Here is a 288,358-nt window from a genome sequence, read left to right on the forward strand (position 1 = left end):
AAATGCATAGGAATTTCCGAATTATAATTTTTCTCAGAACGATTTGGAGGCCCCTTAAATTTAGAGGCCATAGATATGCGCCAATTTTGCTGTTCGATAGTCGGCCACTGGTGACGCCACTGACCTGGTCCACTGCCTAAAATAAGTACCATTAAAATTACTGTAAGATCGCCAATTTAGTAGTCGGTGGTCATCAGTGTAAGACAGGTAGTGCTGGCTGCTGCGAAGTTGCGACGTTCGTTGAGGGGGTCACCAGTTATAGAACAGGGAAGGTATGTTGACCGTATCCCGGTCTAACGAAACACGTGTTGTGTAGTTTGAAAGAGGATCGTTTATTTGCGTTCAATTGGTACAATGGTTATTGTATGTACGAAGAGGTTTCTTCGGAGATGTGATCTAGTTGAACTCTAGAGGCTCAATCTGCCGGTGGAGGTTGCTGCGTTGCTTTATATATGGAAGTTCTAAGCGTGGCGTGTGCAAAAGATCTCTTTGTTCTCCAGGGCACGTGTTCTCAGGGCGAGAGTTTTATGGGTTCATACGCCTGAACGTAGTTCGTGGTTTTTATGGGTTCAGTGAGTTCTTCCTTTGTTTCCAAGACACGTGTATAGAAACACGTGTCGACCTTTTGACGAGGCGAGCGTGTGCCATGCGTTAATGACTTTCCTGGATATGTGTCGCAGTGACCTGATGAGATCATTTCTGTTGTACTATATGCCTACATTACATATAACGAAAAAAATCAATTTAAAATTGAAAACATCGAAGTCATAATTTGGCAAAATGTTGTAGTCGAAGTCCCATGTTTGAATGAGTGATTGCGAAATAGAACGGATTCAGGTCGGCGGAGATGGTCGGGTTCGAGCGTGTCTAGACAAACGTCAAACGTCAAACGTCAGTCGCGTCAGCTGGCGTAGTGGCGTTCGGCGTATCGGCGTATCGGCGTATCGGTGTGTTGATTGTGTTATTGCGATTGTGTTGCAGGGGCAGGGGCAGGGATTGAAAGGAGTGGGGGCAGAAGAGGGGGGGGAGGTGGAGCTGGAGGGGGGAGGGGGCTCGCGAAGAGGTGGCGCGTGGAGGCGCGGGTCAGTGCGGCGAGCGAGTTGCCGGTGCGTGGCGATGGTGGTTGCGGGCGCGGCCGTGGCTGCCGTGGCTGCGGGTCTCTGCCTGTTGCTGGGATGGCCGTCGCTGGTGCAGCTGGTGCTGGTGGCCCTCGTCGCCTACCTCGCCGCTTCCGGCTCCTGGCGCTGGTTCTACATCGCCGCCAAGACTGCTCCTCGAGACCTCAAGTTAGTATCATTTCATCTTCATCTTCATCTGACCGACCGACCGACCGACCGACCGGTCAAACTGGTTTCTCTCATCACTCGTCTCCACTTCACTTGACTTCACTCATCCTAATTGATTACCTCCTCTATTCCGTCATACTTTACAAAAGTCTTTACAAATCTATCAAAACCATTACCGAATGTTTCAAAGTCGCTTTCTGAAAAACCTGCATACAATTAGAGGTTGTGATTTCTCGACTTTTTTTGATTCTCGAGATTCGAGAATCTCATTTTCTCGGAATATTTGAATCTCGAGATTTGAGAATCTTATTTTTTCAAAATATTTGAATCTCGAGAATTCGAGATTTTCTTTTTTGTTTCGAATCTCGAGAATTCTCGTATCATTTTTTTTTTTTTTTATATAGTGAATTGATTTTTTTAGCATATAAAATCGACAACATCAAAAGGACACAAACACTACATATGTATATTATATCGGGGGTTTATATCTAACTTTATTAAAGACATGATGAAAGAAAGATATAGAACATTGAATAGAAAAGAAAGTAAAAATATACAAAAGTAATTTAAAACAGTAAAAATAACAACGTGTATCAAAGAATTTTATAAAATTCCCAGTTTCGCCACCCGGGTTTGCCCGTGTTTTTGTGTCCGGACAAATAATAAAAATACTGAACATCTATGCATATTAAAATACGGAATATACATTGATTAATATATAAAGAGCAGATACACGAATAAATAAATAATAAATCAAAATTCTTTGTTTTATGTGTGTTGCAGTGGGTCATATTGTCAGTGAAAATATATTTTCACTAGCGATTTAGTGATAACCGAATAATCCCACTAGTGACTAGTACCTACATGCACATATATGTAACTTTATAATGGTGCGATTTCGTTGTGACATGTGTATATGTACTTATATGATGACCGGATAATAACTTACTGGACAAATAATAAAAAAATACTGATACATATTACAATACTTCACAAAATTATTTACGAGTTAACAAGTATACAAACCAGACAGTTTATTGAACAAAAACATGTAGTGATAAATTTAAAATATTCTCGATATTTTCGAGATTCTAATAAACGATTTCTCGAGATACGAGAATCTCGAATTTTCACAATAAAATATTCTCGAGAAACGAGAATCAAAATTTCTCGAGAAATCTCGAGACGAGATTTCTCGATCGCAACCTCTACATACAATATGCATATACATATATGTATGATCGATCGAATTGTTGACTTTTAGGTAGGTGTTAAATTTCGAGAATTATATGAATTTAAACAGTACGTATGAGTACGTTCGTATATAAAAAAACCGGTTTTTCTTTAGAATTCAAGAATCCTTATCCTACGTCTAATTTCCTTTTATGTAAATATAATATTCCAAAGTCGGCAATTAATGTTCTTTGAACTGCTTATACAAATTAAAATTTAAACGAATAAAAAATTCTAGCACTAAGTTTAATTAGTTTCAGTAACGTTCATTTCGGTAGTTTTATATGCTGTTTCTTACATTTCATATACATATGTATGTATGTACGTATGTATGTGTGCAGAATATAATATTATATGTATTTACATTCAAGACGGATAATTATCTTTTATTACTGTCATTCGTGTACCTATGTTTATTACATAATATGTTTATTTTTATTTTATATGCAATTGAATCGGTCAAAGTGCATATTCAAATACATGTATTGGTTTCAGAGAAATATAAATACACTGTTTGACACGAAAAATGGTACAGAGACGAGATATGACTTTTCTTAGGATTAATAACAAAAATTCGTTTATTTTATCGAGGTAAGCCCATTGATGTATAATACACTAGATGGGCCCTGACATGTTATTTTGGTCGGAGATCTTGTCTTCACTAACTGAGGGGTGCGGGGGGTTTAACTACCGGGGAAGTTGAGTTTTTTCCCTACGACGCAGCGGTACCTACTTACCTACTAAGAGAAACTGTGCATGCGCCATGTATTTTGCATGCGCCAAAAGGGAGACAAGTACATATAGCACGTGCGGGCGGATCTAGTGTATTATACATCAATGGGTAAGCCAGTTATCAATATAATTTTTGTTATTAATCCACAAGAATAGTCGCAATATGTAGCAATATTTTTCTAAGTGGAATTTTATTTAAATCTCATATAAAGACAATTTAATATATTATCCCCATTCATTCAATTCAGAATCGTGTTAATACGAGTAACTACTAGTACGAACTTTTATGTCGCAATTTTACCGATTTAAAATTCAGTACACTTCTTTTTTTCAGATTTTTCAGATATAGAAAAATCGTGCGATTTAAAAAATAAATATACCTATATCCGAATCTCGAGCCAATCAACATTTTTTATTACCAGATTCGTTTTCACTGGGTATAGGTCTATAAGAAAAGTCATATCTCGTCTCTGAATCAAAAAAATCGTCATTTGTCGAACAGTGTTATGTGATTTCTTCATTCGTGTCTATCACAAGAAATCATCAATGGGATATAAAAACAAAAATATTTATTTTTATTTTGACTTTATAATTAATTTTTGTCGTTTATAAATTACTAGTGAACAGCCCGTTGAAACATCATCGCATGCGTATAAAATTATTATAAATAAAACTAAAAAAAAATCTGGAACCGGAACCGTTATTTTCGTAGACGCTCATAGATATTTTTCAATTCTTTATTTGTAATAATTTTCAATTCTTAAAAATACGCAGACTTCCATAGAGAGTTTTCAATTCTTTATTTAAAGACTTCCTATTTTTTTCTATTATTATTAGCTATCGCCTCGAGGCAAATCGAAATCGATTCACTCGGCTTTGATTGGTTTCCCATAAGTTCTGTACGATTATTGAATATTAACGTTATTTAGAGCACTCTTTGTATCCGTACCATGGTATCCGCGAGGGGGTAGGTTCGACTCAGCGTCCTGGAATTAGTTTTATTTTTCAAATATCGTTAAAATATAAATTAATATCAATTAAAAATATACCTATATTTAATTGTTTTATATGAAAACAAAAAAAAAATGGTTCAAAACCTCGCTAAATACAATTATTAAAATTACGTATTTTTATGTGGCAAGAAGGAATATTTCAATTAATGTTTAAAAAAAAGGCGAAATGAAAAATTGGATTTGGCGTGATGTTCGTGACCATTAGCTCAGTTTAGACCTACATATATGAGGCTATTTTGAGATGACTGGTTCGAGTCGCGGCAAAGTCGTCTCGACAAAAAATGAATTTATCGATTTTTATCGATTCATTCATTACGTTCGGCGAGCGTTAGGACACACACACACACATACACCCACACACACAGATTACCGTCTTTATATATATGTGCCCATAATTATGAAAGTGGTCTAAGTCAAGAAAATTTTTATTTTTTTTAAAGTCGATTTTATCGTTTAATATCAAAGGAAATAAGAAAACTAATTCAAATTCTGTTTACAACTCCAATGACTACCGCTGAGTCAGAACGGTGTTTTTTGTCAATAAAAAGAATAGACATACATATGTATATAAGAAACGATTGACGGCTCGGATTGATTGTTCAGGTAAGATTAACGACTATGTCTATGCTGTCAATTGAAAACTACGTACATAGATAAAGTAAAAAAAATGATCATGAACAATGAAAAATTTAACGAAAAGGTGATATGCCTTTTTTTAAGGAAAAAATACAGAAGAGTCAATTTTATAATGAAATAAAAATACATATAATGTTTAATTTTAATAATTTTGATGTTAATAGTAATCCGTAATCCAAATAAACATTTTTTTTATTTTCAATCAACCGCAGCACCCCCAGATATCTTATCCACGAGCCACCACTGACTATATACATATAATACATCTTAGTCTATTATAATAGTTTCTGATCTAGTGATCATTTTCTATTTTACAATTTTATTTATTTTTGCTAGTATTTATATTTAATATTAGTGTACAACATAATAGAAAAAAAACCAAAACCTATTGGCAATTTTTATAAATGTTCATAAATACATTTTATTCATAATATTTAGTCTCTTAAGTCTCTTAAAAGTCAAAAAACTCAAGTATTTTTTGCTTATTTATAAGTACATTGTATGTAAATAAAATTCTCGTTAAGAATCTTTTATAGACAAAATATGATAAAAAAAATTCGGAAACGTATAAAATGTACATATGTATGCATATTTTAAACGTTTCCATATTTTTACTTTTTATCATATTGTCTATAAAAAACGCTTATCGAAAAATAAAGCCGATCTATTTATTATAATTTATGGTGTGCTTCTGAACAGTTCAAAGTACACATGTATACTTAACTGATTGTATGTAAATACAAAATTTCAATGTGAACTAGTTATCAGGCAGTAGATTATTCTAACTGCTAATACAATACCTTTTGTACCTATTATTCTATAATTTATATAGTATTCTATAATTTATAAATCTGATACATGATTAAAGTAAATATTATGTAATTGTTGACATTATACATATGTATTTGATAAAAGCTAGAAATTTTACTGGTTTTAAATACGTTGTTAACAGGTGGGGCATGAGGAGGCTAAAGCCCCCCCCTACATATTTATTTTTTCCAAAAAAATGAACTTAATATATTTAATATATTTTTACATTTTATGCAAGATAATTACCGTCGAGGATTTAGAGTTTTGTAAAGGTGTGTTTAGGCTCTTTATATATATCTTGCAACAATATAAAATAAACAAAGGAAGTCTATTAATGAATGTATTTTTCCAAAACTAGTTTCATCTTCTTCATTGTTGTTCAATATAAATGCCAAGCCACAATCTAAAATACTCAGCAGTTAGGGATTTCCATTGATAAATTCTGCTATGGTTATTAATTCAGAAATTTCGGTGTAAACCAGTCTTTATAAACGTTGACAAATGCATGACACGGATTACACGTTCTATGTTTAATGCAGTTTTTTTTTATGCTACCCGGAAAGGCTTAGCGGGTAGTAGTCTCTTTTTCTTTGTAGATGCTCAAAATGCAACGTCTATTGGCGTTTTTCAGGCGCATGGAATTGTTGGCAAAACGCCGCTCGGCGTTGGTCAGCTTGGTAGTTGATAATTTATTCAACAATAACAAATATGATGAACCTTTGGAACCTTCAGTACTATAAATATTAGCTCATTGCTAATATTTATAGTACTGAAGGTTCCAAAGGTTGTTTAATTTGAAATTTGTTGAAAACTTATTCTACATACATACATAAGTCGTCGTATGAAAAGATTAACCTCTTCTTGCATATTAATCACCGGCTTACTGCATATTTTTCGAGCATTAATGCATTGACTATAACGTTGAAGCCACGGCCCAAATTCAGTAAACGCTTATGTGAACATCCATCAAACGTGGACATCGTCGATGTCAGTTGCGTGTCAGGAGCTACGTAATTACGTAAAGCTACGAATCACTAATTCCATATGCTCATCTCGTTTCGCGTGACATCGCTTTCATGCATTAGACCTTGGGGCATTCTCGCCAATTGTGGGTCAGGGTCGCGCCGCTCTGTCCGACTCTGGTTTGACTCCTCGAAAAAATTTTCAGATTGAATTCTGGTCCGCGTCAAGTAAGAGACGTTGGTAGTCAGCGGCGGTGGAACGGAACGGGTTCACAGTTAGATGAGAGCCGGTGCTCCGGATGTTGGGAGTTGCCGATGAATTGCTGCTGCCGGTGGTGTGGGCTTTGGACTTCAGACTGCGAATATTGGTACCAATTGTCGCTTTCGTCACGTCGACCAATCATCTCGTATATCCCTATGCTTCCTTAATTATGTTGGTGGCAGTTCAGAAGCGTCTTATAATTAAACGTGTGCGAAATGGTGATCTTTGGACCGCGATTAATCGTGTCATTTTCACGGTCATAACTTTGCCTTTCGTGAGCCCACTTTTTGTGCATGCACAGTACTTTTCCGCAGGTTGACTTCGTGCAATTTATGATGAACCCATCTCTGCATTAAAACGCCTAAAGCCACTTCTATTATTATAACATTTATCTGCCCAGAAATGTTATAATAATAGGCCACGTCTGTCCTGGGTCATCTTAGGTGACCTATGAGCATGTTTAAAGTTCTTTTTACTGACGAGCTCCATCCATGTCTCCCACGTCTTCTCGGCTGTTTCCTCATCTCTAGCAGTCTTAGTGTCATGTGGACCTTACCATCTGAGTCGTCTCTGGAATTTTCTTTTCACAAAGCAAATGTGCAAGATAACATGACGGCAATGAAATCTTCCTCGTCGTTCTCCTCATGCCTCAAGGTCGTTACTTTCCCGTCTTCTGACCTTTGATGCGGTCCTTCATGGTCTTCCAGCCCTTTCGACACCTCACAGCTCGAAGTGACTCAACTAGTTTTCTCATTGGCAGCCTTGAACTGGTCACTCCATCTTGTTGGGAATCTTCCTCTTCCTCTGCTGCCCTTAAGGCCGAAATCACACAGGAAAGAACGGCACGTCGTGTGCTTGGCTACCCGTTGTGGGTTTCTCCCACATTTCTTCAAAAATGGGATACACCGTTATCGATCACTATCAACCAATGATAAAGTTTTACCGAAAACACTCCAGGGGCGATTTTGAGACGGTGTGTGCTGGGCGTGCCATGAATATGTGCAAGACATGCCACATTATTTTCGCATGTTTAAAAGTATCTAAAAAAAACCATGTGCCGCGTTCCTTCCTGTGGGATTTCACCCTACCGCTCCCGAATTTTTAAAGCTGTCCTGTTCTCAAGTACTTTTGAGAATGCATGGAGGTCAGACGACTTGCTTGACTTGTGTCCTTTTCTTGTTTCCATATTTTATTAAAGGTGTACCACTACTAGGTCATTCACTCGTGGGTACGTCACTTATGGTATCCAATATCCATAATTATATACGTTGCATCTTTCAGTGTACGTACATACATGTATATTTGGAAATTTATGTGTACGATACTTTTTCAATCGTAGCAGGCTGTTTTATTTTTAAATACCTCTTCTTATTAATAGTATTACTAGATTTATAAATTCAAATTTTAGTATCATCTGGAATCATCCGGTATATGAGTACATATTGTTTTTCAAAATGAGGTCAAATTTAATACGAAAGCTTAAATATAAGCAACTCGGTTTAATAAGATAATTGCCAATTGTGATTTTAACACTAGCTATAAAAAGCAAGGATGCGAAGTGTCAACTGGGTGAGGACATCCAATTCAAAAACTAGGGTATGTCCTCTTAATCGAGGCACCTGGTAACCCCACTGATGAGCTCGATATAAATTTTGAAGTTTCAAAACCATCACGAAGATACGGATACGCGTATCTTTAGACATTGACTTTGTCAAATCGTTGACTGATACTAAGTATTTATTTACTTTTGTGTCGTAATGTTTTTAAAATGAAATATACTCTAATTGTATATGTATACATATTTCCGTGTGCGTAAAAAGTAAACAAAAATGGCATTATCAAATCATGCTATTAATACATACTCAGTGGCTAATAATTTTAATTTCGTCACAACAAATAAGTAGTTGTTTTGTAGATTTTTTCACAGTCATCTCAAAATAGACATTAATCTGATTTTTGTAATTAATGTTTGCGCCTCTATCGGAAATTTATCTAGGAATGCCTACATAAATCACTGAGATTAATTAGATAGCACTGAGATTAATTGATCTTTAATCAGTATGATTGTAAAAATCATTTTTTGTCCACCTTGAAACGAGCCGACCTTTCAGCCTTTTCAGTTTTGTTTCGAAAATCGTATGCACATTTTAATTTTAATAATGCTCAAAGTTTGCATTACAATTGTGTGTAAAACTTTACTGTGATTTTGTCGCCGATTGTACCCAAAATTTCGACAGCGATGTCATTCAAAATAATTTGCCCTTGATTATACAAAATGGAAATCATTACGAATTTATTTAAAAAAAGTATTCAACAAAATTGGTTTGCCTTTTTCGTCTCTCCATGTCTAAGAAAGAAAATATTGTTGTTTAGGGATGGGTTCAGGATTAAAAAAAAAGGCCAAAGTCGCTTCACAGCATTTATTCAACGATTCTGAAGGTCCACACGTAATCACCGCTCCAGAATACTTGATCTACCGTGTGTACCTCCTTATAGAGTACAAGTTACCCTGCATAGCATCCCCGATCTGGCGTGATGCTGGCGTGTCTATTGTTTAGGCACTCACACTCGCCCCGTTCTGTGAGAACCCCAGCGTATCCTTTGTTCGGGCACTTACTGAGTCCCGCTAGACTATTCCGGGGTCTCTATTGTTCACCTACGAATTAACTAATACAGTGGATACTCTCTCCCATGTTCCCAAGTTACAATATTATGAAGTTTATCTAATTTGATTTGCTGATACTATCTTGCTGATTCGGTTTGTTTATTTTTTACACCACGATATCAAATGTTCGAATTCGAGTATCGTTTTTATTTATTACCTAAACATGTGTAGCTTTCGTTCTGAGTTCAAATTTCTCTTAGGCACCTGGTGAAATTTCTTTCATTGTTTATGTGATTTTTTTTGTTTGTCATCTCCAAAATTCGATAACGATGAAACTAGTTAACATCGTCTCCGATGGATGGTACCGGTTTGCTCAGCCACCTTGGCCTTGTTCTTCGTCGATCGTCTCTTCGCAGCAGCCGGCGAATGACCGTTTCGTTGATACGAGGTCAAATCCATTCACTTCCTATACTAAACGAAAAAAAAAGAGAAATGAAGAAATGAACCGTTCACCTAGATATGCATATTCACAATAGGCAACGTGCTACATCGCAGAAAAATTGATACATGCCTTATATTATATTAATTCTACATTTTTCAAAATGTCTACTAACCATCAGAATGCTTTCTTATAAGATTTTGATGAGTTTGAACGACGTGTGATTAATATATTAAGTGGAATAGTTTGACGTATGCTAAAGTTCGGTAGTTGAACTTTGATGTTAATGCTTGTTTATAAATGAGTACGTTTTTGCATTTCTTTTTAATATAGAATACATACAATTCAATGATTGTTAGTGTGTTTGTACAATATTTTGATGAGACGAATTTGAACTACTTAAAATTATGCTCACCATGTACGCGTCGTTAATTCGTAATTACATTTATTGTTTAATCATTCCAACACCGTTATGAATATGAATATTATTATTTATTATACATACAAGCTGTTCTACATTATATCAAAAATTCAAATTTATAGGTATGCATATACGGTAGATGTATTAATTGGCATAAATCGGAATTAGATTCTAGAACGTATATTAAGCGGTTTCTCAAATATAATTTACGTAATTAATCAACTAATCCCATTAAGCGATGGACCAAAACGTTGTATTGAAAAAGATTTTGACACATTGATTAATGGCGTAACTAGAAAAATTTGGCCTGAATGCAAAGATACTATATTATTTACATTTTTAGTAAAAAAATTAACTTACTAACTTTAGATGTTCTTCCTTGTCTTTAAATTCTCAAATTCTGCAATCATACATTTTAATGATATTTTCTGAGCCTCTTCGTGTTCAATAGTTAATTATTGCAAGCCTGGATTGACCTATTGAATTCATTCTATATACATATGTATTAATATTTGGTGACTCCAAGGGCTCGCATGCACCGCATACCCCCGCGTCAGTGTTTACGCCACTGACTTTGATGATAAATCACTGGAAATTGACAGTGAAAAAATAAAAAGAGAATTTGAAGATTTTTAAGAATGTAAATGGTTTCAATACATTGATCTATTATTATATTCATTTAAAAAAAAATATATATATACATATATTTTTTTTTACGGATGCCATTACGGATTTCACACCTGAACGACACCTATAATATTAAACTTGTATAGATTATAAATTTCAAATCATATTCAAATAGTTAATGTAGGATGTTTTGCCAATTTGATGAGGAACCGTTTCAACAATGAATTCAGATAAATTGGCAAACTCTGATAGGAAACGATCGACTTGGAGCACAAATATCCAAGTCTGGCCAGGAGCACTGTAGTACTACGCCGAATAAATTCTCTTCAATCGAGGTCAACCCAGGGCTTGAGCCCAGGAAACTCCGGTGGCTAGCATTAACGCAACCACCGAGATAAATTGCTGGCTATTTTAAATCCATGATTCTATTTTTACTAGCCTCTTCTTACTTTCACTTACGATTTTTATAATAATATTTGCCAAATAATGTACGTGGCATTCAGTCATATGAAATTTGTAAAAGGAAGTAGCATTTTTTATGAAATTTTCAATATTAACTTTTGGAATTGGATGCTTTCTATTTTGTTGAAAAATATAGGTTTTGAACAAATTGGCCGTCCTTTGTATTTGATATAAAATTGCGATTACACAATACATTTGTGATTCCATTTATTTGTATACACGGTTGTTGAACGTTGAAATTGTACGCTTTCTTTGCACACCATTATCATTTTTTGAATTGTCAACGGCGACAAATAATGCAATTGACGCTTCATAATAACTATACTGAACTAAAGTCATATTTGATGAAAATCAGAGTGCACTTTCTCCAACCCGACCGTTGTGTTAACGCTCTGTGAAGATATTCGTGTCATTTTACCCGACTTTCCACTTTCACTGTCATATTTAATAATTTTCGATCTTAACTTACGCGCTCAGCTTTCAATGCTTACGTTTATCGTTCTGAAAGTTTACACTTTCTATGTATTCTATGCGTAACAACCAATACAAGTATTATATTACTCGGGTACTCGGCGTTACTTTACACTCTGATATTATTTTCATCGGTTAACAGTTACTGGCCACAGTTAGACTGAGATATACTTTCATCTCGCATTCCTAACGGTATATAAAATCTTCAACACCTAAATAATAACCATGCGATGTAAACATTTTGATCGATTTTTTTATAAATCTCTTTTTGATTTGATTAAAATTTGTTTTACTGTCCATTTTAGAGCATTGACTGCGTACGTGAAATTACTATGGCAAGTAAAATACTTTACGAAGAACAATATGACGATGCCAGACATCTTCGATAAATTGACAGCTATCGATCCTGAAAAATCATGCTTTTTGTATTTGGATGAAGTTTGGAGCTACGCCAGGGTATATATAATTATGTATTATCATTGCTATTATTATTTAATTGGTGAAAATAATTTAATATTTAATTTTTATTCAGATTCAGGAGTACAGTTATCGTGTAGCTAATGTGTTCAAAGCTCACGGTTATCGAAAAGGACAAGCAGTTGGTCTTTTAGCAAACAATTGTCCACAATATCCTGCTGTTTGGCTGGGACTCGCTCGTTTAGGAGCAATTACACCCCTTATTAATAATAACTTACGATCTAAAGCCTTACTTCATTCTATAACTGTGGGTCAGTGCGATGCGGTGATATTTTCAGAAGAGTATGAAGATGGTATGTATAAACAAAATTAGTCTTGAGTCCATCCAAATTCAATTTTGATAAATTAAATATATGCTTGGATTGACTCATCTCATTTCGGATCACATAAATTCTCCTAGTGTAAATTTGTCCCGCAAATATTATTCCCATGAATTCACTGTTATCGTATAAATAAATAGTGTTAACCAAAATTGTTTATTTTTAGCTATTAAAGATATTGCAGCCGATCTTAGTCCGTCAATATCATTATATCGTTGGAGTCCTGCCGGCAACAAGTCCGATAACGCAGGAAGTGACGGCATGGTCAAAGATTTGACATCTTTATTAGAGAGTGCTTCCGTTGTTCCACCAGTTCATCCACCTGATAGAACTTTCCACGATAAACTATTATACATATACACATCGGGAACTACTGGGCTACCGAAAGCTGCCGTTATTACTCATTCAAGGTAAACTTAAATACACATTTAAAAATGTTTGTGTTTTTTTGCTATGTGCGATAAATATGTCGAATGTAATTTGCAGGTATATGTTTATGTGTGGCGGTATTCATTATTTGTGCAAACTCACAAAGAAAGATGTTGTTTACACTTCATTACCACTCTACCATTCGGCAGCTTGTATTACTGCGGTTGGACAAGCTGTGATTTTTGGTTCTACCGTGGCGATTAGGGGTAAATTTTCTGCATCGAACTTCATCAAAGATTGTATTAAATACAATGCTACTGTGAGTTTTATTTGTTTTTATTGTTTATAAACTAGGCATAGACATTCCAAGCATGATACCTACATATATTTGATTTTAACTAATGTCCTAATGAATGATACGTAAAATCAATAGAATAATTACTATTTTGTGTACATTCCGATAGTATTAGTATTTCCACTTTATATATTTTCTATAATTTATTGCAACTGGGGACAATGTAAATGCGCATTTATCGTTAGCTAAAATTTGCATTTGTATGAAAAAATATATCATTAAAAAAAAAAAATGTACAGTATACAAATAATTTCTAATATATTAATAAAAACAGCCATAGAAAAAATTATAGTTAGATTATAGAACAAAAGAACACATAAAAAGTCGTATGTTTCTTCAATACTATATAATATTTGTACACTTATAAAAATAAAATGCGAAATAATATTAAAAACCTCTTATAAATAAATAAAAAACACGCGATCATTTGAAATTGTTTTAATTAGGTCAGCATTTCAATATCAAATGTGGGCATTTGATTAGTTACTTTCGCAACATATAAATATAAAGCAACTAAAATGAATTTAATGGGCATTAACGCTGAGCATTAAATATCTCGCATATAAGATCGGCAACGTCTCAACCTTAACTCGTGTTTAGTTTTAATAATTCGCCAGTTAAAAATTTGTGAATTAATCTGAAAATTTGTCGTAATTAAAATCATATGAGTTTTTCAGTTTTCCTTTTATTTGTTAAATGATCGATTTTTTTTTTATTTCATACCACAAATAAACTATTGCTCAATGTAACAGTTTTAAAAAGCAGCTATTTTTTTTAAATGCATCGTTAAATCGTACCCATTTTAAATTATGGTAATTAAAAATATTTATATCTATAGCACAAGTTTATGGTCAATGCAAAATATTTTCTTTATTAAAAAGTGCTTCCATTGCTCCTCCATTTCTTTCTACGCGAGAAAACATATTAGATATCAATTATATAATTTAGTATTTCCATTTCATTTTGAATTCAATTGCTTATTAAAACTGCATTTCAAATAAGTTCAGATTGAGGTGACTTTGATATTTTTTATGTATACATATATACGATAATGTCATAATTTAATTTCTCCTTGTACATTAGGTCAATTAAGGTTGTTTGGCATTTACAAATATTCAGTAATAATAGTGTACTATATTTTTTTTTACCATAATGCCATTACGGTTAACCCCTGAGTGACACCTATGGTATTAAACTTGTACATATGTATGTATATAAATGTATGGTAAACGGATTATTCGGATTTTCCGTGGTTGAAATTTTTGTGACTTGCGCGAGAACGCTTTTTGTGGAATAATCACCGAACCAAATGTATAGATTATAATTTTGAATTCATATTCACACAGTAGGTAGGATGGTTTTGCCAATGGTTTAATGAGTAACCGTTTCAACAATGAAATCAAATAAATTGGCAAACTCTGATAGGAAACGGTCGACTTGGAGTCATAAATATCTAAGTCTGACCAGCAGCACTGTAGAAATACTCTGAATAAACTTTTCAATCGAGGTCAACCCGGGACTTAAACTCAGGAACCTCTTGGTGCTAAATATAACCACAGAGTTGTGAATAATAATGATCAATAACTTTTTTTTTTTGACAAATAGTCAAGCAGTCTACCATAGTTACTGGCCATCTATTTACTAAACATATCAAGTATAGTTACTGCTAGAATAAATAGAGGCTATAAAGTTTGTTATGAATTGAAAATAAAAAAAATGTAATTGTGTTTATTTTACATAGGTTGCAAATTACATCGGAGAAATGTGTAGATATCTCTTAGCTGTTCCTCCTGGTCCAATTGATAAGCAACACAAACTTCGTTTGGTATTTGGAAATGGCTTGAGACCTCAGGTAAATATTATATAATATGACTGTGCACTTATTTAAACAGTGTACATATTGTATACTTATAGTGTCGCTTTGTAAAATGTAGTTATATAATGATACTTCCAAAAATTTTGTATTACAATTGTTGCTTGGTGTATTTTAGATCTGGAAACAATTCATCGATCGTTTCAATATTCCTATAGTAATTGAATTCTATGGGGCTACAGAAGGAAATGCTAATATAGGTAAGTTTATAGTTTTTTTTCAGTATTCCATATGTAAAGATATTTGAGTGTGTTTTGTAACCGATTTTATATTTTAATTCAGTGAACTGTGACGGTACTATCGGTGCTATCGGTTTCGTATCAAGAATTATCCCAAGTGTCTATCCAATTGCTCTTATTAAAGTTGATCAGTATACCGGAGAACCTATACGCAATTCCAAAGGACTATGTCAGGTACAATCATAAAATATTAAATACATGATATGTAGTATGCAGTATACATTATAAACCTGTTATATTGAATTTTTAGATGTGTCAACCGAATGAGCCTGGTGTTTTTATTGGAAAAATTCAGCCAAACAATCCTACACGAGCATTTTTAGGTTATGTAGACAAGGCAGCTTCGGAAAAGAAAATTATTCGGGACGTTTTTACGCACGGAGATTCCGTTTTCATTTCAGGTTAATATTTTAAAACCAGGTTTATTATGATGACATGTCAATAAATGAATAATGAATGCAATGATTTGTTTTCAGGCGACATTTTGGTTTCTGATGAGTTAGGATATTTGTACTTCAAAGATAGAACTGGTGATACTTTCCGATGGCGGGGTGAAAATGTGTCTACTAATGAAGTTGAGGCTGCTATATCGCAAATTATCGATCACAGGGATGCTGTTGTTTACGGAGTTACAGTGAGTTTTTCGAAATTATTTATATAATATAAATAAAAAAGTCGTTATTTTATTTTTACCTTTCTTTAGGTGCCTCACATAGAAGGACGTGCTGGAATGTGTGGAATAGCGGATCCGGCTGGTACTTTAGATCTGACCAAACTGGCTGCAGGATTATCTCGAGACCTACCACCGTATGCTCGTCCTATTTTCCTCCGGATTCTCAATCAAGTTGACATGACAGGTAATATTATTGAAATTATTTATGCAATACAATCGAGCAACAATATTTACAAATAATTTTATTTACAGGAACATTCAAAATGAAAAAAATTGATCTTCAAGAAGATGGTTTCAATCCTAGTGGTATAAAGGATAAAGTATATTATTTAGATACGAAGAGTGGTCAGTACGTTTCACTCACAGAAGATATTTATGAAAAAATAAATTCCGGACAAATTAGACTTTAAATTATATACGTATGTATATAAATTGAGAGAAAAAAAAACACTTACAAATATTTTGTGCACTACAATTACTATTTTAGTGTATGGAATATGTGAAAACTGTGATTTAACTGTTGTATGTGCTCACATTTTTATGCATTTTTTAAATTTATAAATTGTTTATGTGGAATTCGGCATAGCAATAAAATTATATTTATCTTTCACAATCAATATGTACATTTCATATGAGTATGTTAAACGGTTGAAATTGATTAATTGTTCAGTGCTATACTGAATAGCAATAATTGTAGAAGCTTTATGCTTTTTGCTTCCCTAATTGTTTAGGGCAAGTGTTTTAACTTCCAAAATATTTTAATTACTAAATAATACCCATAGTCTTTTATTGTGCATTATCTAATGCATTGTTGATGTTTCATAATTTCGAGACTATCGTAATATGTTATTCATTCCAAATTAATAAATATTCATATCAATATATAATTATGACACTTAGTTTATGATTAAAATTCTGTTTTGAAGAATCGGTGCTATCAAAGAATCGCGCATGACAATAGATGAATATGAAAATTTTAGTTAAAAATGTATATATGATTAGAGAGTTGGATATGATAAAGCGAATCAAAGACTAATGATATTTTAATTTACAAATTCAATGTAGTGTGATTGGAATAATTGTGAATTTGAATGAATTATTACAATAAATTACTTTTTTTTTAATGTTTTTACTTTTCTATTTGATACTATAGTGTCCATTTATACATATTAAATTATATATTTCATTAATAAGCTGGAATGGGTAAATGATATGTAATTAAACACCACACATACAGCAGCGCACACACTGAAATTATTATAAATCATTGAACTGCAATTTGTAAAATGATTTCTAATTTTTTATTCCCACCTTAAAATTTTTTAGTCTCAATTTCTTTGCGGGGATTGTATAAACGAAATATATTTAATTTTTTGACACTAAGTGTATATTTTTACATGATTGTTAAAATATTTTTACATTAAAATTATAGAACTGTTAAATATTGTTTATTATAAATATATATTTCTTCAATGCATGTTCCCTCATTTGACACTTATTTTCTTTCTCTTATTTACATTTGAATTGAGAATAAGCAGAACAATGTTTCTATTGCTTGTTAGGTGATCCCTATTTTGAGTCACAGCCATTGGCTTCAATGAAGAATCTCTCACTTAATTCTGCCCTTTTAACTATGAACGTATTGAACAATGCTCTCATGATAAGTATGCACCAATTGTTACTACATTTCTAAATTGAAAACGCAGGAAGTTCCAAATTAAATTAGTGTGTATTACATGCGCGAGAATTTTAAGCTTCTTGTCAATCACTACATGTAGTACATTGTATATTTCAAAGTGTTATTTATGTATAAAATTTACAAAACATAAGTACCTACGATCAATCATATTGATTATTGCCTTCGGCTCTACATATGTATATAATTAAATAACTTTTAAAATGGCAATATAGCAATCGATACTGTGTAAATAATATTTTATTTACTGAAATTAATTTCCTTCCCTGAATATATATGTATGTATGTTGTTATTATGGGGTGATGGCAATTTTACATATTGACAATATGAGCATGCGCTCATTCGTAACCCTAAAATAACCGCAACTCAATAATTTAATGCCTTTTTTGGTTACGCAAACATTGATAGGATGGTAGCGTAATTTATATTTATTACGGTGATAGCTTACTTTAAATGTTTGGTATATTTTTTATAGGTTTATATTTTAAATTTTGATTATTCGTATTCAGGGCTGCGCCGAGGAGTTCAGCCGCCTGTGTGCAAACTTAAATCAGGCGATCTTTAATTTCATCAGAATTTGCATAAATCATATTAATTCGGGGTATAGTGTTGAAAAATTTAATCACAACAGACAGAAAACCAAAAAGTTTAGTTTTGAACAGGACCAGACGACAAGAGATACTGAACGTTATCAAGTTCATTCCTGAAAATATAGTGTTTTTACCCCCAATCCCACATCTAGGATATTGTTCTTTCGATGACCAACCAATACTCAACATCCTTGAAGAAATACATCTAGCAGTCGTAAAGATAACAGAATATAAAATACCTAGCTCTATGGGGACCAAAGCTATACCTGCTATCCCGTTATTTCCCCGAATTATAGTTTGTGTACCTAATAAGTATGTACATATTTAGTTGAAATCCTAAAAGATAATTCAATTTCGGTCATATGTATATCGCAGCTAAAACAATGCCAACAAAACGTACGAATATGATAACAAAAGAAAAACTTCTATATATGTATATACTGTTTGCTACCAATGTTTCCTCTAGGCTAATATATGGCGCTAACTCTCTGAGCATTTACCGCCATCTATTGACAATTTATTTAATTAATTTTGTTTTATATTGTTTATGTGTAGGTAGGTAGTTTTTACAATTATTTTTTCATATTAAACAATTAAATATATTTAAAAGGGGTCTACCTCACGGGACCGAAAGTGAAACGCCCGAAAACGCAAATATCGGAAGCCAGAAATCGAAAATCGAAAGATCTTAAGTCGAAAGCTAAAACAAGGATCTCTCCCCCCGTCGTACATACTCACTTAGTTTGCGCGAGCAGGATACAACAGGAACAAGAGGAACAGGCTTTTCTTCCCGTAATCTGCGCGCGCACGTTAAACAAGGTTGTATGACAAAAAGAGAGATAATTTCACCGCATGCCACTCATATATATTATATATACATAGTACCGTTTACCATGCACCTTTTTTTTTTTTTGATTTTTCGACTTAAGATCTTTCGATTTTCGATATTTGCGTCTTCGGGCGTTTCACTTTCGGTCCCGTGAGGGAGACCGGCCAACACCCATGCGATGATATTTCATCGGGCACAACACTTGTATAAATATAATAGTAACAGTCTAAATCTAGCACTGAAGGATATATTACAAATACTCTATTCACGCATAAAAATAATAAATTGACATGCATTTGAAGTAGTAGTACTAAATTATATAATCCCAAGACACAGTGCGCGAATGCACTCGACATAGTCGGAGAGTCGATGGGAGTAAATGAAATCGTGTACATTTATGGTCGATGTGAGAAATTTCCATCAAATCCTGGAAAATGGTCGAACGGGTAACGAATGAAAACGATCATCCGATCGGTCGTTTCAGTTGATCTGGATAATCCAACAGCTGCATTGTCCGGGTTTCTCACCTTCGATGAGTGGCGACCGCGGTTCTGCGTTAATGTGATTTGTATTTCAGGTGGTAGAGGGTTGAAACTCCCCTAGGCTTGGGGTAGGAGGGTGGGCCAGCTGTGCGACAGGGGTTGTGCGCGCGTCGCTCGCTCCAGACCTTTGCAGCTTTAGCCGGTACGGTAACAAATTACATAATTATATTAAGCGAGGAGGAGTTGAGAGGTGGCCGTTGCACACCAGTCAATAGTGGGTGACGATTGCGTCAGGCAGACGATCCAGGAAGTGGGCGAGGGATGCATGCCCTTCTGGCGCTGATGGCCCTGATGGCCGGTGCGGCTGCCGCTGCATGGGCTGCCTGGGCTGCCTGGACTAATTGGGGACTTTTGCCGAGGCTTCTGCTGCTCAATCTGCTCGCTGCTGTCCCCTTCATCGTCAAGTATCGTCGCAGGATCCACGTCGTCGCCAAGACCCTTCCCAGAGATATTAAGTTTGTATTTTCACGGTCGATCATTTCATTCGTTTTCATTTCGACGATGTTGTATATGTATTTTCACTGTGTCTTGGGATTATATTCACATGAATACGACATTATACAATGTCGTATTCATGTGCGCATAAGTAGATGCGTGATTCGTTCAATCGTATTAAGTGAACATGCATAAAAGGTTACCGTTTCGGTTGTAGAAGTGTTAACGTAAAATGTGTCGATTTTGATTGCACAACCGTTTTGTGTGTTGTTGTTTATTTTTAAGAGGGCTGTACACCCGAAACCTTAATTTTGTTGCCGTTCCTTTCTTCGATATATATATATATTGAGTGAATGTATATATTGAGTTAATGCGACAATATATATCAATATATATATATTGCGACAGTTGCGCTTCGGCCAGATAAAACGTAATTTAAATCGACAAAATCGAGGTTTCGCATTCTCCTATTTTCTCGTCCGAAACTGGACCAATTTTTAAAAAAATTTCATCATCGGTATGAGAAAGATATTTTCTGTGCAACTATGCGCGTATTTTTTTTTAAATCGACCGCTAAATAAGCACGCTGGACTCTTTTCGTGGGTGTAAAAAAGAGGCGATTTTATAGATGTTTGGCGGCTCCTAGCTCTTATGAAAAATAACTAATCAAAAAAATAAAACGATAGATGCATCCCAATGGTGGATATCTATAGCATATTAAAAAATAATTTATCTAGTGCCATAATTGAGGAAGGGAGAAGTGTAATACGTTTGTATGGACAAGGCGTTGTGGTCAAAGAGTTTTTAAAATTGGTAATCTACAAGGAAACTTGAATACAGCAGAGTAAAAATATTTACTCGATGAAATTTAATGATTACTTTTCATTTAAAAATGTACTTTAATAGTAAAATAATATTGTGCTATAATATGTTAATGTAAATTCACGCTATATTTGTTATTTATTAATTAACTAGTTGTTTTACTCGGCTTCGCTCAGTATTTTTAATATAAACAGTTTAAACATGGCGAATCTATTCATTTGTTTTTTTATTAAATTTATTTGAATCGACAAAAAAAAAAATTCAACCAATCGAATCGTCGTCATAGAAATTTTGACGTGTTTTCGATGTTCTCAACCAAAAATACTTACATACAAAGTCTCTTTCGACATTATGTATTAGATTACATCTTTTTAAGACATATGCGATCAATCAATAGGCCGCGAAATTAAAAAAATACTGCTAATAGCACTTTGCTTTGTTAATGACTGACTTAGTGAATGATTAAGTCATCAAATTTTTCTTTTTATAATTACTACTTCTTTCTTCAAAAGAAATCAAGAAAGAATTGCGTCTATTTAAGGTTGAAATATTTATAATTATTTTTCAAAAAGAAAATACATATATTGTATTATTTAAACCATGTAACTTTAACTGCCAGATTGGAATTTCAAAAAATCAAGTTTTAAATCTTCTAAACTTTAAAAACTTGAATCCATTTTTAGTTAAATCAAATTATTCCTTTCGATGAGCTAATCGTTGATTAATTAATCACATTGATTTACATTGTTTTTGAATATTATAAACATTAAAATATACTAAACGATTCCAACATTTTCCTGTATATTTTTAGAGGCGAAGGCATCTATTCAAAAGCATAAAAAAAAATGATATGCCCTAAGCATGAATACATTTTATTTTAGACTTAATTTACATACATAAACAGCATAAAAAAAACTCTTTGAATGAAATAAAAAAAAGATGTTGACTTTGAGATGACCGTCAAAGGCCTATAATACATTTATGTATTATTGGATTAAACTCTTGAGAGCCTAGTCCAGTCTGAATGAAGCTCTATTGATTTTAATTTCAGCTTGACATTTTCTTTCATCGTGTCTGCTTAGAAACAGACCAATAGAATAAATTTGTATTTGTTAATTTTATATTCCAATACGGAATAACTTTGACGAAGAAACTACTCAATTATTAATGGAAATTATACTCGTTTTGCGTCCAAACGAATATATTAAATATTCTGTCGATATTGACGTCTTTGACGATTGTTTGTGTTGAATAATTTATATGGTAATTATTTGACCTATTTTATTACTCCGCAATGTGAAGGTTCTAACTTATATAGTTCACACTATTAAAAACACGCAATAAAAACACTGACAATTTACTTTATTTATTAGATTTTTTACATTAGCTAATCAAATACTCGTCGATATAACGTCAGATATTATACATATGTGTTGATACATTAATTTTGAATAGAAAATATATGAAATATTTGTATCTAATATGATTCCAAATTTCAGATTTTTATATCGGTATTGCTATGGAATGATTCGTTCTAAGAAATGGGATCATGATAACGAAACTGTATCCAGTCTGTTTACAAAACGTGCTACCAAATATCCCAAAAGTTTATGCATCATTTGCGAAAGCAAAACGTGGACGTTTGAAGAGGTTTTAATTTTACTTTACATTCACATCACTTCTTTGAAAATGTATTAGACTTTTTTGTATTAATTTTTAATCATTTAAAGGTTGAACGATACTCCAATAAGGTTGCTCAAGTGTTTTGGACAGCTGGACTGAGGCGCGGAGATGTTGTATGCGTCTTTATGCCAAATTGTGCCGAGTACATATGTGTTTGGTTGGGCCTTTCAAAATTGGGAGTTATATCTGCCTTGATTAACAGCAATTTACGATATCAACCATTGATTCATTGCATTAACGTGGCTAAAGCAAGAGCGATGGTTTTTGAACAATCTCTTGCTGAAGGTATATATTAAAAAAAAAAAACACATGTAATTCAATATTTTTAAATTTCTCAAATATAACAAAAATGTTTCGTAGATGTTTTTGCCATCGAAGACTCACTTGGAGATCTCCCATTATATTGTTTGGGAGATTTTAAATGTAAAACCACCAAACGAATCAATTCACTAGTATCATTATTGGACGAAATGCCACCACTCATGCCGCCTATTGTAACTCGTCCCAATTACAAAGATTGTTTATTATATATTTATACTTCTGGTACAACCGGGATGCCCAAAGCTGCTGTTATTCCAAATTCAAAGCAAGTTTTTACTATAAAACATACACTTTTCACATTACTGCGGTATTTGTTCACATTAATTTTTAAAATTCTAGATATCTGCTAGTCGTCGTGGCAACTGTTCATATGCTTGGTTTGAAATGGTGGGATAATAACAAAATCGGAGACATTATGTATAATCCACTACCTTTGTACCATACAGCTGGGGGAATTGTTGGAACTGGAGCCGCTCTCGTAGATGGTATACCCACCGTCATCAGACCGAAATTCAGTGCTTCTAACTACTGGAGTGACTGTATAAAATACAAATGCACGGTATAGATAAATAATTGACGTTGCTAATTAAGAAAATGCATATATTTTACAGATATAATATAATGCATTCCAGGTAGCTCAGTATATTGGAGAGATGTGTCGATATTTATTGGCACAACCTCATCGCCCTGAAGATTCAAAGCATTCAGTTAGAATAATGGTCGGTAATGGAATGCGTCATGCTATATGGCAAGACATGGTTGATAGGTGTTAATTTTAATTTTGTAATATTGATTTTTTCACACGCTTGATTAAAGATTGAATTCTCACGTATATGACTATTGCAGATTCAAAATCTCTCAAGTTAATGAAGTATATGGTGCAACAGAAGGAAATGCAAACATAAGTGAGTCTAAATATATGTATGATAATTACAATAAAATTAGTTTATTTATCGGTAATGATTTACTTCCGTGTATTTATAGTTAATGTGGACAACACAGTTGGTGCTGTTGGGTTTGTGCCTTCTTTGTTACCCGTAAGGCTACATCCTATTGCCGTTATCAAAGTTGATGCTACTAATGTGCCAATCCGCGGGCCTGATGGTTTTTGCGTGAGATGTGCTCCAAGTATGAACAATAGATGAAAAAATATACAAAATATTATAAATTTATGTATTAATCTACTGAAAATGTATTACAGACGAACCGGGCATGTTTATAGGATTAATTTCGCAAGGAAATGCCTCACGTGAATTCCATGGTTATATTGATAAGGTATAACAATGAGTAAAACTTTATTCGCATTGTATGTTGTGTACATAAAACCGTTAAAAGAATTTATATTTTAATTTTAGGAAGACAGTGATAAAAAAATTCTAACGAATGTTTTCCGAAAAGGTGAGAAAGCTTTCCTTTCTGGTGATATATTAGTGATGGATGAAATGGGATATTTATTTTTTAAGGTATGTTCAATATATTGTTATGTACATTGAAATAGTTTTTAAGCAATAAAATAGATACATACATGTATGTATACTAGATTAAATAAAACTATTTGTTATAGGACCGAACTGGAGACAGTTTCAAATGGAAGGGAGAGAATGTATCTACAGCGGAAGTTGAAGGAATCATCTTAAACATAACTGGAAATTGTGCTTGTATTGTTTACGGTGTCTCCGTAAGTCATTTCATATTTTAAATGTGTTTTTAATTTAGATTTTACAAAGTAATAAGTTGAAATAGAGAAGCTAGTTGTTGATTAGTACATATAAAATATTCAGATTCCGATGGTGGAAGGCCGAGCTGGAATGGCAGCGATAGCAATCGACGATAAGCAAGATTTGGATTTGGCAAGATTAGCTGCAGGCTTAGACAGGATGTTGCCTTCGTTTGCTCGTCCCTTATTCCTGCGTATTATGAAAGACATAGAAATAACAGGTATTCAGAATTAAAACAATCTTTCGACTTGTGTAAACTTTCTTGGTATTAAATGAGTGATATTTTTCTGCAGGTACTTTCAAATTGAAAAAGCTGAGTTACACAAAAGAAGGTTTCGATCCGGATGTTACAAAAGATGCCATATATTTCCGCACGAATTCAAAAGTTTGGCAACCGATGACAACACAACTGTATAAAGATATATGTCAGGGACGTGTTAAGTTATAAACAGTGATAATATATATATTTTTTGCACATTTCAAATTCCCAAAGCAATTCGTAGATTAGGCAAAAAGGTGTACTAAAGTCGATATGTAGCAAATTTTAATTTATAGTATGTGATTTTCATGAGCAAATTGAAGACCCTAAGCAAATGGTACTTAAAATATAAATCTTATTCATTAGCTTATTGTTAATGCTTGAGGAAGTACAAAGAATGTGCCTTTTCATTCAATGTACGTTTTTCTATATTTAACTTTAAATTCACATAAAGCAATAAAAAAAACGTATCCTTAGCACATATTCGAAAATATAAAAAAATATGAACTTTAACAATATAAGTCCTTTAAAACAATACAAATTCATGTGCCAGATTTCACACACTACTTGCACACTTTCTCACATAAACACTGAATCAATAGGCGTTGGTTAAGGACTACTAAATTTATTGCGAACACCTGAAGTACATATTTTTTTAAGTTAGTCTTACTTATCTAATATAAAACACAATTCAGTATGATGTTAATCTTTTAGTGCCAAAAAAAGGATAATATTTATTAAAATATGTATCGAATTGTTAGTGCCAGATCTAAATATTAGTGTAATATCAAAATTTGACTCTGTAAATTGTACGCATTCATTCATAAAAACGAGGAGTCATTCCTGTTTTAACACTTGGTGTTCATTTATACGTCCGAAATGTTGTAATTTATTTAAAATAAAAGATCGATTGAATACTGTGGATATATATTTTTTATTTAAAATACTGCAAGAGATGATACAATCAAACATTGGGTGGTGGTACAGATCGAATTGATACATAAATAATAAAGTAGAATGTATAATAATAAATAATATGCATATATACAAGTATATATTGTAAAGATAAAGTTAATTATGACGTAAATAAAACAACAAAATATACATACATGTCATTAAAAATAAATATGAAACTGACACGCAATAAGCACAATATGTATACTTAAAAATACTGGATTATAATAAATACTGTAAATATTGACAAAAACTTTCCAAACTTTGTAGGGAGAAATTTGGGAGAGCCAAAAATAAATAAATTGTTCAATAAATTGTGATTTTTATAAATTATTTCGAAAATTATAATGTGACTAGCGTATTTTTATTACTTTAGGACTTTTTTGATTGACACAGTCCAAAGTCAATTATTTTATCATCAGCTTTGTGGGTAGCGGGGGGCTGACGGTGCCAACCAAGCTGTGAGACCACTGCGCCACCCTAGAGTGTCCCTCAATAGAGATTCTTCTTGTTCCGATAATCCTAATAAAGCGCCAACTGCTTTTGTTAATTGACGAGCTTCAATTTCTCGCGACGTGAGAAATTTTATGAGAACATGTTTAAGATACTTTTTGCTCACGTCCGGATCTTCTGCAGAACCTTCCACTACACTACTGCCGAGGGGATCTACCTGTCCACCTCGCAGTTCTCTCTGAAGAGTTTTTCGCATATCTGTGAGTCTATTCTGGAGCACTCGTACACTCTGAAAATCACCAACAAGTAAAGCAAACATAATACAAATTTAACCCTTTGCCCGCGGCAATAAATATAGCGAACAAGCCCTGTCCGCAGCGGCACCTTTTTCGCGAATTTGGCAATCGAGTTTTCGACCTTAAATACAGATTTTAATATTTACTCAAGTAACCAGATATGTTAATTAACGCATACAGTATTATTTTAAACAATAAAATACATAATATATCTCGTAGTTTTGGCTTAATTGTCAAATAATCATTCTTCATACAATTGAGACGTATCGTCTCAATTGTATGAAGACGTGACGTCACATAAACGAGGTTTCAGTATGGTTCCACAAAAAACTAATTTTGACTGGTATATATTCATTTTAAGCAAATTGAATAGATGGCATTCAACTCTCAGTAATATATTCAACCAATTTTGAACCTTAAAACAGTTGAAATAGGCGCATATAAGGCTCAAAATCCCGTGCAAAGTTCAGAAATTCTATGGAAGACAGCCGCGCTACAGACTTGTCGCCCAAAGCTTCCATAGAAGACGGCCGCGGGCAAACGGTTAAAATACTGTTTGAATTTAAAAAGTAATCACGTAAAATAACCTTTGCTTTCTCTGACATTTGACAATTTAAATCTTTTACACATTCTTGAAGTTGCTTCTCCGATGTTAATGCACTATCCCTTTCCGTTTTTAAAAGTTCTATTTCATTTTGCCTTTGTTGCTCTTGATCTCGCAACCCAACTAAAGTATTCTGATCCTAGAGAGAATTAATCGCAAATTAACATTTCAAAAAAAATCGTGTAGTGATTTTTAAAATATAATATAATATATTCACTTCAAGATTTTGTGCAACAGTTAGTGTAAGATTTGCAATTTTTTCTTTCAATTCCACAACTTCAACATCTTGCTGTCGCATTTCTTGCCGATAAATCTCTAGCGTTTGTGACATGTGAGCGTTTCTTATAAGTGCTTCATCTTTATCTCTGCGTTCTCTGTGCAATAAAAGAAAAAAGGAACAATTAAAAATGGACATTTCGATATAATCATGTTTTTATTGTATAAAAATACTGACTTGTCATATCGAGCATGTATTTCATTCAATTCTTTTTTAAGACTTTCATTCTGTTCTTTTATTGCAACTAGCTGGTTTGATAGATCAAGTGAATGCTGTTTCTGAGTTTCGAGTAATACCTGTGTCTTTTCTGTGATATTTTGTTGTTGCTGTAATTCACTTCTTAATTTCTGAACGGATTTAAATAGATTGTCTTTTTCTATTGAACATGTTTCGATTTCTTTTTTTAAAGTAGTATTTTGGTCTTTTTTATTCAGAATTGTTGCTTTTAAACATTTATTTTCATTTTCTAATGCTTCCACTTCCTTTTTACATGTAGTCAAACGTTCTTCTACTTCGGATAAATTGCTCTCCATGTTTACCTATGATAAAAAATTAAATTTGGAATAGACATTTTGCAATATTTAGTTATAATTAAAATTGTATTATGAAAATGATCCAACAAAAATTGGTGTAGAAACACAATAAAATGAATCCTTAAAAACTGAAAATAAATAAGGCGGTAGCTTCTTGTAAATTCCATGCATTTGAAAGGTATGCAAAAAAGCCTATAGCATGAATAATTAAAATACTTTTAAAGTATAGGAATAACATTACAATCCATTTACGATTTAATATAGGCACCGTTTCCATTATTTTATCTTGTATGCATAAACATTTCGTATATTAAATTTATATAGGTCGAATACACACATGTATAAGTTAGTAATCATAGTATAAAAGCTGTATACTTTTTATTTGTTAGAAACAAACATTAAATAATAATAAAAAAAACTATATATGTAAACATACATCATGCATCTTTATTGTCAGTTGTTAGTACAATACAAAAAAAAGCAAAAATGATTAATATAAATAAATATTAATAACAAAATTTGTATAAAAATTCTACTCCATAAAATTTCAAAATAAAACAAAACGCAAAAAATATAACACAAGAATTCGAAATTACGATCAATCAATAGAAGTGAAGACAAAATTAAAAGCCCGCTCCTGAAATGAAAGAAAAGAAATGCTTTGGAGTTTATAGTTTATTTTACGACACCTTTTTAATATAAAAAAAATCACTTCTGATGTACACCGGAAAAGCTGAAATTGTTGTGCATTTTTATTATACATATATATAACAAAAAATAAAGTAAAAATAAATAAATCATTTTACTAAAAGCTATCTAAAAAACCTAAGAACACACAGTGAGAAATAAATTAAAAATAACTGATGATTTCAGTGCAAACAAGCGATGCGATGATCTTTGACATATCAATAGCTTTATATATCAAATGAGTACACTGAAAGGTAATCAGGGGATCGGGAACGGGTAGGGACTCACTGAAATATCACGATGTCGCAAAGCTTCTTCTCGTGCTTCTCTCCTAGCACGCGCTACATCTCCAACTTCTGCAGCCAACAACGCCATCTGTTTTAACATTGTTATATTGGAAACTCAAAACATAGCTAAGAATAACCTTGAACACAATTTAAATAAATTGAACTTCAAAGAAAATTACCCAGGTCTTCTATATTTTTTAAAAATTTAAATATAAATGTTATTTATTATTATACAAATCATCACAGAAATATGTACCTTTGCTTCTTTGTCTTCGAGTGTTGCTTGAGCTTGTTCCAATTGTGTTTCCTTTTCTCTTAACCGTTCGAGAATACCATCTCTCTCTTTTTCTACTCGCCGTCTTTCCGATCCCTCCTCACCAGCTTGTCGAGACAAACGGCCAACCTAATACATACTAAAGCGTGAATACATAACGATAAAAACAATATTACCCCACTTGAACATGATGTGATTACTTGAGTTTCAAGTGTTGCAATTTGTCCGCTCCAAGAAGTTTTTATGTCGTGTAAATGAAGTTGGGCTTCTTCTAACCTACGTCTCAGAGAGGTTTCAATTGAACTTGCATCAGATGGATTGTTTTCATCTAACAAAATCAATATTTAGTACATAAATATTATTATAATCATCTTAAAACTATTTAATTTCAAAATATACCATGTAAGGGTTCTTCCACTAAAGACAAACGGTGCAAAGCATCTTCGGTAGCTTGTGCTAAGCGTATCCTCTCCATTGCCCAATCACGCCGTTCCATTTCGATTTCTTCCTACAGTTAGAAAGTCATAATTACTGTTAAACTACTCAACACCTAGTTAATTGTGAAAAAAGAGAATATACCATTAATGTATCTAATTGATCTTGAGTTCTAGCAGCTGTAGCCGATGTTATTGCTAATTGTTCTGATAAATTTGACCTCTTTCGACTTTCCTCGCGAGCTTCTCTTCGTGCTGCAGCTGCTTCACCACTCCAAACAGCTACATTGAAAAATGGGCAAGATTGAAATATGCGTTCTTCATTAAAAACTAATTTAATATGACATACAAAATTAAATAATATACATACCTTGAGCGGCTTGCATATTGTTTTGTAACGATGTTATTTTTTCACTCCATTCTCTTTCCTTTTCTTCGATATCTAACATGTGCTGACGTTCTTTTTTCTCCAGTGCTTGTACATGTTCTTTTTTTATAGATTCAATGTACGATAACAGTTCATTTTCTTTTAATGTAGCACCATTTATTGACTCGGATATTTCATTCTAAAAACCAAGATAAGAGTTACGCTATATATAATACATATAACTGCATGCATACAAGTACACATATAAAAAACGAGTTAGTAAATGTACCTGCGAAGTCATAAAATTTTTGTTATCAGTATCTGTCGATGTACAACTAGACGTGGAATTCTACAAACCGACAAAAATTATCGACTTGTACACTTAAATACCAATTTAAAGATATGCAAATTTTTCAAATATATGTACCTGTCGAGGTGAACGAGGTCTAACGGGGAATCTTGGTTGTATATCATTTCCGGTCTCTTCTTTAATCTTGTTCTTTAAAGAAGTGAACATTTTGGCAATCATATATTCTGCAAAAACACAGTAACAGTAAATTTAGTATGTAGTTTTATTTTCAAAAATAATATATCATTGGCATACATTTTTTATTTGGAGTCGGATACTTGAATAGTTCAACAAATATATGGATGTGTTGTCATTCCAAAAAAAAGATCAATTGTTCATGTAATTTAAAATCAAGAAATCTGATTATAGAAAGCAATGGTATGCTGTTATTTTTCCATTAAATTGTACAAAATAAAAAAGGATTTACCGAATTGCAGTTGTCAAAATATTACTTACACGGGTAGGATCCGTCAAAGAAAAGTACGTCTATATATGAAGCGATCTTTATAATAACCAATACGATAAACATTTGATGAAATTTTCACGAATGCACTTACGAAATAATCAGTTACAAAATCGGAGAACATATTGGGATGTCACAATGTGAACGTTGAAGGTGAAACGAGCGGAGTAAATGGCATAATACCTGGTCAAATGCAATATGGTAACACCTGTCAGTGATTACAGAACAGGTAAATTAACATCAAGTGTAGATAAAGCTGATAAGGAAGCGTATCGATCCGACGAGTATATATATATTATAAATGTGGGCGGTTGCGGGGTTGCGTCTGCCGCTCACGTCAAACTATCGAGGATTAGGGGTGTGAAGTGGGTGGGGAGCGGGAGGGGAGGCGGGGCAGATGCCCCCCTTGCCGGTGACACAACACCAACTGACACTAGAAACACGCCCAAATACGGAAAAGCACGACCATTACCATTATATATATATCAGCTGTAAATGTGAATAAAACATTGCGTATAAAATTTTTAGACGCAGGCATGAAAACATACTGAAGATGAGCATTTTATTTGGGTTTGTGGGAGGCTTTAATTGAGTAAATTCACGTGACTTGGGCCAATTGTTCTGTTAGGTCGTGAGATAAAATCAATCACTTTTTAAATACATATTGTTACGTATACTAAAAAGAGCCGCCGAGAGAGCGTCCTGAGAGACCGTGTGACCGGTATAAGTGGTTTTAAGGATTAGCGATAGGCTAAGTGCAAGTAAGCTAAACAATGATTGCACTTCCCAGAATTGACCTGTACCGTACGGAAGACATATCCGTACGTGACCATAACAATAGGTAAACAAATTAGACGTCGAAGATGTCCTGAGAGATCTGTAAGACAGGGAAGGTATGTTGACCGTATCCCGGTCTAACGAAACACGTGTTGTGTAGTTTGAAAGAGGATCGTTTATTTTTGTTCAAATGGTACAATGGTTATTGTATGTACGAAGAGGTTTCTTCGGAGATGTGATCTAGTTGAACTCTAGAGGCTCACTCTGCCGGTGGAGGTTGCTGCGTTGCTTTACAAACGTTTTGGGTTGAAGTGTGTCGTGTGCACATATTTTGTTCTTGGTACTCGCGCTGCCCTAGTTATGCTGCGAGCGTGGTTTTATGGGTTCATACGCCTGGACGTAGTTCGTGGTTTTTATGGGTTCAGTGAGTTCTTCCTTTGTTTCCCAGACACGTGTATAGAAACACGTGTCGACCTTTTGACGAGGCGAGCGTGTGCCATGCGTTAATGACTTTCCTGGATATGTGTCGCAGTGACCTGATGAGATCATTTCAGTTGTACTATATGCCTACAGATCTATCCCTTATAAGGCGATACTTAGGCGATATCAATTCATTCTGGACTGAGCACTGCCAGTGCGTGTATCTCCTTAATCATCAATAAATCCTGTGAGACGACTGTTGGCCTTTTACTTGGATCCTCCACCCACCCCTACGCAACAATATAATAGCGGTCTCCCTCACGGGTCCGAAAGTGAAACGCCCGAAAACGCAAATATCGGAAGGCAAAGATCGAAAATCGAAAGATAAAAAAGGGTGCATAGTAAACGGTACATATTCTCGTAGATACTATCTTAATTTGCGCGAGCAGGATACAACAGGAACAAGAGGAACAGGCTTTTCCTCCCGTATTCTGCGCGCGCACATTAAACAAGGCTGTATGATAAAAAGAGAGATAATTTCACCACATGCCACTCATATATATTATATATATATATATATATATATATATATATATATATATATATATATATATATATATATATATATATATATATATATATATATATATATATATATATATATATATATATATATATATATATATATATATATATATATATATATATATATATATATATATATATATATATATATATATATATATATATATATATATATATATATATATATATATATATATATATATATATGTACATAGTACCGTTTACCATATCATGTAGATGCTTTCGGGTCATAGACATGACAGAAACTGTAATATAAATAAAGAATGAAAATAGTAAGTAAAAAATTAGAGTTCCAAAATACGCTTAATTACACTGAGCAACAAAAAATCACGTTTTTTAGTTACCAGAGCGGAGACTAACCAATCTTTACTAAATTTGACCCACTGAATTCGAATATGGTAATGATTTTTGTTGGTTGGTGATCATTTACGAGATATGAGCGTTTAAAAAATGCGCGGTTTTTACACTGTTTTGGCTTTTGCGGTCTTTAATTCAAAATATAGTATAGTTGTGCTCAAATTGTGTATTGGAATCAATAGTCAGATGTTTTTTCTATTGATTGTGATTTTTTATTGTTTTAAAAAACTTATAATTAATTGTCTAGCAAATTTTAAAAGTCAAAAATATATTTTTTTTTTTGCGTTTATTTGCCCACTTTTTTATTTCACCACGTTTATAAGGATTGGTTTTCTATCCCAATTTTTTTTTTTATCTAAACGTACTAACTCGAGTGGTTTTTGCGTAAGAAAGACTTTCGTTCAGTTTTCGTATGCGTATAACAGAAGCGTTTGTGCAAGCGAGATGGCAAACGAGAGTCCCACCACACGCGCGTAAGCGACGGACTTGCCATCTCGCTTGCTCTCATACTAACGATAACTGTCATACTAACGAAAACTCTAGTGCCAAATATTCCGCATTCGCGGTTTTCATAGCAAAAATTGTCTTTGTGACCATCGCAATGTGACTAATAATCCAATTACCATTTTTAGATTGATAATAGTTATTTTTTCATATTGAGAGTTTAGAAATTTGGGCCCTCATGCTTTGCATGACTCTGCTGCTAGGTAGCTACGCCACTGATGAACAATATTTGGTCTAGTGATAAAACGCAATTGAATGTTGAAACATCAAAATGTTTGCGAATCACTTACATGTTTAAGAATTAAACGGTTCTTTGTAGAATTTTATAAGAGCATTCAAGAAAATGAATATTTTTTTTCATAAATATACGTTTATGACTTCAATGTTCTTGACTTCGACGGTGGTTGCTTGGATTTTTAAGTTAATGTACCGACACATTTGTTTATCGGTAGGTTGGTTTTAGTTTTGAAAGTTCTTTAAAAAAAGTAGTGGAGTGTATGTAAGTGTAAGAATTTTAGAAACAAGTTTAGTGTTTTCGAATTATCACCATTTAATGCTCTGCAAATCATAAACATAAAAAGGTTTGCGGCTGCTATGCAGCTGAACGACAATTGGAGTCGCACTATTGCAATTTTTTTGTAAACATACTTACCCTGACTTATAATCATCAAAGATCGTCGTTGAGACGATGCACAAAAAATGGTTCACTATTGTCAACCATGCTTTTTGGCTCATTTGCTTTGTAGCGGTCTATTGTAATTTGACGAGCATCCAGCCAACGCCGAAGACTAATAATAATCACTGCAGCATTTGTCGAATAAACATATTTCAAATACTAAATTTATTTGTTTACCATAGCACACATTTACAAAGTTTGATTTTTATGCTAAGAAAATGCAGGCAATCACACAGTAAAACTTTATTTTTATAAGGTTTATTTTCGTGTAATCACGATCGGAAATCAAGCACCTGATTAGACAATGATTTGTCAAAATCATTGACATATTGGTCGGCTAGAGATTTGGCTTCACGATATACATACATACATACATATGTATGTAAATCGTCATCTGATAATTCAACGACATTTTTTCTTTGCAGGAAAGCGAACTTTGACACAGTCATTAAATGACGTGAATGAACATTCAATTGCACCAAGGTTACTTCTAGTGCCGAATTGAAAATTCTTACTTTTAGATAAGAGATTGATGATTCTATGTCAATTTTGGATTCAACCCTTATTTAATTGCAATTTTATGAAATTGTTACGAATTCTTCAAATTTATTTCTAAAATTACTGATCTCGTCATATGAATTTCTAATGATAGACTGAGCACTGATAACATCGTCGTTTTTTGATTGAAGGAGCTTTGAAACAAGGTTGAGAGGCCGAAGAATTTTATCAAGGAGTACGAGTAGGAGAATAAATTCGAAACTTCCTATTTTCTTTTGATTGTTCATCTGGTTGGTCCCTTTGCTTCTGATTGTTCATCCTTTTTTTTACTTTTTAAAATTATTTCTGTAAGAGACTTTAAAACATCTGTACATATGTATATGTATCTCAAAGTTCATTGATGGAATCTAATCTGGACGACCAACAAGTCGGGTACACTCTCTTTAAAGTAACTGACAGTGAATTTTCCTTAAAAACTTCCCACCTGTTAATACTTATAAATTTGTAAGTTTTATTGGTTTTTACGCCTCATGTAATTTTGTTTTATTGTTTTAACACTGGAAAAATATATACAAGAATAAGAGAACTCTCAGCTTTATGTACATAAAATAAAACGACATGCAAATAGGTTGAAAAATAAAAGAAGTTTTTAAAAAATTTGTCACAAAGAAATTACAGAACAAGTTTCAAAATTATTGAAAAAGGAGCTCCGCTTTGCGTCGCCCCCCGAATTGCAGGGTCTGCGGGTGCGGTCGCTACGCCACTGTCCTCGAGTCAAATAGACGTCTATGGTGATCACAAACTTTGTAGTAAATGACTTCCAGTTGAGGTTTTATTCAGATTTTATTTTAATATTTCGATTTGTTGCTTATTTTCATTGTATTCAATTTATAAACGATATTCATAGTCATAGATCTTCTCAGACTTTTAATAATACTGTTTGACAAATGACAAATTTTTTTTTTGTTCACAGACGAGATATGACTTTTCTTATAGATATATGCCAAGTGAACACGAATCTGGTAATAAAAACTGTTGATTGGCTCGAGATTCGGAGATATGTGTTTTTTAAATCGCGGGATTTTTCTATATACATACATACATTGACATATTTTCAAAATATGTCAATTTCCTTTTTAAAATGAATATTGGAATCTATAGTTGGGTATTTTATCTTTCATTTGTAGTAATTTTCAGCTTTCAAATCTCTCTAAGTAGTCGTCCAGTTCAAATCAAAAGTACGTGTTTTCACTTGGGATTTTTTCCCACTGTTAATACTATTTTATATTGAGTATTTTCTATTGAAGCATGTTTATTGGGATAGTGTTCTGGCCACACTATTTTTTGTCTTCGTTTAAAAGGGTTAATTGGAAGTGTGCTGCATTTTAAATGGGTAAAATTGCGAGCAAAAAGCTCGTCCTAGTATTTATACGAATCTGAATTGAATTAATAGGGATAATATATTTAATTATCTTTATATGAGAATTAAATAAAATTGCACTTAGAAAAATCATATTTCGACTAATCTTGTGGATTAATAACAAAAATTCTATTGATAACTCGCTTACCTCGATAAAATAAATGAATTTTTCTTATATGTAGATATTTACTGGGCATATATCTATAAGAAAACTCATATCTCGTCTATGAACCATTTTTCGTGTCAAACAGTGTAATCAAATGAAGAATTGATCTATTTAATATACATAGGTCAAGTTTTTTACTCAGAGGTGACTGGCGTATGCGGTTGCCAGATTTATTCCAGTCAAACCAGGACCCCCCTCCCACCCGAAAAATTCATTCGGGACACTGGGACACGAGGCTTTAAACCGGTGAGCGTCCCGATCAATCGGGACGCCTGGCAAGGCAACCCTACGTATGCCATATGCTTACATATGTACATATATTAAATGCCGCAGTTTGTTCTCTTCTGTGGCACGTACCAATTTGATGGATTCGTCACCTGTCGCAAGGGGCATCAAGGTTCTCAACCAGATTTCTGTTGGCTTGGATTTGTGTAATCTAAAATATGCTGATTTGGTTGAGGGATTATTTAATTTGATATCGTAAATGTGTGCTAATATTGTATTTGTTTTTATATATAAATTTATTTGTTTCATATTTTATTTTCATCTGATATTTAACAAATCCATTATGCTGAATTCGTACATTTTATTAGTTTCATGTATATATTGTATGTACATATTCATAAATAAAAAATATTCAAAGAATTCAGCTCACTATTTTTGATATTCCAAATATATTCGAAAATTAACCCATTGAAAAAAAAATAGACAGTGTTTGAATCGGAGTCGTGTTTCTTTTCCACAACCCTAACTTAAAGACTTACCATTGTATGTTCATGCACACATGACTTTTTAGGTAAACAGCATGATTTTTCAGTTGCTCCTAACGTTTTGATAGTACATATTATGCACAAACTTGTATTGTATGTAATTTCGTATATTCACACAAAAAGTAAGATATAAAATATGTAAATAAAAGAACGGTTGACATAATTACTTGTTTATTAACTATATACTCAGAACTGATCCAGAGATCTTCATCACATCATCATTAACTTACAAATATAATTTCATAATGTTGACGTATGCACACGTCAAAATCATGGTATATTGTGAATTTTGAGAATTGAAATTTTTTCCTGACATTGGTTTTTTCTTTTTAATTAAAAACAAGAATTTGATATCTTTGTAATTTTCACTTATTTACATTTTCGTTATCATTTTGATATTGAAAAATTATGATAAAAATTTAGTTTTTTTTTTTTTTTTTTTTTGATTTGGAATAAGTCATTTTTAATGATAATATAATATTAAAAATATCACAAAATTATTGAAATAAAATTTGAAGAAAATATTAATTCTAAGTTGCTAGTGATTTTTTATCCAAAGGAAGGATATATTCGATGTAGATTATTACATAAAATATAAAATCAAAACAAATTTTAAATAATTACTATGAGAGAAATCATTTTATTCATATAGCATACATACTTATTAAACTGTATTATTTAAAAAAATGTATCCATTACAATTTATCCAAAACAATTTATCTAAAGTGCATTGTCACTATTCTCATTTAAGGCTTTACAAACAAAACTGCAGTGATAAATTTAAACTTATCACACGTCCATTTCAAACATTATGTATTATAATTTTTAAAACATATTTAATCACATTCAAAATTATGTACGGTGTTTGATACATACAGATATACCAGTACAGAGTCTTTGTTTGAGGGAGCCAATATGACAATAGACACCCAGCTGTTCAGACCCAATAATCAGATACCCAGACTAATCTCATTGCACAACATGTCTTGTCGTTTGTCTTATTGGTTCATTTTAAATAAACTAATTACTTATTTGGTCTATTAAGTAAAACTAGTTGATTTCATATTTGAGATCGATTTTTAGGATTGTAAAACTTTTGTTAATGACAATGGGTAGCAAATAGAGTGCCTAAATACTTTATGCGATTTGGGGTTCACATTTATATGTAGTAGGTATATCTCGGGCGGAAAATTCTTTAAATTTTTTAAAACAACGCTCAAAGGAAACTATGATCTTGAACTGATCGCAGGAGCAAATCATTTATGCAATTCGAGTCATCCGATATTTGATGAACCTTTAGATCTGATACCAGTTGTAAATTATAGAGAGATAACGTCAACAGCACATTTCTGCATAATAATAAATATAGGATATTTCTCAAAGTTTGCAATTTGTTCTTGAAACCAGTACAGGAATGGACAAGGAGAGATAATACTGTATAATGTCAATAAATAATTTAATAAACACTCTGATTTGGTTGCCCTTTGCGACATTGCTTTAAGAAATTTCAATTTGGAACACCAGATATTTTTAAATAGAAAAATTTGTGTAAAATGCTTATATAAAATAATATTTATGAGGTGAAGGTCCTTTTCATTTAATTTAAAATAATAAAATATATAAAAACTTCATAGCGGACTGTATGAACTTTAATGGAATGAATTCCTCAAAATCGGCGTTTTGGGCTTAATTTTTATATCATAGTTGTGTTGATCAGTGTTGAATTTTTCCGGAAATGGACCTTGCATTAGATTGATTCAAATTCGAAACGTCGCCAAACATATCCGTGTTGAATTGTGGAACAGAAACATTTAAAACGTGTTTATTTTTGGAAGACTGAGAACAATGAATTTATGTTTAAATGATGAATTGTGCTATAGAACATTAAATTTGATAATATTGTTTTATAAAATTGTAAACACTGTTTTGCCATCAAATTTCAAGGCTTGAGTGTAAACATGCACATCCTCGCATACATACGGAACATTCAAAAGTTTCCACTCAGTCTGTACTTGCACACACCCTCGCATTCCACACATTCAGACATGCACACGTGTACACAAACACACATTAATACACACACGCGCATACATACGTAAACAGGTGAATGTTAAGTATGTACAAATATGTGTTTCAATGTGCATGGTGTAATCATATCACAAATTAAAATAACATACATATGTATATAATATATATTCAAAGTGAATATCTAATCACATATTTTTTGAAAACGATTTCTTGACATTATGTAGATGATTGAATGTTTCTTGCTCATAGTTTACAAATCTAAAGAACATGTAAACTACTCCTTATGAATATTTTATGGTCATCTTTACAATCTTAGGGCACATTTGGAGTAGTTTCAAAAATAAAGTAGTAAATACGTATAACTAAGCATACATAGCCCCGAGCTTTGGAGCATTGGCCGGATGTATCTGAGGTGACGAGGGAATACAGCGGGGGCGGTGAGGTGGAGATAAGCTATTTGCGGTCAAGTTTGACGACAGACCGCAACCTCGTATTAAAAGCTCACTTCTACATACAAAGCAAACTTAAAATATTGGCCATTCATCAGTAACGGAGTTAAGAAATTGGGAAGACGATTGCAAAATTTCCTTTGACTATAAATTCAGGTGTGACACACGTATGGTTATTAGTGCAAGCTTCAACACTGTTTGCATTCCTTGTTTGCAAACTCCAATTTAACATTGAAATATAATTAGGGTGTATGCACGAAGGAATGCAACGAAAGTAAGCATGCATAAACTGCCAGATAAAGGGTCCGCTTAAATTTACAACAATACAAATTCTTCAATCGCCAATCATACATAAAAACTAAAACTTATGAACTTGTTAATTACACATACGTTATATGCGATAGATTAAGAGGAATAATATAATATACATTTAAAGTCCATATTTATGTAATGATTTAATATTTTTTCTGTTATAGAATAAAAGCTACTAGCTAAACACATATGTTAGTTTTATTTTAAATAAGCTACGAGGATACAGACACTATAGAAAATAATATATTAATCGCAATCAACCCCTATAGCAATGGTTATAAAAAATAATGCAGAAATTTGCAAATAAAATATATGTATGTACGGATAGTATAAGTATGCTAGCTCAATAAAAACACAACGAACACAAAATAGAAAATTTCCAACGTTAGCCGAAAGTGGTTAAATAATGGTTTTGCACCGATCTGTATTGTCTACAAAGTTTCACTTATCATAAATGCAGGTGTCAAAAGGAGTCGAGTGCCATAATATAGAAACCGCTAAACTATTGGTGTTTTTTTTGTAATGGAGTCGTCCTTACGCTAAAGGTTAAGGTGTTAAAATGTATTTATTTTTTCTTATTTATTAATACATATTTACTTATAAATTGCGATAAAACAATTAACTAGCTAAATAGTACATAAGATAAGTGAACTTTTGACACCGGCCGAGTTAAGCGAGCGACTAGCGAACGAAACAGCTGCAAGCGGCAAGCAAGCAACTCCCCTCTGCTGTCAACTCCAGCCCTCTTCCGAGCGCCTCCTCTACTTATTACTACGTTAAATCTAATATTTTTATTCAACTGTGAATTGAAAATATGGGTGATTTACTCATCTTATAAATGTAACTTTATATCTAATCATAAAACAAAACTAGAAATACATATGACGTTCAACTATTGAGATATAAGGTTTAATATCTTTTCTTATGTATATGGAAAATTGGAAATAAAAACTGAGCATTGAAATATCTAATGGAATCTATAAATTTCTGGTGGGAAGTTAATGTGCTAAAATTAAGACTAGGCTATTTCTTAGCTATTTATTAAAAAAAAAAAAAATTCCAATACAGAATATTGAAGCAAATGTTGGTAAAAAAAATATAAATCCACCTCACAGGAGATATATATATAATATTTTAAATTATATATGTACATCACAAAAACAGTTTGACTTACACCTTTACACGTGCGAACACATTTTCAATAAACATGTGTGCACAGTGATATCCGGCCGTCATCAGGAACTTATACTTTTTTTTTATCGTTATAAACAAATCAATAACAAAATGAAATATTTCAAAAACTATTCATTTCATGCACGAAACACACACGCACGCATTCTCACTCCAATCACAATTGTATGTGTGTGTATACATATATATACATATTCTTTATACACATATATACACATACGTACACATATATATTGTATATTATATAACATAGTTGTTACTCTTGTTGAGTTGTTATTTATTGATATATCACAATCAGTTTGTTCACACTGAAACGCTGTTAAGCAACATACGCCGTGTCGGCTGTACTGTTACATTATATATTTACATTATGCTTTCACACTTTTTTCCTTAAGGATATAAAATAACTTACAAAAAAATATTCGTATTCTTAAAATTACAACTAGCTGACGGCCAGAAAAAAATTCCACGAGTGAAACAATTCAGGCCCAATTACAAACGTACAGTTTACTCTGATATATCAGATGATTACTAGAGGCAGTCAAGAGAAAAGAGGAGGTAATTGAATATGTATATTAATACATACAATATATACGTGTGTTTTGTTGTCTGCACAAAGACGAATATTTTTTGGTTTTACAAAATTAAAATTTAGCATACCTGCCTCTGCTCTTCCAACTCTTATTCTTTCCATATCAAATCTAAAACTACCTTAAAAGTAAATTCTTTAGAGAATATAATATCATGTACTTTTTACGATAACTTTATTGATACAAAACCATTGCATCCTTCATATGTGTATTCAAATATATTATTAAATCTCCTTTTTAAGGGGTAATAAGATAATATTTTTCACATTATTCATTACAATTAGTATACAAAATAAAACACAACATAAAAATACATATAAAAATGCATCACGTCCATATTGACCAATAAATGTTGATTTTTTTTATACAAATCAAGACAAAACTACTAATTATAGGGATGATTTCAGTTGTATAACAATATTATGTAACTTTCGATGATTGAATATTTTAATTTTAATATTAAGTGACAGTTCAATTGTAAAATTTAAAATTTAATAAACATTTGAAATAAAACATTTAAATGGGCCATTTTATGACCAATCGAAAACCACATGTAAATCACAATAAATGAGATGAGAAGAGAAAAAACAGGTCAAGGAAGAGGAGGCGCGGGTGGCAACGGCACGGGGATGTGATAAAAGCGGCACGCAGTTCGATGACAGCGACCTCCTGCTGCATCCCTGCACACCGCTACACTACCCCCTTCCACAGCCAGACCACAACCTGAAATTTTAATTATATTTGTGTTAATTTAGGAATGAAACTACAAATATGCATAATTTATATATCATCGGTATACTGGTAGAAAATGTTAAGTCAAAAATTGGATATTTTGAATTTGTTAAGACAAAAAATGAATAATGATTTATCTCATACAAAAGAGAACTTCAAACTTCTTCATTATCTCAAAACAAGAAGCTTTCTGCCAGTATACCGACGATATATGATATCAACTAAAACAAATCTCAGAATGTCAATTGATAGATAAATTTATACATATTTAAAAACAAACCTTCTCGAACATGAACAAGTTTGCAGGTGGGTCTGGTACAGCCTTGTCGATTAAAATCTTGGCACACCGGGAGGGTGTCCAGTAACTGAAATATTTAAAAGTATTTCATGAATTGTGAAATTTTTGCAAATTTAGTCTTTTGGGAATACTGACGAAATCAAAAGTAAGAAAAAATTTCCAAATAAAAATACCGCATAATTTAAACGAATGCGAAAATAACATTTAATGTAATATTCAAATATGGACATTCAATGAGCTGCTGAAATAATGACTTTATTAAAATAAAAATAATGTTTTCACCTGAAAAGGTATTTAAAATATTAAATGCTAGATGCATTTTGATATTTGATAAGACCATTCATATAAAATGTGTGTGTTTTTTTTATATTATATTACACATACAAATATATTAATTGTATATAATTTGTATGCATACAACTTTTGAAATAATATAATACAAATTTAAAAATGAAAAATATATTGTATGTAACTTAAAATGCTTATTATGGGAAATACTTCTATATTGTACAATTAAAATAAAGCTAGGAAGACGAAAGCTATCACTCAATATGAACAACAAATACGAGAAAGCGTGCGCTTTTTACTATTATATGTATAATATATATGTATATAGCCTGATTGGGAAGCACAAAAGCAAAAAATTTGGCAGTGTATAAAAGCTAAATAATAAGTGTCAACGATTAAATGTGTTATGTAAATTAAATTATAAGGTTTGTTAGAATTCAGGCAACCAAACCCAGTTTTGGTTATTGTAATTTTACAGTTGATTGGGCATATGAATCATTTGAAAAACTACTTAATTTATACACAAAACAGAAACAATAGCTACTTGTTTGAAATTATGTAGGTGTCGGGGTGGAAAGAATTGAATATTCTTCAATGGATTATAGCATAAATAATTAAGTCAACTACTTACATATATGGTCAAGCAAAAACTGCGAGGAAACTCTTCAAAAAGGCAAAATACACTCTTAGGAAACACACTGTTCATAAAGTTGTTATTTGTGGGTTTGATGTCCGAAGTACCTGTCCTCTTTCATCCGTGTAGAGTACATGCTGTGCATTTAGAGGCACGGCGCAGCCTACAGCCATGCACGGTAATATAGCGGTCAGCTCCACACAACAGTCACCGTACACACATGACGATGCATTCATCCAAATACAGGATAGAAACCGACACCAAGAGGAGATTGTGAAATATCAGTATGAAATTAATAAGTAGGCAAGTTATTTTGTGGTTATCAGTTGTCATCACATTTGGGAGACATGAAACAAAAAGCACTTTTTCTTAAAACATGCTTTTGCAAATAATAATAATAATATAAAATTATAAAAAAACAAAAAAAACACATGCATAATAATTAAAATAATAGACATATTTACCATAGACTTGACATATACAAAACAAGTTTTACCTATGAGCCTAAAATAACAATAACAAGTGGTCATAACAAAATACTAATGTGTAGGCTAGTTCAAATACAGTGACATTGCTTCACACATGTTCATGTTAGCAAGCAATTAAATGCGCCAAAGCTGATTACATTTCTTTCTTGACTGAAATGTACATACTTATTTGTATGTATTAAGTTAGGTTCACATTTATATATCAGTAAAGGCTTTATGGAATTAATCTGAAACAAACACATATGGGTACTAAAAAAAGCCAAAACTAAAACAATAATAAGTAAAAAGCACAAAGGAAAGTTATCTACAAAAGGCAAAAAATTATAGACTACCAACTTCAAAAACAATCTTTCCAAGGATTATTAACAAAAATGATGCTTACTAAGCAGCCACCCTAAAGTGTGTCGTTTGAGATTTGATTTTGATCATTGCTATAAATGCGTTTAAGAATTTTCAAAACGGTTGGTAAGAACAAAACTGTTACTATACTAAAATACAGTAGATGCTAAAAAATTACACAATAAGGTAAAAAATCTGATTCGAGAGGAAATCAATGACTGTTTTCTATTACAAATGTATAAAAAAATTCTATTTTTTATAAGCAAATAAAAGCACTTTTCACACTCGATGGATAAAAACACAACACAAATAGGTCATCAATGGAAATAATCAAAACGATAAATTAAATAAATATAAAAATACTGTCTCCTTACATGATTTTTTCACTAATGCCACATTAGAATTTTATTTTATTTCTACTTTTAGCATACATTATGACTACGGCATAAGTTTCATACACATAAGCTGCCATGAGGTAATCCGCAATCATGATTATTTAAATGTGCAATAAAGGGTGGTGCAGACGACGGTATCGAATCTTCAGCGTGAATGCCTGAATCTTTATATGTAGTTGGTAACCATTCTACAGATCATCATATTTCAACTATGTACGTGTCTATATTGAGAAAATATCAGGATTAGATTGATCTTTGAAACGATTGAAAATTTTCATATGTTAGTATATTACAAAATATGTATGTTGTGTTAGAGATTTGCTAAGTGTAAAAATATATAAATTAGTATGAAACAAGAAACAAACACACGCACACGCACACACACACGTACACACACTGGTCGAATAAAATAAAATAGGAAACAAAAACTGTTGTTGATTCGACCAATTTTCTCTGAATGTTTACAAAAAGCTCTGGATATTGAATGAATATGAATGAGTTTCAGTTAATCATTAAGCTGTGCAAATAATTATGAAAATTGGTAGTTAAGGTTTTGCATATTACAAAAATAAAAATAAAACAAATACCTGGGCACCAAGTTGATTACTTAAATTTTCTATTCCATGCTACATTAGGAGGCGTAGTGTTAGGGCGCACCCGGCTGGCGGCTCCGTACAAGCAGTGCCAAGTCAGTCAAGCTCGTGTAGTTGAGACACAAACAATGGAGCCACATACCAAATTAAATTCATATGTATATATATATACATACATATATATATGTGTGTGTGTGTGTATATATATATATAGATACACATATATACATATATGTGTGTGTGTATACATGTATATATACATGTATATACGTATTTTTATTCAAAAAAAGCTGTAACAACTTACTACTAGTAAATAGAATTAATGATCTGTTTTAGGGTAGGAGGTTAAGGCCATTCTGTAGCCAATTTACTTTAAATACGTACAGGAAAAACTGCATGTCATTCACTACCATACTAGGTAACTCAAGCTCTGTAATTACTACGAGAAAACACATTGCTGAAGCAAAACGAACACCTGATGAGAAGACACATTTCACAGAGTGTGGTTCCTCATCACTATTTGAGATATAAGTATGTATATAATATGATTGTAACAAAGATCTCAATAAAAATAAATAATTTCAGGTAAAATTAGTAAAAATGAACCAGTCAAATAAAGGTTTTAAGTGTGAGGAAAAGATAGGGATGTAAATTTAAAATGTATTCAAAATATACATATATAATATTTGTAGTCCAAGAATTCGGCTTGTGGTTGTGATTCTTCTCGGTTCCCAATATTGTTAAGGTGGTGCTTAAGAAGCCATTTATTTTAAAGCAGTGTTATTTGTTTAATTATTATTAAATATGCTATATATATATAATAATTAGAATACAAATTTAAAGTAAATTAAATGGAAAGTTCTCAGAGCACTCTCAATTTTTAGCATAGTTGAAGTATTTTTGTAATTGTAAATATATATATATATTATCATAATAGTATGAGAACTTACATTATTTGTCGGCGATGATATAAAATATCAACGTTTCCATTGACTTTTTAAGTATCGGTTGCTGAGTTAAGATTCTTAGTGCTGTACATAATGTACAGGCAATGACAATACATATAAAAAGCATTCAACAGTATTGTACTGATGGATTCAAAAATACAACACTCGTGTTTGGATAGTTGATTGTTTTAGTTAAAATGTTTGTGAAATGATAACAATTAATGTAAAAAAATAATGTGTCGAGGTGCAAATCTTTTGATTGAAAACATATTGACTTCATTCAAAAGCTTTATAACTTAACAATTTAAGGGAATAGGCTGGGAGTGGCTACAGGAAGCTTAGGGTGTGAGGCACTGTGACTTTAAGATAGAGAAAAGCAGCTGTGATATGCCAAGAGGAAAGTACAGCTTCCAGATTGATAAGCCAAATTTATTATTATACCAAAGATGATGTAACCAAGTAGGTAATAAAAAACAAATAATCATGCATTTCAAGCGTTATTATTACAAATACTGACTCCATATTTATATATATATATATAGTATGTAAATAGTAAATATGTGTGTTTACAAATAGCAAGGCGCAGAGAGTTGGTAGATGGCGTGATACAAAAGAGACACAAAAGCAGTAGTCTTCTACGAGATCTATGTATTTATCTTAATGGGAACAGTTTAGGCAATTTTAACGTCGAATTTATTTAGGTAACACTACTGCCGTTTTGTCTCACTTCAACCACTCTGTACAAAGTTACAACATGTAAACCTACTTATAATTAAATAAAATTTTCCCATCTACAAAACATTTTGGTTGCTTTTCTTACTTTTCATATTAAAAAAATAGTTATATTTAGCAATTACAGCCGCAGGGATGATTTCACCCGAGAAAAAGACTTGAAAGCTGAGCTTTCGTTCTTTTCCATTCTAAACTATCCACGCTAATCTACCACTATCACAATTTAAAATAATATTTATCCATATTCATTACTACAAATAATGCTTTAATATTTAATTAATATTGGTGAATTTTAAAATTTGAAAACAAAAATAACTCATTACATTTAAGTGAAGCGAGTCGATAGTTGTTTAGAATACAATTCAGCCAGGAAGACTACAAAAATATATATAAATCTTTAAAGATATTAAAAAATTACAATCGAACAATTATTTCTATTTCTAATAAGATAATTTCAAACAACACAAATAAACAATTATTTAAAAATAATTTGATTTAATATTAGGAGATAAAATTATAACATTTTGCCAAAATAATAATGGCATATAACGCAGACAAATATATTTCAAGTTAACTGCGATAATATGTGAAAAAAAATTACACCTCTTTGAGAGGCAAGCATGCTGTGAAGGTTGACTCTACAGGGAGAAGTCGCAACATGCCTAAGTCAAGGTATCAAAGTAAAAAAAAAACGGAATTTACAAAAAGTATGTTCTTTTCGATTTACTTTAACACCATCATCCCTAATATTTAAATAAAACACACTTTCACAGGAATATTACAAATATTTTTGATTAACAAGTATTGGTATAAAAAAATAAAATCAAACATACTTATATATCACTTTATAACTAAATTAAAGATCAGAGGTATCTTGGTTATACACCCTATTAGTCATAAACAAAAATAATGAATCGAGAATGTCAACACAGAGGAAAGGCAGGAGAGTCCAGCCACACAAATGCCACTGACAAATGCACCTGACTTGCACCTTGCCACCGCTCCGAACAAAACTAATTTTGACTAGAAACAATTATCGAACTAGGCTTCAAGGCCTCGGGCCATGCCCGTGCCAGCCCTCAAGTAATAATTTGGCGTTATACACCGAATAAACATTGCATCTGCATAAAATTTGTGCTCATTGACAATTCAATGATTGTTAAAAAATTAAATATAACATAATTATGAGAAATTAATTAATATAATATTTAAGTAGTCTTCATTTTTTTATAAGGGTTTATAATAACAGAAGACGAGGATGTAGGAACAGAAGAAGAGGGAATTTGGTAAAGTAAAGGTTGGTGGTAAATTGAAGGCATTGGTGTCATAAGCTGTGGAGGTAACATTGATAGAGAAGGTGAAGTCCATTGTAATGGAATTTGTCCACCCAATTGTCCTTGCAGCTGATTACTAAGTTGAGAACTAAGTTGAGATTGTGAAAACTGTGAATTAACTTGAGGTGAAAATTGTCCATTTAACTGATTATTGATTTGATTGTTGATTTGATTATTGATTTGATTATTGATTTGATTATTGATTTGATTAGAAAGCTGTGATGGTAGCTGACCACTAAGATGAAGATGATTAGCTAGCTGATTTTGTAAATGCTGTGCTTGTAAATGACTTGGTAACTGAAATTGTTGAGATTGAAGTTGAGCACGTAATAGCGGCGGATAATTCGGAAGGATAGAGGGAGGTGGACGATATATTAACGAAGAAGCAGAATGGGCTGGTGTAATTGAGGATGTTATAGTTGGAGTAAGTGAACTAGACACAGATATTGCAGACGGACGAGGTGTTGACAGAGCCTGTTTATTCAAAGCTACACCCGTGTAAGTAAGAGCTGTAAGTGGAGTAACAGTTGTAGCGGAGGGAATTTGAGCAGCTAATTTGGCTGCGAAGTTAGATTGGGCCACTTCTTTAGCAACAGTAGCAGGGTCAGGAGACGGAGTTGGTGCAGGTGGAGTTGTCGGGGAAGTGGTAGAGGGCGGCACGGGCGGGCGTGGCGAGACGGCAGCGGGGGGCGCAGGGGCAGGGTACTCACATGACACGGGCACAAATGGCTGCTGCAGCTGCATTAGTTGCTGGTAAGTGGTGGCGGGCTGATAAACAGGCATGCCTGATTTGTCTGCCGCGGCCCGTTTAAAAGGAACCATTCCTCCAGGGAATCCCTGAAAACACGTATACATTTACACTCAATGATATGATACACTCACCGAAATAACAACCTATAATATAACAGCAGATATTATACATTCATTATAAAAATAATATTTTTAGAAACTAAAACTTACAAAATTTTCATAGTAGAAAGATCCAACAGTCTTCATATCCATCTGGAAAAGAAATTTATACGTATTATTATCCTCGCATACACACAATAAAAACAAAATGTCATGAAAGATGGTTTTGGCAGTCAGATAAATGGCTAAGAAATTCAATATAGTAAAATAAACACATTTGATATTTATAGGAATAATTATATATATATGTAATAGGATTATAAGGAACGCGGTAGTAAATACATAATTACCACCAGTAAATATTTTATACCTTTGCTAACTGTCAAAAGCATCTCATGCAAAAAATAACTAGTTTCAAATACTACTAGGTGTTGGTAAAATAGGGTGCATTACTTTTTATGTTTTATTGATTAAATTAAAAAAAAAATATATGTTCGTAGTTGATTATTTTAACATACATATATTTTCAGAAAAAATTTATATAAAATTTGTGCTCTCACACAAAATAACCAAAAAATCAGACATACTTTGGCATACATTCATATTAAATACACATTTAAAAATTTTGAATTGTGCTAAATTTTGTCAAAACAAAAAAAAATCACATGGGGATAAAATATAAATAGAGTTCAGTGCAATCATAGATCAGTTCAGAAATAGCCTTTCTTGCATACACACAAATTATTTAAAAGTGAACGTTAAAAATATGTTACACAGTGATTACTTTGTAAGTAAATGCACCCTTTATTAATGTTTACAGAATGGAAAGGCAAAGAGGAGATGTAATATATTTGGGGTAGAGATAAGGAAAATCTGTCATATCGGAGATTGCTAGAATGTTGCGAAAATCGTTGTCATTTGGAAATGTATAACTGCGATTCCCTATAATTCATCTGTAACAAGTGGCCGGATAGGTGAGGCACCTACATACATATGTTTGACTTTTCACCATTCCTTAGAGCCAGGTGAGCGCCGAGAAACGCTAATTCAGAAAACAACAAAGCAATGCTGACAATGTCAGTCATGCAAAAGCCAGATTCTATGGTAAGCGATTGTTTAATTTTGTATTTTTAAATGGCAAAAAATAAAATGAAAAGTATATACTATACAATATATATATATATATTATAATAAAAAAGATGTGAAATAGCAAGAATGATTAAGCTGAGACATGTGCAAAAGGTGCATGTAGAGTCTGTCGCGTCACAACATGCTAACAAAAGGATGGAACAGGATATGAAGATACTACGGGGGCGGAATGGTCATGCAAAGCTTGCAGCGGTACCAGTAGCAGGTCACTCTCGGCGGGGCGTTTCTTGCTCTGCTCGGCCACTGCAGTTGTCTGGGCACCTGTTGCTGCACATCCCGCACCCTACAGCCAAGCAAGCACCACACGGGAGGGGACACAGATCATATTAGATTATCATAAATATAATATATACAGATGTCACTAGTAACATAATAAGCATTAAGTGGTGCGGAGCGAGAGTCACCCGCCCACTTGCAATATACTGATAAGCGTGATACAAAGCTTCATTAAATAAGAAATAAATGAAAAAGGCGTATGTAACAAAATAAGATATCACAGCGTCCTCGGCGCTTCAACCATCTTCCTGCAGACGTTGTTAGTAATGACAGCTTTGAGTGGTAGATGAAAATTTTCTCTCAATTGTGTACTTATTCAAACAGTTATTACATTTTAATAAAATGTGTGTCGATAAATAGCATTGCAATTATATGTACTACACATTCGTGGTATAATCCAATCAATTTTAATGATCATTATAATTCTTTGAATATTTTATTCTGAAAACATGTACATATATTCAATAGGAAATTTTGTATTTATTAAATATATACATACATACATAATTTTAAGTACATTCTCATAATTTAAAATGTATGTGAAGAAATAAATTTGGGATAATTTTTGTTTTCGGATTATTATGAATAGAATTAATAGTGCTATCAGTGTATAAGAAATATACTATGAATGAATACAATAAATAATCTATAAATAAATATAAAACATACACACTTTTCATCTCACTTTGTTCAAAAACAAACACACGCACACTGACACACATACACACAAATATACATATATTAAGGAATATATTTGTATATATATATAGCTGTGCATGTATGTGTATGTATAATAATATGCACGCACAAATGTGTCGAAAATGTATTATGAATATTTTCACATGCTGTGTAAATATATATATATATATATATGTATATTCATATTACATTTTCATTAATTAGTTTAGAATATCTGCATATGTTAACCACGATGCAATGAATAGATTTTGTATTTAATAATTTTTTGTATTGTTACTGTCAATATGTGAAAAGATGAATTTATGGAATAGTATTGTACAAATTGCATGTAAACGATATTCACAAATCAACTAAACACATACAAGTACCAAATTCATTTTGAATATATAAAATAATTGTACGAAAGTCCTTTTCCTTTCATTTCAATACTTTTGATCGTTCATTATCGTATGCCTGGTCACCGTATCATATCACAATTGAATCTTGCGAACGGCACGGAACACGTCACAGCCAATTGTGAGGAACGCAAGCTTAGGTATATTTACAAAAGGAAGGTGTGCAAGACAAGCGTCGACTTGGGAGCAGTCGATACACCAGCGGCGCTCACCTGAAGATGCTAGCGGCACATCTTCCACGTAAGCACAGGACTTGCAGCGAGCGCAGACAGAAAAGATAGAAAGAGAATAGAGAGCGCAGAAAGAGGGGGGTAGCGGCAGCAAGCTGTGTCCTCGGAGGGATAAAGAAAGGACATAATGCAGTAATCGACAATCCAGCCAATCAATCTTTGGACCCTATAAGTGTAAGGTAGTGAAAAAGATCACCGTACTTTATTAATTTAAAAATGATTTTAAACGTTTAGTTAATAGAACATTTTTCATCGGGACACATTTTCCAATTGTTTTGAAATGTATAAACATTTTGAAATGCTTTTTTATAATGTAACACAATGGAACATTTCAGCAACTTATGTCTTTTTTTTTTAATTAAGATAATGCACTCCGTGGCATAGAAAAATTGCTCAAAATTTAATTTAAATGATATTTGAATATAATTTTCTTTAATAAAAAGATTATAGGAAGTAAGTTCTAGCACTTTTATATTTTTTAGAAAAAAAGTACTGTATAAATTGTATAGGTTTTAAGACTGTCCAGTTGGATAAACAAAAATATCAACAATATCTCATTTTACAGTGGCTTGATTCCACCTACTTGAAATTTCTCTACACTCGTTTGTTCGACTTTTTGTCTGTTTGAACAGGAGTTTGTATATTGTATACAAAAATTAATTTATTATAAAATCTACATGTATGTAATATCTTTAATATACGAGACATATTGTGATCATTCATAGATCTTTAAGCTATTAACACCTTTAAAATATTAATAAAAACGTCTAATTTTACTATATGTTTTGATAGTTATTTGTTACATTGTAAAATAGCTATTTCACTATGTAAAGCATTTTTGTATATGTACAAATCGACGATGAGATACACCAAAAAAGTCGAGAAATTTCAAGTAGGTGAAACGGTGTTGACTTCTCATTTTAATAGTATATAGTGCTTCGTTTGAAATAACTCTTATAAAAAAAGTATCTTTAGAAAGGTTTTCCTTCATGCAGTATACATGTTTAGTAATATCGGATTGGGTAATGCCTAATTCTGTAAGATATAAATAACTCAAATATTGATTTAGACTTATTAATAACCGCATTAACTAGTATAAATTTATTAAATGAACATTAATATATGCAATTCTAGGCTATTGAAGTATATTGAAGAGTCCAAAGACAAACAGATCGCATTGCCGACCGTTGACACGACGGAACAGAAAGACAACAACGTGAACGTACAAAGACAGGACGGATACGAACAGGAGAGGAGGAACAGCTAGCATAATCATTGCATCAGGTTCACATATCGCAGTAGAATCTACGGTACTATCACAAACTTCTAATTGGTAAACATCAAGCGACTACGGAAAAGGGGAGTATGTCAGCTAGCCAACCAAGTTACATAAATTTGGATAATGCAAAATAATGCGTCAAAAATAGAAAGGTGAGGGGGGAGGGTTTGAATAAAAAAATATCACTCAGAATAGAAGTAAAAACGAAAAATATCAAAAAGAAATGCAAACTAAAGAGGTATGGTATTTTTTTTTTGTTTTTCTAGAGGAAAGCATAAAGTAAAAGAAGAGGTGCGCTAATGTGATATGCATGGGAGGTGAGGGGGCGTACCGCGCCTCTCGCCTGCGCCTTAAGGTGCGCCTGCAGGTGCAGGGGGGGGTGGAAATAGCGGCAGGGGTCGCGGCCGCAGCGGCCCTTGACGGCGTCCATGCACACGGTGACGGAGCCGTCGGCGTGCGGAGCCACGGCGCGCGCCGGGTGAGCGAACCGGCACTCCGACTCAGGCCGCTTGCACGCACCACGCTGGAACTCGCGGCAAACCTGAGGGACACGAGCGTCAGCGCGACCCACACACCACCAACCATCATCACATCACACCACACCATCTCACCACACCGCCACCGCCTAATCTCAGCCACTACGCACCCCTTCACGCCGCATCACACGCACCCAACATCCAAAATACCAATCACACTCACAACCCCAGCACAAAATCAGTGAGAAAACGTTCGACGGACGTGCGAATTGAACACTTCACTACATATGAGTATGATCTTTGCAGCATACGATTAACAATTTCTATGCCATGAGAGTTTAGCGATGCAGAATAGGCGGGGGGGGTAAAGTTGGTAACATTTTTACAGAACACTAATGTATTACACTAATATGTTAATATATCTGGCACCATCGATTTTTTATTTCATTATACACAAGTAAATACAAATACATATATGCACATTTACACTCTTCACGCGTACACACATGTATACATATGTATAGTCAGTGATGTGCTGCTATGGGTTCGCACCGGCTCTGTTGAGCCGGTTGCTGAAATAATTTGGGTTCGGAGAAATTAAATTAAAATACGGATAAATTAAATTAAAAACATACATTTTTGTCAATTAGAGCTGGCGAAGAGAATATCAGGATTCTAAGTGAAATTATTAGCTTCAAAATAAATGTAAATGATTTCAGAGATTATATTGATAATATTTTAACCACTTAATCGCCATAAGCGCACCGGTTCACGCTCTTTCGTGTGTTAGACTATGATTCGAAATTGATTTTGGTTACTTCACAGTGACATCTAAAAATATCCTGTGATACTAATGAAATTGAAAAAAGTCTATATTTTTTCTTAGTTTGTTATATATTCAAGAGGTAGTGTCAAGAGTTGGCACTAAATACAAACATAAAATAATTGAATCAATGTGATTAAGAGATAATCGCGATGAACTTCCTGAAAATGTCAGAAAAGCTAAAAATATTATTAATACAATTGCAATAAGCTCTGCAGAAGCGGAACGAGGATTTTCGCTTATGAATACTATTTCTTCAGAAAAAAGGGCAAATTTAAGTATTAGACACATATCAGACTTAATGACCATTAATTTGATAGGTTCACCACTGACTTCATGGAATTCCACACCATTCGTTAAATCATGGCTCAGAAGTCACCATCATACAGCAGATGATAGACGATTGTATGATAAAAATAAAAAATACATATATTTTTTAAATTGAAAAAAAAATTGCATAAAAATGGGGGGGGGGGTTATTTGCCGAAGTGCGAACCGGTTCATAGAATTTTAGCAGCACATCACTGTGTATAGTGTATGCATAAATAAATATACATACACATACATATATACATATATATATATTTACTAAAACTATTTTGCTACATGTATAAATAGTAAACTATAATATATATGTATATATAATATATAATATGTCAATGCTAAAGAATCAGATGGGGTGAGTCGAGATAGCTAAGTTTTAGGTGACATCCAACAAATACTTTGATTAGATAGATTGAATGAGTATTACAATGTAAATAAGTCAATAGAGGTAACACTGTGAAGATAGGAGAAATATATAAGCGGTTTAAAATTACGGGCATACGAAAGCACTCACACATGAAAATTTATACAAACATGCACACACACAAAATTGACACGGGTAAATTATGGAGTTTAAGGGCACAATTAATATATATTAGGGTCAATATTACTAAATTTTTAATATTTATTCATCGTTCAACAATATAAAATAATAATAAATGTATGAAACATTAATCATACATGTTCACTTTTGTATATATTATACATATATACATATATAATAATATAATAGTGATCATTGACTCTTTCACATGCACGTATCCCACAATTTCAGGCATATATGTAATTTTTCATTTATCACATCTTATTAATAAGTAGACGATTAAGTTTTTGTGATATGGTTTGTATGTACACATGTATAAAGCCTCATACTTACTAATATTTATTAAGAATGTGTATGAGGATTTATAGAATAAAATAAGAAATAAATATAGTTTTAAACAACATACACAAAACTCTCAGTATTCAAGAACAACAAATGATTTAATAGGTCTTACATACATATAGAACTTTAATAAATTCTAAAAATATGGAGAGTTTTGTGCGTTGTAATTTAGAGTTAGTAATGTTTGTGTAGTTGTGAAATGGTTGTGGGTGGATGTAATGTGTGTATGTCGTATAAACTAATGGTTGCTAACCTCAAGGCGATCAGAACGAGGCAACTTTTGAGTTTGTAGCACTGGCTGCGGAATCGCCGGCGCTAGAGGTGAAGGCACAGCGCCTGGGTCATGCCCAACTAAGGCAGGCATCAGGGGCCCCGCTGTAAAGTATGGACTGTAACCTGACCCAACTGCGGGAACCCCGGTCAGGTATGGATTTGATGCCTGCAACGTTGTCCACTTCACATTGTAAAATATTGAAACACCGATGAAAATTATTTACAAACTATTTGCTTTCATATAAATATTTAAACAAAAATGACAATACAAATCAAATAAGTAAAGTGAATAGCAATACTATTTGAAACACATACATATATATATATATATATATATATATATATATATATATATATATATATATATATATATATATATATATATATATATAAATATATAAATATATAGATATATATAGATATATATAGATATATATAGATATATATACATATATATACATATATATATATATATATATATATATATATATATATATATATATATATATATATATATATATATATATATATATATATATATATATATATATATATATATATATATATATATATATATATATATATATATATATATATATATATATATATATATATATATATATATATATATATATATATATATATATATATATATATATATATATATATATATATATATATATATATATATATATATATATATATATATATATATATATATATATATATATATATATATATATATATATATATATATATATATATATATATATATATATATATATATATATATATATATATATATATATATATATATATATATATATATATATATATATATATATATATATATATATATATATATATATATATATATATATATATATATATATATATATATATATATATATATATATATATATATATATATATATATATATATATATATATATATATATATATATATATATATATATATATATATATATATATATATATATATATATATATATATATATATATATATATATATATATATATATATATATATATATATATATATATATATATATATATATATATATATATATATATATATATATATATATATATATATATATATATATTGAAAACACAGAATAATTATTGAAATGAAATTAAATGTTGTGAAAAGTTAAACTAGTTTCATTCATCATCTACATACATATGTATGTATATATGTACATGAAATATATTTTATTAGTAATAAAAGAGAAAAATGTGATTAAACAGAAATTTTGACATTCCTTTTTTTTAAGCTCAACTTTTCACAATATTTATACAATAAAAATAAAATTAATCTATTAATAACTATTTATTTATCAAAAAAAGCATTGAAAATCAAGCACTACATGCAAATTTTAGTAAAAAAAAATGAAGCAAAAATTATATTGAAAAAAATTAAAATATAATACTAGAAAAAAAAAAACGAATTCCAGTTAAGAATCTTAGTAAGGTATTTTATTAAAAAAAAAACTGAGATTATATTTTAACGGAATGCATAGTTAAAATTTTTTGAATTTTTATTACAATTTTACAAAAATTATAAAGAATATGGAATATTTTATAAAATTATAAATAGCAAACAAAGTCCATATCGAATAATATACTTTTAGTTGAAATTAAATGGCGTGTATTTAATTGATTAGTAATTCAGCTTTTGATCAACAAAAATAACTAAATTGTCAGTAAATATTTCGAAATTATCATTGAGTACTCTAAATGATCAGTAGTCATATACTCAGTTATTAAACTAAATGATCAGTTATTAAACTAAATAATCAGTTATTTAACTAAATGATCAGTTATTAAATCAAAATTATCGGATAATAAAATGAAACAGTTATAATTTCACTGATAGATAATCATTTTTGATCAGTATTTATATAAAATACCGATCAAAAAGGATTTATTTACTGATAATAAAAAATTTACTATTTACTGAAAAAAAAAATGAATAATTTACTGATCGTTTATTATGTTCTACTGATCATTTAGAATAAGTTACTGATCAAGTTAATAATTAATTACTGATCAATTTTTCATTTTTTTACCGACCAATTTTGGAATTATAAACTAACCAAATAATTTGTTGCCAAATTAAATTTCATACAAAAATTCTCGATAGAAAAATAATAAACAGCAAATTGATTTTATATGTAAAAAAAAAAGGAAACACTGGACATGCAAAGCGTTAAAATATGAATCTAGTCAAATGGGATATTTTTAATGGTTTTAATTAATCTGAATCCTCACATTTCGTTTCATTATTACTGAATCAAATTTGTAAATGCGGAAAATTGATGAATCAATACAAATTAATACGGACTATGAAGACTTTAATAATTACACTTTTTTAAACAAATGTATTGATTTAGACTAAAGTCTAAATCAATACTTTTGTTGACTAAATGTATTGACTAAAGTCTAAATCAATACACACTAAATCAATCAAGGAGAATGTATATATTATATTAACTTATATTGGCTTTAAAAAAATGTAATTTGGCAAACACTCAGTAATTATAAAGTGTCCACTGTTCGATAAGTATCTCCGGAAAAGCGACTGAAGTATTGTGACAAAAAGACTGAAGTACAAAATATGTAGGTATATATGTATTCATATTAGACAAGTGTAAACGGTGTGAATGGTGTGAGCTGTGTCCGGATACTTTTCGAGCAGTGAGTGAGGGTGGGACGAGCTGGTGTACTGAGGAAGAAGAGTGTCTTTACCGTGAGCGTGGGCAGGGGCGCTAGCGGCAGCGGCAGCGCCAGCTCCTGTAGCGGAGGCCCCGCGGCACCACCCACCTCAACACAACACAACACCACACTAAGCGAGACACTACACACGGGGGATTGGGACGGGCGTGCACAATGTGTGCCGCTCACGTCTTCACCGTGCGACTGAAGCCACCACATGTCTATCTTGACATTTGGATTCCAACGGCAATTTAAAGCCACTTCCAGCATTGAAAATTCAATTTCAATATAAAAACATTGGATTTAGATATCATAAGTTGATCTTACATTTGCTTAAATGTCAAATGTACATATGTATAAGTCCTGCCGAAGTAGGACAAATGTCACATGTATGAAATTTAATATAGAATGATTCAAATTGAGAAATAATGTATGTATGCATAAATCAGACATGTGTTGGATTGCAGTCGCACTGGTGAAAATCTTAAAGTTCCACAGAGGAGGAACTGATTTAAAACACCAAAAATCGATTTCATAAAAGCAAAACTTAAATTTTAAATGAATAAAAATTTTACACAGCGAAGTGAGTTAAAACTGAATAATTATAGTAAATAGAAAAATAATTCAAATAAGAGGAGTCATGCGTATGCCAAAAATCCAATTTTACATCATGCAAAGTGAGATATCTATATCCGTAATACTCCTCCAATGTTCAAAGAAATAAATAATTTTCTTAATGTTAATTGCAAAAAGTGTTAATAATTGACTTCTTATTGAATTACTAAACTATGTATTATAATAATATTAAATTCATCCATATAAAAACTTAAGTTTAGAAAATTACTTAAAATTCATCTTAATGACTAATATTTAATTTAAAAATAAATGTGACCAAATAATATCAATGAGAAAAAAAAAATTATAGAAAAATCAAAACATACGTCATTAAGATATCTATCATATTTTAATTTTTTTTTTTAATACTTAAATACTTGAGGAGTTGCAGATAATGAAAAACCTAGATTGATTAAGTGAAAATATTATGTAGATATAACATTTAGAACAAAAAAAAATGTCAATTAAATTTTTAGGTGATGTTAATAATACCACAGAAACTATGTAACGTGTTAAAATTTCTATGAGAAGAAAAAATGAACCAATTTATTATGAGCGAGTGGTTAAGTTAGAGATATGATTTGAACTTACAACTGTAGGCATTTGTGCAGGCAGCACTTGACCAGGCGCAAGGCCCATTTGTTGCATCAGGGCATTCTTCAGAGCTAAGTGATTGCGACCGTTGATCAGCAGCTGGTCTTTCAGGTGTTGTGGGGGATGGAAGTACTTACAAGGTGGCTTCTCGCGATTACACCGACCCTGAAAAAGACAACGAAAATCCATTAAAAAAATTGCACGACATATTATACCATAAAATCATACATACATGCCAGCAATAAAACATAACCAAATTAGATTGGATTAGACGGAACATATTGCGCTGACGAAATTTGAGCAGTATATATTGTAGAACCGGTGCGGTGCGGTGGCGTCGCGTCGGTTAGATTAATTATAACGAAGGCGTATATCAATGTGGCATTATTAACTTTAAGGGCAGAGGGAGAGAGTGTTTGCCCGCCGAGAACAAGTAAGAGCCGGCAAACGAGGGGGAGGAACCGAGCCCTTCCCACTAGCGAGAGAGTTTTACAAATGTCCAAAGTTTTGCGAGTAAACTGACATTGGCGGGTCGCCTGCGATATTGTAAACGGCCCCGGCAAATCCCCCAAAGCCCCCGGTACTCCGCAAATCAGGATACACTGCAAACAGCATACAAGGTTTGATTGAGGTCCGTGGTACAGAATGGTTATTGTGGCATGTTCATGCATATCAAATAATAAAATTATTGTTTTGGGATAATTTCGGGAGTGTTGAAATCGAGAATATTTTATCTAACTCTTGAATATATTCGTAATGTTTAAGAAAGAAAATCAGCCATCTTTCGATTTCGTTCATTTTACTGCCTCCTTCCCTATTACGACCTAATCTCGGAGTAGGTGGATAATGAGGGTGAGGGAGTGGTGTTTGAACTGTAAATTGAGAGAGTGATCTGCGGTAAGAAAATATTGGAACAGCCAAATGGGACGAGTGAAACTGATTGGAGATAAGCCACGAGAAATGAACATAAAAATCAGTCATGAATAAGATGGGAGACCCGAAATCTTTTTCTCACACAGCTTCGGCTTCGCCGACTTGAGAGAATCAAGAAATAAATAGAAAATTCTGCTCAGTTTCGAAGGTCGATTGTTTTATAATGGAATACGTAATCATTACACAAATAAAGCATTAAAATTAAATGATTGCTTTTGTACAATTGATGTGTAATCAAATGAAACGGAAATCCGAATGAACGCTGACAATTACGACGCCTATTAATTCCGGAAAATTTATTTTGACTAATTAAAGAATTCAATTTGAAGTTGTATATACATATATATATATATATGAATATTTTGAATTGATGAGTCTATATTTTATATATAAATTCTAAGTTTATTTTTGTTATTAAGATGAGCGGGGAATTGTGGACTATTCCGTTGGAATTTGAGATGACCAAAAAATACATCGAAGTCGTTTTCTCAGGGACGCGGTGGAGGCGATAAAAACAAATGTCAGGGTGGTTCGGCAGTAAAAAATAACAAGGCGTTCGAGTTGTCGCTGAAGGGAGAGGGAGGAAAGGAGAGGCCGAGCCACCCCAAAAAGCAGAAGAGGCACATAGAAATTGTCTGGAATAAATTCACAGAAGGCCTTGCGTTTTATAATAATGTTGTCGACTTTAGGAGCCGCACCTGTCCATCAATAATTTGCTTCCATAAACCACATTTTATATACAGTAGATATTTGGGGAACGAAACCCAAGACAACAACAATAGACGGGTGGCAAAAAAATAAAGAGGAAACGAGGGATTTTCAACTACGAAACAGAATTGGGTTGACACGAGTGCACTCGCAATTACGGTGTCGAATGTGAAGGAGCGAAATAATGAACGAAAGTCCTGCAAGTGCTCTCATCTGCTAATTGTTCCAATTACAACGAGATGTTTTTGTCGGCGTTTTTCTCCACAGCTCTACAATTTGCCTTTTCACATCGTTCAGACGTCTCTTTTCACCTTTTCTTTCGTGCCGTTTACTTCGGTGTTAAGTCGCAGTCGGCCCTCCGTTCACTCGTCTGACTGTTCAGTAAAAGTCGCAATAAAACGAACAGAGGTATACGCACAAAATGATTCCGAGGTACATATAAAATTTCACAAATAAAAATCGCGACGTTACGATATAAACCGAGATAGACGTCGGAGCAGTTTGAAAACGGCATAACAAAGGGCTGTTAAAGCGACATAGGAAACGTCTCTGAAATTGATAATGCGCTGGGTGCCATTATGGTCGACACGGAATTTTCCCGGGGCAGATTTATCACCTGTACGAGGCGTTGCGTGACGCTAACGTTGGCTTGAATTAATTGTGACCTAGCGATGTTACTCCGGATACTGTCGAGCAAAAACTAATCCGCCAAGTCAGGCAGAAGTCCTCGCTCATTCTAAATATATTATGTGATACTTTTTAGAAACAACTACATATATAAGCACATGTAAGTAAAGTGAACTCATAGCAATTTTGAAACACAATAGGGAAGGTAGAAACCGCGTATGGATAGCTAGCTGCCATCGTTTCAATCTGACACAAAATTCCGATGTAAATGATTTCGTCAATGATTAAACTCGCGGTTCAAAATCAGATCAGAAATTTTGGAGGGGCAGGAATGTCATTGAACTAACAGATTGAAGCTATTAAAAAGGCAGCAGTATACGATTGAGAGGTCCTGGGTTCAAATCATACATACATTGTATGATTTGAAACGGTTCATCATAAATTGGCTACCTACCATATACTGTTACCATTGTCTGATTATGAATTCAAATTTACATATAATATATAAATTTATATATTGTTTGATCATTAGTGTCGATTTGGTAAAACCTAGGCGCAATTTGTGGCAAGCTTGAACAAGATAGAGTCAATTAAAATGTGGTGTTACCGGAGGATATTAAAGTGTTATTTGAAGGAATATATAATATGAAGAACGAAACTGTCCTCCATCTGCTTTACAAAAAGAGAGAGCTTCTTGATACGGAAAAGGGCCGAAAAATGGAATATTCTGCTACGTTATTCGTGGCCCCCAAAGAATCGGTTTCTATAGACAACCATGGAGAGGAAAAGTACAGGGCAAACGGTAGCTCGGGAGAAAGAGGCCCTCTTAACTCTGGAACATCAGATCATGGATGAGACTCGGAATCGAAAAATTGTTTCGGCTTGCTCATGAAGTTGGTTTTCTTATATGTAATGTACACATATTAAATAAACACAGTTGAGGAAATGATACGGAAAAAAACTGACTATTTATTATTGTTTCACTCGTTGATGCACTTGAATTTGCCAACTGTGAAAGCATATTGAGCGCATAATAAACCTTAGTTAACCACTCACATTATTATACATATAAAAGGAAACAAAAGACTTGTGAAGGGTTACCTGTTCCCACGGTGGGTTGTTGAAGTAGCGCCCTTAAAAGAGAACCGACATATGTACATATTATTATACTAAGCTTGCACAAAGTTGATTGAAGTAAAATATCAACGGAAAAGCTCGAAGTTTTGTACACAGTTATTCAATCAAACACGAACAGTCTTCCAATAGATTGCCCCAACGCGACGAGTGTACTATACAGAATAAGAATTATTTATTAATTATTCAAACAGGTATCTATGTATGTATTTTCAAACGATTGATAGCCACAGATACATCTATGGACACATTTGTGCAGCATTTCCTAATCAGCAAAATCGAAATGATGAATAACTCAGATTTTTGCGAAAGAAATAAATAGGACAGGGTTGCCAAATTGTTGGAACCGTTTAAATGAAATCAGATAAATTGGCAAACTCTGATAGGAAACGATAAACCTCGGAGTTACACATCCAAGGTGTGGCCAGCAGCATACGGGATAGAACCAGTGACCACACAATTGAAAGCATTACATGCTAGCCATTGATCTATGCTGCTGGTCGGCGTCGGTTTAGTGGCACAAAGCTTCAAGTCAAAAAACTGTTAATGCAACTCAGTAAATTTCAACATGTTATGTCGTTTGAAATAAAAACAAGCCGATTCGTATAAGATTTATTTTTGGCGTAAATTAAAGATTTCAACACAAATTAAGTTAGTTGTGTCATTTCTTGTTACTACAAAAATACTTTAAATGAATACACATTTCATATATTTGTTAGTTTAATGAATAATTATTTAGGTCACAAAAAGAGAGCTTTCAAAATTCTTGATTTTCGATTTTCTCAAAACAACGATTTTTGACTGAAAGCTTTCTGCCACTAAGCCGAAGATATGTTATATGTAATATCCAGTAAGCATTGCAATACGATTCGGATATTTTCTTGTGAAATAATATTGTTAGAAGTAATTAAGAATTACCAGGGTCGTATATTGTATTTCGAGAGTGGAGCAAGTGGCTTTTTGCCTAAACGTTAAGTTGGAGGGTGTGTGGCCGGCAACAGAACCGGATAACCGGAAGGGATGCCTCGTGAAATTAATTTTCCGCTTAAATTTCTCTTCATCTCCCTCGCTCTAGTGCGAGGTTCGGTAGTAGTGCGACTTCGTTCTCGAACATTGCGAGTGGAGAGTGGTGTTAAGTCTGGATGAGACAAAGCATACATTACAGAAGAAAGTAAACATATGTACATATGTAATGTAATGAAATAAAAATACGAGACGGAAAATTACGATGTGGAAAAACTCAAATCGGCAGATAAAATTTCAGGAAAAGTTGAACAGTGGTTGGAAAGCCGAAAGCTGGCGACGAATGTCTATGTATTGTGTATGTATGAATGTATACAGTCGGTGAAGGAAGGCACAATGGAAAATGCATGAAAAACAGAATCGATTATCCGTTCGGTTGGCCGGATACGGCGATATTCAAATGGACGGTGGCGGTATGGGCAGTGATTGATGGCCGCGACGATTACTACGCGATACAGGGGAAGCCAACTGGGGTTCGCGGTCGTGCACTATTTCATTTCAAATGCACTACAAAAACGTCTATAAATACTTTTGTGAATATTTATAAGTGTTGCGGAATTAGCCGAGTGGCATTTTGCGCATGAGGAAAGGCGATCGATTCGAATGTGTATCATGGAATACCATTTTGGCATTGTGCACGAGCAATGGAAGTCAACCGCAATGTGACATTTGCAAAAAGCCTGCTGCGAAAATCCTAAGCCTCTTTGCCAGTCGGAGATCAGCTGTTGGTTGGGCGAGCGTGGGCTTAAAGAAAGCTCGACTGCGGTTTGTGTCCAATGTATTGTACGTATGATGTATAATATAATATAATATATGCCGGTTGCAAAACAGATTTGTAAGCACACTTGATTATCCGGGGTAGTGATGGTAAGGGGGGCACGGATACTTAAAAACTAGTAAAAAAAATTTAGTTCAGTTTCAACGATAACATATTTCTAGTACAGAACGATAGAAGAGCTGTAGTTTTTGAGAATTTATTATTTACATGCATTGCCACAATAACGCATGCAATTCCCGTTCCCGTTTCTCGATGTGCTTCGATAAGTAAATGTTTCAGTTTCAAATTAATACTTAATAATCAAATTAAAATACAGTAATGATAATTTTTTGGAAAAACGCAGGCGGCAAACACATTTGAAATTATTCAATTGTTTGTTTATTTTACCCTGTAAGGCAGGTGGTGAGGCGAACACATTTGAAATTGTTGTTTTGCAATGCCACTCATTCCCGTTCCCGTTTTTGGGCGATTTTGTTTACAAAAACCATCGCGGGTATGCACACAATAACTCATGTAAGTTTCATCGCAATCGGTTGAATGGTATAGGTACGCATACGTGAGAGACAGACAGACAAACATTGATTTTTATATACATAGATGAGAGCTTATTATACTGCTGTATTCGAATCTGTATTGGCCGATTTACTTTAATAAATTCTCAATAAACGTCAGTGTCGTATTGTGATTGATGCAATTGATAATTTCTAGATGTTTTATTGATATTTAAAATCCATCAAATAAAAAAATTCAAATATTTCACTTGCCTATTCACTGATTTATATCTACATTTGCGAAAATTTTCCTCCACTATAGAATGAGTGTTAATCTTTACTAAAGGTTAAGATTGAATTGATAGCAAAGGTCGTAATTTTCATTAGGAAAGACTTAAGAAGACGAGCTGTTGACGTGCAGTGCTGGTTAGTATAAACTGACCTTTCAATATGTTAAAATTTTGCTAATATAGATTTAAAAAAAAATTGGATTTCCGCACCCGTATAATCGAGATTATACCTATACATACATGTATTCGATTTTCAATTTTTAATGATGGTATCGTAAACGAATTAGAATGCAACGTAAAAAAAAGAAGAGTCGTAAAACTGAAAGATTTTAAAAGTGATTTAATATAAAAAACAAAATAAAGTATAAGAAGCTGCGCAAAACGGGACGGGGATACATTACTTATTTAAATAAACAAGTTCTAGCGGAGGAATCTGTTGGGGAAGAAAAGCGATAAAAGTGTATTCAAGGTGCACGTTCAAGTAGTCTTACCTAGAAGAAAAGTTTGAAAATATTCTTGAAATAAAATCCTCAGAATTTAGATAAACTAAATGTATATGTATCTGAGTCGGCAGTGCAAGGAAGAAAAATGACGGAAATACTTTGTAAGGCAACAAATAAATTCTCGAGTCAAATATGTAAATAAATTTGTGTTATAAAGTAAATAGATTTGAAGGAAGTGGTAAAGGGGAATTCAAAGAGTCCAAAAAATTCTGTCCCTATAATGGAGGCAGGTGGTTCACTAACGAATTCCATAAGTTTCCATTAAGAGGCCCGCAGCCGGCGAAAATCCAATTCGTCGGCAGTCGGAAAAGTCAGAGAGCGAACGAACGCTTTCAACTCTCCACTCTCGCTCTTATTTAATATAGATATATAAAGAAAAAAAATGAAATACTTCAAATTAAATGCTTCCCCTTCTTTATCCGACGCTCGACTGCGAAATTAGATGAAGGTGTTTCTGCAATGCCGGAAACTTTAGCTTGTTTTTACGCCGCGGATGGTAACTTAACAAAGCTTCATCAGCCGAAACTTTTTCTATCTCATAAAATTACCTACACTTTTCGCATTACTTTTAAAACGAAATTCACGAACGCGTCTATTTGAACAGCAGTATATACCATCGGGTCGATTTAATTATGATTTTTGGCCTTTCGGAGATATGCAGGTCGACGTTAACGGTTTAATTTGGCAGTCAATAGTTTAAGGACACGGCCAAAACGAGCCTCGAGAGGGTCATGACGGCGCCAACACAGCAGGACAACGTAATGAGTCATAATTCGGGAGGGCGTCTAGGGACGAGGACTGGACCAGGACGAGGATAGTCCAGACAGGTGTTGGCTACGAGGCTCACAACGCTCGTAAAATTAATCCGTCGATTATTATGCAACTGCAATATGTGACAATTAGCAGGCCGGAATTAGATTTAAGGGGAGGCGTGCATAGATTAATCGTATGTACCATGTAATATGTAGTTGCGAATTGATACGTTAGAATTCGCTATATAAGTGAATTTTTTTGTAAAAATGTTGAAAATCGATCATCGTTCTGCTAGTGTTGCAATATAGCTGGGGTGCATCCATCACGACCCGGTGCAGTCGGTGCATGAGTAATGACACGTGCACACGTGTCTCTCTCTCGTTCATACCGACTGCATAATACAATTTTTGCACTTCGGGTGAGCCATTTATCTGGGGAAAGTTGGCGCGGAAACATTTTCTGAATTCAGCGGCAGCTTTTCCGCTGAATATATCGCGCCAGTCGAAAGTGCTGATTATGCAAAACATTTATTATCCGAGGACAGAGGCAAAGCTGGATTTTTTTAAATTTAACAATAAATGCAAACACAACACATACAAATACTATATGGAAGAAAATTGATTTTTCGTATGTTATGTAAAAACTTTTATTTAACTTGTATGTAAATATACACAATATTTACTTGACATTTTTATAAGAACAATGTAAAGTAAGTGTGTATTGATAGCATCGTCATCGAAAAATATCATAGTGCTGTAAATCAACCGTAGATTTTTTCAGTAAATCCTAGCATTTACTATAACGAGGCGGTAAAAGCCCGGAAAATGTTTTTATTTTAGGATTTTACAAATTGTTTTTACAATATATATATTTGATAATTGCGTATTTAAAAGTGTACATACACACACACGCAAAAAGAAAATATTTGGACTTTGAGAGTAACATATGAGTCGTTATATTTGAAAGTGGCGAAAGTCCAATTTTCAGTTCCAAAAACACTTTCTAATTGACTCAATTCACAAATTGCTAATACTATTGTAAATTCGGTATGTCCAGAATGTCGAAAAAGCAGAATAAACGTATAACAGGCTATCAATATTTCTAAATATATGTAGTTAAACGCAAAACATTATATTTAATTTTTGCGAAATATTTCTCGAAATGAAGAAAGTGGACTTATGCCACTTTCTAAATTATAACGGCTCATATTTATAATACCTAGGTATATCAACGTAGCTCATTGGTTAAGCCACTGTACACGAGTAAATATGTAAAGGGTTCAAATTCCGGCCGGAATCGAGTAATTATTCGATTTATATACGCTGCTGGCAAAATCTGGATGGTTATTAAATCCAGTTCGACCGTCTCTGTTAGAGTTTGCCATTTTAACCAACTTAATTTTTGTGATGGATCCAATAAAATAGACATCCTCTCCGTTTGTCCGAATTTCTAAATCCGAATTTGTTGATTGTTGAAAATATACCTATGTACATTGTAGAATGTGTTTAGTATGTATGTATGTACAATTTTGGGCATAGGTTTCGTTATTAACTATGGTAAAAATGGAATATAATATACGTATGTGTTTCAGACAGGAATAAATCAGGATTTGAATTTAATACAAAAGGTATTAAAAATTGTATTACGTAGTATTTTATATTAAATAATAAATTTCAAGAGAAGGATTCTAATATATGTTCCAATATATATTATGTGTCTCAATGGTGATATAGAGAAATCTCTCGCGCGTAGAATAAATACGCCCCGTAAAAGAAAAGAAAGGATGAGAGTAGAAAATGGGAAGAAAGAGATATATTGACGCATTAGGGTTGCCTACAACGAACTATAGAGGCAATATCATGAATCTAAAGAAATTGGCTTCCGGGTCAATAAAGGTTAATCAGCGACTGAAACACAATAGCAGTTATTTTTTCAGGCATCTTAAACATTTCGTTTAAGGTAAACGGCACGTTCAGTTCAGATGATAAAAACGCCACACGAAAATCCACAGGGAGTGGCGTCGCGTCGCTGGAAACGAATGGGGAATTAGTTTCGAGCGTAAAACGACACCTCGCCGGTTTGGTACGACACCATGATTTCGAGAGGCTGTGCGGTATTACTTACAGGGGTGGCGAAGTGAGTGGAAAGTTTCGGGGAGGACTTAGCGGCAGACTACGGCGGCGGGGCAGAGTCCCACCAACAACAGCGATAACATAAAGAAACGTTGGGGGCCCCCGGGGAACAGTCCGTGCCGTAAAGTATGGAGCGGCCGCCCCCGGCGAGGGCCCCCCGCGCCACCTGCCTCGACCGACACTACATCACGCAGGTAACGCGCGATAACGCTGATAACGCGCCCACGACCCTGGATTCACACGGTCATACTATGTAACTCTCCTACCCACTCACACTGCTTAGTGTCTTTTCATAAACCGGACAAGTATACGACCGACCGAAAATTTCGTGGAAGAAGGGCTCGCATTAAACAGAGTCACTTTGGCGTGCCCTGTACTTGCTCGAGCGAGCACTCCTTGAAATTATATCCGTGTGTAAGCTCACTGCGTATCTCAGTCGGTGATCAATAGTAATTTGTTTTAAACTTTACTTTGAATATCATGCCTTAAACTTTTCGTAGTAGGTAGTCGCCATTTGAAGCGTTAAGATCACCGAAAATAAGATTATATGAAAATGGTTCAACATTTCAGGATCAGTTCCATGTGTACATATGTATATTGTAACAGTCATGTAGGCGAAGGAAAATGGTACAACAACGTGACGAATATCATAGTTTTAACTTTTGGTAGTAAGTAATAGCCATTTAAAGCGTTAAAGATCACTGAAAATAAGATTATATGAAAATGGTTCAACATTTTAGGATCAGTGCCATGTGTACTACATATATTGCAACAGTCATACAGGTGAAGGAGAACGGTATAACAACGTGACGATCACTTTGATTTTTCGGGAAATTCTTACGTTTTGAATATCCAATGAATGTTACAAAAGGAGAATTCACAAGTAGATTGTTATTGTTTTCGGGAATTAATAGTTGATGCAATCAAAGAAGTATGGTAAGCTGTATGTTCGGCATAACGGGGAGAGATAGGAAACGGAATACGTGAGTGAGAAGTATGACAAGGGTAGTGGATATAGTGGAAAGAGTGAAGATATTGAAATGGCAACGAGCAGGTCGCTTAGAAGAATAGAGACAAGAAGTGGTAGAATCGTACCCGAGAGAATGTGAAAATGCCGCAAGGAAGATGAATAGACGATATTAGAAAAATGTATAGGGTGAGATGGATGAGAGTTGCGCTAAACAGAGACGCATGGAAGCGTGTTGGAGAGGTTTTCATCCAACAGTGGATGGTGAATGATGAAATTTGCTTAAATCTGGCGTATATATGTAGACTGATACTGTTACCTTATTATTGTATTAGTATAAAAAAGGCAGGTGTTAAAATGTCATATATCCAATGTCTTTATATATGCGAGCTAGTTTTATGGTTTCGTGTAGGTACAAAGTATGTACATTGTGTATTGACGTAAAACTACATCTTTTTATATAAGCAATAGCTGCTACTGTCTTTAAAATGGTTATAGATTTGGGACTATTTTGTCATAAAAATGACGTTTTGTAGTCATAATAAATAGCGGACCTGGTGATTACAGGCAGTTCGCAGTATTGCTTCAATGTTATGAAATATCGTTATCTCGGCTATTCTTGATATGACCGTAATAAAGGAAACTATTGTTAATTCCAATGATATTCACAAAGCAAATGTACAAGTCAATGCGGCAAGGGTGAAATAAGTGAAACTTTGCAAAACAGCAAGTCTGGTATATTTTTGGGTAGAAGTTAAATTGATATTACAGTTTTGTATCTTTATGTGATGTATTTACTAATGTAAAAAAATGATAGCTTTAATTGTTAAAATGGTCGAAAAATAAAAAAAATATATAAAAAGGGAATGTGTGTGGCCATTGAACGAATTTTACAATGTTCAAGTTATTATAGGTGTAGGTTTTTGACTCGATTCATTCAGAATTACAATTATGACGACAATTGCTGTTGTTTTTTATTATTATTAAATAATTAACTTTATTTTCATTTATGTATCAATTTATTTTCCGAACCTACCCGTCGAAATATCAACGGACACAACACTAGTTAAATATAAATATGGCAGGAGGTATAATTGTCTACGAAAAGAAAAAAACAAAATGTTTAATACCAAATAAAAGGGGTGAAATATTTTTTAAATTTATATAAACAAGATGGAAGCATTGAAACTTTCGCGGGAAATATCGTTAGAAAGTAAACGGCAAAGTTGTGTAAATACGTGCTAAGATTTATTTGAGAGTAATCCGATTTGAAATATATTTACGGAGAATTTGGGTAAAAGTTGATGGAATTTTAGATCGGAAAACGAACTCCAAGAGGGTATTAAATGAATAAGCAATTGTGAAAAATACGTAGAAATAAAATAAAAAAACCAACCAAGGAATAGAACGATAGATTTAATATTTATCAAAATATATGCACATACATTTTACACAGATGTAGCCGTATTGAAATATCGAAATGATAACACAAAACACATATCCCGTAAAGCGGGGTGTTAAGGTTACAATCAACTATGGAAACAGTATTAACGTGTCTCGTTTACAGCTCAATGTAGCAATTACGACGTTATAAAGGAGAAATGTAGGTGTACACGAGTAAACAGCGTATTATATTAAAATCGTAAATACCCCGAGCGGGATAATGTATTAATTTTATTACGTCGGAGAAAACGTTGGAAAATTGCAATTCTGAAAACAATGGGTTTTCTCCGACGATCCTACTTACCTACGACCGTCTCGGTCTATTCTCAGATATTATACAAATTTGCGCACGGATAGATCGCATATTGAAAAGTGATTATGTCGTTTCGGCAAATTAGCCGAAGGAACACGGTCGAAGTTCAGCAATAAATAAATTGTTAATGTGGCAATGTAAGCTCCTACACGGTGGTAATTTAGTGGTAAAATTTTACAGGAAAATGGACGAGGTCGGAAATTTCCATTGTATGTTAATCGAAAACGATCCCGGTTCTAGTATAATATACGGAATATCACTTTACATTTTAAAATATTATACAAATGAGTAGACTGAGCATTACTCGGTTAATAAGTGATGATAAAGAAGATGATGAATTTATTTACATCCTGCATTTTGATCACAAATACGCCTGCAAGGCTCATAGTCTTCGTAAACCAGTTACAAAAATTATTTAATCTTTAAAATGAGTTTTCCCAATTTCATACTTTTCGACAAATATACAAACATATATACAAGATTAGCTCGCTTGATATTATATGATAGGATACGACTGAAATAAACAACGCGCATTATTGTAGCATCTGCTAAATTCGAAGATACGATTACCAGCGATAAGAAAATCGCATATTCACATATTGCATGACGGCTTTCGTCGTTGGCTAAAAGGATCGTGCAATAAAATGCAAAGTATATTTTTGCATGTTTTAGACGCACATACATAGGTACATATTATACGGCGAATATGTGCGCAGTTGGTATTTTGGCGAATAAGGCGTTAGATTTTCGCATGGCAGGGGACAATCTTCGTGCTTCGAACGCGACAAATTAAATTTGGGTAATGTGCGCCCGTCACGCAGCGCCACTGTCGGGTCAGGGCTGTCAGCACACAACAATCATATCTGCGATTAAACAAGCAAAATTCCGTAGATTAGTTTAGTCATCCGTGCATGTGTGTGTGTGCGTAGTGTGATGCTCCATTGGGTGACTATTCAGCGGAAATTGTGGGATCGTTCGTAAAGGGGACAATGTTTGCTGAGTGAGGCCACAGAACGAGTGCAGCTTTTTTTTTGTAAATCGTTCTTGGCTTGTTTTTTGGGATCGACTAGCGAGTTGTATTTAGAGTTTAATGGCATACCTCCGGAAAACAAACACGGGAATAAAACCGTGCGGGCGGTGGTGGCGCGCTAAGGGTCAAGTACGGAGCGGGATGGCTCCCTAGGGGTAACCGGCGGGCCAGATGAAATAAACAGGTATGGGGTCGAGATGGGAATTAGATAGGCAAGGTATCTTTGAAAATTCGCGTTGCCGATACGATAAGAAAATAAGGAAGGAGGAGAAAAAAAAGAAAGAATACGGCAAGTTTTGTGCGCGATATTTTACGTAGGTAATTCCGGAGAAAAGGATTCCTTATCCGTCCAACTGCTTACCATTTTGTTCACAATTTAAGCTTTAAAATGTGAACTCCATATTCACTCGAAATGAAAAATAATCGTATTCGCTTCATAAAGTGGTAATACATATTTGATTTCTACCGACGCTTCTTCTTTATATAATGTTAAAAGAAATATCGCAGTTGGGGTTTTATCCAGTAGTGTTTAAGAGGATAGAAACAATATTCAGATTAGTTCGAATTTTTTTTATGTAAGGTACCCATAGAAGTATTAATATTAAAAATTATTGATTGTGATGTGATGTTTATAGTTTATATTATTATTTATAATTGCCATCTTATACCAATACTGTATTTTTTATTATATTTACCATGGTGCCATTACGAATTTTGTCCCATGGCGACACCTATAGCCAAATTTGTATAAATTTATAATTATAAATTTGAAATTATATTCAAATAATGGTGACAAATGAGGGTAGGTTGTCGATTTTGGTGGAACCGTTTCAACAATGAAATAAAATAAATTGGAAAACTGATAGGAAACGATGGAATCACATATGTATATATGTATTAGGGTACATCGAAAACACCGAAATTTGAAATTTGGCAACGCTTCTAGTTGGAAAAGACGTTCTGTATTATAGAGAATTCGTAAAAAATAAAATAAATATTCTAAAAAATATATTTACACTGCCGCCAGGTCATTCAGGTTTGTGAAAAACGTAAATTTTACCGATATTCGAAGGGTTTTTTTTTATTATTATAACTGAGTTTAAATTAACAGAACAAAACGTCTTTTCCAACTTCCGAACCGTGTTTCCGAACTCCAAAATTCGCTGTTTTTGATGTACATAGGTACCCTAATGTATATACGAAGTATCAATATGTATAGTTAAGTTTTGTGATTATAAGAGAATTATTGAAAGTGATTTTTAAAGCAAAAATTATGTTTATATGTATGAAACAGATAAAATTAAACATACAAAAAAAAAAACAATAGAAAGCTCCTAGTTAGATAGGGAAAATTTAGTATATATATATATAATTTATATTCATGGAACTAGCCAAAAAGTAATAAGAAAAGATCCTTCAATAAATGTGGCTAAAATAAAATAGCAACGCAATTTTTTTAAGTAAAAGAATAGTCCACGTCGGATAAATGCGGAAAGCTGTTAGTAAGTCGAGGCACGATTTTAGGGGGACTCTTCGGCAGTCGTCTCACTCCAATAAAATGGCGAATTATCATTAAAGCGAATCAAGGAAGAGAGGCGATAATTAAAACGTAAAGTGGTGTGTCAGCTACGTAGAAATTCGATTGGCGAACTCGAAGGCGTTCAAAGGTGAAATATAACACGACGTTCATACGAATACGTACACTGTCTAAATAGAGGTGAAACGGTAAGTAAGGGGTTTGAGGCGGTGTGTTTTTGCGAGAGGATTCGTCAGGTCGGAGGGGTGGGTGGGCGGGTGGAGACAGAGAGCAGATGAGGTCCTGGATGGTGAGGAGTGCGTTCGTCGGAGCAGAATCCTAAGCACTCCCAGCCGTGTCGTTGGGCCATGCTGCCTACATGCATAATGTATTTGACATATTAAACTGGCGAAAAAAACTGACATTGCGACAAATAAAAGAGGCATCCTTCGGCTGAATGTAACACGGCTGGGGCGACAGAACAACGCCAAATGAAGCGGCACTCGGATACATAGTAGATACCGGCCATTCGAAAGGAATAGCTCGAAAACATAAAGCGTACCGGCGAATTCACGGGAAATGTTGCAAAACAAAAAGAACACGGCCGAATGTACCTATTGTATTATATATGTATGGAAGTGTTGAAGTTTTGGAACTTTTTTTTTTGAAAACATATAATACATATAATAGTTTCGAAGCCATATAGAAAGTTCGATCGGTGACGTGGGTATTCGAGTGCGAGGGTCGTATTTGCGTCAGCAATTGCTTATTGACTTTGCGTTTTTCATCTCATTGCACATATTTTACATCTTTTTACTATTTATTTAACCACCTACTATGTAGTAGATGGTAGCCATCATGATAGAGTAGCAGTTATTTTTTTAAATGATAGGTATACGATAAATCGGATTATTACAGCTAAGCCCATTTTTTTGAACATAAGTAATAACAATTCCAAAAATTTTACAAATACCAAAGAGACATCTATGGATAAATTCGATATATACAGCAAATTTTTGCGAGAAATACATACATACATTTATACAGAGTATGTAGGGGGTAGCATAATAATAATAATAATCAACGAAACGGGAGTAGGTTGCCAATTTTGGTGAAACCGTTTCAACAATGAAATCATATAAATTGACAAACTCTGGTATGAAACGATCTAATTGGAGTCACATGCTTACATACATACATCTAGAGCTTCAAAAAAACTGCCGGAGCTGTTGTTGTCAAGCTTTTTACAGAAGAAATTTATGTATCATTTAAATATGCTATTTTTTATATTCTGACGAATTCTATGAACATGGATTGTCATTATGAACGCATGGATATTGTTTCGTCTAATTGCTTTTGAAACATTAAAATCAATGTGAAGAAAGATGCCGGAACGCCATTCCATCATGTTACATGACAATAAAAACCCTGCATATATTCAAGGTCTGGTAAGCAAACACCGGGCCAGGTATCGAGCTCATGACCCCTAAGTTGAAAGCATTAGACGCTAACCACTGACTGAGCTGCGTTGCTGGTTAAATTATCAACTAATCAGCAACGTTCAGTTTTTTTTATATTTAATAAAAATATATTCACGTGGGTTAGTTCTATTAGACAGAATTACTGGAAATAAGCTTACTTATGTGTACATATGTATGTATGTATGTATAATAGCCGCCGTAATCGATATGTAATTTTTCTCTCAATACAAGTTTATCGTGTACGAATCAAAGGTTATTGAAAAAAATCTGCAAAGAAGCTTTTTCACGTTTATTTTTATTTTTGCTGTAATATAATTCATATTTTCTTCAATAAATAAAATGTTTCCGTTTAAAAATGAATATTACACTTATTTGCTTTCATCGTATTGAATTACGTTGTATTTAAACAGGTACATCGAATGCGAAGTATTCATTGAAATATTTCACATAATTGAATTTATTTTATGGGAGAAATTCCAACGGAGCTTTTTTCGAATACATTACGAACGACTTACGGGGTGTTATTTATCGTAATAAAAAGGAAGTGCGCCTTATATACGGGCAATGCGCATAAAAGGAATATTCAAATTGGAAAAACGGAAGGGGTTGTAAATAAATGGTACGTTATATTTCGTATTAAGCAGGCGACGTTATTCGGTAAGACGGTACCCGTTAAACTATAACACAACCATAAAACGTAATCTTGACGAAAAGTTTTTACGAGCTTTTATTACAGCGGCGTCTTTCAGGCACCAGTCGACTTTTCCAACTGTGCCTATGCGAACGTACATAAATTACATATTTATAAGACGCAGAAAATAGTTTGCACTGCAATTTATTATACATACCCACACACACGAGCGGCAGACAAGAGTATATGTTTAACGTCAATTAGTTTGTGAGGAAGATGTTACAAAGAAGAAGAGGGAATTTACGCCTCTATTGGCCTTTCGCTGATTCCTAATTGAGAAAAGTAAGAGGGCCGAGTTTGCTCGTAAATTATAGTTAAGGCTCAACCTTGGCATCACCCCATTACCATTTGTATCTATTGATGATTTAACCAATATGACTTTGATTCGTATATACTAAACTGCTCCAAATTATCGTTTCTATTGTTAAACTTTACACATAAAAAAAGACCATATGTTCGTGGTTATAGCAAATTGGCAAAGTTCCCATACTAGTGTACGCGAAGATAGAATTAAGTCATCGAAATCTGTTTTTTTTTAAACATTCGCGGTATTTTTTAATGTTTCAACACTGGGATTATTTATTAGCTAAAAGACACAATTCATACTGGGTAAATACGACCTGAAAAAATCCTGTGAGTTTTGCGATTTATAAAAAGTGTGAGTTTTAAATGTTTTACCTTTATACGGCCCGTTAATAAGCATTTACACATGAGTGTCGACAATCTGCTTCAACATACCTGGAAAGATAAAAAAATAAAATTAATAAATACTATTACATACAGTAAACTAAACGTATACATATATATTTTATATTTTATGTGAAATTTGCATTTTTGCAGAAAATAATTGTATTTTTATCGGTTCATGATGCGAATACATATATACATATATAAAATTATTATAATCAAATAAACGTTAAAACTTCGACATATAATTAATGACGAGTTTATTAATAGTAAATATTTTCAGAAATTGACTCGATTCTTAAAATAATACATAGCATTGATATACTGTTCGTCGGTTTGTCTGAAAAGTGGGACTGTCAGATTGGGAGGATTAATGAGTTCTTCCACATGCCCACATAGTGATTTCCGAGATTATGACCTAAAAACCCGACTGGATTTTCAATAAGAATATAGCTATTTATACGACAGTGGAGAGTACAGTAAAAATTGATTGCGGATATGGTGTTGTTTTGCGACAATGGCGCAGCCAGGGGGGTAGGGTGGGTGATTTTAATCTAAGGGAAGGTCGACGCACCCCCGTCGGATTCGTAGCAACTGGTGATGGCGCGTCGGCAACTATCGACCGCTACCCACACACGAGCAATACCATAACCTTTCGCAAGCGGCCTGCTGATCGAGTGCCGGCCTCTCTCTCCTAGTATTCAAATGCACGATAAGGCAGCCGCCCGAGGGCGGCAGGGGATGGGGCCGCCGGCGCCACTATGGCGCCGCCGCCCCCGGCGAGACTCGTTGGCGCCATACAACACTGGGTCAGCGCGGACAAGAATTTCCGCAAGTTGCTGGCAGACCCATTGTCGACTGCAATCTTCCAATAAAACTCGCCGATTTAAAAAAAACAGTCTAATTTATTACCAGAACGCAGAATAAATCAAAATTCACAGCTCCACATGTTACAGAATGAACGGTATATACATATGTATAAAAGAATCAGTTCGCGACAGTTGGCCAACGATGCACTAAATCTAATTAAACGTGAGATAAAAATACTGCAAAATTCCGTTAAGTGTTTTGGGATGTCGATATGGTTTAATGGAACAAATAATCGAATCACCATGTGCGGATTATTTCTATCGACATGTACATATGTATTATAGTTGTACCTCTCTAGTTAAGAACGGCCAGAACAATATTGGAAATTATTGTTAAAAGGTTTTACTATAATGCATCACTATGGAAAGATTATAGGACACTTATACAGGACACAAATCTTTGATTTTATTATAAAATTCCAAATGTCTCATGAATTCTACGGTGTATTTAAAATAATGTCAAAGCAGATATGTATGTATGTACATACGTAATCTGTCAAATATTATATATTTTTGACATGAACATTATTTTTAAATGATTCATATTTAGACGGAAATGCCAGATATGACCGTTATAAATCGGCAAAGCAGAATTTTAGTTGTGTCAAAAATTTTTGTGCATGTATTCTAGTATAGAAATAGAATCAATCAAATAATAAAAATAGCACAATAGAAAGTCATAAAATAGACAATGTATTATATATATGTATGTAGATTGGAACTTGACAAAAGTTTCAGCGTATTTGCAGAGTTAGATTTTGCAATGTGTTCTTTAAATAGCGTCGAAATAATAGAAACTTGCGGTATCTGTTTCCGATGCGCCGATTGTTTTGGCAATCAAACGGCTCGGAAATTTAATCGAACTGAAGTTGGAGCGGTTTAATTAGAAAGTTCACTCCTATCCAAGAAAGGGTGCGCAGCACGTATCGAACGATATATTTAAACGGGGGAAGAAGGGTTGCGAGTCTGCTAATGTGGTTTAATGAGGCCCGTAATGAGACAAGAGGGCCAGGGCAGGCGCCAGGTAGGCGCACGCGATAGTACATAATCGGAAAAGCACCTCGCGTGGTACGCTTTTCCCTATTTATGTATGTATGTTTGTACTACCACCTACCAACAACAGTTGCACGTGATATATTATTACAAATTGAAAAAAAAAATCAATGAAATTGAATCAACGTCGTCATGTTAGATAAGTAAACGTTCAAGTATTAATATGTCGGAATAACTGGAGAGATTGGGAGGAAGGAGAGGGGTGGAAGAAGGGTTGCGGAGGATCTGAGGCCCTCAAAAAAAGGTTGAAGTTGTGCAAAAGTGCGCACTCGACTTCGGCCTCCCTAGTGTATTGACGCAACTCGTTCTCCACTGTGTACACAAAGAAGATTTGTCAACCCCCCCATATATACCTTTTCGCTTGGAATAACACATTTGGAAAAATAAACTAATTCTCGCAGATTGAAATTCAATAAGTGTGTATAAGATAGCTAAAATTAAATTCACCATAGCTAATGTTTTGATGTGCTGCGAAGGCATGTGTGCACGGGAATAGCTGCGGGAGATGAAAAAATGTATGGAAATAAGATCAAAGGGAGAAAAGTACGGGAGAAGCTGTCTGTAACGTGACGTGGGGTGGGTGAAAGGGATGAGTTAGACAGCCACGACATCCACGGTCGACCACGTGAACCGCCATCTCATTGTTCACTTCGAGTGAGCTGTGCACCGGCAAACGTGTATTTCCTACGTACGTATTTCACGATTGTGTTAAGTACAATATAAGCTTCATGTATACAAACTGAACTTCATATAAACCAAGTATTTTTAATAAACCACAAAGAACAAAGGATAAAACTATAACAGTAGTGAAATCAATAAAACTTCGCAGTGTTATAAGAACACGTCTAATACGAAATTCAGTATAACTAGAGAAGGGTGGGTGGGCGAATTTAGGGAGGGCGATGGCGCCAGAGAGGCGCGCATACTCCCCATACCGAAACGCAGTATTAACACAGTCGAATTATATTACAGTACACATAAACATCAAAAGAAACTAAAATACTGCTATACTCCACGACTAAAAAAAATATAATTTCATTTTTTTTACACACGGGATATGTAATGTAAATGCTGGCTATTTAGCCCTAAGGGTAAATGTATCGTGTGTACGGAATCTATATGAAGGGGTTTGAACCCGAGGCCGCATGCGGTGTAACGACTCTGTGTAAACGGTTATTGCGTAATACGAACGACGTTCCCTATATATGTAGGTTGTAAGCGAAAAGCTCACCTTCATTTTCAGAGGAGGTGCTATCGTCTAGCAAGGGGTAGCAACGTTTTATGTATACGTAAACAAGCTATCGGAAAGGTTGTTCAGAAGCGACCTGGTATCCCTGCTAGGCACGCCAATAAAAAAAGGTTGAAAATATGTAGAATTCCTAACTATTATATATAGGTTTTGTTTGTGAGCACATAGCATCAAAGGCTAAGGGTGAGATAGAATTAAATAGATGACATAAAAGTTTATGGCTTTATCATAGTAAAATTTGGATGAAATATTATTATATCGTGAGCGTTACAATGGCTACCATAAGCCTGCGATATGTTAAAAAGTCGAAAGCATTTTCAAATTGAAGTCGACGAATAAAGATTTCTAAAAAATTAAAGTAAAAAAACGGAAAGAGCGCCCTGGGATCGGTCGCGGAGTCTGCATTGAAGGATAAGTTACGACCCTTTGTGCAGACTCAGATACCTTAATATTATTTATTATTCATAAACTGAGTGCTTATTTTTTCCAACTTCGTATCGAATCTTCAAAAGGAGAAAATTATTATTTTTTACTTACAATCGATTATAAGGTTGAAATGTTATTATACAGCGTGTATGTAAGTATGTACGTATGTATATATTGACTTATGAAGATGTCTATTTTGAGATGAAGTAGAGGTTGAAAACTAATGAAACGAGAGCCCAGCACAGCGGATAATCGGATGAAGTTTGCAAAGTAATGGCTCGCCGCAATGGGAACAATTAACTGCTGCGGAAACGAGTGTTTGCGCAAACTTAGATTCTATCCCCAGTACGCAGTTTTCTTTCCCAGAAAGACTAGCCCAATTATAAGAAAGGATTTTCGAGTGGTGGAAACAAAGCCCAATCTCACGAAGGAGATAAACAAATCGATCTCTGGCATTATATAATATTTAGAATCCTCGCAGCGAGTAAATAACATAGACCACTTAACTTTGATTTGAGAAAAATATAGTAATGCAATAAATTGTGTGCTTTGAAAAGCGAAAAATAATAAACACAATGGAACAAAGGATTCAAAGAGCGTTTTTAAAATGGAACCGATGCAAGAAAGATGAACGAAAAAAAAACGCGTTTGTCAGATTCTGAAGATCAGTGTTCAGGGATCCAGGATAATAAACCGGTTCGCCAAAACCGTGGGAAGGAGCAGTGCTAAAAAAGAGAAAGATTGGCCGACCGGTCCTCCAAGCCAAGAAAATGTTTTATGACCGATTGTTGTTAATTGCAAACGTTGCACTACATTTTTTTTACAGAAACAAATCATATCTGCTGTATAGAGAAAATAAAAATGAACAAGTGAAATATATTTGGCACGAAAACTTATTTACGAATAAACGAAAATGAGACAATGTTATCTAGTAAATTAATATTATCGAGAATTATGGAGGGCATTATATAAAACAAAGGGGTTTCGTAGAAGAACAAAGAAGGTCATTTGCCAAAGAGGAAACCTTTCACAAGACAAAAGTAAACTTCGTACGTCAGTTCGTATAAGCAATGTTTATGATCGCCAAAACGATAAATTATGTATGTATTTATCCGATGTGTACAGATAGAAAGACTATAACATATAGTAATTATTAAAATTGTAGCCAAATTTTTAATACTGACAAATATCAATGTTGACAAAATGTTATTTTAGTATTATTCGTAAACATTTTGTGATTTGAAAATTTACACGCCAAAATGAAATTACTGTCACAAATTTACTTGATAATATACTAGGCTGTATTTTGATGAAATTTGCATCAGTTTTGACGCAGTGTCACAAATAAGGTAAAAGTTAGCGAAGGTTTCGAGCGACGGAGAACGTATAAATAAGGGAGGATATGGAGTCAGGTGACAGGGGTGGTCACGCGAGGTCGACACGGGGCCACGAGCGATAAAGCGTCATAGGGCTCTAAAACATTATTCATCAAGTACCACAAACATACGATTATTTCGTGTAAACATTATACAGTGCTTGATTATGAGATACGTTTGAATTTTTATTGCATAATATATTATATATACATATGTATGTAGTACTACGTAAATAAATACACTGACCGTTCGACATTCGGAGTAAGTGGCGTGTATTATGATGAAAGGGTGTGCAATATTGGCTAGATAGCCCTTAGGGTTATAGTATAACCCTGTGTAGTTCCGCAGTCGACAGATGGCTCGCTGAGTGGTTGGTACGCGACGAACAGTGACCGGAGGCTGTTGCTAATACAATTTTAAAGTTTAGACTAAAACGTCCATTAAATCCGTACGATAGAATTAAGCCGGAAGTTTAATTAAATCTTGCAGAGAAATTATATTGCGTAATTACAAGTTGAAAATTTCAAGCAGACTCTCGAGTGTAGCACGAATCAAACGCGTTCGGTATTTTTGTTTGCGCATCATTAAGATTGGAGGCTATTAAGCGAGAAGGAGCGGAAAAAGGATAGGAAACGATGCGTCCCGCGGGAAATTCGCAAGAGTTGAGCTGTTGCTGAATTAAAACGACTGCCAGAGGACTAGGATCCGATGTCGGCATTTTCACTCTCGTGCAAAAGACGACTTTGTGTGCAGTTTCAGGAAGCGTTGCAATAATCCATCATTTATTACTCGGTTGGAATATCTGACGAGGAGTCGCCGTTACACAATAAAAGCTGTAGAAAAGCTCTCAAGTCATCCGTTTGATTTGTTTCCGGTGTAGTCGAAGAGGGCTTCGACGTGGGAGACGAGTTTTGGGTGGCATCAGGAATTCTAGAGGCGTGCAGCCACCCATTTTGCCACCCGTCGCACCTCAACCCTCCGCCCCTAACCGAAAGCTGATCAGGTACTTCTTTTTAGTCTTCGTAAGCGCTTCGCGTTCGGTGAACCGCCATTTCCAAAGTGTTCGAGGCATCATACGAACATAATCCCGCACATTGTCAGGATTTACCGGGAAAGCTGATTCATACGAGTGTATACACGTATGAAAAAATAATCCATTCAATGTCAATGCGAAAAATATATAAAATTTTAAACGAGAAGAAATGAAAAAAAAGACAATGGAATGTTACCGCAAAGAGAACGTCGATTGTGAATAAAACAAAGAAAAATTAAAAGCGTAAATCTGTTCGGACGCCAGATGCGCTTCCTTCTGAAACATTTGAGGCAGTTACTCTCACACGCCTCAGGCGAGAGAGGTCTGAACCGGGAAAAATAGCACCCTTTCACCCTCTATGTACGTTTATGTACTACAGACAATTGAATTATATATAACACAATAAAGAACTTTAGTATGCGCAGTAGTTTCTATTGTCACCCCTAACATTACGGATAAAAACGAAAACTATTGAAGTACGAATACATTAAAAGTAATTTTTACAGTACTTTCAATTTATTGGCATAGACGGTGAATGAAATTTCACAAATCAATCACCAGTTTTATCTTAATAATATAAAAAAATAGATGGAATTCTCTGAATACTAAATGCAGAGAGCAATAAAACGAATTTATTGACTCTCAGTACAGCTTTGATTTTATCTAGTGATTTTTAGTATTTGTACGTTACACCTGATCCGTGAAAATATTCTTTCCAAGAAAATGTAAGAAAAACATAAACTTTTTTTTGGGATTTTTCAAAAGTATATGCCGATTTTATGAAATACATATGTACATATGTATATGATAGACCCGATGAAAATTTCATCAGGTGTGTTATCAGTAAAACCTACCTACCTACATATAAACAATATAAAACAGCAATAGAATAATTAATTTATTAATTAAATTAATTTTCAGTAAATATTAATAGCAGACAAAATTTATTAAATTTTTATTTATTTATTTTATTATATACATATGTACATACATATATTCCAGGAAGGCCATACAGATAAACCCCAATGCGCCTTACTGGTCAATTACAAACAATGCAGCATTTTTATTATATAAGTCGCTGAATTACGAGACACTTAAAAACTTGTAATTAACGAGAATATATATATATATATATATATATATATATATATATATATATATATATATATATATATATATATATATATATATATATATATATATATATATATATATATATATATATATATATATATATATATATACAGGTTTTTTTCTTGATTCTCCCACCCAAACTTTACAAACATTACACCTTTCAAAGTCTCTTTCAAAATTACATTCATATATGTATATTCAATGCAGTAACTTATTATATTAGTCTGTAATGTTTTTTGGAATTATGCAAACAAATTTCTATATAAAGAAATAACCATAGTAATGTTCATTTCATACTTTGCCAAAAAAAGTCCGAAATAATAAGATGTAACATGAACTATGAACGAAAAGATTAATTTTTATTCAAATAATAAATCGTACGATCTTTTATCTAAAACTAAATTTAGAATTCATTTGTCGAAATGTCAAAATGAGAGTTTTTATAACAATACATATTTACAAGCAATTGGCTTGCGATGTTATGAGATTTTTTTTGTCATTTCGTGAAATGAGAAATTTTACGAATGAGATGCATGTATATAACATGTATTATACAACTTATTTGGATGGTTTTCTGAATATGATTCATTTTAATTTTGAATGACTTGGATAATTCACTTCCTGATAAATTGAGTGTGCAGCGTAACGATTGGAGTAAAAAAGTGAATGTCTGAGAGAAATCTGTCAAAAATGTATGTACATACACACATATGTTAGGTATTATAATTAGTCACTCGCATTTATTTCAGTGCAAATATTCATTTTGTCAGTGTTGATTGTGCAGTGTCATAGTATTGTTAAGCGAAACAGAAATCGAATTACAGCTTCGTGTAAGTAAGAAGTGCGAAGATAAATTGTTTAGTGTGGTGTTGGTGAGTGATTTGCGGTGGAGGAGACAAATGGTCCCGCGACAGCCGCCAGTCGAGCGGTCGCCATCGATTTCTGCCGCCGAACAAATAAACAAGCGAACTTATCTGAACGATTTGACTCGCATCGTCAACGGTGTACCAGTGGTTGTCGCTGAGAAAATCGGGAAAAATCGAGTGCACGCGTCCGATTTTGAACGGCACTTTCATCGCTCAGTCGGAGATAATGCGATTTAAATTTTATGAGAAGTTGTAACGGAATGTGGCTTTCAGAAATTCGTATGTATTCTTCAGTGGCGGCGCAACACTTGCAAAATAGTCCCACGTCACTGTCTCGGAAATCCCTCGTAGCACCTTTCTGTCAACCTGTCGGACGTTTGTGCGAATTTTACACCGTTACAATAAGCTCTCGGCAACTGTTCGAGAGATGAGAAAATAATTGAAAAATTATCGCAATTGAAGAATGAAACTGAGAAAATAGGCAGAATCCGGTTTCGTTCGGATGAATGGGGGAGGATGTGAGGCGTTTTGTTCATTCCGGAGACGTAACGATGTGTAGCGTATGAATTTATCATAATCCGCGCGCGATGCCAAATTGCCGAAAAAAGAATAAAATTTTATAGGAGTCGTTCCGGGATGATGCATAGTAGCTGAGGGGATCGGAGATTATAAAACGGTACATTTATTTCGCAAAACGTAAAACCACCCCAACAACCGTCTTATGGACGACGACGAAACGCTCTGTTGAACAATACAGAACGATGTGCCAAATCAAACATAAGTACATTTTCATATTTTTAAAGAAAATGTTCCAAAACTATACCGGACAAAAATTGTTTGAAAAGCCTTTTTTAATATAGATTCCGACAGTGATATTACGAATGAAAATGAATGTAAATAGGTTTTTGAGCTTTTCTTCTTATTAGCATTAATATAAGATAATACTATAATTATTAACAAAAAAAATTAAATTGTAAAATAGAAAATGGTCAGTAGATCAGTATCAAATATTACGTATACCATACATAAAAATGTGATATTTCAAAATCAGTTTTGGTTAATACGTTTGTAGCGAGGAATGTTTTTACATGTAACGTACAAATATGTGAAAAGTTTGCCCATACACGATATTATATGAGCTGTTATATTTGAAAGTCGCATAGGTCCATTACTTAAATATCGAGTAAGTCCGCATAAGTCCATTACTTAAATACTGGTGGCCTGTAATACGTTTATTCTGCTTTTCCAAGATTCTGGACAAATCGAATTAAAATGCGTGATAACAATTTTTGAATGAAGTCAAACAGAAATAGTGTTTTTGGAATTGAAAAGTGAACTTCAGCCATTTACAAATATAACGGCTCACATGTGAGACTGAACTGAGTGTACTCGATAGTTAAAATAGAAACTTTTGATATTCTTTGGATAAAAATCGAGTTTAGTATTCGATACGCGTTACCTTCAAATACGAAGGACGAAACCGTGGAAAGGTTTGTATAGATAGGCAAGTTTGTTAAAGGGAAGAATGGCTTTTACGCGGGAAAACGGTCGGCTGTCCAGCGTCAATCATATCGTGACGGCAGATCAAATGCAATACAAAAGGCGGGCACAAAACACGCACACATACACACACGCGCGTTCGATATATCTGAGTGAGAAAAGATGAGGGCATTTTGAACGAGGGTGCGTGAGGAGGCTTTCAATTTGGTCGCACAAAAGGGCTCGGTCGCGACCGACAGAAATTTCCTCCGCCCGGGTGAGGGAAAACGATTGTCGGATGAAAATGCGCGCAGAGCAAAAGCGTCACTCGTCGTTTCGACGCCCTTTTCTCGATACGGTCACGTGCTCTTCAAGGAACGCTCTATTTAAAGCCTCCAAGTGGCATCCATCTCTAAACTTTAAGTTTTGTTCACTTACATCACGAGTGAATTCACAAAGGTAGACATAACATAAAGCCCGCTCTACAGTACTCGCGGTCGTGTTTATCAAGTCGAGTGAAATATAAATGTTGCAATTTAATACGATCCAAGTCGACGCAATGTGATGTTATACATTAGTAATTCTGTCGAGTTCTATAATTTTGTGCTATTCTACTAAGCCTTTGCTTGCATGCATATGAGATATTACAAAGGAAATTACGGAATAGTACAAGTGTTCTTTGACTTTGTTTTGCATACAATTATATAGGTAGCTTTAGTTTTCCTTGTAATTATTTTTATTGATCGAGTCGAATTAAATTGTGTAGACATAAAAATTTTAACCAGTTCAACCATTTTAACTGTTTGAGATGTAAAAATTGATATTCAACATGGAAAGCTTTCAAAAAATATATACTGTATGTACATATATGTACATATAACGGATATTTGGATGGAAAAGCAAAACTCGAACAATACAAGAAACTCTCTCAAAATGTAGTCTTTGCATGGCGAATTGAACTCCTTTGAGCTGTTAGTTAATGTGTTAGTAGTTTTAAGGTTATAAATTAAATTGCAGGCAATGAAGTTACTGGAACGTGATATTACAGTGTTCGCTGCAGGCCACACATACTGCATACTGCATTATTGCACAATATATACACTTAAAGGAGAATGTAAAAACTTTCAGCGGCCCACTTAAATAGATTATATATATTATATATCAAATCCCGAGCGGTTACCGATGGTGTTGTAATTGAAATATATATGTGATTTATTTAAGTTTTCTTTCGTCGACGGTATCAGAGAACGAGCGAAAGGCTGAGTTTGCTATTACGCGCTGGCCATTAGGTATACTTAAGGGGTGTTCGGCTGAGACAAGTTCCAAATTTGTTCCCATTACCCGCGCCAGGGCGCCCTCATAACTTCAAATTCGCCTCCGTATTTACATATACATTGCGGAGTGCGTGGGCAAGGGCCTCACCCTCAAGTCGGTTACGTAAAACGAGCATTTTCTTTTTCAATAATAGAGAGCTTAAAAAAGGTGAGCTAAACGATTGCAATATGCACCTAATTACGTGGAGCTGAAAAATATGTCGAAACGTAAAGATAAATGTTATGTAAAAACGAGTTCTTCGGTGAACATTTTTATAAAAGTTTGAAGGTAAGACATTAAAACATTCTTAATCAAAATTCGAGATAACTTCGAGATAAACTTTAATAGCGAAAAGTTACAATGACTTTTAAAAAGTACTTATTTTATATGTATAGTCCGATGAGAGAGAAAATTTTCCTCCATTTGATTAAGAGGCTTGTGCATTCGTATCTTAAAAAATGTTGTAAAAATTCACTCTGCCGAATTGAAATTCAAGCGATTTTTATTTTATTCAAAGTCGACACAAATAGGAATAAAATCGTTTCGCAAATTTTGAAGAAATACCGACGTAGACTTTAATTCGAAAAGGCGCAGAGTTCGGAAAAAGCGAAGGGTGAACAGATTTTATTGGTGATATTTTATCCGGCGGAGTAAAAAGTTTTTTGATTTAACAAATATACGAGGTGCCCATTCTGGCAGAATTCTTTTACAGAAAACTCCGCTGCAAAAACGTGATCGGGTTGCTGACGCGTCCTAATGCTGAAGTTATCCCGATCCCATACCATTCCTACAAATTTGCTACCGGTAGATATCCGAGTGGCATCCTCAAGGGAAAACTCGTTGCTGCAGTAATCTTGACACCAACAAACCAAGATCACTGCGACATCCGCATTATGGAGTTGAAAGTTTAACAAAATCTACGCTACAATGTCTTCGGATAATAAATTCTTGAATAACAATAAAAGCAGAAGTGGTTGCGGATGAAAAATATAAACGGCTAAAAAACTTTGGCTTATCAAAACACGTGTGCGAATAACCCTCGGTGTTCATCCAGGGACGTAATGGGTTTCGCTGCTGTTCGAGAAGGAACATCAAAGATAAAAAAATAAAAAAAAGCACACAGATAAGGTGGCATATGGAACGGGTGAGGGAGGATAAGAGCGCGAGATCTTTTCCTAAAATTGAATCGTAAATTTACCTGAAGCGCACGAATGTATTTAGCGCGCGAGCACGCGCTCTGGTTTGATTTTACAAAACGACGCGGGCTCTTATTGTTTCCCCCGCTTGAGTAATTGGATTTCGGCTGTTTCCGAGTCGCAATCCGCTAGTCGGTCCTCTTGGGGACCAAACGGCACAGAACAATATCAATTTTAGCGATTTACTTTTATGTACATATCTAGAGAGGCAACATTCCCGATACTATAAAAGAGAATTTACAAAACTGAAAATATCTATGTATGTACATATGTATATAGTTTTTGATGAAAATTTCAACAGTGTATAAAATACGTGTAGCATGTTGGAATAAAAGCTAATGGCATTATGCTAAAATGTCGTCAGCTGCTAGTGGAAATGGGTGAGCGGGCGGAAGAAGAAGATGGGTGAGAATGTCGCGAGGGTGGCCGGTCGGTGACGTCTGTGAGCTGGTGGATAAATGCCAGCAAATCAATTTGAATTAGGCAAACAAACGCATTAGAATCCGGTCTAGATTAATAGGGGTTGTGCGTGATTGAAGAACTGTTGTCGGCTAGCGAGCGCTCACTACACGTTGCCGTCCTGATGGATTACCATGTGTCCATAGTCACATGGGTAAATACACACATATGTATGTATGTATTTTAATTATATTTTATATTTAATTATATTTGTATTTTATATTTAATTCAAAAGTGAATCTCAACATTTTTTCATACCATGAATATAATCTGATATTAGTTATATGTATATATGTATATACAAACTCCCAAATAAAAATACCCCGTCCCTCCATTTATACCGTTTACAAGAAAAACCGTGTTAATTTTTCGATTTCGGGGCTAGTATAGTAGTTTCGATGTAGCGTTAGAACCGAGCATGCTATAGCATTCGTGCAATGTGTTATAACTAAAGGGCGGATAGGAAGCGTGCTTTTTCCAGGAATCAGGGCGTTTTGGGTCTATTTACAAAGCCAGAGTGCAAAATTAAAGGTTCTTTATAAAATTGGACAAATCACAGCGAACAATTAACAACGAACGGCACGCTTCCGGTCCGATCTCTAGTTATAACATTGAAAGGACGTAAAATAATTTCTTTATTTTTAATTATTTCTTATTTAACTATATAATATTATTACAATATAATTCAATGCAAGGTCTAAGTTTTGCTGTTCATAACATGACGTTGACAATTACTTTTATCGTCTAAAAAATATAAATTTCCATTAATATAAAATAATATACGTATTCCATAAATAAATTAATAATATCAACAACTTACGTATTTTATATTCAAATTTTATTAATGTAAATATTTTAAAATACGAAACACGAACTCAAAACTAACAAAAAATAAAATCTACTAACCGCTATACGCACGAAAAATGTTGTATTTCTTGACCAAAATGCAATAATAAACTAAAAGGAAATGTAATTGGCCATCGCGAGTCGAGTGGATGGTGAATTCGATAGCATGTAGATTTTACGTAAGTCTCATGCTAGATCGGATTAACTAAAACTGTCGATTCAAATACAGAAAGGATTAACAGCTGACTTTAAGCCAACATACGGATGTATTTTCGAGATATTAAAAATGATTTTTTATCTTCATATGTACATTAATACAAACATAAAATACAACGGGTGTGCTGCCAAAAATTAATCAACCGCTTCTGTTTCTGAATCTTTAAAATACACCCCGCCATGAAAAAAACTACAACACTGATATATTTACTTCGCAATAGATTGAAAAATTAATAGAAACTTTAAAAAGTAATTAAATTATATTATTAAACAAATTATTTTAATTTTTAAACAACCAGCTCTCAAGAACCGGAAGACCACTGCATACATACATTTTCAGATAAGATTGAATTGCATATAATTCAATACATTATTTCATAAACGGGGTGGGGAAAAGTGGGGCAAGTAGTTGCGTCACTAAAATTAGCACTTTGTGAGAATGGAGCGTGAAAATGAGCGACGGTGAAGTGCTTCGATTCCTCGTCGAAAGCTTTCAAAAATTAATACGCCGTGATTGAGGAGAAACCGCCGAGAAAAATAGGAAAAAAAGAAGGGAAGAAAAACAGGATGGCGTCGGTGGTGGTGGTAGTGTGTGTGCAGGAAAGCTAATAGACAAATTTGAGCGTCTCGCACGGGAGTCGTGGAGTTGGAAGAGGGTGGTTTCAGAAGGGTGGGTGGTGTGGGGACTCACAAAAAAAGAGCAATAAGGGCGGGCCGGCGGCGGGTCGATGCGGGGCTTTATACCGAAAAACTAAATTACCCCAGAAAAAGGTCGGCCATTCAGGTCGGCCCTACCAAACAAATTACACCTGAGATGTAATCCCGTAGCGGGGCGGCATTGTGAGCTCGAACCGCCGGCATTATGGCGCAAAATTCCAAACATCCCATAAAATATGTATGGACGTGTAGATTTGCCGTGAATAAGCCATCTGTATCTGACGCCGGAATCCAAACAAAGGATGATCTGTTTCGGCCGCTCCTGACCTTTGAGAGGCGCAACGCCAACGTCTGCAAAATCTGCACAATTCCCGGAAAATGCTTCCTTCCACACGTTGAAACACTAAGGTTGAATTTCAAAATAGAGAATCACATCGACATTGACATTCGGATATTTATAGGGTAAAAACAACAATAAAGCGACTACAATAAAAGGCTTTATAAGGTTAAGTATCGCGCGATAACAAACGTAGAACGAGCACAATAAAATCGTACCATAATCCAGAGATTAAGCCCGATAATCCCAAAGCGAGACAGAGAGAGAGAGAGAGAGAGGTCGTACAGTTTTTAGCGCCTCGTATTAATTTGATTAACAATAAATTTCTGCAAATAAATGCGATGGTCGTTTCACCGTCGTATTTCACTGGGAAAAGCGAGAGTCCGACCGCGATAACAACTCATTACATATTTAGTGGGCCGTATCTTTGTTATACTCTCATATTACCGTCAAAATTACACAGATTTTAACAATAAGTGTGTACTAAAAATTAAAAGTAAAATTGTATTAAGCTTGTGAAATCATACCAATACAAATCGATCAATAAAATACCATTTGTAGGGCTTCACTCGGTATATAGCTCAGCCGGCAAAGTAAGCAAAGGCACACGGAAGCGGGAAATAGCGCTGTCAAATCGATATTGTTATACGTTAAATCCACACATACGATACTCGGACGGAAACCTTTCACCATAATCGCGATGAAAATTTCACCATTCCATATTTATTTACACGACCTGAACAAACACGTTAGCGTTTACAGGATTTAAAATTCTCCATACATATGAATTCACCAACATACGTACGTATTTGAATTCGCACACGAGTGTGACACAGTGGCATATCAGACCACTTGGCGAATAGATACGATCTAGCACGCGCGCCATAATCGGTGCTAATAATTTGCCAAGTCGTAAGCACGTATTGGGGCCCGAGCTGGGTTCGTACATATGCGTATTTGTGGGGTCCGAGGGGGCCCCGACTTGGGTCCGAGAGCCCGGCTCGTAGTCTCACGGCGGCGCTAAATAATGGGGGAATCATTAAAGCAATGAGACTGGACGGGGCGACGCGGCGGAAGAAGGGGGGTTGTGAGGGACGAGGGGGATGCGGGGGCGGCAGATGGCCCTCCGGGGGCCATCCGCCTCTCTGAGTGATTAACTGCGCGAGGGCTCTTCGCCGCATGGATCCGCCGCCATTGCATTGACCTACCCTGGAGTCCGAACAATTTTCGCAGAGCTACCACTCAAACGTACCCCCAATCAACTGTCTTCAAGGAGAGCCAAGTTAATAAATATTGTTTATTTGAATGGAGATAATGACGTGAATGAAGCGTTGGCTACCAGAGGAAACCATGTTGGAAATGTTACTGTATGTACATAAATTACTTCAAACATAATAATAAATATTGTAAAAATGTATACTATAATATATGAAACAGGTACATCTATAATATTGATTTGAAATATTTTTATTTTTATTCAATTTAATAATGAATAAAACCTTTAATGTTTTGCAATTGTTAATTCGCATCAATAATTTTTGGAAGAAGGGCTGCAAAGTGCAGTTTGACTGTCATCAACAGAATTTCGATGACGATATAATGTCGGGACAGTCGACCTTCCCAGTTGAATTGAGTGAAATAGTAGCTATATTGAGACGCACTGCTTTTAATTAGTTTTGCTCGATGATTAGGGAAGAGGAACATCTAAAAATGACGGAGCTGCTATATCGGCCTCCACAGTGGAAGAGTCGCACAGTGTTTTCAACTTATGTTTTGTGTATAATCATTATGTGTTATGATGGTATTTGGTACTAATGTGCGAAAGTTTGATCATAGGTGTCACCTTGGACAACTTGTAGTGGCACCTATGGCCGGGGTTAATATATGGATAAATAAATAAATATGTAGAAACATTTTTGGTGTCAATGTTTTGTAAAAATATTGATGTTACTGTTTTTAATAAGTAAATAAATAATTTACAATTGATAAGATCTTACAAACAAGATTTGAGATTAAATTGAACAATATTTGATAACGAATAATTGCAAATGAATTAAAAATTGTTGAAGTTTTTGATCAAATAGATTTCATTTGAATATATTACTATTATGAAAAAAATGATTCGTTGTATAATACTAAAAGTTGAAGTATAATCTTCATGTGGATAAAGTATAGAATACCTTTATTTTAATACGGTCATATAAAAAAGTACTTTACACGAAAATGTTTAAAAAGCTTCGATGCGATCACGCACTCTTCTGGAAACGGTGAAAAATGGTTAATAGGTGAAAAAGGTCACGATATTGTCATCGGAGATTTTCCCTTCCCACACATATAAAAAAAAACCCAGTTAAAGCGAAAGAGAAAAATAACGCCATTTGAGGCCCGTAATGGGATCTATTATGGAAATCTCAGCAACGCCGATAGGACGATGGAAAGGCCGGCAAAGGATTTGAGCTTTGGTCGTCACATCAAAACAAATTGCCTTCCGCACGAAGCTGGCTCAATTGCATTATCAAAAAATGACATGAGTTTTTGAAAAGAAAAAATGTAGTACAACACCAAATAAGCATGACGTTATTGAGTTGTTGATGAAAAACATGATATGTAGGAAATTTTTTTACTTCTGTGTTAAATGTACGATGGAGTGAAAGTCGCAGGGAGTTCTTAGAGTTAATGGGCCTTTAAACTCTGAGAGATGAGCGCTAATAGCTCAAGTGTCACGGGCTTTCATCCAATTATAAGTCTGCGTGTTGACGACGTCTGCAACTCAAACTTTTAGTTATGTCGTGAAACTGAATTACCTTTTCAAAAATTTTCAATGAAAACGATCCACGCGGAAGTATAATAGAAAAAAAAACACAATGTATTTTTAAATCTCAAAATAATATCAAAGAAGCATTTATTGACGTCATTACAAGTTATGAAAATTAGCACTTGAACTATAATGTAATAATGTAAACTGTTGCGGCATTAACGAATATGAAATGCAAACTATAAATAATAGCATATATAAATTGGAACTACTTATACAATGGAGTTTTCTTGTCAACAATATATTTCTAAAAAGGCGAACAACAAAGTCGTCTGGAATTTACTTTTCTTTTTGTAAGCAGGGAGGGGGTTGTATAATATGTGAGTGTGTGTGAAGAAGAAAGAGTGAGCGAAGCCGAAATCCCATTAGCGATTTATTGTAAAATGGCGGGAAACGGGCGCAGTGGAGGTACCGAAGCCGGCGACATGCCGGAGAGAAAAACTGAGATAACATGAACTGAATCAGCGATGAACGGGATATACGTGACGGCTATGGTGGCCTCACGAACATAGCCCTGTAATACCACATGCGTTGTATATATACTTTTCTCCTTCGTTCTCTCCGATCATAATTCTGGACCACACAATAGACGCCGAAAAATCGTTTGGGGGAGGCGAAGGGGCGGGAGGGGGACGGAAGGTGGTCGACGCGAGGTGAAAATAACGAAAGGGAAGCAAAATGAAAATTTGTGTTGTCGGAGAGGGCGTATCTGATTTGCGGAATACTGGGGTGTGCGGCATCGCACGCCAAATTGCTCAAGGAAATAACCACGGAAAATTTAACGTGAATATCTTTTCACCCTCTGAGTGACACAACAACTGGTGAACTTTTGAAAGTGATGTTTATTTGCGGAAATTGTGAAAAATTACAATGCCAACATAAAAAAGAAAAAGGAAATTTATACATTATATGTATGTATTCATTTAGTCTTATACAATTACATTAGTATAACATAAATGCCGTTTTTAAATCAAAAATGCCACTTTGCCTGAAGAAAAAGATTTTCGAACAATGTGTTTTGCCAATGATGAAGTATGTATGTGAAACGCCAAGATGCTACACAAAGTAAAATGCGCTAAAATAAGTATGGAACGCTGTACGCCTGGCATAATGAGGAAAGACAGGAAGCGGAATACGTGGGTGAGAAGTATGGCAAGGGTAGAGGATATAGTGAAGAGATTGAAATGGCAATGGCCGGGGACATACATAGATAGAAGATTGGATGAAAGAAGTGCTCCAATAGTACCGGAGATAATGTAAAATGGTAAAAGGAAGACCGCAAGAGAGATAGGTAGACGAAATAAGGAAGGTGCGGGGTGAGATGGATGAGAGCTGCGCAAAACAGGTACGAGTGGAAGTGTTTTGGAGGCCTTCATTCAGTAGTGAATGGTAAATGGCTGTAAATGATGATACAATTACAACCTATACGATTATTATTATAAGGTTAGAATTCTTATACCTTTGTATATTCTTTTAGGCGAAATGACAGAGGTTGAACCATTTAACAAAAAATCATGTATCTTATATATAAAACCGAAACTGCGTCTGTGATTCGTTTCTGATTGGCTGTCGGCAAAGTCGTTTCTGATTAGCTGGATTTGTCAAAGACGTTTGTGATTGGTCGGTTGTAAATAATATTATTTTTTTTCGATTTAAATAAATTTATTAAAAAAACAAACGAAGATTTACCGAGCGAAGTCGAGTAGCACCACTAGTTATTTATAAAGTACATATACAATTGTCGTCAATATATAATGTGTAGTATTAAAATATAACGAGATAAGTAAGTGTGTTATTTCCAAATATATGTACGTATTTATTTTAAAAAATAGCTCAATAGTTATTTTAAAACAATAATATAATATGTTATATAATAAAAATATAGAAGAGGCTTGTAAAAATATAAAGTATGTATGTATAAAGTACCAACTGAAGAGACAGTAAAATTTGAATGTTTCCGAACAAAAAACCGAACAATACAAATTTACATTTTAATAAAAATATATAAATAACAAAAAGTGCCATTTTTCCAACTCAATATAAATTTGACAATCGAGTTTTACACGAAAATATGTTATCAATTGGGTCCGCAAATATCGTGAATGCAAAAAGAGTATGTATGTACATATGTAAGTAGGTATATTGCGATACAAAAGATACATCCTGGGCACGACATAAATATAATTTTAAAAACGAATATAATAGTAAAATTGGGTTGCAATTTAAAAGCAGAACCTAGAAAATACCCAAATAACATTGTACAAGCACCGTTTTGATGAAATTTTCCAACACTCAAAAGTGAAATTGATCGATTGCACAAGAATCGACGGCGAGCAAGTAAATCGTGACTTTTTCGCGCACAGCATCCACTGTGTGGCATCATTCATACACATCACACCGAGGCTGTGTATGTTAAGTGGAGATTTTACGACGGCATGGTACGAAGTATACACACTCAGCTCGTGATCGAGAGGTGAAGTTTGATATTAATAATGGATACACGGTTCACTACTTAGCGATATCGGTGCAACACGGCAGGGAACCCTCAGGCGCGTTTGGAACGACGAACGAGAAACAAGTGCGACAAACTCATCATCGACCCATGTATACACAAAAAATGTGCGAAATTATCACTATCGGTATCAGTAGTGTATATGGGTAGACGATGCCAATTGCATATGCGCATACAGAATTGAGCAATTAACATTGTACTGAATGTCTACTATTCCGTGCGACAATTAATGCTACGCGTGCGTATATTAGACCGGGATAATCTAGTTATATATGTATGCATAGTGTAATTTATGTATCTAATAACATTTCAGTATGAATCGTTCGCCGTGAGAATGTGGTCGATAAACGTTCTTGGATTATATATAAATATAAAGCGAGGATGGAAAAGTCTTTATTTATCTATAAATAGCAAAGTGGGTGTTGTGTGCGAGAAGTTAGAACAGGTCACGTCAAGTAAATCAGTGGGCAAGTCAATCAGGGGCGACCGAAAGTCGAAAACAACAAGGGGATAGAGTTGAGGGTGAATATAAGCAATTCGAGCTTATAACAAAGCCGAGTTTGGTATCTGTAATAAGTCGCTGGTGAAAATTTATTTCATGAATGGCTCAAAACATTCAATGGTTTAAATTTGAGTTTTATTTAGTTTGATATTTTTTAATAATTTATTCTGTTGCGAATATATATGATCGATACTAAATACATATGTATGTATATACATAAAAATGCACAAAAAAAAAGATTCTACTTATTGAAGTGGAGTCGTGAAAAATCGAATGATAATTTTATGCAGCATATTTTACATAAATATTTATAATCGAATTTTACATAATAAGTATTTATAGAAAAAACTTCGTAAATTAATGTCAAGTAAACTAGAAGCGTATAATTTAAAAATGCAATACACAATATGTCGTTATTTTCATATTTATATTTATTTACATATATATGGGCCGTTATAATTGAAAGTGGCAGTGGCAAGTCCACTTTTCTTCATCTCGAGAAATATCTCTCAAAACATTAAATATACTATATTGCGTTTAACAGTATTTAAAAATACTGGTGGCCTATAATACCTACGTTTATTTTGCTTTTCCGAGATTCTGGATATATTGAATTTAAATAAGTGATAACAATTTGTGAATTTAGTCAAATAGAAATAGTATTTTCGGAACTGAAAATTGGACTTCCGCCACTTTCAAATATAGCGGCTAGTACAATGTTATTATATTACATATGTATATACATATATGTGTTACATGTATCAATATTGTAGATAGTAATTGAATTTAAACAAAAGATACGGAACAAAGAGATTTATAAGTCAATAAGTGAAAAGAATTTGTGCGCATTTCTAAAATTATATAATATATATATATATATATATATATATATATATATATATATATATATATATATATATATATGTGTGTCTAGGGAGCAAAGGAAAATCTTCAAAAGGATTAAGTGTACCGAAAATCGGAATGGAATTTGTGAGGGTAGATATAATCCGACCGTCTTCCATCCTAAAGATCGGTCGCATTCGCATCCCCCATATTTGATCTCTGATTGTATTTTTCAGTTATTTCTTTTTCAAAATAATTTGCTTTATATATGTGTATATATACATATATATATATATATATATATATATATATATATATATATATATATATATATATATATATATATATATATATATATATATATATATATATATATATATATATATATATATATATATATATATATATATATATATATATATATATATATATATATATATATATATATATATATATATATATATATATATATATATATATATATATATATATATATATATATATATATATATATATATATATATATATATATATATATATTTATATATATATATATTACGACGATTTAATAAAGCTCTACACCGACAATTACGAGCCGAGCTTTTAAGATCGAGTTAATGTATTCAGTCTTTTTAGGCATCGAAGGGGGCGGGAAAAACACGCGGCGAAATTAAAACGAGATTTCCTCGTAAGTGGCGTAAATTCAAATTAAATCGCAAGTGAATGAAAATCTAGTTGGAAAATTACACGCGATTTCGAGGACGAGGTTTGCGAGCGGTCGACGAGCAAACAGAATTTATAATGTAAATAATAGTCGGGTGCGGGTATCAGTTACGCCACTTTTGCAATTGGTCGCGGCCCACGGTTTGGTGCTACAATATGGACACATATTTTGAAAGCGGTGAGGGACATACGATACACCCGGCTCCCGTTTCTAAATATTTTGATGAGGATCGATTTTCGCACAGGTGCGATGGTGTTGTGGTCTTTTTATCGTAGGCTCGGTTACACTGTGATGCATGAAAACCGCACTAACCGGAACCGACTTGTGTTACGATCGAAGGATATATGTACATATACATAAGTGCAATTAAATAATAATATACATATCATACATTTATAAAATATATGTAGAATAATGCACAATTTTAGTGAGGCGCTTCTTGCCAATGGTGAGACCATAAAGATCGTTAGAAAATAATTTATCGAGCTTACAAAGGGAAGTATTATTGGATAGCAATTCCGTTATTGGTTGTCGGTATGGGTGAGACGTGAGGAGCCACGGTGGCTTCATTTGGATTCTGGTCGCGACTTTGCTCCGCTCGCACATCTACCTTATCCATAATATGAATATATGTATGTACAGATATATTTCAGTGTTAAACTGTAAGAATAAAATAAGACCATCCCAAGTTCCAGCACGTAATTGGAATGAACCCCAAAAATGTTATCTACATATGTATGTATAATCTCTATATGTATATCAGATTTCTAGTGAAGGCAGAAGGCTTTGCACAGAACAGGAAGAAAATAGAACAAGTTATAGTACAAGCATGGTTTTCTTTGATTAAAATTTTAATATTTATCTTTGTGTTATATGGGCAAACTTGTTAACTTACGGGTAAGCTTGGAAAGTCAAAAGAGTCACGTCCATTTTAAAACGAACCGGGATAAATCTGTATGTAGCCGCTAGTATATTTCAAAACAAATGCAAATAAGCATGATGATATTATAATGATAATAATACAAAACAACAGAAAGTCATAATTAGATTGAAAAATTAATATGTAAATATTATTGTTATTCATATTGGACAGAAAAAAATTAATAAGGCTAAAAACGATGCATATTCATGAAAAACAACACCCGTAACGAAGTTGTTAAAATTTCAAAAATTTTAACGAGATTCGGCCACGGTCCGTAATCTGTCAAAGAGACTAATAATTGACGGGCGGGTCGGTGACGGTAGGCTGCCGTCCGCGTAATTTAAGCATTTTCTCAGCCTCTCTCCGGCTTTCCATGCGAATGGATCACCGTCGCTAGGTAGTGATACGCGGAAAATCGCCCCGACGGATAATGAAGTCGTTTGTGACATTTAAATACATATTTGAGAACGGAGTAGATTTATTTGGCCTGTTGATTAGAATCGAATAACTACATACATATATCACATGACAGATTGGATAGGAGCTGCAAGTAAAAAGCCAATTGTCGGAATTAATCAGTGGGGCAAGGCCGAATTAAAAGGTGAAATATTCTCGGCGACCTCATCATAGGCGTAATTCCCAGGCCAAATACGTGAGGGCACCTACAATTAATACAATTATGCATACTTTTTTTAAAATTACTTATGTACTAGGCTCTTCACTTCAGTTTTATTTCGAATATCCAGCTGAAACCTTTCATTTACTGATAACACACATTTATTCGTACATACATAGATGGAACTAATATAATAACAACATCGGAATCTGAAACTAATAGATTTGCTACATCTTCATTGTAAACTCGTTCTTCTACTATTATTTTCATTATTGTTTTTTTTCGCCGGACTAGTGCTGCCAGAAGATAAAATAAAAAGAGAGGAATGTGAAGCAGCGAATATGTTTTGTTGATTTACACTAAAAGTAATAATTTACCGATAAATTACCGGTAATGGACGCTTTAGTATGTACCCATGTATATATAAATGTTGGAACATAATGAACATAACGTCAAAAGAAAAATTTTCATTTTAAAAAAGTGAATGATCAATTTTTTTTTAATATGAACACGAATAGCAGTACCGCAATCATTTAGTTTCTACGTACATAGTGTAGCAGGCAGTATGCGGTCCGGCATTGACGAAGGGATTATTTTACTTTTTTAATTAGACCACCAACAATGACGAACGAAGGGTGAAAAATAATAAAAAGCCTTATAAGCAGATGATTAATAGTTTTTTTTAGAGGATTATATAACCCTTTGACACATGCATTTGTTACCAGCGAGAATTAAAATATGGATTGACAACTTAAAGTCGATTATTTTTTTAATATGAGCGAAGAAGTTACGAACATCAAATAACGTTTAAGGTTTAGGAAAAATTACGTTTGCATACAAAATACAATGTCAATATTTTCAAATGAAAATGACGTGATCGCAATACAATAACAAATTTGGTTACAAGGACGTATGCTAACCTAAAAACCAAATCGAATAAGGAAAATCATCACACATACACATAAATCAGATCGTACAAATGATGCATATATGTATGTACATACGTATACTTACATTCGCCGGCAAAGAACAACAATGAAAAGATCAACGGCTAGACGATGGCATCACACATAAATTGGTGGATGCGTCATGGGTGCACTGGTGTTAAATCGCAACGATACATCACCGGAGACTTCACATAGACGCCCTCGCAAAATGTCGACGGGTCGGACCGAATACGGATTTTTCCACCGCGAAACGCATTATGCAAATCGTCTCCGTATTATGCGATAGTCCATACATCTGTTGCAGCGAGAGCCTCCTTCGATATTTAATATAATATGTAAATTTTGCGCGGCGATAAGTCGGGCGGGTCCCGAGACCGCAGGGGTCCGACCGGAATTAATAAAGTCGGCCATCGGACCCGCAAAACTCCACTGCCCCATGAATACAAATGAAAAATGCCTTCACATATCGACAAGAGCGTAGGCCGTTTAATTATCCCCCCTACCCCCATCGCTTATAACGATCCAATTCGGAACGTGACGTTCGTACGTATGTATGTATGTATGTAGCCCAAAAATGCATATGTTGAAATCGTAGCGAACGCGTGCACCGAGTGTGAAATTCAATTAAAGACTCGGAGAAACTTTCAAGTTATGTGCAAAGAGCAGAGGGGGAGTTGGGGGTTGATTAAGAATGAGCGGCCGCTCCGGGACGCACTAGCGCCACCGAAATGTAATCAAAACCGACTAATTACCCATGAAAGGAATCCAAACTTTCCGCCCATTTTTAAGCTCGCTTTCTGTGCGTTTTCTGCGCAAGGGAAAACGAAGGGGCGGCAGAGAAAACTGGGCGATAGCGGTATCTCGCTCGCTCCGCACTGGCGAACATTCGTGCGAGAGAGACGACGACGTCAGACGGAATTAAATTTCAAATGGGCGCTTTTATCAAATTAAGTCGCTTGTGTAATTTTGATCTACTTAATGCCTCTGCTTTGGGTTGGCGTTGTTTACAATTCTTATTACAGTACAGTACATGGGACCGGTCGACGACAATAAATACCCACTCGCCGAGATTGTTCACCCTACCTCCCCCCCTAACCTAATACATTTTTTAGATCATAAATTTTCAAACTACGCCACAATAGCTCATCGCTATATCAATATTTCAACCGACAGATTGAAAATTAAACCATTATTTAATTTGGTATATGTATATTGTATTATACAAAATATGTTTTAATTTTTTAGTGTGAGCTTAAGTTTGATTTCAAATAATATAAAGGAACTAGTTTTGTGCCCATTGATTGAAACGGGTGGTTTCGGAAAGGAATTGCTACGTGAGTTGAAATTAAGTTGTATGTTATATATAAATATAATGTAAGGTAATTTATAGGCACGCGCACGTATTAACAGTAAAAAGTTCACTCGTTCAAAATGATGAATGAATGTGCGTGTGTATGTGTGTATGCTCCCGCGCAGCGCATCTGACGCTGACGTCATATATATTTTTAAATATATATTATTACCACCCTAATATATTTATACGTATAGTGAAAAGTGGGTTAAATGTTAAATAAAGTGGTTCAATTATATAAAGTACAAAAAAAAATAAAAAAAATAAACACGGCCGAGTGTTAAAATGCGACGATGATAAAGAGTTCTTTAATGTTCGTTTGGAGAAGATGGCCCAACGTTGCTGAGGGGTGACTCGGGAGAGAAACAAGCCTCGGCAGAGAGATGCAAGGTAACAACACAAAGAAAGTGGAACAAAGTGACAATTACGCGGCACATTAAAACTGTAGCAGCCGGGCACCAAGCCCACTTACCGGGGCCAATGGGGCTTCTCCGAGCTATTTGATTCCAGCCAATGGCTTTTGTAAGCAATTTAACACCTCTAGACCGTTTCAGAATATGTCGTCAGACATTGTTTTGCCATCTTGTTTGTTAAACCGGTGGAAATTTATATTTTCGTTTTTGAAAAATCGATCAAGCAAGTGTTGCGCACTTGTGGAAGAAAATGAAATTGGAAGGCAAACGCTAGGTCGTGTAGAGTTGCCGTCATATTGCTGCGGCATTAATAAAGAATGATGGGACAATATTCGTGCAGCTTCTGGGGTGTCCATCTGCGGACACGGCCATGTCCCTCGAGACGCAATACCCAAACAGCCTCGTTGCTTTCAATTGGAGCACCAGAAACATAATAACGCCGAAATAAACATAATAACGAGAGATAACGGCTGGTGCGAAAGCGCTATATAGTCGCAGCTTGCTATCTTGAATGTCTAGAGTCTGTGTGTTTCAACATCTACACAACGAAAGGATGGATATAATAAATGAAAACGTATTATATTAATTTTTTTACGACGAAAATACGTGTACGGAAATTCACGCAATGTTAGTAGCGTTTTAGATAGAGGGTGACAATTTGGTGATTTCGTGACAGTGAAAGCTCGGTGAACCATCAAAGGAAGCTGATCAGGGGCGTTATAGAAGATTTCTTCACGCATGGTGTGACGAGTCGAAAATGCATGGGCGGGGTGGGAATCAAACAAGTGTTTCCACACTATTTTTTTTACGATATAAAGTAATATTTCAGAACACATTTTCAATTCTTATTTGAATCGGAATACAACAGCGTAAAATAAAAGATAATTTTTTTTTTTTTTTTGGTGGAAAACAGGGCTGTGGAGACGGATCAAAATCTACGAACTACGACTACAACTTGATGTATTTTAGTGACATTGACTTTTCTTGCAAACGTATAAAATTTTAAGTAATTAAAATTATAGCGATTTTCAAAATATAACAATTAAAGGAAAAAAAAATATCACTAAGAATTAACATGTAACCCCATCTATTTAATTATTGGTAATGAAATAGGTATAAATAAAAAGTACGTTCATAGTGTATGTACATATGTATCTGTATGAATTTCATACACAAATAAATCAATGCGAATTATCTCAAATGGAGTGAGTTTCATAATAAAAAAATTGGAATAAAAATCTTAATAAAAAAAAGTGTGAGACGGAAAAAAACAATCAGTTTTGGCCACAAAACATTATACGTACAATTCAACGATTTTATTTATAATGTAATTTAGTGGATTTACTTCACTAAAAATTGAGATTATAGTTGAAAAAAACTGTAAAACTATTAAGTGAGAATAATAAAAAGAAGTCGGAGTCAGTTGATTTGTTACGACTCTGACTCCGTTTGAAATGCTCCGACTCCACAGCCCTGGTAGAAAAAGAACTTTAAATCGAGTCAACGTTTTATGTTATTTTATTTTATAGCACTAAGCTTTAAGTCCAACGGTCAATTTTCAAAGATAAAAGCATGCGAGAATGGCTCAATTCAAGCGAATAATGAAAGTAAAACGTTCGAAAATTGGATAAAACAAAAAAAACCTTTGGATGGTATTTGTTCAATTCCGGGAGAATTATTCAAAAAGGCTCTCGAGCGAGATGCTTACCGTGCAGCACTAAAGTCGAGAGTGCAATTCGACATATGAAAATATTATGAAGGTGCATTGGATTGCTTTATCAAAAAAAAAAAAAAATGTAAAAAAGCGTACATATTAATTGGCAGCGAAATGCACTTCGAACACACATATCACGAATAAAACGCTCGTTTTAATGGTTGCGCATTTGTGTCAGCTTTGAAAGCGATACACAATTGGATAGAAATAAAATATTTTCACACACATATGTATTGCATAATATATGAAGAGGGCGAATGGTGCTCCTTGTGTAAAATCTGTTTCTTCAATACGAATAAAGCCCTGTCGCATCTCCCGACGGTGGTGGCCGTGTATACACGTTGAAGGCACAATAGGGAGCGTCACGCTTCCTGACACCGTAAATCCGATCTAACTTGTATTGAAAAACATCCCGGGCGAGTTTATCCGACACTCGGCTGCCGCAGCCCTGATGGGAAAACTAGCTGCTGCCGTATATACTACGCGCTCTCCAAACCTATTTACTATTTTTCCGCTTAACATACAAACTGTACATATTTATATATGTACATACATACGTGCATACTGTCTAGTATGCAGAGACACGTGGATTCGAAATACGATATGGTCCGGCGCCTCTCCGTTAAATTAGTCGTGCTTGGTGGGGTCGACATTATCGCGTAGTTATTTATCAGGTGTGAACATGTATGTATGTATGCAATGGAAATGCGGTTGTCTAGAAAATACATCAAGTAATATATCTGTTTGTTACGGTAAAATTTGGAAACTAAAAATGAAAACGATCCATGGTACAATTCGTTGAACTATGAATAGCTGATTATTCAAATTTAGCGGTGGGTACATCCCATCCAATAATGCATTGACATTTGGGTTGAACGTGTAAGAAAGGGTGGTTGGGGGTGTTGGGCGGCTGTGACATTCAATATCGGTTTTGTTAGAGTATGAGAGGAGGCACGGGATCGAATCGATTGGTTCTGGCAAAGGGGTGTTGGAAAGATGGTGACGGATAAGGGCGTCCAAGACGAGCCATTTATTGGAAGAAGAGTGCGAGTTTAAAACTGCGGTGTCACTGCTTGCGATAAAAATGACTCGATTGTGGGTAAATATTTCATGAGCGTTGTGCTTGTCGTCGCTTCGAGGAAACGATGAGATGAGTGTAATAAAAGCGATGGTGAGATATGACTTAGTGGCGTTAAGCCACCGAGCAGCCGGAGCTTTCAACGTGAAAAAATGAAAAACGCTCGGGAATAAGCGATCGAGGTCGGGGGGGGGTTGGGGATACGGCAGAAGGAGGACGAGGGTTGGGGATGATATTTATGTGGCGTCGGGAGTAATTAGAGCCCCGGGGCGGCTCGCCGCCAGTAAAACTGATATATGGCGCCAGATTTCATAAGGTAAGTAGAGGAAGCCGCGACCCTTCACCGGAGAACACCTGATGTCCGCTCGCAGTGCAAACTATGTAGCTGCGCGCACCAACACCCCCGCTGGGTGCTTACAAATTGTATAAAAAATATAACAGAATCTTTAACGTAACGAATTTTGAAAGAAAATAAAATGAACAAATAATAATAGCCTATAAAAGTTTTATATGCATACTCGTAGATGTGGGAAAAAAATATATTCAAGAGAATGGTAACATACATATACAATAATAAAAGTCGAAATGTAGGACGGATATAAAACTAGATAAATTCATTTTATTTGTGTTTTTTCAGTTCGATGTCATAATTTGTGATAAATAATTGAACATATATATTTGAATCATATTCGAATGCTATTCATTTCAAATTGCAAATCTAACCCAAAGATTTTCAATACGGGCCAGTAAGACCAGTAAGAAATAAAATTCATCAACTATTTCATCGTCATCATCAACTACAGCCACTCACCATCCACTGCTGGATGCTCCAACACGCTTCTATTCGTCTATATTTTCTTTATTTTGTCTACCCATCTTCCTTTGACCCTTTAGCATTTGTCTACTTTTCATCCATTCTTTCTAGCCACGTGGCCCGCCCATTGCATATCAATCTCTTCACTCTATCCGCTAGGTCCACTACCCTTGTCATACTTCTGACCTACGTGTTCCGCTTCCTTTTTCCTCGTTATGCGGAGCATATAGCGTTCCATACTTTTTTGACTGCATTGGATTTTGTGTAGCATCTTGGCGTTGACGATTAAGGATATATATACGTGGATATATACGTACGTATTTTCTGCACTTTCGGTTGATGTCGGCAAAAATGGAAAATGCTTGCAGAAGTGGAAACATTTTTATATGTGTTCGCAATATACACATCCGTATTTTTTATTGTTTATACCTATATGCATGTAAGTGTTAAAATATTTAGCTATCCATTTTTCATAAAAAAGGTCTACTAGATCAGTTTTGTTGCTTTACTTTTTCCCTCAAGGCGTGAAATAACCAATAGTCAAATTTTAAAATAGTTTTACTCGTTCTTTTGAGTCCTTATTTACACACAGTGGTGTGAACACCTCTAGTTCAAGGTTCAAACTACGAAGTGAATTCAGTGTGTTTTACAGTTATTTCAATAGAGAATTTTTGCGAATCGGTAGGAAAAGCTTTGTGGATCATCGGCTGAAAATCACTGATCTAACCAATATTAGTCGTACGTTTTTTTAAGCATTGCAACTTGATCATTCCTTTTTATGTTAAACAACATTATATTTAAAACCATCGTGATATCAAATTTATTGAAATATTTGAGTGTGAAATAAATATGTTCATATTATGTACATACATATATGTACGTATAAAATAAAACGTTCGCCTTCGTATTTGAACGAGTGCAAAGCTGAAGAGATGCAATAGGATGAAAACCATGTAGCATGAAACGACACAATACGACCGAGCTTGCCAGATATCATTACAGTCGACGAGAATGCAACGGAGTGTGCGAAAACCAAATTTCCTCCTCGCTAAAATACATTCATATGTACATATATTTCGAACGTGCGACAGCAAAAATTGTTTATTTTTATTGCACACGGCAAAAAGTAGATTGTAAGAAAAAAAAGGACAGTCAATTTTGCAAGTTTTACAGAAACGCAAATTGGAGGCAGGACGTTGCCAGTAGGAAATAAAGGCGGCACGAGGCAATGCAGGTCGGTCTCCTGAAGGGGTTTTTGTTTGAAACACACTCGAGTTGAGTGGAGAGGCGTTGCTCTCTTGTCGGGCGACATGCACGTCGCTGCAAAGGGGTGCATATGCACGCGGACCGCGGGAAAATCCCCTAGTACCGTTCAAAAGAGCTTTGATCGTGCCTACACCTTTTAAAAAAGGCGCAACCTTAATGTAACCTCATTAAAATAGACACTTTAATGCAACACGTTCTTTTAAACTTGCGTAATTTTGGACCTCGAGCAATATTATTGTTTTCAAAAAACTGAAAGTCAAGGAATGAATGAATGTACCTATGATGTACTTTTAAAACAAATTTTAATAATCTGCCTTAAAGTGATCAGTATAATTTTTCATATTCGTGCTAACAGAAATATCCTAAGTAGCCTAGCTTTCATAAAATCATCTTGTTTGTCTTCAAAACTTAATCTTCTGAATGATTAGTCGAACAGAATCGCGAAGGAAACAGAATAGAGACGGCGAGACCGTGCAAGCGAACGACGCGGCGGACCATACCATAACAATCCACTACCTCAGGTAGGGTCGATTCTGGTTTCTGAGCTTTAGTAAACAGAGTGAACTTTGGTGAATTCAATTGTTGATATTTTTAAATTTTAGGTAAAATATATTAGAGAACTTATGAACCTAATGACGACACGTCACTGCTATATACTTATACCCTAGTCTAATGACGACACGTTACTGCTATATACTTTTACCCAAATGCGCAAATCTACAAGGTGATGAAAACCGATTTATTGATTTCAGCATGAAGAGACAATTATCGTCTATTTATTATACATAAATACATATATAAGGATGATTGACTATAATACAAATTCTACAACTTTATCTATTTTAATTTTATTTTTGTTTTAACTCGCTTGAGTAACGCTGAGTAATACAGCTAGTACAGGAATTGGCCAAGGTTCTGTAATGCGAGATGCAAATTTTACTTTTGCAATAAAAAAGCAAATTTATCATTTGGTATAAGAAAGATTGCTGATGTGCCTTAAATTAATTTTCAATTACTTCCGCATTATATAAATAAGAAATATATCTAAAAAAAGTATTGTGTTCGTTGATATTTCAACGGGTGGTTTTGGAAAGAAAAAAAACAATGAACGAAATCAATAAATAAATAACCTAATTACAATATTCAGACGCATATTAATTTGTAAAATCTGACTTTGCGCATTTGAGCATGTCGTTTAATTATACCCTTAACTCACAGTAAATATGTCTATTGATATTATAATTATACAAAAACTTAAAATTTCATTATAATGTCCTCCATTGTATGGCTCACTTTCGGAATCATCAAGTGACACATGCATATTGGAGGACGCTACAAAACTTGTAGACGACTTCCCAGCATGTAAGTTGCGGGCTCGTCAGGGGCGTCTCATTAATCTGCGGCGGGTGACAGCCAAAGCGGGTGGGCGGCAGGGCGCACTGGGTCTCAACAGACAGCTGCTCTGTGAAGATGGCCCTCCACCGTGACGGATCAGACTTGAACGATGGCACTTCAGCGCCGAGGAACAGGTGTACGTGTCGCTCTGACACTCTGCCCTGTTTACATGCCGATTACAACCCTAATTGGGGTGGAGGTTGAAAACGATCCCCCGTTCAACGCCATTCACCTGAAGGACGCGCCAGTTGAAAAGTTACACACATAACAAGTCACGAAAATTCGTATTGATTTAAGCCGAGTTTGGTTTTATTTTGTTTGGCCGCCCATTTGTCTGCGGGTTAATGTATCGTATCATAGACAGATCGATTTGAGTAGCGGTGCGTCGCGTGCTACACGTTAGTTCAGGCCTCACAGAAACAACTACATACATATATATGTATGTACATATTGAAAGAATGAAAAACTTTATCAAAATAAAATACAGTCACACTATATGAGTAGTAACATTTGGGGTTTAATGCATTATGTATCAAGTGTCATTGTAGTCATATTCAAATAGTGGTGATAAATAGTCGGTAGGATGGTTTTGCCTATTTGACGAAGGATCGTTTCAACAATGAAATCAGATAAATTGGCAAACTTTTATAGGAAACGATCGACTTGGATTCACACATATGTATACAAAGTATTTCTGCAAGTCTAAACAGTAGTATTGCAGAAATACTTTGAATAAATTCTCTTCAATCAAGATCAACCCAGGGATTGAACCCGGGAACCTTTCGGCGGTTAGCATGACCGCAACCTCCGAGCTATAATGCTGACTTAATATGTACATATATCATGTAATCAGTACAAAACCACATTAGTACATCGATTTGATAATTAATGCTGTCGAGATGACAGATGCTGCTTGATTGGAAATTATACATTTACATACAATGTACAGTAAATCGAACTCATTTCAATAGCTAATATATACATAGTAAATTCTACGCACCGTTGTCATCGATTAACATATGATCCGATTAATGTTTATATTTGGGTTCATATGGTAATGTTATATGATTGAGCTTGGCTGACGTACAAGCTATTGAACGTATAAGCATTGACCAAAACATTACATATGGGTGTAGGTTAATGAAAAATACGGAACATTATTTCACGAATCTACGTATGTATGTACCTATATATGTATGTATGTATTCGAAAAATTCACAGAGGTGGATGCTTTTTTTATTTGATTTGAATAGGCTATTTAGTTAGGAAGGATACAAAGTGATATTGAATGGAGGGTACATTCGATAGATTTATTCGACGTAGTGCGTGAAAAACCCGTACGAATGCTGGCACACAAAGGAGCTTGCTAGAGAGCTAGCGAATTTCATACTACGAGTGCGGGAGGGGGTGGCGCGTCTGGATTAGAATACATTCGCACGCGTTTCTTTGGCGGCTACATTTCGCATTCACGTCTCGGCGGCAGCAGAGCGCGCGACATGCAAACCTAATCCCTAGACACGTGGGGCGCCGACGACACGTGTCCCATCATTAGACAACGACGGGACTATCGCGTTCGCATGCGCCCTACGGGAAAACTCACCGGCCCGGACGACACCTTGACGATGTAAATTGACAACTGACTTGATGATTACCTTATATTACTCGGCTGTAAGTCGAGAATAAAAAAAAATGGACCCGTGTATGTAATTTTGACAAGGTAAGTTGATGGCAATATTCAAAATCGAATAAAGTCAGATAAGAAACGGTTATAGAATATGTGAGCGGTAATGTGTAAGCGGACACGTATTTCAATAGTTTCCTTATCGTTCAAGAGGCGAAGGTATGTATGTAGGTAGGTCGGAGGGAAGGTGGGGTGTGAGGGGTTTCTTCCTACACGATGTACGTTTTGCCGCGAACGAAAAGTAATGTTTGCATATCTGGGAACAGGAGGCGCGCACTAACGACCGTCAAAAGGACATAAATCACATAAAGATGCACATGAATATTTTCCGGTGGAGCAGAGCAGCTCCTCCTTTTTTCAAGGTCCCATAAGGAGGAACGGCTGCGAGAAGATTACAGTTCGGTACGTTGCGTCGTAACGCCGACCACCCCTATCACACGACACAGCAATGTGTACATATATGGAAACAATAGGGTTGCTACATCATAATTTTAAATCGAAATATGCACAAACATGCTTTTTTCATACTAATTCTCCTGCTTGAGTTGTAAAATCTGTACAAAATGAATTTTACAATGTAAATTACTATTACTGCACTTATGTATGTATACGAAGAAAATTTTGTAAGAAACGGACAAAATATGTATGTATTTGACCACAAGCTGGCGTCGTTAAAAAAACCTTTCAATGAATTCCAAACACTATGAATAACGTAGAGATTAGGAGATTGGTGCTCGTCCTCCACTGGTTTACTAGCGTTGATCACCTGATCTGGCGTTCGCGCCGAAAAGTACATATTAGGCAGTTAAGGTCCGTGCTTCATTCGGAGCTGGCAGGTTGACGGATCAAGAACAGTAAACTACTTCTACTACTTTTGATTTCGGAAATTCTGTCTACACGTCCACGGAACAAAACAAACATGCATATGTATGTCCCATTTATTATACATACATCGATTTTGGCAATTTTAGAACTAAAAATGTGATATTTACTAAGTAGTACTAAGTACTTTAGTTTGAATTTTTCAAATTTTGACATTCATTACAAATCAAAAATTAAAGCTCAGAATATACATATAAACAAACATAAAAGCTTTCACGTATTGAAATTTTAAACGTTTAATTCCCAAAACCGACAATCATATTTATTCTATGTACGCAATTCGGCAGTTTATATGTATGTATGTCATATTGAAGTGTAGTATCAATGGGATAATAATGTCCATTGAACGCTTTAAATAAATATTGAGTTTAAACACAATACATAAAGTATGTATATACAGATTTTAAGAATTAAGCGCTTCAAATACTCGATATGAATTGTTGATTTCCTTCAGCATCGTTACAAGGAGGAATCTTCTTAATACGAATTTACAATGTGGCGTAATTAATCGGATAGCCAAAAATAAAAGCCCGTTTTAAATATTTTTGACGACACTTCGAACTCTACAAATATGGTATTTATTGATAATTTTGAACCAATTTCGGAGTCGAGGCTTAGGCTTAGGTATATGTTTGAATTATTATTGTCGAAAACGGCACTTGTAAGATAACGGAATTGTTCCTATTATAGTCGTAAATAAATTTGAGTATAAGTTGGAATTATAGACGCGGTTTTATCATTTGACAACACGTGGCGGTTGGACGACGGCGTTGGGTGTTCGGCGAGTCTGTGGTGTGGGGGATGTGGGAGATGTGGGAGGAGGGTAGGCACGGAATCCAGCGTCGGAGCCGTGAATATGTAAAGCGGGCGGCGCTATTTTATTGCCGGTGAAGAATTCAACCCGGTTGATATTTAATGAAACGTCCCGAGTCGAGAGGAAACTTTTATCGCGCGCCGTGGCACATTCCCGCGTGGAAATGAGTTTCCGATGGATGGTCGCCGCTGCCGACGGAGACGGAGACGAAAACTCGATCAGGCGCCAACTAGATCAGGTGCGAACTTGATCAGGTGCGAACTCGATCAAGGAACGAGAGACGCGGAAAAGTGCGAGAAGAAAACGTGTCGTATCGCGATCGCCGCGGAGCGTGTTGTATGTTCGCACGTGGTAAACGCAGCGTAATTTGCAAAGATGCGCGCAACTGCCTATGTATATAGGAAACATCGTAAAAACGATAATATTATATCAAATATGTATGAACATACGTGCATATTTACACTTCAGATAATGCAATGAAAAATAATTGAGTCTTTCAAAACTTAGATTGGCGAAATGTAAATTCTTTAGAATGTGGGATGCTTACGATTCAATTCTATAAAAAAAAAAAGAAAACGAAGTTTTCCGACGAAACTCTGTCGCTTCAATAAACCATACAGTTTTCCTCCGTCTAGACGACAAAAGTTTACGGAAAATAAATGTGGAAAACCATTTAAGTAAGATCGTATTTGATATGAAAGAAAAACGTCAGTTTACTCAACATTGAAAAATTATTTATTAAGTACAAGGTCGATACAATAGATCACAATTTCCAAAAAAAAAAATTAAAGCCCACACATAGCGGACAAGCACTCCGTATATGGAAATATGATGATGGTAAAGCTCGGATTGCGACATGGCCAAGACCCATTAATAGTCTGGCACCTCACCAGAAGAATCAAAGGGCGGGGGCGAATATTTGCTTCAACTGTGAGAAGACATCGACAGAGAAGCCTTTTAGGGGCGGTATTGACGTAGCCTTCCCCGTTGGCGAGGTCACCCTAAATTGGCATTGAGTGAAAGCATAAAACGTCACTGTGACGGGAACGTTGATGTTATCACACAAAACCAATTTCGATCAGTCGGCAATGTTGACAACGAAGATTTGTTACACAAATACGCATTTAAATGTTTTCAATTTTTTATTTATTTATTATTATACTACACTGTCAATGGAAGAAAACGAACACGGTACATAATTTCGAAAATATTGTATCAGATACCGCAACGCGATCTGAAGGTTTATACGAGTGTGTAAGGTTTTTTGTTAAAATATTATTTCAGGGATCTTACAAATCTTGGCAGAGGCCTGTTTCCCGCGGAAAGAAAAGAAAAACAATTGTATGCTCATAATTCATAAATCTTTGAGCTGGCTGCGTGTGCCTCCGTAAGGGGGCCCATAAACAAAATAAACAAAACGCAAACGGAAAGCCGCCCCGTCGTATACTGTCTCGAAAAATATGGCACAAAAATGTGGATTACTTGTGAAATATGAAGAGCTTCCCAAAAGACAGAGGGCGGGAGAGTAGCAACACAATCACAACGTAAAAACCAACCAAAATAAATTAAAAAAAAGACAAGACATAACAAAATAATATGTATATATAAGAATATAAAATCGTTAATTATGAAAAGGAGACGGCAAATCCCAATTCCTCGAATTTGTAACGATTTGCATGTATAAATCAGGCTCAAAGAGAATCTACTGTAATTGGCAAATAATACGTACGGCAATTAGGCTGGCGGCGCGTGAGCTGAATATTTAACGTCCTCAACGCCCGATTGTCATCCCTAGTGGTTATTTTAGCGATGCTGTGCGCTCAATATACGATATCGGAGAAAAAATTAAAAGATTTATTCACGCGTTGATAGAATGGTCGCATAACTAACGAGACACATATCCGTTTACGTGGTTGCAAGTGGAATACGATACATTTAATTAAACGTTGCGCAATCACATATCGATATATAATAAAAATAACTATACGGCAATTGGGTGTTCATTCGTAAAAAAAGTAGGAGTGTTGTAATGAAAACTGAAATAAAAAACTTGGTTTGATTTGCAATTGAAAACGAAGTCGTAGGAACCATTTAGGAGAGTAAAAAAGTTATAGTGCATAAACGCCTCAAAATAATGAGCAACGTGGATAGACTATTTAGTTGAAAAGACAAAGGCGGCGATGGGAGGGCGTTAACCCTCCGCAAAAAGGGCGAGGGAGGACTGACATTTTAGCAGCACGTGTCCTCGAAAGCTAATCACGTTTTGGAGCAAAAATGTAGGACGGGCCACGGGCAAAGGCTTCACACTGTAAATGGCGATTTAATTCAAGAAAATTATTAAATGAAAAAACTTTTTTTCCCCTTAAAAACACAGATTGTATAAGCACATAGAACAATAAATTCAGCAAATTGTAAATCAAATCATAGTAATAACTTTTTTATAAACCTTGAACTTTTTTTTTGCAAACTTCCACCCCTGGTATTTGCGCAATGGTGGAGTTTTTTTTTTCAATACATTTTATTTTCCTCGACCGCGAATCGCATTATGGAAGCGGTGGAGAGTAAAAACAAAACGTTTCTTTTTGTATCAATTGGCAACTAGGGAAACATAAATGGGCCTGTGAGGAATAACCGTAGGGCCCCGTCGGCATCTCTACATATGTACATACATAGAATCGCGTGAAAATTGCTCAGCTTCAATAAACTTATCCAGTCATCCCATGGCGACCGCTATTTTCGGCGCGCTCATTTCACACCAGTAATGACAAATATACATATGTAATGTATGTACACACACCACGGTATAATTTTCGATCTTAAAACGCAAAGGCGATATTAATTTAAACGCAATTTCTATAGCGTGATTACAATATAAATGCGCAAGCAAATAGGGGTAACTCGATAAGAATATATTATTGGGGTGCAAGTACTGGTTAGCGGGGTCGCGATTTCGAGACCTCGACCGGTGACCGTTACTATGACATTTTGACCCCCCTCCCTTTCTGAATCGTTATTCAGAAGTGTTAGAATGTTGGCTAGCGGCCTTGAAGGGATATACACATTTATAAAAGACCACTGGTCAAATTTAACGGTCAGGGGTTAAGAAGCATAGGTGAGGAGTGACTGCGTCTATTTAGCATACGTATTCAAATTAGGCAGACACAAAGCGATATTATGTATTATGTATTCCAATTCGATGCTTATAAGTTTTCGTTAGAGCTGAAATTTATCTTAAGACCTTTCAAGTGCCAAATATAACCGAAATAAATTCACATGACAATGTCAAAATAGAATATGATTAGAGAAGTTGCAATTTTAATTACTAGCGTGACGTATTTTGATGACGAAGATTCGTAGTTTTGACGTCAATTCTCCTAAAGCAAAATAGATATTCGTAGCCAATACAAATCTGTTACAATGCCAATGGATTTACTTTGCTCATGTTTTATGTTATGTATTTGTGACACATTTATTTAGTAGATTTATCGCAACGAAAATACAATTTAATTTAATATTTGTATGTGATGCGTTTGTTTTTAGCGAACTTACTGTTAAACTTGAACATTTTCAAATGCGATAACATTGCTCAGTTAAATAAACGTGTTCACAAACAATCCAGAATGTCTATTTCGGCAAAAAAAATATGATAAGATAACCTTATCATTATGCTATAGACATGTGAATTAAATTGAAGGAAAAAGGAAACACAGTAAAACGAAATACATGCTATTTATAAATATAGCATTTTTGCAATTTTGAAAAAAATAAGTTACAATAAATCTTAAATGAATTACAATTCGATTTACAGTAAAATTTATTGAAAAAAAAAATACAAATGGAGTTTTCCACACATTTGTGTATTTTTTAAATTAACATATCCGAGCTGGTTGCTCTACGGTTAGATCATTGGTCATGACACATTCGCGATGACTTAACGCAAGTGAGTCTCGTGATGTGAGCATACTTTATTAATAGATAACCATGGTGGGCGGACACGGTTCATCGGGTGAGTGAGAAAACCGCGCGCCACTGGTTTAGACTCCATGTGCACCCACTTATGTACTTTTAAAATTAGTGGTCAACAACCGGAGAATAAAATAAAAACGTTCTGAGAGATATACACGTATCTATTCATTTCCGTATAATAGCTACCATGATAATTAACTGATGCCGATTATTGATGAAACCTACAACTGACACGTGGAATAAAGATCAAAATACAAGACTAAACGCAATAAAATGTGAATATAATATGTATGAATTACATTACATTATGCAATATTATACATTTTTGGAAGTCATAAAATTTCCAACTACGTACATATTATGAATAAAAGACCAACTAATATAAAAGTTTAATGTTTGGTAGAAACTGTTATGTAGGCCGCTAATTTGATCCAGTGTATAGCAAATGTGGAGTAATTATTGTCAATGAATCTTGGTAAAAAAAAAGGGGGGCGAATAAATTCGATGAACGATTACTCGCAAGAGAACAATTTCGTACACCTACACGAGCAATAACCAATTTTTCAACACATATATTCATTAAAACGACATGTTTTGTTCGAACGAAAACAATCGACCGACTCTGTATCCGTCTTAATTGACATTTCGTAAAAAAAAAAGTAATTATGACGAGGCACTTCCCCCGAGGGGGCTGCGTACAGCTTCCAACGCAATTGCTAAATAATTATTCTATACGTTACCGAAGCTCTGCGGTTAGTTGCGTGTGTTGAAAATACGAGCATTGATCATCGGTATAATTATTCCGAGTAATTTAATAATTTCGGCCCCTATTTTGGTTAATTTGTTGCGGGAAACAAACTCAGTTATGGCCATTTCGTTTTGAGTTTCAGCATCACCGATGAAAGCCACAGATGTGCAAATTTACATGGAAACAACTAAAATTATCGGATAATACGATATGTTTTATTGAAATGCAATTCAGAATGGAATAAATTGAAAATAGATACGAATTAATCTATGTATATCTACAATAACTAGCATTCATTCAAAACGATTGAGTATCGTTGTTTGTTTTTTCGTATAAAAATTAATTTGAAACATCTTCATTTTTTAAATATTTTTTTAGTATCGCGTTCAAAATAAGTGAAAGTGAAAGGTGTATTAAATAGATTGAATAAAATCTGTAGTGTTTCGCAATTCTCAATTCACATCAATAATCTCAAAATTAGGCAGGGGTTGTCGCACAGTGTTGAGGTTCATATTTTGAGTATAATCATTACGTGCGATGATGGTATTTGGTACTTATGTATGTACAAAACATCATATGTGTCACCTTGGGCAACCTGTCGTGGCACCTATGTAAGGTCGGCGTTAATATACATATAATGGATAAATAAATAAAGAACTAAATATTATATATAGAAACTTTCTTGGTGTTAATGTTTTGAAAAAATATTGTAATACTGTAGCTTCCTCTTTTTAATAAATAAATAAATAAATATCCAGAATTTTCTAGGCAATCAATACCTTTTTAAAAGGTATTGATTGAGCCATGTGGTTGGCTGTCTTATCTGTGTGTATAATAATTGATAGAACATTTCAATACGTCAACTCAAATTTCCAACATAAGTTTTGTTGTTATGGCAACCAGTTAATTTGATTATTCACAAAAATAAAATCAAAGTGCCTAATGTCATTTTTATTGTTTTTTTTTCAAATACTTAATTGATATTTCAGAAATTAAAGTTGTAACATGCAACTGTGAGTTTCTCAAGAAAAAATTGCAATAGGTAGGCTGGAGAAAATTATAAGTATAACAAGGAATAAGATATAGACGAAAACCTTTTTCACCCAGAAGCCGATTGATATTGGCGCGCGCCTGATTGACTGGTAAGTAATTGACAGGGGCGGTTGTAAATCGCGCCAGCAATTGGCCCAGCCCAATACTTGGCCTCGGTTCAACCGGTTGCCACGGGCGCATCATCACCATTCCGATACAATTTGTCGTCCATTGTTTGTTTTGTTTCGTTTCGACAAACGCAGGGAATGCAACTGGGACTAAATCGACCCGCACGGCCCTGGTTACATTCCCCATCGTTGTACGACTTTCGGAATTCGGAGCGAACGTTTCGTGCCAGTCGCCGTGCAAACGATAAGCATTGCCTTTATAGCAGCTGTGTAAGCAATGCGATGCTTCGAATAACTACTATCTACATATAATACATACATACAACTTCAAAGAAGCATTTTGATTGTAATCATCATTGTCGGTATTATGAAAATATTTTCGAAAGTGCAATGGCAAAATTATCATCTATGAAAATTGTGCGCATAACGTTTTATATTATATTTAAGCAAACAATGTAAGTAAGATACGAATATGCAGGGCAGAAAAGATAAGGTTTGCGGCCCACATCCGGCTTCTAACCGCGCAACGTCACGATATTTTTTATCGTTCAGGATGAACCACCAATTTGAATAAAATTTATAGTCAACAGGTTCGCATTAAAACTGATGCAATTAAGCGAAAAAAATAAAATAAAACACAACGTTTATTTATGAGAATCTACAAATACACCGGCAAACAATATTTAAATTTAAAAAAAACAAAAACGAAATCATAGATTACTTTTATATATCCAACCCTTCAAATATACATTAAATGCGGAGAGTCGTCCGAATTTTAAATTAGACGATATATCACGAGCAAATACGCTCGGTATGTATTTGCACAGCTTTATCTGACTGCAGTGTTTGTATTGCAATAGGCCCGACAAATTGGCACATTTTATCGAGTGCGATAATACGGCCAAGTTCCAAATTTTCCGACGAAATTTCGGGAACGCGCGCGCGATGCATAAAACAAAAACGATAACGGAAAATTTCCAATCAGAATAATATGTAATATGTGTGACCTGAAACGGGACAATCAAAAATAGCCAGATTAAATACAAAATGCACCTGATATAATTAATATTTATCACAGGTCACCGGTTCAAAGTATGTAGATAGTAACACCGACAGTTCGCGTGTATGTCGTCTACACCGTCCTTGGGTGAAAATTGTTATCGAATTATGTGTTGTTTATTTTTAATATTACGTTGATATCGAGGAAAGTGACCTAATACGAGTGATCTCATTCAGAAGTGATACTGGCAAAAATGGGTACTCGGGGCTGAAAAAGGAAATAGGGGTAGATTCGCGTCGTAAGAAATCGCACAACGTTAATAAATTACGACAGGTGTACGTAGGCAAGTTTATGTGCCTGGCTCGGGGGTTAAACTTATTCTGCTCCGACTGAATCGGAAAATACTTCCCCGGCCTTGTTTTCTTCCCCCCAGTGCGAACGGGATAAGCAGAATGGGCATGGGGTAAAAGAGATGTGGGGACGGAGGGGGTAGTCGTTTTTATTTATGTTTTTGAGAAATTAAATTACTGGCCGAGCGTAACTGGTCTGACGTTTGCCAGACTAGAGAGATCCAAAGTCGAGCTCTTTGTTCAGCGGCCGATAACCTTTTTCAGAATGTAATTATAATCAGAAGGTAACTTTCATATCTTGACTTCTGCGCTAATAATATACGCTTATTTGCACATTTTCGATGCAATATTTCTTTCATTTTACATAACTGTATCCGACTTACTGGCTGTGTTTTCGCAATATCATATCGCCGAAGATAATGAAAGTCGCTTGAGCAAATTTGAAATGTTATAACATTACGAAGTGGCATTTATATGAAAGAGATTGTGTTAAAAATGTCAAGCCACTGGACCGCAGATTTGACGAGAAAAGCGGAAAAGTTTTTCCTATATTTCACTGCGGATTTTCTCTTTGTTGTTTTGAATTGCCAAAATACTTTATATTTTCACTTCTCAATCATCATCAGCATCATGCTGGATGTATGTATACAACAATACTATTTTATTTTATGACTTTCATGCACAACTATCATTTGCTTATATTCTATACATTTCATTCCGCCCGTCTTACTATCCAGATCTCTTCTAAATTTCATCATTAAAAAACTTAATTTTCGTTTATCCACATACATAACAAAACAAACGACTATTGTCAAGAAAAATTTTCACTAACCGTTTTTACAGCGAGGTTTGTTGAATTTGTAACAGGTATGCGATAACCACTTGCATAACAATAGATTGCATTGATATTTCACAAAGTTCGTTATAGCGACTGATCATTTAAGCTTGCGTTCATCATAACAGAAATTACATCTTTAGTAATCAGGCAAGAGTTCATACGAGATAATCGTAAATCATACGATAAATTGAGATCGATTTGTATGCACATTCTCCTACTGTAGTCACAAATCTTTCATTCAGTCATGCCTGAGTGCCTCTGTTTCAAATCATTCCCCTAATCATAAGCATACATACCTAAGCTTCCTTTTAAATAGAAGTCCAAAAGGTTATTTCTTGATGAAAAATATAAATATATGTACAATGTGTCAATAATATGTGACTGTTCGAGCTGCCTTGTTCGAGAAGCTTTCATCAACGATCGAGTCAACATTAACACTGTCGCGTCGGGCAAAGGGTCGGGAATTGCTCGCATGTATTTATGTTAATGAACCTGTATTTAGAGCGCTGTGCGTGGCATGTCGACTTGATAACACGAGTGAGTGATTAGCCGAGTGATCATGGCATGTACCACGACACGCAGACCCCTAGTTTCAAAACTGGTGGGTGCGTCTGATATCGTCCCGCCACACCCCCATTTTATCACTCTTAATACTGCCATATAAATTTATATACGTATATACCTGGCCACATTACAAATAAGACTAATTAAAGTCGACTTAAAATAAACACTGTTCACTGGCAATTTCGCCACTTTTCCAATTCCTTTTTGCTAATTAATTTTTATAAGTGCGCTTTTGCGAATCATGCCACATTTCATAATGTACGCAACTGGAGCGGAACTTCCGTTTTCAGATTCGCACACAAAAAACTGTTTCGTGTCCATGTGTGCGCTTTACGGCGAAAAATTACCTTTATTAAAAATTGTATTTTTTTTTTGTATGAAGTTAATTTGAATTTTAAAGCGCCTTATAAAATCGAAACATTACATAAAATGTAAAAAAATATACATATGAAAATTAATAACCGTGCCGTTTGAGTTCAAGACTTTTCCATATATTATCCCAATATGGAGCGCGTGATACATCATATACCTATGGTAATAAAATTGTTATGCGTCAATATTATTTAAATAAACACGGACAAAAATGCAATTTTAGTATGGAAAAATGTGAAGAAAAACGACACGAAGTATGAAAAGATAGTCAAGGTTGGTTGGTATTGTTATATTACGTCAACTTTTATTTTCGATTCTTAGCTTTGCCTTAAAAAAAAACGAGCGATGGCCGTGGACAAACCGGTTTGATAAGACATATGGAGAGATGTACTGCATAAATTCATCATCCAAATGTGAACCGTGAATCATTAGTCTCAAAGTAAATTACAAGACAAATAAATTTTAAGAAGGTCCAAACTAAAAATAAATATTTATTGATAACGTCAAAAAATTCCACCCATGTACATATGTACGTGCGATTCAAATTGCTTTCGAAAAGCGTTCTGTAATTATTCGGGCCTACTGCTGAGCGTTTAAATTGATTTCCATTGTGGAATATTGGAAACGAATGGAGAAAATAAATTTGGCCCGATTCATTTTATACATTTTCCTATATATTATGAATTATCAAAAAAAAATCATATAAAGAACGGAAAAATTGAAGCGATTCCACGTATTTTTTGAAAAAGTACACTTTAAATATAACTGTGATTAAAATGAACTCGATAAAAATACAAAAAATTGAAATTGGAAATATAAAAATTAGATAAAATGTTTACCTTGATACTGTCGTAGCAAGCTGTGACCCTTCCATTCTGCACCTCGACGTTGGCAGGGGGATGCGCGAATTTGCACTCGGTGTCGGAGCGCGAGCACTTGTTCCTCTGGAATTCGCGGCAAACCTCCAGCTGCAGCCAGCGAGAATCTTTGCCGTTCAGCAGGCTGTTCATGCTAACCATCGCCATTTTGTAGGACACGTGAGAGAGAGCACTCACTTCAATTTAACAGTCAGTCTCGATGTCGACACTACAGTCGGCCGTTTAACTTTCTATTTTACTTTATATCTTTAATTATTTATTATTTTAGAACTCGTTGCGAATTATCAGGCGCTTCGTTTATTTTTATTTTATTTTACTTTTTTGAACGGGTTTCAATATACCAGTATATAGTAGAGCCGTTACGTTTATAAAATAGTTTACAAAATTGGTTATACTATGTTTATATATAATTTCTAATAGTTAATGTTCATAAAAATATATCAATATATATTAAATAAATATATATATGTATAAATTAGTTTTTTTTTTGTTTTTCAATTATTATTATTATTATATCGAATATTAGAATTTTGTTTTTGTTTACCTTATAGGGGTGAACTTTTTCTCGTAAATATATATATAATATGCATATATGTTAAACACTAGGTTGGATGATATCACACGCGGTTTCCTCGATGTATCGACAAGTCTCGGTCAGGCGTATTGCATATGGCAAACGAAGACTAGACGGTGTGTGCGGGGCAGGGGGGCGCCTTAAGCGTCAAGCAACCAATAACTATATGATCCAGGGGGGAAGAAGATGCACGCCCAAGAAGCAGGTGAGGGTGTGGGCCTGGTGGGAGCTGGTCGTCCGGCTGAAAGCACACGCGGCAATGGTAAGTAGTCCGGGTCGATAGCGGGGTGGTTGAGTGTGTCGGGCACGTAAAAAGCGGTAGCGAGCTGGCTGGCCTCAAGCTAAGCTGGTGTGTGGTGTGGGCGCTCAGCTCTGCGAACAACAAAACACATAACGTTACTACACCCGGTCACCGGCAAGCCTAATCTAATCCGACTCTCTTTCTAATCCGACAGCCAAACTCAAGCGAACGTAAACAATAACACACAAGCGAGGAGAAAAAGCGTGTCCGAACGGAGGAATAGGACTGGACGCCTCTACTTCTTCTATGCTCGTGTCTGTCTTTCCACTGCTGCCTCTGCTGCTGCTGCTGCTGCTGCTGCTACCGCCTGTTCTGTTCTCTTTCTTTCTATTGTACACTACGGGGGCTGTAAGCGGTAAATAATAGAAATAGCCAAACATTCAATGAGCCTCTCCTTCGAGGGTCCTGTTCAATTTATCTCAAGTATCTGTAAGGAAAACGATTAATCGACCGCAGCGTGAAGAAGCATTAATTTGTGTGAATTGGGGAGGGGGAGGGACAGTTTAGTTTCAAGACCATTTCTTTGTTTTTTTCAAATCAAGACCAATTCTGAATGAAATGTGCATTCGTCATACATACATTCGCCGAAAATGGCATTTATATTATTTTATTTTATTAATTTTTCATCTTTTTTTTCAAAATTCTCAATTTTAGCAGATCAGAAAAAAGTCAAATTCTGTATGTGAAATGTTCTTTCAAATTCAAATTTGGATGTGATCAACATGAAAGAAAGTCGTTTTCCTAAGACATTTATTAAAACATTAAGTATTTTGGTCTTATAACTTAATCGTCCCATCAACGTCAACTTCAAATTGTAAGATGTGTCTATTTTGGTCTGAAAGTTGATGTATACAAATTATTACAAAATGGAATCTTACGTTTAAAGTTAAATCTTAAACTTTCACAATCCATGAACTTCTACATTACATAAACATATTTCGTACAAGCACAAATTTTATATGAAAGCAAATTTTGTTCAGGATTGTCAAAGTTTGAGATCGATTTGAGGCACTATCACCATTAAGTTTATGATATATAAATATTACAATGAACGTTGGTTAGTATTACAAGACAATGGAAGCATAAAATCGATAGAAATACAATTGCCTATGCCATCTTTCTAACTAGAAAACTGGGGCTATTTGTATTTGTGAAAGAACATTTATGTTAATTTAATTTTGAAAAGTAATTAGATAATTGGGCCTGTGTTTCTCTCCCTGTTTGCAAATGGACGTCGGCCTTCATAACTGTAACAAGTCACGAAGGTTCAACCTCGTTTATGCGGAAACTTGAACTTTACACAACGCGTTAATTTTTTTCGGTTCATAAAACTTGTATAATTTACAACGTGTGTTCAATGTAAAAGGAAAATGAAAATATTTATTGTTACTTTTTTATTTTTCATTAAAGGAGAATCTTGTCAACAATTTTGTACATTTTTTTACGAATATGTACCTGGTAAGGTACGTGAGCCAGGAAGCACGAAAGCGGAGCGCGATTCAAATTATATTTAGCGACCTATATCTTGGCAGACTCGAGAATTCAAATAAGAAACAGAAGCTTAACTCTCCGCGCCATAATCTTCGGTTCGTTAATCTGTACGAAAATCGTTAACGCACACGCATATGTAGCATATACATACATACAATACGATCAAGAAGAAACGAGTAACTTTTACATATAAAATATTACGAGATACATATATATATATATGCGTTTATATCGAAGGAAGTGATGATAGCAGTGTTGGTATGCAGAACAGCATAGCCCACGGGGATAGAAAAAATTTATGCATTTAGAACCAAGTTATATAAGAAGAATCGAGGGGGGAAAACTACACGAATGCGTCACAAAACCAAACGCGATCCTGAAACGATGCCAGGCGAACGCCACGAAAAATGTTTCCTAGTCTAAAATAAAATACAAAAATAATAAAAGAAATGAAAATGGACGTTTTCAACGGCATTCATAAAAACAAACTTATTTATTTGCGTAGTGTATAACCCAGTTTAAATATAACACGCTAATGTGTAAAAATAAACGCGTATAATATCCAAGTGAAAGAGCAGAGTGTCTCGGGGACGCCGACGCGTGCGAGAGCGACGCCAAACGGGAAGAAGAAGCTGCGTGGAGTCCCACCTGGTCGAACCGGGAAACCCGACACCTATCGGAAATATTTGCTCTCGTGTGTTGTGAAAATTAAGAACAGCCTCGGCGTATCGTCGTCGAAATTCCAAGAATTTGACAAAACCGGACGGCTCCGATTTACGTAGTAGTAACTCACGTCTTCTCGTAATTGACACCGCGATCCGTCACTTTGCCGCGATGACACTAGCGTACGCTTGTTAATGCGTTGATTCGTCTACGTTTTCAGCCTTTACAACAATACACACTTTGCATTGTGATGAGAGCATATTGTTGTCACTCGTATTTACATTTTTAAATCGTCAAGGAGATTGATGAACTGTACACAAATACATACATACATACATATGTATGCACTCAAGTATATTCACAATTAATATAAAATGTAAAACTCCATGCAAAAAGTAGACAAGCTAAATGTACATAGCAGTACATATGATAAAATGATGATCGAATTCAGGACGGGCCTATCATATGTACAAATGTGTGCAATGCACACAGGCAGCCAAAATATTAAGGCGGCCGAAAGAAATGAGTCGAAAAAATTATATTCCTTAAAAATACGAAACAAGACATCGTAATTTTAAAATGCATGTAGGTTGTCTTGTTTTATAACTTGTGGATTGCCGTTGGAAGTTGCAACTTGTAACATACCCGAACTATAATTCGGAAAAAATAACGGGATAGGTCTTTGATAACTTTGGCCTGCATACATCTAGGTCTTTTATGTTCTATTATCTGGCAGATGTATTTCTACAAGGATGTTGAGTATTGTTTGGTCATCGAAAGAACAATGTCCTAGATGTAGAATTGAGGGTAAAAACACTATATTTTCATGCATGAAATTGAAAACGTCCAGTCTCTCTTGTGATCTGGTCCTGTTCAGAAGTAAATGTTTTGGTTTCTGTCTGTTTTTCTGGTTAATTTTTATTGTGATTAAAATTTTCAACACTATATTTCTCAGAAGATAATATTTTTGCACTACTCGCATGCTCTTAATTTTTTTTTAATTTTTATTAATAAGATTTATACAAATGATATAGTTCAACAAAATGATCCAATTCGATTACTAGGCTATGAAAACAAAGTTTATGCTCGTAATCTGAGGTAGACTATGTTTATGTATACAATAATTATTAATGATATAAACAGATTGATAATAATGAAAGTGATGCTGAAAGCAACTATTATTAAAACTGTAAACATTGAGAAGATGCATCATTATCGAGAACAATTTGTATTAAAATAGATAAAATTTTCAATGCAATAGAATTTTCATGCAAAAACAATTCATTATTCTTGCACGCGGAAAATATCCATATACTTATATTAAATTAAAAAAAGACACCTTCTTCTATTCAAGCATTTTACTCCTAATATTTACAAACATCCGAAAATTAGTCAATACGGAAGAGTAAACTACTTGGATCGTATGAAAGCTTTCCTAGCGATAAATGCGACATCAAGAACGCACGTGGTCTTGACCGGGAATCGAACCTGGGTCTCCCTTCGTCAAGTGCGAAAGGGCGCTCTTACCGCTAAGCTATCAAGACGAATATTCTCTCGATGGCATTTACCCGGCGAAATGACAACGAAACAATTTCGCAAGAATAATAAATTGCCAGCGTAAAAAACCATAACACTAACTAGCAAGGGACACACTGATAATAGTTTTAATTAGAAGTACGCGAAGAGTTTCATATCGAACCTACACATGTACATAGTACATATATGTAACACGTAAGCGAGTAAAGTCGTCGTTGAACATGTAATATAACTGCCAAAACAGATACGACAGCTGCGGCAGATGATGAATCGAGTACGGCCCTACCACGTGTACGGAGAAAATATTTATGTGGGTGTATTAAAGCATTATTAATTACTGGAATGGGCACTCGACAAAGCTCGATTACAAGTAGAGACGTCCGCCTTACGAGCAGGAAGTTATCATCCGACGAGACTTTGATGTTTATTTTTGTCAATTTGGGATTCCATAAAAAAAATACACTCGATAAAATCGGCCTTTATTGGGCGTGACAAATTAAGTTTTAGCGAAAATAATAATTATTGAACGGAGACAATTTTCGCACACCTATGCAAGTTAAATTATATGACATTTGAACTTTTACACGAAGATAAGCACACCATGTGTAACATATATAAATATAATATAATGTCACGCATAAACCGCATAAAGTTATCGCAAAATAACACACTTGAAATAATTAATTAAGATTATTTCCGTTTTTAAATAGAAAACACGAGATGATTATGGTAAAACGTGACGTTGTGATTTATGTACAAATTAAAATTCGTAAAATGAGATTTAATAAATAAAAAAAAACCTATTTCAGAGAATGTAAATGTAAAAATGCCAGATTTATATATCAAGGCTGTGTGATTTTAGTAACACGATTTCAAATGTTAACGGGTTACTTTTTCACTTGCGATTACGATACCGTTTTTGATCATTACAATATAATGATATTTTTGCAATGACAGAAATTTTCAAATTTTTTTACGACCGATTGTGATTGGAATAAAGTTTTCGATAACACACTTCATCCGCATATATAGTATGTGTAATATGTATGTACATACTTTTATGTGCGTTCAAAGAAAATTACTCGGGGAAAACTTTTATTTCGGTAATTCTATTGGAACTTTGATTTGGAATCGAATTGAACCGTGAGCGCTTCCGCATCTTTCTTTCCTTTTTAGCGTATCTCTTATGTACACACACTACGATGAAATTGTTTTAAAGGCTTTATTGAGCAAAACAAAGTTGCAAAATAAAATCAATGGACCTCAAAGGGACGACAAAATCGACTTTTACAAATACACACACGTAAATATTACTACCTATATATATAGGAATGAAGTTGATCGCATCGAATCCACACGTCAATAGCTTCGACGTCAGTATCAATCTGAAAATGGCTGTCACCGTGTTGTTATTCCAAGAAGCCACAAACATCCCCCATATCGGGTATGAGGTAGTCAAGTGTCCAGTGGCTGTTTGACGGAGGAACGCCAGGCGTCCGGAAATTGGAAAGGGGCTTGTGTGGAGCTCGATGGGCATTATCGGCGAATGCTCAATCTGGGTTGACTACAATGGTTCTCTTTGCAACGACGTTCGCGATTCTACACTGTCGTGTGGAAATGACCATTTTCGACGTTAATATATGTATAAGAGTTTCAAAGGCAATGTGACTTTCATAAAATTATGTATGAATACGTACTGTAATATTTGTATTACATAGACTGTATCGATTGAAAATGTGTTGCACATTATTTCAAACTACAAACATATGAACCGTCTTTACACAATAGCTTTCCTCAATTTAAAAATCTTTTCGATTCAAGATTTAAAAAAAATGAGTAAAAAGAGCAATATGAATTTCAATGCAATCTACATATGTATGTAGTTGTTATTTTTTTCGACAATAATCTAGTTTTTGGCATAAATAAGTCGACTTGTTCATTAACGAGCTCCGTCACAGCGTTTGCTTCAAATAAATCTATTTGATTAACATTATTTTACAATTCATAATTGCATATAGTGTACGTGAAATTAGTGATAATTATAATATAATTGGTATCATAAAACTCGTGAAAATTAAATGATATAATAAAATTATGAAAATACGTAGATAATTGTCCAAATGCGTTGAAAATTTTGTTTAAAATACTGCATTTAAAGAATCATCAGAGGAGGGCTCCCTTTATGAGCAATTAATTGGCGATAAACTCGAATAACATCCAAAATTTATCACCAAGATTCGTCCGTATATATAAAGGCCGTTACATCAAAGTAAAACGAATTTTCTTAATTTAAAAATACGAGGGGTGAATAATTAAAGGGAAAACGGCAAGATAAATAAGGTAGGAAATTCAAAGGCGAGCCGAGAGTGAAAAACTACATTACAATGTGTAAGAAGAGGGGTATTTTTTTTACCCTGGCACATTTATCCGTCAAGTGATCCTAGCTAGGCAGTGAGGAAGGAAGGTGAGAGGGCCGTTGAAAGGGTAACAGCTGGCGGCTACAGCAAATGAAGCGATTCTACAAAAGCGTGAAAAGCCAAGAAATCGCGCGCGAAATGTATGCGCGAGTGTTCATATTCCTAGTGAATGATATTTGACGTTTTGGGTAATTAGTACGACGCAAAGTCGGACCGAAAGACAGAAAACGCTCGACGAAATAAATCGAAATGAAAAATTAATTTATATGTGAAAGAAAAACGAGTGATTTTTCGTCGAGGTAAATAAATCGGTGGATAAAAGACGAAATATATAAAAACGTAGAGAGGAGGCGTCGTCAAGTCGGCAGTTGACGTTTAATCGAATTCACCGACCGCTTTTGGACAAAAAGTAGAAGTCTGGAGTTGGCCAGGGCCGGAGCGAGTAATTTGAATACCAAAACGCTCTATCGGGAGACAACGCCATTGTTCAAATTTCACGGTTGCAGGATCGCAAAGAATGAACGAAAATCAAGACAGCGTCACTGGCACCCAGTTTTTACGGTGCATGAGCGCCGGAGATGCGTGGGATAATCGCTATATTGTACTCGCACACAATTAGCATTGTTTCCTTTGCTCTATTTGAAAATTCCTCTATCAAGGATAATTCTCCTATAATATTGACGGCAAAAAAAAACTTTTTTCAACGGTGAAGAAAAACAAAATTAGCTTTTCACACAGCAATATTTTTCAAATGAAGTTATCGCGAGACTGGGAGGAGGTCCAAAATTTACGCCTCATTTGGATCGTACGAAACGAGCCGACCGTCGAGAGTTGCATTTTTAGAGAGGCGAAGAAATTGGCTCCGGTCTGTTTGAAGTTTCGTCGAAATTTCATAATCCCGCCGAGACGACACAATTCGCTTCCGCGACAATTGTCGAATTCCATGCGCGTAAACAAGCGACCGAAAATAAATCCGCGAGTAATAAAATCCGAAACGTTATATACTTTTTATTGATAAACACGAGCTAATTCCGACTCGAGTGCGTAAAGTCCGGCTAATTCAAACCGCGCATTAATCACGGGAATACTTTCGCGAGAGGCCGATATGTATATCAACATCGGTGATATTTTTGGCAGACATTTACATTGCTGCCAAAGCTCACTTATCGTTTGATCCAGATGAAATTTTGAACCGCGTTATGCGCGTACGCGATACGTGTGCATCTATCTATAGAACTTTATTTTTACAACGTTCCGAAAAATCTCCGTATGGATACTCCGGCACTCCAAAACGAACAAAAATTCCAACAAACCAACTCCATTACAAAATTCAGCACTTGCATACAAATCACAACATAGCGACAGGGAGAGAACACACACACACACACAACGTATAAATTACAAACCCCTAACTGTGGTTTTAGTCGTACAAATAAATACCGATAAGCGTTAATTGCCGCGTACAACATACAAATTGGGGTCGGTGAATAGCACTATCGGCACGTTTTGGGCAAAGTGTTGTTTTATATATATATATATATATATATATATATATATTATAATATAAAAATCGGAAAGGTGCATTCGTACATTGAACAAATTTCAAAGTTGCCGTCGGCAACTGAAATTTATCACACAGTCGCGAGGCCACACTGAAGGTCAAGAGACGAAGATAAAAAAAATTAGCAAGCGTTACAATAATGGTAAAGGTAAACATTAAAAAAGCACACGTATTGCTAGAGAGCGATCGTTCGCGATATGAGTGGTGATTTTCACGGCGAAGGGGTTCGGTCCGTCGTGTTAAGTAGGCGGTATGGTATACCAGTGCGGTGTAGGAGGATGAGGTCTATTCCAGCGGCGGCAGCAGGCGCATGTTTGAAAATCGCGCTGCAAGAACGGTCCGGGGCGGCCGTGGGGTGGACGTTGATCCGAGAGTTCCTCGCGAGTCGCGGAGGGGTGGTGGGTGGTGGGTGGCTGTGTCGAGGACTAGGCTTTCGGCGATCTCGAGCGTGTGTGTGTGTGCGCGCGCGTGTGCGAGCTTCTAGACACGGTTAGATAGGTACGAGTGCACTTTTCCGAGTTCGCACAATTTACATGTTGTGCGGGCGGGAGTGAGCAGGTCCGCGCGGGCTCGACGGCACAGCGGACTGGGCCCGAACCACAGAGGGCCTCTGCGCGCGCACTCTCACACACACCACCTCACTCTCGACACACACACACACACCACACTTATTCACTCTCGCTCACACTCGTTTGTGTGTCCCCCCCCCCCCCTCTGGCCCTCCTCCGCCGTCGACTGCCTCCCTCCCTCCCTCCCCCCGCCTCCCACCCGCCAATACACCCGCGCACAAGCCAGGGCAGTCCAACGCTTGGTCGGTTGCAACTTTCCAATGCTCTTGGTGACAACAACTGTGTCCGAAATTTTCCACGCATAGAGCCTGGCCATTCGGAATACTGCTGGTAGAAACCTATGTATGTATGTAGTACACCTTGAAGGGCACGTACCGAAATGTCTAGTGTGTGCCAAGCAGGCTTAGCCCAAAAGGTGCCGTGTTAGAATACGTCGTCTATACACCTACAATTGACCGACGAATTTCATGTATTCACCGGTGAACGTAAATGAAAAAAATTATATATGTTCGCGGATTAGATAACTATATGTATGTGGTTACTATTCCTAAAAACGTTAACCTAGATTGAATTGTAAATAATCGCTGCGCTACAAATGGTTGCAAACCACGTGGCCGCATGCTCATTTCATACTTTTGCCATTTTAAACTTGCCAGAAAGATCCAACTCCATTTTAAGAATTGCCAATCATCAATGTACATCGAAATATCTCGTCTTTCGTACATGCTGAAATTCAAACAGTCAAAATTCAAACCGCGTGGTTTGCAGCCATTTGTAGCAAAGCCACCACGCTGTAATATGTATGTACATAGATTTTAGTAAAAAAAATGACGGAACTTTCATGACTTTCCGTGATGTTATGAATATAGCTTTTAACGAGTGTTATTTAAATTATTTTTTTATTTTTTTTAATTCGATTTATAATTAAAGTGTATTTATTTTTGTGTGATTATTTTAGTTAACATTTGCTGTGCTTGTATTTATTCGTATTATAGTAACTCGTACACACAATTCACTATGATATATTACAGAATAAAACTATTATCAGTGATTACGAATTTAATTCATGTTTCAATGATTTAAATGAATTTATTGTCCTTTCCAAAATCACCTGTTGAAATATCAACGGGCACAACAATAGTATGTAAAATAAAATAATTTGATAAATTTATGATTATCTTTTTCTAATTTGTAATGTTTTATTAATTAATACATTTTTTTTGTTTTATAAAGATTTATAGAAAAAAATAATAATAATAATAAACGGGTACGATTTATCGGCCCGGCAAATAAAAATAATGCCCCTCTCTAAAATAGTTCGCACGACAGATTCAGTTTTCGCCTGGCAAGTCAAACGTGAAATAGGTTGCCAGTAAAAACTATGTAGATTCACCAATTTTATTAAAGTAAATCCGCTAATAAATGTAAATTCAATAATCTATTTAAAAAATTATAAATTTTAATTAATTATAAATAAAATCGTTGAATTGCACGTTGTATTTTGATGTGTTGTGGCCAAAACCGATTGTTTCTTCTGTCACATACATTTTTTTATTATTAAATTGATTTTTTTTGTATGAAATTGATAAAAAACCGTACGAATGTACTAACTTTTTATTTGTTGGCAAAAAATGTCGATCTTACTAAAATCGTTCAAGTTGGAGTCGGAGTCGAAGTCGGTAAATTTTTAAAAGTTCCCGTCGTTATTTTAATTATAAATGTAGTCGATAACTTTCTTGGATATCTATTTGTATTTTAAATGCAAAATGTGCTGAAAAAATATACGAAAATCTACCGAATGATTTTTTTTTATTTTCATAATAAAGAGTGTAAAATTTTGCGCAAAGATGAAAAGTGATACATACCCATTTTCAAAATCTACCGTTTTTGTCGCCTAACAACTTTTCATCTAGCGAAACTGCTTTTAAATGATGTGGTAAATATATGTATTAAAACATATTTTGACATTATGTGCGTTAATTCGTACAAAGGATACATATTATACATACTTACATAGATCGTTGAAGCGAAAAAATGCTGTCTTTAAATCCGAGATTATGTCTCGCATTAGAATAATAATAATTAAGTCGCTGAATAGAATAATATTGACATTTTATAACAACAATAATTAGATGACCTGGTAGTTTAGCATAGCAAGCGAATCGACTTCTGCCCGGAAATTTTTCTATAAATATCGTGAAAGACGATATGAAACATTTGGAACACAAGAAAATGTGTTCTTTGATGAAAAAAAAAAAAAACGATATCACCTAAATGTAAAATAATCAAACGGTTGCATTATTCATTCTATATTTGACAGTTAAGTCGGGCGACGAGTTGTAAGTTGTAGATCACCCATTTCCATAAATAAAATTTTAAAAATATATTTAAGCGATCATATGAGCCGCTATATTTGAAAGTGGCGTGAAATCATTTTTCTTCATTTCGAGAAATATTTCGCAAAACAATAAATATAATGATTTGCGTTTAACACTATTTAAAAATACTGGTGGCCTGTAATACGTTTATTCTGCTTTTCCGTGATTCTGGACATATCGAATTAAAATAAGTGATAACAATTAGTGAATTAAGTCAAACCGTAAAATTTTTTTTGGAACTGAAAAATAAGACTTCCACCACTTTCAAATATAACAGCTCATACTTATACATATGTATGTACCGGAGAAAGTTTTGGCCACCGTTTGACGAAAATTTGTTTATAATAAATAAATTAATTTATTTATTAAATTAGAATGACGAGGAAAATTAAATATTGTATTATTGGAATTACAATATATGTAGTAAGATAATATTTTGACATATTTCTAGAAACAAGTTCGTAAAAATTGGTGAAAATAGAAAAAAATAAATTAATCGCATATAATGAATATCCAACGACATACATATGTACATACATACATACATTTGTTAATATGAGTATTGAGAGCACAATCAAAGTACACAAAAACTTTATGTATGTGTATGCATGTACATATTTTATTTTATACATATTAAAAAATAAAATATGTATATGCGTACATATTTGCGTACATATTCACACCTTTAATAACTCTACTTCCGCGCAGAATGAATAAGATTCTTATAAAAATATATTACGGGAAAAACGATCTGAATCGAATTTGGCGAAAAATTGTACGTATTATGTTTGTAAGAAATCCCATTGAGTATATTTTAAGAATGTTTATGAAACTTAAAAAGCACAAAAAGGCGTAAAATTGATTTTCCTAACCAAAATAAAGTTCGTCGCTGCAAAAACCGAACAATCGATGTGTTTATCTTTAATCATATCGGTATATATGTATGTCACATATGTGAAATTATATTTCAAGTGAAAATATATTTTCACTGACGTTTCAGCGAAATCATAACCAGTTACATTTTCAGGGTCGGTTTTATTCATTTAAGATTAGATTGTTAGGCCTGATATTATTTAAGGATAAGATTGGGTTGTTAGGATTAAATTTATAGAGTTAAACGTTGTAAATTAATTGTTTGATACATTTCCACTGCTTGAATTGGTCAAAATATATTTTCCCTAGTGAAAACATATTTTCACTTGAAATATGCTTTCACTGTAACATACACATACGTAGATGTTTCAATCATATAAAATATAATTGAAAAAAGAAGGAAATAATAAAGAACAGAGATAAACGTTTAATTATCACTTTACAGAATAATAATGATATAATTAAAAAAAAATAAAGTATAATTCGAGAATCTGACAACACCAAAAGTTGATGATACGACAAATTTTTCATTTTTGTGCAACGTGTAAAATTATGCACAACAGCAGTTAAGAGACAGACAATTTCACACGCGACTTTCTTAATCCATTCACACGTACCACTCTTAGTAACATTTGAAAACGGATAGAAATTAAATTATTAAAGGAAAGGTGGCGGCGGGGGATAAAGACTTCTAAAAAATGATCGTTGAAAGATCTGACGTGTCTGTCGATAGGAAATATTTGACATATTGCGGTAAAGAGTAAAATGATTAAAAAATCAAATCAGCACCGCATGAGTCAATGCGATGACAAGATTCGAGTAAAAAATATAACCTCGGAGCGAATTTGCGGTTTTAGTTTAAATACCCTGTCGCGACAAGGCGTCGCGGTTATCTCGCGAAAGACGCGGATCAGGGGGAGGGGAGGCGGGTTGGTCCGCGTGGGCCGCCTGCACCGGGACGGTCAAGGCTATCAAAGCAGAATTCGCAAGAGAGCCGGCATCCTTTTGGACCAAGGACACGGGGAGCACACCACATGCACTTCAAAACTTGATGGTTGCACCCTCGCGCTCGTCCCACTTGCTTACATTGTAGTCTGTGTTGGAATAACCGGACGAACGCGTCTCGATTCGATTGTTGCGTCGAACGTGGCCATTTCTTTTTTTCTTTTTTTTCATTTGCAATGCACATCATTAGGCTTATTATACGTATGGTTGTACTTTACGTTTGAAGATTCAGTATCTGAGCCTTCGACCGGTTTGCAATTTTCCCTCGGTTAGAAAACAAAATTGGCTGAAAAATATCTATTGGGTGTCTAATGGTGAGGCGGCAAGCAATTTTTGTTCATTGCAAACAGACAATCTAATTTACATATATGCATATGTAAGATGGAAAAAATAACTGCACACTCGATTTATAGGAAAATAGATGTATGCACATACATATATGCAGTGGTGTAGTGCTAAATAAAAAAAAATTAAGGCGGTGTTTAATTTTTATGCCCCCCCCCCCCTCTTTTATTTATAAAAAAATCAAATGCTAAATAAAAAATATCCTTGTTGAAATTATGATGTTTATTATATTTTCTGAAACCTTTATAATAATAAGTAACATAACATAATAACATAATAACTAAAAGAAAACGAAAATATATAAAAGATATTGGAAAAGAAGAATTAAAAAAATCTTCAAGTTTAAGAAAGAATTCTAGTTTGTTTTTAAAAATATTATGGTTTTCAGAATTTATTACATATTGTTGGGAAGATGATTCCAAACTTTACCCACTCTGTTCGAAAAGAAGGAATTTCTGATCGATTTTGGTCTGGGAGTGTGATCTCTAACAGGAGTGTTTTCATTGAACGTAATGAGTTTGGATATAAGACAATTGATCATTTTTTATTATTTTCTACTTTAAGATTATTTAAGATTTCGATTAAGTCGCCTCTTATTCTTTTCGTCTCAAATGTTATTAATATTAGCCAAAATCGGCGACCTGGCCCTACCACACCACTGCATATATGTATGGAAAAAGACAGATGTATGAAAAATACACATATTAAGCGGATTATTCCGCACATTGCGACCGCGCACACGACAATCGTTGCCATGAAAATCGCGAATACGGAATATCTGGCACTCGAGTTCTCGTTGGATGGAATTTTCGGGTGCCAGATGTTCCGTGAACGAGATTTTAGTGACGTGTGAGAGATCACTTTGTGCGGAATAATCACCGAACCGAAAAAAATAGATGTACCTACATATGTTCAGGAAATACAATTACAAAAAATGAGTAAGCTATGTGATTTTTATTGGAAATGAGATCTGAGTATACGCCGTCAATTCTGAAACACGAATATTTTAGTAAGCTTACAGTAAGTATTCTAGTTTATAACAAATTCATGATTTTTGATTTTTTTTATTATTCCGAGAAGTCGAGAACTTAAAAAACAGCGTACTTATTACTCATTACTTAAAGTCGAATTTATCATTGATTCGCATTAAAAATTGAAAAATTGTCGACAAATGTATTTAACAGTAGTAGGTACAGTACACATGTGTTCGAAAACAATTTAACTGCGGTGCATTTTTGCAATTTATCACGATATTGAAATATATTCTAGTATTTTGTAATGCAGTCGATTTACTACACACATCAAATAGTTTAAGCGCATGTAATAAAATCTTAATTGAATGCGACCGTTTTTTTTTCATTTTTGAATAAAAACCAATGCTCTGGTTCAAGAGGAAAATCACATGATAATCATATAAGCACATGTATGTATGTATGTATGTAATTCTCGTATATGTACACTTTTTAAGCACATTTTATATATGTACATACATATGCGGCTACGTACATGCATAAAACACGCTGATAAAAATTATTACTTTCAAACACGCCAAGACTACTTATATTTATAAAACACATGTAAAGCGGGTCTTCTTCTGTTCTTAATACAAAAAGTGTTGATGTCGAGGTCCATTCAAAATTAGTTTCGCACTCATTTCATATAACATGCACAAACAAACGTAATACGTAGGTACATAAGTATAATAATAGCAACGTGCGAGGTGTGGCGCTGTGTGAAGACACAAAATCGCGAGATATGTATGCCGTGAGAAGCGAACAAAGTCGTAATTAAACGCTACGGATGAGGAACATTTCATTATGTGGGTGAGCCGTAATGGAAACCAATTTGTGTGATTCAGACGAAATGTTCCCGCGTATTGCATTTAGACGGGAAACGGTGCATCGTCTGAACGGAGGGGACGGGGACGGGGAGGACGTCGCCTTTAGATGGGACGTCGCCTTGCCGCCCCACACTCTCCCCGAACCGGTCGCCGCCCCCGCCTTTCGGAGGTGGCAACAGGGGGTTATAAATCCCCGGAACAGCTTTGACCGTAAAGCTTTAAAAACCGACCATCCACTCTCTTATAGGAAATATTTTCACACAATATTGTTAAAGGGTCGCCAAGCAAACGAGTATTTTCTGATATATGGACAAAGTGATATCTTCGGATTACAATTTATAAATGTCACTACATGTTTATATTGTATGGATTTAAAAATCATGTGAAAGCGTTTGGGATACGAAAAAGTACGACGAAAATAACGACAACACGTTCGGCTGAAGAATTTCGTTTATATGGTAGATGCAATGTATTTCGGAGACGTTTCGAGATTTAAAAATACATACATACATACATGTGTACAAATGCAAGATCTTTCAGAAAAATCTCATGCGTGTATTTGAGGCAGTAAAATAATTTGTTTTTTCATCAAACAACCACAAGCTTGGTTGGTGGTTTTTAGAACCGACTAAGAATTCGAGGGTTGCTGGTGGATAAATTGGCAAACGACAGGTGAAAAGTGACGCGGCAGGTGATTCGGCGAATCTAGATCGTATCTTTTTATACTGCCGAACATATATTATTATACTTTAGTTTTTAATACAAAAGTTTTGATTGAATTTTTAAAAAGTCGATTACATATGTACGTACATATATTATTTCAAATACTCACATTCAACTGACACATAAAAACACAATTCACAAACACAACACATCGTGCAAACGCAATCGAAGTTAGTCATTTTATCGAATTCCATGAAATGAGCAATCTAAAAATAAAAATAAAAAAACTGTGTAGATATATTAAACGAAAAAACTTGTCGATAGTGAAACGACACACATTGAGCACATGAGAAGATCGTAAGGATCATCGCATGCTCTGATGCAAATATTAATAAGACGAAAGTTAAAGTAAAGAAAAAGAAAAAAGTTAGTCTGAGATGAAAGCAGTTTTTGCGATAAAAAAAAGATCAAGGAGCAGAAGTCCTCTCGTCGCGACGTATTATGCACAACTGTGGCCGGCACGGGCAAATTTCACCGACGGTTTTCAATGTCCAGTCTTTCATCAAAGCGGCATTATAATAATGCGCGTGGTGAATGAGAATAATGATGAAGTAAGGGAGAGAAAACCACCCCTCAAAGTTGCGTACACGAGGGACGCGGCCCGGCGATCCTCTCGCTCTCTGCACTGCGAGAATGCACAGAAGTACAGTCTCCGTCGGAGCAGTGCCGATGACAAATATTAATATTATTCAAATATCAACATCGGTACCGGTCGACATCGGAAGGGTTAACAACGCCGCCTCCACCACCCCTGTAGTATCGGAAGTTGGAATATTTTAAGAATCGTATCCCAGAGATGATTGTGTGCGGTGAGTAAATATTTAATGATCCGCTTCGACTAGACTGCTAGCGGATAGGGGGGGGGGGAGAGAATGGAGGATGCTTTTCGAAAACGGCAGCTCAAATTCAAATTAACAGATATACTTATAATTTATGCATACTGTATTTCAATTCTGACGATGGCTATAAATTTGAAAGTTACAGGGTAAATATCCGTATATATAATATGTATATGCATGTATATGTATAAAAAAAATTGCAAGGGAAATGTACATAACGGGTTAAAATTTATGATACACATACATACTATATAATATGTATCAAAGTAATTATCTATGCATGAATATTTTTAGAGTTGGCTGTGATTCCCACAGAACAACAGAAAAGTACATTTCACACGAAAATCGTAAAATGCGCACAATGGAAAAATATGTATCCGTAATTTTATGAACAGCAACTGAACAAAAAGTAAGAAGAGGATACTTGTGAATTTGTGAAAAATTATGTATGAAATTTATGAATGAAATTCACTTCAGTTCATTCATTCGCCTCATCAAATTGTAATTATTTTAAATATGCTAATAACCGTAAATGTTTACATTATTTTTATGATCACAAAAAAAAAGAATGATTTTAATGTTTTAATTCGTGAGAGAATTACACAAAACCATAATCTCAACGTCATTTTGCTTTCGAGAGAGAAAAAAACTGTAATTTTCCGAGAAAAATATTTAGAAAATGTAGGTATATAAAATAAAAGTCTAAAGAAAATCTTTATGCCGGAAAATAAACAAGCGAAACAAAGTCAAGAAGGCAGCAATAATTCAAACTGTAAACGTGGCTGGAGTAGCTTGACCGTCAGCCCTTTCACGTAATAAAAAATATTCTTAACAAAAGAGATAAATATCCTCTGAAGGCGTAAAAACTCGGAAGTCGTCAGAGTTGTATAAAATAAATAAATTCATAATATATTATCTGATAAAATTATTCAAAGAAACTTATGCGCGAAATAAGAAAACGAAGATAATCCGCACATAGTACATACATACATGAGCATTTGAGCACATACATACATACATACATACGACACGAGCATGTGCTCTCAGTAATAACTATTGTTTGGACGTACATACGTACGTATGATGCTGGTGTAAACATAAGGGTTGGTCAAGACTGGTCCAGACCAGACCGGAGAGAAAGCGCATCTCTCCCCTGTACAACAAAGTTTGCATACGATTTAAACATACTCACACACATATGTACTTTTAAACACACACACACCCCAATACATTGAGAACTCGTCTATCGTACTATCTGGCCGTGCGTTTCCTAACATTGTTTCCGAGAAAAATGCAAATCTGGGAACTGTACGGCTCGTGGGAACGGACGACGCTCCTATAAAACTGACAAATTGAATGGAATAAATAATTCGGGGATTGAGGCGACGATTGCAACGAATGCACCACACCTGGAGAACACCTAGAGCAGCAGCGGTATAGAGGGAGGAGGAACATTTTGAACTATGTGCACATTATACAATTGTATATAAATATAATATAAACTTGGCGAGTTTCCATGCGGTGAGATACGCATGAGATTTTTGGACTTTAGCTGTTAGCACTTAAGACTATCAATTTTATCGAGCTAGTTTCATTTCTCTTCTGAAGATGAGTCTTTCAGTTGCGAGGTTTTTTTTTTGTTGATATCCTTAGCTGTAATCAGCTAAATGTAGCATCATATATGTACATATGTATCTAATACGACGGCCGATGAAAAGAAGAATGACGAATGTTACATTTAGATTACATGCGAATGTATGTATATAGATCAAAAGATATTTTATGTGAATGAAAGAGAACAACGGATATCAGACGGAGCAAGCAGATTTAACAAATTAAAATGGATTTAGACGGGTTATATTTATGAAACATCATACTGAAAGCGTCATAGAATGAAAAAAAAATGAAGGTCTATTCATATTGGCACAGTACAGACCGGCAACTGCACATGAATAGCAGTACGAAAAGTATTCTTTGGCACATTATATTGGTCTGTGCTATGCCAATAAGAATAGACCTTTAATGGTAGAGTTTATGCAATCAAGGTGTTTCGCTTCAAATTGAATATTTGTTTATTTGTCTGACAAATCTACGGTTTCAATTTAAAATCAATTAAATAAGTAGTATGCTATCTGACAACTAGTCTTGGGCGTTGGCTTGGTGCTTTTCAAATAACAATAGTTTGCTCCATTAGTTAACAAAGCAAGAGAGCAAAAAAGCATGGTTGACAATGAGTAACTAACATTAGTGAACCATTTTTTGTGCGAAAAGCATCGTCCCAACGTCGAGTTTTGCTGAGAACTTAAGCCGCAGACGGCTTTTGGAAAGAGTCGGAGAGCAGAGTTACAAGTTTGGTGACCATACGTCCCGTTTTGGCCGGTATTGTTTGCACATATTTTTTGAAAAACAAATAGCTTTTTTTCATCAGTCATTTTTAAATTACTGTAAGATACAATATTATATCATATTTTGTTTTTTTATCTTGTTTCATTTTCTTCTGTTAAAGAAATGTACGTTCTGGTAAAAATTATATTACTTAACAAAAAGAAGAAATGAAAATTAAAGAAATCAAAATTTTGTTTGTAAAAGGAACCAAGGTTATCATTTTAGAAAATCTGTAGTTATTTTATTTTTTAATTTTACGTTTTAGAAAAAAAAATATCAGCCATTAATATCAGAAAGATACTAATTTTTACTTAATCTATGTACGTAGTAACAATAGAAGTTTTGTGATCATGCGAAAATTCGAACTCGAGATTTTGACTGATTCGAACTCAAAATCGATCACTGATCACGTTTTCGTGATCTAGAAAAATGTGTGTGTGGGGATTTTCTTTCATCTTGCAAACAATAATTGTACGTTCTGAAAAACATTATAATTTCTTGACAATATTACCCGTTTTGATTCCTGGGAAATATGGTCACCAAAGGCATTTTTTCAACTTCAATTTCCTACAAACTTTCACCCATTCGAGCAACGCCGATTAATTCGCCTAGCCTGTTATTAAAGTTGACCTATAAAACCCCCAACGAACATAATCTGAAAGACTAGTATGTATCGCGAATACAATTCCAATGTCACTGTGAAGCCCACCCAAAAGAATAAACAAAACAGTTTGAATCAGTAGGACTTTACTATTGAACGATTAGTTTAGAGCGCGATTTGTTTTTTCGATATGTGTACAGACAGCGCGGACCTCCACGAAGGTCCCCGAACATCGCAAACCAGAAAGAACAACGAGCGTTGTTGTAGCACAACAAATGAGCGAGCGAACGAAAGACCCGGCAGCGCAAGACCGAAATCGCCGATTAGCTTAATTTTGCATATCGAAAACAATGCGGCGAAAGAACGGCGTGCCGACAAACGAGTCGAGTCGAGTCGAGTCGAGTCGTGGGGCACACAAACGAGAGCGGGTTTCGCTACGTTTTTAGTATTGTCTCGCGAGGATAGCGAACGAGGCTCTAATGTTGAGCAATTATAATGTGAATTGCGGCTTGGCGTGTTGGCGAAAGTGGTGTCCGTCTGGCGGTCGTCTGCGCGTGCAGCTGCGGCTCGGTGCAGGACCGGTTCCGGCTCCGGCTCCGACTCCGACTCCGCGAATCTCGATCGTCACGTCATACACACATACCTGCACACACCTGCTCTCACACACACACACACACACACACACAAATTCATACTTCTCATTTACTCTCTCGTAATATATGTATCATCTTTCGTCCATTATCTCGAGTATCAACAGCTTGTGTTCGTCAATCGATACTGACTTACCGCAGACTCGAATCCCGTCATTTTATTTGAAGTCGAACGATGTACCACATACATGCACACATACAGCACGGTAAATGTACTTCACTTGCTCTCACAACAAAGTGGGTGTGAATCATCGGATGTAAAATGTGCGTATGGCTACTGTTTAAAAGTCGTGCGTGACTCGGGTTCTGAATGCGTAACATTCGGAGTCACATTTTCAGTAAACGGACAATGAAAATTTTACGACTTAATATTGTACGTATGTATGTACTAAAATATAAACGTGACGTACATATGTATTTAACTTTTGGCTAATTGTAAAAAATGAAAGTTATCGCCGTTTAAGCATAATCGAAAATCGATTCGAAATTTAGTAAACAAAAGAAAAAAAAAAAACACTCATTTTATCAATGTATCAAAGGTTATATACACAATAGCTTGACATTTTGTATAGAGAAACTCTGAACTTTCGGTCTGTCGAAATTTTTACGCAAACTCGAAGCGATCATTCAAATAAAAATGCCACGAATGACCTACAACAATGACAGGAACCATATCCGATCATTTAATCGATTAAATATAATAAATGCAAGATGATCGTTCTCGACCACTGCCAATCAAAATTCGTTGCCGTCAATCAACGTTTCTTTATACTAGCGAAAAACGAATCGTTTTAATTGTGAAAAAAGAAATAAAATGAATTTTGAATTCGATTACGAACTACATAGTATCGTTACTGCTCTTCAATATACCTAAAAATGTTCCAAGAGCGTAATAGACCGTAGCGTTGATAAAAAAAAACATACCCAGACAAAACGCAAGATAGATTTGTAAGTGATTGTGCAGTATCCGCTAAATTTTGTTTTCATTAACGAACGACCGGTTAAATGAGATCCGTTGTGCAAGACAGCATGTGAACGTATCAACTTGCCAACAAAAGTTGACAACTCGCCCACACCATCAATAGTACACCAACATTGATGACGTTGCGTTCATCCGTTGGTTCGTGAATTAATAGGATATTTATTACATACGATTTCAACCTGTCCAAGGCGGTTGCATACATACATCACCACACGTTGAAACATTCAAGATAGCCAATCAATTGCAAAACAAAAATATAGCGACGGTATTTAAAAATATTATGACTCGCCAATAAAAATATAGAATCGATACATAATTGGTTCGCCTATGGGTTGCTTTTCTATATCGAATAACGACCCGCGAGGTTAACGCGTGAACTATAAAATTTCAACATAGTGCAAAGATCAACGGTCAAACGTGAAGAGAGAGATTTGAATCTCTTGTCACGAGATATTAAAAAACGAGGGGTTGGTCACAAAACAAGTTTAAGCAGTGTGTAAGATAAACTATTATTATATAAAGGACCTAGACGCTGACCTAGCATGGCTAGGGTTAGTCTGAGGCCGCAACCTGTTGGTTTACCTTTTCACCTTTGAAAATTATAATTAAGCTAATTTCACGTACGTTTGTATGTATGTAGGATATCCTAGGCATTAGTAAAAATCATAAAAACATATTTATAGCACGTAAGATGTTGATATGAACAGTGTGATGAATATTCAGTGGTAATTTGCATACGTCTATCGGGGGAAGGCGATTGAAAAAAAAAGTGAAATTACAAAGTTCTAGTTTAAAAATGCAAAGGGTTAAATAAGAGGGTTACCGGTCATCTCATTAGAAATATTCCATTGACAAAGATGTGTAAAAAAATAACTTGATATGAAAAAAGATCTATTCAAAATCTCACATACATACTTTGATGCAACTGCCCAATTCAACGGGAGAAAACCGTTAAATTCATCAGAATAAAATCCGGTAAGAGTATAAAAAAACATTATTATACATTCGTTATATATATGTACTCATATACCTAATATTATAACGACATTAATTTCATTTTGGAATTGTAAGATTGCAAGAATGAAAAATTTATTGAATTAGATGTACTAAAAAAAATTGGTACAAGAATTAATTTTGATGCCGAAAGAAGGTCAAAGTTCAACAAAATAAACTTTGATACACATATCATAAAAGACAGTTATTTAAACTGTCCGCCGTGGAGAATTTATGTTTGCCTGAATTTGGCGATTGTCCTCCTTTATATGGAGAAACCGGGTTGATTTCACATTCGCTGGCAGTGAAACAAAAGAACAATGAATTTCTGGGAATCGCGACTTTTTGAAAGTACCCGAACACCCGATGGATCATAAAAAGAAAAAAATATATACTTATATGTATAACCATCGCTCGAAATGGCAAGCATCCCTCAACGACTTTATCCAAGTTCTTGAGTATATTTTTCGTTTTATGCGCAATATCAAATGGTATCAATTTGACGTGCGGTATATTGAGAAGCGGCAAATTGTGTGCGAATATGTTTTAGAAAATCGGTGCACGATAGATTTTGTGTAGTACATACACAGTTGATAGTTGAATGGTAGTCGCAACGAGAGGTCGCCGAGATAGATACTGCGGTGAAAGGAAAGTGGACCGCGTTAATCTCATTCAAAAGAGAACGTTGACCCAACAGACAGCCGATATGTGCAGAAAAACTTTTACAATTGACATAATTGATGAGGAAAGTGATGGTGAGGCAGTGACTCACAGAATCCGTGCACAATGAAGAAGCTAAGCAATGGATTCAATGCGCGTGCCAATCGGTTCGAATGCAGACTGGTAGAGATATTGAATAGACGTTTGATTTTTAATACATATTTGTGTTGAAAAGAGGTGTTGCGATCGGACGCGCCGCGCATTATTTGGTGAAAATTAACTATTATTCACGACGAAACGCTCGGCGCACAATGGCGAGTTTTGAATCCAGAAACCTGTTCCAATAAAACCCAGAGTGGGAGATGGAAATGTAATGTAAGTTAAATTAAATAATTGCTAAAGAAATATATCCTGAAAACAAATATCGTATATCAAGGCATATATTCAAATGCGGGCGAAAAACTCATCTGAAACTTTGCCAGGGAGAGAAGTTTCGAAAGTTCCCGTAGAGCGCGCCCGCGCGTATAACTTAACCCAACATTTATTGGAACTGATAAAATGTCAGAAAAATTACACATCATACAAATACGAAATAGCATTTTGATAAATTTTGCAAGAGCATTTTACAAATTTATGGCTTTCATTTTTCTAACAATAAATAATCGTTTAAGAAAGATTTTCAATCAACTACATACATACATACATACACACGTACAGGAAAATGTTATAGAATATTGTGATTGAAAATTTCGGCATGAAAAATTCGAATGTTCTCAAAAAAAATATATGTTGGGCGGGCTCAAAGCAACAACGACGCTCGAATGAACCGCAGTAGATGCATATACACGTACATATGGATGTGTTATACAATAATAAAAATGTGATATGCGAGTTGCTTCGAAGCGTTCAGTATACATACATACATACATATACAATATACATGGTCGGTTTCCTTTATTTGGCGCGAGTGCAGTTTTTGCGCGGCTCCAGTGGCGCTCCTGACCGCGTCACGAGCTGAAAACAGGTTTGTTAGAAGGAAAAGAATGCTAAAATCATGAACGTTTGGCAACGTCTCCTCCGCGCTAAGCCACACTGCACTGCCTAAAATCGCATTCAACCACAATCGCCAGAACAATAATCATTCCAATCGACTTTATTGAAGTTAGTTGCAAAAAAAAAACGGTAAAAATATGTATCACGTAGTCGTCAGACGTGGTCAAAAGTATTTTTTTTAAACCAAGATAATCTTGTCATATAGCCGATGGTGTAGAAATGTATTGTATAGCTTTTCTATTTATTTTTAATATTTTTTTTAATTTTCGATTCTTGTAGAGATTCATATGCATATAGAATTTTCATCGGTTGGTCAAAACTAGTGTTTTGAGTCAATTAGTTTGTTTTTGATAACAAACCAAATGATGAAATAATTAATGTTTAAAACTTTTTTTATGTTCTCCCTTGAAATTTGGAACAGCTTCTTGCTAGAAATTAAAAAAAATACTTTCTGAAAGATAAGGCTTGCTTTATAAGAAAAAAAATTCGGGTGTGACCAACCCATGACTTTATCTATGTATTTGAGGAATATAAGAAGGTTACAAAACAAAATTCGATATTGAACTGATGACTATGATAGCGATACAAATTGAGCGCAAAAGTATGGAAACTTGCACAAAACAAAAGTTCTACTTCCGGTTGTCTGATTGTGTTCAAATTTTTTTTATTACTAAAAATCACTATCAGTATCATACTCATTAAATATCAAGAAAATAAAAATAATTTTAAAGATCAAAATAAAATATTGAAATATTGTTTAAAAAAGAAATACTACTTCCGGTTTACGAATTCTGACCAAAACCCTACCAGCTCTAAGTTAGTACATAAAGGATAGAAATATAAATTTTCAGCTTAATACGTTCAGGGGTGTGGACAGAGTAGTGGGCACAACATTTTCAACCTTTCTAAGTGAAAAAAATCCCACTTCCGGTTTATAAAATTTAATAATTTTTTTTCATTTTCATCAAATTGCAACAAGAATTATACTTGAATTTTTTTGTGACGAACACACATGTTTAAGGGGTCGAAAAAAATAGTGGAAGAAAAATCGAACAAGAGTAAACTGCTACTTCCGGTTGACGGATGCTAACTAAATTTTATAATTAACTTGGTATTAAACTTAAACTTCTAGATATGAAATTTCAGTTCAATTAACCAAAAGGTTTCTGAAAAAAACATAAAAAACTTCGATTCTCTAGAGTAAAAGTACTGCTTCCGGTTCAGATAGAAATATTTAAAAAATATGAAGTTATAAAAATTATTATTTGTATTATATTTTAAAAAAATTCAGTCCGATTCAGTTAGTGGTTTGGGAGATAATTGAATTCAAAAACTTAAAAAAAGAGGACACCTATAAGGCGAGGTACCATTTCCGGTCAACTTAAAAATTTGAAAAAAATTTACGTCGTGTCGATAAAAATTTCAGTAACCGATACTAAGTTTCAGTTCGATAGGACTAACGGTGTTAAAAATATCCCCAAAATACACACCACACAGGGAAGAGTGTATGATTAGCTATGGCGACTCTTGGCTCCCTGCAGCCCTTACACATTTCATTCCCACATTTTTTTTTGTCTGACTATCTTATGACTAAATGACTGCTAAATATAAAGCCGGGACAATTGACTCATGGGCCGGGACACGGGGACACAGATCTACATACATATGTACAACCGGGACATGTCTCAGTTTACCGGGACGTATGGCAGACCCAAACTACATTATGTAATACATAATACATACAATTTCAAAGGAACATTTTTGAAGTCGATTTTGTCACGGTGATTAATTCATATAAGCAGAAATAGAGTTAAAATATATAATCACGGAAAGCAACGTAATACAAAATAATTTACACCCACGGAGAATACTGTCGAATTAGCGGCCTTTCGCGAATCCTCGACTGAATCTTAACACAGCACATCGAACGGCTTATCTTGGGCTATATTCGTCTGAAGAAAGTCCTCGCTCTCGTTATACCGACAAGAGTTTCACCGCCGTTTTATATAATCCGAATCTTACCTACCAACCTATGTATGTACCTAGGGGGAAAGGCTCGACGAAAAGAGCGAGCACTGTGCGGCACGAGATCGTTCATACACATACAAAGTAATATGGCGGTCGCGGATCGTTCACGAGCTTCACAACTTTCATCCGACGAACGAACGGTCGGAGCGTGGGCGACGCGACGGGACAGTATGGATGTGTTTTAGCGGTGAAAACGCTGTTCTTCTTCTTCCGCATCTCTTCGGATGGCGGCAGCTGTTAGACGTTACCCGCGCGTGAGTCAGCGTTCGATCCGCGGATCTACATAAATACTGCTATAATTACGTGCGAATACCTGGGCAGCCGCGAAATAGCCGCGATAACACAATAACACCCGTACCCGCCGCATTTATAAACATTTCAAACACATGATATGCATTACTCGGCTGTTCGAAACCGCTGTGTGTGTGTGTGTGTGTGTGTGTGTGTGTGTGTGTGTGTGTGTGTGTGTGTGTGTGTGTGTGTGTGTGTGTGTGTGTGTGTTTGTCTGCATATAACATTATATGATGTGATGTGTGACGGCGAAGTCGAATTGTTGAACAGGCGGCATCGATGGAAAATTTTGCTTACTTACTTAAAATATGTAATATAAAATAACATTAAAATTATCGATAAATATATATATATATATATTTACATAGATTAGCAATAGAGCTCTTCAAAAGCGGAGAAGACAGGGGAAGCCGCCGTGCAAGGGGTGCAGAGCAATTGAAGATTTCTTATAAGAAGCAGGAAAATCTGTGAACAGAAATAAAAACAATTTTATTAAAAAAAAAGAAGTGAAATTAGCAAATGTATCGTGGTAACAAATAAGAGGGAGCGGTTAAATCGATAGACTGGGGGGCTATCAGTGATAGATAGACAAGTTTACGTTTTGGTAAGGGTGGATGACGAGTGATGGTGAACGAGAATAGTTTCGCGATGGCTGACGAACGAGTGTTCAGAAATAGACTTCTTTATTATCGATATCGATCCGATGCTAGAAGTTTATAAAACAAACGAATTCAACATCAAACAGTGAAGCACGTGAATATATACATATCTACATACGAGCCGTTATATTTGAAAGTGGCGCGAAGCCCAATTTTCAGTTCTAAAAATACTTCCTGTTTGACTTCATTCACAAATTGTTTTAATTTAATATTTCCAGAATCTCGGAAAAGCAAAATAAAAGCGAAAAAACCAGCGGCGTGTCCTAGTGGATAGCATATTTTTGACCATTGTGGCGCATTAGGAATTCCTGTAAAGCTACAATGGTCCAAACTTTAAATAAATAAATAAATTATGTTTTAGAGCATAGTGTCACGGGTTCGATTCCCACTAGAGTCCCACTGCTGACCAGACCTTGGTTTGTGATTCCAGGTCGATTGTTTCTTATCAGTTTGCAAATTTTTCTGTAATTTTTTTCCTTAAAATTGTTAAGATATGGTTCCTGTAAAATTGGCATCTCCTTTCCTATATATCTCAAGTTATTCAGCGTCTTGAAGTTCGTTAATTTGATTATAAAATTCTGCCCCATAAATTTCACTGTGGATGTTTGTATGAATTCGCATTGTATAAAATGCTTATATGTATGTACATACATATATTGCATTGATTGATTGAATGTATTTATCTGCTTTGGAGCGAGCTGTAAAGGCGAGTGTTTATGTTCTATGAAATAGAAACGTATTATAGGCCACCAGCATTTTTAAATATTGTTAAACGCAAAACATTGTTTAACAATATAATATTTAAAAAATTTAAACGCAAGCGATATTCCTCGATATGAAGAAAAGTGGACTTATTTCACTTTTAATAATAACGGTTCATACATAAAACGCATTTAGGTATGGTTTCGCTTAATGTAATCAACGCACATTTAGATCGACCTGCCTTGTTTGAAACTGTAACAGACGCAGGTGAACTTGCATGGCCTAACCCAGCTTTGAATACACTTGCATCGGGGACAATTAGTTACTTTGAGCATAAAATTGAATTTTTGGCACGTTGTGTATGTATAAAATATAAGCAAGCTGAGCATGTATGCAATATGTGCAAATTAACTTAGCCGTGTGCAATCAGTTTTTGAGAGGGTAAGCTCTTCTTTAAACTTGTTGAAAATGTTGTTCCAATGAAAATTAAATCTAATAATGTGCGAACACTTTCTGAATATGGTATCATCGATGAGTATGGGGGTCGTGAGAGGAATACGCCGCGCGACCGAGATAATGCGAGGGCTAATTGTTATTTTAATTGAATTTCTATCGGATGGGAGGGAGTTGAGGTTCATTTCACTTTTCCGGTCTGGCGCTACGCATTCGCTTTATTTTCTCCATAGCTACAATGTCCTACGTCGAAAACGCGCACCGAAATGAAAATTTTATGCAAATTTATTTTTCTATGGACGAGTGAAATGCAAAACAGTCAAATACGCGGCGATTGTTTCGATGTATGTCTGCATACGGCACTTGAATTCAAATCGAATCATAATCGTTTTCAAGAAAACCACCAACAAAAGATTCAATAATGCAACGACGAAATTTGCGATTACATCACCGTCGATTAAATTGAAAAGTAAAAAAAAAATACACACAGAAAAGAAGAAAAGAATTGTGTACGTTTTTGGCAAGTCGCCGTTTGAATATAAAATTCTCGGTTATCGCTATTAAATCTAATGACCGAATTTATCTACGAGAGAGTTTTATATGTACGTATTCATGAGCAAATAGACGGAAAAAAGCAGCGCACCTTGAAAATGACACGAGACGTACATATGTATGTATATTATGCACATACTTTCAAGGATTTTGGATGCGTTTGAATGTTTCGAAAATTAGCAAAACTCAAAGCTAAATAAATAGCGATTGTAGCATGTAAAAATGAATTTGCATCGAAAATTTTGATCGACGAAACAATAGAACCGCTAAAGGTCTAGGCGTGAAGGCCAACGAAACGATCACGCAGGAAACTCATTCGTAAAATGTCATTCAACATTCGCAAAGCCAACGTAATCTTGATATAACAAATTAATGTAAGTTTGTAATTTATGTACTTTTTTATTTTATTAAATAAAAAAAGATGATTTTAAATTCCAAAACAACCAATTAATTTGCATAGCTACATACATATGTAACTAGCCCAACTGAGTGTAATGTAAATTTTCAAAAGTAGTAAAGCTCGGCTTTTGCGTTAATGCTAACCACCGAGAGATTTTCGGGTTCAAACCCTAGGTTGACCTAGATTGAATATAATTTATTCGTAAGTATTTCTGTAGTACTGCTGGTCAGACTTGGATATTTGTGACTTCAAGGCGTTTCCTATAAGAGTTTGCCAATTTGTCTGATTTTATTGTTGAAACAGTTCCTCGTCAAATTAGCAAAAGCATCCTACCCTCTATGTACATATATCACCACTATTTGAATATGATTTCAAATTTTATATACGTACAATTTTAATATCATATGTGTCGGTCAGGGGCAACCCGTAATGACATCATGGGAAAATAGAAATTAAAAAAAATCTAATTGCCAAATACTTATATGTAAAGAGTCATCCAACAAATAATTAATCGACAGGACAAATTACATATGAAGGTGTATTGGGAAATCATATTATATGGGGGGTATTACACTATCAATACAGATCGCGGATTTCAAAGCAACCCGGATTCGCTACTGATTATCACGATACTGACCTATAGCACTATCAATACGGATCGCGTGATAACAGTGTTGGTGTAATATGCCCAGTTGAAATTATTAAGGAGATATTAACGACTGTTAATAAATTGGCAACAAATTATTAGGTTAGTTTATAATTTCAAAAGTGGTGAGTAAAAAAATGAAAAATTTATCAGTAATTAATTATAAACTTGATTAGTAATCATCGACCGTTTAATTTTATTATCTGATCATTTTGGTTTAATAACTGATTATTTAGTTTAATAACTGATCATTTAGTTTAATAACAGAGTATATGACAACTGATCACAGCGTGCTGATCATTTAGAATGCTCACTGAAAATTGATGTTGATAAAAAATGTTGATCAAAAGCTGAAAAAATTACTGATCAATTAAATACACGCCCTTTACATTTTCGCGATATTATACAGTTGACTGAATAATGCTACGAAAAATCGGATGCACACAGATGGAAAAAGGAATGTTGAGACAAGTACATATAACAGGAAAAGGATCGGCGATCGGGTTTTCATACAGCATTGAAGACCAACAAAATCAGAAAAATTTACTCTATATGTACTACGATTCACAATTTAGCAAATTCTATAATTTGAAAACAACAACAACATTCAAATAGCGTCATGAAAATCAAGCACGGTCGGTAAAAATCGATGAGGTTGATCGTCACGATACGACCAAAATAAACACACGGGTCGTTTGTTAGTCGGGTAGGGGCGTAAAGTTGCGGGAGCACGCGATATAGGAATCAGATGCGGCGAACACAAAAGCGACTCACTTTATATAAACGATTGCTACGGTCAATAGTACACGTGCTTGCTTGCTTGCTTACTTACTCACTACCGGGTTTGAGATTGCTCGCATTATTATATTATACACAATCATCTAAAATACATAGCTAAACACTCGAAAGCAATAGTCGACGTTCGAACGGATTCATCTGCGGATGGCTATCGCGAGTGAGGCTTTGCGTTTAGGTTTTGCGCCCAATCTCGCCATTAAATCGGACTAAGGTCGGGGGCGGGGGAAAAAAGCTGACGATCTATCTACAAACAATGGCGACCGATTTTGTATGGACAGATCGATTCTGCGCCATCCTAGAGAATTTATTGTCGAGATAAATACGGAGATAATTCGGTCAAGGCGAAACGTCTTCCGGCGAGCCACATAGCCCACATTGCTCGAATCCAGACAATGATAGCGGCAAATTACACAGAACAAATGGTCGTTGGTTCGTCTGGGCGGCGGAGGCGGATGATGTTAATCTTCAACTACCGCGTCTGTAGCCTAATGCCGGCGTGAGCGAACTAGCGAAAAACGTGAGCAATTCCGAATGTAAAGTTTAAATTAGAAGTGGGCCAATAATTGTAAATGCTCAACTACATACAATGTACATATAATATATCTACACTGTAACACCATCACGGATAAAAATATAATGAGATCAGAGACGAGATGTGTGTAATGCGTATAATTATCTATATTATTGTAATAAATAAAGCAATCGGAAAAGGAATACATATATACATATTATACGTGCATAAGTACGGAGCATACGAAAAAGCGTCGTTGAGAACCAGTTTCCTGGGGATACCCTACAAGAAGCCCTGCAAGTGGACTTGGAAAGTGTAAGTTATGTAAGAGCTTCCCGCACGTGATACATTTTTAACGTTTTACGTGAAATATAAAAGTGAACAAGAACAATATTCTTCGTAATGTGGTCTACAGTAATTTTGTATTATCATATCTTGCAAATGGGGTTAATATTATCTAATATATAATTTCGAAAGAGACTTTGTAACTATGTAAGGTTTGGGTGGGACCATCGAAAACAAATCGAAGTTACTATCACGATCGTTGAATATTATTTTTATTTAATTCAAATTAATTTAATAAAAAAAAACAAATGAATGTTTACTTAATGTAATATAAACCATGTTTAAGCGGCTTATATTACAAATACCGAGCAAAGTCGGGTAAAACCACTAAGCAGTATAGTTAAATAACATATACATATGTACATACATACATATCACATATGTACATGTGACTGGTCTAATAATTTTTTTACATATGAAAATATGTATAATTTTTCTGCTACTCACTCACATACTATAATATATTTATATTATATGATATATATGTAATATACATGTCCGGTAGTAAAGAAGAAGAAATAAAGAGACGTATGAAATAATTACGATGGATTTCATTTTAACGAATGAATGCCGTTTTTAAATAAAAAAATACCACTTTGGCTGTAGAAAAAGATCTTCGATCAAATGTGTTTCGTCAGTGATGACGTATTAATTTGAAACTTGGACACTTACAACCAAGATGCTATACAAAGTATTGAAGGCGTTATGCTTAGCATAACAAGGAAATACGGGAAGCGTAATACGTGGATTAGAAGTATGAAGAAGATTGAAATGGCAATGAGTAGAATAGAGTGAAGAGATTGAAATGGCAATGGTTGGTCTACGTGGCTAGAAGAATGGTCGAAAGGTGGACAAAATAAGTGCTAGAATGGTACCCGAGAACATGCAAAATGGTAAAAGGAAGACCGCATCGAAGATAGGCAAATGTGTGGGTTGAGATGGATAAGAGTTGCGCAAAACATAGGAGTGGAAGCGTGTTGAAAGTCTTCATCCAGCAGTGGATGGGTGAATGGCTGCAAATGATGATGATACGAAGTATCGATAACAAAGTATTGTGATCATGAGAAATTTTGATTTATATAATTTTAAATTTCTTTGCCAATTACAAATGCAAAATAATCTCTTATTATTGAAATGAGTATGAAAATTTAAGAAAAATAAGATCGAAATTCAAATCTGCAAAAACCAACCGCCCTGAACTACTTAACAGACATACCCAATAATACACAGTAACAAGCATTGTGAAATGAGACACGATATAAAATCAGCGAAAAATAAGCAATCGATGGAAACAAACTAAAGTGGTTTGCGATGAAGTGTGATGCGGCATCACAATTAAATGCATTGTGACAGATTGTATTACGGCGACGTATTGATTAATGCAACAATATTTGCGTAGCCAACGGGGTGAACTTTGACGTGGCAAAACCGAGACAGAGGGTAGGTAGGTGGTAGGCACCCACAATACATACATAAATATACATATATATTGTATAGAAGGGGGAGAATGTTCGGTTCGCGACTCATTTGACACGATTGTGACCGTCGACCGATAGTATCGGGGTAAAGGGACGGCCCAACGACCCCTTCCTCTCACCCCCCCCCACCCCTCCCACGCCCCCGTCATCGCCTGAATATTCATAAGAGGGTTGGCAAAACACCCTCAGGTTCACGAGCTTACATATTATCGAGATAATAAAAACTCGAGTAATTTGGCAAAAACAATCAGAGGGATTAAACGCACCCGCCCGCCACAATAATAAATCGACGATATATGCAATATTATTGAAAGAACACATAAACAAGAAGGTGTTTCTTTTGAGATAGGGGAACGTGCGGAGAGATTGTTTCATAAATTGTGTACTAAAATTTAAAAAATTCTAAAAATATTTGGTGTTGTTTGACACCGTACAACTTACATAAACGACTAATCGACATATCGAAAAACAAATGGAATGAGACTTAAAACAGACATTTTTAACCTTTTTACCGTTCAACACGTCTATAGAAAATAAATTTAAAAGTATGCTTCAATAAGAACTCAAAATTTGCAAATTCACTCATACTGGTCGTGTTGTAATTACAATGATAAGAATATATTTTTTTATCTATCCAAATTCAAGTATACCTGTGTAATCATCACATATACTTTTAGTTACCAACGTATTTGTCATAATTTATTTATTAAAAACAGAAACACAAAACATTGTTACCAAAAAAGATTTTACATACATATTTATTTATTTATCCATTGGTGCCACTACAGGTTGCCCAAAGTGATACCTATGATCAAAATTTTGTACAAAAGCACCAAACACCATCATTATATATAATGATTATACACAAAATATGAATTGAAACCACTGTGCGATAATCCCTGCCACTCAACTTTATCATTATAGCAGCTCTGTCATATTTGGATGTTCCTCTTCCCAATTCATCGAGCAAAACTACAGAGATAGTTGCAGTGCGCCTCGATATTGCTGCTGCTTTACTCAATTCAATCAAGAAGGTCTACTGTCCCGACATTACATCGTCATCGACATCGCCCAGTCTTGCAAATATTCTGTCGATGACAGCCAAACTGTACTAATGGTAGTAAATGGATTTTTTAAATAAAAAAATGCGCCGGAGGATATTTTCTCAATTACATAATATTGCATATCACACCACATCCTATGACTGAAAACATAAAATATGCAATTCCGGTGTCATTTGACGCATTTCGGCAGACATTTTCCGACAGCTTTAATCAGGGGTTAGAGGAGCAGGCTCAGAAGCCCCTACATGCAACCAGGAAATACGGCGCGCCCGATAAATTGCCAATTCGAAACCGATAGCCGCTGCCGAACAAATGGTTTTGCCGTAACCCCGATTTATCAGCCACTAAATTACAGTCGGATCGTTCGACGACGTCTTCCGTACACACATTTGCATTCTTCCATTCAAAAACTTCCAAGCAAAACATACGAATGTACATACGAGCAGAAGCATACACGTACTACGTACATACATGCATACATAGTTGGCGACATTTAGTCGGAGACACATAATAGTTGTTGGAGAGCAACTATGTACCAGGCGTCGAGGAGAAATGCACGTGGGACAAGCGACTTTATGAAGTAGGCGCTGCTCATTGAAAGCCCTCACATGAAGGGGTGAAGATCTTTTGACGACGATATAAAATAATGAATGCGCCACTTTACACCATAATGGCGGCTATGACGGCATGTATAATGGCGTATATTAACGAGCGAAATTTTTGAGCAATTCCCCCGGGGGGAGGGAGTAGGGAGGCGGAGCGACGTTCAAGAACAATGGAGGCTACAGTATCAATCTTAGATGAGGACAAACTTGTCACACATAAAGAGAGCGGGTCGCCGTTCCTGGATGCGATGAGGCGAATCGTCCATTCAAGGTATTCCCCTCTTACGACGGCTGCAAATGGTTGAAGTATACGCCTTTGAATACATATAGAAGAAAAACGATTTGAAACATGGCGGATGGAGGAAGCTCGTTTTTTTAGACATTGCTCGGGAAAGTGTGGAGGGGATATTTACATATGTACAATATAAAATCTACTAAAGTGAGCGGTTCAAAAATTATTTATTATTTAATACGAATGTGTACACGGAATAATAGTTGCGGCTAAAATAGGGGTAAACAATATGTGGAGTGCGCAGCAACCGTTCTCAATGGTATTTTCAGGGAGAAAATTGCCAGAAGCGGAGAGCTCGGTGTCCCATTGCCGTTGTTTATAGCATGTGGTGGACCCTAACTGAACCACAGGAGCTTTTCACGGGCCTAGTGGGAAACATCACTGTGGAGTAACGAGATGCAAAATAACAAAATGCAGTTTTTTTTGTTTTGGTACTTGAAATCTATTTCAACAATTGCATTAAAAGTTTTCTCGAAGAGAAAACCCTGAAATCATTGTAAGCAGCAAGGTTTGATCACCATGACGATTTTGACACGTAAGAACCCAAGGTCTTTCGCAAACAATTGGTGGCGCAAAAAGAAGTCAGAAGCGCGATTTTCCGAATTTATAAACAATGAAAATGACTTCATTCGACCTTCTGAAATACAAAACGGAGGCGTATTCTCGAATATCGTCGTAAAAATATCACATACATTACATTTTAAAATTGAATATAAAATACACACACACATTATGAACAACATTTACTAAGCATTAGAAACAAGTTGAAAGAGAAAGTATTGCGACCGACGGAATTATTATAATACTAGTGTTGTACCCGATGACATATCATCGCATGGGTGTTGGCATATTAAGTTATTGAATGAAAAAAAAAATAAAAGTAATGTGTCGGTCCTGTGTCTGATCCGCACGCGGTCGAATTTTTTTAAATACCTTTCAAATATATTTAATGGTTTAATATGAAAAAAATTAATTAATTTTCAATAGATGGCGGTAAATTCTCAGAGATTTAGCGCTGTTTATTTGCCTAGAGGAAACATTGGTATCGAACAGTATATATAGAAGTTTTTTCTTTTCTTATTATATTCGTATATACGTTTTGGCAGTAGTTTAGCTTTGACGTACATACATATGTATGTCGAATCGAAACGACTATTATAGTAAGGCGAGCGTTATATATATATATATATATATATATATATATATATATATATATATATATATATATATATATATATATATATATATACATCTTACCTCGAGCCCCAAAATACATCAAAATTACAACAAACCAAACCCGACTCGCTAGATATAAGCAAAATTACAATAATACAATTTGAAACAACGCCCAATCCAACAAATTGCCAATGCAGATGTGCACATGTGGCGAGTGCGTTTACGTGTACGTACATATCAGTGGCGTGCGGTGAAATTCCGTCTGTTTTTGTCGCACAGACTTGCCTGCGCGTGTGCGAGCAGGATACAAGGGGACCCGGTATGACTCGTCACCTAGTCCCCTTGTATCCTGCTCGCGCTCACGTAAGTAAGACTGTGCGACAAAAACAGGGAGAATTTCGTGGCACGCCACTGGTGCACATGTATGTATGTATGTACACTATGCATGTGAATCGATAACTCGGACACGAAGGGGTTAACGATATATGTATGTATGCACACATATATAGACATATATACGTATATAATCCACTTTCTCAGATGAGCGCGTACGCTGCATCGAGTCAATTTGGAGATGTCCGCACGAGCCGTTTCAGCAGACTACATTGTACATGCATACGTAATTTTAATTACGATTTGAATTCGTGTGTTACACGGAGAGTATCGGAGAGTATTTTGTGATATCCGGCATTTGCGCTCGGCTCGGCAAGTCTAATTTATACAATTAAAATCTGCGAAGTAGCAGGAGGAGGAGGAGGAGGAGGTGATGGTGGGGGTGGTGATGGTGATGGTGATGGTGATGGTGATGGCGATGGCGATGGTGATGGTGGAGGAGGAGGAGGAGGAGGCGACCGCGCCTGTTCCGCATGGCCGCCCCGCGTATTAATCAGCTAAAGGTTTTTTATTTGGTGTTGGCACGCCAGTGGCGGCGAGCATCTTGCACCCTTATAACACGCCATAGCAACACCTCGCAACACCACACAATAAACATAACAGTTTACGCGACAATAGACGCGCATGCGTGAATCACATGTATGTTACACACATCCATGTGAATGTATATTGTATGAATTCATGTGTATATTGTATAATATGTGTGTGTGTATGTATACCTGGCTGCATGTTCGTTGTTCTATGCACGCTCGGTGCATTACCGCATTGCATTAGATTCGATTCGATTGTCGGTTTCGGAATGCAAAGGTCAAACGATGCGCAAACACTTTTTTGGCGTCTTTCGAACCAATACAATGCGATATTTTTTTTTGAAATGGAAAGACCGCTGGTGAGACTCGTCGAGAAATCGTTGTGATCAAATATTTTTCATTAAAAATCGATAAGTATTTGTAGACTTTCACGACCGTGTGTTTTTGTTTGAAAGATTTGGAGCTTATCGGTCAACTGATACGGTTAATTTTTGTGAACATTTCAAAATGATGTATGTATACATATATGTATGTATATACAAGGCTATTCTAAAACTTGCCGAGTATTATTGCTATAAGAAACAATTGAGGTAAACTATCTTAAAACGGAAAACAGAACGGTTCAGTCAGCTTGCACAAGCGGTAGTTAACCTTTTTTGGCCAAGGGCCAATATTGAAATGTGAGAAGTTCGAGTTTGAAGGGCCGTAAAATTTTCCAAAAGCATAATGTTTGATAGCAGTATCTCTATCTCTATTTTGGATCATTTTATAAACAAATATTGCATCGCAGGCGTGATTTTTTTCAAAATTGAAACAATAAAATTTTTATTTTATGAAAAATTCTCTAAATTAGCCTATTATTTTAATTGGTTTTAATTTAGAGTATGCAAAATCTTTAAAAAGAATCATTTTTTTAAATTTTTTAGTAAAGCTTTTAAATTGTTTTATTTAATTTCTCTTTTTTTTCAAAAACATTGTCGCGTAAGTATCATTATTTTTAAATTCAATAAAAAACAGTTTTTGTAACCAAATTCAGAAAAAACCTCTTCGATTGTGATTTGCAATAAATTTTATTGTGATTTTCAATGATTTTTATCAGCGAAACAACCTTAGCCTTAATAGCAATGAATCTTTGGGTTAATAATTTCAAATAAATCAGTTTTTTACATGGCATCTTTTTGTTTCATATCTTCAAAAGGCTACAACTTTATCAGTAGGTTGAATGTCTCGGACTACGAGTATATATGTATAATATTATGGTACACAGATTACCTAAACACAATCTGCTTTAAATCGTCGACTTTTAAGAATCTTTAATTCAAATATTATGTACAAAATTTATTATGAATATATAAAAGAAATAATTTTTAATAGGTTTTTGACTTTTTGTTCCTTTTATGCTTTAACTAACATTAAAAAAGATAATACTATAAATACTAATAAAAAAAATTGTAAAATAGAAAATGATGACTAGACCAGAAACTATTATAATACACCTCAGATAAACAATAAAAAACATTACAAAATCGAAATCAAAATAATATAATGCAAATATAAACAGAAAATAATTTTGAACTAATATGGAAGATTAATCTCGACCTTCAATTAAAGAGGATATTGTTATTTTGCATACTTCGAATTATAAAAATTGGAAAATGAAAGAAAAAACATTTTTGTAAATATGTAAACAAAAATACAAATTTGTAAAAAATTGATTTTCAGTCATAACTTAATAATATTACAATACTTAAGAATATACTGTTATAATTCATCATAACAATATAAAGTCAATGAATAAGCTGAAGCACAATTAAAAATAATGATTGCTTTTTGTGATTTTAGAAATTCAACGAAATTAAACGAACGCGAGCCACCATTAAAAAGTTACTGCCATGTAATGGATATAATGAAAGGCGTTTTTTGTTGGATTGGTGAGATTAAGATAACAAAAAAAAAAAAAAAAAAACACTATATGACGCACGAATTTGTTATGAAATTTTATTGAAACACAGTGAACGGAGTAGATTCAACAATCGAATGTCATGCAATTTGTAAAAAAATGACTGTCGGCGATTACACAAAATACAGCGACATTGCACACCGTACTGCAAAAACTTTTTCACAAGATCGGGAAGTTCTATAGAAAATATCCGTAATCGAACACTCGGATAGGCGCATATAATAAATATAGTATTATAAACAGAAAGTGATGACGATGATGTCATTACTGAATATTGCGGCGAATAGTGACAACATCGTTGCATTGCAACGAATTTTACTGTGATCAATATTTAATAATACAATTTACAATATTCATTTCGATTTACAAAACATAATAATATTTTTTATTCCGCATGACAGGAAGGACAGTGCATTAATAAATAAACATATAACAAAAAATAAACATAATAATAATAATGATAATGAAATTAAAATATATACATATATAATATAATAATAATTAAAAATATAAAAATCGCTCAAATTGAAAAACAAAATAAGTATAATTTTTCGAATAAAAAAAAATATTATATTTTGTTTTGAACAACAGCGCCATCTTGAATTTTCAAATAAAATCAACCGTCATAGAGTTTCAGTTTTGAAACGTGCAAAATGTGACGGGGGCTAGCTAAGTACATACAACACAGCAAAACGCGCGAAAGTGAACCGTATTTACGGTGGAAACGTACGCAAGTCCGGAACACAATCGCGTGCACGGCGGCAGCGTTTCGAATGATCGTACGTTTTCCCGGAACAGAGCATCGATTGTATGGAAAATCGAGGAAAGGCAAGTCACAGCCGTCAAAATCGATGAGGTTAAGTCGGATGAAGGGGGCCGCGGGGAGGGGCGGAGGGCGCGGGCGGGCGGCCCTCGTTTGAGGTTATGTCGCGTCGTCAGTCGATATAAATATTGGTAGAGCAACCTGATGTCGGGCGAGTGCGGGGGCGGAGGCGGAGGCGGAGGCGGAGGTGGAGGCGGGGGCGAGGGCAGCGGCGAGGGCAGAGGCGGCGGCGGCGGGGGCTGGCGGGGGGGCGAGGGGGGAGGCGTCGTCCCGCTGGGGCTGTGGCATCAGCTGCATCAGCTGCATCAACCGAATCAGCATCACACAACAACACAACACAACAAAACTGAAAACACCGAAAGCGGACAAGAAGCGGCGCGAGGCGGCGGCAGCGGCAGCAGCTGACTGCGGCGCGACTCGGCTCGGCTCGGCTCGGATATTTCGTTCGTCTTTCCTCGTTCGTTCGTTCGTTCGTTCGTTCGTTCGCCGCACTCACACTCCTCCACACTCCACACGCTCGCTCCTACGCGCTGCTTGCACGTACGTCAAACGACACGCGCCACGCCACGCCACGCACCGCTTCACACCGCACACTACGCTCACTCGCCCCACGCACTCACTCACTCACTCCAAACAAATGAAACTCGACCGAATTCAAATTCAAAATGCAACGCGCACGAAAACTTATAAGAATCTGATCGGACGAGCTGGATTCCAATCGGACAATTTTATACTCGTATTTGCATGCGTATCCGCTATGGATAGTTGGAAATATAGCGCGATTTGAATGAAACGCGTTCGTTTTGATTGTTTTCGAGACGCGCCGTTGACGCCGGTGCAAGGTTGGCGCCGATGAACTTCGAGCCGCCCTCCAGCGGCCACATCGGGAGTTATCGATTCTCCAGTGGTTGCCGTCACAATGGCCGCGGCCTAATTGCTTTATCGTGTTTCATTTTCCGTTTCGATATTGTCAAATCCGAAGTCTCACCCGAAAATAATACAAAATTTATATGATTAATTTTTAATTACAACAAAGTCGATCGTCGACGCCCCCCCTGCATAAAATAGCGAATGAACGAATTTTAAATATTTATTTACCACACACGGATACAATTTTGAATCGACCAATCGGAGAGCGGCACAATTTTGGCCGCGACAGTTCGAGACGGTTGGTTTTTTATTATTATAAAAATCAGGGCTGTTGAGTCGCAGTCGTTAATAAATAATTAAAAAAAAACCACAACTCGGACTTAATAGTTTTTGTTAATTCTATCTTTATATTTTTCTCATGTTTAACCCAAATTGAGGAGAGGTTTCGATATTTGACAACTGCGCTTATGTCAAAAACGCATATTTTATTAATTTCATAAAAAAAATGTTTAAATTTTAAATTTCAAAGATCTTACATGAACTCATCAAACACATATACTCGTATGGACAATCCTATATCAGTACCCCGAAGATTTTATCCAAAATTAACTCACTCGTCTCATTGGGAGATGAAATTACAACTATATTTATTAGGGCCATACGGAAAAATCGATGCGGTGCAAACGATCGAAAAGCGCCAGACAGACTGAACCACAGATTAACGACACGTGTACCTTATGCGTGCGCACTGCTCGCACTTACACTAAGCGAAATCTACCCGAAGTCCCGACATATCTACCCTGTATACGTTCTGTGCTTCTGATAATTTAGTTCCGAATTTTTCCTTATTAAATTATTAAAAACTCGCCAGAAAGATCCAACTCAATTTTAATAATTACCATTTTAATAATTGCATCTGTGCACATCGAAAGGTTACTCGTCATCTGATGTGCAATTTTTCATTAGTGAAGTCGAGATTTGCGTTTCAAGCAGCCATCCAGTTAATCTGTGGTTCAATCTGTCAGGCGCTTTTCGATCGTTTGCACCAAACCCGGAAAAATGGGTGCAACGCACACAGGCGACCGAAAGAAATGAGAAATTATATTCCTTAAAAAATACGAAACAAGACATCGTACTTTTTAAAAAGCATTAAGGTTGTCCTGTTGTATACTTGTGAATTGCTGTTGCAAGTTTTAACAATTTTTAATACAATTCGGGGAAATAACGGAATAGCAAGTATAACTTCGATTCGCATAGAGCTAGAATTTTATTTTCTATTATCTTTGCGATTGTCAGATGTATTTCTTCAAGGATGTTGAGTATTGGTTGGTCATCGAAAGAACAATGTCCTAGATGTGGGATTGGGGGTAGAAACACCATATTTTCATAAATGAACTTGAAAACATTCAGTCTCTCTTGTCGTCTGGTCCTGTTCGAAACTAAACATTTTGGTTTTCTGTTTGTTTTTTTCTGGTTATTTTTATTGTGATTAAAATTTTCAATTTTATATTTCTCACACAATATTTATCACAAGGTAAGATTTCTGCACTGCTCGCATGCACTTAATTTTTTTTATTAATATAATTAATACAAATGCTGATAAAATTAAAGAAAGGCCGATTTAAGTTTGCACACAGGCAGCAGAACTTCGAACAGCCGAAGCCGATTTTTCATACATATGTATGTATGTATATGAGAACAGAAATGGGAAAGGAACAGTTAAATTTGACATTTTAAAATTTTTATAATCGGATTGTTGGAAAATGTCGGAGATGGAGTCGTGTTTTTAACGATTTCACAAGTTTGATGAAAATGAAACTAATAAAATATTGAATTATATTGAAAAAAAATTAAGAATGCTTTTTTTGAATCAGATGTGATGTTTATTGGTGACCTTGAAAATTCGCACCTGTCTGGCTTTCAAATTTAGTTTGATATCACAGCGTCGCGTATCTCGGAGTGCTTATAATTAATTTGAAACAATTTATATATGCCACCGGTTTAGTCGTATTCTGAAATTAACTATATGTATAACGTATTCCGTTTACAATATGAGCGATGATTATATGTACTTTGTAATGTTAGTTTAAGGGCGTGTATGTTAATGGCGAAAGGGGCGTGTCAGGTCATGTTGAAATAGAAAAAAAAAATGTACACAGTAGTAGTCACTGAACCCTCCTTACTGACTGTCGAATAAAAGAGGGTCCCCACAGTTTTAATTGACCTCTGATCTATGTATGTTTAAAAAATATACGTTCCCAATGAGATTCAATGAAAAGGCGCTTTGTTAAATTTTTCACTTTTACCATATATGAATTTTAACAGTGAAAGTAGTATGGCGTGGCAATCTGTATCAAACGTCGACACCTAAAAACGTTTCAACCAAATATGGAAAGACGAATGACCGATGCCGACTCGTATATGAATATGAATTATGAATTTACGGTCATTGTTTTATTTTGCACGATAAAATAAAATAAAATTTTGGTTCGTCCGCTTTGTATGGGAACTGATTACATTATTCAATTCAACTGATTTGCGTTATATCAAGTGTACAAAATTGTATTGTACACTCGGGTCACGACATATTCCAATTCAATGACGATGAAAAATGGAGCAATGTAGCGTATACGAATGAATGAACATTCTATTGGACTAATGATGAATAGTTTGTTTTTTTTTATATAAATATGTACATACATAGATCAACTGCTGCTTCATTACAAATATCCTTGCAACTAATGAGGCAAATGTGTTGCTAATGCTTTTATTATCTTAGCTCATTTGCATTGAGTCCTGTGTCAGGTGCAACACTTCTTTGGGTTTGCTCTTAATTTCGCTCATCCATCTATGTCTGTTGCAACTTCTTGATTCTTTAAATAACGCTCTCGACTTTCATCATATTTGGCACCCACGTGGCTGCCATACGGTCGCAAGTGACGTGATCCGTAGTTTTTGTGTTTCTTTTTCAGTACACAATGCATGTCAGATTAGTATACACATGTATTTTTAAAAGTGTGTAAGCATTGAAGGAAGGAATTTTTAAATCAAAAAATAAAATGGCAAGAACTGAAAGATGCAATTCATTCGACGTGCATTTTTCAGCTGCCATTCATCAAGTCGTATTCAAAGGCAATGGCTTGTTTTTTTGGTGCGTATTGGCGTGGTGCAGATGTTGGCCAGTCCTAGTGTCATCGGCTATCAATCACGGACCGCATTGTTGCGGCCAGAGAAGCGCGTGGCCGATTCATAGTCGATTGGCCGATTAATTGCACATTCCTGATCTTCTGGCCCTGCGCGGTACGATCTTCGAATTCCGGCCGAAACGCCACCGACATCTAAATTGCTAACCCACTGCAAATTGAGAACTATTCTCGTCGTATCTTAGACTAGATTTTGTTTTATTTTGTGATTTTTTAACCGTTTTATGCAGGCGATGTCGCCAAGTGTGGCGCAAATGAGTCGACGCCACCGAATGATATATTGTTACTCACATGTTCACATGTGACACTATTTCGCTTTGAAGCTCAGTGCAGATTATATCTCGTTTGCGTTTTTTTTTTTTTAATATTACACATTCAATGCTTACGTTGTTGCTTTGAAAAATGTTTTTAAATCACTTTCATTTTATAGGAATTCCTTTAATGTATACAATGCGATGCATATCTACGATACATTCGGCTTTGAAAAAACGTCATTAATACGACATTCTTTGTGGGGCCGTTTAAATACTAAACAAATGTATGTGAAATTGTTAAGCTTACCGGTTATTATAATACAATATATTTTTGTCGTCCCAGTTAATTTTATTGACCTACAAAATCTCAAAGCAGAGCTTAATAATCCAAAATAAGAAAAAAATCAATTGAATTTATAGTGAATTTAATCAATTTTTTTTTTGATAATTCGAAAATTCAATAGAAAAAAGATTAAGCATTGTCATTTGTTTTTTTTTAAATAAGTGACAGTGAAAGGTTTATTTAACAGATTGAGTTTATTTAGCAATTGTTAATTCGCATCAATAATCTCATAATTTTTGCAAGAATGGTTTTAGAATGCAGTTTAACTGCCATCGATGGAATATTTACAAGACTGGGTGATGACGATGACGATGTAATGTCGGCACAGTCAACCTTCTTAGTTGAATTGAATGAAGCGCACTGCAATCCAATCTTTAGTTTTGCTCGATGAATTGAGAAGAGGAACATCTACATATGTACATATGACGGAGCTGCTAGAGCGTCTTTCGCAGTGGAAGAGCTGAGTGGCAGGGGTTGTCGCACAGCGTTTTCAACTTACGTTTTGTGTAAAATCACTATGTGTAATGGATGGTTTTTAATACATTGTATAAAAGTTCGATCATAGGTGTCGCCTTGGGCAGCCTGTAGTTGCAGCTATGGTCGCGATTAATATGTAATGGATAAATAAACAAAGAAATAAATATATAGAAATCTTTTTGGTGCAATTGTTATGAAAACATATTGAAATACTGTATGTTTCTGTTTTTAGAAAAAATAATTTATTATAACCAAAGAGCAGCGGAAAAGTTTTCATTGCCCACAAAAAATGGTTCACTATTGTCAACATTTTTTTTGTTTTCTTGCTTTGTAGGATAATCCGCCGGTCTCTGATCATAGCAATCTATCTATGTATGTAGGTTTTGACATCTGATTATACCAAGGGCAAAATGTAAATGCCTTTTTATATTATATTTGGTTACAAATAAGTTATTATGAATTTATTTGAAACATCCGACAATTTCGAGTTTGTAATTGGTGTGAAAGTTTTACGAGAGCGGATTTAATTTGAGTCTAAAAGGGGTTTTATTTTGTTTTTTTACGAGTTAATTAATAAATTTCGTAAAATAAGCGATTACGTAAACGGAATATTAAGTGGTTAATTACACTGTAAAATGATTAATTTAATCAAATAATTCAACGATTAGAACGAATTATTATTTCGCGTTTCGGTTATATTTCCATAGATACATTAAATCAAAGATTAATCGGCGCATAAAAAGTAGTAAACGTTACTTTTGAAGGTTAATTAGAAGAGATGTCTTGGAGAATGTAAAAAAGAGTAGACACACTTGAACCGAATAGCCGACACGGATGACGTCCATTATGACACAGAGATGATCTAATGTGCACTTTTTAAAATGGCACGTTTAGAATGTTCGTGTGGCATTGATTGGAATCAAACTGTATTACATACAGCTGGAGCGTTGCTAGAGCGAGAATAGTTATCTGTTTTATTATTTAGATGACAGGCACGGGACTAGGGATAGAGAATCACGGTACGTGGGACTCTCCCACTTGACATTTGTCAAATGTCCGTCACACGGCGATAATTATCGTAAATGCTGTGATGGTATTTCACTTTTAGTGGCGAAAGTATGCGAAATGTCGCGATTATGCGCGCGGAGCAAGTGAGGCATTGTTGCGATGTTTACGACCCGCTTAATGGGATCGAGCGCGAGTGAACAAGTGAGTTGTTTATGGACGTCGGAGGGGTGCGTAGTCTGCCGCCCTGGGGCCGCTTTTTCGCCTGATATTTATGCGAACTAATAATGCACGGGGCCGCTTCGCTTCGTGCGCACACAAGCTCGCTATTTAGACGGGGAGAGCTCGAACGCCTTGAGTAACACTACCTGGCGAACGCCTCTGCACTCATCAATTCTCGATTACTGAAAATCGGTAAAACCAACCCCAACCAAAGCACAAACAATATACATATGTATTTACCCGCATACATACATATGCATACGTAAAAGGAAAGTTTGTATAATGTTATAACTTCAATATGATAGCAATCGAATACTATTCACGTGATGTTATGCTATTTTCGTCCTACTTCAATTCATATCCAATCAGCTTATGACAGCTGTAGAAAGTTTTTAAAAATTTTCTATTGTAATATATCATTTATTTGTACGTCATCTGTATATGAGTCGGTGATATTTGAAAGTGGCGGAAGTTCAATTTTCAGTTCCAAAAACACTATTCTTGTTTGACTTAATTCACAAATTGTTTTAATTCGATGTGTCCAGACTTCGGAAAAACAGAATAAACAGGCCATCAGTATTTAAAAATACGTATTGTTAAACGCAAAACATTATATTTTGTTTTGCGAAATGTTTTTCGAAATGAAGAAAAGTGGACTAATGCCACTTTAAATTATAGCGGCTCATATATGTATGTATGTATGTGTGTATCAGGGCTTTAGAATCGGATTCGTGGAGTCGGAGCATTTCAAGCGGAGACGAAGTCGTAAAAAATACCAACGGACTCATTTTTATTATTTTATTTAATTACTAGTATTACGGTATGTGTCAACTAGAAGAGTCTCTATATATTTATTGACATACATATGTATATATGTAGGTATAAAAATCATTTTTTCGCAATCGGTTGACTGGTATGCGTTCCTATACCATTCAACCTTACTTGTGTGCATACCCGCGATGGTTTCTGTAAAAAAAATCGCCCAAAAACGGGAATGGTAAAACAGGAATGAGTGGCATTGGAACGCAATCATTTTAAATGTGTTTGCGTCGCCCCCTTCGTTTTTAGGGTAAAATAAAAAAAAAACAATTGAATAATTTCAAATGTATTCGCCGCCTACGTCTTTCCGAAAATTATCATTACTGTAATTTAATTTGATTAAGTATTAATTTGAAACTGAAACACCGAGAAACGGAATTCCATGCGTTATTGTGGCATTTCAACGCATGCTGGGTTCAACTAGTTATAAATAAAATCGTTGAATTGCAGGTATTTGGATGTTCTGACGCCAAAACCGATTGTTTTTCCTTTTCAAACTTTTTTACTAGCCTCTTCTTAGCTCGCTTTCGATTTTTTTCGTCTGCTTTTTTTATTTTGATTGTTACTCTAATTTTTCGCATATATTTATTTGTGTATGAAATTCATACACATACAATATTAATGTACCTTTTATTTATACCTATTTCATTACCAATAATTCAATAAATTGGGTTACATGTAAATTTTTTCAGTTCGTTATTTTTTTATATTTTGAAAAAAGATTTATGTTATTATTATTACTAACATTTTTTTATGTTGGCAAGTAAATTCAATCTTAAATCGTTCAAGGTGGAGTCGGATTCGAAAAATTACTTTTTTTATTACTTCAATTAAATTGGAGACTCTACATATATAGTTGACACATACTGTAATGTAGACAATAATAAAAAGGAATCGGAGTCGGTTGATTTTTACGACTCCGACTCTGTTTGAATTGCTCTGACTTCACGATTTCAACTTCGACTCCGACCCCACAGCCTTGGATATTTCATTTCAGAGTTTTAATATATGTAGACGTGAAACTATTTTTAAAATTTTATTTTATGATATATTTTTGGAAGATAATTTTTAATGCAGTAAAAATGTGTTTAAAATGGGTGTGGTGCGGTATTCAATCCCTATGCTCTTATACGATTAATATATGATGTATGAAATTTAAAATTGAAAAATGTGCAAGTTTTGTCCCAGTGTTTTAATTCGTGACATATGAAAAATTATGCAATTGTTTCTTGGAATTTCACCCAACTGGTTTTTGGAACGGTTGGGCTCGTTGAAGTCGTGCACCTGTTTTCCTCAATGTTTCCATAGAATGGGGCGCAGTTGATGAAGGATAACATCGCTTATTATGGGGCTAAATAACGGCAAACACATAAGGTACGAAGTGAAGGTGTTGCACAAAAGCCATCCAAACTGTGGGTGGTGTAATGTATGATATTGGCGATATTGTTTCCAGAGAATCACCGGCGCGGCACGGCGCCATGAATCACGCGAGGGCTACACCATGCCCTCGAAGCGAGGGAAACTCCAATTTCCTTGAATTACTCCACGTTTTGTTTCACAAATCTTCCGGACGGAGATAGAAGTGCCGGCCAGGTGTGCTCTCACGATTCGCCCGCCTTCGCATTTCTCGAATTCTCGCCGAAATTGAATTTTTGCGCCAACGAAACGGCATGTATTGGTCGAGACTAAATCCGATACACGATTTTTAACATATTTTTATATGTAACATTAAAGAAACGACGCTTTCAATGTAAGCGGATATGATCGATCCATTGGAAGCATGCCGAAATTTCGATCTTGTTCGACAGTTGCCGATCAGAGAATTTCAATTTTAAAATGATTAAATTCGTATTTGTCTCCCTTTACAGTTTCATGCTATGAAAATAAAGTGAATGAATGAGCTCATTATTGTTGTATAAGGCAAATTAAATCAATTACGTGCAAGTATGTATGTATGTAGATGGAAAAAAAGAACACATCGTAAGTAAAATTAAATTTTTGATTGGAAGTTATCGTGTTGCATACATTATATTTACCAGGTAAAGTAAATGGTCAGCATCCCCTCATTTTCCATTAGCCACTAATTCCTAGAAGCTTACTAGCTCTTCGTACTTTGCTACAGGACTATCGAGCCAGTAATACCGAGGGAATGAGACAGCGATTCCAAACATTTTCCAGTTTCAACATTGTGGTGGATAACAATATCATTTATATGTAATAAGTTTTCCAACATACATACGAGTATGTAATAAATCAAGTTGTATTTTTTACTAATGATCGAATTATTAAAATAATAAATAGCATTTGTATTTTTCTTAAATTAAATTTATTAAATTAAATAAAGGAATAAAACTAAAATAATTTTTACTTGGAAAATGATAATGAGTTTATGGTTGGGAGTAGCTCCAGCAGACCGGGATGGAGCATGTTTTCGCAGGTGATAAAGATTCATTACCCGTCGGGGTTGTTATCGTAAGGGGTGTATTTCACTTGTGGCGTGCGGATTACAACCTTTTTTTTTGCACCAGCGTCGAGCGAATAAACGAATTTTATTTTCAGACACAACAACACGCCAACGAGTCGCTGATAATTCGAAATACGTGTAAAACAGGCGCTTGAACTGGATTCTAATACGTACGCGACAAACAAACGAATATGTATTTATTCAAGGGATGAACTTTTAAGATTAATTTATGAAAGGATTTTAGTTTTTTTTTTCGCACTTCCCGTATAAAGAGGGGAAAACTTTTACAGAACAGAGCGATTTTAGCCGGAAAGGGACAAGAAGCGGGAATTTCACAGTTGTATTCAGGGCAGGAGAGAGCACGCATCGTTTCATTCCCACACTTTTCGCCGGGCGCCCATTTTCCACGGCGCCCTTTTTGATCTTTTTCTCGTTCTTTTGTCACTCAGTTTCTGGATAAGAACAGAGACAGCCTTACGGCACTTCCTTTTTATTTCCACCTCTGAATGCTTTCACGCCCGACACCATGTTCTCTTTTTAGTCCATTCCACTTTTTAGTTTATACGGAAAATAACTTCTAATTCCTTTCGTTTGCACGCAAAGTTTGAATGAACATAATTTAATCAGAAACGTATAAACACATCTTTTAATCAAATCAGCCTTATCATATATCATAAACATTGTTTAATTTTTCAAACTAGTACCTAATATACACATATGTTTATACATATATAAATAAAGTATTTATGAGTATACATTAGACTGGAGCTAAAAACACGAATTTTCATCGATGGACTTATTGGAAAATTATCGTCACATCAAGGGAACTTTAAATAAAAAAATCATCGATTTTAAACAATGTCCTGTGCCTTCAACCAATCGATTTATCTCGACGAAAATTTCTGAATGACCTATTTTGATCCAAAATATTATGAATTTCATCAAAACAGGCCATTTTGGATACCTTACATTTCATAAAAAAAAATTTATTCAGATTAAAAGTATGCATAAACCCAAGTTAGGTTTCAAAAACTTTCTGAAAGAACCGTTTCCTCCATACAAACACGCATTACCAGCGCGTCTCAATTTGTATGCGGACTTTCGGGCGAAACAGCGACTTTGAATTCTCGTTAATCAGTCATAAATGATTCATTCAAACTGAAATATGTAGACACCGTTAACTGGTTAAATATTTTTAAAATTACTTTCAAAATCGAAACTATATAAAAAAGGTATCGGAAAAAAACTCGTCGTCAAAAATTTTCGCACAAGACATTGTTTAAAATCGATGATTTTTTTTTATTTGACGTTCTTTTGATACGATAATTTTCCACAACGTCTATCGATGAAAATCCAAAATTTCCATTTTTCGCTCCGGCCTTGTGTACATATCATATTTTATTAAGTTACATGTACATATATTTTGATATAATTTAATTTATTTATTATTATTAATAGAAGAATATTTATCTAGATATGTATTTGTGTTTAGAACAATAGAAATTTCGTGGTAGCTTTTCTTTGGTGTCTAGAATTTCAATTTTAAGAATCATATTTTAGAATAATTCGTACGCGGAAAATTCACGAACAGCAGTATGCTTTTAGTTGAACCTTAAACAAAAACTTTATCCTGTTTAAAATAGCGCTTTCATAAAATATTACTTAGGGGATATTTTAAAGGCAACGCGTGTGAACATTGGGATAGACATCAACGTTGTATATGTCCTTTTTTATAACAGTTTCAAAGATATCAAAAAGGGCTTTGCTGCCTCTTTCGCTTATAATCGTAAACCGACACTGATTTTTTTTTTCACTCCTACGTATGGACATATTCCACGCGTTTTGAACACGTATATTTCCATTTCTATTTAATGCAACAAAAACGTATGAAGCGCTTTATCCATCACAAAGTAATGAATGAATGATAAATCCAACTTGTCAGTGACGTATACTCGTATATACATCAAATGGTTTTCACACGTCATTTATGCGTTCGCTTTATACCCAAATTTCCTCGAAACATAGCACATTTTCTGTGTTTTGTTCATTTTTTCATTGCATAGTTCGTCTGCAGGGTTCGTACCATAAATGTTGAATATTAAACAAACTTAGAACAAACAGATAAACAAGCATTTGCGTATAAGTGCGAAACCGAGACGGTGTAAAGTTTGCTTAGACCGCGAGCGATGGTCGGTTCTATTGTCGGTTATGGCCGCGAGCTCTCTCCCAGTTAATGCATTTGAGCCGTTTCCCGCCGAAATTAATTCAAAACGTTTCGCCGAGCGCGGGGGGTTTATATTTCGACGGGTTTTCGAATCGGCCTGCGCTAAGCCGACGGTGCAATCATTTAATTTGACGGCCATTTATTTGCGAAGATAAATACGTTCTACGTTTTTGGCGATGCGCGATCGAATCCTCCAGGATTAGTGCTATGAATCAGACCGATATTTTTCCACCGTAGCGTAAATACACAATTTGTGTAATTACTTCAATACGAATAGTTTCAAGTCGAATTGATAATTCCATTAAACAGGCTCTAATATCATACTATAAAGCTTTTATTGATAACACTGAGCAACAACAAAAAATTACCAGAGCGGAGACTAACCAAGCTTTACTAACTTTGACCCACTGAATTCGAATATGATACTGATTTTTGTTGGTTGGTGATCGTTTACGAGATATGAGTGTTTAAAAAAATGCGCGATTTTTACAGTTTTTTGGCTTTTGCGGTCTTTAACTCAAAATCTAGTATTGCTGTGCTCAAAGTGAGTATTGGAATCAATAGTCAGATGTTTTTCCTATTGATTGTGATATTTCATTGCTTCAAAATACTTATAATTAATTGTCTAGCAAATTTTAAAAGTCAAAAATATATTTTTTTTCCGTGCTATTTTTCATTTAATTGGAAAATTTTTTATTTCACCACGTTTATAAGAATTAGTTTTCTATCTCAATATTTTTTCGAATTCGAATTTGAATAATAGTAAATGTCAACTATCGCTTTCAGAGTACAAACTTGCTTTTGGGTTTAGTTTGATTGTCGAACTTATTAGGTTGGACTAATGTTAGGTCAACATTGGAATTGTGATTGAGGTTTCTCGCTATGCAATAATTTGATCCGAACGCTAAATATTTAAAATGTATACATGGTAAAATGATGCTTACACATGTATGTACAAATGTAGGCAATTAAGGCTGGTGTTGAGACTGGGTTATTATCCGCGGTTTGTTGATAACTGCTAAAGTTCACCGCTGGTCGGATACGGCACCGGAAGCAGCCGCCGGTATAAAAGCACCACAGCTTCCACACTTTAGTCGCTCCGGGAGCCGCCCAGACGGCGAGGATTATTACCGCGAAAAAAGTTTTACCGTAAAACAGCTGAATTTCCCGTCTGAGGCACCCGCTCTAAGCCGGACATGTCAACCCTATTGCGAAGGCGACTCGTGAACGCGTACACGTGTTTCCACAATTAATTCATACCCGATATATACATAGTATGTTCGTAAAACGTACATCTATATGTATTATATAATATATGTACGTTCGCACTATGTACATATATAGGCGAATTCATTAATTTCGAAATTCATACTAGAAATTGTGGCGTTTATCTTTGATTTTTATTGTCAAAAGTAAGTACCGCTGTGATCAAAAGTAAATATATATAAGCGAATATCAGTCTTTGTCGAAAAAAATGAGTAGTTTACGATAAACAATCGAGTTTTTGTTTTAACTTAAAAACATGAAAAAAGGTGTGAAAATTTTATAAGAAATATTTTATAGTCCTTTTCTTCTCTTTTTTGATTACCAAAGGCATAAATTAAAATCCTTACTCCCATTTGAGTACTTTTGGAATTGAATTTTCAGTTAATGTTTATTAAAATAAATTGAAAAATCCATTTATTTATTAATGGATATCTCTAAATAATAAGTGTAAGTAAAAAGTTTGTAAAATGAATCTACGCTAATTTTTGCATATGTATATTTTTAGTTATTACATTAGGTTCATTGGCGGTTGGTATGTGATATTTTTATGTAAAAATATGTATGTATATAAAGGGCAAAGTGATTACGCACACGTTACTCAAACCTCAATCGAGGAAAATCTGGTACCAGAAAATTCCATCCATCGAGAGTTTCACACGCGAACTATCATAATAACTAGAATTCGAGTGTCAGATATTACGTATTCGCGATTTTCGTGGCAATGATTGTCGTGTGCGCGATTGGAGCTGGCAGTTTCAGTGAGACTCTCCACAACAAATAGCAAAAGGGTTCTTTTCTACTTTGGCCATATTGGCAGTAAGAATGTGGAGAGTCTGGAGAGGTTGGTAATCACCGGAATGCTGGAGGGGAGGCGAGAGGACGGTCTCCCAAGAGATGGTCAGACCAAATCAAAGAACTGACGGGCTTAACGCTGCCTTCAACTTGGCATAGAACTGGGAAGAGTGGAGATCCATCAAATCAGCATTAAGCAAAAGAGGAAGAAGGTGTGATATAAAATGAAAGGAATCTAAACGAGCTGAATCTTGTCAATAGTATTTTGTATAAAAAAATAGAACTTTGTACAAACATGTAATTTTTGGATCGGCATCCGAGAAAAAATATGAATGCGTCTGGGAAAAATATATTGGCTCTTTTTGGCCATCATAGACAATATATGAAATAAGCTATTTTGTTATTTATTCTTTTTTCGGTATCGTGCCTGTATAAATCTTTCAGTTAACAAAATGTTATCTATTAATAACTTGTGTATGTATTGGAAACAAATGCGTGTAAATTGTATACCAGCAGAAACATCATTTAGCCATTAGTAAATATTGTTCAGTTTTATTTCATGATACACATGTAAGTATAAAATAAAAAAAAACACAATTCATTAATTAATTACTTAAAATTTTAGTATAAAAAGGACAACAAAAAAAAAATCACTTAAGAAATAAAAAAGACAAAATAAATTGAGTTCAAATCATAAAAAATGTCTATATCACTCAGGACAATCTCCGAATCCACGTCGGTACCCGAATCATCAGCAAGGTTTATTATTAGCATCGAAATAGTCACTGAAACATTTAAAACTTATGTTTCCGCCGGTATATATGTACATATATACCTATACAATCGCCACAAAATACACGCATTTGTTAGCACATTTGTTGTGTAAGTGAGTCTTCACGTTGAGATTTGAGACAAATGAAAGACCTGTAATCGAACGTATGATGGTTCTTGTGGTCTTTGCAACCTGTTTTTATTCTTGGTGAGATAAAATACATAGCTCCTCCATTCCCATAACGATCCAGTTGTAAGCCACGACAGCTTAATTCTTCTTAATCCTTCTACTTGCCCTTTCATTATCGTCTGTAGTCGATGCTTTCGTTTACAGATGATTTGATAAAATATTGACGATGTCTTTAATTATGATTGTAGCAAGGTAGTTATTTAAATTTGTAAAAATTTAGATGGATATCGTGATTCCATTGACGTTTCCTGTTGAGCAGATATCAATAATAATACATTTTTTTTTATTCTTCACAGGCAAAAGAGACCAGGAACATATTTTTTTAGTAATATCCACGTTTACCGCATATTCTTTTATCACACCTAGTACTTCACTTGAAGTGATGTGCTCGTTTTTGCTTCTTCGTTCGGAATACGCACACAGGAGCATTGTACAGCTGTGTACTTTGTTTTTAAAAGACGTCGTCAAAGGACCGTCGCGCATCCATAAGTGATGGTGAGTTCGAACCGGGGACTGTCGCTATACGAAAGACGCTTTTTATTTTTCCACGGTTATGGCACCCGCGATGTAACCCCTAAACTACCGGTGCGCGGCTACGCAATCTTCTCGTGAAACTATTCGTGTTGTACGTTTCCCGTGGGGTTGTGGGACCTTTGCATTTGTATGCGGGTAGTACGACAGTGCCAGGCGCGTACAAATAGGCGCGAGCACATACCGAATTCAGAAAATTTACATTTAGAAAACTTACGCTTTTCCTCGCGCTCTTTCCGGAAATCGCTCCGAATTTTATCTTATTCACGTCAAGGTTGTGTACGTTGCCGGCAATACATAAAACGACAGCGAGTTTCAGGTTTATCGCAGGTTCGTTTAAACATCACCTTAGCCATCTATATGCAAAAGCGACTTAAATGCATTCCTGGTGACTTCCATCTCGACCGGGAAAGTTTAATTTGGTTGATAGCGAGATTTTGACACCACGGGTATGTGGTGGAAGTTTGTGTTGTTGTTTGTTTATTAATTAAAATTCAATGAAAAATAATTGAAAACGTCTGTATTGTGATTTAAATTAAATGTGGAAAAGTATCGGCGGTGTTTCAATTTAATTAATTGGAATACGGCCGTTTAAAATACGCGTTTGCCGATATGGAATATTAAAACGAAAGGGCAACGAAAAAGTTTGTAATTGTTTGATTTGGTGAAATTCAAAATTGAAACATTTCATAGAAGACTTTTAAGTTTCGTTAAATTAAATAAGTTTTCTGTTTTTAATTTTAACGGGATATTTTTTCAAGCGAAAGTTTCGCTGTTGCAGATATTAAGTTTCATTTCTCAAATACAACGAAAAATAAATCGTATTTTGAGTTTAGCCCTATTGTGTGCTTTTGGCTTAAAAATTCAATAAGACTGGAAAATCTTGTTTCTGTAGAAAAGTTGACAAAACTGTTATTTTTTTTCTTTGTAAAAGAGCACTAAGGTAAAAATGAAATGGAATGTCTGTGAAAATTTTTATTTCTTTGCTACCACCGAGACAGTTGTAATGACACGAGAATTTCATATTTTTGTTTGAAAAATATGTCAAAGCAAATTTATAAAAACCTTTGCCGACGAATATAGAATAGTATTATTATTTGTTTTCTTTTGAAAAAAAAGTATATTATAGCAATTTTGGAAATTTTAAGTCACGTTTATAAGTTAGTTAATATATAATTTTTTCTGCAAAATTTTTATTTCATTTAGTTTATATTAATTATAGTAATTTATAAATTTAATTTACTCGAGTTTGTATAAATGAAAAGTATCACTCTATCGCATCGTCCTTCAGGTCTGTATTAAATATTAAATATTTTTAAAGAAAATTCAACAAATTTCTCAATATATGTACATATGTAGGAACATATTTATTTATTTTTTACATATATACCAGGAAGGCCTTACAGGTATCCCCAATGCGCCTTCCTGGCCAATTACAAACATTGCAGCATTTTTTTTCAAGTCGCTGAATTACAAGACACTGAAAAACTCGCAAATTAACGATACATCTATGAATTGTACATCAATTTTATTGTACATTAGGTAGGTAGGAAGGATATTTAGCGAATTTTACCGGGAACCGTTTCAACAATGAAATCAGAGAAAATTGGCAAACTCTGATAGGAAACGATTGACCTGGAGTCACAGATATCCAGGTCTGACCAGCAGCACTACAGATATACTCAGAAAAATTCTTTTCAATCGAGGTCAGCCCATGGGATCGAGCCCGGCGCCTCTCGACGCTAAGCAGAAGCTTAACGACCGAGCTATGCTGCTGGCTTATATGTACATTCAAGTGGGTTGCCGTGACTTTTAAAACAGGGGACTATGTATGGATAAAAAAAAAAGAATTTAATTATAATAAACTGTCTTGAAGTAGTAGTCTACCTTTCTTAATAACATATTCTCCGTCTTCAAAAATCCTAATCTTCATGATAATATTCGATAGTGATTTATCGAACAATCGATCGAGAATTTAACATTCCAAGGCCTCGTTATTTCTTTCTACGCGCTCTGTACTGAATTGTTCTGAGGGAATCGTTTCTCAAAATTTTATAAATGCTTGAAGGGAGGAGTTAATTGAAAAATGTTTTGTCTTTGACGGAAAGTCTATACATAACAATTCGCCAGTACCGCGAAGGGAATAAATTTGAGACTTGAGAATTGAGTCCGCGCAGGCGAACGACGCGGCGGACCATACCATAACAATCACCTACCACTACCACTGCCTCAGGCAAGGCTAATTCTGGTTTCTGAACTTTGCTAATCCGAGTGTATAATATCAATGTGGACAATGATTTTAATTTAATGTACTTATGTAATTGTTGATACTTTTAATATATAGTTTAAATATTTATTTAGGGGACTAGCCTAGTCCCTCTAGTCCAATGACGGCACGCTTTTGATACATACATACATGCGTAATATAAAAATATATAATATGGCGAGAAAAAATAATTAAAGATTTTTTTTTGTATTTTCTCAATGGAACTGTGATAATTTTTAGAATTTTTAAAGAATGACAGAAAATAATATGTATAGTTTAATTCGTTTACTTTACTTGCTATTTGATATGTGAGTTAATTAACTGTAAGTAAAATAAACGAACTAAACTTAATTAAAACAGTAGAACGATGCTAACGAAAAAATAATGAAACAGTCTTCAAGAAAGGGAACGAACTGGTATCTCTACAGATTTTGTATATATGTATGTACATACATATTGTATAATACGTACCGTGGATTATAAGAGTTTTGTCTAGCGTTGGTTCCAGTGGCGCCGCGTTCCCGCGCCGACGGCAACTCGTAAATTTTCCGATTTTTCCGGCTCGGGAAATGAATATGTATACGAGCGACAATTCCAGTGTTATTAGGGCGGCGCGTGTCCCAGCCAAGTGTCTCCAACGCCCCCCTGTTCCCGTTTGGAACGCGGCCAGCAACGGACGCCCCTGGCTTCGGCTTTTCCGACGCCACTGTGCACACCCTAATTTTTCACCACTTGATTTGACAATTCGCTCCGCATTATCGCCGCTCGGATGAAGCTGAAAGGGGCCCCGTCGCATAAATGGTAGACGACGCTTTAATCACCGCTAATGATGTGTACAAAACTAATCCGAGACGATTCGCGATCGTAATTTGATACAAATAAAACAATGAGACGCATGTTTATATCATTTTCTTTCGATTGTACAGTGCTTCGTATATTTTACCGTTGAGTGTAATTTAAATTTAATTAACAATGAATGCGTCGTAAATTAATATGTTTGAACCGTATTTAGAAAATGAGGTAATGATACTACATATAATAAAGCTTGTTGAAAATATATCCAATATTTAATACATTGGCATATATATTTATTTATTTATTTATTTATTTTAATATACAAGTATACCACAGAGTCTTTACAGGTCACCCCAATATGACACTGTGGCCAGACAATACATAAAAGATCAAATACATAAGAAAAAATAAAACAACAATAATAGAAAAACAAATAAAATAAAACATTTAAAAAATTGTACATAAAAATTAAAAATTGAAAAATTGAGAATTAATAAATTGAAAAATCAAAAATGAAAATAATACACAAAAAAAAAAACACATATATAAATAGTTTAAATTGAATTAAAAGTAAAAAACAGTAAAAATACGGATAGATTATCCGGTGAAATATTGAAAATATCAATGTGATTGCTGACCAAATTCAAGCAGCGTAAGACTCGAGCGATTGGTGAAAAAGCAAGAACATTTATGTACATAAGTTGAAAAAAAGCCGGCTGGGATGAGTTTTGGAATTTTTTTCAATTGTTGAAAAATATTAGTCGATGAAAAAGAGTTGTCACAATTTAATAAAGATTTTGGTTAGGCGGTGAAAGTTTGAAAGGTTTTTCTGTAAGATACGTTTTATAATTATTTAATTAATGACTAACTTTAAAATAGGGATAAATAATCGGGTATAATGTTTTTGGATTTGATCTTGAACTATTTAATCTTTATTCAAATGCTCAATCAACTGAGAAATTTCTGGCTAAATTAAATGATGAAGGATAATTGAAATAGTCGAGAATAACATTCAATTGAAAACCAACCCTTTCTATTAATATATTGTTCAATTTTGAATCTTTCCAGAGAAATTTATTTTTTAATAATAAAAAAATTGTTTGCGTATTTGTTGAGAGTTTTTCTAGGGTTTTAATCTTCTCGTAGACGATTCTAAGACTTTGGGAAATGCGGCGTTTTAAAAAGGTTTATATTACATTCTCAGACATTCCGTCCTTAACGTGCCCGCCCGTGGGCTCGAGTTTGCAGTTAGCGACTTTAATTTTACGTTAATTGTCTGAGGCCATATATTGTACTAATGAGTTGGGCTCAGGTGAATCAGTGGTGGTCCGCCAATTAAAAAATATTTTATTTAATCATTAACTTTTCTAAAGTACTCAAGTCGTATGTTGTTTCAAAAGTTTGTTTGAATTAACTATTCATTTGAATTTCAAAACATTGCATTGACAATTTGGTCGTTGTTTTCTCTGAAAATATCGTTGGTGAATTTCATGAATGAATCATAATCATTTGAGTGGATGTTTGCCGTTGAAAGTGAAGGTTTTTAATTTGGTAGTCTAGCCTCCAGTATCACTACACCTGGTCTGTGCGCAATGGCTACTTTGTCTAATGGCGTCTGCCGTGTCTGTCGAGGATAATCCTGTGCTTTCGTTGCTCAGCGTATATTACATTTCCATAATAGCTAATTGTATGTATTATAATAAACATGCAAATTCATACTCATGAAAATATTTTTCTCGAGTGATGTGAAATATTTTGCTATTCCTGTCTTTTGAATGGACGGAAGATATACCGGCTGGGGAAAATAAAAGACATTCTTTTGTGACCATCGCATATTTCTATCTTGACCAAAGCCATAGAGGAAAATCTCTGTAAAGTCGTCGGTAAACAAGTTGCTTTCCTCTTTGCGAACTCAATAAAAGATTTTCGAGCAGACTGCAATAAAGCAACACTACATTCTGATAGTATACACGTTTCGAAAAGTACGTACATATGTACATACATATAATGCGAAAGGCGTATTATAGTCGGTATCTTTTATTAAAACGATAAAGTCTGCCAAGTAGTAAATTGTTTCCATCGAATTTATACATGTTATTTGATGTTTACGAGAATTAATAAAAACTGTAAATTTCTTGGTGTATTCAAAGTTTGAAAAGTTAGAACGTATTGCACTTGACTTTTCTTCCCTCAGGAATTGAAGATAGAAATTTGCAAATTCTAACTAATATCAAAACTTTCTCTCTATACTTTGAACTATAATTTTCCGAGTAAATGGCTGCATAATGGAGTAAGTACATACTTCAATTTTCCCCATGTAGAAAATTTGTATTTGTATTAAAATTTGTTGTAATATATTTGAAATAAATACATTAGGAGTAGATACATCTGAAAAATGGCTAGCATTTTCAATAAAAATCTAGACATTAAGCCTAAATAGAGACTGCAAGCATTGTAGCAAACACTTTCATTGGGATTTATACTGTGAACTGGGCAAGAAATCAAGGGGATGTGAATCGTGCTACACTGGATTGTAGTTGCATTCGGTGCATGCACCATTAGGCGCGCTTAACTTGCACATATTGGCTACCGCCTTATTTCACAGTAATTGTTAGAAGCGACTGATTTACGACTATCATTTCACCACAACGATCCTTACACATATACACCTACAATACAAGGACTATTTTAAAGGTAAAAGCGGCCGAAACTATCGTCCTAAAAATATGGAGCTAGGAGAGAACCGCACGTGTATTTATTACAGCTATTAATTCACCCTTGACCGGCGGAGGATGCGATTGTAAATTTCCATTTCCGAGGACGCAAATCAGAAGGATAGTCGTAATACGACGGAACTCTCCTGCATACGAACGTGACTGGGAAAAGCTCAAAAATCGTTGTCGAGTGCAGTTAGTTCGGATTGAAGCGTCCTTAATAAGTCGTCAGGTATAATTAATTGAGCGGACGTGTCCCGGAGAACGGTGCACTCGTTAGCTCCCGTGCACTTTTAATTGCACTTAGGCACTCCTGAAAAATGACATCAGAGTGCATTCGCTCACTAAGCACACACGTGAAATTTTACAGTCCTGGTTACAGTGCACATACTTTAGAGAAACTCTAAGATCTACGGCATCTCTCAAAACCTGAGAAAGTTCTTCAGGTTGAATCGTATATATGTATAGGTATATGTACATATGTAAATTGTACCCGCATTACGACAACTATACAAATAAAATGGTTCATTGAGTATTTAGAATTAAAACTACATAATACGTTTTCATTCTAATATAAATTTAATATATGAAAACTATATTTATATATATGTAGCTATAATTGTTAAAGTATATTTTATTTTAAGCGTAGTTCTGAGAATAGTTAAGTTCTAGCGGATGTATGGGGATTATGACATTTGATTGTAAAACGTCTGCGTTCGTTATGTTACATCTGTGTATATTTCTGACATGTATATTGTGTATATTATGTATACGTATATATAAATATATAACGATTTATGTTGACATTTTCCACTAAATGTGAAAAGTTTGTCGCACGTTTATGTATACATAATAAAAAAAAAAGCATTATTGATCTGATAAGCATTTGAGACAAATGTCATGGTCATATTCGTGATAGTATGATTGGGCCCTTAAGTTACATACTAATAGTAGTTTATCAGCTATGTATAAATAAAAAAAAACTAGATTGATAATGTAATTTAACTATAAATTCTTATTCCGTACGTGAAGTAATTTTTTACAAATTTTATATAAAATTTTAGTTCAGGTATCGTTTGAGAGTTGAGTAACTTAATAAAAATAAAATAAATGTCACCGATATTTAAAGCATTATGTTTATAAACAACATAAATTAGTATAAAACAGTATATTAACCTTTAAGGTGCATCATTCCCGATCGATTTCGCATTTTATTTAGATCAGTGTTTCCAAAAACTTATAAATACATGCAAACGAAAAATTTTAGATAATTTTTCTACATATTAATTTTGTTTTAAATATTATTAGAAAAAATAAAGAGAAGTATGAAATTAGGATGCATTGCATTTGGATAAATGAATGCGGTTTTTAAATAAAAAATGTCAATTTGCCTGAAGAAAAAGATCGTTGATCAATGTATGTATTTTGCCAATGATGACTTATAGATGTGAAACTTAGACATTGAACGCCAAGATACTAAACACAAAGTCCAATGCACTCAAAGAAGTATAGTACGCTGTATGCTTGGTAAAACAAGATATGGAGACGGGGCACGTGGCTAGAAGAATGGACGAAAGGTGGACAAGTGCTAGAATGGTACCCGAGAGAATGCATAGAAGATGGGTAGACGAGATTAGAAAAATGTGTGGGGTGAAATTGATGAGAGTTGCGGAAAATAGAGACGAGTAGAACCGTGTTGGAGAGGCCTTAATCCAGCAGTTGATGGTGAATGGCTGTAGATGATGTTGGTTTATTTAAGTTTAAGTTTAGACCATTGTGGCATTACTAGAGTCTACTGTGCCGCAATGGTCGAAAAAATACATATGTACAATATATATGCACACAAAAATACAATCATACATAATCATAAAAAAAACAATAGCATTATTATAATAGCTGAAGTATGTAATAAAAATACCAAATAACAAAAGGCAATGTTTCGAATCTACAGCGTTTACAGCACCAATATATAATAACCGGCCGCAAATCATCCCTGCGAGCCCTAAATGGAAGAGAAGATCAAAATTCCATTTATACATCATATCTTACATACTACCAGTATAATGATGGTGATTATTTAAACGCTTGAAAATTCATTTAAAATATGTTGTATATGTATCGAAATGATTATTATCCAATATTGGATTGGTTTGCAGCGTTTTAATGAGGTTCCTCCGGTAGAACCTATGTATGTATGTATGTACATATCATCTACTACTACTGGAACAAGTTCCAAGCATTTCGCAGATTGAGCTCATCTGTTTCACCCAACCCCCTGTGCTATTTTAGTTCTGAAATCCACCCTTGCATTGCACAGTTTGGAAAGCATCAGCCTCGGCTAATGTTTCGACGTGCATTTTTATCGGCCGATTTATTCCAATTACGCTGGGTGTATTAAGCGTTTAGCGAGAGATCGGTTTGCGTGGGCGGGTCCGATCGAATGCGTCCGTCAATTAGTCGCATCGGTGCAGTCGGCGCGGTCGTCGAGTGGGTGGACGGGTGGGTGGTTGGGTGGGTGGGTGGGTCGTCTGACGTCAGGGGACGCATTAGTCAGCTCCGCGTGAGTTATGCGTCTGGTGCAAGACGCTCCCCGAACGCGCTGTTGCTATGCCACCGTGAAACGCTCGACCCGAAAACTGGTCGTTACGATGAAAAACGCGTCTGCAAAGCCCGATGTCGCATGCCGATAACTGCTTCCACATCTGCATACGCTGCCAATGCTGCCTTTCCGATCTGATATCGCGTTTTATGGCCGAATTGACGGAAAATAACGAACGAAACGCGAGATCGACCAATCCGGTGATTTACTGGGATGAAAATATCCCCGCGGATCGGGGGAAAATGCGGACGATACTGCGATCAATGTTCAACCGAATTGGATGTTAGCAAAACCTACATACTATCAATTTTGCTTTCCAACATTCAACTTGAAAAATCTTTTAATAGGTAGATGTACATATATCAACGGTAAATATACACGGCATTAATAAAAACACGTTGCTAAGGTCAATGATTATATTGCACCAATAACCAGATGTACACGTCTGTGCACTTGATAAAAAGTGAGAACCGTTTAAAAAACTGCGCATTGTCGTTGTGACACGTCTGTACTAACAATCATTGTGATGTAAGTTGACAGACATATGTGCATTGTAAGAAAAGTGTGACGAAATAAACGTTTTATATAAAGAAAATTGTCCGTAGATCAAAATGTTTGGCCCTGAAGTTGTTTGTTTCTCCATGTGTGATTGATATCTTCACGTTGAATCAATCGATGTATTACATATGTATAGTTCGGTGGTTGCGTTAATGCTAACCACTGAGAAATTCCCGGATTCGAACCCTTGGTTGACCTCGTTTGAAAATAACTGATTTCGAGAATATCTGCAGTTCTCCTGGTCAGATTTGGATGTTTGTGAATCCAAGATCGTTTCCAATCAGAGTTTGCCAATTTATTTGATTTAATTGTTGAAACGGTTCTTCATCAGATCTATCTACTATTTGTCACCGCTATTTATTTATTTAAGAATACTTGGGAAAGGTGACAAAGTTGATGAACCCAAGGGGTTTGGTAATGTATACAGTAGTACAGAAATACAAATATTGAATAAGATAATGAAAATAAAAATCAACAAAGAAAACCGAAAAGAAAATATTATCCAATCAAGATACATAGACGAAAATGAAATAAACAAGAGAAAATACAAAAGATAAACTTAACTTTTAATTAAGGAAAAGAAGGATTCTCTTATTATTTTGTAATAAATATTTTTATCTGAGAATATGCCCTTTCAGTTAAGTGTTATTATTAAACGTAAGGTGGTAGATCAGAGACAATTGTAATATCAGGTAATAATAATTCAGTTAGAAGTATATCAGTCAGTAGGCAGAGTGGGTGTATTTTGTCTTTCTATTCTAAATTTATTATTTAGCAAAATATAAAACGAAATTTGTTTTATAAACATTGCTTTTGTGCTATTCTCGTGTTTTTTGTTTTTTTTTATTGTTGTTTTGTATTTTATAAAATGTGTAACGATTTGTCGTGCAAAAGCGACAAGCGATTTTCGTATGTACACTCTTCAATTTTAATTGGATGTTTATTTCGATAATAAATACAAAAGACGGTTACGTGGGAGTGCGTACACGCGTTCATAAACGTTCAACAAAACGGGAAAATAAATTTGCATAATTATCCTTTCATATCCGATTAGATAATCCCTCGACGATACGCACTTCATACGACGATGCCAATTTTTGATTAAATATGGTATCAGATGTCATATTTTTTGGCAAACGTGAATTCGGCGCTGCAATTTGGCCCGGCAAAATAGGAAATTTGGATGTATACAGCAATTTCGAATACGTTCCGGCTTTGTTTGAGGACGCTAGTGGGGCGAAAATGTCACCGAACAAAATACAAACATGCACACACGAACATGACGTTTTGTTTTGGCGAATAAATGTTGCGGGGCGATTAACGAACGCCCCTGCCAAGTGGCGTTTGCCGCATCCAGCGGTGACGCGTAATTTGCGCGTTTATTTATTGAGCTAATTTTTTTTTGCAATTTCGTCGATCTGAAATTGCATTGTGAGAGATTGATTCTCCCATTTTGAGATATGGAGACGGTTGGGCTGTCTGTCTACGACAGATGGTGTAACTTACCTTTTATCGTCGGACCATCTGTTTAGCATTCTGATTGAACGTGATGTATCGGTTAGAGTTCACGGCGTGCATTTTCTCCGGTCATCGGGTCATCCTTTTGATTCTGCAAGCTTTTTTATTTATTTATCCGTAACCAGTAAGGTGACCATAAATAACGAACCGCGAACAATAAGATTATGTGAGAGCAGATGTCGACAGCAGATTTTATGACCAGATATTAAATTCAATATCTTATGTTCGAATACTGAAAGTTTCACCACTGATCAATGGCAACAATGCTTTATCATCAAAAAAGCTTACGATTTCAGTGTTCCTCAATTTTTACTTTATCTATGTACATACATACATATATGTACCTACATAGTAACAATAGATGAAATTTTTTTTTAATATAACGCTTTCACCTGAGAATATGACGAAGGAATAATTTCAAGTAATATTTTCATCTCCTAAATCCTATTTCCACCCTATTTAAAACATGTGTCGGAGGGATATTATCCGTGTCAAATTATTCATATTTTTTTCTACATATACTGAACACCAGAGTTGGTTGTGACACTATATTAGATCAAAAAAACATAGATGTACCTTCTATAAAAAACAAATGTCAACATGTCATCTATAATAAATTAGAAAACGTGTTCCAATATAACATTATCGAAATATAAAACATCAGTTTTTAAAAAAATATAAAAAATAAGATAAAATACAAATAAGTATACATTCTGTTTGATTCACTTTTGCGTGAAATGATCCAGATAGATGATTAACAAAATTTCACATCTCCCTTAAGTTTTGAAAGTTTATGATCCATTTCAAAGTTTTGATTAAATATTATATCACAATCTCATGCATAACATCGCGTTTTATAAATGAATATATCATGATAATATGCCAAGAAGAAATTAATTTCACTAAAATATAATTCATGTTAAACTGTAATTATAAACACAAGTTCTTATCTTTTTTATATTTGTATATTAAAAATTCTTGCTTCTTAAATAGGTATAGTAAATTTGATATGTGGTTTAGAAATCCAGACATCTCGCATTCTACCACGATTTGCATTACTTAATATTTCGTGCATGAGAGGCATAAAATATTTGATTATTCGAATTAGGCGAATTGAATGTTAATCGTACGAATGCATTTGAGGCCATCACCGATGCAAAAACGTGCAGGTTAACGCTTTTGCCTTTTTTTTGGTTTTTATTATTCAATTTCGGTTTATAACAGCGGCGTATGCTATTTCAGCAATTATTGTGCTATTGGACCAATTAGAGCAGTGAATTATTAAAAATACTTATATACATAATTGGACAGGAGACCGGGTGTTTCAGGCTTCGCTACTCACAGCAATATGGGTAATGAATTTGTAACCCGGCACGGTAGTGTGGTCGCTTTGAAGTATAAATATGCAATTTGCGGGAGTTAATTCCTTTTTATGTACACACTTATTCCTTTTTTCGTAAGACTCGATGGCGACTGTGGGATATATCATTTTACACACGGAATCACACCGAAATAGGCGAGTTTGTGTGGTCGCCTTCTTCCCCCAGTTAAATTATACGCAACATTAAATTTATTGCCATATAGGTTTTTCCTAGACGGTGACCTGAGAAGTCGGCCTTCGGATAAAATACTCAGCTGTGTATTATATTCAGTATTCGGGTCGAAATATCGCGTATAATACGTACATTTTGAAAGAGCGAGGTGCATAAAAAATAATTGCACATCCTGGGGTATGTTACGTATCATAGGATACGAACTGGTGAAGGGAAATCGAGCGTTTAATTCGAACTTCTATCAAGAAACTTCGAGAACTTCTGCACTTAAGACTTTATATATGTACATATGTACAAGTATGTATGTAGATGAATTCACATGGTGCGATTTTGTTTGAGCTCGCGATTCGATTTAAAATGAAAGGCTTATTGCGAAAATTTGTTAATCAATTGCATCACCGACGTGTACGATTAATAAGTAGAAAAAGAGGAAAGAATTTTTAAAAGATAATAATCTTCGTTTATTATTATGAAAGTATCTTAATTAATTAACATACCACACATACATATGTTACATTTACATGTAAGATATAGTAAATGAATATTTAATGCAATATGCGATCACATTATTAATAGCCTGTTACTTACTCTATATAATTGAAATGAAAAGCAAATATAATAAATTAAATTTAAGATATGTTGAGTTATTTGTGCTGAAATATGCCTTTGAAAAAATATTGCTTCGAAAATTAATTTTCTGAAGATGAATATGAAAAGCTTCAATGAGATTGTAATAATATAATTTCAGTAAATTAATTTATCATTAAAATACCCATACTATGTATTAGTCAATGAATAAAATAAAACAAAACAAATTCTAATGCATGGTATTAGACATTAATAGTTATAGCATTAAATTAAACTTTAATTTTTATTTCAGAGACGTACTATTTATATATTGATTTAAGCTTTTAAAAAAAATAGCTTTCATTTTTTGCTCGTTGTGTACATATAATGGTTACATTGAGTAATTGAGTGATTAAAATACACGTTGCGGGTATTTAACATCGATTGCGCAGAGTAGTACAAAGCATAAAACGAATAGAAAGCCGATTATTAATAATATTAAAATATTGTGAAATGTTTAGTCATGTCAATATCTACATAGTTATATTATATGAGAAAAAAATCTATTGACGATTGATTTCATACATTCAATAAGGAGCGTCTCGACGTTCAAATCTCCACAGACCAGTTTTATCCAAAAAAAATAAATAATGATCACTAATTTTTCATCGCGGTAATATTTCTTTTTTTCAATACGTAGTCTATATCGCGTAAATATATTATCGAAAGTCTTTATATGGCAGTAAGTTTTAAGAGACGAATTATCAAGATGAGATCATTGTACCGAGAACCGATTGCAGCAAGACTCGTCTGTACATAAATGGTAACTTCTGCGAGAGTCATCGACCGGTTGGTCTGAGGATTTTTTTCGTCTGCAGAAGTGGGTCGATTGTCGACTGAAATGCTAAATGCTACGGTGAAGGCGACACCGATCGCGAGCATTAGCATTTATGAAATATGAAATCATCAATGCACATGTTGCATGCAGGATCATTTATTCTCGGTACGTATGATAAATAAAGCATTTATGGTTCAACCGAAGCGCGTTTTGCGGTTTGCGGGTTATCTTTCGAAGATGGTTATGTTTTCGTCATCTTAGTTGATGACAAACGATAAAATTGGGATGTTCATTGCGGCGACGACTACCTGCTGGTTTTAATCAAAGAAAACCCCGATGTAACCGTTGAACAGAAATTGAATACGACTTATCTCAACGGTTAATCGACACGAACTGTTTGAAACGTGTTAAAGCAAGAAAAATAGGTAAGTTTCACGTTTGAACTTTATGTAAGTACTTAGCTGCAAATCAAGATCCGTTATTGGGTCAGTGACGCAATCAGCGAGGATAGTTTCAATGGAAAGGGTTTCATTTGAACAAAATAATATATGTATTTAATTTTCAGTAACGTTCCCAGAATTAAAAGTATTTATACTGTAAATTAAAGACTTTTTTATATACCATAATATATGTATACCTTAGTGAGCGTAAATTGGAGGAAATTACTCTAACCCATTTATCTGGTAGTCTGCGCTCATCGTTGTTTTCATGATTGATTGTGATTTATGAGTGAAATTTTGATTAACTCTCTTCCATTTGGGCCATACAGGGATGTTTTGTATTTGTAGTTGTTTCTTACATATTAATTGGAACTGGCTGTAGGTGCAAGGCATTTCTTATGCTATATTTTTTATTGATATTTTTACTTTATCTGCTATTATTAAATTATATTTTTTATGTTATGTATGGATGTATTTATGTTTATGTTCAAATTTATTTTTTTATGTATAATTGATTAGTATATTATTTTCGTTATGTATTAATTTATGTTTAATTGTTATTTTGTTTTTTTTTGTGATGTATTTTTTGACCATTGTGGCGCTTTAGGAATTCCTGTTATGCCACAATGGTCTGTTTAGAATAAATAAATAAATAACTAAATATTTATTCAATTATCTGAACATATTTTATGAGGAAGGATATTAGTGTTAAGTGTTTATTTTAAGTGAATAATGGCGTGGATTGAACAAGAGAATGAAGTAAAGACAAAATTGTTAGCACGCTTAATAGTACAGATCCATATTCTGATAGATTGAATCAAAAAAACGGCTCACTACGGTGACGAATAATATCGAGATGATTTAATATTTTTGTGTATATATTTATTTTTTATAATTAATTTATTTTCAAGCTCGTGTACACATTATATACAATTAAAAAAATACGTTTAAAGCGAATGCTTCACATACGAATAGAGTGCTAAAATGTGGTTTTTCTAACGAACACTAGTTGGAAAATTTTCAAGTACATTTTCAGTACAATTTAAAATGTCAAAAGTTTATAGATGTAAATTTTGCGGAGTTTCCTGATGTTTTCAGTTAACTTCGAATAAACATATACATACATATATACACATTTTGTTAAAAAATACATACACAGGTCAACAGACGTGGTAGCCGAGCGCGAGGTTTGATTAAAAATTTTAACGCTTTCACCGCCGAACAAATATACGATATTGCAATGTAAATTATGCGATGCAAAGTAAACTTTTGTTCGTTGAAAAAACAAAAAAAGTACACATGTAGTGCTAATGGAATTTTTCGCGTATTTTTTGACATTATTGCAGCCACGTCGACGTGTGTGAATTAAAAGCTCGCCTTTTGAACAAACTGCGAGCTTTTTTATTTTAAGCTTAAATACTGAAACTTGCACGGTTGTTTTACACCATTGTCATCGTTGTAGTGCACTTAAAAATAATAACTCGTCACTCACCGCGACGACACTCGTCAGTTTATTCTTTAACTAACAAGCGTTAAAAAAAACAATTATAAGCTTCCTCCCTTAGGAAATTTATAAAATATTTGCTAATATAATTCAAAAAGGTGCTCGGCGGGTTATTGCGCAATGATTTTTATTCAATGTGTCGTAAGAATTAATGATCGTTACAAATTGGCACTAAAGGTTTGCAATTAGTTTTATTGAGCTTTTAAACGCAAAGAGATCTAGCGAAAAAAAAAACCGTAACGAGGCAATCAAATTATCTCGGATGCCTCGTCCTGTATTCGAGGTTTTGGAAGAGCAGGAGAGAAAAATGAAATTTTCTCATGATGCAAAATTAATTAAGGCAAGTTTTATTTTCCACCCAATTTATTGAATGTAATTAATGAAGTAAAGCTTCGTTGGATTACAATAGAGTACCTTTTACCTCTTGGCGAAAATCACATTTGCTCAATGCGTACTTTCACTAGTTCTCAGCGGATTTTTTAGAAGCTACCCGATGGCACAATTATTATCTATTACCATGTAAATGGATTCGACAATAATCTTCTTCCAATCTTTTCCATGTAATGAAACATATTATAGTCAAATCTTGTTGTAAACGAATATTGAATGTTCGTCAAATGAAATAAGAAACGGCTTAGTAACTTTTCGCTTATTTAAGAAAATAATTTGCTGTACATATTGGAAAATTTCTTTTAGCGAAATTTGACTCTATTACATATTTTTTTTCCGCGCATTGATTTAAAGCATTTTATTTTGTCTACTTTTTGTAGACAAGCCCAGGAGTCCCCAAACTAAGGCTCGCGAGCCAGAGTATGACTTACGCCACATATTTTCTGGCCTGTAAACAAAATTTTACACAAATCAGAAATTATTAACATAAACCTAAGTAAATTACTAGAACGGTCAAATTTGTTCCGGCAAGGTCTTCCTAGAAAATAAAATATTTGATCGTTATATTGATATTTTAGATCACGATTTTGTCATTTGAATGTGTCCAAACACACATATGATCAATTTATTAAAATTGCACAATTAATTCTCAACCATAATATTTTTGTTCCCGGATTAAATGAGATCATTGTTCTATCGTCTACAGGCTACTATCGAAGTCTGCCCGACTATCGTTAAATTGTATAGTACTATTGCAATTAGGCGAAAATTGTAGGAAAACAGCAATTCGAGTTAGAGTTGCATTGTTCAGGGCTGTGCCTCTGCAGGCGACTAGGGCGAGGGTGGCACCGTTCCGGTGCAGATTCTATCGGTACCCATTGTCCCGTTATCAGCACCCAACCACCCACAATGGACCACCCCACTAGCTCCCCCCCTCGAATACCCTCTCCTGTCTTACGTACCCGCTTTATATTCCCTTCCCAGTCCGCCTTATTGTTCCCCAAAAAAATACATTACTCGGTGTAATTGCGTCTCATTAATAAAGCCGCCCCCGCCACATTGCGCAATCCTTGGGCGGCTGCATTAATCTGCCCGCCCTAATTATTATTGTCTGTGTATGCGTATACGAGCGTCTATTTCACGTCGACACTTTTAATAAGGAAGCCACCCTCAATATAAATGACCTCCGTGTGTATTATAATTATTGTAATTTTCACGCTCCATATATAAGGTTATCTAATTATTATAAGCTACAGCACTGGTTCAGCATAATGACTGAAAGTTTCATGATTTAAATCATGCTTTTAGATTTATGTACTGAAACTACATATATGTATGTATATTACTAAGGCTGTTAGATAACACGATTTGGCATTAAGTGTACCTGTGCCTACATAAATATATATGCATATGTACAAATGCCGTGCCGTGATTGGACTAGGCTAGTCCTATAAAATCTTTTACCTAAAATTAAAAATATATATATCAGCAATTCAATTACAATAAATTTAAATACATGTCTGTATTGATTTTGTTCACTAGAATTAGCGAAGTTCAGAACCCGGAATTGGGTTTAACTGAGGTAGTGATATTGGTAGTAGATTGTTATGGAATGGTCCGCCGCGTCATTCACTTGCACGGACTTGCTGTCTTAATTCTGTTCTTCGCGGTCCTGGCAAATTGTTATGTATGATAAAACATTTTTTAATTTTCTATTTTCTACAAGCATTTATAGATTTTTCACTATATATATTCAGATATAAAACATCACTGTGGACTATTTCTTATTGTTAAAATAACACATATTTACACAGAACTTCTTGAGTGCAAATATGTATAGCAAGGGACTCGGCTCACGAAATGATTCTTTATGAAAAAATCACGAGGTCTTGGAGTGTTTAATTCCCGATCGGTTGTTCGACAAATTATTCAGAAGATAAATAATTTTGAAGACAGAAAATATGTTATTAAGAAAGGTAGGCTACTTATGATATTTTAACTGGCACAAAAATGAAAAATTATACTCATCACTTTCAGACAGATTATTATAATTTAAAAATTAAAAAAAATATTTTTTGACTATACCTGTTTTAAAAGTCACGGCACTCCACTGATATGTACATACATGTATTATATAAAGTGTCTATATATGTTTATAAAATTTAATATTATACATACGTATATGTATAATTTGAGTAGATTTATTGAACAATTTAATTCTCTTTAATTTAACTATTATGTATATAATGTGTAGAATTCGTTTTAATTCATGAGTAAGGATTTGGTCTGAAGAATTTGTTCCGTCCAGTATGCTGGGGATTTATCTCTTTTCCGGTTATTAACTCTCATTATATTATATAGTTTATTATCTTTTGGTTTGTTTGATTTTTAAGTTTTTAATTGACGAGAGATTCAAATTTAGTGGAGGATATCCAATTATTCACGGTTTAAATGAGCGGTGCTGCACAATACACACCGTATAAACGATATGTCTCAATTATTTTTACAAGAAGATAGCAACTAAGTTGCATCGGCACGTGTGAATGTCCATTAAAAAACCTGCATTTTGATGCATACTTGTTTTACTATCTCGTACAAGTATAGATGCAAATATAGGAACTGCTTTGAAGAATGTCGACTTGTTGAAATACGGCTAGTGTGTCGACTAGCATGACCGCTTTTGGAAGTCGTCTTCTAAAGGCTGACGATTGTCTCCGTCTCAATTTTCCTAATCGGGACCAATTGAGTGTCTTAATTACTTATTTATGCGTCCACTATGAATGGATATTAACGTTTGCGGATGCGTGGAGTTAAGCATTAGGTGCAAGTACCGACATTGAGCTAAATTGTTGCATTCGCTATTTACATTTTCGCACGAAGTGGCGAGAAATAGTATAGATATTGAGTAAATATTGACAATATGTTGACCCAGTTAGATGTTGGTGGTTTGAGTCTTGCCGATATTTGATATGCGGTCGTCAAATAGTGCAAGTGTAACTTTAGAAGCCGCAGCTCAGACCATGGCTAACCATGGCGCCTAACCATGTATGCGTGGCGGCGCCGGGCGCCTTTTGTTTTTACTGCGTATTCAATTGTATACCGACAATTGTATATTACATATAAAATAGAACAGGGTTGCTCACATATTTTCGTTAGTAAAATACATCCATCCCCAGTAGATATAATCTACGACAAACCGCGTTACAAAAGTCACGAAGGCAAAAAATGTTGGCTTTGGTATAATTATCACTATATTTTCCACTTTATAAGTGTTTAAGTAAATTTATGTTTTTTGTTTCATCTTTTGAAATATATAAATGAATGTCATGAATGGTCAGTCGAATAGGGCTAATGTCATAGGATTATGCTCAGCTTATGACTAAAAATATCTAAAATCATACAGGTTTTTTAAAATACATCTGGGTTTGAGAGAACAGCAGTATTCAGAAGTGAATCAAAGACAACAATAATTTTATTATAATATAATTATTTCATTAGAAAACTTGGTCAAAATTCTGTAATTTGGATATATCATCGAGACCTGAAGTTTTCTTCACTGAAATATTTAAAGAAAAAAGTTTACCATTGGTGGATTATGTAAATTGAATGTCTACTAATTTTTATTTTACTATAGATGGATTGAGTTCGAAATTATAGACATCCCTAATGTATTATAGAATAAATAAACAAATGCGTTTTATAAACTATACGTAGGTATTCAGTGTTTATATGAAACTTTACGGTTATATACTGTGAAAAGCTCAAACCATGTTAAATAAACGAAATCGGATATAATAGCGTGACGTTTAGGCGCGATTGAATCAGTCGAAATTTAAAACTATTGGTACCAATAATTTCGTCAAATGATTCAATTATGCAAATTTATTTAAAGCATCGGTTTGGTTTTCGGTCGCAGGCGGCTATTTTTAACATCGATGATACAGCATTATAATGCGACCGATCGCTCATTCGAACGACCAGATATGAGCGAACAATTCAAACAAAATTTGCCAGATTAAATAATGTGTCGGTCATGCGTTGGTAGATTTGCGTATTTGCGGGCAAGCTTGGAGTTTGTTAGTACAAACCGGCTGAAAGGTGATATGTTGGGAAATCGGATGTAATTATAACCGATGTTGAACACTTCTAGCGTTAACTGCATTATGTTTCACAATCAATTGACGATGGGATAAAAAACATGATCATTATGGACCAGCAAAAAGAAAACATTTAAAATGGCGCTATGATAAATATACTTCTACTCGATTCTACTCGTTGATAAATATTATATTTTGTTACGTGATTTTCCAGTTGATTATAGTCATACACATCGTTTTAAATATTGACTTAAGCGTAATTTTAAACAAACAGAATATATTTACATATGTATATATATGCAGGTATCAAGTGCACACACTCGTATGCAAATTTAAATATTGAAAAAAAAAATGCTATGATATTATATTTCAGCTTCCAAGCACATTTGAGTGATAAGTCAAATATGATATCGGTGAACAGACGGTTTGTGAAAGAGATGGCTACATACGTAATGGCATAGTAAACGAGATCTTGGTGAACAGACGGGGTGAGAAAGAGATGGCCGTATACGTAATGCCTGGAGCGCATCCTCGGTTTACGGAAAATCTGTGAACGAGTTGTCTTGTCACCGTCGAATATATATTTGTAGCTTTGTCTCCACTTGTTCATTTTTCGTGCAGCTCAAATCGCATGCGTTGTCGTACAAAGTACATGCGTGAATACATGCGCTCTAAAGTTGAACAGACGTGTTTTAACAAAACAAATATAATATGACCCCGAGGCAGTGAAGAAAAAAATTAAATGGCTTCGGTCATATTATTGTAAAGTCAAAACAAAATTAATAAACAAAAAGATTGGCGCTGGAATTGATGAAACATTGATTTTCAGTCAACTGTATTGAACAAGTGTAAATGGTTGATTGCATGCGTCACGCATACACCGTAAGGCATGCATCATGTTGAAATTAAAATTGAAAGTGAACGCTGAAGACGAAAATGACTAAGTGGAGACATACATACATAGGTTTTGAAAGAGAAGGTATGATTTTTTAAGCCAAACATTAGCAGCATAGTAAAAAATATTTGTATATGTAATAGTAAGAGTATATAGTACATATTTATTTATTTTTAATATACAAGTATACCACAGTGTCTTTACAGGTCACCCCAATATGACACTGTGGCCAGAAGTATAAAATATGTATGTATATACTGATTATTTCAGTTTATATGTATTTATACATACATATGTACCTACATATGTATGTTCAACCCTAGAAGAAAATAATGATTCAAATTTTGAAATATTTTAAGTTGGAAAAACTAATAATGAATGTTTTGATAAACAAATAAGGAAAATGAGATGTTAAACAGACACAGAATAAAAATTTCTATGAATTGATAAGAATTTAAGGATAACATTATAATTAAAATTTGTAATATACTTATTATGACTTGTATAAATAATTGTTGCTAATACAAAAATCAGCGGAAAAATTAAAAGTAATAATTTGTCCATAAATATAGGCATTATTTAGATATATTATGTATATTTGCGTATCTGAGTGTTGTTTTTACGTGTCATATTATATATCGTTGTCTCAATCCTTCCGTAGGCGTAGTCTATATAAATTGGTTGCAGTAATGAGGTTAACCGGATGACGTGCACTTTGATGTGGAACCCTTCCTGCCATTTTGGGTGGTAAATTGGCATGTGATTGGACTGAAGTGGACTGCGACCGAGAAAGGGATGGGAATCGAGTTCAGACCACGACTGCATAAATAAACACGAAACGATGCCGATAATAGATATTACGTAGAGGAGTTATCGCTACCGGGGATCGATTTATGACCGCCAGCCAGTAGGGAGGTATTTCTAACCACCCCTCATGCAGAGCAACGTAAAGTTTCGACCGCCACCCTTAAGCGCGTCCCGGTTCGGAGGTCTTTGTCTTCGTAGTTGATTTTTTCTCGGTATCGCCAAAAAAAATAGTGATTTTTTTCGCGTTATAGTTCGAAGAGCGAAGTTTTCGCATCAGCCGCCGGACGTTTCCCGGGAAAACTGCGAGAAAACGTGATTTATTCATGGATGTTTTCGCGCGGAACTGTGTTACAGAGTTTGCCGTCGCGTTAAATTTCATCAAAAAGTTTTTATTTCATATCTGCCGGAAATTTATTTTTAGAACAGTCAGTAGTATATAATATAATTATAAAGTTAAATTGATAGCATTAAATACGCTCAGATGGCGGATTAATTTATATAGCGGAGACGCTTCAAACCGTGCAAAACGTCGAAAAAAAAAAATTACGACTCGAAGAAGAAACATATGGATATGGTAGACTGCGGCCAGACTACGAAATGTACTAACCGTTACAAAAAGGTAACGGTTACACAGCGTGACGGTCCAACTCTTGCGGTGGACAGTGAAGAAAATGTAGGGACAGTTTAGAGCTGCTGGTGGCTAGACCGAGAAAACTTGTACATCTTTATTTATCTACGAGTGTGTTTTACTATGTGGTAAAATTACAGCTTCACAATGTTTTATTTTTCAATATAAAATAAACTTATACATGTAAGTACTTATGAATAAGGAATCAGAAAGATCTTTAATTAAAAGTTTAATTAAATGTATTAGGGGAAAATTTAATTGCGCATCTATCGTAAGCATTTCATAAAATTTGTGTGAATTAAAAAATATTTTATATCATTTAAAAATATAAAATAATTTCTCATATATTAAAAAAAACAGCAATAGAAATAAAAATTATAATTAGATTATAAAACAAAAGAACACATGAAAGTTCTTATGTTCCTTAAATATTATATAATATTTGCAGACTTAAAAAATAAAATTAGCAATAAGACTAAAAACCTTTAATAAATAATAAAAAACTTTCATTTGAAAAATTACAAATAAATTGTTTTAATTGGGTCAGTAATATTAAACTACTTTCACAACAGAAAAAATATAAAGCAACCTAAAATGAATGAAATGCGCATTAACGCTGAGCTAATGCTAAAGGATAGGCAAAGTCTCAACCAACAACCGTCCAAGTTGGCCCACTCTGAATAATACGTGTTTAATTTTACCTTTAACTGCGCACTTATTAATTCTTAAATGTTTAATAATGCAAATAAAACATTGCTCAATGTAACATTCTTTATTTAACAGAAATATATTTATGTAATGCGCAATTTCTTTTATGTATTCTAATGCGCAAATGGTTCGTTATAAATAGCAAAGCTATTTTTTTTAAATGCACCGTTATATCGTATTACATATATAATCGTAATAATCATTCTATAATCGTTCTATGTATGCTATATTTTTTATTTATTACAAATATATAATGTCTATATTAAATTTTGTATAAAATGTATAATGGAAGTAATTTATAATTCAGCAATAAAACATGTCAGCAATGGCAATGTGCACTTAGATAGAATCACATAAATAACTAATAACAATGTAGTGAGTCGAGTTGGTTATTTAGCGTACTGAAAATTGTAGTTAGTGTACACTTGTTTTGAGAATGCGGCGTACAGCAAAGTTCAAAGCCCAGAGATTAATTACTAAAGTTTTTAATCTCGAACGCGAAAGATTTTTCTAAATGCTGTTTTTTTTTAAGAGCAATAAAATTAACGGAGACAAATTTGTAAAGCACAAAATGAAACGTTCGAAAGTCGACACTATCAAAAGGAGATTTATGTTTTCGAATTTTCGCGGAATCGGGTCAAATTTTGGCACGCGCCTAATTTATCGGATTTTCAAAAACTTTCTCATATTTCTGCGGGCCGCCCATAAGTTAGATTAAGTGACTTGGGGAAGATTTGAATTTGTTTGAAAAGAGTAAGCACGAAATAAAATAAATTATCTACCCCTTTTCCGTTTCCCATCCCCCGCTAGCTGGGGGTAGTGAGCGTGCACGTTCCAACGTACAATAGTAAATTATACAATTTAAATTTCCTATACGTTGCGGATATTGTAACGAGTTAGGTATTATTATTTGTGCAAATTTATTCGGAATAATCTTGCGGAGTTTCGTAACGCCAAAATCTATTCGAAATGTATTCTAAAGTGTTATTTATAATATTCAAACACGCGAAATTACTGAACTCGCCCATTATTCAGGGAATATCAATTATTAAATTGGGTGAATATTTCTCTCGGTGAAAATTACTCAATATTGTTCGACTAATACATATATTGACTCGCAATTTGATTATTAAATTAACATAATCAATATTATATAATTATTGAGAAAGGTATATTATTAATATTTAAAGAATATATGTATGTAGGTATAAACGAGTTTTATTAAAAATACGCTGAAAATTAATTCCCCTAAGTTGAATATTTGAAGGATTATAAGGGAGAATGTATACTTATTTTTAATTTACAAAATCAAAAGGTCATATCTTTCATGCCATGTAAAATTAATTATATTTGCAAGCAGGTGGAAGTAGCATAAAAATAATTTCCGCCGTATCCCTAAAGAGTATCCTGAAAATGGATACGGCTTTTAAACATAATCATATTCGATAAAATTTTTAATGCTATAACCTTTAAATTTGCAATAAAATATAATTGGTAAAATGCATAAAAATTCTCAAGATATTCGTTTAAAAAAATATATAATTTTCATACTTTTAGTAATGAAACTGTGCAGGGAAAGTCACCAACTCGATAGACACTAACCTGAAACAAACAAAAAATGGAATTAGAATCAAAACAATTTAAATCAGATAATATTCAGAGATTTCGTGTGCAGATTTGAATCAATGCCAGCTTTGAAATTGAACGCGATAATTGCAAATAATTTTATTCGTATCAGTCTCCCGATATCGCAAACGAACCACTTTCTAAAGCATTCCTCTTTTGTAATGAATTTTTAATGTAACGAATACAACGACAAGTGATAAATTATTCAAAATTAGCATATCGAAAGAACCACCGAATCTACATTAAAATTGAAACGTCGCTTGCTAATTTTATTCGCAATCGGTGAAACTTTTGGGTCGTTTAAACAGATATCCGTAATTTAGTCGTTTCGCACCATACCTAAAATATAAAATACATCCATTCATTATGCGTAAGATCGAAAAATACGACTGGATCTATTAATTCACGCGTGGGAATATTAATGAATTCAAATACACGTGCGTATGCGAATACATTATTAAATTTAATTAATCGCTTCACGTTTGGCACCTTTGTAAAACGGGTCATCCGGTTCAAGCCCTCTGAGGTCGTTGGTAAATTTTCAGTGTTAGATTGCGGTGGTGGTATTGAAGCTGGAGGGGTTTGGAAATCCCTGTTGTGAATAATTGAACGTTCGGTGTTGTTGCTGGGCAACAGGGTGTTCCGCAAGTCGGTTTACGGTCAGTAGGCGCGCTCCAAACCAGACACCTTTTTACAGAGCTGTCTGTCCTACAGACCGAGACGAGACCAGTTCAAATAGTCAGACCAACCCCTTTGATGCAGTTTTAAATTGCATTTTAAATTTTTTAAATTCTGCTTACAGAAGTATGTACATAATATGAATTAAAAATATAATCAATTTATTAAATTTTCAAATTGTCTTTGTATACATACATACATATGTATGTAGATGTAAACATGTTTTCACTACTAAAAGATTAATTCTACATATCCGTTTTATATTGATTTGTATTTTTTACAAAATATTAAAGACCACTTAATATGATGACGAGAAATTGCATCGAAAAGTTTGAGATTGGAATACAAGCATGGTCAAAATGGGAACAATATAGTAAATACAATAATACATACATGAAGTGTTTATATAGATTTGTACTATTTATATATGTAGGAGATATTATTTTTAATCGATTTTATTGTTCGGTAAACTTTTCATTTCGATTATGTTATATTTGAGATTGAATAAAAAAATAAAAAAAAAGAAGACACATATAAGAGGAGGTATCATTTCCGGTCAACTTAAAAATTTACATCGTATCAGTAACCGATACTAAGTTTCAGTTCGATAGGGCTAACGGTGTTTAAAAAATCACCAAAATTCACGAAATCAAATCACAGAATCACCAAAATTCAAATTCCAAAGACATACAGTAACAGACACACACAAACACATACTCACACATTTTTGTATTAGATCATGAATCGTGATCATGATCACGCGATCAGTGATCGATTCTGAGTTCGAATCAGTCAAAATGTCGAGTTAGAATTTTTGCATGATTAAAAAACTTAATCTATTGTTACTATGTACCTACATAGATAAAGTAATAAATTTATAATATAATAAACTAATATTATATACATACATAGTTCGGTATTGGAAAAAAAATTTATCAATAGTTAGATGTGATATTCTAGTTCTAACGATGATAGAAAAATAATATATTTTATTATATTATACGATACATATATTCCAGTGTTTGTATGTAGGTCTATAATGTATGGAAATATAGCTATACTGTATGATAAAACATATTCATGTTTTGGCGTAAAAGTCGACCATCGCACAACAATAAAATTTTTGGCCATAAAATCGCCCTTCGCGATGTTGTATATTTTATACATATGTGTATACAGGGCGATTCAGATGATGACTCAATTTTTACTTTATTTTATTAGCAACGTAAAAATCGTCGTCACTTTTCCAAAGAAAAGTTTTGATCTGCACAAACGTATTATGTAATAAATGCCGATCGTTTTGTTATCGTTGGTGTGGATTACAGCGCGATGTTAAAAAATAAAGATAAGGCATTTAGTAATCAAGGGTATTGTGTATAAAATAATGCCAGTTCACTGAAAGATAACAATGCAAGCTGACGAGATAACAATGCAGCTATGTACATATGTATGTTCAATAAATTCGATAAGGTCCCAGGGGGGATTTTAATGCATCGCAACCTCATTTATGGTAAATATCCTATTTGAAATATTTACTTGATTCACAGACTCTTTGTGTATATTCTATCAAAACATATGGTGGGTTAATAACTTACAGAGAACACACAGTTTGAACACTTGTGAGTCATAACTCAATTAATAGTTTTGAATTTAGGCTCTTGAAATTTCAAAGGACAATTATGAGGTTTTAGATAATTTCAAAACTAATGTGTGTATGTTTGTATGTATGAATGTATGTATTAACAAATTGTAAATTTAATTGAAATTGAAATTGAAAAAATTGTTAAAACATCAACATGTTTTCTTAGTGTATAGTATAATATACATATGTATAGGTTCGGTGACAATTTTGCACATAGCGATCTCACACACGTCACGAAAATTTCAAACATGGAATATCTGGCACTCGAAAATTCCATCCATCGAAATTCACCCATGCGAACTATCACGCTAACGAGAATTCGAGTGCCAGATATTCCGTATTCATGATTTTCGTGGCAACGTTGTGTACAAGATCGCCATGTGCGAAATAATCCGTTTAATGTATGTACATATATGTACATGTTCACAAATGAATCTCGCACTTACATTTTATTTTATATTTTACATAGTAAATATGCAATAAGGATATAATTTTGAAATTTTATTTTTTAAATTAAATTAAAAAAAATTTATTGAATAAAATAAGTAAATAATGCATCCAAACTTATGTATCTGAACGTACATAAATATAATAGATATAAAGAACGCAGAGTTATGAAGTCGTAAATATTAAGTGACTCATCTTTTTAATATTTTCTTTATGAGTATGTGTCAACTAGAGTCACCAATTTTGCTGACGTAAATCCACTAATAAATTGAAATTTAATGATTACTGACTTATTTCATTAATGCACGTATTTTGATGTGTTGTGTAGCCAAAACCGATTGTTTTCTCATACTTTTTTAGTGATTTGTTTGTGTGTGAAATTCATACACATACACTATGAATGTACTTACGTTTTACTTATATCTATTTCATTACCAATAGTTCAATAAATTGGGTTACATGTCAATGTGATTTTTAGTGGCTTAGTGATTTTCTTAATTCCTTTAATTTTTTATGTTTTGAAAATGGCTATTATTTTTATCACTAATAATTTTATACGTTAGCAAGAAGAGTCGATCTTATTTAAATCGTTCAAATTGGAGCCGGAGTTTGGAGTCGGAGTCGGAATCAAATCATAAGATAAAGTCGGATTAGATAAATTTTGAACCGATTTCACAGCCCTGGTAGTACATACAGTACGCACGTTCACGTTTTGAGGCCGATAATATGATCCCAAAACCGTATAATCTACTGTTTAAAATACTGGTTGAATCAGATATTAAAAAATAAGTATGTAAAACTTGGCGTAGCTTCATTAAATGGATTTTTCATTCGAAACGAAAAGTCAACCCTCCCACAATGCACTAGATCTGTTCTATAAGAAAACTGAAAAAAAGTAAGAAGGGTAATGGAAAATAATGAAATTGGAAAAAGCATGATATAACGCCTTTCTACATTTTCACTTCTTATTTTATTTTCCAACAGTTTTATGCCTTTTTGGCATAAAACCCGGCAATCTTTATAAATATGTACATACATACATATGTATATATGTACATACATAGATTTATAAGCATAAGTCAAGTTCAGATCTGAAAATCCCCTCTGGAGAAAGTCTGAAATGGCAGTCAGTAATAAAATATTTAGGAATAACGTTGGATAAAAGAATGAGATGGGCACCTCACATTGAGGGAGCGAAATGCAAGGCGATGCGGGGTATATCCTCAATATACCCAATATTTAATCGCCATAGTTCTTTATCAACTCAAAATAAAATAAAATTATATCGCGCCCTCATATTACCATTATTAACCTATGCTTCACCTGTATGGAATAACGCCTCGAATACTAACCTTTCCAAGCTCCAAGTAATACAAAATAAATCCCTAAAAATAATTTATAATACACCCATATATACTAACTTGAAAAAACTGCACGCCATATATAATATTCCGTTTGTTACAGACATTACTAACAAACTAACCAGTAGATTCTATGACAGAATCACTAATAACACACTTATGAAGAGTCTAGGTGATACAACAAAATGTCTATACCCTTCAGGTATAAACACAGATTACCTAAACAAAATCTGCTTTAGGTCATCGACTTTAGAGAGTCTTTAATTAATATTATGTGTTAGATGTATTATGAGCATTTATAAGAATTATTAATAAGTTTTTGAGCTCTTTTTCCTATTATGCTGTACATTAACATTAGAATAATATAATACTAAGATTACTAACAAAATTAAATTAAAATTGTAAAATAGAAAATGATCAGTAGATCAGTAGCTATTAAAATAGATATAAGATGTATTGTGAACATAATTTAGTAATAATAAAAAGCATTTAAAAAACAAAAATCAAAATTTTTCTTATACAATTTGCAGTGTACTTTTTTATGCTGTAAATAAACCATTAATTCGTAGCATTTCCTAGCACTATCCTAGCATTTCCTCTACAATTTTTCTCACCCATGTGTTCTTGTTTCGATTCCACCTTAAGGATATTTTCCCCTCGAATAATTTTTCCGATCGTTTGACGAACCTCGAATCATTCTGTATATAGCAAAAAGAGTATTAAAGTAGGTTCAGGGATAGAATGAATAGTTAAAGCGGTATTGGTGTTCCGGGTTCAGTTTTGTTTATGCGCGCATAGAGAGTGCGAGAGGGAGAGGGAGAAAGCGGGTAAATCGGAATTCGCTGTAAGTACCGGGTGTTCCGCAGGAGCGGCTCCAGGGGCGTTTAATTATTTCTGCGGGGAGCGATGGAAAAATGCCCGGCATGCGGCAATTATTCGCCCGCGATCTTCCTTACGGGGGGGTGAGAGGCTCGCCTGCAAATGGAAAGGTAGCCGACGGCGAATAATACACCAGCGATCGGAAACCATTCCCATCCAACTTCGTTGATTATACATTTCATTTCATACAAATGTTGTCCATTGTATGTAATTAAATAGTTTAAAATGTTATCGCGACTCGGAATATTCTTTGCCACGCATGACGCAAGTATTTGTATGCGAGTGTAATGTGCATACATGTGAACATATTTCAATGTGAAGTCACAGCTGGGGTAATATGATCTAATAGAGCGGTATTGTTTCATCATCGCCCTTTCACTATCTACAATTTATTGCCGGGTGATGACTTTTTTGTGATCTGTAAATGTCACAAACATTTTGCACATTTCCTTTAGATAATTTACATACGTATTATGTATTATATATTATTTTGGGTGACATTTAAGAACTTTTTTTAGCGTATATCCTATTCTCTGTTATGTTCATTTATTTTCAGTTTAATAAAAGCATTTATACTCTATGTAATTCCAAACCTGCCTATCTCAGATCAATTGTATGTTCTATTAAAAAAATATATGTACATGTATACATACATCGTTATTCCTATCGAGCTGAAACTTAAGTAGTACACAAGAGAATCAAGGTTTTTTATGTATTTCTCAGAAAAAGCTTTTGGCGTAATGAACTGAAATTTGATGTCTAGAAGTTTAAGCTTAATACCAAGTAATATATACAATTATATAACTTGTAATCCTTGAATAAATGGGATGAAAAAAAATCATTGAATTTAATAAACCGGAAGTGGGATTTTTTCACACCACTGAACGTATCAAGCTGAAAATCTATATTTGTATTGTTTGTGTACGAACTTAGAATTGATAAGGGTTGGGTTAGAATTCATATTTTACAATATTTCATTATTTAAATTTGACCTTTTAAATTATTTCTATTTTCTTGACATTTTTAAATTTTTGTAATTGAAAAATTTTGAATAAAATCCTACAACCAAAAGTAGTACTTTTGTCTTGTGTAAGTTTTCCATTGAAAATTTATATTGAAAATGCTGTCATAGCCGGTGTGTGTGAGCGTCTATGTACATATGATTCATTATCGGATTTTGTTTTATTTACTTCTTATATTCTTAAAATACCATAAAATCGTGGGTTGGTCACATCCAATTTTTTTGAATTAAAAAGTCACAAGGATCAAATTTTGTAAAAGACTATCACTACAACCAAGTTAAATACGTTTAAAAAATTCAGTATGCCAACTTGCATTTTAATAACCAATTTTTTAGCAGCGTTAACAATGTTCAAAGCTCACAGTCTTCTAGATTTTTTTGCATATAAATTTTGGCACGCATCTTTAAAGCCGTCCTGTCTACAAACTAAGGATTTTAATATACGATTTATTAGGATGGGGTTTTTGGCTTCATTTGGGGGTCTTGCCGAGTAATTTCTGGAGGTCACACCTTAAAACTTAAGGCAAACATTCAAATCGTTCAAATTTAAATTCTCGACCGCTGCCCCTTGCTGTGGTTCTTCGAAGCCCTCTCGAAAGGTGGAGAGGAATTTCCAAGTACATAATTCACAATTTAAATTAAGAGACGGTTATCGACGCCTGCCCGTGTTTAATAAGAAACCAATGAACGTTCAAGTCTGGGTTGGTAAAATGTGCCCCAGTGAGGCCGATATCCTGTTGTGGCTCTCTCTCCATCCCCTTCTCAGTGGCCAGATGACGGTGGCTTTTGCCGGCAAAGTCTACCCACACTAAGATGATGAACTGCGACCAATAATGAACATCAACTCTTTTATAAATGAACCACAATGCGATCGCTTTGTTCGAGTGTCCCTTGTGCCGCCCTAAAACCGACTCACCCCCAGTATCTCTTCTTTTAATGACGGGTTGCCTGATAATTTTCACCATTCCATTGGTCTTTTTGGAATCCGTTTAAATTGTGCGCAAATGTTGGCATTCAATTGAGCGTTTTTAAATGAATGTAAATTACTAGTGTCGGACGTACATAGTTAATACCTTTGGACTGTTCAATTGGCGTTTAACTATTCGCATAACAAAGCGTGTAAGTTTATTTGTAAAATGCAGTAGTTGCGATGAATTTGTGACTTAATGTGAAATATCGTTGTTTTGATTGAAAATGCGTTATGCAAATACTAGAATTTTGGATATAATTGGAAATTAAAAATTCACTTTTAATACGAATCGATCTTAGAAATATAATAAGATTTTTCACAAATATATTTCTTACATAATTTTACTATTAGTGTAAAATCCTAAAGTGTATCGTCATTTATCTATATCTACTATAATTTGAGAATTTTTGTCCTCGGGCCAAAGAATTTAAAAAATCTACTATAGTCTAAAAATTGCTTGAGCTTCCCTTTTTTATTAAACCAAATTATGTTTATTATATTTTTATTAGTGGGTCAACTAACTAACAAAATACCTAGCTCTGCTTGAGTTAAAAAAATAGCATTAATAATTTAGTCAGAACAAATATTTAACAGAAACCGTAAAGTCTGGAAGCTAATTAAACATTTTTTAAATTCCTGAAATTTTGGAACTAAATAAAAGTTAGCATTGACTATATGTATATGTTAAACATCGTTCATAAATGGAAAAACTTATAATGTTAAAGACATTAAGAGGCGGCTTATACACAAAATTGAGAATGTTATACGAATAAGAAGCGTTTGGAAATTAAATGGATGAATGTGAATAATCTGTTAAAAAATAATGTGAAAATACATATTTGATGATTTGTACCAACAATGTGTACGATAATACAAGTTGTCACCCGTTGGATCAACAAAATTGCCTTCAAGAGCAATCCTTAAAACTCCTAGCACAGCATTATACATACATACATATTTGATTCGCATCACAGAATTGAGACGGAGGTAAAGGGAAGAAGTTTCATCGCACGTCAAAATAACTTTTATGAAGTTCAGCACCGAACGGTCGAATTTGTCCAATGATGTGGTTAAGTGACCAAGCGTGCAAAAAAGCGTCGCTTTCGCGCGATGCAAGTTGACGTTTATTAGCGCACCTCGTGTGCACCCCCCGGGGCCGTGAGGGTGTCTAAATATAATTTAAGTGCATTTCGGTGGGCGGTGGGTGGGCGGTTGCGGGTAGCAGTCGTGAAGAGGCAGGCAGACACGGCGTCTGCTAACAGCCGCATATAAATCAGGGTGAGTTGTGGCACGTTATTAACATTACGGTGCAGTATCTGGCTCTTGCTCTCTCCCGTTCGAGATAATAGAACCTGCCCTTCAGTCCCACGTCAGCCCTTACGGCCAACTTCCATTGTTCTCGTCATCGCGTCACCGCTGTCTAAAACGCTCAACATCGCGTTACATATTTACAAAGAAGAATCACCGGACGACCGACATCCATTTATACATAATTCCCTCTCCAATTAGCCGAGAGTAAGCCTAAGTGCTTGTGGGCTATCCAATTCGCTCATCCTGAATATTTGTGGACTTTTCAGATAAAACTACACAACTTATTTGATGGATTTTTGAAAATTTGAAACTTTTCCCAATACAAATAAAACAAACTAGTTGGAAGCTGAACTCAGGGTTGGGAAAACTCAATTATTTAACAGTTATTGTCATTGAGGTGACTGACAACTGAATTTCCAAGCAAATGAACCGTAATACTTCGACAAACACGACTTTATGGATGTGTTTGAGTTATTAATGGTTTATTCCATTCCTATTGCAATTCCAGATTTCTTCACAAAGATCGTTTTGTTTCCTTAAAATCTAGGAGGAAAATTTATGGCTTATGCTATTTTTTTAAGCTTATGAATAATATAATTGATAGTCCTTATTTATCAAGTAAGATCCTATTCCAATGAATCAGATCCCGTCGCAATTCTTCATTATTTCATATTAATCCGTGTTCTACCAACTATTCCTGTAATTACTTTTTATCTTGCTCTTCTTTTAACAATATTCCCTCTCATATTGATCCTTTTTGCTTTCAATTTTTATTGTTTGATCATTTTTCTTAGTAATACATATGTATGTATATATGTACATACATACATATCCCATATATTAGATTATTCAATACTTTTTTATTTAATTTTTTTCATTGTTGTTATTAACCTTTAGAATTTTTTTTGGTGCCAGTGTTATACCTATACATATGTATACATTTAATGTTGTTTGTTTCTGTTTTTAAAAATAAATATATTACCAAAGAGAGTGAAAATATATAAGAGGCTTGTAAAAAAAGAGTATTATCGAAAACAATATATTTACAAAAAAAATATATCACAATTAGTGACACGTTATTGAAAATTTCCAATTTTTTTTAAACGTTTTAATGGGTTTACTTATACCGAAATAATCGCGCAAACATTTTGTACTGAGATAAACCACACCGCAAGTTAACCACAATTCGAACACCGTATCAAAATTTACATAATGGATAATTTATGGAATATTGGAATAGAGGAGGATTTAATGTAATTTTTCCTCTCGCAAGTTATTTTAAAAATGACTAAGGGAATTAAGGGGGGAAGTACTACTTCATTTTGGGGCGCTAGCTTTTACAGACAGTGGGTAAGTAGGTGGCTTGCTATATACGCTATATACCCCATTACGGTAGCTGCGATCGCTAAATAAGCTCGCCGCTGTGCTGTCTTCATATTTCATTCTAATTTTCTTTTATGGGTTTTGTTTCTGTTAAAATTCGCATGATTTGTGCTCGGAGAGCGAGCTCCTCACATTCGCACACTTTGGCACACGGTTTTTGGCTAGCCCCGAAGATCTGATAACGCTTAAATTAAAAAAAAGGCTATATAAATTACGCACGCGACATTGTTTAGTCAACACTGCGACCGTTAGCTTATTTTTATTACAAATATGAGCCAAATGATAAAATACGCACATTCTGAAATGGCGATTTTGCGATTACAACGGGAAAAGTGACTTCACTGAAAGCATTGTATTTGTTACATATTATACGCAATATGGGATTTTTTGAAAGATTTCATCACTCAAATTAACAAAATAAAAATCAGTTTAAGCGTTATAATGGTTTTACATAATGTATAAAATAAATATTTGAAGAAAATTGCCTTTTTCTATTTTTACACAATATCGTTATCGTTTAACGTCTCCCGAGGGCAAAATGTTTTCTTTGTTCAAGTTTATGCGATTAAAAAAAACATTTAAGATAATTAAAACGGAAAATAAATGATCATGTCAGGATATTTAGTCATGCAATTTTATTCCGAACTATTATGGTTTTAAAAATAATCATGCATAATTATTATTAACAATAATCATAATGCTTAAAAGTTGAAGGAAATTTTATTCCGATTCAGATTACATCACGGAAAAAATCTTAATTCAAAAGATGCAAGCTTTTAATAAACAGAAAATGATTTTTGTGCTCACATTGCATTTAATATTCTAGGTAGAACTGAACGAGATGGTATCAAATATTCTTGATTTAAACCAAGAATTTAGTCAACATCAAACGTAAAGCCGGGAGAGAGCTGAATGTATTAAATATTTATAAAGTTCCGAGTTAACGAGTTTCGCGGGTCGTAAAACAGGGAAATTAGATAAGATTTTTACCCTAGTTTGTTTTATTTTCTCCCTGCGAGGTAGTGTGGCCGATTCATTCCGAAGCGACCTTATTTCAAATGCAAAAGCTCATTCGAGAAGTGCCACGTAAGTACAAAAACAGCGAGCTTTTAACCTGCTCGTGACAGAGGCGCTTTGAATTTCAATTGAGGATTACTCGTGGTCGAGTTATTTGCAAACTAAACATGTAATGCAAATTTAATACAGGAAAGACACTTAGGTGTTACATTAACGCAATCAATTGCTAGGAGATGAAACTGTGTGGCTTTGTGCACATATTATGTACGTACCCAAGTGCAATATATGAGAAATAATGTGACACGTATTGGACTCGGAATACACAGCTTACTCCAGATTTTTAGAAAAAGTATCCAGGTACAATATCGTGAGAATTTCTTACGTGAACCACATAAAAACAAAAATTAATGTAAGAAACCATTTTTCTTTTGATATTACTTTAAAGAGAATCTTCATAGGAAAGATATTATCAAAACAATTTCCAAAGTGTATTCAGTATATGAGCTATTTGTTATATTTGGAATTGGCGTAAATGCACTTTTCTGAATTTCGAGAAGTATCTCGCAAAACATTACATATAAAGCTTTGCGTTTTAGAATAATTAAAAATACTGGTGGCCTATAATAAACCGATTATTCTGCTTTTCCGAGCTTCTGGACATCGAATTAAAATAAATAATAGCAATTTGACAGAATTAAATAGTGTTTCTGGAACTGAAATATAACGGCTCATATTATACGTTTTATAAACAGTAAGCATTTACGAAAAATTTATTTTACTTAGTACGATTTTTAAATTAGACTTTATTTTATTTTATACATTTGACACGGGGGGGGGGGGGGGAAGAATGCTGATTTAATTGGATCCATCACAAAAATTAAGTTACATAAAATAGAAAATCCCAACAGGAGATGGTTGATCTGGCTTTAATAGCCATCCAGATCTTACCAGCAGCGTATATAAATCGAATAATTACTCGATTTCGGCAGGGAATAGAATCCTGTTTTATGTATAAGTTGGTGAAATGAATATAAGTTTTTCTGAAAAATGATAGAATTGGGAGTTTACACTATCTTGAAATAAAAAAAAACTATTATCTTTGAAGACATTTATTTTTATTTATTTATTTTTTCATTTAATTTACACCAAGAAGGCCTAACAGGTAAACCCAATGCACCTTCCTGGCCAAAGACAATTATATAAACATATATGTAAACCATCCATATATACACAAATTCTTACACGTATACACAAATACAGATACATACATTCATAAATATAAAAATACACATATATACATATACATACATACACACCTACATATATATATATACATACACACATACATATACATATATACATATACATACACACATATATATACATATATACATATACATACATATATACATATACATATACATATATATATATATATATATATATATATACATATATATATACATATACATATACACACATATATATATATATACCCACACATACATACATACATATACATACATACACATATACATATACATATACACATACATTACATACATCCATAAACATACAAACATTATACATGCATATACACATAAACACATCAATACACATAAATAAAGATAAATTACTCATATATATATATATACATACATACATATATAAATAAAAAATAGCATACATATATAAATATAGATAAAACCAACATACATACACATTATGCTAAATAATAACATTACAAAATGAAAACAACATGTGTAAATATGTATGTAGCTAGAAGTCATTTAAAATATGCTGCCTGACAGAACTGTATGATGAAGTAAAAACATCAAGGCTCCCAGAAAGCAGGTTAAATAGTCGAATGGCTCTTGAAAGGGGTGAGTCATCAAGCACATTAGTCCTGGCCCGAATAGGTAGGAATAGAGTTCTGGAGCGAGATTCTCTCAGTTTCTCAGGTACTCTAAGTTTAAGATTACACAGAACTTCAGGAAGATGATATTCACCCCTTAGAATTTTTAGAAAAAGCTTACCAAGATGATTGTTTCTACGTGAAGCTAAGGAGTCAAAGCCCAAGGAGCCCATGACAAACTTACTAGGAAATAAGTAGGGATAGCGCCCAAACTCTCTCATGTAGAGATAGCGAAGAAATTTTCTTTGCACCCTCTCTAACATTAGCGTGTACCTTAAATGATTAGGACTCCATATGGCCGAACCAGATTCAAGCAAACTGCGCACCAATGTAGTATACAGTAAACGCGTCACTCTGGTGCTATTAAAGGCGCGTGAGTTTCTGATGACGAAGCCTAAAGTTTTTGTAGCCCTATTGCACACATCTTGGATATGAGAATTAAAATTCCAGATATTTGAAAAAGTAATTCCCAAATCCTTGATATGTGTGTGACGGGCAAGAATAGAGCCATCAATATTGTAACCAAATTCAATTGATGATCGAGATCTGGAAAAAGAGACAATGTGACACTTTTCAACGCTTATCGGAAGACAATTTGAGTGTGACCAAATAACGAGTGAATCTAAATCGCTCTGTAGCAGTAGAGCATCGGAAGAAGATTCAACGCACCTAAAAAGTTTTAGATCATCTGCATATAATAAGAAGTTGCAGTTGTGGAATATTTCCCTAATATCATTAACAAATAAAATGAATAGTAAGGGGCCAAGATTAGAACCCTGTGGAACACCAGAGCAGGTTGGGTATTCAACAGAAGAATAAATTCCATATTTTACAAACTGACGTCGATCCTTGAGATAATTTGTGAATAACTGAGAGAGACCATATGAGAAACCATAACCAATTAGTTTATTGATAAGGATGGAGTGATTTACTTTGTCGAAAGCCTTTTCGAAATCCGTGTAAACAGTATCTGTTTGAATATTAGCATCCAAGGAACCTGTTACAAAACCAGAAAATGACAACAAATTTGTGGTCGTTGAACGTTGTGGACGAAATCCATGTTGCTGATCAATAATCATACTCTGGCAATGATTGAAAATATACCTATGAAGTATAATTTCAAAAAGTTTTGCAGAAGAGGATATTATAGCAACCGGGCGATAGTTTCTAATGGAATAATACGCATTGCAATGGACATGATACGCATTGCAACTTTTATTTAGCAATTCAAACATACTATTGTACATTTTGAAGATAAAAAACGTGGAAAAAAAATGGAAAAATAACTGAGTTGTCGTTTCATTGCATAGGTAGAGTAGCATAAAACCACACATGATATCATATGTACATATGTTTGTTAGTGTATGTACGTTGAAACGGAAATGATTAATAGTTCCGAGTGTCATAGATGATTTGTACGTCGTTTCACTTCAAAGTGCTTACATGTCAAAATGTTTTGCAGTCTTGCGACTTTTCTCTTTGGTTTCTTTCTACAATTATCCATTCTGTTCGGTACGCCAACGTGTACGATATACAAAATACATGCATACCTATGTAGATGTGTAAAATCGCGACATTCGTTTGTTATTTTAAACGATGGGGTATTCGCGGCCCATTAAAACGGTCGCAGCAACGATAATAGTGTTGCAGTCAAATTAGGTGCAGCTTTAGTCGAATTTATAACAACACGCGCTGCAGGTGCGCGCAGGGATTATGCAGGTGTTATTTACGGGGGGGACGCGGTCCGCTATGGGGCCCCATTGTGCAACAGACGGGGGGACCGCAGCCCACAGACGCAGTCTCCCTGAACTCCAAGTGCAGTTTCCCCGCTAACAATAACACCTTGAAAGTAATTTTAACCGGCGTTTCAAGATAAACCCACAAGTGCTTACTGCGAAACCGAACCAAGTCTAACTTTTATTAATCTTCGACTTGAATTAAAGTTTTATTACTATTTAGAAAATATTCTTTAAAAAAATCTCCCACAAATAAATCGGAAAACAACGTTAAATCAGTGGTGTCATCTAAATTCCGTTACAACAGCTTATCTGCAAAATAGTACCCTAATACATACTGTGTTCACAAATACCATGCGATGGATTTAGTGAATAGATTGAAGTGGAAATGGGTGGGTAACGTAGCTAGAAGAATGGACAAAAAAAAGTGCTAAAATGGTATCTGAGAGAATAAAAAATTGTGCATTTGGACGAACGAATGTCGTTTTAAAAAATAAAAAAATTCCACTCTAAGAAAAAGATCTTCGACTGGTATGACTAGCCAGTGATGACGTTTGGATGTGTAACTTGGACATTGAACGCCAAGATGCTGCACAAAGCCCAATGCACTCGAAGAATTATGGACCGCTGTATGCTTGGCATAACGAGTTAACGAGGTGGGCCACGTGGCTAGAAGAATGGATGAAAGGTGCACAAGTGCTAGAATGGTACCCGAGAGAATGCAAAAGGGTAAAAGAAATACCACAGGGAAGATGAGTAGACGAAATTAGGAAAACGTGTGAGGTGAGATGGATGAGAGTTGTGGACAAAACAGAAACGAGTGGAAACGTGTTAGAGAGGTTTTTATACAGAAGTGATGGTAAATAGCTGTAAATGATGATGATGATATAATAATATGAAACTCGATGAGGTTTTTAATTTTAATCAAATATAGCATATAGAGAATAGTCATTTAGACTGTAGTACAAGCTATTTAGGGATAATAAATGAACACGTAAACTCTTATTAACTCTCATTTATGTTTTCACAAAAATATTCTATTATTAAATATACAAAAACAAGCTGCTGCAATCGAAAGTTTTTTATGAAGATACATATTTATTTAATAACGAAGAAATGACACGATTGGAAAACCGCTGGATTTTAAAATTTTCAATACAATTTTTATTTTTATTTTTATTTTTTACATATATATACATATACCAGGAAGGCTTGACAGCAAGACCCCAATGCGCCTTCCAGGACAATTAATTACAATCAATGCAGCATTTTTATTACATAAATCACTGTATTTTGAGAAGCTGAAGAACACGAAATTAGCAATTAATTAATTAATTAATTAATTCATCCATTTAAACATTTATGGATTTGTAGACTTGTACATAATTTTTTACAAATCGTACATGTGTACATAATACAGAAGATTTGTGACAGCAGGTGGGATGATTTTTTCCCAATTTTAAGGAACCGTTTCAACGATGATCAGATAAAATTGGCAAACTCTGATAAGAAACGACATGAAGCGATAGACAAAATAAATAACGTGTCTTTTTCTCGTGTCGAAATTCCATTTGAATTTCAGCATGATATATTATATATTTACAGCTTCTGAGGAAAAATTCAGTCGATCCAAGCCAAAATGAAGAAAATTACGGATGGTTTTCCCAACTAGGACGTTTATCAATCCAAAAAGCTTAACATTAAGAAGCTGAGCTTAACAACGGATCAAGGCCCGAACCTCCTTTTTCAAGATAGTAAAATTTACACGCTTCTTTCTTCTCTTGGCTCCATACATAGCAATTAACCGTTCAACGACAAAATTTATTTCAGGATTTCAAATGCAAAATATAATATATAAAATGCGATAGCACGTTTAAAACAGTCGGCAATGAGACCTAACATTTCTTATTCTTTGATCATTTCTTATTATCATAAATAGTTTAATGATTCTCTCAGTTTAGTGAAATTCTCAAAATTTATATATTTCGTACATCTCTTGAATCATTTCAGATAACGATTTAATTAAAAAGTTTTAACTGTCCATATATCTCAAGGAAACTACTGTGCGTACGTGTAAAGCACACACACACGTCCTGCACAGCATTTTCTTTTTATGGGGTCGTCTTGACACGTGCGTTGGGCGGGTTGGCGACCCCTGACTCGACGAGCGGAACTGCGCAGACGTTGCGTCGCAGTTAATTCCATTACTTCCTCGGAATTTGCTATTTTTACCGACGAAGGCTGAGCGCGACCAACCGTGGCGTCTGATGTAACGTTGCTGAAAAATAAATGGAGCGAACCGCACCGCCACTGGACAAAAAACGCACACATTCGAATATCTCGAAAGCGATGCAAACAGTGACGACAATACATATTCTCGACATTAGCCGTCAGCCATGTGTTTTGCCAATCACGTCGATCGACGTTGATTCAAGCTGTCACCCCTATTGGCGATCGTCGTATCCGACACTGATCAAACATCGCTCATGCTGGACACGATAATTCACAAACAATCGATACGTAGCCCGTAACCTTTGATGCACGCAGATCTCGTGTACAAACGTACATCAAACAATCTGCTTCCTCCCCTTCATCACGTTTGTATTATATTTCGGGAAAATTGCATTGGAGTCGAGGTATTTAGCAATTTTCGGATCACGCCACTACTACATATGAACTACTTGAGAAAATTAAGAAAACAACGTGAAAAGAAGGAATTAATAGCAAGAAGGAGAGCTGTGCGCTTCCGCGGAGAGAAACTGTTCGGTCTGAACGTGCACACAACCAGTATAACTGGAAAGGTTTAATTAAAGACGGTTTATTTTATGCGACCCGTAAATCTAGTACAATAACTATTATCTTATCTACTTGTACTTAAAACAACGCGGTAAAACTATACGATTATTTCGAGTATAAATTGTTTTAATAATGTCAATTATGGCGCATAGGGGAGCTATGCAATTCAAATTGTAGTGTCATTGACAAAACATTTATTTGCGAAGAATATACAACGAAAACCTACATAATATTAGAACATAAAATGAATAATTACCATGAGCTACATACATATATCACTTAATTTATGTTAGGCCGAATAATAAATTAATTCAGTGTAATAATTGTGAAATGAAATAATGTATAATAAATTAAAAAAGACGATAACTTTTGATGGATTTACATCCACATCTAAATACTGATTATACATGTTTCATACGATTTTCATGCATAATTTCAGAAGCATAGAGCAATGTTTTTTTGCGTAATGTAATCTGGAAATTCGTTATGCTTTGACAGTGTTTTATATGTAACACCTGACGTAACACAGATCGCAAAAATAACTACAAATATGAATAACTTGATTATAACACACGTCGAATTGGTTCAGTTTTATGTGTCGTACGCAAATATTATATTAATACAGAGGTAAAGTCTGAAATGTGTCAAGAGCGCACTATTCAAAATGTTAATTGAGAAATAACTTTGACCGGATGACGCACATTAGTTTCCAAAATTAATACGTTTTTCTCATCGTGTGCGCTTCTGAGCTTTTCTAACACGAAATTGTCACAATTTCGAGCGAGGGCGAGAAAAAAAAAACAGGAGCCAAATATTAAACACGGTACAGCATTTTTCATGTGAAATAAATCAAGGATGACGAATGCTTCGCGTATGAAAAAGGTAAGCTTAAAAATATGAGGTTCATTTAAATTTAACATTTTTGCACCGAAATGTCAGAGAGTTACTTTATTATTGTATTATTATTACAACGAGAGTATAATATAAGTGTATTGGTTATGAGTAACGTGAGAATGCAGGGATACGAAGACAGGATGAAGCTGAGTGTTATCATATAGTAGTCTCGCGAGAAAGTGCGCTAAAAAGCTTTGAATAAAAGAAACATGCTACTTGATAAAAGGGAGTTTTTCAATAGGGGTTGGCGAGAGAAAAAAAAACGCACATACTATCAATAAGGTTGCTAAGTCGCCTCTTTCCACACACAAAAGAAAAAATTTATATCATCAGAATGTATACATTTTTTCCGTACAATAATATATCGACATTTTGAACGCGTGTTTATCGAATATATGTGAAAGGGTGCGCGGATAAAGGGACCGCGTCGTATTTCAGCAATTTCGAGATAAATTGAGTTGAAAATAACTCGTAAAAGCGGTTCTCATTGAAAAGCTCGCGTTGAAAAATGATGTCAAATTATATTAAAAAAGAGCCAAAATTCCCGGAACTATTCAAATTAAATTTATCTACTGGATTTTAATTGAAAATTCGTCTTGTTTTCGATTTATAAAAAAAGAACGATGAAGTAAATTTTTGATTAAATATAAAAAAAATTGTATTGGATGGCGAAAGTGGAAAAGCGCATTAATTGCTCTTGCTTGCGAGATGAGAGGAAAAAAATGACCTCAAAGTTGGTTTTGTAGGTGGAATAGATAATTTGGAGTTAACAAGAATTTAAGAAGGGAGTATCCGAGTGAAAAAGGGAAACGAGATTGAAACAATTAGTTAGAGGTCGACCTTAAAGTTAATTATTTTTGCAAGAATGGATTAAACCAACGAGAGATGAAATTTTTTTTTAAATATTTTGAGGGGAAAAGTTGAAACGACTCCGCATCGAGAACGATTTCCCAAGAGGACGTGGGCGGGAAGGGGGAAAAAGTGGTACGAAAACCCGGCGCGAAAGGATTGTTATCATATCTTAAAGGATTTGCGGTCGCCGGTATTAAACGCTTGATGCTTTGCAATACCAACCACCTCTGTAGTTTGTTCCCGGGGAAAATAAGGAATTTTTCCATACGAGACTACACAGACGTATAAAATAAATCTTTCTTGACATTTTTCATCAGCGCTCGTGATGCTAAGCAGAGTGGAATACAAGTCGCAAATGTAGTCAACGTGAGACGGTGTTTTCTTTTTGAGATGAACATCCCTTGGTGGTTTGCGAATGGCGTTGTTTAGCGGCGGATGTGTGGAGGGGAGGAGGGACTGGCTGGACCGGAAGCGGCGCGACAAAAAGCGCGCGCACCGGCCGTCAGGGACAAACTGCGGACAACTACTTCCGGTCTGCTTTGTTCAACCCTCCCGGCGACCGCCATATGCGCTGACTAATACACCCCCTTATGCCCTCCCAAGCAACCTCTCCGTGCATAACGATTTTATACGCTTTCACAATATTTTTCATATACGAGATACAACAAATGGCAACCTCGTTAAATTATCATTTAAGACGCACGACCTACTAAGTATCATATTTATAGGTAGATGAAAAATTCTGACATTCAGATATTCACCACTATATTTTTAGACATCGTTCATTGTAAATGACAAATATAAATATATGTATACTAGTGTTTTTACTCGGCTTCGATCGGTATTTGTAATATAAATCGCTTAAACATAGCTAATCTAATAGTAAACATTTGATTACATTTATTTGAATAGTTTTATTTTATTTAAATTTATTTGAACATTCATTTGTTTTTTTTATTAAATTGGACGTCACGGATTCTACAAACCAAACAAACATACATACATACAAAATCTCTTTCGAAATTATATATTAGATTATTGTATTCTTGATCATTTTCAATAATCTTTGGTTCATAATATTAAAAGGTGAATCTTCTAGAGGCAATAATTTTTGTTACAAAATAATTAATTAACGCGTGTGAGTAAATTTTTGCTGGTATGTACATATGTACATATCAGGCCCAACCGCTACTGACTTTTGATCCAGTGACAGTTCGTATGGAATATCAATAAGTGGTAGTTTAAACCGATACAAGAGTCTCATTTCGTCACCTCTGCGACGTGTCCTATTCAATTAAGTCCTAAATAAAAACGGATGTATGTATATACGTACCAGTGGCGTGCCGTGACTTTTAAAACAGGAGACTATGTACATACATAGGTAGATACTAAGGATTTCGTTATTTATTTCCGCGCGTTCCGTACTGATTTGTTCTGAGAGAATCGTTTCGTGAGCCGAGTCCTGCTGCCATATTTGTACTCAAAAAGTTATGTGTAAATATGTTTTATTTTAATTTAAATAACAGTTCAGAATAATATTTGATACACATACATAAATCATAATATACTTAGTGAAAAATTTATAAATGCTTGAAGAGACGATTAAATTAAAGAAATATTTTGTCTTCAACAGAACAACGGGTATACATTCGCGATTCGCCAGTATCGTGAAGGGAACAGAATTGAAACGGTGAGTCCATGTAAGCGAACGATGCGGCGGACCATACCATAACAATCCATTACCACTACCACTATCTCGGGTAAGGCCGATTCCAGTATCTGAACTTCGTTAATCCGAGTGGAAAATATCTATATGGACCAGGATTTGAATTTATTGTAGTTGAGTTGTTGATATTTCTAAATTCAGGTAAAAGAATTTAGTGAACTAGCCTAGTGCCTCTAGTCCAATGACGACACGCCATTGATACATACATATGTACATAAAGTGAGCGACAAAAAAAGCTGCATTTGCGTTTATCTATGAAATTTGATTGTACTTTGATTGTTATGAAACGATGATAAGGATCATAAGGATATTAAAACAGAACAAACTATGAATTTTTACTATGTGTTTATTGAAATATTAAAATTATTTGCGAAATGTATAAAAATGTCGCGTTTCACTTGTTTTGAAGCAATTTTCAACCTGTAATTTTTTTATATGCCCGTAAGCTATTCTATTAATAAACATATAATTATTTACCGTAATATTTTGTTACTCTACCTATATTTTTTTTAATTGCCCGAATTCTTAGAATGGCATCATGTAAATCATATGTGTTAGTCTGGTAAAAACCGTATATTTTTCAACTCAGGACTAGTATAAGTTAAATGAATTTAGTATAAGACCTCATGGTAAGTTGAATTAGACCATAAAATGGTTCAAAGAGAAACTTGAAGGTTTTTTCTCATGTCTTATCCAAGTCTAATCCACCCGTATTATACACACAACAATCGTTTTCAAATCATTGACCTGAACCAGACTAGCACGAGCCAGACCAATACGACATAAGGTCACGACGAATCGTAATGGGGCCCCATCGTAATTATTTATTGAATAAAAAAATCATCCAATCTATGTAGAAGCGTTCGACATGCAAGCATTTCGGCGACCTCAGATCGATAAGTCCGGTAGAAAAACGTCGAAACGGATATTTTGAAACGCTCGCAAAAAAAGTGAATAGAACGTAAGGAGAGGCGAAGCGAACGTTAAAGCGACAATGTGGGGGTAGAGCGAGGTAGGCGCGATTATGAGCGTTATCATTATGAACGGCGGGGCTCCAGAGCGGGACTCCCGAGCAATTTGGGAAGCATTAAACGGCGGTAAGGGCGGTAAGGGCGGGTGGGACCCGCCCGCGAGTATCGGTTCTGCTATGAAAAGCAATTACGGCGAAATGGGGCCGGGAGAGACAAACTTGGCCGCAATATCGCTAGGCAATATTGGGGCGCGCGTGCGTGCGACGAGTGGCCGCCTTATCAGCCCTACACTACATACATACATACATACATACTCCCTCAAATATATCTAGTCAGGGGTTCCCTAACTTTTTCCAAGAGTAAAATACATCAAATCGCATTTTTTTTATTTAATTTTATGTGGCCATCCACGTTTCTAGAAATTTGTCTTAAAGATCGGCAACTTGTCTACCATCATACTTTTGTTCATGGCACAATACAATTGGTCGGTTGATTCTAGTTGCGATCGTCGCTGTTTATCATGTCATAAGCAAATATTTGGCAAAACGGACAATTTATTTAAAATCAGTATGATGAATAGTGATAAATCCGGGATGAAATTAAACGGATGAAAAGAAAGAAAGGAGATCTAATTGTCTTTTAAATTATATATAACCATTGCAATTGTCCTGTGATAAACCTCGTTACGTTTAACAATAGTAACACTGATGTATGTAAGATATCATACTATCAGATTCCAAATTGATATTTACTTACATCTTAGAAAATATTTATTTTCAAATAGAGTGCTTTAAATTTGGAATAGTGTACCTAATGAATTAGTAACTTCTAGTTACTTAAACCTTTTTAACCACTTCATCGCCATAAGCACACCGGGGCGCGCTACTTCGTATTTAAGGCTATTAAGACTCGAAATGAATATTGGTTTCTTCACAGTGACATCTAAAATATCCTGTGATACCAATGGAATTGAAAAAAGTTAGTATTTTTCGTTAGTTTGTGATATATTTAAGAGGTAGTGTCAAGGGTTGGCACTAAACACAATAAAATAATCGAATCGGTTCCTATAAACGCCTGGCGGCTAAAAATAAACTTTATAAAATAAATGGGTTTTTGTAGTTCTTCTTTTTTTCAGCTTATCTTTTGTATTGTCTTTTCTTTTTTTATTGTTTATTTAATTTATTTCTATATTATTTTCCTGTATTTTGAATTTTTTTTAATATCTTTATGGTTTTCTTTGTTTTCGAATTTTTGTTTTTATGTTTAAAAACAAAATTTTTGTTTTTATGTTTGTTTTTATCTTATTTGATATTTGTATTATAACTTATGTATGTATGTATGTATGTATTAACAAACCCCTTGGATCCATCGACAATATCGCCTTTTCCAAGTATTCTTAAATAAATAAAAAATAAATAGTATAGTTTTGTGGAAAATATTTACGGATTGATTTAAAAAAAAACTTCCTTGCGTCACAATTGTGTATCACCTTGATGATAACATTAGTCACGTAGCGTTGTGACATAATAAACCACCCTCTTCATCCCTCCGATATGTACATATGTAGTAAGTTTTGAATACGCAAGTTTTAGTTATATTAATTGAAGTCGATTTCCTTTTAAACATTTTTTTATTCTTGAAGCCCTAAATAAATTTGATATATGGCAAACTATAAGATTTGTCCATATATTACATTTTGCATAACAAGTTACATACATATGTATTTGTGTACGATTTACATATGTATGTATGTTTATGAATTTCATTCATCGATAGCTTTTGAGCCACATGGTCGAAATTGTATGTAAGTCCACGTGCCATAGTTTATGGTACGCTGCATTTGGGTATACACATGTATATCACATCACACATGTGAGTACGTACAAATGTATTATGTATGTATTATATATAATATATTATAAGTGTACATGTTCCACTGATCGAATTTGTAGGCGTCGGCGATCGAAGAGCGACAATCGTTTGAACTAAAATGCGGAAAAGCACCACATCGTCCATAGACGCGATTTACATCCGTCGCATTCCATTTCAATTTTATGGTAGTTTTGGCTCTTTGTGAATTACCAAACTTTTCAACGGTCGGTCGGCACGGAGTGGAATTCCGCATGTACCATTGCCGATATTATATTAGTCGCACAATCGATCTTAAGCGCGGCTAATACTAAAGATTTTCGGTATGTAAAATCGAATTATATAGTAGAAGTCTTGCGTGCCGTATAAAATTTTATGGGTTTTGTTTAAGTGAGTTTTATGGGCTTTATTTTCATTCAATATATGTACATATGTACATACATATACAGAAGCTATCAAGGCATACGGCTAGACGAATGGATTGAAAAAGGAAATGCCGGAATGGCACCCAAGAGAATACAGAAGAAAGAAATGACAAGTGGACGTTGTTGCGCAAATGAACTAAGGAAAACGTGTGGGATATAATGGATGAATGTTTCGTAAGATAGAAAGGAGTGGATTGGAGTTGTGTTTATTCACTAATGGACATTAAAAGGCCGATAATGTTAATGAAGAATATGTAAAATATATTTATTTGATAACTAAGTTTTACCATTTTTCTGAAGCCTCATTTCATCTTACAATGAATATGAAATATATTTAATTTAAATTATTGCAACAAATTGTATCTGAAATTTTTATTGAGGTCTGCGTTTAATATATCATATGAGAACAAGATTTCATTCAAGGGCTACTACATACATACATACATATGGAAAAAATATTAATGTATAATATATATTTAGATATACAATGTACATTATTTGGCAGTGGATGTAATAATGTGTGCACAACAAATGAAGATGTTTTATGATTTTCACATCTATTTAAATAGTTCATTTAAAGGAAGGTATTTTCCACTCCTGATATTAACGGAAACTCTATTCTGGAAATCAGCTCGTTTCGTCTGCATACTTGAACTATTCCAAATTCTTTTTATAAACTCAATTCAAATAGCATTCAGAGCTGCAACATGGAACAACTAAGCTATTTCCTGGGAATGGACGAGTCCAAAAAAAAATCACTATTAAAATGCTTCAAAAAACAAACGGAAGCTACACGAATTCGTACCTGATTTCCAGAAGTTCGTACAGATTGCGCCGCGGATTTTCCGAAAACTAATATTGTCTCAAACTCGTGACGGAGCTTAAGTTCACATCTTATGTAGAATGCGACGTGCATGAGGTTTGAGAGTTGTGCAGAAATAGTGTTGTGTACCGGATTCGTTGTAGCTCTAGTAGTGTCGCACATGTCGCTCTAATCCCGAGATATTAATATTGCGGAAGGAATGCAGCGCACCTGTTGTTTTCTTTTGCGCCAGAGCTTTCCAACTATCTCCAACTGTATACACTTGCTCTCCTCTTATTGCTATTAATTAAACTCAGATTTACGGGATTTTCTCAAAAAAGACCGAGGGAACATTAAGTATCCGCAGTTCTCGCGGATGACCTGCGCTAATGCGCCATGCGCTGAATGCACTGAACTCGAGCGTGCACTCTTAAAATTATCTTTTACGACCACGTAAGAATAACAATTAAATCGAGAGATGTATTTGGATGATATCAAAAAGATAAAGTAAATTATAGAGTAGACAGTTGGTATTAGTGTTGGAAAACGTGTGAGTTGAATGTAGAATTGGAAAGAGGGCCGTTACAGTATTGTATAGGTAGTCGAGTTGAGAAGCATCGTGTCTGAAGACGGTTAAATACCGCAATAACTATAAACAAACATAATAAAACCTCTCACAACAACAAATTTCATTCACTGCAGTTATCATAACAATTCAGGTATTACCGAGTTGTGGGTCGCACCGGTGTCAGTACGTTGGATGTGCCAACACGTTACATTTCACGTACCATATTTCCCGTTTAAATTGCATTCTTAAATCTCAAATACTGTGTTTCGGTATGATTGTAACGATGTGTTCGTGAGCCATTCGAATTTGTTGTAACGATAAATTAGTTGTTATTATTTGATTCACGTTTGGAAAGCGAGTGCAGAGGAACAAAAAAATATATACCTTCTCAATAATATGTATAATGTTTTGTAACTTTGCCAATACAATAATTTTAGTAAATTATTTACAACATTATCCATAGAGATCCTATTTTCAGCTACATTTTTTTTAAAGTTCAAGTTGCTATCAAAACTAAATATAATAAAAAAAAATCACTACACCGGTATCGTGAATCACAGACATTTTCAAATATATTTTTCTTCTTTCCAACCTACATAAGTGCGTGGGTTGATTTAACTACTTGCATGTCATTTTAAATAAGGTTTTAAAATTATGTGTAGCCTGTGATTAATTTATAGTATTACATATATGTAAAATCAAAATTAAACAGTTACAGAATTTCTCATACAAAAATTAATTTGATTGTCGCGTATTTCAGCGTTGTCATAAACTATTTGACAAATTCATTTTTTTGATACATCAAAAACATATAAAAATAATTATAATATATCTCGTAGACGGATACATTTCTTGGCGTCTTTCTTTCATGATACCAATGATATGTGCTAGTTTCCATGTTGAAATTGATAGTGTTTATAGATGTTGAGCCGAGCTCTTCAATCACTCGCATCTCTCCTTGCGTCTAGCATTTTTCTCGTATAACTTTGTGACAATTTGACATTTTGTTTTTTTAAGAGTTGTATTTTCCAGTCCCCATTGCAACGGCAGGCTTTTTCAGTGTCTGTTAATTTATTAAGCGCCATATTTCAAAAAGGCACCACCGGTTGTGCAACTGCCGCGACTGACGAAGCAAAAATACACGTTGAATGAATTCTCTTGTCGACCGCATCTTTTGCGAAATATTGTGACAGACGAGCGATAAATACCCGACTTCCCAGAATACGCAGATTTATAGCCGCGACTCGCCTCCCGGTATATATAATTTGTACTTCCTCTCTCCTGTTTGACGCGCTTTCCCAAAATTATGGCGCGCGAAACTCGACACTTGCCGCTAGTAATAAAAGAACAACCCCTAGCGATAATAAAGAAACTTATTTTCAACAGAAATGTAAAGAAAAAAGTAAAATTCATGAAAAATTAAACCATAAATACGAAATTCATCATCGTTGGCAACACTGAAGAGATTTCATATCGGTGAATTCGTTATTTGAATTATGAATAACAGTTAAACTCGTAGGATTATAGTAGCGCTGGTCATACGAATAAAACGAGGGCTTAAAGTGTCAACTATTATAACTGTTCAAGTAAAACTCTGCGCGAGAGTTATCTCATTATGTCCAGAAACTAACAATATACAAACTAGTGAAAATTACAGTACATATTTTATTATATTGTAAGTTGAACTTAGGTAACACGATTTATTTAATCCCAAAATAAACACGTAAGTTCAGTTCTTTATGCGTCAATTATTTAGTCCATTCCATAATATAAAGCATATACATACATACATATTTATTATGTGGGTTTTTAAAGTGAAATAAAGCGAATTTATTATGAGGATATTGAGTGCAATTTGAATCGAAGACACTTTTATTTTTAAACTAGCAGGATGAAAGTGAATAATTGAGAGTTGAAACCTTTAACGATGACAAAAAATACGTCGTCGGACGCCCGTCCTAAAATTAGAGTACTTTGGCATCGGCGTGATCCCAACATGAGAAAAAAGAAATCGGGAGATGAAAGAGAGTAACGCGGGTAATTTGCAATGGCATCTAACGAGGAGACGAAAAAGAATATGACAGCGACCGCAACATCTGTAATCTTCGCTCCATTTTACGAACGCCGTGCAAAAATAAAGCGTTGCATCTTTATTATATACGCAGTAAACATATAATAAATATGCAATTCGCAAGTTAAGTTAAGTGCATTTCACAATGCACTCGGTTTTATAAAGCTATATAAATAATCGAGGCACTACGCCACTAATTCGACATTAAAACCATTAATTCGGACGCAATTTGGATATCAAAATAATTCCTGTACCGGAGATAATTGTATGCGTGGAAAGTCCCAAAGGGATGCTGCGGAGGGTTGAGGCGCGTGGGCACTGCGAACGCAACTCGTTCAGCTTCTCTAATAATGCGAAACATAAACGTCAAACGGGAGGTGAGAAATTTTCTGCGGAAAATTCAATTTCGAAAACGTCGAAAAAAAGCGCACGCGGAAAATTCGCGATCGTTATATTGCGAACGAGCCGGTCGCAATAAATTTGAATAAAGTTGCTGCCGGGTGCCTGTAACCGAGGGCGAAACGAAAAACATTCGTCGTATATCAATCTGTTGCTTCGGTGCTTTTTTTTCTTTTTTTGATAAACTAATTTTAGCGATACTCACAGGTGGATATCCTATTTTCATACTAGTAGGTGTGGATTTGCAGATTTTACGTATTCTCGTAAAAAACAAAAAAATAATTTAATCCAAAGTATACATATATATAATATATAATATACGAAAGAAATTATTATACCGAATAGAAAGAAATATATAATATTTGAGAATTTAAAAACTATTGTTAATTTTTGTGGAATTGTTGCGAACAAAAATTTATATAAAAATGGACAGAATATGACCGATATGAATTGTAAATCTAGAGCCAGCTGCGTTAGCAATACTTGAAAATATATGCACAGTAAAACGAAAAAAAAATTCAATGGATCCTGAACCTTTCGATTCATATTTCAATATTTCAACGCTTTCAAATATTTATACACAGAAAATGATTTATTGAAATTATTGTAAGACATATTTTTACACACCGAACACATACGAATGATTTTCGACATATGTATGTAAGACTTTGTACATATGTATGTAAGGTTTGGGTGGTAGAATCAATAAAAAACCTGTATATATACTGTTAGCTGCCAACATTTCCTCTAGGAAAATAATCTCACGAGCATTTAGCGCCATATATTGAAAATTAATTTTTCTATAACTGTTTTATATTGTTTATAAATACATATGCAGGTAGGTAGGTAGTTTTTACTTACACCGATGAAATTTTCATCGGGTCTGTCACTAGTAGTTTATAATATGATCTATCAAATTAGAATATTTTGTGTTAATTATTAACCAGTTGTTTTACCCATTAAATATTCATAGAGTTATTATAAGTAATTAATATTAGTAAATATTCATTTGTTTTTTTATTATATTTATTTGAATCGAAATTTTGACTAGTTTAGGATTTCCAACCAAATATATAAACATAAGTATTTACATACTAAGTCACTTTCGAAATTATATATTGGATTGTGTTCAAAATAAACATATATAATATGAAACTTATAAAATACCCAAAACCAATAATTATATTCTATAAAAGCACTTTTTATAACGATTCAAAAACTTTTAAAATAAGTTTTGGTGGAAAAAGGGGGGTTAATCCAAACTTTTAATACAAAAGATATTATATTGTCTTTGGATAATGTAAAAAAAAATTCAAAATTATTATCAATAAAAAACACAAAAAACCTAATTTTAATGACACTTTTTAAGATAAAAGTTAAGAACATTTTTTTAATCTATGTGTATGTACATATGTACATAGTTTAGCCTAGCGTCGAGAGGCGCCGGGTTCGATCCCATGAGCTGACCTTGATTGAAAAGAATTTTTCTGTAGTGCTGCTGGTCAGACCTGGATATTTATGACTCCAGGTCGATCGTTTCCTATCAGAGTTTGCCAATTTTTTCTGATTTGATTGTTGAAACGGTTCTCGGTAAAATTGGCTAAATATCCTTCCTACCTACTATGTCACCACTATTTGAGATTGATTAATGTACAATAGAATTGATGTACAATTCATAGATGTATCGTTAATTTGCGAGTTTTTCAGTGTCTCGTAATTCAGCGACTTGTATAATAAAAAAAAAAAATGCTGCGATGTTTGTAATTGGCCAGGAAGGCGCATTGCGGTTACCTGTAAGGCCTTCCTGGTATATATGTATGTAAAAAATAAACTAATAAATAAATAGTTACTGGACGCAGCATTTATGCTACGTCCATGGTAGAAAAGTCAACATTTTAATTTTGCGCCTCTGCCTAGCTTAAAAACACTGTTGTTGTTGTACATTCAAGAGTTCCGACGCGAGTTTTCCATGCATTTCCCGAGTATTCAGAATATGTACGTTTTGTACGAGTGGGGGCAGTTTTTCCTTGTCGCACTGAGGACGCGTCGGTGCATTCATTACGCGAGCCGGCTATCAAACACGGAAGTGGTCCATTGGACAGTCTCCCACTGGACAGGTGGCCGTTGGACAGGTCGTAATTAATGGCAACGGTCGCGACTCATCCATCACCGGTCGGGTTGAGGGCGAGGGAGAGAAAGCACCGACTAATTGTGCCGCCGACACTGATCCGTCCATCAGTTAATATCGGATCATTACCGTTCAATGTTATACACAATATAAACAAATTCGAGCGATTCGTTCGCGGGAAGAGAGCAGAGTCATTTCACATTCCCCTTTTCGGTCGTATTTCATTCGTATGAGACGCGCGTGCCACCCTTGAGAAATTCCGCGAAATAGCACGGTCGTTGTGTGTGTATGTATGTACATACGTACGTATGTGCGTTCGCGAGATGAAGCAACCTAGTACCTTGGAATGCAGAATGTGAGGAATGAAGAATTTAGCGGTTTTCTGGCATCTGAAGCAACGAAAGAAAATAAACATGTTAAGTGATGTGAGGGCTTCTTAAATTATTAATAGGCGCGAGTAGTAAATGTGCGTTTACGCACACGCGCGTTTTTTATTTTTACTTTTTTTAGTGTTATACACTTGTATAAGAATTTATCACAATGTGTACATATTTTGAAGCCGCTATTCTAAAGAGGAATGTACTTAAATATTATGGCCACTTTCGGTGTGATCACTACAGCATTTTTTTATGGAAATAACCCCTCTTTTTTTATAATATATGAAAAGTTTATTCAAATGCCGATACATTTACTCGAGTGAAACATCACATGAAATTTTTCCTATACTTTTATATGTACATGATAAAAGATTTTTTGTTCACGTTGAAGGACAGGAAAGGTTATATTATTTTACATTCATACATATGAGCCGTTATAATTGAAAGTGACATAAGTCCACTTTCCTTATTTCTCGAAATAAGGAAAGTGACATTAGTCCACTTTCCTTATTTCGAGAAATATGCCGCAAAACTTTAAATATAATATTTTGCGTTTAACAATATTAAAAATACGGGTGGCCTGTAATACGTTTATTCTGTTTTACTGAGATTCTGGAAATATCAAATTAAAAGAATTTATGAATTAAGTCAAACAGAAATAGTGTTTTTGGAATTGAAAATTGGACTTCCATCACTTTCAAATATAACGGCTCATATGTATAAAGTTCATCACTAACAATGTTACGATTTGGCAATAATTTAGAATATAATTACCGAGATCAAATTAGCTTGTATCATCAGTTATAGTATAAATTTTATAGTAATTAGCCTGCAGTAAAGCTTAGTGTAAATGTGTTAATACTAACCACCGAAAGGTTACCGGGTTCGATCCCCTGGGTTGGCCTCGATTGAAAAAGATTTAATTCCGAGTATTTCTGGAGTACTGTTGCATATGTATGTGACTGCAAGTCGATAGTTTCCTATCAGAGTAGCCAATTTAGCTGATTTCATTTTTGAAACGGTTCATTATCAAATTGGACCTACCCACTATTATGTAGAATATGATTTCAAAATGTATCTAATATATAATTTCGAAAGAGACATACGTATGTATGTATGTAAGGTTTAAAGGCTTGGGTAGGAGCATCGAAAACAAATCAATGTTTCTATGACGATATCGTCGTCGTAGAAACGATATCGTTGAATATTATTTTTTTCGATTCAAATAAATTTAATAAAAAAAAAAGAATGTTTACTATGAGATTAATTTGCCATGTTTAAGTTGTTTATATTACAAATACCGAGCGAAGCCGGGTAAAACGACTGGTAATCAATAAAATGTACATATGTACAAGTTTAATACCATAGATGTCGCCCAGAGGCAACCAGAAATGGCATCATGGGAAAATATTAAATTAGGTCCATCGGCTATATTGCCCTTCCCGAGTATTAAAAAAAAATATATAATGATCGATGTGTTGTAATCGCTTCCTATCAGAGTTTGCCAATTTACCTGATTTCAATAAAATTTCTCAATAATATAATCAATAAAATTTATATACATATGTACATTATCATAGATGTCGCTCAGGGGCGACCCGAAATGGTATTATGGGACGATAAAAAACTGGGCCCATTGGCTATGCCGCCTTTCCCGAGTATTTAAAAATATATATAATGATCGTGTATCTAGTGCGGTCAGGCCGTAACAATCATATCGTTTTAGGATTCACAGAGCTATTTATTAATTTAGACTTGAATAAATAAATAATTAATGAAACACATTAATATTAAAATAACTCCAGATTTATGCGAAACAATTTCCTCGTTTCGTATCGCCCGCAGATCTGTACAACATTATACAAATTGAAAATGCAACGGAAATGCGGATATGCACGTACACGTGTGACCGAGTGTACTTAAGTGGCATTTAAAATTAATTAATACCTCCTGCATCTGATACGAATAAAATATCAAAACCGAAGGTATAATTATACATGATATGTTCATACATATATCCGCGCATATGCAGTATCGCCAAGGGATGACGTTTTATTATGAATGAGCTGGTATGCGTAGTCTACACAGATATACATACATATATGTAATATACATACATACATACACAGAGTAGAGTGCCCGCACAGTAGATGACACTTGTAAGACGTCAGCGTCTCTTGTGCTCGCGTCCATTTGTTTTCATTCAAAACTTTCGTGTCTGCGCTGAGAGAGCTCCATTGTTTTCAGACTATCAGCGATAAGGTCGTGCAGATTTACCACAAAACTGCCACGGGGTTGTCCCCGGGGAACGCCGACCCAGACTTAAATTCGACGTGAAGGATGTACGATAGTTTTTCCTCTTCAATATCCAAACCACTTCACTATATCCTATATATATATATATATATATATATATACATACATATACGGTTCGTATAAAAAACTCCCATTATTAAGATACTTCGATTGTATTCCGTGATTCTTAAACTCCGACCACATACATACATACATACATATGTATACGAGTACCGGAATAAAAGAGTGCCACTTTTAAGATTTTTAAATACATCGGTTTTTGTCAGTGCATTGTTCAACAACCGTATGAGCAATAGACATTTGATTTTGATATACACTATTGAAAAAAGGCTTTGGGGAATGGACCATATTTTAAGACATTCTCGCTGATTTTTTAGCATTTATGTAAGTCCTTATTTTATTTTCGGTGTTCATATGATAATGGAACTTGTGTACCATTTTGGTGTTCAATGTCCAAGTTTCACATCTGTCATTACTGGATGTCAAACAAGGTAGGGGATAGAGTAAAGAGATTGAAACGGCAGTGGGTGGGCCACGTGGCTAGAAGAATAGACGAAAGGTGGACAAAATAAGTGCTAGAATGGTACCTGAGAGAATGCAAAAGGCTAAGTGAAAGACCGTGGGGAAGATGGGTAGAAGAAATTAGGAAAATGTGTGGGCTGAGATGGATGGAAGTTGAGCAAAACAGAGACGGGTAAAAGCGGTGGATGGTGAATGGTTGTATATAATGATGATTTCGACCGAATTTCACATAAGCATATGAATATATATACGATATGTATGTATTCAAAGTTAATATCATGTAAGTAATGCATAAATTAAAAAAAAAACTAAGATAAACATAAAATAGCATAAGATTGTTATCTTACATAAAATTATGAGACGTAATCAGTGAGGAGCAACGTGAGCAAAATATATGCACTCGCGTGCCTAGGAGTATAACAAATCAACGCGTTACTAATGTCTGATATACATAATTAGCTATTAATGTAAAGTATACCATGTGAGATATTAACTAAGCGATTTAATCGATACTATACGACGATTATTAAAATTAAGAAAATAACTTAGTGGATTCGTCCGCTATAATTAAATATGAACATCTTAGCCCCAGATTAGGATTAATTTCAGAAATCAAAGTGGCTGTATTTGAGTATTTCTTCAATTTAGCAATACTTTCATACGATTTTGAAAAGAAAGTGGCACCTAATTTTTTCCGTCGATAAAAAAACGATCGAATATAAAATTATTTCAAAATAATATCATTATTAGTAAATAGTAGACGTGAGACTGTGTTTAAAGAACATCGACAACAGACTGGAGACGCGCTAATACATACATATACTCGTACATATACATACATATGTAGGTAATACTTGTGTTTAAGGTACACGCGAAAAAATGTTTTTCGTACCTTAGAAAAGTGAAAAAACATCCCATATGAGGTTTTTTTAATGTAAAATTGTTCCATTTATATTATGAGGTGAATTGAAAAAAATAAGCTACTAAAACTGAGCGAAAAGCTACGAAGAAAATAAGCTACTAAACTAAACTTAAATTAAAAAAAAACCTTCGAAAATTGATATTATTTACGATTTTCACAAACCTAAATGGGCTTGGTGGCAGTGGAAATAATTTTCTTACAATTTTCATATTATTGTTTACGGATTTCCTATGATACAGAAGAACTTTTCCGGATAGAGATATTTCTGAATTCCAAAAATCGCTGTTTTCGATGTATCTTAATGTCTTATTTTCGATGTACATACATATGTATGTATTTCCATGTCACTCTTACTGCTAATGTGTGTCTGTTTTACACAAAATAAAAATATCCAATTATTATAATGGTTTATTTATTTTTATTTAAAAATATATACCATTTATACATTTATGCAGATGTACATACTTAAAAATATCATAATTTTCCGCGCATAAACCGTTATCATTAATATAAATTAATATTTGAGCATACTATCATAAATGTGTCATCAATTAGTAATCGCCACGGTTGAATTGGTGCAAAATTTGTTTCATCTGTATACGTTGAACTATAAACAGATTAGGGCAGTTAGTTTGCACGATCAGTGAAATATTATAGTATTGTTTCCGATTCGACGAGTTGCTGTTAGATGCCTGTGGGAGCAACGACTCGTTGTCTGCTAAGAGCAACTTCCATTACGGACGTCCATCCGTCCGTCCGTTGCAGGGGGTGGCACGAGGAGGATGGCCCATCCACCCCCAGCCTCCTTGTGCCGTACATAATCTGTTTTCGCACCACCGCTCTAAGCCATTCCTAAACCGAGTTGTTATCGCGGCCGCATCCAGTTATTTTAACTCGTCGGGATCTGCGACCGCACCCTGCAGACGCTATTGCTCGTCTAACTTATCCACTTTCCGTAGATCGATACTTGCATTCGAACGTCGCAATTCGATACCGACCAAATAAATTTCTTATAAATAAATACACCCACACACACACACACACATACACATAAAATTGTTCAATACAAATCAAACGAAAAGGCGAATCAAGCCATTAAAATTTAATATGCAATGTCAGTAGTACGGACTCAGTATTCAAGTACATACCTACATGTAAGTGCATTCAAAAATAAACTAAACAATTTTATTTATTCGTGCCATCTATAGGTGAATACTATAAGTTCATACTTGTTCTTCAGAATGAGGCGTATACACATTTATATATATACGGTAAAGAAAGCGTGCATGTAAACGTGAATTTTGCAATTTAATGTACGCTTTAAAGAGAACAGGGGGGAAAAATGAGAAAAACCACAACTGTGAAATGCGTTCTATCTATTTGTGTCAACTGCAGAAAACGTGAAAGCTTCCCCGCAATAACGAAACACCACTTTAAAAAAATGTAAAAGTAATGAATACGATTTCAAGGTAATCTAAACGATGAATTGGTTTTTATATTGGCTTTTGCTAATTTATAGTAGGTATATTTGTAAGACAAAATAAAATATGGAAACGATTTCAAATGCATCCACCTACGTATATTTTATGTACATACTCGTATATGCATATGCTTGCTTTTGGTGCATATGCTTGTCGCATCGCGTACACAACGTCCCATATTGCCATTTGCTACATTTTCTTCTATTTTTCTTCGTGACCTCATCGCGAGGAGTTCCTATAATATATCATCCGTCTTTCCGTATATCATTCAACACCTGACCGACTGAATTTTTATTTATGTTGAATAGAGAAAATTCTGTCGAAAACAAACGGACGCGTTTTTTTAACCTACATACAAATTGCGATGTCGTTCGACGCGAGTATCAGGTTTTTTTCGTTTAAAAAGTTTAAATAAAAGTTAATGGTAAATTTCAGCTTCATATACACTAAATAGATAAATAGATGATTGCTGAATGTACATACATATTTGACCTGTTAACACGTTGCATTACAAGGAAACGTTACCTATCACTCACTCCAATATTTTTGAGCGAAGTACTTTCACATTACTTTTTGAATTTTAATGAACTTTAGCATTTAAAATGATTATGCTATCATAAAAATAAACCTTGAAATGTTATCAATTGATATCATAGCATTGTCGTACGCGTCCTGTGCCCTTTCCTCAATTATTTGGCTGTCCTGCTTACATACATATACATATAGTAATATGTCAAGTTGTTAACGTTTTAAAATATTCGACCAGATAACCATTTTAACGTGGTAGCGACAAAATAAATGTAATTTTAATTCCAAATTACGTCATCTCTTGGCCTTAACACTTTTATTGCATGCATTGCAATTCGAGGGAACTGAACGCTAACGGGAAATGTTAACAATATCAGTTCTTCATGATCGTGCACGAAATTGTGTTTTATAGCCATGGTAATGGCTTCGAAGCACAACCAGGAAACTCGAATGCAAACTTTAAATCGGACAGTTTATGTTTGTTTGATAATTGAATCTAGGGCAATACGTTCATAAAACTACAACTCACCAACTCAGACCATGTACATAGTTCGCGAAAACGACTCACAAAAATTAACTTTAAATTTATTCAAAGGTTCGCGTGACGTAATACAAAAGACGTGGAACGTTCAAGTATGTGGGTCAAAACAATCACTAAGGTAAAATTGTGTTTTTGAGGCTATATCATTATCAAAGTTGAAATAGTAACGATAAACGCATTTTGAAGGCAATAAAGGCCGATTTGAAACTTTCCCATTTCAAAAATTGCCAAGGTACCAACAACGAAATTGTTGATATTAGAGTTGTTAACGGTTCACACGGAGACTTTGCGCGAAAATACATAGAAATTGAAAAAGTTTTTGTTTCAAAGTATCGAATTGATCCGTATCTACAAAAAAAAAAAATGTTATAGTTTTGTATATACATACATATTTTTCATATGCGAACGATGGCGTATGGATACAAAATGTGATTGCTGAATGCTACAATGCTGCATAATATCAAATGCACACCAATGATAATAATATACAATATAATTCAATAAACTTACGGCAAAAAATTAAATGGATATTATATTAACATGGATACATCATAATTAGACAAAGTAAGAAATTTTACATGAACAGCAAAAAACGTTTTGAAAAGATGTCTTAATCAAGCAAGCATACATAGATGTTTCATGACTGACAGTGAGATTATAAGAATGACACAAAAAATGGTAGATACAGCTTATTATACCCGTGTATCAGATAAAGTGTGAGTATGATGTAAAATTTATACTTTGAGCACAAACACGATATGTATAGAATATGATTTTTTAAAAGTATGTGAATGGATCAAAACATGATCAATAATAATAACGCGAATAGATAAAAGATAGTTCAAAATATAATAAATATAAAAAAATCACAAAAAAATACTAAAAGCAACTATAATATAACAAATATAAAATATTGACAATACAATTTACAAATTATCCACGTATAGGACTCCTAACTTCAGCCCTAAAAGTAACATGCATATGTATTGCAAGAAAATATATCAGGAAACACCTTCATACTATCATGAAGGTGGCGTATCCTTTAATAGCAATATGCAATAACATTATTATTGGTTTAAAAGAGTAATAAAAAAAAAAAAATGAAAATCGATCGCTGTTCAAAAGAAGCTCAACGTGATCACAATCAATACAGTTTAACTCAGTAGTGAGCTGTATAAAAAACTGACTTATCTTATAAATGTAGAATGATCGAAAGCTCAAAAGCGCCTTTTGCGGACATCGGCTAATTGGCACACCAGTGTTATGGCGCTTTTTGCCAGCGCTAAAACCCTGCTCGTAAAGTCGGCCCCTAATCGGGCTTTTGGTGGCCGTTTGGCGCGTATAATTTGGCGCCGGCGCGACAGGTTGAATTATGACCGTGCGCCTAACAGGTTGAACTTCATCATCAATCCGGTCATAAAAAAAAGCGAAAGCATCGGAACGCGTAATGAATGCCATAAAAATTATTTTCGGAAAGCGAATACTCGGGTCACGTCACCGGAACGGAACAGCGCCATCCCATCCCCTTCGCCCTGGCACGAACACCGGAAAATGGCCAATGCTTACTACCTGTGCTGTCTGTGATAAATTTCATAATAGACATTTGCGAATTTTCGATTTGATTTTTGTGCGAATCGACCGCATGACTACGCGAAATTCATTGCATGACATCATACTGGTGACGAACGAGGAAATGTTTCTTAAGATCAGGCCTGAACAATGTTTTTGGAGAAAGAGTCGCAAAGATAATCAAAATTCAAGACTCATTAAATTAAATAAGACTTTGTAAAGACTATGTAAAAAAAATAAAGAGTACTCCGAGAAGATAGTTTTTAACCAATTCAAGCAAATATATGTATATATCATTATCATCATCATCTACATTCACTCACCAACCACTGCTGGATGAAGGCTTCTCCAAGACGCTTCCAATCGTATCACAATTGCACAACTCTCATCCATCTCAACCCACACATTTTTCTAATTTCGTCTACCCATCTTATAGTTTTAAGAGCTCGTGATCCAGATGACCTAATTAACAGACTATCACAGCTAGACAGGGAAAGAATAAAAGTAGGATTAAAAATTAACGTAGATAAGACCAAACAAATGTAGAGGCAATGGAGAGGCCTTCATCCAGCAATGGATGGCGAATGGCTGTAAATGATGATGATGATGACATATATAAATGACCGCACGAGGACCGCTGACCGCTGCTTGCCCATCGCTGATTTAGATTAATGTGACTAAGGTCATTATGATTTCACTAAGTGTGACCTCATAGTTTTTTTTTTTACAATATGTTAACATTTTGTTATATGCAAATGTCGCCATAAAAAGTTTTGAAAATTTATAATGTTTTGTATAATGTTTTGCACATGCAATTATAATATTTCAAGAATGGTGGAATATTATAATTATAATACATAGGATTTCAAGGATGTATAAAACTGAATATACGTACATATACATATTTTTATTTATTTAAATTGGCACACATACAAAATAAATATGTATATGCAAATGTAACATTAAATTGTATCTACACAGTTATTAAAATCGATTAAATCTAACCGGAGCACGCTTACAATGCAAAACCGGATCTTAAAAGTATTAAACAAATAGAACGTTGGCGAGATTTTCGCGGACTTTGATTGATGAGATGCGGTGGTGCGTGTCGTATGATTTTCGCAACATTCTGTATATACATATGTACATCAGTGTACATGTGTGTGTGTGTGTATTTAAACCGCGTGATAATTAGCGAGCTCGCGTGTCGCGCGTGACGTCACTGGACAACCTATAATCCCCCTGGCGTTCATTTAGCTCGGTCGTGCCCGCCGACGAATTTTCTTTCGCTGGAAAATTGGCGCGATCGTGTGCGAATAATGATGAATGATGGCGACGTGCTCGGCGCTAACCACACAAGATGATTACACCTGTTCGTAAATGTTTCGTTTAAGTTTCAACAAAATGTACGTGCCACGTTTAATAAGCTTTGAAATCCATCCCCGGAATTTTCCATACAAAACTACAAACGTATGCATGTAATATGTAAATAGTGGGCAATGAATTGGAAACATATGTATGTACATATGTACATATTTACCCACAGGCTACTGAATGACCCATTCTATGATAACTTTATATTGTACTAGTTGTTTTACGTTTAGTTGTACACTGGACAGTATTACTACACGGATGTGAGACGTGGACTCTGAAGACCAAGATGATCAGCCGCATCGAAGCTTTTGAGATGTGGGTATACAAGCGTATGCTGAAGATACCGTGGACCAAAAAGATACCAAACGAAGCTGTCTTCGGCATGATGGGGAGAGGCAGGGAACTTGTTTCTGTCATCAAGCGGAGAAAGATGGAGTACCTCGGACACATGATACGGGGTCCAAAATACGAATTTCTCCGTTTGATAACCATGGGAAAAATAGAAGGAAAAAAATGGATTGGCAAGCAAAAGTTATCTTGGCTTCGAAACATGCGCATGTGGACCGATATAAGCGCCGAAGATGTGTTCCGAGCCGCTGAAGACCGATGCGGATATCTTCAAATAATCGACGAGGTGGTCGCCAACGTCCGGATCCGGACAAAGCATTAAGAAGAAGTTGTTTTACCCGGCTTCGCTCAGTATTTGTAATACAAACAGCGTATACATGGCGAATATAATAGTAAATATTCATTTGTTTTTTTATTAAATTTATTTGAATCAAAAAAACAAAATCGACTCGTCGTCATAGAAATTTTGGCTTGTTTACGAAATTCTCAACCAAAGATACATACATACATATGTATGTACTTACATACAAAGTCTCTTTCGAAATTATATATTATATTAAAAAACATCAAGTTGAAGTTATTGTCCAATAGAAACAATCTCCATCAGTGACTGTTTCTATGAGATAATTATCAAATTGTGTTAACAAAGAAAATTATCAAATTGTCTATTACAACCGAGTTTTAATAGTATTAATTGAAATATGAATTTAAAGAACTCACTTTATATCGAATATGATATAGCATTTAAGCTCACTATGGCATTGATTGATATAAATTATTATTCAATTAGCGTTTCGAATTCGTATTATTGTATGTATCAACAAAAAAAATGTTTTATTTATCGCAAATCGAAGTTCATAGCAATCTCGAATTCTCTGATATTATAAAATGCTACTCACTCGAAAAATACATAAAAAATGAATGTATGTATGTATGTATTTTTCGAAATAGAAGTATTTATTATCGAATTTTTCCATGTCATGATACTGTATAAACATAATTGTTTATCGATGTTTACAATTAGCCGGAAAACCGCATTGGGATTTTCCTGTTGGGCTTTCCTACTATAACATATGATAAGAAAATAAAGTAAATTATTTGGACTTAGATAAATATGTATTTGATATTATTTATTATTATCACATTGAAATAAATATGTATTTCACTTTTGCACTTTTGTTAACTTAATATGTAGTTTTTTGGATAACAACCATAAAAAAGCAGACTTGTTTGTCTTTATATACGTTTTTAACCTTGAAATATATTCGTATTCGAAAAGAACGAATTTAGATATAAATCTTAAGAGGGAAATCGTCGGATATTTACAGTTGAAACTGGGCAATAATTCACTTTTCGGTTGACGTTTGAAGTTACGAAAATTCGATTAACATTGCCATAACAGCCGTTTAATTTTCATATTGTTTTGGCGACGTCGGACGACGACTTCCGGTCTTCCACTCGAATAATAAGGCACCGGTGTTAAATTCAATTTGAACTTTCGATTTCCAAGTGGCCAACATAAATTTTAATCTGTCGACAACGTTAATTTCAATTAACCGAATCGCTTCGAGAAGACGAAAACGTCAGTCCGGGGAGAGAGCGACCTCACCCCTGCGCGTCGACCCTCCCTCTTCATTCCCACCGAAGCAATATTTTCGCATCTTCAACTAAAACCGTTACAAATACTTAATACAATTAATAAAGCGCGCAGAATTTTCATGTTCATAAACTGGGTAAGCGCTAATTAAAGCCATTAATTAATTGTACGAGGCGGGGTGTGGAGGAAGGGGTGTCGGTGGCGGCCGCTCTGGAGCTTCGGTGCCCCCCGAGGGCGGTGCCCCAAGCAGTCGGCCTCCACCCCCCCTTATCCCGAATGCGTGTCACGCCGATCGTGAACTTGCCGAGGGTAAGGTAAACAAACTTACATAATTTGTTATCTCCCCCTGCCGACATAAATATGTATTAAAGGGCCGCCCCCGCTGAAGGGCCTCCGCGTTAATTGTATCGTCGCAAATTAAAGAAACGAACCCCCTACCTCATCACCGTACTAAAAACTACCTCTTAATTATATCAACAATTCAAGAACTTTTAGTGAAATAAACTATGTATATAAAAATATTTCACGTAAAAAATAAATAGTATTTAATTGTAAACTTTTGTACCTACTACATACATATACATACATACATACAAACATATGTATCTACTTTGAAAAATCCAATGCGTTATTTACGGTATATAAGCTCACAGTTCTTCCGATTGAGGTAGCTAAAAGTCTAGATATTTTTATACGTCTAGTATATACCTACTTTGAACGAGTAGTTTTCGTTTTTTTTTTTTTGCTCAATTCAATTTTATTTTAGTTCGGAACTGGAAGTTCAGACGAAAGAAAAGGAGGAATGGGAGGGATAAAGTCACCGGTCCGGAACCCCTTCAATCACAAAGAGGAAGACATTGGTTTGATAAACGCCAACAAACATATACTTTCATGATCAATATCGGTTCCCAGAAAAAGGTTTTTCCTTTGTTGAAATTGTCATAATCCATCAAATTTTATCGCGGCGACGCAATTAAAATCATGCGATATATCAATGTTTTGAAAATTTCCGAGCAGTTCGCTTCTATATTAGAAATGCTTATTAATACTTTTTTGAAAAATAACCTGAAGATATAAAATATAATTATCAAATCTAACCTGAAGTTTATGGGCTCATATAGAGGCTAAAAACGAAAACAATTTACATCCACACACAGAATAATATCGTGCGGGCAATCTCAAAAGAAAACTTTATTGAGTGCTATAATTTTTTTTAAATAAAACAAGGTCACTGCTATAATATTTAGATTTTTTAAAAAATTCACCATTGAAACGAATCAAATGATTTAGCTGGAAAATATATTAATGTATGTATTGAATTATTATTAAAATTCTATTTTTGTAAACGATTACATACATAATATGAAAATTTAAGTTTAGAAAGCAAGTTTTCACTTCATTAAAATCAAAATTTTGTAATTATAAACCTTTATAAACGTTATGAAAATTTAGGCAACTAAAATCCGAATGATGACTTTTAAATATTAATACTGCAATTGGTTTCATATATTTTTTAATATTACATAATATCTCTAGTTTTATACAAACATGTATGTACATACATATGTATATCCAAAATATTCTTTCAAAAAAGCATTTAGGATATAAAAGGTTGCCCACAAGGATACAAAACTTTCAAAGCTGAGATTTTTAAATCTATGCTTGATATCTTGCCAAAAAGGAATACGCTTTTTGACCCCCCTCTTCCCCCCATCTTTTTCCTCTATCACTTCCTACCTTTCCGCCCTTTATAACATTATAGTCTCGTAATACGTAAAAAAGTTAGAAGCGTCTCGAAGGCGGAGGTAATGCGTGTTATAAAAATTCTACAAGAGGATGCCATCCCACAGCAAATGCTTCGGTAAGTTCGGATGGGACTTTAGGGGATGGGGATTTTGAAACGAAGACGCCCTAAATTCCTGAGAGGCCTAGGGATGGGAGCGGCCCTGGCCACCACCCAGGTGTTCCAACCCCGGTCACGGACCATGTTGGTCATCAGTATGTATGGACACAACAAAACTTACCCCGTCTGACTAATACGACGCGACGCACTTTTATTGCCCATATGTATGTATGTATTTACGTATATATACATACATCTACTTGAAAACTACGTAAATCAAACAAATGTTGCTGTTTCAACATTTGAAAGGATTAGGTACACAATTCAAAAGAATAAGATTAATTAATGCTTATTATTAACTCCATCCAACTATTATGTTTGAAAAAACAGTGGATATCGGTATCTGAAATTATTATATGCTACTAGAAAATTATTATATAATTCTTATGTATGTAGTATTTTAACGGTTAAAGTTAGAACGGTTAAAAACGATCGGAGAAGAGATAATAGATATAAAAATTGATGTCTTAAACGAAGACCGTGTGAAACGTAAAGGAGGTTTGTAAAAATAGCCAATTTTCCAAAGTAACAGAAAATAACATGACACAGTACAGTTTTTCCAAGAATTATCATTACGATGGGTCCTACCCGATTCGGGCACGTCGGTCGATTATTTTCCGAAAGCTTTTTTCGCGGATTATTTCCGTCTCTTTCGCAAAAATATGGGGAAAAAAGTGAAACTTTCGCGAGACGTGGATTTGCTCGGGAAAGTCGCGACGAACAAATCAGCGGAAAATGAAAAGTTCGTGAAAATGCGCCGTTAAAAGCGTCCTCATAAATATTAACGACCGTTCGAAAGGAAAATAACACTTATTGAGCGTTTTTATCACACAAGTTTTTAATAGTGACAAATCACGTCATACACATTTGAAAACTACATATATGGAAAAAAGCTTTTTCATTCAATTATATATTAAATTTAAAATGAATATGGTAGCTTTATACACATTATGCATATACAGATTGTGTTGATATAATATACTTGAATTCATAAATCAAAGTGGATGAAGACGAGATTCGAGGCTTAGATTAAGATTAAAATATTTGAAAATTACACGCGTAAGCAAGTTTCCGTCACAATTTGCACACGACAGATCGAGTCGAAAGTAAGTTGAGTCGAAAAGTTTTCCCGGTTCGCTTTGGAAAGCTCCCCGATTATAGGGAAAGCTCTCGCATCCAGCTAACAAGGTGGCGTTCACCTCTGGTGCCATAAATACAACGGCCTTCCATTGTAAATTGTTAGAGGGCCGGGCCTCGTTTCAGATGGGTTTTGTGCACAGTTTAGTGCTTTTCCGGTATTAAGGAGACCGCAGTATTATTACGACCTAAGACCATATATCGAGAGGCGAATTTGGGTGAAAATAACGAGTGTGTAACGGCTTTTGTAGACGAAATTTGCCCTATAACGTACACATCTACCGACGTGTGTACATACGTACATATGTGTAACTATTTTCATCACTATTAACGGATATTAACGGGTGTGATAATTCTACAACATATTTTAAGAATAATTGCATATTATATACATACATATGTAGGTATGTAGTAATATTAGAACATTGACATTTCTTTTATTTATATTACACTTGGTAGAATGGTTATAGTTTTCATATAAAATTCAAATACAATCAAAAAAATTTGAATAAAATTCGAATCAAAATAAAAATTTAACTTTTTAAACTCATGAAACCGTATTTACATATATAAGCCATTTTTAACATAATCTTAGTAATTTAATTATTCACAAATTTTTCAATGTTATTTTATTACACACATAAAGCCATAACTTGTCTACATTTATGATATAAATTAAAAAAAAATAGTAATTACACACAGTTATATATAATATTAGGTCAATTAATTTAGTAATTTTTTTTTGATTTTCTAAATAAATTCAATACAAATATTAATATAAAATATGAAATACAGGATGATTAAATTTTTCTATTGTGTGCAAAAAATCAAATTTTTCTACACTTTAGCATGCACGCGGCTGAAAAGAAAGAATGATAGTGTGCATGCAAGTGCGGATGAAAATTTACGATATATGTACGTACAGCGTGTGTTTTTTTTATTTATTCGTGTGTTATTTTTTGAGCGTCTAAGAAATTAGTTTTTCGAAAGAAGAGCGTAGAGGAGCAACATATTAAATATTCAAGATTTGATGATAAACAATGGTCGTTTGTTAGACGCGTGGGTTTTAGCCATTCACCCTGATTTATATATTCATCAGGTGTTGTTTATGGAGTATTGGGTGGGTCGCGGTCTGAGGAGCACACGGGGACGGAACCTGCGAGACTTGTAGAGGGATAGAGCAAGGGATGGGTGGGTGGGTTGGGTGAAGAACACCCTTAAAGCCACAACAACTTTTCCGCATATATAAATCGTCAGTTAGTTTTGTTTAATTTAAATCGATACTTTGGGTGAAATTTTGCAAAGTTATTAACTTTAACGTTTACTAGATGTATTAACGCATACGTTTACACGCATACATATGTACGTATGTATGTGTGTATGCAGATACCTATATAGTCGTATATATTAACGAAGGGTTGTGTAATTTATTAAGAAACGCGAAAGCAGATCGCGTGCACGTGAAGTTTGTTCGCGTGAATACGACCCGTTAACACGCTTTCGCATAACGCGACTTCCCTTTGCCTTTAATGAAAGGAATATTCTACCTTAAATGAGATTTTCTTTCGAATTTAAATCGTTTCATTTTAATGCGGAAGTCAATTTATATCGCGACTTTTGCGCATTAAATATATAAATAAAAACGAATCGAAAATTTAAATGTGGTTCATATTTTGAGCTGACAGTTTTGACCGATATACCGAATGAAAATTACAATATTTTTAAATTCATAACATGAATATTATTATATTAAACATTTAATTATATATTACAATTTAAATATATTAAGTTATATTAAAATTTAAATATAAACTTGATTCTTACATTGAAAAATGTCATTACTCTCGAATTATGTAACTTATTTTGGCATTGCAATGGATACCAATTTATCATTGTACATATATATCATCATCAACATCTACATCCACTCACTATCCCTTTTAAAACCATTGCTTTATGTATCTCATCATCATCAGCCATTTGCCATCCACTGCTGAATGAAGGCATCTCCAACACGCTTCCACCGTCTCTGTTTTGCGCAACTCGCATCCACCACACCCCACACATTTTGCCTTCGGGTATCATTCTATGTAGCACTTCTTTTGTCCACCTTTTAAGTATTCTTCTATTTTTTTCATTTCAATCTCATCACTCTATCCACTATATCCACTACCCTTGTCACACTTTTCACCAATGTATTCCGTTTTCTGTCTTTCCTCGTTAGACCAAGCATACAGAGTTCCATACTTCTTTGATTGCATTGGACTTTATGTAGAATCAAAGTCCAATGCACATATGTATTTATGGTGTTAAAATAATAATATAATACATTAACCATACGAAAAGGAAATAATTGTAAAATAGATTGAATTGATATTTTAAATAAATTTGGAAGTGCTTGAGAAAACTTATAAAGAAATTTTGTATGTAAATTCAATTTAATAAATGACACAGTTTAACAATATCTGTTCGAATAAGCATAATAAACAAGGAGCTTTTTTAAATATAATTTAAATAAGACAACGCTTTTCAATCTTTAAATTGATAAGCTCTCAATTAGATGCTGAATAACAAATATTGAAAAGTAGTTATTAAAAAATAATACGTATGTATTTATATGTAATTCAAAACTTCACAATAAAATTTTTATAATGGAAACTTGCATGATATAATGGGGAAACGTGGCGTATATGTATACCCAAACATATATAGGTATATATATTATATTTACATATTATACATATATAAGTTTCATATGAAGTAAATTAAAAAAATATACACTCACCTTTAATTCTGGGCTCAGTTTTTTTTATCTAAAACAAAAAAAAATCTCATTAAAAAGTGTTAAATTAAAACGTACATATATTTGGAATTAAGGAGAATGCAATAAGTAAAAAAGTTCCTTTATTTTTTGCCAGTCAAATAAACATTCCGAATGTATTGCATTATTTAGAGTACATAAATATATCGTGAAAGTGCTGACATTAAATATCATTTCAATCCGAAATTTACAAAAGCGATTGTTACGGTACAGTGTAAATTTTGTATCGTAACACCCGCGTCATTATTTAATTAACAAACGAATTTATACTCGTAAATATTTGAACAGTGAATACACACATACACACAAAGGTGTAATAGATTTTAATATCATTCAATTGACAGGTTTGCGGTCGTTCTTTAAAGCAATTTCATGTTTTCGGTTACCGTTCGAATTAATATGTGAATTCGCCGTTGGTATTTACCCTACTGAACACACAATAGCACACGGCCGAAATTAAATTAAAAACTTAAACGGACTGAAGATACGCATGTTTAAAATTCGCATTAAAATATTGCGTCGACGTAAAAATGTGGCATATTATACCGTTTGATTTCACGTACGACTAATACATATATACGTATGTACAATTTAAATACATACATACATATTGTATGGGTATATATGTATGTATGTATGTACATTTGCAGAGGCTAATATTCAAGTTGCATATTAGTATTCAATTCGAAATTGTATCTAATATTGAAGTTGGAGACGAATGGATATTGCACTCACTGAATAAACACATACACGTGTGTTTGCACGGGGATGATGTATACAGCCGGGTTGAATACTAACGAACATCTCAAAGGATCGTCGCGAAACGACGAGGGCGGGACGGGTATCCGGTTAACTTGGAACTGCTCAGCAAACATATAATGGCAGGGTGTAACCGACCCCAAAATACATTATCGGACTATTGAGGTAAATTTAATCATAATTTAAAATAAAAATTGCCTTAAGATAAAATATTACGTGAACAAGAATTAAGTACCACTATCGGTTGGCAGTTCAACATCAAAAATAATTAATTGCTATTCCACTCTTGCACTAAGCTGATATCTCTTTGATGCAAGTCATGATGTTAGTTATGCAGATTTCAATGAATATATACATAGGTTTGTGACGTCTTAATAGTCGAACTGTCAAATAAATAAACAATTAAAAATACATTTTGAGACCACAGTATGAAATTTTGGTTCTATATATTGAACTGTTTCGGAGAAAAACATGAAAAGCTCTAAGCTCCAAGGTGAAAGGGCTACTTCCGGTTAAAAAATATGCTGTTTTGCAAATATACGTATTATGTATGTACTATAATACAAAGTTTCAGGTCAATTCATTCATAGGTTCAGAGAAAATTAGAAAAATCGAAAAAAAACTTATCAGGAGAATTCGACTACAATTTTTGAAAAAATATTTGAACATATGTATGTAAACATGATTTTTATAAAGAAATTATTTATTTAATTTCAATTTATTTTTGGATTCTTCAATAAAATTGGAGACTCTAATTGACGCATACCGTAATACTATAAGTTAAAAAAAATAGTAAAAATGAATCGGTATTGGTTGATTTTTTACGATTCCGACTCCGACTCCACAGCCCTGAAGCAATGTAAATAGGATTAACTAGGGCTTCCAAGCCAGCCTAAACCGAAACCGAAAAACCGGCTTTATGACCATTTTTCAAAAAACCGAAAACCTGCTTTTTTGGTTCGATCAACCGGCTTTTAAAGATTTCCTTTAATTAATGTTTTTTTCCTCAAAACTAACAATTATGAATTTCGAATTTTTATGAAAGAACAAAAAAAAATGTGTATTGGATCCAAATTTTCTTTGAACAACAAAAAAAAAGGCATGGCACTTAGCGGTGGCTTTGAGATATAGTAATGGACGAAGACCAGGTCACAAACCAAGAAAATATTATTGAAAGTAGTTTCAATAACCTACATAAGGCCTGTCAAAATTCCGGCAAATTGGGTTTTCCATAATTTGTAGTTTTTGCGCGTTCTTCTTCTTGATAGTAGCTGATTTAAATCATTTAATTATTTGTGCGTATTCAGGACCTGCCATTTTACGGCTGTAATATTTGTAATAATAATATATATGTATATATACATATATGTAATAATGATCTTATGAAAGTTCACAATGTTTATAACTCAATTTAATTTATAAGCAATTATATTTTTATAAAATAAAATATATATTTACAATTTTTTTTCGATATACAAATTTAAAATTTCAAAAAAAACCTTAATTTTCTGAAACCGGTGAAATCCGGTCAATCAGCTTTATATTTGTAAAAAAACCGTAAACCGGCTTTTTCTTTCGGGAGGTTTTTTGGAACCCCTTGGATTAACGGTGTTTGAATTTTCCTTTTATTATACAGACTCATCTATTTAAAAAAAGTATTATATAAATTTCAATTTATTTATCAATAAAAATTTCGATGCACAAAGATCCATTGATACACTTCGTAGATAAAATGGTATGATATTAGGAATAATAAAAGATTTTCTTGGTTTTTCCATCGTCTTGTACACATGTACATACATAAGTAGTTATTGATTTTAAATTACGCGTGTCTCCCGCCGTGCAAGATGCGATATTGATGCCAACATCCGGCGCCCTCTTCCCTTTGAATCCCGATAAGGTCGGCAAGGGTCCCGGATCGATTCCGGAACGGCGGGTTCAGGGCATAAATTATCCGCGGACACGCTTCGAGTGGACAAATTTACGATTCAACCGGACTTGCGGTCAGTTGCCGTCCCGACACTGACCGGAAGCATTTGATTCGCAAAATCCACGAATAATTCAGAATACAATGAAATTCACACGGTTCAAACCGGTCTACAATACATTCGTCATTTGGAGACGAACGAGCAAAATTTGGAGTGGGCATTTTAATGAAATACGGGCTTCAAAGTTTATTGACTTCGAATTTTAATAAATACTTGATACGAGCGTTGACTTCGTCTTTATTGTCTAATGGAAATCTTTGTTTGGCTTCGTACATAATTCACAAATACTCGAATAATAAAACCTTATTTGTTGCCGATTTTGGATTTGACTTCGATGTGAGTAATAATGCTATCAACTGAGGGCTCGTGGGCCCGGTGTTGCTGGACAGACCGTGGCTATACAAATGTCACATCAGTCAATATTTCCATATCAGAGTATGCCAGTATACTTATTTCATTGTTGAAACGGTTGCAAAAAACCACCATTATTTGTATATAATTTTATAAAATTATAAATTTTAAGTAATTGGTATCATTATCGAGTATAGTACTTAATGCTAATTTAAAAAGTTAAAAAATATTTTTGTAATATATGTATGTACGTATGTACATATGTACATACCAGCAACATATGTAGCTAAGCAATACTATCAACTGATAAGTCATGGGTTCATTTCTTGGCCCAGTGTTGAAGGCCAGACATTGGATATATGCGATTACAGGTCGATCATTTCCTATCAGAGTCTGCCAATTTATGTGACTGCTTTAAAACCGTTCCACGAAATTGACAAACCTTTCCTACACATCTATCGAAAATTCGAGTCTATACCATCTGAAATTTACTGATATTATGAATATGGTACACACTCTGTCTGTATTTCTCAAATGTATGTATGTATTTCTCGAAATATAATTATTGCCGAATTTTTCCATAGATGTCTCTATGATACTGTATAAACGTAATTGTTTGTAATTGGCCAGGAAAGCGCATTGGGGTTTATTTGCCAGGCCTTGCTGATACAAACATACATGTTTGAATCAGCAAGGCCTAATAAGTAATCTATATATATGTATATATATAAAATTTAATGTCCGTTTGTTTGTCTGTCTGTATCGTATAGGCTCAACCGATTACGATGGAACTTTTAGGATTTGTTGTATGCATGTCCGGGAAGCTTACTGTGAAATAAAAAAAAAAACGGGAAAAAACCTCTCAATAATTAATATTCGAAATTACGATTTTACCGACGCGAAACTTTGAAGCGCCATTGTGTAGTCAGCAAAATGTGTTCCTTGGTAACCACGTTACACTTAAAACGGGAACGGGAATTGCATGCCTTATTCTGGCATTGCAACGCATGCCGGGTTCAGCTAGTATAAAATATAAAAAAATCTAATATATAATTTCGAAAGAGACTTTGTACGTAACTATTGTTGGTTCTTAGAAAAACAAATGAATATTCTATCAAATTTAAATAAAGACTATTCAAATAAATTTAATAAAATGTTTACTATTAGATTGGCCAATTTTAAGCGGTTTATATTACAAATACCGAGCGAAGCCGGGTAAAAACACTAGTGTAGGCACTATAAAAGTATAAAATATTTATATGTACCTACATATGTACGGAAATTGGAAATCGATGTGTAATTTTTTGTTTTATTTCAGAGTTAATTCAATACATCTTATATATATATATATATATATATATATATATATATATATATATATATATATATATATATATATATATATATATATATATATATACATATATAAATATATATATACAATATAAGGTGCTATACGGAATAGTTATTTCGTAGCAGGAAATATTAAGGAAGCGTACTTCTTTCCCTGCAGACGGTAATCAAATCCGAGTCGGGGACAGATCCTTCCGCAGTGCAGGGCCGGTGCTGGGCTATCGCAGCAGCCGAACCCCGACTCTGCGGGAGATAATTCCTGATTGTCACGAGAAATTAAATTAGCCGAGACCGAGGCGAAGAAGTTGTTACAACGTAAACAAATTACCCGATATTCCGGCTGCTCACCGCCGTGAAAGCTGTCCGCCCGCCTACCCACCCACCGACCGCCCACAAGCCACCTTTTATGATGGCACTCGCGGACAAAAGTTTCGCGAGGGGGTTGGGAGGATGAGGGGGGGGGGGTGAGATGGTGGTCTATAGGGTTGAGCGGGTGGTCTTTGGGGGTGGGTGTGGCCTTTTTCCCGTTTAATTGCCGCCCGCTTGTTTCGCCAGACGGCCGGCGAGAGCTAGTTTTACGGCCTACTGACTTTTGTTCTCGACAAAAATGCCGCCTTTATGCGGCGAATGTTTCGCGACTTTTAATTTTGATATCTTCCGCCGCTTTCAAGCAGCTTTTTGATGTGTTTTTATATCTCAGATTGTATGTCAAAACATTCGCTCTGCAAACACTGGTTTAACATCTGAAATTCATTCACTTATAAGGAAGGGATGCACAACAATATTTGCGTGCTATCTTTTTTTTTAGTACAATATATGCACACTGATTGAATTTTAATCTCAGTTCTTGTACTTATTATATCATAATCATCGTTTATCAGCCATTCACCATCCACTGCTGGATGAAGGCCACTACACATCTTCCCTGCGGCCTTCATTTTACCCTTTTGCATTCTCTCGGTTTCCATTCTAGCACTTATTTTGTCCACCTTTCGTCCATACTTCTTGCCACGTGGCCCGCCCATTGACATTTCAATATCTTCAATGAATCCACTATATCCATTAGCCCTTGTCATACTTTTCACCCACGTATTTCGTTCACCACGTATACAGCATTCCATACTTTTTTGAGTATCTTGGACTTTGTGTAGCATTTTGGCGTTTAATGTCCAAGTTTCACATCCATACGACATCATTGGCAGAACACAGTGAACGAAGATCTTTTTTTTCCAAGCACTTATACAATAATAGTATGTACTATGTATGTATATGTATATGAACATAAGAATATAAATTTTTGAGTAATCGTAACCAAACATTGTCAACAAATGTGGTCAGACATTTAATTGCGATGTATCAATTTTCTACTGGATGCCCACGCTCTCAAACTTATCTTATCGTGGACATACATAAATACATACATATGTTAGAATATATATACATATGCATATACTTATAATTAAAATTCATTGTAAAATATAATACAAAATTTGTCATTTAACTATTAGGTACTTTTTTTTTAAATGTCGATGATTTTTTGTATGTATTATATAAAATTATCAAAACAAAATAGATTCCGTACATAGATATTCACATGTAAATATATGTATGTGGAAGGAAACATACAGCGATAACACATACTTTGAAAGCCTCTTAGAAATCTTCATTAGAAAAGTGCATTTCCCCCTCTTTTGAAGTCATCTAAACAGCTCGTATTCTCATAGTATTCCAACATGTAGTTTATATGAAATACAATATATGAAATGCTAAGCTGTGTATTTTTTTCGATTTTTCGTATAAAATTAAGGCAATGATTGTATAATGTTGGGATAGCATATGAACCTAGTGGGAAATTCCGTTTGGCGAGTTCGCTCTCTTAGGGGTTGTGTTTGGAGTTCTCTCTCAAAGGTGCACCTCTGGTAAATGCAATGTATGCATTCGAAAAGCAACTGCTACTATCTGCTGCATCAGACACTGACTTTATTAACTACTATTTGCATAATTTTGTGTACGTTATAAAGATTGAATTTTTGAAATCTATGAAATGAAAAGATCACTCACCCCGAGTTTATTATCGAAATTTAATTTTCATCTTCATCTTATTTCTCCTCTGAAGAGACGTAAACGCGAACGCAAACTCAAACAACGAACTGCCTAATATGGCGGCGTTGAAGAAAAAACAAAAAGAAAAACCAAAACAAAAGAACAAATAAAAAAATAAAAATTCTATATTTAAAAATATAATTTACCTTTGGCTAATGTAAGGTATTTGCCACAAAGAAAATATTTAACAAAAATCAGACCATATCTTATGTAGCTACTTACATATGTAGCTTGAGATCTTATGAGAGGTGAAATAATTTAATTAGGAAAAACGTTCTGACTCTTTTTAATAAATGCTCAATGTAGAACGTTGTTATTTACATATGTCATTTGTAATTTACCGTATGAAAAAAATGAATACTTACAAGCTATATATATATTTTTTTAATTTGGAACAGTATTTCCTATTCGAATAATAATTTGCATGTGAATAACTCGGGTTTATAACGCGGAAGGGATATAAATTAAAGAAATTGGCAAAATTTAATAGAATCGATCGACCTTGAAGTCTCATATACAATGTCTGGCCAAAAGCATACGGGATACAACCCGTGACCATAAAATTGAAAGCTTTACATGCTAACCATGGATCTATGCTGCTGGTTCATGAAAGTTCTTCATATTACCTAAGTAGGCTGGTTCATGAAAATTCTAGCTATTACCGTATAATAAAAATAATAATAGCTTATCAGAGGATAGGTAGAATAGTGTAATTCCCATCGATCATATAAATATTATATAGATAATAAATACAAGAAAACGTGGCAGCAAGAAGACAATTAGACGACAAAAATACTCGACGATGCAGGGAGTCTACTCTCATCCTGAGAATTTCCTCAAAGTGAGGCACGTGCCCCTCTACGAACATCTGCGATGCGCTGTAACCCCTTGGTAGCTTGAAGAGAGCACGGTTGTTGTATTGAATTTTTATCCTTAATTGTATCTCATCCATAGTTCTCCAGTATAGAGGCTAGTACAAAAGGACATACATAGATAATTGTCTCTTAATTTTTTTTCTGGAGTGGTAAAACCGTCTTGCTAGCATATTTTCCCTTACACAAATTGCTCTCATTTATCTTTCGATGTCACGGTCACCAGAGGGTATAAAACTATGATTTTGTAAAATTGATGTTAGGAGGCAAATCTGTGAAATTTAACACCGACGCGCGTCAAGTGCTCAATTGACACCTTGCGTCATTCTTTTGAGATATCATCCGAGAGCATAATTACTACGAGAGTCTCTTGGAGTAATTAAGGGGTCTGTCTGCGAGGGTTGGCGGCAGGTCGCCGGTGTCTTCAGCTCCAAGACGGCCAATAAAGTTTGATCAAAGCGGCGGGGAAGGGAGGCGAGCGGGAGACGTGCCGGTGGCTGGGTGATCCGTCGACTCGTTAATAGCATAATCATCACCGACGAGGCGTCGGCAAACTTGTTACAGATTGTGTAAGATAATCTAAACTCAATAAGAGGGTGGCTGGGTTGGATGGGCGGGATAGAGGCGGGACGGGGGGTGGCGCATCACGTATTCCGATGGTGCCATTACCATCCTGAGGGCGAAGGGTGAAGCCAGGTGGCTTCACCTGCAAACCGACACTGCACAAGTTTGCCGGATCGTCGGACGAAAGTGGCTCATGCAAATTTGCCCCGATAAAGCGAATTTGTGCACGTCCAACTTTAGATGATCGCCTTGCGAACGGCTCGTCCGAATTTACCCGCTCCCAACTATTTAAATACCGATCAAATTAATATTGACTTAAATTCGAATTTCGACATTGGAAACGTGTATCGCCTATCTCGCTATCTATTAAATAAAATTTGGTGTGTAATTAAAATGTTGAGGGAGAGATTTTATGGTTGAGTACGTTAAAGCATAATTTCAGTATCAAGAGTTTTTCAGTATCTCGAATTTCGTTAATTTGTATAAATGTTGTAAATCTGTCCATTGATGTCTTTGTGGATAGATGTTTGATGTTAAATCGATGTTTATATTTTCCTTGTATATGTAATACATAGTTGCAATACTTTTGCACAATGTTTGACCATAGATTTCTTGTTTAATACATACATACATATATGTGGGTGTATACCTGTATATATAATTAATAATTCTTAATCTGTATACTACACTCGTCAATTTGGAGCAATTTGTTAAGACGAGTGTGCTTGATTGATTGAAATAAATAAAAAAATATAAAATAATTTATCAAATTCTTTTGTTTATTTTATATATTTTTTACAATAGCCTTTTTTTAAACATTAGTATGCTTATTTCAATCTAAATATCTTATTAAATGTACCCTCTTATTGTAAATAATATATACAAAAAGAGGGTACATGTTATTATATTTAATTTGTAAATAAATACAAATTAATGTACGCTGCTAAATTTAGATATTGTTTTCATCTTCTCTAATTACGACTTTCGAAACGGAAGAATATGTAATACAATTTCCGATGAATTCGCTTTGATAAATAATAATATTTGAAAAATATGAAAAGGCGACTGTCTGTAAAACAAAATACATATATATAATTTTAATGTGTAATAAATATTCTTTTGCTTCTACAAAAATATTCAATGAAAAAAAATGTAAAACAGTTTCCAAATAAGAAAATTTAATTAATTACAACAAACACATACTAAGAATATAATTGAACACACATATACAGGGATTCAGTTGCATAATAGAGTGATTAATCTGGAATTAATGGACCGTTACAAGCGTAACAATACTGTTTAACAATTATCCGCCCATATAAAACCACGTCGAGAGAATTAGCCCAAATGAGCCTTGACTCAAATTGTTTCCTGTGCGTCGACATTAACGGGGTCTGACTTTCTCATTTGAATCATTATCGTATACGATACAAATGCGAGAACGATCAAAAATTTAAATTTATAAATTAAAGCAACCGCCCCCTTGTCGAAACCGTTGTATATATATGTACATATAATTTATGTAAGGGTAATCGTTGTTAAAACTTCGAGTGCAATAGCTGTTTGTTACAGTTATTTTATTTTATTTTTTTATTTTATTTTAAAAAATCAATACCACAGAGACTTGACAGGTTGCCCCAAAGCGTCAATGTGATTTTAATACAAATAATAAAAATCATAAAAATTACAAAAAAAACACCATAAAAAAAATAATAAAAATCATAAATAAAAAAAAAACATAAGAAAATAATAAAAATCATAAATAAAAAAAAACATCATAAAAAAATAATAAAAATCAAGTAAAAAATATGTACACAAAATAAAAACAAAGAAATAAGATTGAAAAATTTATATCGTGCTATTTAGGATGTGTTCCACCAACTCAACATAACTGGCATCGAATAGGTCCAAGTAATGTGCCAGTAAGTTGAGGAGTCGAACAGCTCTCGAGAGGGGGGAGTTCATGAGCACGTTTGATTTAGCCCTAATTGGTAAAAATATATCATGTTTTCTTAAAACTCTACGATTTTCCGGGGCCCAGAATTTTAGTTTCTCCAGGATAGTGGGATTGTGAATCTCTCCTCTAAGTAATTTTACGAAATGTTTCCCAAGAAATAAATCTCTTCTCTTTGCCAGGGAGTTGAAACCCAAAGATCCCAAGACAAAGGCACTAGGGAACAGATATGGATAAAATCCAAATGTCTTCAGATATAAAAACCTAAGGAATTTCCTTTGGACTCGTTCCAACATTAGAGAGTAACGAAGTTGATAGGGAGACCATATAATGGAGCCAAACTCGAGCACACTGCGAACTAATGTACAATATAAGAGACGAATGGCAGTGAGCCCTAGTTCGGACGAATTACGGATTACGAATCCAAGGATTTTTGTTGCCCTATCACAGATATTCTCAATGTGAATGTTGAAACTCCAACTATTTTCGAAGACTATTCCCAGATCAGATATAAATAATTCTCTCTGAAGAAGAGAATCATGAAATTTATACGGATAATTAATAGGAGAACGAGAACGAGAGTAAGAAATGACCCGACACTTTAGGATATTGAAGGGAAGTTTATTAACATTAGCCCATTCATAAATAGAATTCAAATCCTCTTGCAAATAAAGAGCGTCAGGTAAATCAATTATTCTCTTATAGATTTTTAAGTCATCCGCATATAATAAAAATTTAGAATGGTGAATAGAAGATTGAATATCGTTGATAAATATTAGGAATAATAAAGGGCCAAGATTTGATCCTTGGGGAATCCCAGAAGTGGCAACATACTCATAAGAAAAGCAACTCCCAAACTTAACGAATTGACGTCGATCCTGTAAATAAGAAATAAAAAGACCAACAAGATTATAAGTAAATCCAATAAAACTTAATTTACTAACCAAAATTTTATGATCAACTTTATCAAACGCCTTCTCAAAATCAGTATATATTACATCCATTTGATTATTACAATCCAAAGTGCTGGTTATGTCATTAGAGAAACATAACAAGTTGGTAATAGCTGATCTGGCCGGACGAAAGCCATGCTGCTGATCAATGAGCATACTTTGAAAGTGATTAAAAATGTATCTGTGTAATATTACCTCAAACATTTTGGCTGGCGCTGACAAGATAGTTATTGGTCTGTAGTTCCTTACACAAGATTTATCGTCCTTCTTATGAATAGGAGTTACTTTAGAGCATTTCCATAAATTGGGGAATGAAGAGTTCCTTAGAATTAAATTAAAAATGAATTTTAAAGGTTCTAAGAGACTAACCTCACATCCTTTTAGGATGTAATTAGGGATGGAGTCAGGACCGGAAGAATAAATATTTTTTTTTATATAAATATTTATTTATAAATGATTTATTTTACCTTGTATTTGTATGTATAGAATACTTCAATTCTGCCGTATGGGAATGGGTTATGTGTATTTTTTTAGATTTTTTTTCGAAACGAAATGGCGAAATAAGAATGAGATAGATATCTGTTTAGCAATCAAGCGTGCCGTGTGCCTGTTGGGATTTTGCTGAGTTTTCTTCGGTGATATGGATCTGCCGTTTCCCTCCGATACACAAATGACACTCGCGAAAAGCTCAACAGCTAAATCGGAGGGCGGCAGGTGAGTTCGCCCCAGACAATTTTCCGACTTCGACAAAATTACCTTCGGCGCGAGGCACCGTTCGGCAATGGAATGGAAAAATGGATTTTTGATGTTATTTTTCTGGCAGAATTGTTTGCACGGAGCATTTTTTTTCCGAGCAGGAAAAATGAGAGCCGGTGATACGATTTTATGTCGTTCCGACACAAACGAGATATGAGCGAAACGTCTGAAACTACGGCAATGAAATTTCGGCACTCATCCCGCTAGGGGATAATAATTCTGTTTTAGGCCTATTATTGCCCATTAACGCAAGCCACAATATTACAAAAAAATTACTGGGGAAACATAACACGACCTCAAAATGCATATACACACATAAATTGACAGTAAAAGTCGACTAAGCCCATTACATTTTTTATAACAATTACATATCATGTACGATAAATAAATTTTTTCAGACTTTTCTATAAAAACACATATATAAATATATGTATGTATGTCACTAAAGCAACCTTGACTATGTTTTCGAAAACTACATGGTATTTCATTTCAAGGACACAAACAATTTCAAGCTTTACTTTTATATCGTTTTTGTTATTGCGCACTTTCTCTAGTTCGTACGAAAGAAAATACTTAAAGAAATTATCTTACGAATTTATACATCAGATTAAATCTTTCTACTATGCATTATACGAAAGACTTTTTGTTGAAAATACGAAAGTTAATACATTCTAAGGCGTATTATACGTACACAAAAAAGAAGTACGAATAGCGGATAAGCTAAATTCAACGTATGAATGTGAAACGTTTCAAATTGTAACCTAATCAGATTGGGTTGAAACAACATTGAGCTTATATAAAATGTCGATCCATTTTATTTTTAGCTCATTTTGAAACGAACGCATCGATATGGTACGTGTGTATACAAGCAATGGCCGATAGAACATTTTATGTATTCTGTTATGTGCGTGTGTTTGTTTGAACACCCAAAGGATTAACTTTCCACGAGATCCAATTGTCCGATAGCCGACCATTAGCTGGCAATTTGTTTTTATGTTTTAAGTGAAAGCTGCTAACCTCAGGCAGCCGAAGCAAATGGCCGCAGAGGGGAGAAAAGCCAAACAAAGAAAATTGCAAACCGCACAAAAAAGTGCACCATTGAAACGCGCCGTGAAAAAGTAAAAACCCTTCAAGTTAACCATCGGCAGCTCTTTTATTTTAGCGGTTTTACTTTTTTTCCCCCTTTCGTTTCGGAATCGTTTTGGTTGTTTGCCTTTAGACGTGAGTGATGCTATTGTATCTCTCGCAATATTTTCAATTTTAAATAAGACACCACCAAAACATCGGCACTGATATATGGTCATATGAGCCGTTATATTTGAAAGTGGAATAAGTTAACTTTTCTTAATAATATTTCGCAAAACATTAAATATAATAATTTGCATTTAACAATATTTCAAAATACTGATGGCCTGCAATACGATTATTCAGCTTTTCCGAGATTCTGGATACAAGGAATTAAAATAAGTGATAACAATTTATGAATTAAGTCAAACAGAAATATTGTTCTTAGAACTGAAAATTGGGCTTTCGCCACTTTCAAATATAACGGCTCATATATGTATTAAGCTCACTGTTTCATTACGATGATGTAATGTTTGAATGGGGAAGAAAATCAGATATAGAAAGCCTCAGTTATTAATGCTTTTCACGTTTATAACGTGATAAGATTATCGTCAAAAAGTTTAAATAAGTAGAAAAATATTCGTTCGTACAGGTAAATCATAGCGTTGGTTGAAACTTCCGGAAGAAATGAAAAGAAAGCGATGTCTCATCTTTATAAAACACCCATCACTTACATTTGCATGTACTCGTTTGCAATTTTCTAGGTTTGGTCCCAAAGCTCTAAAGATTTTCGCCATCCATACTACGTTCTCTTACTTTATTCTAGTCTTATCCTAGTGATATGATTTTGTGTGGGGTACCCAAGAGATTTTCGAAGTTTCTGAGGTCGAAGCAGCAACGCTTCGAGTATGATTTAGATCCCCATATAAATACAAATGTATGTATACTTGATACCCATAATAAATGAGAATGTTTTAACCAAAATAAGTAATAAAGCAAGAGATGGCCAGGCCGCATTTGATATGAATAGCAAAATTTTAATTGGAAATATTTTCGAACGTGTTTTTCGCCACTTCCTACGGAGGATATTTTTTTAATAATGCGATAGTCGGACGTGACGTCACGATATTTGGGCCCGACCGATGGGGGAGAGGAAAAAAGTGGTTTGGTTGACTTTTTGAATTCGCATGGGCATTGGGCAGTAGCAATAGGCGGGAGACCGTGTCCAATAAAGGCTTCCACCTCGCAGGCACGTACTGCCTTTATCTGCCCGGGACCACTCCAGATATTTTTCTCATAAAACACGACCAGTCAGACGGACCGTTCGAACTCCTTGTGGTCCCCCAAATGCTATGTACCACTACCCACCACACGGGAATATTCTTGGAAGCTTTTACTGCGATACTCGCACGTTGCATACGGGCACGATTCTTGTTATTCGATCTGGACTTACTCGATTCGCATACTGACATTTTCCCATTTGACTTATGTACATGTACATACATACGTCCAAGCGAATTCCAGAAACATCGATTTTCAGTTAAATGTATGAAGTCTAAATGTGAGATTTTTATTATATTATTATTTGGTTCACTCAAAAATTCAAACCGCAAAAAATTGGATTGAAATATTGAAATCGGATAACTCGGATAAATTAGTAATGACTGATTAGTTTTTATATTTACTATGGTGTCATTAGGAGGTTCGCCCCAAGGCGACACCTATGGAAAAAATTGTACTTAATTAACATAAATTTGAAATTATCATATATGTATATAAATATATTTTATATATACATATATATATATATATATATATATATATATATATATATATATATATATATATATATATATATATATATATATATATATATATGCAAACAGGATCTTTTCTTAGGCAAAAACCAAATGATCGCAATCAGATCAGAGAGCGGAGTAATAATTAGGAATAGAGAAGAAATCATAGACAGAGTTTACACGTTCTATGCAAAACTATACGAGAACGACAACGGCCAATTCCCCGCTCTGGAATCGACACACGGCCAAAGGGTTCCTGCAGTATTGCCTAGCGAAGTAGAGGCCGCGCTAAAAACTGCAAAGAACGGTAAAACCCCAGGGGAAGATAATATTCCCATTGACTTACTAAAATGTGGCGGTCCCCCCCTAATTAATATCTTAGCTAGGCTTTTCAGCAAATGCATCCAGAACCAAGCTATACCAGAAGGATGGAATAACGCAACTATCATTTTAATACACAAAAAAGGCGACAAAAGCGATATCAAGAACTACCGACCCATTAGTCTACTTTCAGCGGTCTACAAGCTCTTCACGAAGGTTATTACAGAAAGGCTGAAGAATATCCTCGACGAGAACCAACCTATAGAGCAGGCAGGGTTTAGGGCAAATTTCAGCACAATGGACCACCTCCAAGTAGTTGGCGAACTAATCGAGCGCACCAACGAATATCAACGGCCATTGTGCCTAGGTTTCGTCGATTATGAGAAAGCCTTCGATACAGTTAGTCATAATGCAGTACTTAACGCTCTAAAAACACAGGGAGTGCCGGAACCCTATGTGGGACTGTTAGCTGCAATATATAAGAATGCCACAGCTTCGGTTAAAATTTTTTCAGGTACAGATAGATTTAGCATAGGAAAAGGAGTAAGACAAGGAGATACAATCTCGCCCAAGTTATTCAATGCGGTGCTTGAGGGAGTTTTCAGGAAATTGGATTGGGATACAGCCGGAGTAAGCATCAATGGTCGCTTTTTGAGTCACCTTCGGTTCGCAGACGATATAGTTTTAGTAGCTCGTGATTCAGCTGACCTACTTATCAGACTAACACAGCTGGACAGGGAAAGTAGAAAAGTAGGATTAAAAATTAACGTAGATAAGACTAAACTAATGTTCAATAGTTATTGCATGCCTGATAGCATCCCCTTAGATGATAAACCAGTAGAAGTAGTAAATAATTATTTATATTTAGGTCAAATAATTGACATGTCTGGTAGTAAAAATGAAGAGATAAAGAGACGTATGAAATTAGGGTGGAGTGCATTTGGACGGATGAATGCTGTTTTTAAATCAAAAATGCCACTCTGCCTGAAGAAAAGGATCTTTGATCAATGCGTTTTGCCAGTGATGACGTATGGATGTGAAACTTGGACACTGAACGCCAAGATGCAAAATAAAATCCAATGCACTCAAAGAAGTATGGAACGCTGTATGCTTGGCATAACGAGGAAAGACAGGAAGCGGAACACGTGGGTGAGAAATATGACAAGGGTAGTGGACATAGTGGATAGAGTGAAGAGATTGAAATGGCAATGGGCGGGTCACGTAGCTAGGAGGATGGACGAAAGGTGGACAAAAGAAGTGCTTGAATGGTACCCGAGAGAAGGCAAAAGAGTAAAAGGAAGACCGCAAGGAAGATGGGTGAACGAAATTAGGAAAATGTGCGGAATGAGATGGATGAGTGTTGCGCAAAACAGAGACGAGTGGAAGCGTGTTGGAGAGGCCTTCATCCAGCAGTGGATGGCGAATGGCTGTAAATGATGATGATGATATATATATATATATATATATATATATATATATATATATATATATATATATATTATTATTATTATTATAATACATACATTATGTAAATGGATAAATAATAATAATAAAAATATTATGACCAATGTGACCTGACAGATTGCCCCAATGCATCACACCAGTCTTATAAAAAAAAGAAAAGAACAATTAAAAGGGGCTAATTTTTTGGAACCGATTTAATGAAATAATAAGATACAAGACTCTAATAGGAAGCGATGGACATTAGAGTCATCCAGCAGCACAGTCAGATACTGAACCTGTGACCACATATATAATTCAACGAATTGGACGCTAACCATAGATCTGTAATGCTGGCTATTGGAATATGATTTCAAAATTAATACATAATCTTAAATTTTATATATGTACAAGTTTTATACCATAGATGTCGCTCAGAGGCAATCTGAAAATGGTATCACGGGAAAATATAAAATTGGGTCCATTGGCTATGTCACCATTCCCAAGTATTAAATTAAAAGAAATATATCCACGATCTGGCCAGGAATTGAACCCATGACCTCTCAGTTGATAGCATTATAGTATAATGATTATACAATAACCACTAAGCTATGTTATTGGTTGATAATGTGAAGGAAAGTATATTGTACATTAAAATACTTAAAAAGTAGCAGACTATATGGATAAAGTACATAGGCGAAGCTAATTTATTGACAATGTTTTTTTTATTAGCCGTACTATTATTCGTACTGTATATAAATTATGATAGAAGAGGAAATCTAATATATTATATGATAAAAGAAGAATAGTATCCATTCACTGAATCATTGTATTATATTATATTTCATTCCAGTCTCATCTTATCAACTAAGGCACGTGACAACTTTCAGATAAGTGCCCTTTCCAAGAAAAGAACATACGTGTTTTCACTAAGAAAAAGTAAATGTTGGAAATCTCATTTGTATTATATAAAGTATCAGTTTGCTTTATTGTATAATATCATTGATGATACAATGAGATCCTGATGATGTGTGTGAATTTGAACGGAGTCATCACCGGTGTTCGATTGTAAGCTGTTCATTGGCCGAAGTGTGAGATTGCATTGGGTGCTAATGCAGTCAAGTCGGTGGTGCATCGGCCTTTTGATTCAATTTGCACATACATATCTGTCGATGCGTACTGTGACGTGTGTGATTAAATTACACTGAAATGCACATAGGATCACGACACCTCTGCGCGCCCTGAATGCATCTATCCATTCGTTACTTAGACATCATTAGTTAATCAACTGATTGACGTCAATTGACACGAAACACAAACTAGACATTACTTCATTCTATCTCTTAAAAGGTATATTTAATAAATAAATTAAAACTCTTGTTAATCTATAAAGGTACACACATATATATATATATATATATATATATATATATATATATATATATATATATATATATATTTTTTTTTTTTTTTTTTCATCCAAAAATTGAAATTAGTTATTTGATTGTCTCAAAGAGTTCATTATATCATATGTGAAATAAATTTCAAAGATAAAATTTCATTAAGTTGGCGTTCGTTAATTTAAAAATAAATGTATTAAGAGCTTGAAATTATTATTATTATGACTATATACATACAGGGTCAAAAGGACGTAAAGATAGGGTCAAAAGGACAATCATATAAAAATAAACTCATTTTAAAACCATTGCTTTATGTATGTCATCATCATCATCTACAGCCATTTGCCACCCACTGCTGGATGAAGGCCTCTCCAACACGCTTCTATTCGTCTCCGTTTTACGCAACACGCATTCATCTCACTCTACACAGTTTCCTAATTTCGTATACCCATCTCCCCAGCGGCCTTACTTTTACCCTTTTGCATTCTCTCTGGTACCATTCTAGCACTTCTTTTGTCCACCTTTCTTCCATTCTTCTAGCTACGTGACCCGCCCATTTCCATTTCAATCTCTTAACTCTATCCACTATGTCCACAATCCTTGTCATACTTCTCACCCACGTATTCCGTTTCCTGTCTTTCCTCGTTATGCTAAGCATACAACGTTCCATACTTCTTTGAGTGCATTGGACTTTATGTAGCAACTTAGCGTTCAATGTCCAAGTTTCACATCCATACGTCTTCACTGGCAAAACACATTGATTGAAGATCCTTTTCTTCAGGCGTATATGCATATTATAGCTTTATTGAAAATAGCATATGGTTCGTCTCATCCGTGTTTTCATATATTGGTCATGAATTCGTTGCATAAACAATATGTATTTTTATGAGGTTTTATTAGCTTCACTTCGCCGTATGGTCGGACACTACTTTTTTTTAAATTGAAATGTTTATTACAAGAACACATATTTCTCGGGTCGGTTCAAGTGCAAATATTCATCCTCGCTGAATTAAATACTCCCTTGGCGAGTCAGTCGGCCTTTGATCGTCTGTGCAAAGGAGTAGTGATGTCATCGTTGTCGACTGATTTTGGACATCCATTGTGACTGGAGCCATCAACATTGCCATGGCCTGACATTTGCAATCGGATCGATCGGATGGGGGAGGTAGGATCGGGAGGGTGAAGCTTTGTGTCGTGTGACCCAAATGCGTCAGGAGGCCTTGCCTCGGGGACCGTTTGCCGAACTCCATAATCTCCACTATCCGCAAGTCCGATTGTCAATTAAAATTGGGGATCTGCCCAATAAATGACAGGGAGATCAATGCCATCTATATCTTCGAACGTGGCCTAAAAGGGAACCAAGTCTGCGAAGGAAAATACGTGCACGTGTGACTCGAATGGATATCCTTAATGGATAGGCAATTCGAAAGGTTAGTTCGCTTTCGAGGTGTTGCGAAATTGATCGCCATTGAGACAACTGGAAGGTAATTCCAGATAAGAATATTATATTGTAGTATAAAATTATAGCAAGATTAACTGTCTATCTGTTAATTACAAAAGCTGAATCTATGTATACGTAGTTAATTATCGCAAGTCGTTATCGATTTACCGTGAACGCGAATGCAAATGAGCTTAAACGCATCAATCAAAATGTGAAATTATCTCGTGCACGCGATATTTTGCGTTCAAGATGATGCGACGGTCCAAAAATCGGTCGAAAGGCTTCAAGGATTCTGCGATGAGCATTCGCCGTGGTTATTATTAGACTTGGCGTCCTTGAGCCGGATTTCTGCATTCCTTGCAACCTTCGTCTGCAGCTCGCTGGTCCTTTAGGTATCGACGGAGGATTTTTCTCCTTTTGAGAACCTTTTTCGGTGGACCGAGATCACTTCGGGTTGTCGAATCATCTTTCGTACCTTCGCATAAAAGTGAACGAAACACGTTCGACCGAAAAGCTTTAAATTACAAGATGAATATCTACGAACCATCAATTTACTCGATGGTGAGACGTGTTTTGTGAAATTTGCATATACCAAATTGATACTGTATAATTGAAATTAATATTCAATAAAAATAAATTTTCCATTTTGATTAGGGCAGTACACGGGATGTTCGAGTAAAATTAACAACGTGCAAGTTTACCAAAGGCAAATGTATTCCCGAGGTGGTAGTAAATTTGAATTAAAAAAAAATCGACCGTACATTCACACGTAAACCTTTTACAGAAGCATTGAAAAGCATCGTTGAAGTGGATTTAGTCTACTTTTGTGAAGAACATCGCGCCACTAATTGATATTCTCGTTTGACCGCTAGATAACACAAGTTTTACAAACAGGCTTTTAAATATTTAAATAATAAAAATACACTTGTTTTTGATTAAAAAGTGCGGAGAATGCACACACTGTGCGATACATAGCATGCTCGAAAAAAAAATGATGATCTAATCTCTATCATCTGTCTCTGTTTTACATTAAAAAAAATATGGATAAGCTTCCAAATGGTCATTTATTGACATTTCCTTCATTTTGTTAATAAATTATTTTTCCGTTTTGATATTGATTGAATAAGAAGCAATACATGTAGGAATTTGGGTTTCATTTTACGACATCCAAGCCTTTTAAATCTCATAGTCAATTCATTTCTAAGAAGTGATCTGGAATTTGCTAGTACTGTTTTGAATCCATTCTATCGAGTATATGTATATGAGTTTTTACAGTGCATAAATAAAAAATCCCATTTTTACTACAATTCCAGATTTTTTCACAATGATTGTTTTATTTCCTTACAATATAGGAGTAAAACTTATGATTTATGTTTTTGTTTAAGCGTTTGAATTATATAATTGATAGTCCTTATTAAGTAAGATCATATTCCAATGTTTAATGAGATCTATCCCTAATCCTTCATTTTTTCACGTTTATCCCTATTATACCAACTATTCCTGTTTTCCTTTTTATATATGTAGATCTAGCTCTTTTTTTTAACAATATTCCCCCTCATATTGATCGTTTTATTGCTTTAAATTTATATTGTTTGACCATTTTCCTTAGTATCACCTATGTATATACATATGTTCACATATCCCTTATTTACCACTATTAAATGCTTTTCTTTTTTTATTTTATTTTATTTCATTGTTGTTATAAATATATTTTTTTCTTATAAGACACTTTTTTGGTATCAATGTTGTGCATATACATATATATGTCGTAATGCTGTTTGTTTCCATTTTTATTAAATTCTTCTGGAAGATGATTTTTAAAGAAACTTTTGTAAGTTTTAAAACATACATAGAAGAACTATCTGTATAGTTAATTAGGATAACCGTCTACAGATGACTGCTTGAAATGTGTTCTACTTCTGTAATAATATATAAATCATATTCAATTTCAAATATTAATGCTTCATCATGACAACCGCAGTCTCTTGGGAAGGATATCTTCCAAACTGTCCAACTAATTTTAGCTGCTATTAGATTTGAAATTAAACCACTCTGTTTTACGTTCAATGCTATTGTTAATTCAAACCCACATTCGCCGTATTTTTTGATCGCACCTCGTGCATATGTATATGTACGTGCATGCATACATATACATATGCATGCACGTACATATACGTATGCACATATAATACTATCATTGAATTTAATGTGGTTGTATAAAAAGAAGTGCAAGAGGATGCGTCGCGAGTGTTTGTCTTTGTCGGGAGAGTCGTCCAACACACCGAAAACCGGTCTTTGAATATGCGAGTGGGTGTCCGTTTTCGAGCTGAGCGAAATTGATGGGAATTAATGTTAAAGGCTTAACAATACACACACACATAAAAGACGACCCGTGTCATCTTTGTCTATTTCTGTTTTTGAGTCGAAAAGCGAATTCGTTGACGCGCTTCTGCCCACGCTTGACCAAGGACGCGTGGGTGGGGATCGTCGGGTCATTTTGTCCTAAGCGCGAATCGAAAAATTCAACTTTGAATATCGCACAATGAATCAAAAAAGTGGAGATAAAACGCGAACTGAGAGGATCGTTTTTCTCTTTTTTTTGCACTCCCTCCCCCTTCTCTGCGCTCACTTTTAAGCCCGCGGGCGCACAAAAGCTCTATTATGATACTTAAAAGCCAGATCGAGGCGGACGGGGTGCGGAGGCTTCAGCCGAGTTTTCATAATTAGAACTTTTGTTCCCCTCTTTCGATTGTCTTTTTACGCGAACTGGGATGGTAATGAGTTTTTGTTAAAAATAACATTTCCTAATCACCGCAGCCGGGTTGCTCAGAAAGGGGAAACGGCCCAGATCAAAGTTTAATACCTCGCGCCGTACAAAGGCGATCTTTTCGACTCTTTACCGCATTCGAAAACACTCAATTGTAATTCCTAAAAAGGAAATCTAAGCAGCGAGTCTCAATTTTATGTAATTCCAACAAAATGCGCAACAATAAAATAAAAATAAATGACATCTAAATACAACAAAGTTAAAAGCCGCCACTATATAATACAATCAAATACGCACTTACAAAGACTTACATATTTACTAAACGAACAAACTCAGTTTTATATCATATTAAAATATTATTAAAATATTTTAAATACTTGTAACGATAGCACCCATATTTCTATTATAAATACATTTTTTTCAAATGAAAAATCAACTGAAAAGAATAGAATAGAAATATATAGATGAAAAACCTGCCAGAGATTAAAGTCAATCAAATGTCTGAAAGTGTTAAGTAAATACACCCGGCTTAATGTGGCGCACTTACTTGATTTCAAACACTGCCTTTTAACTTTTGAGCAAAAGTTTTTGGCGAATATTTTTAGCGGTTTTTTTTTTTTGATAAAATTATTTGAAGTCGTGTATAAAATTATGAATTAACATATATATGTATGTATATATAAACAAGGCTGTGGAGTCGCTTCAAAATTCGACTCTGACTCCGACTCTGAACTCAGATTCCACCTTCAACAATTATAGTTACATCGACATTTCTCGCCAACGTATAAAATTGTTGTAAATAATAAAAATAATAGCGATTTTCAAAATATAAAAAGACAAAAACAAAAAATGACAAGTAACACAATTTATTGAATTATTGTTAATAAAATAGGTATAAACAAAAAGTAAGTAGTTAAATTCATAAATTTAATAAAGAAATTATTAAATTTCAATATTTTATATTAACTTCAAAAAAAATAGTTACCCTTAGCTGACCCATACCAATTTAAGAAAATAATAAATAAAAACGAGTCCGACTCGGCTTGAAATGCTACGACTCCACGACTTCCAATAATAAAAAAAACTTATACTATAGAATTACACATGTAAAAACCTTTCAAAATTGTTTATTACCGATTGTAATTCTATCATTTAACTGCTTTACGCAGTCTTATATTTACATTTGTACATATCGTCTCATCAAACTTGTAAGCCTCGTAAAAATGTAATTTTATTCAGGAGAGAATGAAAACTATTTTATCGAGTTTTATTTCATATCACTTTCATCGCGGTTTTTGACCACGTTTTTACAGTTATGATTTCAAAAGTTTCACATATATGTGGATTCGGAATAGTTCTAAAAGATAACATTAAATATAAACGGCTTCAAGTTGAGGTAACGATATATGTAGTATTATACACGAAGAATGTGTACGACAAAAGTAACAAGAAAACGCGATACCGATGCACTATCGACTTTGCGAAAGCAAACTAGTAAACCGAAAGCGAATATTTATTCTTTCGTGAATATCGCAATTGTTTGAGATTATTAACAATTCACGAAGCAATCGGGGGATTACTGGCTGATTTACGGTGCATTTGCGCCGCAGACGGACAGGGTGCGGGGAACCACCGACCCTCCCTATCTACCACCATCCCCATCGCCCGTGAGGGGTGGTATCAGAACGGGATGAAAGCGGGATTAATCTTTGAATAGAGCAGAGGCATCGCTGCTCTGATACGGAGTGCAACACACCCGGCTCACGACTTAAGAAACGCGAGCGGTTAAATTCTAATGCGAGCAATTTCAAAACACGTGGAACACACTCATAAACGCTATTCCATTGTACAATATGCGACTTAACGGAAATGAAAAACTTTTACTGTTTTGAATCTAACTAATTCAATGTGTATCCCCTTGAAAGGACTCTCTGTCTACATATGTACATAAATATGTACATACATATATTCATTGGATATATCACTTGTGATTTTCATAATAAAACATTAACATAAGCTTTTCTACAAAATACGGCATTTTAATTTTAATAGGCTCTATACATTTGAGTTGATTTCAATATCATTCAACTTACTGCATGATTGCGTTTAATTCGCCTGTTATAATACTACCTAATATGTTTGACTTTAATATATTAGTATACTCAAAACTACATAGAGGTTACATCCATTTTCAAAATGCAGAAAAGTTTTGCAACCACAAATTGAACAACTTAAATCTAGCCTCCAAAAAATGATTAATAACACTGTTCGACACGAAAAATGGTTCAGAGACGAGATATGACTTTTCTTATAGATATACATATGCCCAGTAAACACGAATCTGGAAATAAAAAATGTTGATTGGCTCGAGATTCGGAGATATATCTATGTGTTTTTTAAATCACACGATTTTTCTATATCTTGGTGTTGTTCGGTTGATGTCTCAAAATCTGTCGATTAATCGATGTTTTTAATTCGTCGGGAAGGCACACTGGGGTTAACCTGCTAAGCCTTCCTAATATATATGTAAATAAAATATTTTTTTAAAACCAGCAACACAGCTCAGTGGTTAGTGTGTAGTGCTTTCAGCTGAAGGGTCATATGTGCAATCCCTGGCGCAGTGTTGCCGACTAGATCTCGGACATATGTATGTATGTATGTATGTGAATCCAAGTCAATCGTTTCGTTTGCCAATTTATTTTATTTCATTGTTGAAACAGTTCCACCAATATTGGAAAATCGTTTCTCGCAAGTTTGAGTTTATAACATCTTGAATCTGTTGATTATTCTAAATATGCTACCCACCTACATATTCAGTAAAATTTATGCATTTCTCGCAAAAATTAGCTGTTTATCGAATTTGTCCATTGATGACTTTATATAAAAAATTGTATTTATAATCTGTTTGGAATTGTAAGTACTTATGTACAAAAAAAAATCATGTGGTCATTGTCAAAATTTTAAATACACCTTTGCGATTTTACAATTTTTTTAAATACACATGTATACAGATCTGTTGGGAATCTATTCGGAATGAATTAACAAAATATGGTGAATATAAAGAACCAGACTTTTTCAGCACTACGGATGTGAGTGAAACTATCAAAATAGCCAGTGCAAAATATCGTGATAGTTACATATCAACCCCAATGCATGCAATGATGCGCCCACCGCATAAATTGAGACATACATACATACATGTATGTACATATATACATACACATACAATTAGTATAAACGGCACTTTGACCGAAGCGACACCCCGTACTGACATACATACATATAATGTGAAAATTAACTCGAGATGATCTTCTCGAGTGTGTCCAACGGTTATTGGTACCTGTATCTAGTGGTCCAGGTAGCACCTGGTGTATGTAGTTGGCGAGTGGCGTTAATGTGTGAGCGGTGATTGCGAGGGCGGGCCAAAGGGTGTAAGGTTGTTTCCGAGGTCCGCTGGACCTCCGCAATTAACCCGCCCTCGGACCCTAACACAGAAATATGGCCGGCGAGAACAAGCGTTTACGAGTGTTTGGCAAATGTTAGACGCGGACCCCGCCTCATACCAACACTGATAAATTCAGACCGCGACGGGAAAAAAGCGACCAACTGCGAACGAGAGCCATCTCGAAGCCACCGGTTATACAGTTTAATATTGCGCCATATTGCCGGGGCATTTTTTTATTATTTTATTTTCGTCGGCGTCGAGTGCCGCATGGCGGACAAGTGGGCGAAATGAGCGGTTCAACTATCTGACCCAAGTGTTTGGCGAACTTGCGAGTTTAAAATTTGGTATATACCTATGTATGTATGTAAAGGGGACTTAAGCATATTTTTTTTTGTTTTAGTATACAGCCCATTCTAGATTTGGAAGAAAGTTACGAACCTACTAATAAAAATGTTAAGCGTTCTCCACTCCCTTCATGAAGTTTATTATTAATCTCACTAAGGTCAATAACTCAATTTTCATTGAAATTTAGATGTAAAATATGTTGGATATTAAGATCTTCCTCCAGTCATTATTTCAGAAGCCATTCTTTCGATAAATAATTAAGCTTTTACGCCCTCTGTTAAAAAAATAGCTATCGATATTGTGAGCAAATCGGGCGTGAAGATTTATTTTTCCTATTTTTTTTAACATTTCAATCAGGGCTGTGAAATCGGAGTCGGATCCGTGGAGTTAAAGCATTTCAAGTGGTCAGAGCCTGAATTGGAGTCGTAAAACAAATTTCATCAAACGAAAAAATCGAAAGCGAGCCAATAAGAGGCTAGTAAAAAATCAACCGACTTCGACTCATTTTTATTAATAGTACATACGATGGTACGCGCCAACTAGAATCTCCAATTTTATTGAAGTAAATCCACTAATAAATTTAAATTTAATAATTTATTTATAAAAAATCATGAATTTAAATAAAATTATAAATAAAATTGCACATATTTGATGGGCTGTGTCCAAAATTGATTGTTTCTCTCGTCTCATATTTTTTTATGAAATTGATTTGTTTGTGTATGAAATTCATACAAATACACAACGTATGTACTTCCTTTTTATTATGTACTAGCTGTATTACCCGGCTTCGCTCAGTGTTTATAATATAAACCGCTTAAACATGACTAAGCTAATTTAATTAAAAAAAAAAAAAAATTTAAAAATTTAAAAAAAAAATAAAAAAAAAAATTAAAAAAAAATAAAAAAAAAAATAAAAAAAAAATCAAAAAAAAAATTTAAAAAAATCAAAAAAAAAAAATCAAAATTTTTTTTTTTGCCTTCTAGGGCTTCGCCCTCGGCACCCCCCTGAGCCTTTGCCTTCTAGGGCTTCGCCCCTCCACGCCCCATGAGCAATTGCCGTTTAGGGCTTCGCCCCCATGATCAGTTGCCTTTTAGGGCTTCGCCCCTCCGCGCCCCCATGATTCAAAGCCGTCTAGGGCTTCGCCCCCCTTAGTTAATGCCTTTTAGGGCTTCGCCCCCCGCGCCCCCAAGATTAATTGCCGTTTCGGGCTTCGCCCCCTTTAGTTAATGCCTTTTAGGGCTTCGCCCCTCCGCACCCCCATGATTAAATGCCGTCTAGGGCTTCGCCCCCCCTAGTTAATGCCTTTTAGGGCTTCGCCCCCGCGCCCCCAAGATTAATTGCCGTTTAGGGCTTCGCCCCCCTTAGTTAATGCCTTTTAGGGCTTCGCCCCTCCGCGCCCCCATGATTAAATGCCGTCTAAGGCTTCGCCCCCATGATCAGTTGCCTTTTAGGGCTTCGCCCCTCCGCGCCCCCATGATTCAAAGCCGTCTAGGGCTTCGCCCCCCTTAGTTAATGCCTTTTAGGGCTTCGCCCCCCGCGCCCCCAAGATTAATTGCCGTTTCGGGCTTCGCCCCCCTTAGTTAATGCCTTTTAGGGCTTCGCCCCTCCGCACCCCCATGATTAAATGCCGTCTAGGGCTTCGCCCCCCCTAGTTAATGCCTTTTAGGGCTTCGCCCCCCGCGCCCCCAAGATTAATTGCCGTTTAGGGCTTCGCCCCCCTTAGTTAATGCCTTTTAGGGCTTCGCCCCTCCGCGCCCCCATGATTAAATGCCGTCTAAGGCTTCGCCCCCATGATCAGTTGCCTTTTAGGGCTTCGCCCCTCCGCGCCCCCATGATTAATTGCCGTCTAGGGCTTCGCCCCCCTTAGTTAATGCCTATTAGGGCTTGCGCCCCATGAGGCTGGGCCCCCCGGGGCCCCACGGGGCTGCGCCCCTTGTGGCGCCCCCTTTTGAGCCCCATGGGGCTGCGCCCCATGAGGCTGGGCCCCCCGGGCCCCCTTCGGGGCCCCACGGGGCTGCGTCCCTTGTGGCGCCCCCTTTTGAGCCCCATGGGGCTGCGCCCCATGAGGCTGGGACCCCCGGGCCCCCTTCGGGGCCCCACGGGGCTGCGCCCCTTGTGGCGCCCCATGGGGCTGCGCCCCATGAGGCTGGGCCCCCCCGGGGCCCCACGGGGCTGCGCCCCTCGTGGCGCCCCCTTTTGAGCCCCATGGGGCTGCGCCCCATGAGGCTGGGCCCCCCGGGCCCCCTTCGGGGCCCCACGGGGCTGCGCCCCTTGTGGCGCCCCCTTTTGAGCCCCATGGGGCTGCGCCCCATGAGGCTGGGGTCCCACGGGGCTGCGCCCCTTGTGGCGCCCCTGGCGGGGCCCCATGAAACTACTCGCCTTGCGCCCCCGCGGGGGTGAATCCATTGAATCGAAAAAAAAAAATCGGCGCCCATGGATCGAAAAAAAAAAAAACGAATCACGTGTTCGATGACGTCACCGATCTACGGACGACGAAGAAGACGACGACGACGACGATGACCAAGGATACATACAAAGTCTCTTTCCAAATTATAGATTAGATACCTATTTCATTACCAATAATTCAATACATTGGGTTATATATCAATTTTTAGTGAATTTTTTATATTTTAAAAATCAGTTATTTTTATTACTAACAATTTTATACGTTCGCAAGAAAAATCGATCTTACTAAAATCATTCAAGTTGGAGTCGGAGACGAATCAAATTTTTCGGTATGTGCCATGACAGGAATTACCCCAAGTTGACACATATGGTTAAATTATTTTTGTACATAAGTACTTAACAATTTTCAAACATAACAAGACATTAGAATATAATAGAGACATCTATGGTCAATCAACAAATTACAAATAAATTATGTTGGTGGCATATTTTTATAAGATTCAACGATACGAGATGCTAGTAACTAGACTTTGCGAGCAACTGAATGAAAGGATACCGACACAACAATTAAACTAGAAAAATCTGAAAATTTCTTGCCCACAACGTATTTGGTCGGGACATTAACCCATGACCTCTCTATTTTTATGCAATAGCTCTAACAGTGCACTACGCTGTGGCTTAAATAAACATTACGCGTATGTATGTGTGCATTTAAAAATATTATGTAACGTTACATAGAGAGACGCCCCGTAGACCGGTGACGTCATGGTGACGCCGACCAATGGTGGAGTCGGGCGTTGCGGCCAATGGCTACACCCGACTCCTTGACCAATGACTATACATGTTTACGTGTCATAACGTGTATGCGCTGAGCGCTGAATATTTATAAGTATGGTGCGCTCTCGAACGGTGGCATTCGGATCCTGACCTCCACCGGACGAGCAGCAATAAAGACTTGGAACCTGCCTGCGTGTTTTCTTGTACCTCGACCTGACTCCACTTACCTTTGAATACTCTTCACTGGTGTCAGAAGTGAGATCTACATGGTTGGGACAAGGAGCCACAAAGGTGCGGATTCGAGGTCTTCATCGCTGCCGGAAGAAATGGAGCCGAATCGAGAACAAAGCCCTGGGGAGCCGAGCAACGGAGGACGGAGACGGGAGGAGCCAAGGAGCCGGGAGGAGTCGAGGAGTCGGGAGGAGCTGAGGAGCCGTGTGTCGAGGAGCTGGGTGCCAAGGACACCGGGGCCGAGCTACAAGGAGCTAAGCCAGGGAATGGCGAGCTGCCAAGAGCAGGTTCCAAGTCTTTATTGCTGCTCGTCCGGTGGAGGTCAGGATCCGAATGCCACCGTTCGAGAGCGCACCATACTTATAAATATTCAGCGCTCAGCGCATACACGTTATGACACGTAAACATGTATAGTCATTGGTCAAGGAGTCGGGTGCAGCCATTGGCCGCAACGCCCGACTCCACCATTGGTCAGCGTCACCATGACGTCACCGGTCTACGGGGCGTCTCTCTATGTAACGTTACAATAATATAAACATTTTAAATACATTAATTGATTTTCAAATAAAAAAGCCTTTTTATTTATATACATATTATTTCAATTGAATTGAACTACAGAAAAATAAATCAAACAAACTATTTACATCAATCCAGCACGATAAAACCACGTATAATACAACTCAATCCTCATTAAACACAGCACTACCAAGCACTGGATCAGCGCTTCACAAAAGCCGCTGGATAATTCCCGAGCGAGCGTTGTTTACCGCGCGGCTCGGCTTTGCGCGGAATCGTCGCCTTACGATACACACACACACACACACTTCCGAGAGTGTCGCAGATTGAATTGAATGGTACACTGAGCCGAGATTCCACGTCGATTTTTAAACACAAATCCCGCGCAATTTCCACGATCGTCGTGCACAAAAATCGCGGAACAAGTGCTGTGTATTGTGTCGAGGCGCTGCTGCTGCGCCTTATATTATATTACATATATACATAAGTCGGGCTCGGCTCCGCGCTTGCTTAGCCCCTTATCTTACAAATGGAATTCGCAATTTCGCTTTGTCATTGTAAATAATGCAGCGGCCTCCTTTTTTTAAGCCTCCCTTCCCCTCTTTGGATACTTTTTCAAAGCGAGCAACCGACCCACCTCTCGTCTCGTTAAATCACCCATTTTCTTGTAAAATTTGTTGCTTTAACCTTATCCCTTTACTTTCACACTTGGTGAAGCGTTTGTGTGAATACATACGACGCCGGAAATGTAAGCATACATTATTTTGAGAATTTATTTGTGTACTAAGATTAAAATTAAGGCTCGTTACCGGTTCATAGCAATTTGCCTTCTTGAAAAAAGCATGCATGTACGCAATTGAAAATTATTAAAATATGTACTAAGCTCTGTTTTTACAAAACAGATACATTCTGGAGATTTTCTTGTAAAAAAAGAAACATAAAAGTTAATAAACGTACGTATGTATGTATGAAAATATTTTGGATTTGTTCACGGAAAAATAAAGAAATGAATGAGAGATGTTTCAAGTAAAATACAAAATAGGCCAATTATTATTTTCCTAACTTTTACTATCGGTGAAAGTCCAACTTTAGTCCTAATATAGGGATTGAGATAATTTCATAAAAAAATTGGGTATTTCAAATCACTTCAAATTAATTTTTCATACATTGTTTTATTATTGTGTACGTACAAGTTTGAGCTATTGAATTATCATCGTTATTTAATTGCAAAGTAGCTTCGGGTGGTATTCTAGTAAAACGAATACATAATAATTTGTATAAATGCTTACAAAATTTTTTCCTACAACACCAATGACTTATTCACGGCGCTCGCAGATAACAGCAAGACTTTTCGAGAGAAAATACACAGTATGGCGAAATTTTTATCTCGATCCATTATTCACCACTGTGATACTTTTACCGGCCTAGAAGCTTACTATCAGCCAACGTAGGTAATTAGCGTCTGCGGACGAAGGAGGTAAAATATAAAATTCAACTCACTAAACTGAAAATTTTCACATACATACATATTACAAACGCCTTTTTAAAATATGAAATTTCAAACAAAAAACAACCACAAAGTACGTTTTAAAAAAAATCTACCAGTGCGCATTTAATAAACTACGAGCTAAATTTGTGTCCGAGTATAATTCAAGACGCAATTGTGACAATTGGCAGTGGGACGGCAACACATTATTTAATTTAAATCTGACATACGTTACGTCAATCTTACGGCACGCGTACGCGTCAGAGAAATTTTGAGGAATTTTTTAAACCGTTTCCTTTTAAGCCCAACACCACGAGATAATCAATATGATATGGCTTATGATTTGCTGAAAACCGGGTCAAATTTCGCAGTACGTACACACAATATATACATATACTTGTGGAATTATTGTAGACTTCGGCGCCGAAACGTCGAGACGGCCGCCGCACGCACATAGACATTTTTCAACAAAGGAAAAAATAAATGTATCGAATGATTTATACTGAAAATTGGATTAAGAACGAATCTGGAATGTCTTCCGCTAGACGGAGCGGCTTTTCCCCAATTGAATAGAGTAATTGATGAGCTTCGCACACGTCATGGCGTATCGATTAGTGTCTTTGCGATTCGTTTCAAACATTGGCACTAATCGAGTGTGTCGGGACTCCCAGGACTTCTCCTTACTTAATGGGATAATTAATAGTCGCACATCGGGCATCAATCTTGATGATGCGAGTCTATCGGACGTGATTGAGCGACGGCTAGTAAATACATACATATGTACATATGTATGTATGTAGCTGTGCTCACCTATCGTTGTATAATATGTACATGTATATACGCGGATGCATTAACTGCAATTGTGCATTCGCGAATCCCAACGGTGCAGACGATATACAGACCGTGCGCATAATCTAATTATCCCTGGCTCGGACTAGGTTTAATTGATCACGTTCGTACGGCGACTATTTCGATGCTGCGGCTGTTATTAAATTTTAAATTTTCTACTCAAACGTATCGTAATCGAACGGATAATATTATGTTATATATTGAGCGCGCGTGTGCTTATTATTTTTTTTAGATTTTTGGCTGGCAATATTCGTCTGATGTAGATCGACCCTAATGGACGTGAAAAGAAGTGTTCATTGAACGGCCTTTTGTCGATGTGGAAATTCATCAATCATTGCATTGTTCACTTTGCGTGATGTCCGTATCTGGTTATTACAGAGTATATTTTTGGAAAGGTTATAATGTAAATATTGTATGCACTCTGTAAGCTTTATCGCGAATATGGAGAGTTTGATTTAAAAATTAAAAAAAAATCATCTATTGTGTTCTTTATTTTTTATAGAATAATTTGGCATAGTATAAAATATCATATTGAGCCACAGCGTAGTGCATTAATAGAGCTATTGCACACTGGTAGAGAGGTTGTGGGGTCAAATACGCTGATGGCGAGATCTTATGGTTAATAAAACACAGATCGACCGTCTCCTTTAAGAATTTTTCTAGCTTAATTGTTTTAACGGATCCAATGAATCAGTATCCTACCCTACAGTTTCTTGCAAATTCGATTTATTGGCATCTTGAATTTGTTGAATCTTATAAAATGCTACTTAAATAATGTATTTCTCGCAAATTTGCAGTATAACAAAAATTTGTCCATAGATGTCTCTTTTGTCCTGTTATGTTTGAAAATTATTGGTACTTATGTAAAAAAGCAGTCTAACCATATATGTTACGTTACATATAATATATCACCTCGGGGCAATTCCTGTCATTGCACATACATAAATATGGCATATACAAAATGTCATAGAGTATTCAGTAATAGTCTCATTTGTATTCAAGTTCGATTTTGAATTATGCATTCGAACAATAATATATATTTTTTTATATTAAAAATGAAATATTTGAGTTTTCATGAAAATTAATATTTTAATATTAGATATAGTATTTGTTATGATTAAAGTAATGCCAGCATGTACATATGTATGTATGTACATACATATATAATATGTACATATATTTGTAGACTTAATAAATAACGCATAATACTGGAAAGTAGCGAACGGAGAAAAGCGAAACTACAATTTGGTGAACTTCCGTCATTAGATCGTCCATTAAATAAATAGATGTTTTGGTGTAAAATAAAGACACAGGCAAAGGCAGAATTTGAAGTCAAGTCAAGACTCGAATATAATTCTCATCGAAATATTTTTACGAAGATGATCTATAAAAAGAGCGATATCGCGTCGTCTTCAAAACACGTTCGTTCATGATAACGTCATAAATAACATTTATAACTCGTGCAAAGTCTATAACGGACAGGTATGTCTAAAAAAGGCGCTGTTATACGATAAATTCTCACTCGTGAATTTAAATGAGGATAATTAAACCCACAAATTTCCATTCGTAAGTCACGAATGCACATTATTTTTAGCAATTAAAAAAAACACAACCGCTCAGTATATAAAAGACCCGAAGAGCTAATATTATGACATCATATTCAGATTGAACAGCTTAGATTTCACATTTTTATCAAGAAGTACTGAACGTGTTTTGATCAAATATTAAGAACATGGTTTTTTAATTTAATTTTTATTTTCAAAGAAAACACTACATAATATTTTGAGGCGGAAAAAGTACGGTTATCTTTTGCATCTCGCAATGTTTAGAATCCCGTTTCCGGCTGTGCAATAAATCAAACCGTTGCAATTTGCATTGCGGCTACAGGAGGGTTACGACGAGCAGCGTCGGCACTACTAGAGCTCCCTAAATCATATCGACCCACTTTAAATATTTAGGGTTGAAAACCGCATTCGTAATCGAGCGAGAAAAACTGAGGAAAACAACACCACCACCCCCACTAGAAAAACTACACCAGAATATAAATCAAAACTGTACTTCCATAATTTGTAATACGAACGTGCATGCTCTTATCCAGTTTGTATGAAAACAATGGATTCTAATGCACATTTGGGATGATTTTTTTTATATACATCACTCGGGAAAGGAAACTGAATTACTAAAAGAACCAGGGTCGGCTTAATTCAATGCAAAAATAGGCATCTGTCGACCAAATAAATCATTGTCCCTTCCTTAATTCCAGTCTTATACTGCGCAGTAGACGCGGGATAACCACAGGAGAATTACCCTAGCAAAGAGACTTCCCATGTTTCTCATGATGAAACAGCCATGCTTGAAATCGGGTATGTTATATGTACATATATTTTAGAGAAACACAAACAGTGTTGAAAATAATTGAATGGGACGAAGAGTATTATGCAAGTTAGGCCGAAATGAAAATGGACAACTTGAACATTGTATTGTGTAGATAAAAATGAATGAAATATTCTAAGGGTATTCCGGAATATTCGACAACTTGAATGAATATCTATTGTATTCGATATAGTAGGTAAATAAATATCTAAAAAAGATAAATATTGAAGAGCGATTGAAATGTGTCAATATTCATCGAGTGTAAAGGGGGTGTCAACTCTGATGCGACCGTAAAATAAAAGCTCGCTTTTCCAGCTGATTCAGTGTGCGGCCGGGCTGAAGCACGGGGTGGATCCGGGTACGATGTGATGGGGAAAAAACAGGGGAAGAGAAGGCGGAGAGAAGGAATGGAGATGATGAAAACACCCCGCGATGGAATCTGCGAAGGGTGTGCGGAAAACTTCAGACGGGGCGTGCGATCCGCTTACCGCGGGCTTATCAAATTAACCGGAAGTTGAAAAAAGGGCCGTTTTTTAAAATACGACTCGTTGCAAAAAAAAAACCGTTTTCCAAGGAAAAAACTTTCCACGAGCGCAGGGTGTAATCTGCGTTACGTGACCTTTTCTAAAAGTATTGGATTTTCCCCGACAACAGTCTGACCTTGATTACCTTAGGAACACTTGGAAGTTGTCGCAATATAGAAACCTTCACATGCAGCATTTTTAACTTTATAATTTATTAAACGGTACGAGTGTTGCGTTACACAATAGGGTGATAAAATTTGAATTTCCTCCGGCGGGTTTTTCCCCCTACACCAAGTTTGCAAATGTGAAAACATAAGTGGGACGGAAAGTTTTCCCTCCGACCAAGGTGAGTCTCTATCTCCAAGGAAGATCTACAGACCTACGCTTTATCTCTAAATGGGATTGCATTTTGCATAAACGCTAGTGCTTTTAAGTAATATCATATTAAAAAGAACTTAAACACGCATACATATTTTACTCGGCGTTTGCGTCTCACATGGAATTCTACTCGTATATTTATTTTTCCCCCTTTCATTTTATTTTACCAGTGCATTGAAGAACAACACGGGGAGCCAACTTTATAAATTAAATTTAAATTAATGCTAGCAACTTTTTCAAACTGAAACATGTAAACTCTTATTCAAATGAAAACACATAAAAAAGGCGTTCTTTAATAACAGCAGACTTAATATTTTAAACTGGTACTGTATATAAAAAGAACGTGTCAAGAAAAATGAAATTCGACTGAAATATATAACACAATTATTTAGTAGGACAGACTTATAAAAAATTGTTTTAATATTTTGTATGTAACAACATTATTCTTATATATTTTATATACGTACATTGGACCAATAAAAACTTTAATTTTTTAAGAAGAAGAATTATCTTTCCACATTATTCTGAAAATTTTATTCACTTTTTTAATACTTGTCACACTGTGTTTCATAGCGAGTGACCAGGACTCCAAATATACTAAATACAGGGTCTTCATATTTTATATATTCCTCATCAAAACCTGATTATGCCATTACAAAGTAAAAACATTGATCAATATCATTAGAAATTATTATAAAGCTATTTTCTCGGGAAACCCCTTGTACATTTTCCTCAATGATATCCATCTTGGAATAACGGCTCTGCTTCAGCCGTAATTTTTTTCATTTTTGCACTTATTTTATATTATTCGACGTTAATTCCATGATTAAAATGATTTTTATATACAATAATGAACCTTGCTGATTTTGCATTATTTCAACTTAAAACACACATTTCAATTGGACATCTAGGATTTTTTAGAACATGGAGGTATAAAGTCAAAGCAAAATGACTTGTGGACAAAAAAAATATATCTACATAATAGCAAAAACTATTGTACATATATATGTACCTATATATTAATGTAGCTCTATATATGTTATAAAATTAAGAGGTTTCTTACACTCTAATTATATATTTAGTTAAAATAATAAATCATCCTAATCAGAAATCATATAAGACTCATTTTGGCTATGACAAAACAACACGATATTTACTCAGTATATACTTATAATAGGCGTGCATGACGTGTAATAAAAATAGAAAAATCATAAAGCCAACCTTTTATACACCAGAGAAAGAATAAATATATCTACAAAATATCATGATCCGTATTTTGCGTAGGCGTCCAAAAAAAAAGTCGACACATTTATCCCATCGATTTCGAAGAAAGAAAGCCTATCGCACCTTATCCTATGTACATATGTATTATCCGAAATGTTAGAAATCGAGCAAAACTTGAAGCGTTTGGATTCGATTTCGAAATTTCCTCCCAGAGTATTTTATAGTATAGTGGATTTTTCCGTATCGAAATCACGTGTAGCGGGAAAAGTTTTCCCGCGGCGCGCGATTTTCCTGCGGCGTCGCTTCCGGCCGAAAGCTGCGTCTGAGGAGAGTCTGTCGGAGCTTTCACGGCAGACGGCCGGCATTAATGCAGATGGCACTCGAGCTGGGCTTGTTTGCCCAAAGCATTTTGTGCAGTCTGGCCGGGCAGGCTTACCGGGATATCGCAGAGTGCTACTGCCGTTGTACCCCGCAAAAAGGATTTACATATGGCCGCCTTCTTCTTCTTCTACAGATCGGCATACATTTATAATATATGTATGTATGTATATATATTTTTCACGGCTGTTTCTCGGATAAAGACATCCATTATCGCCTAACTTTACATGCAAGTATTGTGCATGTGTGTGTATGTACAGCGATAAAGTTTTGCAATATGATGAACACTGGATTGTGTGAGCTTTGGGCGGATCGGAATTTTTTTATGGATAAATCGGAATGAACTGCAATAACAATGCACAGTCAAAGTAACGCATAGATTAATTTTGATACATACATACATATATACATGAAATAAAATATTTTCATTCTATAAATAAGGTATTTTAAATATTTAAACATTTTTCATACTTCAATTTATGTATATATCAATTATTTTTTGTTTTGAAACGAGAGTAAAATTCAAAACTGTTGTACGAAAAATACAAAAAAATATAGCTTCTTTTCGAAATAACAATTATATTTTTTGCAAAAAGAAATACATTAGTTAAACAAATCGAAACTCGATACATTTTTTCATATGTAGTCAGTTATTTTAAATATTTTTCCTATTATTATTGTTCAATAGATATAAATTA

General features: G+C 34.7%; 4 protein-coding genes and 1 long non-coding RNA gene across 13 annotated transcripts; 2 read left to right on the forward strand and 3 right to left on the reverse strand.

The window, feature by feature from the left end:
* The first annotated feature begins 318 nt into the window (after positions 1 to 318).
* Positions 319 to 17,751, forward strand: Fatp1 (Fatty acid transport protein 1). Its single transcript, XM_077436061.1, has 12 exons — positions 319 to 1,286; positions 12,265 to 12,415; positions 12,492 to 12,729; positions 12,923 to 13,166; positions 13,243 to 13,444; positions 15,222 to 15,332; positions 15,472 to 15,553; positions 15,636 to 15,766; positions 15,843 to 15,993; positions 16,069 to 16,226; positions 16,296 to 16,449; positions 16,518 to 17,751. The coding sequence occupies exons 1-12, from the start codon at positions 808 to 810 to the stop codon at positions 16,673 to 16,675; spliced, it is 2,259 nt and encodes a 752-aa protein (XP_077292187.1). The 5' UTR covers positions 319 to 807; the 3' UTR covers positions 16,676 to 17,751.
* A 2,237-nt stretch (positions 17,752 to 19,988) lies between these two features.
* On the forward strand, positions 19,989 to 26,084 carry LOC143915423 (long-chain fatty acid transport protein 4-like). 2 transcript variants are annotated; one of them, XM_077436063.1, is made up of 14 exons: positions 19,989 to 20,065; positions 20,162 to 20,378; positions 22,680 to 22,830; positions 22,911 to 23,148; positions 23,224 to 23,449; positions 23,524 to 23,743; positions 23,817 to 23,950; positions 24,031 to 24,089; positions 24,169 to 24,312; positions 24,386 to 24,459; positions 24,540 to 24,647; positions 24,749 to 24,862; positions 24,966 to 25,122; positions 25,196 to 26,084. In XM_077436063.1, the coding sequence occupies exons 2-14, from the start codon at positions 20,185 to 20,187 to the stop codon at positions 25,348 to 25,350; spliced, it is 1,974 nt and encodes a 657-aa protein (XP_077292189.1). In that variant the 5' UTR covers positions 19,989 to 20,065; positions 20,162 to 20,184; the 3' UTR covers positions 25,351 to 26,084. The 2 variants fall into 2 exon arrangements, with proteins under 2 accessions (XP_077292189.1, XP_077292188.1); XM_077436062.1 differs by lacking the exon at positions 19,989 to 20,065 and having other exon boundaries at positions 20,069 to 20,378.
* Golgin97 (Golgin 97) lies at positions 26,077 to 31,602 on the reverse strand. Of its 2 annotated transcripts, XM_077436064.1 has the most exons (12): positions 31,323 to 31,602; positions 30,755 to 30,861; positions 30,617 to 30,676; positions 30,331 to 30,526; positions 30,106 to 30,242; positions 29,926 to 30,034; positions 29,727 to 29,854; positions 29,509 to 29,655; positions 27,923 to 28,284; positions 27,686 to 27,842; positions 27,452 to 27,607; positions 26,077 to 26,857 (listed from the first exon to the last, which is right to left on the reverse strand). In XM_077436064.1, exons 2-12 carry the CDS (start codon positions 30,854 to 30,856, stop codon positions 26,534 to 26,536), a joined length of 1,878 nt encoding a protein of 625 aa, XP_077292190.1. In that variant the 5' UTR covers positions 30,857 to 30,861; positions 31,323 to 31,602; the 3' UTR covers positions 26,077 to 26,533. The 2 variants fall into 2 exon arrangements, with proteins under 2 accessions (XP_077292190.1, XP_077292191.1); XM_077436065.1 differs by lacking the exon at positions 30,617 to 30,676 and having other exon boundaries at positions 31,323 to 31,592.
* A 9,552-nt stretch (positions 31,603 to 41,154) lies between these two features.
* On the reverse strand, positions 41,155 to 123,890 carry mbl (splicing regulator muscleblind). Of its 7 annotated transcripts, XM_077436070.1 has the most exons (9): positions 123,427 to 123,890; positions 60,288 to 60,455; positions 56,323 to 56,508; positions 50,878 to 50,964; positions 49,644 to 49,685; positions 49,394 to 49,520; positions 43,963 to 44,018; positions 42,916 to 43,000; positions 41,155 to 42,626 (listed from the first exon to the last, which is right to left on the reverse strand). In XM_077436070.1, the coding sequence occupies exons 1-9, from the start codon at positions 123,610 to 123,612 to the stop codon at positions 42,496 to 42,498; spliced, it is 1,068 nt and encodes a 355-aa protein (XP_077292196.1). In that variant the 5' UTR covers positions 123,613 to 123,890; the 3' UTR covers positions 41,155 to 42,495. The 7 variants fall into 7 exon arrangements, 6 of the variants coding, with proteins under 6 accessions (XP_077292196.1, XP_077292197.1, XP_077292198.1 ...); XR_013260906.1 differs by lacking the exons at positions 43,963 to 44,018; positions 50,878 to 50,964; XM_077436071.1 differs by lacking the exons at positions 49,644 to 49,685; positions 50,878 to 50,964.
* A 70-nt stretch (positions 123,891 to 123,960) lies between these two features.
* LOC143915427 (uncharacterized) lies at positions 123,961 to 164,236 on the reverse strand. Its single transcript, XR_013260907.1, has 3 exons — positions 163,752 to 164,236; positions 150,588 to 150,688; positions 123,961 to 124,411 (listed from the first exon to the last, which is right to left on the reverse strand). It is a non-coding gene; the product is annotated as an uncharacterized LOC143915427 (long non-coding RNA).
* Between the last annotated feature and the right edge of the window lie 124,122 nt (positions 164,237 to 288,358).

This window comes from Arctopsyche grandis, chromosome 8 (assembly GCF_051622035.1).
Source record: "Arctopsyche grandis isolate Sample6627 chromosome 8, ASM5162203v2, whole genome shotgun sequence".
NCBI lineage: Eukaryota > Metazoa > Arthropoda > Insecta > Trichoptera > Hydropsychidae > Arctopsyche > Arctopsyche grandis.

What these genes read in the sequence shown, in the direction of transcription:
- Fatp1 (XM_077436061.1), top strand. Translation starts at nt 808, where the DNA reads ATGAGTGATTGCGAAATAGAACGGATTCAGGTCGGCGGAGATGGTCGG. An exon ending in AAGTTTGGAGCTACGCCAGG is followed by an intron (nt 12,416 to 12,491) that starts GTATATATAATT and finishes ATTTTTATTCAG; the next exon opens with ATTCAGGAGTACAGTTATCG. An exon ending in GTATTAAATACAATGCTACT is followed by an intron (nt 13,445 to 15,221) that starts GTGAGTTTTATT and finishes TATTTTACATAG; the next exon opens with GTTGCAAATTACATCGGAGA.
- LOC143915423 (XM_077436063.1), top strand. Translation starts at nt 20,185, where the DNA reads ATGCATGCCCTTCTGGCGCTGATGGCCCTGATGGCCGGTGCGGCTGCC. An exon ending in GTATAAAATACAAATGCACG is followed by an intron (nt 23,744 to 23,816) that starts GTATAGATAAAT and finishes AATGCATTCCAG; the next exon opens with GTAGCTCAGTATATTGGAGA. An exon ending in GAAAGACATAGAAATAACAG is followed by an intron (nt 25,123 to 25,195) that starts GTATTCAGAATT and finishes ATTTTTCTGCAG; the next exon opens with GTACTTTCAAATTGAAAAAG.
- Golgin97 (XM_077436064.1), bottom strand. Translation starts at nt 30,856, where the DNA reads ATGATTGCCAAAATGTTCACTTCTTTAAAGAACAAGATTAAAGAAGAG. An exon ending in GACCTCGTTCACCTCGACAG is followed by an intron (nt 30,677 to 30,754) that starts GTACATATATTT and finishes GTCGGTTTGTAG; the next exon opens with AATTCCACGTCTAGTTGTAC. An exon ending in AAATGTCAGAGAAAGCAAAG is followed by an intron (nt 26,858 to 27,451) that starts GTTATTTTACGT and finishes GGTGATTTTCAG; the next exon opens with AGTGTACGAGTGCTCCAGAA.
- mbl (XM_077436066.1), bottom strand. Translation starts at nt 123,612, where the DNA reads ATGGCGATGGTTAGCATGAACAGCCTGCTGAACGGCAAAGATTCTCGC. An exon ending in CTTGCTACGACAGTATCAAG is followed by an intron (nt 60,456 to 123,426) that starts GTAAACATTTTA and finishes TGTCTTTTTCAG; the next exon opens with GGTCGGTGTAATCGCGAGAA. An exon ending in CTCGTTCTGATCGCCTTGAG is followed by an intron (nt 50,965 to 56,322) that starts GTTAGCAACCAT and finishes GCTTGGCTGTAG; the next exon opens with GGTGCGGGATGTGCAGCAAC.